The sequence below is a fragment of the Falco peregrinus genome, chromosome 4 (assembly GCF_023634155.1).
Source record: "Falco peregrinus isolate bFalPer1 chromosome 4, bFalPer1.pri, whole genome shotgun sequence".
Classification (NCBI taxonomy): Eukaryota; Metazoa; Chordata; class Aves; order Falconiformes; family Falconidae; genus Falco; species Falco peregrinus.
In genome coordinates, this window is record NC_073724.1 from 47,774,515 (window position 1) to 48,062,872 (window position 288,358).

The 288,358-nt window shown below is 41.3% G+C and overlaps 2 protein-coding genes across 4 annotated transcripts; both read left to right on the forward strand.

The window, feature by feature from the left end:
- Positions 1-25,361: 25,361 nt before the first annotated feature.
- Positions 25,362-85,049, forward strand: ZBED1 (zinc finger BED-type containing 1). 3 transcript variants are annotated; one of them, XM_055801432.1, is made up of 2 exons: positions 25,362-25,381; positions 80,089-85,049. In XM_055801432.1, exon 2 carries the CDS (start codon positions 80,140-80,142, stop codon positions 82,225-82,227), a length of 2,088 nt encoding a protein of 695 aa, XP_055657407.1. In that variant the 5' UTR covers positions 25,362-25,381; positions 80,089-80,139; the 3' UTR covers positions 82,228-85,049. The 3 variants fall into 3 exon arrangements, with proteins under 3 accessions (XP_055657407.1, XP_013151922.1, XP_055657406.1); XM_013296468.3 differs by lacking the exon at positions 25,362-25,381 and adding an exon at positions 72,785-73,664; XM_055801431.1 differs by lacking the exon at positions 25,362-25,381 and adding an exon at positions 72,785-73,443.
- On the forward strand, positions 72,413-240,866 carry DHRSX (dehydrogenase/reductase X-linked). The gene is made up of 7 exons (XM_055801434.1): positions 72,413-72,738; positions 110,302-110,409; positions 124,619-124,687; positions 178,459-178,560; positions 193,224-193,431; positions 210,046-210,253; positions 240,405-240,866. Exons 1-7 carry the CDS (start codon positions 72,420-72,422, stop codon positions 240,600-240,602), a joined length of 1,212 nt encoding a protein of 403 aa, XP_055657409.1. The 5' UTR covers positions 72,413-72,419; the 3' UTR covers positions 240,603-240,866.
- The last annotated feature ends 47,492 nt before the right edge of the window (positions 240,867-288,358 follow it).

The window sequence follows — 288,358 nt, forward strand, 5'->3', positions numbered from 1 at the left end:
AAAGTAACAGCAAGAAAAGCCCACTTCTGCCATAATTCAGCCTCTGCTTTCCAAACTGTAACTGGCTTCGTGCCAAAGACTCACAGTTCTTTCTTCCAAAAGTAGTTTTTTCAGTCTTCCAAACACACCTGCTTCTGACTGGAATAATGGTGAATTTAAAAAAATGGTTCTAGTTCCAGTGGAAAAAGATGTGTCTAGGCCACTGCAAACAGTATAACTTACTACTCTGTTATTGTAGCTAATTTTTTGCTAACTGCTATTAGCAGTGTTTTCTTTCTCCCTTCTTTGTATTTAGCCAAGAAAACAGAGATACCTCTTCCCAGCTGGCCTCACACTTTATATTCTATGTGTAAAATACCTTCCTTTTTCAAAGTATTCCTTTGGGCTACCAATGAGTTGGACAGACGGGGAAGTTTCTTAATAATGCTTTGAAATAAAATTGCCAGAAATACCAACTCTCCCATCTTCCTGTAAATTGCCAACTCTCCCATTTTCCTGTATCCTCATTCTTTTCCTCTTATTTCATAGCTACTGATAGCTTGAGACAGCATTTGACATGGTTAAACTGAGGCATAAAAGTATTGCAGATGTTAGATGAAACAGGGAGAGATCCAAGAACTGAAGCAGAAGGGCAGTCTTGGCCTTTCAGCATATGCCAGGAAAGCAAAGGAAGTGTGGGCCAACAAAAGAAAAAGTAAAAACACTTTCTACCAGAAATGGAGCATTTGTCATACTGGCTTTTTAATATAATGGAAACCTTAGAAGAAAAAGCACTGGTGATTGATCACTTCTCTGACTTTCCTTATGAGGCAGTCTGAAGATGACCATTTAAAGGAAGCTGAACCAACATTTCTAACCTGCATTGTAAAACTCTCATTGGTATACAGGAGGCTGTTCTTTCATACTGACACTCTCATTGCCATCTTGTGGTTTTTTTACTTTATATGAAATTATGAAAATGCCCTGTCTTCAGAAAAGAAAGCCTATGTATGTCCTACAGATGCAGTGTGCAGGCTTCTGCATCACTCTAGCTCTAATTCTCAATCTTATCCAGTGAAGTTTTAAATAAGCTTTAGCAGGAGTTTGGGAGAATGTTACATGAGCATATCTCACTGGCCAGGATGCACTCCTGGGATATGAGTGTTGTGACAAGGACTTTTGGGCCTGAGCTCTCTGTAGATCAAGTAGGTAACTCCAGGAAGAAACGGTGTTACCTTACACTCACTCTTCTCCTTTTAAAGGCACCAAAAGCCTTTCTAGTTAAAGAAAAAAGGAAAAAAAAATAAATCCACATAGAGTTAGGAACTTGCCTGAATCTCCCTGTAGACAAAGTCTATTCTATGTTTGTGCTTTGAACGTTGGGATCTGTGGTACCACAAAGTTCCTTATTCCCTCTGAAGAAGTTGGGAGAGCACAGGCAGCACTAAGCATTACATTAAGTTCTCTGTGAATGTTTCCCTTCCTACTGTTCAATACAGGCATTTGTAAGAATATCTAATAAGGATACTCCTTTGCATGCCATTAATCAGCAAAAGCAATAAAAGAAACGGCATGTTTTGTGTGCTTTTAGTACTAAGTCCCTTGTCATGATGAAAATGAGATGGAGGTGGCTGGGTCAGGATCTCTACTGTCACCAATAATGGGACAGAGCTAAACATAATGGATGTCTCCTGTTGTAGTGCCACTCACAGTTGCTGTTCTCCTCCTCTTCTTTGTAAAACAATTTCCTTTGGTCCTTGATGCAAGACAGAAAAGGGACCCTTACTCACTCACTATGGGAAAGCATATAGATAAAAGCTGGGAACTGGCTAAATTTTCAATGTATTTTACCACATTTTCCTTTGGAAGTATCCAAAGTCTTCAAACACTTATATTAATACTGACAGAGCAGCACAAGACAGTGCACAGCTTTTTTCAGTGCAAAGCTGTGAGCATCTTTCTAACAGGTGAAAATGCCCATTTTTGGACTTGCAGGATAAACACAGCTGAAAAGTTAGTTTGTTTTAATGAGGTGAATCATCTTTGTAGTATAAGAAGGCTTCAGTTTTTCTTTTGTCTTGTCTGTGTAAGTAAAACGTTTTCAGTAACATTAACCAAATTGTGAATGGTACTTTGGTAAGGTTACAAAATCACTGTCTCAAAAGTAAAGATATAGTGGAGGTGCACATTTTTGCAGCTATTAAATGCTGTCTTGTGCCTTTTGTGAATCTGCAGTGTGATGTATGTCTCAAAAAGATTTTTTTCCCCACTGGTCCTGCTGTATCACTTTGTGCCCGGGGGGGATGGAGTTACTTCCCAAGCAACTATTTCCTTCCTTGTCATTGTGCTGTTCTGTGCGAGGCCTCTTGCCTTGTTTACTGGTCATCTTGCCCAGCTCGCATGATGTACCTGTTCTCTGTGACTCCTTCCTTCTGTGTTACTTGATATAGGTGCCTGAGGAGACTGAATGAATGCACCATCACATCATTCCTGTGGGAGAGGGAGATGGTACCCTTTCCATTTGACTAAGAAGAAATTGAGAGGCAGAGGAACTCATGGAAAATCCTTCCACTGTTTTGGAAAGTCCAGCCTGAAACCTCTGCAACCTGATTTTCTGAAAGCAACTTACATTAGCAGTTCATAGAATAGCTCTTGGTTTTCAGCTCCAGTTTGCAAGAAGCAGGGTTTTAATATTCACTTAGAAATTTTGATGATAAAATAATTACAGGCATACACAATTTCAGATTCTGTAGAAACACTTTTTAAAAACAGCACTGTAACAGTGCATTGATACTTCAGTGACTCAGTTGGCTCCACTAGAGCGTAAAACAGGTATTATATGAAGAACAAATTACACTCTTTCTACCACATATTTATAGAAATTTGTTCTTATGCTAGCACAGATAGAGTAAGTCTCCAAACTAATAATCAGACTGCAATTATGAAGCTCCCTGACTTATGTGCCATGCTGTCTCAGGTTCTATCACACTGATGACAGCTATTTATCTTAGATCTCAGCTCTCCTAGAAACAGTCTAAATTATTTGCCTCTCAAGAGACAGGAGTCAGGCTTGCTGCAAGTGATAAAGAGGAAAAATATGCTGATCAAGTGCAATACACAAGCTGGAACATCCATTATTTAAGCGTATTTCAATTATTTTAAACATATCACTGCACTAGTCTTTTTCAGTGGCCTGATCTTCAGAGCCTGTTTACTGACTTAAACAGCTGAGGGCCAATCTTTAAATCTGGGAGTGTTGTTCATGTTGGTTTTTTGGGTTTTTTTTCCATTTGGTTGATGTACCTTTAACCCTATTGTCTTTTCTTGTCCTCCTCCTTCCCTGTTTTGACAAAAGCTGCTGATGATTCCTAGTGGTTCCCAGTGTCAGGAGCTGCTAGCGGAAAAGTGTTTATAAGATACTTAGCAATTCTTGAGAAATTAGAAACAGTTGTCTTTGTTGCATGTGAAAAACTATGCAAAATCCATCCCAGAATAGCCCACAATAGCCTGCTGTCCTCTGGGCCATGTGGACTTCTGGTCAGAGGGCCAGGAGTGAAGCACCTTGCCATCATGAACCCAATGGCAGATGTGTGGGTCAACTCTCTGGAGTGCTAGAGATCCTGCCCAGGCTTTGAGACACCATTTTTTTTCCTGGTTTTGGTGAAACTCCCATGCTGTGTTGACAGTAAACTGAACTCAAAAAAATCCATTTTACATCCACCTTTCACTCTTTCATAATGGGATTCTCCTTCTGACACTTTTTTGCTAGATTATGACAAACAATTGTCACAGTTGCTGCTTTCTGTTCTGCTGTGTTCCTTTCTAGCCGCCAGAATACCACTGGGTGAACTTATTTGCAAATAAGGATTCTTTTAGATTTTTGCTAGGAATGGTAGGCTTTGTTTCCTTCCTTTTCTTCTCAATTGCTGTGCCCTATATTGCATAAAAGATAGAGCAGCCATTGGGCATAACCATTCAGGTTTGTTTTTACAGAACCTGCTAATGAAAATAAGCCTAGGAACTCTAGATTTCTGGAGACCTTGCTGTTTATTTGCCATGTCTGCCTATGAACCTTTTACTCACGAGCGAGCTGCATTTTATGAGCTGTGAAGGCATCTTGCAGACTACACTTTTCTGAGTGAGGGTTTTGGGGGCAGCGGTGAGTGCACTGTGCCAGCAGTGCACCCCTGCAGCCTGCCTGTCCCCCAACAGCCCATGTACTCGGGGTATTACCTTGGGTACCAGGAGGTGCAGCCAAGAGTGCATGAGGATGCACTTGCAGTCCAACACATAGTCCTCAAGGTTAAGCTCAAAATTCAGGCTGAACATTAAAAAACACATCCTCTTTTAATCCTTTAGGCTGGAAGTATGCTGGTCTGGCATGCTGCTTGACAGCTAGGCATTCAGAGGATGATCAAAAAATGAAGGAGAGGGGATTCATAGAAATGTAACACCTTCACCACTGGGAAAAAAATCTCCTGGGGCTGGTAAAGTGTCAGAAACAAGAAATCAATCATCCCTTTCTATTAATATTATCTCTCCAAAGAAAAGATGACACAATAGTGGCAGGACACTTTTGTTAGTGAGTTGCTTTCCTTCCATCTTATGGGATTGCAGTAACAAAAACATAGCTCAACAATACATATTGCAGTTATGCCAGCGGCAAGATACTATTCAGAAGGAATCATCTGTAAATAAAGATTAAAAAAAGAAAGGAGTGATCAGTGATCATGTGATGATGAGCAAAGATTATTCCCAACTGACCTGGGAAGCAGAAATTTCCAACCCCATTTGGTGTGCAAAGCACTGGGAACACGATTTTTCCCCCTTGTCTTTATCTCTTATTGCTGCCAAGGAAAGAAATTGTAATTTTGTCCTCATTTTACAACAAGTTTGGAGTAATTGGTTATAGTTATATCCTTACAGGGTGCCATCTAGGGGCAACCCATTAAAGCCTTGTCAAAGGTTGAAAGCTTCATCTCTTGGTAAAAATCGAACCTGAAAATACTTCACGATGCTCCAGGGTCTTGCTACAGATACTGAGAACACTGCTTGGAGTACATAGGGTGGCATTAAAACTACAGGAAAAGAGACCGGGAAGAGAATACTACAGGATACAAAGGAAGAAGGTTCAGAAAATCATCATCCCCTCAGCTCCACAAACTACTTGGTGTTTACAGCCAAATCCTCCCATGCCATCCAGTTATTCAACTTACTGTCCAGCTTGTGAGAAAAACTATAAGCTTTAAAATCATATCTCATAAATGTGGTGATGAAATTAAGAGTATTAGTTTTTTTAATTTGTCTTTCTGATAGGACAAAAGGGAAATCTATAATTCTTACAAACATGTGAGGACATTAGCAACCATATTTACCTATATATTTGTTTTATTTTGTTGGCCTGGTTTGATCTCCAGTTCTAACTGTACATATTTTTATCAGTGTATATTTGGACTAATATCATCAGGTTCATAATTACACTTCTGCCTAACATTTCCTTTACTTAGTGTGGCCTAAACAAGCCAGGTTTTTCTCCTATCTTTCTGGAAGTTATGACAGGCAAGCAAGTAAATTCTGGAGGTCTTGGGGCAGCTAATTATGCTGAGATACTTTGATGACACTTGAATTTCTACCATTATTAAATTTCCTAAAAGAAACTTGCTAAAAAAAATTTCTTTTACTTTTATTCTTGTAGAAAAGACTCCTAAAATTCTTTCCAGAAACACTCAGAAGGACCTGTGCATTTAGGACCAGCTCTCCAGTCTTCAGGCAAGGTCCCCTTCTCCTGCAGGAAGCAGCATTTGTTCCTTCCACCATCTGTCTTGCCTGGTCCTTTGTCATCTCTTTTTGGCCTTACATAGTTGAAAAACTGTATCTCTCACTTGCTTGTCTTTCCATAAAAGGTCTATTTTTATGGCATTCCATAAAAAGGTCTATTTGCGTCTAATAGCTGTGCTGTATCCCTTCTAGCATATACATTTCCTAATTTCTTCGGTTTAGGAACAGTCTTCAAACTCTCTGCAGCTCCTAATCTAGTCACAGTTTGGTCCGTGGCCTGGGCTCCTAGATGCTGTTAAAGATACCTATCTAGGAAAATTCATTCGCTTGTGCCTCTGATACCAACTTTACATCATTATACCCAGTTCTTCTCCTGGGAAGAGCTGCAATAGGTCGGTGCTATGTTAAATCAGCCTATGATAGAAGAAGCTATTCTCATTTTTCCTTGAGCTGCACAATGGTTTTTCTTCACAATATTGATTTAATAATTTATAAATATTTAATATTTACCAGTGTTGATGAAAATAAAAACTGTGTTGGCAAATGTATCAATGTAATTCTGCCATTCGGTCGTTCCCCTCTTGAATTCCTAGCACCCTTTTTACAAGCAATCTTCATTCTCTAAACCACATAATTTCAACAAGAGGATAATAGTAAGTTCCTTGGTTTTGTAAGCATGATTTATAAAAAGGGGGGATGGAAACAAATTATAATTATAGGTAACATGTTAAAAAAACCCGATGGAGACTGTCATACCTGAAAGAAAATGAGTTGGTAGAAATTGTGTAAATGGTTACCAAGTATTTAGCATGTTCCTGTTCTGTCTAACATTTTTCACATTACCGAACTGGAAAAGAGTTAATGACGACGGCAGTGAAATTCCTCCCACTTTCACCTCCCTCCAAGTCAGGGTCAATAGGCGTTGATATTTATAGGTCTCATTCTCAGGCAGTGGCACTTTACACATACTTCAGTTTTGTGCAAAACTAAGTATATACTTAAGTAAGTATACATACTACTGGTCTAGAAATAGTAAAGGATTTTAGTTTTATTTCAAACTAAATAATAGTGGGTGAAGTTGTGATGTGATTTATTGTTTCCTCAGTAGCTAGTCCCCTAATGCAAGCTTTCCTTCCTCCCATTTCCTGCTTTTAGTAGAGGGAGGTGGTGTGATTTAGCTAGTGCCTTTGTCTGCTCTACTCTGTGCTAAACTGACAAATGTAGAAGAATAGTAAAAATAGCCAAAATGTGCAATGGTAAGAGCCATTTCCTACCTTTTTAAAGAGCTGTACAAATAGGAATAAATCATTCATAATAGCATATGATTATCTTTTACAGTATCTACATTATAAGAGAAATCAAAGCAAAAAGAGCTTTAGAAAGGTAACAATTTTTGCAGCACTTTTTATTTTGTTGTTTAATGTATATTATACTATATAGAACAGAACTAACATCTACTAAAGGTATATAAAAAAATAAGGGAAGCTTAATTCTCCATACTAGGTACAGCTGGAATCATTATTTAATATTGTTGTTAATATTTTTCAATTGTTGCCTGGCCAACAACCTTTTTGCTTTGTGTTTCTTTTCTCTGGGAAGCATTCAAGCTCTGATGTGCCTATGTACAATTGCAGCACATTTCTCATTCACCTGGCACCGAATTGTAATAAAGCAGTGTTTTAACCTGAACAATCTCATGGAAGAGTACTGCATGTTGGTAAGCCCACCTCTCCCTCAAGTATTTTAATGCCAAGATGGGAAATTGCATTACCCAAACACCTTTCCACCCACCAGTAGTTGCTCTGAGTGGAAATCAAGCGATGCGAAGAACCCGAACTGGGGCAAATTCCATCCTGAGAGACTGGCACAGAGGCATCCTGTCCCTTTCTAATTAGCTCTAGCAGTCACTGTGCCTGTGCTTCAATTAGCACTTTGTAATTGTAATTTCATTCTAACCCTATTTTTGATCTTATATAATGCCTCAAGCCAGCTAAACTTCTTTTCCTCCTGTCAGAAGGGAGTTACTAGCAGGGAACTGGAATGGCCCCACCAGACCTCCCCTGGCAGCCGCTGTGCCTGCTATGTGAACATGTACATTCCACTCTCCAGCTAGATCTAATTTAGAAACCTTTGAGCTCTTAATGATTTCCTATAGTTTGGCCTAATTGAATCTAAGTGCTTTTGCATTAAAACTAGAATGCCCACCTCAGCTGAAGCTGAAAACCTATGACCCTGAAATACAGTCCCACAAACGTGAGCCTTCCTCGTGTTGACAGATGCCACCTACTGCATCAAAGCCACAGCCATCTTCTGTTTTGACCTAATGCCTAGTTTAGTTAAGACCAAAGCCTTTTGCAGAACTGAATTACCACCAACACATGCAGCAGCTGCTGCATGCACTGAAGCTGCTGCAGCCTGAGAAACGCTTCTCTCCAAGGAGGCAGGCACTGCTGCAGGAGCTGCTCCTCCTGCATCGTGTCCCCCTGCGATGGAAAGGGGCTCTGCTGCTGCTGGGGCATGTGCCACCCGGGGCAGGGCCCAAAGCGGGGAGCTGTGACTTGAGACGCTGTGTATGACTGAACAGCAGGTCAAAACACCTACCTACAGCAGCAGCTTCAAGGCATGGAGCAGGAAAGAAACCACTGCTGAGAGCTGTGTGTAATGGGTTTGGGGAATGTGGCTCAGGAGTCAACCAGGGGGATGCCCGGCTGAGGGGGGAGCATGATGCTGGGCTCAGCCAAAGCTGGCAGGGCTCCCCTGTCTGTATCTTCCAGCGGTTGCTGTTGGCTTTTCTCTTAATCTGTTAAAGCCACTGGTGAAATCCTGTTAGTTTCCCTGAGAAATTCTCACCTTGCAGGCTTCCATAGTAGAGGAATGTATACCATCCAGGGCCTATCCATTTCTCAGTCTTTCCCCTGCCCCAGATTCTGCTGTTCTCTTTCATGTTGAGGCAGGAACGAGAAATATTTGCATCATGTCTCTATTCAGAAGGCTTTTCTAAGAACACCATACAACTACTGCACAGTGCAGTATCTGTTACCGATCTATTAATAATGACAACACTAACATCAGCAAGTAACTATCAAACACAGCTATGGAATATGAACCCATGATCTTATCCCAAAGCTAAGAATGATACGACTGCCAGTATGAATAATATCTAATGATCACCTAGCTACTAAAATTATATCCCTACAAAACTAGACAAGACTTATTTCTTTTATTTTAAAGACTAAATGTAATTAAGAGCACTCCTGGTGCATCTAGGAGGTTCAAAGAGCTTAGGCGACTGCTGGCATACATTCAAAGCAAATCAGACCATCAGGCTCTAATAGTTACATTTCACAATTTCTGGCTTACTAAATTATACTCCCAAAGTAAATATCATTGCAGTATCGGAAATTATTTACAAAAGAAGAGCTAAGGAGGGCTATTCCATCAAGGTGATAAACACACTCTTGCAGTCATCTTTTTGGACTCAGTCCTTGCTCCATTAGCAGGAAAATTTTCCATTGAAGTCAGCACATGCCTTGCTTTCATAAGAGAATCTTGTGTTCTGCAGCAACATCTCAACTTGCTATCAGTAGAGTCAGTGGAGAGACATGCTTCGGAAGGTAATGGTAGTAAAATGAGATCTTTGGTCGTGTTTCATGATGTGCTACAGTGGCAGGAAAAGAACTATTGATTTCAGGAATCATGGAGGTTCACATCAAAGAACAGATTTGCTTCTGGTAAAGAAATACATGGGAATGGGCCTGAAATTTAAGAAACTTCAAAGTAACCTGCACTGCAACATGGGAAGAATGTTAGACCGTATGCATTTTAATAACCCCCATGAGGACAAATCACTCGATTCATTCAATGACTTCAGTGTTCTGGTTAATGTCAATATGCATACAATATAGCACCTTAAATTGCTGATTTTGAATTTTACTTATGTTTTTAATAAAACTCCCTTTGTCTTCCCCAGAAATGTCCCAGAAACCAATGAAATCTTTTGTTCTAAATGAAATGTGTCATTTGCCCACAGAGCAATATTCTTTTCAACACTTAATTTGGCAGGAAGCAGGAGAATCCTCAGTTTTATCTAAAATTGTTTCATTTTTGACTGTGATTTGAACACTTTCATACATGCTAAGCAAACCTCATAGGTGACCATCTGAAATATGTCAGATTTGGCAGTTAGAGACAGTGTATAGCTTCATAAAAACCTCTTCAGTCCTCATGGGACAGTATGTAAGACCATCTTCCCCCTGCTATCACGTACAAAAGCTCCTGGAGCTCTCCCTAGAGATGATCACAGTGTGCAGTTCAAGAGGGGTGGTGCACAGAGCTCACTAACTCTTCTGCATGTTTCAACCTTGCAATATTGTCTCCTGACTTAAGCCAGGGAAATAATTCAACTTCTCACAGCAGACAATTTTTGTCTTCGGCATATTTGATATTCTCCAAATAGTTAAAACAATCAGCCTACAAAGCTATTGACTTAGAAGAAATAAGAAATTAACAGAAGTGTATTGCAGTAATGTTGCTTTTAATCAGTTTAATCACAATTTTTTTCCAATTCTAAGTTTATGAAATACATATAACGTTTATCTGAGCAGATGCATAATTCCAAACATCTGCCTTTTCCATAAATAATTGGCAGAACAATGTATGAGTTGCTCATTGTTTGTTGCAGATATTCCAAGAGACTTATAAATTTAACTATAAGATTGGGTGATTTTGTAAAATTGATCAATATAAAATAAATGTTCACAATTTATTCTTCAGTTTAAAGTGTCACTTGTTTATAAAGGTTCAACTTTCATAAATTTTGAATTCATGATAATTCACGAACTGAATGCCAAGATGAGGAATGTCACAATAACAATTGCTTTCAGGATTCAGCATAGTTTCTACACAGCTTTATCTTCCCCATGATTGCTTACTGCCAGACACCCCTTTACTGCCTGACCCTGCAGTAGGGCCCTCGGGTGACAGTCACACTGGGCTGGACACTGAGGCCACATCTAGGCTGTTTGCATTAAAGACACCTTGGGAATGTTACAAGACGTTGCTTAGGTTGTTAAATTTTTTCAGTGTTCCAGGGCACAGTTTTAGCTTCACCAGGTGTGCAAAGAATTTGCAGGCATGGTTCAGGGGTCAGCACTGGCCATGGATCCATCCAAATGCACCCGGTGCATGGAACCGCCCTGCTGTCAGAGTCTGCAAGCTCAATGGGTGCAGGCATTCAGTGCCAGCTGGCCTCTGCCAGGGAATAATCCTCTGCACATTTAACTAGTATAGAAGAAGCTTTAGGGGTAGCAGTACAGCTACACTAACTTTCATGTCAGTCAACAGCAGATGAGCAATTTATGTGAAGACGAAAGAACAAGTCAAATCTTTACAATTCATTTGACTTCACACTCATATTAATTTCCTCTTCTTAAGTAAAGATTACAGCATTTACTGATTTTAGATGCTTGGTAGAACAAAAGCAGGTAAAAAAATCTGCGCACATTGATATAATCTTTTCTTTGAGATCCATAAAAAACTGTACCTGCGAATTGCTGCTAATTCCCATTTTTCAGTGGCTGTCCTCTTGCAGCACAACCCTGAAAGACTCTGCTGCCCTGTAAAACGATGCACAGACCAGGCAGCTATACAGTACAGTGGAGAAAAACATTGAGAAAAGGAGGAGCTGGGGCAGGAAAATGCATGGAAAACAAGATGTATAACACAGCACAAATCAGCTACACTGAAGTAGATATATGACAGGAATCACGTGAAACAAGTTCTGCATCATCTATCACTTCTAATGCATGCCCTATGGGACTCCAGCTGGAACACTGAACTGGGATCTTAACCACAGAAATTTCACTCACCATCCCTTCTCTCCAGATTCTTATGGCTTTTTCCCTCCCAAGCAGAGACTGCTTTATTCCTTGGCTTCTCAATTATACCCAACTGGAAGTCAGCCACCTGAAATAGCCATGCTGTTCTTCCAATTATATGTGGCAGTCTAGTGCAGGTATCAGGAGCGTGATTCATCAGACCAAGGGTGGACATACACATCCAAACTAGCTGTCTAGACTCCATTTATCATTTACTGAAACAGATACTTCTACCCAGTGACTCACCTTATGCTAAAGCTGCTCTCTGAAATGAATGGAATACTGCGAAGTGCCTATTTCCCTCCGTTAATTACAAAGGGAGTGCAGATGTGCTTCAGACATGGTCACAATATTACAGACACCTGAAGCTAATGAGGTGAAGCCCAGTCATTGTTACTCTATATATGGATATATATAGATATATGGAATAAAGTAATCCAGAAATGAGAATATCACCGTCCAGGATGTGTTGCAGCTGAATTAATACAAACATATTTTTTTTTTTAAGTTTTAAAAAGCATTGTATTTCCCATAGTGTTTCAGTTTTCATTTCACCTACTAAATAATGTTGAATGAAATACTAGCATTTGTAGTATCTCTCTTAAATGTCCACTTGACAAATCAGGATGTGCCACAACTATATCATGAGATGTAACATAGACTTCATGTAATTACTTCCCAGTTTAACCATCAATTTCCTCAGGAAACACCGTCAATCTGTTCAGGCCTATAACCATTCCTTTCAGATGCAATGTGCTGTATTTAAGTTATGGGATTAAAGATTTATCTTTAGCCAAAAATGATTACTTGGTTAAACTTTTAAAATACAGATCTCATTTAAACTCTATAATCAGCTTTACATTTATGTTTGTGATATGTATCACTCAGGCCACTATCTTACTCAGTAACACTTACAGGCTGCAAAGCAAGGCACCTGGGTGATGGAAGTTACAGACCTGAAACCCAGAGCAGCATTTGTGGGATCAGTCTCCAAGACTGCTACTGGAAAAACTGAAAGCAAAACACCTTCTAGCTTGTTTGGTTCTGCTGCACAGGAGGTGCAGGATTGTTCAAAATTTGTCTGTTGCTAGAAGTAGGTGTCAGTTTACTAATTTCTAGGGATCAGCTACACCTCCTTGCCAAACAGAAAGCTCACAGTCCTCATAGCCTTTTGCTTCCTCACAGCTTTTCAGTCTGGGAAGGCTAGGCCAAGCAGCTGCTCCCAGCCCCAGCCTGAGGGAAGAAGCGATCACAAGCATTGGTGTTCTGGGGGACACTCTCACCCTCAGGTTTCTTCTTCACCATATTAAAAGTGCAAGCATGGCCATATGTGTCATTTTTGAGTTTTCTAGAACAGGCAAATGTACAGAGACACATAAGGAACACCTTCACATCAAAGTCTTACTTATCCACTTCTCCGTGGCTACAAACCACAAGATTTAACAGGTGTAAGAAACACCCTACTGCATCACCCCAATGGTCCCTCCAACCAGTATTCTGACCCCAGCAGTGGCAGCAGGGTATACTATTCAGGGTAAGTATGCGAGCCTACCATTTTCTGCAGTACATTTCCTCTCATACATCCCCATAATTAAGTCATTTCATTCAGAAGTTGGAATTTTCAATAGTGTGGCCTTCTTACCTTTTCTACCAAGCCATGCAGCGATTCCGTTGGAGCGCTTGTTTTCTTGTTGTATTGAGGCAGTTTATCAGGGCTTCTAATGCAATCAATCTCTGTAAAAATATCAATACAATACAGCTACTGTATGACTCATGGAATACCTATATGATATTTAAAACAACAGAAATGTCTAGATGTATTTCCCTTTACCTGACCTCCAGCCATTCATTACAACCTAGAATACAGAGCATCTGACTCAGCTACTCTCTCTCTACACCAGGAGAAACTGTCTGCCTGCTCATAGCACTTTTTCTCTATTTCCTTAGATAACTGTCACTGCCCTCTTTCTAGCCTAGCATCCTCCTTTGGCTTATATTTAGACTTTGAAAAGTAAATTGTTCTTAAGTCTGCCAGGTATCAGAAAGGGTATATTCCCCAACGAACAGCATCCTCATTGCATTTTCAAGGATTCATGTTGCATTGCTTTTCTTGCTGACCCTGTTACATCTTCCATTTGATTTAATTTCTCTGTGCTGAGGCAAAATAATATCTCATCAGTAATGTATGATATTAAATACAGACAATTGCCTTGTTTTTTATAGGTTGCAAGTTTAACGGTGTAGTACATCACGTTCCTCAGGTCTTGGATACTAAAAGATCTTGGTTACTGCTGTTAAAGTAACCAAGATCTAAGGGATATCAGCTTTCACTGCAAAAAAGGGGCACTTCTACCCCTTCTTGTTGCAAAGATGAGCTTGAAAACATTATTTTGGAAAAGAAAAAAAAAAAAAAAGAAAAGGGGAAATCTGGAATCAATTTAATATAAAAGGCAGGCTCATTATTTTTATAATTATACATCACTTTGGCAGGGGCAGGGGGACACATTCATTATTTCTGAATGTTTGCAGGTGGCAATAATACCTATGGAAATTTCATCTTTGGGAATGCTTTGTCACCGATGTCCTCAGAACTGTAGTAATACCATTCTCCCATTAGTTTGCATGAATAAGAGTAGTCCTACAGTCTAATTTATTCTCTCTGCAGATTTGGACCCTGATCTTGCAAGCTGTATTTTGTACCCATGAAGAGTGCTGCAGTGATATGCAGTAGTGGTATGCACAGGTAAGAAGCCCTGTCTGTGGAAGATAATAGATCTTGCAGCTAAGCAAATCGAGTGCAAAAACTGGGAGACGTTTAATCTGTATTAAATTTGCCTTTAAAGAAATCACAGTATGTTGAAATTCTGCATTATTAAAATAGAAGACAACGTAATGCTGAATTCCTGTTCACTAACTGTCCTTTACTGCAAAAGTCAAACATGCACCTTTCCCCACACCCTCCCTCCTGAAGACACACAAACACCAGCACAGAAATAAAAAGAGGGATTTTAATGGAAAATCTGAAAGGTTGATGCCTTCCTTTCGATTCCATTAGGTGGAGCTCTCAGACAAGAAGAAACGCATGAAAAACCAACACAGCAGGCACCCTTAGGAATTATTAGTACTGTACTATGCAGGTATTTTTCCCTGCCGAGAGCTCTCTCCTCTTGATAGAATTCATTTGTAACCAACTAGAAAGCTTATTACATGCTTTCAAAACCACTATTACTCAGCAACCTGCCTGTAGAACTAGGTTTTCATTAGCTTAACACATTACCGAGATCAAGCTGCAAACTCTGGAGGTAGCTGAACGCTCTATCAGTGGGGTCAAAATAAATAACCAGACCAACAGAGAAATAATTATGGAAATAGAGAAGCAGAGCAGATAAAGAATTTAAGAGCAATACATAAAAATCAGAAAATTCCAGCAAGTGCTTGATCTCCCTTCCATTAATGATAGAAGTTCACTGACATCAATGGCATGGGATTCAGCTGAAAAATTGGCCATGCAGACACAAAGGTACAACACAGATGGAAATGGCAAAACATTTGTAACCTGATTTTCTGCCACTTTCTGGTCTAGTTTCTACTCTTGCTTTGATTTTGTACTTTAGACACACATGCTTACAAAGTTCTGGGGTAGCTCTCCCAATTCCTACACAAGGGGAAGGACGAAGATGACCTTGTCTAAAGCACTGTAAAGGCAAAGGACAGAATGATGGGTACTTATTTTCAAGGCTATTGGCTCTTACACCCATTGTTCATTGTGTGCAGTAACTCAGCAACATCAGTATTTTTGCCAAATACATGGCTGTGGTTGGCAAAACGGGAAAGAGGAAAACAATGTTACATAGACAATTACCAGAATTAGCGGAAGTTAGAAGAGACTGTCCAGACGTACATGGAAGGAAAAAGCCTGAACTCATTCCTGTAAGACTCTACAACTTATTTAAGAAAAAAGAGTACCTGAATTTAATCAATTCAACTGTAATTAAACCTTGCTAGTTTTTTCTTTTATGAAGGCACACATGACACTTTGTAATCGACCATTTCACTAAAGCTTAGCCTATCTCCTTGATTTATCCTTGATACAAAAAGATGGTTATTCCATGACTGTTGAGGTATGATGCTGGAAGGTGTTTTTTATTTTGTGCTTGAATATCATCTGTCTAGTTCCAGGGTTTGCAACAAAACCTTTTGCAGACACTTGAACCACTCTGAAAGTCTGTACCATTTTCAGGCTTTTAAAAACCTGTACTCCTTTGCTCCCAAAGCAAACACCATTTAGCACCTTGTGCTAAAATAAATAATATGCAGTGCCTGTGAGACATGAGAACTAGCAACTTCGTTTCTATGTTGAAATCAGTTGGCCTCATTATTTGATAGTCTTAAGTTTTACACACTACTCTAGATTTGCTTCACCAATGTAGAAGGCAAACTCCTACTAGTATTTTCTGCTGCAGTGTAAGAAGAGTGTCTCTCCCCAGCACTGAAGATTTCTCCCTCACTTCCACATTCTTCTGCTCTGCACATTTCCCCAGAGGAATGTATTGTGATCAGTATGATCTTTTAAGCTTTTAATTTTCCCCACAGGAACCACCCCAAACCGGCCACTGACATAAGAAAGGTGCTATAGGTCAGAAAGTTACAGCAGTCTTACCCTGTTTGTCTGGATACTGGAGAGAAGCAAGCAGGAGAAGGGTTAAGATGGTGGAGAGCTCAAGCACTTGGTGCCATACAGTAAGCCTCTGATAAAGCCCTGTGGGCAGAGAACACAGCTGGTCAGATTCACCTGGCTAGCCATGACAGAACCATCATGCCTATTTTCCTGTGTAAAACAAGGTATCTCTCTAAATCTCAAATTTCTCCATCAAGAGCTTGTTTTCAGGACACGAGTGTTTCTCACTGGAAATTTTTCCAGAAAAAAACTCTCAACTATCTGCTGTATGCCCCCCTCATTCCTTTCCAGCTTCCCAGTGTCCATGCCCCCAATAGGTGAGAATGTTCTCTTATCCATGATTCAGTATTTCACTGAAGTACAGTGTGATCAAAAGACAGAAAGTCAATCTTAACTACAGAAATTTCAATACAGTTAAATTAAAAGTGTCAAGCTATTGTGACTAGCTTTGTCAAAATCTGGGTGACAAGCTCTGCTGTGCAGCAAAATGTGCTTGTTTCACAAAACGCTGGTGAGGAATAGCAGGATGCTGCTTCTCAGGAGGCTGCAGGCACACGAACCTTCTCGCTGTATCTCCTCAGCTTGCATCGGACCCAAGAGCCCAGAGCTGAGCTGCCCTTTGGAAAGGGAGAGCCTGAGAAGACAGCCAGGGCAGGTGCTCAGAGCTCAGAAGAAAAACAGTGTGATCTTGATTATAAAAATCATAGGAAACACCCAACCAAAATCCTGATCTGTTACTGATCATGCTGCACCACTCTTTCTTTCATTTCCCTGATTCGAACATGGCGCTTTGAAGAGAATGTAAATGCATGTCTCCTGACTTTTTTGTCTATCCTTCTGGAAAAGTGCTCAGTGCTTGTACTATGTATCCCAATATGGTTTCTTTTTTAATATCTATTTCAGAAAACACACCCCTACTGCAGCACAGTGCAGCCTATAGCAATGAAGAGGAATAATAACAAAACCCTTAAAGATAGATCAGGCATTCTGAGTGCTATACCTGAGTCAAACTTGAATCTGAAAGGCTTCTATATATCATTAAAAAATATTTTCTCCCAGTCTCACGATAGGTTATAGGATGTTAGAAATTTCTGCTAGTAATTATGTGGGAATAAAATCAATTAGCTGAATTCATTATACTTCTTAACACCAAACTTTTGTTTGCTCTGAATAAATTCACTCTCCTATTTAGTAATAGTCTCCTATTAAGCTTCATTAAGACCTCGTCCTGACAATGGCTGTGCATCCCCTAGGTGCTTTGGGAGGACCCTGAGATGCTGTGATAAACAAAGCTTCCCAGCCGAGTTAGAGGCTTCGCTCAGGACTGATCTGTTCACAACCTGGTAATCCTGCACATTTGTTTAAACAAGTGGTTCTGTCATGACCAGCCCTGACCTACTTTCCCCAATGCCTTATTTGTTGCACACATGTTCCAGCTCTCCTCCAACTATACTTCAAACACAGTCTGCATTCTGCTATCTGTTTGCAAAATGCTCAAAACAACGAGGGCCCTGAGGAGGGAACACCAACACTGCTCGGCTACACAGAGCAGACAGTACAATGCACCACCAGCACCCAGCAAAACCGGGGTATTTTACTGCTCCTCCAGCGCGCTTGGGATTCATTTCTCTTAGCTGGCCAGTTTGACATTTTACAGCACAGAAACAGAGAGGCAAGTCAAACATAAACATGAGACTCTTCCAAAATGAAGAAATCTATAGAAGAAAATACAAATGCAATTAAATGGTAACAGCATTTCACAGTGACCATGTCTACCCTCTCTTTACTATTAGCAAGAGAGAGATGGAAGACAAAACTAGTTCACTCCCTGCAAAATACTCTTTTAAACCCACAGAAGAGCCTTCTGTTGGTCATATTTATCTCTTTCACATTGCACATGAGCTATCATTTTTTTTCAGGACATCTTTCTCCTCTTTAAATGACAGCTTGATTGTTGGAGCCTATCTCCATCACAGCAAAACTGTTTATCTAGTGTTACAGGCGAGTGGAGCTATTAGTCCTGAAGTCCTGTTGTGTGGCCACTGCCCAGAGAAAATGATTTTAAGTTGAATGGCTTCAGATTTCATGCTGAATATCCAAATCTTTACCTTGAAAATGGTTCTCTGAAGGTGCATGCAAGAGCAGAAGGCTTCACCCCTAGCTCTTCCACTGAACTCCTTGGTACAACGTCGGCAAGTCCTAGATGTTTTGTGAATAGCTTCCCTCTGGTTTTGGTTCTCAGCAGAGATTTTTCATTCCAAATGTGTGGTATAAAAGGACAGTTTATACTTTAGTGCAAATAACAGCGGTAGAACGTTCATGTAGGAATATGTAGAATGAGTCAAGTTGGGAAGGGAAGGGTTGACTTAGTTTAGTTCTCCCTTCCTGCACTTAAGGACAAAAGACTGGTTAGCATATCTGAAAAAAGTCAAACAGAAAAATATTTATTTATAGACTTTTCCACCATTATACCAGCTAGGAAGGAGAAGGCATGAAAAGAATTCTCTTTTGAAATATGATGGAAACAGCTGAGCCATATTAACTACCTCTTTGGATGGACATGTGCCTAATATAAGCTATCCTCTGTCCTCCGATCCAAAAGACACATATCAAAAGTGTTGATGGACGATTAGGTCAGAGATGCCTCCTTTGCCCCTGCTTTTCCTTTACTTGCTTGCTGAGTTTATACCATGTTTTCAAATTCCTGTAGATAAAACTGAAGAACAAAAGTGCAGCTGCGGTTTGTGCAAGTGGCAATTTGAAGAGTACCTTCATCCTTTAAACAGCATGTCTTTTCTCATCAGGGAATCCTATCTGTCAAACCACACGTTCCTCCTCCCTGAGCTCCAATAACAGGTGACTGCAAAGGGCTGATATTCAAGAACATGCAGTATTTAGCAAAGTCACATGCACAACAATACAGCAATGCAATTGTATCCACTTTCTACTCCTCCTGAACAGAAGACTTAAATAAATCACTCAAACTTGGATGGCGAATTGGTGCTACAGGCAGGAGTGGGACTGAACTTTCCCAAGTCTCAACCCCACTGCATAACCACAGGGCCATATAACTTGCTCTCGTGGTCTGTTAGTAATGCCACGAGCCATTCTGGCAGACAACGACATCAAGAATAAATCCAGCTGGCATCAGCCACAGCCTTAGCTACAGCTACAGGATGAAATTCAGCCTGGGGAAAAGAGTGAACACAGTCCCTACGGCCGGGCCACGCTAGTTCCTTCACCACCACATGAACCATCTTCCCCCTTTTTCTGGGATGGGGTGTCAGGTTTGGATCAGGAGCAGCACAAGGGTAGCCCCAAATGTAGTTGCCTGCGCCAGATGCCAGATGATGCCCTGCAAGATGCCCGGGGAGCCTCTGAGTAAATCCAAAGGCAAACAGAATTGGCCATCCTCTTCTGTCATCTCCCATGGCAAGGCAGGAGGGCTTGGGTCTGCAGCTTCAAGAGAGTCTGTAAAAGCAGAACTACCTGATTTTCTGTACTGATTTGATAACGATCCACTCTTACAGCATTGAGTCATTTTAGTTGCATTTTCTTGCCTTTCTTTTCTCAAACACTCTAACCTGGAAAGTGGAACTCCAGTACCCCAGGGAGGGTATTACTGACATGATGCAGCATGACAATATGTAACTCCTGTCTCCTTCCTGCATTTCTACTCAAGAGCAGTCGATAAAGAAAATCTTTTTTTCAAAGCTGTGTTGTGCCGAGGACTCATTTAATCTGTTCTTTACTGTACCCAATAATTCTTTTTTTCTCCCCACAGATGACCATTACTCAGTACCTCTTCTTGCTGTGAAACCTCCCAAAATGTAAAGTTTTATACCCCCTTATGTTAAGCTGCGTCTTCTGAATAATGCAGATGGATTATGAACTCTTATATTTTGAGTTTTCTCATGACTTTGGCTCATCCAAATAGCTGACCAGAGGGAGGTCCATTAATTCACATCAGTGATAATTCAGAGCTTGTTTTCTGGCTCCCTTTTGAGAGGGAGATTTGTTTTATTTGTTTGATTGCTCTTCATGCCGTGTGTTCACGTCTGCCCAGGCTTTTATGCTGTGCCCATCATCATGCAATGTGAGATGACTGATAACTCTCTTCTAATTCACAGAACAGATACTGTCTCGGCAGCCGCACATTTTGGCCTAAAAAGCAGTATTTGAGGCTTGACATCTAATCTATGGATTTGTCCAATCTAATTAGTGCCACTTGCATCAGTGTTTTTATGATATAGACATACACCCACTCAGAAAATCACTAAAGCTACAGTGTCAGCTGCCAGGCAGTCGTTCCATCATGCTCGTGGTCACTTCTGGCTTGGAAATGGTTTGAAAGATGCTATAGAGATGGAAAGCTCTGAAACACATCATCAGTCCCTTAACGTGTTTTCCTATGACACTGTTCATAGTCAAGTACTCTTTAATTAGATTAGGCTTCGATTTTCACTAATTTCATTGTACTTTCTTGGAATTTGGTAAAATTCTGGGTTTTGAAGTTGGTGATAAAACTCCTACAGCAAAAAATATCTACTGTATCTATTTTTAAGACAATACACTGAGAGTTGGGCTAAATTAATATGCACTGAGCACCATGCAGCAATGCCAGACTAATTGCCATACTCAAGCTCGCTTGTTGACAGTTGCCTTTAGTATTTCTAACATGTGTGGCCCTCTTTAGTGCAGACGCATTCCAGGAGTAGTGGGCCACGTGCATTCACTGGGCATCTTGCACGTGGTTCTGACTCTCGTTCTCCAAGGAATTGTTCTGCAAGTCTTAAAATCATTCTAACAAACCAGAATTATATCCTTACATGTTTTTGCAACTAAAATTCCTGTGAAACCACTGAAAACTGGACCTGCAATGGAAGATCACATTTAGAAATGTTCAGTCTGTGTTTGACTCCCTGGAATCCCCTCCAGCTAACACCAGTGTAAATCACAAGCCTTTCACTGACACCCCTGAACCTATATGCAAAAGCAACTGCCCTAAAAAAGCAAGGGGCTTGGCTGGCTAGATATTTTCATCAGTAAAGGAATTAAAAAACATTATTTCAACCTGAACTTCATCAGTCTTCTGCCCAGTTTTCCCCTAGTCTTCACTGCAAGAGGGAAATATGTTGGGCTTGCATTCCTGCTGGTCTCAGGTTTACCGTGAGAGAGGATTAAGCAGTTACGACTCATTCCGAGCAGCCAACCCTGTTAGCACCAGCACAGACCACTGGTTGTTCCCTTCTCAAACACCACAGCCCACTTCTGGGGATTTGATGCCTTTGGATCCCTTCCCAGACCAGGGATGGGCTGTGAGTTGGCAGGATTTCTTCTGTATAGGGGAATCTGTGGTGACATAAACTCCAAGCCTGGGAATATAAACCTGACCCTCCCTTTCCAATGGATTCTAGCTGGTCTGAATAAACACCCTGGCAGGAGGGCTGGAGAGCTGACGGGGAGCGGTGATAACTTCATATTGGCTAAGGTCGCCTGTGAGCTTAACAAGAAAGAGCCAGATCTCCTTGTGCCCTCTATGTCACATAACCATTCGGTACATTAGCATGTGATTTAATTTGGGCATTTAAAGCTGCCTGCATTAGCTCGTGATTGTGGGTCTTTTCACCCATCTTTTGTGCGTGTTCTTCCTTGCAAATGCGTATTTGCTGCAGCACATTTTCAAAGCGAATTGAGAAAGAGAAAACTAAAAGCTACATGTATTAGTATTCCTGATTAATTTAATATCAGCTTACAAGGTGGAAATTAAAATGATTTTTCTGTCACTGTTATCTCTCTTCACTTGACAAAGATCGATTTCCTTCTTCCCCACTGCTTACTAATAAGACATCTGAAAACTAAGATGGTTTTTATGTTTACTTCCTTGTTTAAATCAGCTTTCTCAAGTAAGGACAGCTTTGGCAATACATTTGCTTTTTAACTTGTGATTTTTGTGTTGGCTTAGACTCCACCAGTGACAGAACATCAAACAGAGAGGCTATATATTTTTAATTACTCAGGGATGCCCTTGTGCATAACTACATGCAAATTAAACAAGCAGAATTCAAAATGTCTTCAGAACAGATTGCACATGTTACACAATCAGTCACATTTTGGGCTCAGAAATGGTGGTGCACTATTTTGCTTCTCATGCTGACAAGTACGGCGGTACCAGTCATCACTCGGTACAGCGTGGTGCCATTGCTACTGCTGTGTCTGACACTGCTAGGTTGGGTACCACTTTCTCCAGAGCTGACAAGCCAATGAAGTCTGATGGCAACACACGAATGCTCCAGTGTGAGAATCAGGGGAACAACCAGTCTAGGTGGAATGACATCTTCCTACAAAGAAAACACTAATGTCCAGTAAAAGGATTAGAAAAAATATGTCGGTTTTGGTGTCTGAAAGAATCTGATGTAAGCACCTAACCACCTGCCTCCATAATCCAGCACTCCTTTGAAGTGGGGAGGATAAACTAAGGAGCAAAGTTGCTGTTTGGAGTCCAAGCTGTGTTTTAGGAAATTGATACTTGTACCCCAGTTAGCACTACAGCTCCAGCCAAGCTGGAACTATTTCAAAAGACGAAAAACGTTTAGTGAAAAGCTCACAGTGTAAGGTGGTCACACCAAAAGGAAAAGGAAGGAAATACGGCCATCTGCATATTGCAGATGAGGAATGAAAATGCTAGAGACAGAGGCAGCATGGTGGGCATCCCTAAAGAACTCACCATTTCTCCCAGAGGAAAAAGCTGAGCTTTTTCAAAAAGTTGGGTAATGTGTTCTGCAACACATTCTCTTGGGACATTACATACCCTTTAGACTTCTTTTCGCTGTGTCAGAAGTCTCCTTATTTAGAAGTCTAACATTTCTTTCATATTTTCTCTCCATTGCCCTTTCGTAAATCCCCATGCTCAGCATTAGTAAGAATTTTTCCTCTAAGGTGTTTATGCCTGGAATACCTATACAGAATTATCTTACCTTCTTCCTCTCAAAGTTGATTATCCTTTGTTTATCCAGTCTATATGTATTTAAGTGCTAATCTTTCCTTCTCCCTCTGGATAAAGTTGCTCTTGTTCTTCTTGGGATGGGGGGGTGTGATACCTCCTCAAGGTTTCTTTCACCCTCGTCTTACACGGTTCCGCAACTTTCTTCTGTGCATCTGTATTTTTTGTATGGTTGCACCCAGAACTGAAATCCAGCTAGCGCCCTCTGTGAAAACACACCTGGCTCTGTCCCCATGAGAGATCCAAGGTGACAACTCCTTGCATTGCACCAGAAGCGGCATACGAGCAGCCTGCACCCCACCAAGGGCGCCCTTGCTGGCCACCTGCATGGGTGACCTGAGGCAAGGGTGCGTGCATCTCTGCTTGCCTCCCAGTGCAGGTCTTGGGGCACCACGTGCCTGGCGGGGCGGTTGGTCCTGGCCCGCTGTGCCGGGCCAGCAGGCAGGTGTCTGGGCACACGTCAGGCGGTGGGTGCCGAGGCTGACAGCCTGTGATGTGATGCTGTACGGGCACCTCTGGTGCTGCAGAACTCTGAGGCGAGTTGAAAGCTGCACCGGAGCTGCTGTCAGGGGGCGAGCTGGCAGGTGATGGTCTTTCGCCTGACACCATCGTCCTGTCCTAGTTTTGCGCTACCTGTCCCGTGGTGCCTTTGGTGCGTACACCAAGGGCCGCAGAGCCGCGGGGGGGTTCTTGGCGGGCTGTGGCCCACGCCGACCTGCCGGAATAAAAAAAAGCCTTTTAACGATGTCGGAGCCGGGGATGGGTGCCCTCTCGGCTTCAGGAACGGGGACTAGCCTCAGCCGCCCTCCCCGCCGCCGGCCCCGCGCCCGGCCGGTCCCCAGCGGGCAGCGAGGATGGCGGAGATGCCAAGTGCGGGCGGCGCGGTAGGGCGGGGATCGGCCACCCCACCGCACCGCACCGCACCGCACCGCACCGCACCGCACCGCCGCCACAGCCACAGCCACAGCCACAGCCACAGCCACAGCCACAGCCACAGCGCACACCCGGGCGGCGGGGCTCCCCCGCGGCGCGGCGGCGGCGGGGGGCGGGCGGGAGCGCGGGAGGCGGCGGCGGAGGAGGAGGGAGCAGGGGGCGAGCGGCGGCGAAGGGAGGGAAAACCTGGGCTGGGCGGGACGCGCCGGCCGGCGCGGTCCCAGTCTGCCGCGGCCGGGCTGCCCGCGCTGCCGGCGGCTGCCCCTGCCCCCGCACCCTCCCCCCGCGGCCGGGGGCGGCGGCGCCCGCCGCGTCCCACCCGCAACTTTCCCTCCCCCGTGGATGGCTCTCGTCGGAGACCTGCAGGGCAGCCGGGCGCTTGACACCTGTCCCCCATGGGCCGCCCCCGCGCCTAAGTTGGCCGGCGCCCGGCCGCCCTCCTCCGCAGGGCGGGCTTGAAGCCGCGGCGGGGGCCGCGGAGCCCATGGCCGGGCGCCCCGCGGCACCGAGGTGTCCGTGCGCGCCGCCCCGTCCCGCCCGCCCGGGAGCCGCCGCGCCCGCCGGAGCGCCGCAGCGGGAGCGCTGAGGGAGGCAGCCCCCGGCGCACCGCCACCGGCTCGGCGCCAGCCGCCGTTGCCCGCCGGGTCGCTGGCGGCGGCGGCGGCGGCGGGGGCGGCGGGGGGGCCGCGGGATCCGTCCGCGCTCGCTGCCCCCGTGTAGTTCCCGAGTCGCCTGTGTCCTCGGCGGCGGCCCGCGGGTGACATGCAGTCCCTCATCTCTCCGGTGACCAAGGCTATCCTGGTGGCTTTGTTCATCTTCGCCATCCTGCTGATCCTCTACGTGATTCTGTGGTACATCTGCCGCGATGTGGATTGCGACCATGGGATCTGAGCGGTGCCGCGGGGCCAGGGCTTAGGAGCCGGGATTCACCCCGCGGGGCCGGGAGCGGCAGCGGCAGCGGGAGCCCCGCCGGGCGGCAGCCGCCGCCACCGCGGCCGGAGCAGGGGAAGGGGAAGGAAAAAAAAGAGAAAAAAAAAAAAAAAAAAAAAGGAAGAGCCGAGCCGAAAGCGCCCGGAGGACAACTGCAATCAAGGAACCAACCTGAGCTTGACCTTCAGAGACCAGGGTGACCCGGTGAGTCCCCGCTCTCCGCGGCGCGGGAGATGTGCGGATGCGGCGGGGCTCCCTCCCTGCCTGCCGCCCTGCCTGCCGCTCGCCCCACGCCGCGCACACACACACACACACGCACTGACACACGCACGCACACGGATGTGGCACGGGCGCCCCTCGCACGCGCGCGCACACACACACGCGCACACACACACACACACACACACACTGACACACGCACGCACACGGATGTGGCACGGGCGCCCCACGCCGCGCACACACGCGGGCACACACCGGTAGATGTGCGCGCCCGGGTGCCTGCTGCGCGCATGCATGCGTGTCCCCAGGGGACAAGCAGGACCCGTCCCGCTGCCCGCGGTACGTTGTGCCTGCCCCCGTCCCCCTGTGTCCCCCGCTTTAAATCCACCGAGGTGACAAGGCGCAAAAGGCAGCGCGCCCGCGGGAGCGGCCGGGGCCGGGCGCGGGTGCGGTGCGGGTGCGGTGCGGGAGGAGCGGCGGGCGGCCGCCGCGCTGCCTTTGCGGCCCCACATTGGTATGCAGGCGGTGGCTGCGCCGCCAGGCAGACCGAAAAGGTGAGCCCGAGGGGTGGGGGAAGCCAGCGCTTTGTCAGCCCGGGGGCAACCCGGGGAAGTAACGGAAAATGCAGGGGAAGATGTCGGGTACCCGGCGGGCAGCAGCTGGCAGACTTCGGGGAGGGGATGCGGAGCGGGGTGCGTTTCTCCTTCCCAGGGGCAGGTTGGTGGAAGGAGGCGGGGAGGTGGCAGAGAAATGTGCATGGGAAGTTCTGGATGGCAGCGGTCCTTGCCTGGTCTCACCCACACTGCTTTTCCTACCTCTCCGCAAAAGGGTTAACACTCAAGGGTTAAACACATGTCCAAGCCCGGCAATGACTGAAAATGTTGATAAAAATTTGCAATTGATGAACATGTACGTGTCGGGCACTAAAGGAGATGTACCCTGCCCAGCCGTTTTCCCACCTGAGAGAATTTGTTGTTGGCTATTTCTGCTCTTACTGTTTGGTTGTGTTGAATATTGTGTGTTGAAGTGGGGAGACAGCAACACATCGTGTTTAAAGTGAAAAAGACCTACTGAAAGAAAAAACGGTCCTGAACACTCTGGCTGTGAATGCTTCTGTCTTGACAGACAAGCTGTCAGGAATCGGAGCAAACTCCAGCTGCGTGCGTTATCCATGGCAGGGATGTATTTGGACGCCGCAGGGTGCGGGTGTATATACGCAGCAGGGAATAAGAGAAAAATCAAATTCGGGTTTAAAGGGGGGGAATGGGGACCCAGCGAGTGTGAGCTGCAATTGTGTGATCCAGGATGATTTGACGTTGAGTGTTGGTGGCCAAAGAAAGCTCACCTTTGCAACAGGGGTCTGAATTTGTAAGAAACCCATTTGGAAGTCAGTTCTCTTGCCATTTTGGTTTGTGCTTCTGTTCAGATTGTATTTCGAAGGGCTTTTGACCTGACTAGTTGATCAAACATGACATTACCGTTAACGCACCCTACTAATGTGATTATAGCAGCAGTGACATTGATGTTTCCTTGCCCTGCAACTACAGTAGCAATGCATTTGTTTACTTCCCCCATGCACACTCTGACATGTCTGTTACCCAACAGCTCTGAACAGCAAGGGAAGAAAAGAGGAGGAGGAGGGGAAAGCTATTAAAGGCATTTAAAAATGGTCATAGCTCTGTTTTCCTTACATGTTTCATTATGTAGAAATAAAAAAACCTCCAAGTCCTCTCCTCCACCCCCCCCCCCCCCACCTCCCCCCCAGTTTCACCAGTCAGTAAACATGTTTTACCTAAGTGGCAAAAACCTCTTCACACTTTGGTGTGTCGGGTTGTGTCACATGTTCCCTTCCGAATTAACAGCGGTGAGCACCTTCTACCCCTCTTCCAGCTGGCAGGAGCTAGTAGGCGATGCGATTATAGGGGCTCTGCTGTTTAGTGTTAATTATTTCACAGTAAATCAGTATTTCAAACTGTTAGTTACAGAACTGAACAGAACATGGCAAATTAAAATGGTTTTCACGAAACTTGAAATACTGACAGATATGTGTGCATGTGATATGACCAAATGTATTTTATAGTACCCATCATAACTAACGTTAATTAGCTTAATATTTGAAGAAACTGTGAAATAGTTCATTCAGTCATTGTCCAAGCATTAGTGTTTCCAACTGGCTCATTATTATTTTAAGCATATCGTTTCTAGGAGACAAGGCATACAAAATATTTTTTTCTATCAGCTTTTATTCTAAATAAGGTAAATATATATGTGTTTATAAAGAAATATGTATATATGTATTTGTAGAAACACTAGTGGGTATTTTCTAGCCTAGCACAACTGAAAAATAAGCGGAGCAGTGGCTGGCAATATCACATTTGATTTATCATTGAAATCAGAGATTTGTTGGCTTTGGATCGATACTATGTATGTTCATTGTTGTGTGTTAAATGCAAAGCCCTAAATATATGAAACCCACCTTTCCTATTGCTGTGACGCCTGATATAAGAAGATGAAATCCTGGCCTTGCTGAAATCAGTGTGGAATTTTAGTTTGTTTTGATGGAGTCAGAAAAATATTGACAGATTTGATGTGAATTTGAAACAGCAGGTCGTTACTGAAGTTGTGAGAACTATTGAAAGAGTAAACAAGGGCAAACTGGTTTACAGTGAAGTGCCTACAAACCTTATTTTTACATTTATTTACTTGCTTGCTTAGAAGTTTGGTGACAATTTTATTTGTATTTAGTGTTATTAGGTGCTCCTACCCCAGCTCAGCAGTTTTCACCAGCTTGCTCTCTCTTAATGTATGGTAGTGTTTCAAAGGTGATAGCTGAAATATAATCTGCGACTGAGATCCAAAGTACGACAGCATCAGTTATGTGCAGATTACCTGTAAGTATTTTTTGCCATAAGATGGGTTGTAACATCATGAGTAGTACCTTTGTTCAAGGCAAAGACAATTTGTTATCATGTTCCTACTTGAGCTGAGCAAAATCTTTGCGATACTGCAAAAGTTGGTGGTGTCATAGGCTGAAAGTGTATTCTTAGTCCAAAAGCAATTTAATAGGCTATTCAAGCATTGTGTAAAAGGATCTTTCAAAGCTTTTCCTTTTTGTGTGAAAAGGACTGTGAAGAAGTTACCAGTGCTTCATCAGCAGAAGTGTAATGAATTCTATGGATTAATTCTTCCAGCAAGGCAGCATGCTATAGCTGGGTCCCAGGAACCCTGTCACGTCTGACTTAAACATACAGTATGTTTCTGGATAAAATCATTCTCTACTCAGTCCCTATTCAGGCAAATTCCCTGAAGGTCTATTAAATATTTTCTGGAAGTGGCACCTAAGTGTAACTGGACAATGCGTATCACAGGTTTGCTTATTTTCTAGTTCCTTCCTCATGAAGTGGATTAACAGGAGTCAGTGTCTTTACGGTATGCCCTCTGTGCATCTTACACCATTTCCCTAAAACAGGCTTAAAATGAGCACTGAAGATCATTCCAGCGTAGGAGGGTCTCTGCAGAGATGAAAGGTTAGCTAAGGTTCAGGGGTGGCCAAGGCTGCATCCTCGTTGTCCTTCCACTCCAGGTGAGTGTAGAGTAACCTTCAGGCTGCTGTCGAGCAGGACACTTCGATCTGCCCTACGCAGCTCCAGCCCTGTCTAGTAGAGGGCTTGATGCAGGAGTGATTTTCTACCATCTTTCATGAAAGAGGTCAGACACGACGATTTTGTAGTTGTTCCTCATGGCTATAAAATCCGTGATCTTTGATTATTGGTAATGTGACAAGCACTCGCTATGATTTTTATGTTTATAAACACCTTGGAGGTGGGATTGTGAGGATTAATTGTATGGTTTATGCCATGATTGTAACAGTTGAAACTGGCAAGGCCCTTTAAATGACAAAATTTTGGGGCAGTGTTAGGGAATACAGTGCCACTGTAACAAGTGTATCAAACCTGCAGCGTGAGCTGGCCATATCTTCTTTCTTTGCTAGAATAACAGTCTTGCATGGTAATGTTAATGCAAACTCTGGTGGTGGTGTAATAGAGTTCTAAAGAACAGGAGTGTTTGCTCTTCACCTAAAGAGCAGGCTCTGCGCCTACATCAGGTACGTATGGACCATTATACGTTAGCCTGACGCGCTCCCTCCCTCCTGCACGGCACTGCTTCAGGGCTGCAATTGGACATTAAAATATATGGAAAAATTCCACTGACGTTTTTCAACAGATGACTTTTCCCCCAGTTATTCTGTGGTGTTTGAGTGTTTTCTCCTTTTCCTCTTAAGCGTCAATCCTCTGAACTGTGACTATTTAGTCCATAACACAATTTGTAGGCAAACTGCACAAACTGATTTTCCTGAAGTGGGCTGACAAAATGATGAGTGCATTAGAAAGCAACACACACTTGCTTATTTGTCGGTATACGTTAAACTAGGTTTTTCAAGTAAATGTCTTTTAAAATAGCCTTTTTTAAAAAATTTTAGTGTGCTGCATTTAATATGCATAGCTAATATGGTTCATATAGTTGCGCACCAGCATCTGTTCTTGTTAGAGGCATTCTGATAGCTTTCAGAATTTTACCCAAATGAGAAAATTTGAGCTTCAGATTGGAGTGACTTACAATGCTGGCTGCTGTTCAGAATTACATCCTTATTTTGAATGTTTTGATGCACTACTTTGGAATACTAAAGATTCTTGCTGGCGTTTTCACAAGTCACCATTAAATTAAATCATATGTAAAGGATACCAATAAGGTGACATTCAGAGTTTCTTTGTAGAATATATTATGAATGTGGATTATGGTTGAGAAAAAAGGTGTGGAAAAAATTGATTGTTATTGATTAACAACAAGAAAAGAATGGGAAAAGAAAGAACGAAGAATGTTATATCAATGTGAAAGATTCAAATTTTAAAACCCACAGCTAATGTGGAGTAAAATGCTAGGCTCATAGAATAAAAATTGCCATTTTCCTATACAGAAAGTATATATACATATATACACACACATATACGTACGTGTGTGTATATGTGCACATTCCTATGTACAATCTGCGTGATCAAATTAGAAATCTGCATCTCTAGAACAAGCTGAGAACCTTTACATGCATGATTTTATTCCTTTATCCTTGAAACCTGGCTCTATTATCGCCCAATATGCATTAACTTTAAAACCAGATAGTGTTGCAGATGCTTTCTTGAGGATTTTGTGGTCAAACACGAGTGATTCTGTACACTGAAATTATAAATGGATCATTCCTACAAAGAAAATGCTAGCACTCTGTTCACTTTGGGGAAAAAAATGAGTTCAGGTTTTATGGGCTAGAAGAAATACATTAATAACATAGATTTTGTGTCTTGTTTTTTCCACTGACCTCAAAGTCCTCATGTATTAGGGAAAAAGCATAAGTAATTAACCTATTACGACCGAGAAATATATCTGAGGAAAGAGAATCTGAGAGAGAAGACAGTAGAACTGTAATATCTTGGCTAAAAACAGTAATAGCCAACACCTCCTTACAAAAGTCCAAATGTTTCAGGTAATACATCTTTAGTACTTAAGTCTTTAAGTACAAAGCAGGAAAGAAACCCCCTGAAGTTATGAGTGCTAAAACTTACGCACAGTGAAACCGGCTACATGATTATGATGCTTTTTTGGAATTACGGTGTTTTATATAAAGCCTGCCTGAGAGAATATTTAGGTTTGTGTGCAACAGGGAAATGTATGTACCAAGGGCTTGGGGGGGGGGGGGGGGGGGGAACAACAAAAAAGCAGCAGCCTTTTGTATGAGTAGCCTCTTCCATATTTATTGCATATTGGGGTAAACCTGGACATGTGAAGAAAATTTCGTTTGCTATTCAATATCCGTTTCAGTAGTAGGTTGCATGCGCTGTAAACACTATTAAATGAATACCCAACAAACTGATCATGATACTTGCAGCAAAAATTAAAAAAGATCTTCATTAAGTTGTGGTCTTTATGCAATATGTATATGACATAGTTAGATAACTTGCATGACATGTTTCATATATATCTCTTTCAATTTAATGTATTTCTGAACATACCATCATCACCGCCCTTGAGAGACATGTATGTATAAATGGGCTTAAAACTAAATTTACAATCAATGTCCATTCTAATAACTTTGTTTTATTTTGTACTGTAATACCATTCTGACACACTTAATAGGGACTATAACTGTATGGGAGTTTAATGAAGTTTTGGTATTGGTGAAGATAAAAGGAAGACATTGTGAGCATACAGAAAAAAACATAATCAGGATATGTTTCTAATGAATGATATAGAGTAATTGTACTTGGCTGCAGTGTCCATGGAATGGTGGATTTTGAGATCTGTAGGGCAGTAAGGAGGGCACACGGCAAGCTCACCACCCTGGCCTTCAGAGATATGCTTGGTAGAGTACCCTGGGATAGAGCCCTGGGGGGAAGAAGAGCCCAGGAAAGCTGTTTAATGTTCAAGGATCACCTCCTCCAAGGGGAGAAGCGATGCATCCCAACAAAGAGGGAGTGGGGCAAAAGCAGCAGGAGGCCTGCGCGGATGAACAAGGAGCTCCTGGGCAAACTCAAAGACAGAAAGGAAGCCTGCAGAGGGTGGGAGCAAGGACAGGTAGCCGGGGAGGATAGAGAGCAATTGTCTGAGCAGCCAGGCACCAGGTTAGGAAAGCTGAAGCCCTGATAGAATTCAGTCTGGCCAGGGATGTCAAGGGCAACGAGCAAAGCTTCTATAGGTATGTCAGTGATAAAAGGAAGATTAGGGAGAATGTGGGCCCCCTCCAGAAGGAAACTGGAGACGCGGCTACCTGGGATATGCAGAAGGCTGAGGTACTCAGTGACTCTTTTGCCTTGGTCTTCACCAGCAAGTGCTCCAGAACTGCCCACTGTAGGAGAGGATCCGGTTTGAGACAGTCTAAAGAACCTGAAGGTGCACAAGTCCATGGAGGTGATGAGATGTATCCGCAGGTCCTGAGGGAACTGGTGGACGAAGTGTCTAAGCCACTGTCCATCCTATTTGAGAACTTGTGTCAGTCCAGTGAAGTTCCCACTGCCTGGAAAAGGGGAAACATAACCCCTGCTTTTAAAAAGAGGAAAAAAAGAAGACCTGGGGCCCTCAGGGAGTTTGCCAATGCCACCAAGCTGTGTGATGTCGTCAACATGCTGGAGGGAAGGGATGCCATCCAGAGGGACCTTGACAGGCTTGAGAGGTGGGCCCCTACAAACCTCATGAAGATCAAGAAGGCCAAGTGCAAGGTGCTGCAGGTGGGTCTTAGCAATCTTAAGCACAAATACAGGCTGGCTGGAGAATGGATTGAGAGCAGCCCTGAGGAGGAAGACATGGGGGTGTTGGTGGACAAGAAGCTCAACGTGACCCAGCAGTGTGCATTTGCAGCCCAGAAAGCCAGCCGTATGCTGGGCCACATCAAAAAAAGCATGACCAGCAGGTCAACGATTCTCCCCCTCTTCCCCACTCTTGTGAGGCCCTGCATGGAGTGCTGCATCCAGCTCTGGGGGCCCCAGTATAGGAAGGACATGGAGCTGTTGGAGCAATCTGGAGGAGGGCCGCGAAGGTGATCAGAGGGATGGAGCACCTCTTCTGTGAAGACAGGCTGGGAGAGTTGGGGTTGTGGAGCCTGGAGAAGAGAGGGCTCTGGGGGACCTTACAGCAGCCTTCTGGTACCTAAAGGGGGCCTGCAAGAAAGCTGGAGAGGGGCTTGTAATGAGGGCACGTAGTGGTAGGACCCGGGGGGGGGGACGGCTTTACAGTGGAAGAGGGCAGGTTTAGATTAGATATAAGGACGTAATTCTTCACTGTGAGGGTGGTGAGGCACTGGAACGGATTGCCCAGAGAAGCTGTGATGCCCCATCCCTGGGAGTGTTCAAGGCCAGGCTGGATGGGGCTCTGAGCAACTTGGTCTAGTGCAAGGTGTCCCTGCCCATGGCATGGGGTTGGAACTCTATGATCTGTAAGGTCCCTTCCAACCCAAACCATTCTACAATTGTATGATGCTATGAACTGTAATGTGAGTTAAGAGATAAGGAATATGCATTTATTCATTGATGCAATGAAGCAGGGAGTTGGCCCATCACTGCATCTGTCAACTTCTGCCCTCAGTCCACTGCAGCCTGAGCATTCACCTCAGTTTGAGGACTGTGGCACAAAAGTAACACATCTTTACAATGACATACTAGATTATTCCTTGTGGATTCCTGTGAGTCCTGTTAACCCCTGCTAGGGCACAAACATATGACCTCAGGCAGAAAGTAATAATAATCACAGTAATAATACCAAGATATGAATAGATGTTTTCTTTCAAGGCTCTTAGGGTACTGCCCAGGGGTTTCTCGATCTGTCATCTGCATTTTAGGTACAAAGAAAGAAAGTTATGGGGGGATCCAGTGACTTTTTAAGCCACCTAGCAGTTCAGTGACAACATACGGGATAATCTTCAAACACTTGCTTTTCTCCTGTTAAAGATGACAGAGTGCATTCTTCTCATGTTTGCAGGTGATGCCAAATTAGGGGCACCAGCCAACAGACTCAGGGGCAGAGCTGCCTTTCAGGGAGACCTAGGCAGGGCCTGCAGGAACCTTATGAAACTCAACAGTGAAATTTCAGGTCCTGCACCATGGCAGGAAGAGCCTCTGCAACACCACGAGCTGGTGATGGATAGGCTGGGAAGCAGTTCTGTGGAAGAAGCCTTGCGGTGGTGGTGGGCAGTGAGCTGAACGTGAGCCAGCTGTGGGCATTGGAGGCAAAGGCAACCAACAGCCTCTGGGGCTGTATGAACAGAAACAGAGACCATAGATTGAGGGAAGGGACCACACAGGACTTTTTAGATCACATCTAGATACTGTGTTTGGATTTGGTCCTCCCAGCGCAGAACAGGCACGGACAAACTGGTGGTGGCTCAGCAGAGGGGGCAGTGGGGGCTGGAGCATTTGCCCTATGAGGAGCAGCTGGAGAAGCTGGGCTGGGTCAGTGTGGAGAAGGGTTGGCTTTGGGGGCACCTAATAGTACCACTGCCTGCAGTCCGTAGAAGAAGTCACCAAAGAGATGGACCTGGGCTTTTAACAGTGGTGTATTGGGAGAGGATAAGAGACAATGGTCATAAATTGAAGGAAGGGAGGTTTGTACTGGATATAAGGAAAATCTTTTTCCCTATGAGCACAGTCAGGCAGGTTGCCCAGAGAAGTTGTGTAGTCTCCATCCTTGGATGCTTTCAAGACCCCTTGAGCAAGGTCGTCTGACCTCAAGGCTGGCCCTGCTTTGAGCAGAAGAGTGGACTACAGACCTCCTGAGGTCCCTTCCAACTTGAATTGTCCTAAGACTGTAGGATCCTATGAACCATGTACTCCTGAGAATCTCCTACTGAAATGAGCTTGCTTCTACTGGCTTGCTTGTTGTAATGCACTCTCTCTCTTAATATGTGCTAGCTAGGTAAGCCAAAAAGATGGAGGCACAGAACTGGGGCTGGGTCAGAGTGGGGATCTGTTCTTAGTAACCCTGGTCATCCTTACATTTTACACCTATAGCTGCTACACAACACTTTTGGGTATGGCATGGTCTGGAGCTGAAGTGGTACATGGCAGCGCATCACTAGAGCAGAATGACCACTGTGCTGACATGTGCATGGAGAATAAAGCCAACACAGATAATAGTCGCCTGAAGGTTGAAGACAAAAACCACAATGCACTTATAGCCTGTTTAATTCTTACACCTCTGTGGGGACTCTAGCACATTTCTAGGAACTGGAAATAAATTCAGTTACATCACTCTGACTAGAATATAATCATGCTGGGCATACTTTTGTACAGTATAATATTTTCCATAATCTTGTCCAATTTTTATTTCACTTTGTGTTTGTCTTCAGCTGTACAAAGCTTGTTACATTAACTATGATGTCCATACAGGTAGCTGATCCAGTAGGATTTTCAGGTATTGCCTGGCTTGAATGTGAACGGCTTTGAAGAGAAAAGCAGTCCCATGGGAACTGTGTGGTTTAGCATCAAACCTGTCATCTCATACCTAGGCTACTCATGGTTTATATTTAGGTGGAGAACTGAATACTAACTGGAGGAAAAAGTACTTAATGCTGTTGTACCTTTTTTTCCCAGGTAGAAAAAGCCTTCTCCTCGGCACTTGAAGTGGTGCCATGACACCTACCTGATGTTTTGGGTGGTGGGCAGGTGCTGGTGAGAGCAAGGAAGTTTCATAAGGTGATAGTGGACCTGCTTTATTCTGATGTTTCAGTGGACACCCAAGTTTATCCCGAAATTACAAGACTAAGCTATCAAAAGTAATTATTTTCAGTGCAAATCCAAAATAACTGAGAGCTGCAGTGCATCTAGTGTCAGGGGTTCAAACTTTGATTCTGTCATGTTAGTACACAGGTTCACTGCCACCTCCTTACTAAACTCATGGAAAGCCACATTTGTGTATCTCGTTTGATTTTTTTTTACTTGAAGATATTTCAAATCATAATGAAAAGCATTCTGAGCCTAGAAAAATACCCAGAATGTCACATATTTGAATGCATAAACTACTGTTTTTGAAATTCCTGAAGTGACTTCAATTTTTTTCTTATGTGGGCTTACAAGCCTGGAGAGACTTTAAATTAAAGGTGGAAGAGAAGAGAAAACTTGCTTTTTAGATGAGTTTATGAAAGCTCTCTTAGTTCTAAAACTTAATTATGTATGAAGCAGCAAGATCCTGTACTGAGTATTAAATTCACATAACTACTCCCTTTTTAAGATCTTACAGAGTACTCAGGTGAATTAACTACATATAGTATATCTAATGTATTTATTCCAGAACTTCTATGAACCTACTGCCTTTAGGAATTAAATATTTGACTATTCCTGTCCCAGGAACAAGACATTGACACCAAATTCATTTAACTTTAGTCTGTGTGTTAGGGGTGCTGTGGATTGCAAGGGTAAATGTGTGACAGTATTATGAAATAGTATTACCTTTACTATCAGCCAAAGGTTTCTTCTCTTACTTCTGGCTTCACTAATAAGGTCAGTTGGAAGGTGGAGCACAACAGAGGAGGCTGGGACAGGCCTGGAAGACACCGCAGCTGCTATCGTGAGTCATTCTCTTTTAATCACGTAGGCAAAATCCTATATGCATGTGGGATGATACATAAAGGCAAAATTTTGCTTGCTGTGGAGGAGCTGTTCATTTGTTACAAACATCAGCTGACTTTAGTGGAGCGGTGCCAATTTCTGTTAGCAAAGGCTTTGGTTCTGAGGATACATGGATGCATTAATGAAGGGTTGAAGTCCTTCTTCAGGCTGCAGACAGTAGCAGCCAAGTAAGTGATGTAGCTAGGATGACATCCAGCCACCTTTGTCACTCTTCAGCTCATGTAGCCAAATACCCCTTTTTTAAAAAAAACTGATTTGCAATGACTGATGTGACACACAGATCTTAAAGATAGTAATGTTTACTAATGATGTGTAATGTGTGTTCTGTATAAAAAGCTGCTAAATTATAAAGGCAAACTGTTACCTCACGAGATAAAACTGTTCATGGTATACGGTTGAAAAATATAGGTATGTAATGCATGCCTTTGATTCAGCAGATTTCATGAAAGAAAGTAAAAGAATCAGCACTCCAAAAAGAGCCTCTGTACCTACCAAAAAGGAGTCATTCCTGGTTAAGCTTGTAGCTATGCTGCTGCTGTTTTATGAATGCCAGCTAGGCAAACTAAACTCACTATACATGGTTTGGTCCTCTAGATGATTGGCAAGTTGAATGGTTCTTGCAATAACTGTAAAAATAACTAAAAATCTGTTGAGTTTCAGCAAGGAGAGGGCTAACTGGAAGACAGTGTTGTGGTTTATCCCCAGCCGGCAACTAAGCTTCACCCAGCTGCTCGCTCACTGCCCCTGGTGGGATGGGGGAGAGAACTGGAAGAGCAAAAGTGAGAAAACTCGTGGGCTGAGATAAAGACAGTGTAATAGGTAAAGCAAAACCCATGCATGCAAGCAAAGCAAAACAAGGAATTAATTCCTGCTTCCCATGACAGGCAGGTGTTGAGCCATCTCCAGGAAAGCCGGGCTCCATCATGTGTAGTGGATGTTCGGGAAGACACATGCCATGATGCTGAATGATCCGCCCTTCTCCCAGCTTTACGTGCTGAGCATGATGCCATATGGTATGGAATATCCCTTTGGTCAGTTGGGGTCAGCTGTCCCAGCTGTGCCCCCTCCCAACTCTTTGTGGCCCTCCAGCCTTCTCAGTGGCAGGACCTAAGAAACTGAGAAGTCCTTGGCTTGGTATAAACATTACTTGGCAACAACCAAAGACATTATTCTCACACCAAATCCAAAACACAGCACTGCATCAGCTACTGAGAAGAAAATTAACTCTATCCCAGCCAATACCAGGACAGGCAGCATCTGGGATGGGGTGTACTGGTGGTAGCTGTGCTTCAGGGGTTGAGGAAAGTTTTGCAGGACACCTCACTAATAGCTGGAGTGAGAGTTTGGCATATAGTATGGCGTGGATGGACTGATGGCAGGCAAATTGTTTGGGAACTTGCAAACCCCAGGTAAGTCTGGGAATGCCAGGCCTTGCGATGCATTTCTCACATGGAGACACTTTGAAGACAGAGATGAGTCTACCCTTACAGGCGCTGTCTAGCATCTGGTGAGGAGAGGAAGTGTAGAGCTAGACCGTGACTTCAGGACATGCCGTATTGTGGCAGTCAGCCTTTGGTGCAGGCTGGAAAAGAAGCTCAAATGCACAATACGAAATACGTAGTGATGTGCCTTAACAACCTGATGTTGTGACCCAGTGTGGGCATGTATTGATGTGGATAATGAGTATTGTATTAAATAACATTTTAATCTGTGTAGTGAGATGTATTTCTTAATTTTCCATTTTTGTGATAGCTGTTGGTTGAATTAAGCTTGTGAATAACCTTTCTTTTACATTCCTGTGATGCCTGCACTGGTACTTTAACTTCATTTATCTTTGAGCTACAGTTTTATGAGCAGAACAGGTGCTTGAACTGTGAAATCCATTTATTTTTCTCTTAATATTTTAGTTATATAAATTGTAAGAGTGTAGATGTTGCGCCCTTAATCAGGTGAATGGTGTCTACCTCTTGATTTAGGTTCTGACACAGTATCTTCACGCTTCTTTATCCTAACATACAGCCCTACAGCCACCTGCCAGCCTCAGCCCACCAAAGCTGTTCTGCTGGAAATCTTGTGCTGGATTTCCCTTTCAACATGTAGCGATGGGTTTTGTGTCCTGATAGGGGACAGGCTAGAAAATGCAAAATTACCATCACCTTTATGCACCATGATATAGGAGAAATAAAGTGCTTTCTGTGCAGAAAGTGACTACGTTTTTCTCTCTTGCTGTAATAGTAGCAGATGGCACTTGTGGCCCAGAATACTTTGTCCTTTGAATAATGGTCCTTGCTGAGGAAAGCTTGGTTTTGTTTTTTGCATGTGTAAGAAGCAGATTTTTTAAATAATAAAAGCACAAGCAAATCTTATTCTTTTCCTGCATTTTGCTGGATTTTTTAACCAATTGTAATGGTTCTGTTTGTTGAAACGTTCTCTTTGATCTGTATTACATTAATGTTTGCACCAAAATGATTTGTTATTATGAATTTAAAGAGATGTTACACATATGCACTTATGTACACACATTTATTATTGATGATGCTTGGAATAGAAGTGGTCATTTCTCATTTGCCCATTTCCACTGAACAGACCTTGATTTCCTTGTTTTGCTTAGTTTTAGGGCACGGTTTATTACGTTGGCTGGGTCAGTGCCCCAGAAATGAAGGGTGAGACCACTTGGCTTGCAAAAGCAGCTCCTGGAATTCCTGACAGTCTGAAGTTTCTATGGATTTCCATTACATTTATGTCAACTTTTAGTGAAGACAGGACTGAGAACGAAAGTAGACTCTCACAGATTAAAAGCACTTCTGAATGGACTTAATCTCTGGTCAAGATGGTGACCTGTCCATGCCTGCCTCCTTTCCTCCTTGGCACCTTAGGTTAGAGGATTCTCTTTTTCAAGAGCATCCTCAGCTTCGGCACATGGCAGTGGAATGCCCTTCTATCAGTGCTGAAGTGCCATGGGGATCCCGTGGTCTTGTAACTGCCAACACTCAGATTTGGAAAGTCTCTTGGTTCTCACCTGACCTGGACATGCTCAGCTCTTACTTTTTTGGATAGTGATATGTATATGTATATGTATCTTTATATACATTTATATACATTTTACAATTTAATATAAATATAAAATATAAATGATAAAATCCTTTTATATAGCTTTATGTATAAAATAAATCTAAATACACAGCTATACAGAAACATAAATCAGAAAATGAGGAATTAATTAAGGAAAGGAGAAAGGAAGAATTAATTTTAGTTTGCTACATTGATTTATTATTAAGTTAAGGACAAAAAGAGTAAATAAAAGTAAAGAATAAATAATACTTCTTCCGTTAAGAAACCTGCTGTTCTCTGTCTCAGTTAGCTAAAACATGAGTATTTCTATAATCATCTCACAACCCCCCCCCAACAAACTACAGTAGCATCTGTGGGTTTAGCACTGTGGCAAGGTTTTTCTTTTTGTATTTGAGGATGGTTTGTACCTTTTTACACTGAGCAAGACCTACTGGAAAAGGCCTAGTCAATTTGTAGAGAAAATTGCTGATTTTCCCATAAATTTAAGTGCACTGGTGTGGAAAGGATGCTCTTACACTTCAAAAACATTTTTCAAATGTAAACAGTGGTCGGCTTTGACCAGCCTGCATTTGTGTTTGCTCAGGACCCAACACCCTGGAGGCAGAATACTGTAGTAGTAGGAAAAATATCACCGTAAAAATGGAACAAGAACTTTGGTAACAGGAATAATATCTGGCCTCTGTATTGTAAATACAAAAACTACTAGCACTGCGATGTTGAGACACTTTATGGAAGAGATGGATGTTAGCCCCCCTGCTTTAAAGGAGAGGAAACCAAAGCCAAGGATGCTGTGGGGACTTTCCTGAATTCACCACCTGGACCGTGGAAGAACAAGGCTTATAAGTGGACTCCGCACTCCTCAGTCCAGTAAGCTACCCTTGAAACTGCTCTGGAACGAGATAATGATGTTGATGATTACTGTGTTTTGATCTGAGAATGTAGTGGTAATGGGTTACATATCACTACACTATCATTTTATGTAATTTTCCAAACATTTATAAATAATTCAAACTCCAGGTTGGATGCAGCACATCAAAGATATCTTGTCACATCCCCTTGTCTTTTTACATCAAAGGAGTGTTGGAGACAGTTATAGCCATTAAATAAACTGCAGGATTTTGAACTGAATGACATTTGTGTGCCAGACTGACTTATAATGGGAAAGTGAGAGCTTTGCTAGTAAATCTGGTTAAGAGTGCTGCCATCCCTAGGACAGTCAAAGGAGTATATTGACACTGGAAACCTTTGTAATTTTAAAGAAAGACTAAAATCTGTTGACAAGATGAAAGAAGGCTGTTGGGTAGAGAGGCCAGGTTCTTCACTGTGACCGTTCCTCTTAAATAACGTCATTATTATTAATGACATGTTATCCTTGTCAGCTTATGCAGAAGTGGGAACTGCTGCTTTCAGCGAAAAGAAACAGGATCCCAGGCTCCAATTAAAAACAAAAGCAAACCTAAACTTCAGATTTGATTTTATTAAAATGTAAAACTAGAGATGTTTGAAGATACCTGACCTTCAAGCTCTTTTCTTAAATATGGGAACAAGAGTTGGTGTGGCTGAATGTTTAAAGTTGCATGAATGAACACATTTAGAGATGGATGTGGTGCAGGCGAAGTCTAAAAACACTTGGGAAGGATTCAGAAGGCAGAACTGCCCAATAAATTAAGAAAGCACCCAACATAAGCAATGACTGACCATGGCACATTGGCAAAAACAACATAGTTTGTTATTAGTAACATAGGAAAGGAAATAAAACTCGTTCTGTATGAGGACACCTGGACTACTGTTGGCTTTTTTAAACTTGCAGAATTGTGTTATAGGCAGGAACGCCAGTTTCCCTGGAGTGCTTGTGAAGGAGGTGATGCAAATGAAACCAAGATGGGAAATCCCATTAGTGAGTGAAAATGCAATACCCCCAGTGACAGGAGATTTGGAAAGTAACGTATGACGTTTAAGGAGGTTTCAATCAATTGATTACAAGGCTTGCTAGGACAGAAATGCCATTTTCAATGAAAGCTTAAGAGATGTTCTGTTCAAACTGTCTGGATATTTTTAATACAACATGATTGCTTTTTTAGGTATTGTAATAATTTTTGCAGCAAAGAAATGTAGATAAAAGATCTGTAGGGATCATTAGTTTAATCTATTGAAATGCACAGTGCTCCACTGCCCTCTCTTGCCATGTACCTGGAAGAGCAGCAGCAGTCGCTGTAACAGGTGCCATCACAGCAATGGGCACCTTTCTCTTCCAAGGCAGGTACCTTTTGAAGCGGCTTGCAGACTAGTGACAGCACATGAGTGATCCTTTGGGAATCTTCTCTTTCTTTCTACAATGGAAAAATACTGCATGTAAGACCTCTTCTTTTACATGCCTAAGAACCAAATAGTCATCCTTCAGCCCTGCAGATTTTCCAGTGGATTCTTCAGTGATAATTAGAATTTGATCCCAAGTGGTTCAGAAGGTATTGCCATACAAAACATCTAATAGGCATCATGCAGAAATGGAATTAAAAGCTCCATCAGAACTTGCCCTCCACATGCATTCTGCTGGGAACCAATTCAGCCTGGTTAATATTGCCCCTGTAAGCTATTTTGCAAAGGAGAAAATCACCTTAATTGCTTATTATCTGTCTGTCTTGCTTATCAGGAAAAAACATGTTTAGAAAATTCTGTGCTAGCCCTTCAAAACCTTCCTGTTAGTTAACAGGGCACACTTGATTAATTATGTTTATAGTTTCTTTCTGTTTTTCAGAGTTGGCAGTACCCTCTAGCAGCTTGAAAATTATTTTCGTTTTCCTACCATTTTGACACTGAAATTTATGTAGAAAAAGAATACCCTTGGGCTTATGTTGGTGTATTATTGTCTTGCCAAGGTATTTTTTTGCTTTTGCACAAGCATCACTGACAGTGAAAACACAGCTCTTGGAACAGTTTTTATCTGTTAGGGTTCCTGCAAAATTAGTAATAATAATGCATCGTGAACAAATTAATCCATCCTAAAGAAGAGTTACCTCCTGAGTTAACTTGGCAGCCTGCATTTTTACAGCTAGCATTTTTAGGTTTTGGTTTTGTATTTTATGGGGAAATTAGCCTTTTATGCATTAATTATTCGTACAAAAATATAGGTGGAAACATACAGAAACATATGACAGAAAATGTTTATGCTTATATATTACATGTATCCTATTACACCATTTTGCTGGAAATTATGAGACTGCCAATTGCAAGATCTAGTTTGTAACATGTAGCCAAGGTTCTTTCTTAATGTGAAGAGGTTGATCTGAGGATGTTTAGCTTTTGCTTCTGTTCTTCTCAGTGACAACTCATTTGTTGCCATTGAAAATACCCACTGAAAAATTGTGAATAGACATTTCCACAAGCTAGCAAATAACAGCCATTGAGAAGCTGACACGGTAGTGTACTCATTGCTGTACTGAAGTCTGGGAGCAGGGTAGCTGGATGGGAGAAATTGACAAGACTGTTGGGGAGGCAAAAGAGCATTGCACAGCTTGAGAGAGCTGTTTCAAGGAGGCAGCAAAGCCAGGGAAATTCAGGGTGGACTATAAGAGCATGCATGAGGGCTAGGACATAAGGAAACTAATATTACTCAGCCCTTTGCTCTCCCTGCTCAGATCTACATTTCGCCCAGCTCCACTGAATTTTCAGCATCTGTCTGTCTATCGATATACCTCTCAGTGTACCTACCTTCCTCCAGCAGACTCTAAGGAGACTGAAGAAGGAACTTGGGCTGCAGCCCCGCTGGAGCTGTGGCACTGGACATGAACAGGCAGCAGCTGTAACACAACTGCCTGACAGATGTGTGAAAGCTATGTCACACTTGGCAGCTTTATGATACCAAACACGCTGAGGTAGGTAACAAACAGCACAGAATTCACAGCAAATAATCTATGATTTCCCTTCCCTTCCCCAGCTGTACTTATCTACAGACAGCAAATCCTAATTGGCACACTCCTCCTCAAGTTCTGTGAAATGCTTGAGTTTAGTTGCAAAGGTTCTTTTTTCTTTTTCTTGTTTATTTAAAAAAAACCCCACATTTCAAGATGAAAGCCCAGAAAGCTAAATTGCACTTTCAGGTTATTCAACAATCTGTTTCCCACTTTCAAGCAGTATTTTTTTTTTTTTAGTGTCTTAAATTTTATTTTATCTGCTGAAGATAAAAGGTAGGAAGAACTGGAGCACCAGTGTCGAAAACCTGTAGTAGCAGGACTTAAATACCACCCCATGGGAATAATTGAAAGCATCTACTTTAGTGTTTTGGTTTGAATCAAGAGCGTGCTTTTGACATGGGGCTGCTGGTTGTCACCGCTTCCCAGATTTTGTTTCCTCCCACAGAGCTCCCCCGGCTAGTGTGAGAGAAATTCTCTTTGGGCAGCACAGGATGCAGTCCAGGAGCTCTCCTGATGTGCTCCAGCCGTCATTTACTGGTGCTACTGGTCACACACAGCTGCCAGAAAAATACGGCTGTCTTGTGGAAGTCACAGAATTTTCCAAAAGCTTCAACTGGAAGTGCTTCAAGCTCTAACTAGCTCTGACCTGACTCCAAAATGATGCTTAGGATTGAATCCATAGAAGTGATTTTCCCCATGTTGTGTAGAATTTTTGGCTGTCTCAAGCAATCATTGATGGTCTCCAGAAACTTCACCTGTAAGCTCTTTCTCATTGTGATATTTGCGCAGCCTGTGTACCTGCAACTGAAACTCACTCTCATGGCTGTTTTATGAGGCATCTGATGACTGTTCCTTATCTAGCAACATTGTGTACTTGATAATATTTTTAGCTCTGAAAGTGTATAGCAGTAGCTGTAAAAAAACCTAATTTAATTAAGGTTAGTATCAGGAAAATACTAAAATGCGGGGGTTTTTTGTGTTCTTATAATTTTGGGGTTTGAGTCATTATAGATATAGATAATTCTGCAATTCTTTATGAGCTCATAGCTCTAATCTATAAAGCAGCTGGATACTTGCCATCAACTCAGATTAGTCCGAGATTTCACTTTGAATTTTTCCATTACATTATACAACATTTTTCTATTTCAGTGATCAAATACAATCATTCAGTGTTCAAAATATTCACTGAATGTAGCCAAGTATTAGAGAGAAGTATCCTCTGTACTGCTGTTATTCCACCAAATGATTATTGTTATATTACAAATGCACAATATTTTGTGGGTGCAGCTGTGAAAAGATGCAAAAGGGAGGAGCTGTGCATGTCTCATTGAACTTCAAAGAAAACTGATGCCTGGGACACTTTGGGCAGTAACACCAAATTCTTGAGAGTTCAAATGGAGTGTTTCAAGGGTCTGTCAATAAGAGTAAAGAAGTGGGGTAATCTTGTACCAACAGAACTGCAAAAAAATTGTGTCAGATTATCTAATTATTAAAAAATTAACTACAAAAGAGCTGCATGTAATCTTTAGGCCCAAATAGTTTATAGGTCAGAAGAATGATCTGATCCCCTACAACAGATTTTGAAAAGTTGTAACCAGTTGGGAAATGGCTGAAGACAAATATTTGTATAGCTAGCTAAAGAGATGATAGATCTGTGAATAGACAAGAGAGGTGTAGGGGAGCAAGGATGCAGTTCTTTAAAAAATTGAAGCAAGGAATCTCACCATTACCATTCAGCAAGTTGTGTGTTTGGCTGTTTTTAATTACTGATACGAATGGTAGAAAGGATGTCTCTAAATATCTGAAGTAAGAGAGAATGATGACCAACACACACCTGAATTTCCAAAGATATAATCATGTCAGATAATGTCATATTCTTCTAGAGAAAATACGTTTTTTATTTCTTAAAATAAGAATTACTAGAGATTGTAGTATGTTTAGAGCGTAATAAAACATTTGATACTGTGTCTCAAAAAGCACTGTGTTGAAAAATAGAACATCGGTTTCAGTACAGTGAACACTTGTACCAACATTGACAAACAGCTTACTGGGTGCTCATATGAAAGGTGGCAGGTGTTAGGAATTAGACAGAAACATTTTCAGTAAGTATCTGGAAAGAAATTACAGAGCATACTTTATTTAACATCTTACGAGTGGTCTGAGGAAACGGAAATTTGCAAAATACATCCTTGTCTTGTGTTACTGTGTTCTGTAGTAGACTTCCCTTGGTTACAGGGTGGTAATAATAATTGATTACAAAGTCAAGGATGTTTTTTGCAGATTTTAGTTTCCTCATTTGCAAGACAAATTTTTCTGTGCAGAGTTTTGTTTAGGATCATCTCTAATAATGTTCAGGGGACTCTGCCACTGGATCTATTAGGTGGGATTTATAAAGGCTGATTTTTATGATGACCACTCTTCCTGGGACAGAGGAGCCAATGAGGAGAGGTGCTATGCTGGACCCGTTCTCATCAACAGAAGGGCTGGTGGGGAATGTGTAGCTCAAGGGCAGCCTTGGCTGGTGAAATGGTGGAGTTTGAGATCTGTAGGACAGCAAGGAGGGCGCACGGCAAGCTCGCTACCCTGGCCTTCTGGAGAGCTGATTTTGGCCTCTGCCCCCTGAAGTTATGAGTGCTAAAACTTACGCACAGTGAAACTGGCTACATGATTATGATGCTTTTTTGGAATTATGGTGTTTTATATAAAGCCTGCCTGAGAGAATATTTAGGTTTGTGTGCAACAGGGAAATGTATGTACCAAGGGCTTGGGGCGGGGGGGGGGGGGGAACAACAAAAAAGCAGCAGCCTTTTGTATGAGTAGCCTCTTTCATATTTATTGCATATTGGGGTAAACCTGGACATGTGAAGAAAATTTTGTTTGCTATTCAATATCCGTTTCAGTAGTAGGTTGCATGCGCTGTAAACACTATTAAATGAATACCCAACAAACTGATCATGATACTTGCAGCAAAAATTAAAAAAGATCTTCATTAAGTTGTGGTCTTTATGCAATATGTATATGACATAGTTAGATAACTTGCATGACATGTTTCATATATATCTCTTTCAATTTAATGTATTTCTGAACATACCATCATCACCGCCCTTGAGAGACATGTATGTATAAATGGGCTTAAAACTAAATTTACAATCAATGTCCATTCTAATAACTTTGTTTTATTTTGTACTGTAATACCATTCTGACACACTTAATAGGGACTATAACTGTATGGGAGTTTAATGAAGTTTTGGTATTGGTGAAGATAAAAGGAAGACATTGTGAGCATACAGAAAAAAACATCATCAGGATATGTTTCTAATGAATGATATAGAGTAATTGTACTTGGCTGCAGTGTCCATGGAATGGTGGATTTTGAGATCTGTAGGGCAGTAAGGAGGGCACACGGCAAGCTCACCACCCTGGCCTTCAGAGATATGCTTGGTAGAGTACCCTGGGATAGAGCCCTGGGGGGAAGAAGAGCCCAGGAAAGCTGTTTAATGTTCAAGGATCACCTCCTCCAAGGGGAGAAGCGATGCATCCCAACAAAGAGGGAGTGGGGCAAAAGCAGCAGGAGGCCTGCGCGGATGAACAAGGAGCTCCTGGGCAAACTCAAAGACAGAAAGGAAGCCTGCAGAGGGTGGGAGCAAGGACAGGTAGCCGGGGAGGATAGAGAGCAATTGTCTGAGCAGCCAGGCACCAGGTTAGGAAAGCTGAAGCCCTGATAGAATTCAATCTGGCCAGGGATGTCAAGGGCAACGAGCAAAGCTTCTATAGGTATGTCAGTGATAAAAGGAAGATTAGGGAGAATGTGGGCCCCCTCCAGAAGGAAACTGGAGACGTGGCTACCTGGGATATGCAGAAGGCTGAGGTACTCAGTGACTCTTTTGCCTTGGTCTTCACCAGCAAGTGCTCCAGAACTGCCCACTGTAGGAGAGGATCCGGTTTGAGACAGTCTAAAGAACCTGAAGGTGCACAAGTCCATGGAGGTGATGAGATGTATCCGCAGGTCCTGAGGGAACTGGTGGACGAAGTGTCTAAGCCACTGTCCATCCTATTTGAGAACTTGTGTCAGTCCAGTGAAGTTCCCACTGCCTGGAAAAGGGGAAACATAACCCCTGCTTTTAAAAAGAGGAAAAAAAGAAGACCTGGGGCCCTCAGGGAGTTTGCCAATGCCACCAAGCTGTGTGATGTCGTCAACATGCTGGAGGGAAGGGATGCCATCCAGAGGGACCTTGACAGGCTTGAGAGGTGGGCCCCTGCAAACCTCATGAAGGTCAAGAAGGCCAAGTGCAAGGTGCTGCAAGTGGGTCTTAGCAATCTTAAGCACAAATACAGGCTGGCTGGAGAATGGATTGAGAGCAGCCCTGAGGAGGAAGACATGGGGGTGTTGGTGGACAAGAAGCTCAACGTGACCCAGCAGTGTGCATTTGCAGCCCAGAAAGCCAGCCGTATGCTGGGCCACATCAAAAAAAGCATGACCAGCAGGTCAACGATTCTCCCCCTCTTCCCCACTCTTGTGAGGCCCTGCATGGAGTGCTGCATCCAGCTCTGGGGGCCCCGTTATAGGAAGGACATGGAGCTGTTGGAGCAATCTGGAGGAGGGCCACGAAGGTGATCAGAGGGATGGAGCACCTCTTCTGTGAAGACAGGCTGGGAGAGTTGGGGTTGTGGAGCCTGGAGAAGAGAGGGCTCTGGGGGACCTTACAGCAGCCTTCTGGTACCTAAAGGGGGCCTGCAAGAAAGCTGGAGAGGGGCTTGTAATGAGGGCACGTAGTGGTAGGACCCGGGGGGGGGGACGGCTTTACAGTGGAAGAGGGCAGGTTTAGATTAGATATAAGGACGTAATTCTTCACTGTGAGGGTGGTGAGGCACTGGAACGGATCGCCCAGAGAAGCTGTGATGCCCCATCCCTGGGAGTGTTCAAGGCCAGGCTGGATGGGGCTTTGAGCAACTTGGTCTAGTGCAAGGTGTCCCTGCCCATGGCATGGGGTTGGAACTCTATGATCTGTAAGGTCCCTTCCAACCCAAATCATTCCATGATTAGCAGTACTGTCAGCAAAATTTAAGCTTCCTTAAAATGTAAATTTTATCAACTCCTTAAATTCAAGCAGAGTGGAAAGAAATTTTTCCAGGGTATTGGTATCTCAAGCTAGTGTAGTAGATTGGACTCCAGCAGAAGTGAAACTCTCCTCTGGAAGTACTCAGTACAGCAGCCAGAGAGGGAGGCTGTTCCCACCGTCTAGTTCAGTTGCCATTCTTTGGAATCCTTTGGAACAATCCAAGGATGCAGTGCCTGAGCTGTGTCTGTATTGCATGGTAGTGGTGCACTGCCAGCAGTTCCTTAATGACTAAATGAATGCCAAATGCCTGCTGAACCAAGTGGCCAGTACCTTCCACCTGGAATGTTTCAACAGCAGCATCTCCCTATGGATTGTGAGTGAGAAGAGCACAAAACTGACTTGGGGCAGAAAATGGTAATGACTTAACATTATTGTGTGACTTGGCAAATGAACAAGATACCCAAACAGCTCTCTAGTTCCAAAGGCTTTAATATCAACTCTGCAAAAGTCCAAACTGAAAACTCTTAATTGGTGATAATTGTCTGGCACAGAAAAAAAATAATTGCCAATGCCTCCATGGCCTGGACATCCTACCTCAGGGTCTGGAGTCTGCAAAAGGCTGCTTCTTGAAGACCCTGACAGTACCACCTGCCCACCTGAGGAACTGGCTGTCATCAGGGTTTCTAAGCCGAGTATATTCCATCAGAGTTGTATGTGGAGTAATACAAAAGCTATAGAAGTCTCAGCGTCATAAATTTATATATTAAATGCGTAGTCAAGCTAATTGGCAAGAAACTGAAAATACACTGAACAAATCATCTGCCTCAAACAGTATGAAGAACAGTGAAGGCAGTGACAGTTTTTGGACTCTTTCCTCTTCAAAGGACTGTGTTTAACAACTGAGAAACCATGGCGAGTATCCGTGAAGGGCAGTGGAACAAGCGTTGAGTTATGCAGTATGAAGTCTGAGCTGAGCAAGTAGATAGAAGGCTGTTGGGAGCTGGCTAGTCTACGACAGGACAGATTCTTCCTTCATGCCTCTTTGTTTCAGAAATAAAAATACAGAGGAAGGATAATTATGGTTTAACATGGATAGACTAAGCGAGTCAACAGCTGAATTGTTTCTGCTCTTCATATGATTCTTTAACATACAGGGTAGCTGATTTTTCTGACCTTTTCTTCCATTGAAATAAAGATTTACTTGTTACTGTTTTTATGTGTCTGGTAGGACTTGTGATTTCTGATTCTAGCAACTAAAGGTTCAGTAATGCTAGAAGCACTATTTTATTTAATAATCTTTAGGAAAACGAATTTTCAAATCGGTATTTTTCTGAAAAGGGAAAAATAAAAAAAAATATTTTCTGAATTAAATTAAAGTGAAACTTCTTTAAAAGCTTGTAATATGAACATAATGGAGGATAAACCAGAACAAAATAAATGTACCCCCTGGTACAAGATTTTAAGTGTTAAGAGATGTATGAATTCAAGGAATCATACAGATAGCAACAATTTGCGGTAATCATATGGCGTTATTTATTTATTTCACAAATTGTCATATCAGTTTTCTTTTACAACATTAATTAAAATTTTTTTTTTTTTCCTTACTCTCCTTCCTAGAGGAACACCCATGAATGCCATGTTGTCTTCTGGGATGCATAAAGGTCCCATTGACTTTAGTGAGAGCTTAATATCTACCCTTTGATGAGAGAATTTGGTCCTAAGATGTGTCCAATTAAAGGAGTGTCCAAATAAAAGATTCACTTCATAAAGGAGTGTTCACGAGAGTTACCAGTGAACTGCAGTGATTTTTTTCAGCCAGTCAGTACTTTGTTTGAAGTACTTTTTTGAAGCCCAGTGTTTTTGCTGAGGTGTAACATTTATTAGAAAGCAACGTGCTAATCAGAGTACTTTTCTTTTACATTAGGTTTTCCTTTTTTATTACAGTGCTAACTGATGTTTTACCTGACATTTTAGAAGCCAGCTAGAAATTTTTCACTTTCGAGCTTTTGTCATGCTGAATGCCTGTGAGTGCTCCATGGTTTTCTTAAAAAAAAAAAAAAAAAAAATGAAGTGGCTTGTTGCTGCCCGTGTGACAAGGAAGACCCTGGGGCTCTGTTGAGCATTAGTGAAGTCACTGGATCTCTGTGAAAACTCTGGCTCCATCTTTTCAGTTTTCTTAGGATTGTCTGCAAGTTTCTGAAAGCTGTGATAACTCAATTGTAGCTTCAGAGCACTGTGAGAAACCTTGGTGTGTGTGGATCCCATCAAAGACCTAGTAAAAAGAAGAAACCCATACAAAAATGAGACAGTGATATAGAAATTAAAATGGCTTGAATGACTAGCCTCTGTGTTGGTGAAAACACATGGATAATTTAAAAGGAAAGTTGCTGTAAGTACTGTGACAGTGATGACAACTGTCATGATTATGTTTGATTAGATTCTGTTGTTCTTAAAATCCTCAACTTTGACTTTCTAATTACATCTGATTACATTAGCCTCCCCATACTTTCAGGAGGAGCGTTTTTCTAACCATTGGGATTGTAGAAAAAGAAGTGGCATCTTACTGTACTGAAAAGTTCACAGTCTAGGTAACAGATTTAAAAACAAAATCCCTAAAATACTGATTTTGAAGAATGCTCTTTTTTTTTTTTTTAGGTTAAACATACTATTTTCAGCCAGGTGCCTGCTAAAATGCAGTAAAAGATGTTGGGCTCACCCAAGCCTGAGGTCTAGATGGTGGTTTGGGGTGGGCTCTCCTTCCCAGCCAGGGCCAGTGGTGAGAGGCAGGAGCTGGGGAGAGCCTCCAGAGGGAGATGCTGCCCAGTGAACTCACCACCTTGGTGCTCCATGATTCTGTGCTGGGCTTCACCAGGCTCCTGGGGTTTGGGTGCAAGCCAAGTGCCGCCTTAACTCACCGCCCTGAGCAGTTGGCTGCGGCAGTCCTGGTTTACCGGCATTACGTCGCTGGTGAATTTTATCCCCCGTGCTTGCATTCTTGCTCCTCCGAGCACCGTTTGCAAGGAGGTTGGCAATTTAATGAAGTACTTGGCATTAAAAAGGTTTCTGTGCTGTATTGAAGTGCTTACTTTTATGAAAAACCGTGTTTAGTTGTAATTTCCTGGAAGGAGCTGAGTGTCCGGATGAGACTCCAAGGGTAGTGCCTGCAGGAAGGGGACCCCTGCAGCGCCTGAGCAGAACAAGGGCAGGAGGTGTCCCAGCACCAGTGGTGACCTGCTGAGGAGCACCTTGTATTTTTGGGGATTGTGTGGTTGGAAACTTTTGCAATAAGCCGTGCATCTGTTATTCTTCAGCACTTGCTCAGGCACAGGCTGCGTGCTCAAGTTTGGCTGGAAATCAGGAATATCACTGTCCTACTCGGCAGTTTGGCAACACACTGAAAATCCAACCATCAGCAACTGGCTTTTCAGTGTGAGTGTGTCCCTGCTAACTATATTGGCTCAGATAAGCTTGTTAAGTGATGGAGACTGACATTTGCTCCTGGAGAGAGCTGTCTTTATTTGGGAAAGTTAACAGATATTAGAATGATTCATCTGCTACTTCAGGCTAGTTATTCGGTATTCCTTCAAGTCAAATCGAACAGTTGCTGTTGGGATGAAAAACGGGGAAGGCAGGCAGAGTAAGAGAAAGGACACCTTATAATTAAAATCAGGCTTGATCTTATGCCTTACTTCATTATACCACTGAAGAAAATGGCAGGTTTTACTTCTTAATATTTAGATGCTCCAATATTCAGCCATAGCGATGCAGCTTTAGACTAAGCAAGAGCTAGTATCACAGTACGAAGCTGAGTATTTTAAAATGCTCTTAATTTTAAATGGCAACATAATCTTTGAAAAAAATTCAGTGTGGGCCTCAAAAAAATTGGTACCGGCATGGTCATGAAGTGGCAGCAAGTGTGGAGTTGACTAGAAATCCCTCACCATCAGGCAAATTGGGAAAGTGGGTTAGAGTGATTTACACCAGGGAAGACATAAATGCTAATTTTCTTAGAAGATTCTGGGTTCTGTGGTTATTAGGAAGGATATTAGCTCATAATCCCCTCTTCGCTTTCTTTTTTAACAAGTTGAAAAGCATTTTGAAACAGATCATCGGTTTAAAGAAAATTCTGCAAGAATGCAAGTGCATTTGCTTCCAGAACACTGATCTAACAAACGGTTGATAAAACTGATAAGTTTGGAGGGAAAGAATAATAAATAACACAAAGGGAATGTTATTTTAATGCTTCTATAAGCATTCTATAAGTTTTCATAGGCACTTTGATTTCTGGATCGGTTGCCAGAGCCCTGACCCTGCCACAGAGTCCCTGCAGGTGGGATGCTGAACCTGACTGGAGTCCAGCTGCTCCCAGAGGCTGTGCCAGCCCACCGGAGCCCACCGGAGCCCACCGCAGGACCGAGGGCTGAATTAACTAGTGGTCTGGGTTGAGATGGATGAGGCAGAAAAAGCTCACACGCTCCCTGGCTCAGATCACTGGGGAGCTCTTGTACCAACACATTGCAGTGGAAAGGGAATATTTTGAATCTGGAGACTCGGAGGTAGACGTTGAGAGTTTGAAGGAGATAAAAAGCTCTTTCTCCTTTCTAAAATGTAGAATTGACTTTTCATGCCTCCGTAGCAGCAGATAAGGAAGGAGGAGGCATTTCACTTCACCCTGGTTGCCTAGTCCAGACAGATCTCTTACTGAATGTGAGCAATAAAGTGAAAGCTTTGTCTGTCAGACTTCCTGGTTATACTATAGAAGACGTGGGGTGCAAAGATGCCTTCTGGTGTACTGTGTGGCTGACAGGACATCTTTTCGCTTGCTTTTGCTAGAGATTTTTCCTGTCCCTTGCAAATCACAGGAAGGGTAGCTGTGGTTCCATCTCCTCCCTGTCCCTTAAGAACACTGGTAGCCAGGTGGTTATTACACTTCCAGAGTGTAGGGACTATAGGTGTGCCAAGCCTCTTTGTGTAAAACGCATGAATTCCCTGTACTTCCTCCTACTTAGGTCTGCACAAAGCCTAAAACCAGATCGAGCTGTCACTTCTGAAGTGACATTATGGAATGAATATTGCACTCTCATAAGTTGAGCTTGTAGCACCCCAGAAATTCATCCACCCAACTGAGAGGCACGTGCAGCATGTTTGCTGTGTGACACATGAGCTGCTCTATACAAAGATCTCGAGAACTGCAGCATAGTAGAGTTTAGAGGTTTAGAGTAGGTGGAATATTCGGAACTGTAATATGTATATTGTGTGATGGATTCTTGTGGAAAGTATTACCACATACAGTGGCTGCCCTTAGAAAATAAACACAAAGGCTTTTCATTTGATGGTTATTTTAGCATATGGTCAAAGAGTGAAAAGAATTTAATACCTCTGCTACTTAAACTGGAACTCTGACATTTCTATAGCTGATGACAAATTATTTCCCAGGCATATTTCTCAGTTTGTTTAAGCTGAGAGGTAGCTGTTATCATTCTGAAATGTCAGAAAGCTTGTCTGTGGAATACTGATACTCCTCTCCTTTAAGTGGCATTAAGTATGTGAGAGCAGGATGCACAGGGTCAAATACAGACCCCTTTGTGCAATAAACAACTCCCAAGTCATAAATCATCTCTTTATATAAGTATCCAAAAAGTTTTCAGCACCTTTTTGTCTTGACCTTTTACCACGGGCAACAGTACTTCTGCTTGCTAGGCAACTGATTTTTGTTCGTCTCTTGAGAGGTTAAAATGAAATAGAAATGATTTTTTTTTTACCGCTGCTTCAGAGGACTGCAGAAAGAAAAGATATTTAAACAGAATGCATAGCTTCAGGAAATTACCAACTGCTATTACGAAAAAACCTGAAAATATTTTAGAATCCCGCACCGTTACAAATGGTACTGCTTGCCAGTATACCATTTTAATGATAATTTCAAGAGGAATCAAAGCCTGACAACATGTATCATGGCAGGGAAATCGCAGCTGCATCCAGAGAGAGCAATTTCAGGCAGGAAGCAGTAGGAGAGTTTCACAGTTCCTTTCAGATAAGAAACTTAAGCAACATACAAATGTGGAAAATAAATTAAAATGCAACGTAAAAACTTCTCTCCTAAGTAAGGCAGTGAAGAAAATCCCCCCCAAAATGTACCTAAAACTTGCTGTGGACGTGTATTTTCCCACTGTCATCACTGCAGCTTCCTGTGACTTTGACAATAAAACCCAGAAGCAAACACTGTTGATGATTTAGTAACACTGAGTGATGCATGTTTTATAAATATTTGCGTTTTGTCTTTTATTAAGATTTTGCTAAGCTGCCAAATTACTGATTTCAGTAGGGAGGGCAAGCTTCTGTTTGACCTCCAAGTAACAGGGAGAAAATGAACTTCCTTATAAATAATAATAAAACACTTTAATCCGTAGTTCATACAAAGTCTAATCATATTTCCATCTTCACACAGATTTTGCTTTTGCAGGGTACTGTGCAAGCTTCACTTTCTCAGATGAACTGTGCAAAACAGCATCCATATATCTGCCTAACAAATGAAGAACCGTAAAGATCCTGAACGTGTTTGCAGAGGCGTGCCATTAGCTGGCACGCATCACTATGCCCTCAGTGCCCAATTCACGGCCACAACCTGCTTCCTCATGCTCTCAACTCGAGCACCCGGCAGGTTGATCGAGGCTCCAGAAGCAGGCATCTGGCTGTGGGGGTCTGCGCCACAACCTTCCCTCATGGAGACAGCAGCCATCACGCACGGTCATCAGCTACTTGCCCTTCCCCAGCCTGGAAGAGGCACCTATGGAGGAAGACGTGCCTCTCAACTGAAGTGAGAAGACGGACAACAAAGAGCAGAGTGCTTCCTGCATTTGCCGAAAGCGTTTTACTTACTGAATGATGCAGCCTTTGTGGGCTGAGAGACCTTTAGCAGAGAGGAACTGTGGAACAGGAAATCTGGGCTCGTTTTGCTGTGCATGTCAGGCTGCGGCCAAAACCAGAGTAGCTGTGCTAACATGTGAAAAGTCATCTGATAAAAGGCTGCTGCCAAAGAGGCACAACTCAGAGGAGGAATAGCCTGAATGCGTTCTTTTTCTTGGTTTTGGTTCCAGAAGATGCCTCTGTCTCATGACTGTAATAATACTCAATCATCATGCTATAATTAAGGGCTTTTCATGTAATCATCTGTAGAACTGATTACTTTGGGCTATACCCTGCTCATGCTGAGCTTCCTGGCAAAATTCCCACTGACATCAGTAAGAAAAGGATTGGACCTTTCCTCAGCAGTTTACCGCTATTGTTTAACAATACCATGCTTTTCAGACAGTTTGCAGTGGAGATTAAATATTTAGACTCTTAATTCTTGGAATATTAAAATACCACTGTACAAATAACACGCTCTTTCTCAGAAGCCTGAGTTTGTTCTGGTCATTATTGCTTCCAAGGAGTACAACACCAAAGCAAAGCATGAACAGGTCTGAAGAAGATTTTATCCAAGAGGCTGAAAATGGTAGACTCTCAAGGCATGAAAAATAGGAAGAAAGAGGAATGATTTTATATTGCGGATGATATGACAACATTTCCTTGCCTTTTTTTTTTTTTCAGTAAAAAAATAACCAATTAAGCAATCAAACCCACTAAAACTTCAAAAGATAACACACCCACAGATTTATTAATTATTTTTTTAAATGTACTTCGATCTTTTTAGCCAAGTTTTGCCATTAACTCTGATGGGACCAGGATGCACAGGAGATTAGTAGGATCTTGAAAAGCGTTGGATATTTATAGGGATATCCAGAACACACATTTGTTAGTAAAGGCTAAGAGCTTGCTTTTCGGAGTATTGCATGTATGTAGTTAATTTTGACTTGAGCTGGAGTTCAGGATGTGCAGCAGTGTTGGAGAAAAGACCTTAATCTCCTGTCACAAGGGCCAAGTGTCTCTATATTCAGATATTCTTGCTTTTCATAATTTGCACTGCAGTGGCAGTTAAGGGATACCATTATACACAACAATCCCATTGTAGTAGAAATAACAGTTCATTACTCCAGAGGCCTTTGACTCTAAAGCCAAGGCCTGTACTGGAGGCAGTTTACTGAAAAGAAAAGCAAAGAGCAAATTCCTGCAGTACCCATCTTTCAGCGCCAAGCGCAGGTGCCTGGATGTGGAGGCTGCTCTGTGGAAGTCCTCTGCTGGGCCACCACGCAGGCAGGCTTCTGGCGGCAGTGGCAGAGGTGCCCGAGTGCTGTGCGAGGAGACACCGCAGCTTTCCCTCTGGGGACCACGTTGGTTGGGGCCGGCAATCCCAGCCTGCTCATGGGGGGTGCAGGGCGAGCACCGGGCTGTGGAACTGCAGCTCTGGCTGTTGGGTGGGAGACATGTCATTGCCAAATGTTATTTCTCCCTTTCCAGCCAAGCTTTTGATGCCGTTCCCTGTCAGAAGAGTAGCAGGATATTCTGTGCTGCAGCTGGACTTTTCAATGAACTAGGCATTGGTGTGTTCAGGAGAGCTGGCTACCTCCTTGTTCAGCTGAGGCATCTCCCATGAGGGCATCACAGAAGACATCCTCCCCCAGTACCTGGTTTCCAGACATGGAGAAGCAGCTCAAGGGCTTACAGAGATGGGTCAGGGAGTGTAGGAGCACTTCTCAGTGCAAGCATTGCCTTTATGGGTAGATAACATGGGTGCACCTACCCTACACTCTGTGCTGCACCATAGGGCTTGTATGTTTCCATAGCGTTTTAACTGCATTTCTTAAGGATTATGCTTCACAAATACTTTCAAAAAGGTCCGATCTTAACTAACAGTTGCAGGAAGATTCCAAATATAGTGGATGGCACGTGGATTTTTTTGGCTTCGTCTGCACTAGCTCAGCAGAAGCAGACTGGAGGAAAAAGGAGCTGGTACTCCAGGGTTTTTTACTTGGGACCAGGTCCAGTTTGACAGCATGGCCTGAATACCTCACACCCTAGGAGCGTCTCCTGGAGGGCCTCTTCTGCCACAGCTCAGATGGTTCTGGGGTGCAAGCCAGACAGGCTGCTAGGACAGGCAGGAGCTCTGCCTCGAGAGGAATGCTCCTTGATCTGTCTGAACTTTATAAAAGACTTGTGAAGGTGCACCACCCGCTGCCTGCACTGCCACGTGCATGAATTGTGTTATCAGAAATACACTGGAAATCTGGTTTTACGCATGGCGCTTCAGCTGGCTGATCTCTTCTGTGAGCTGACGCACTGAGCCATTTCTCAAGAGGCATGATAGTCTGAAGCACAGTGTAAGACCCAGGGCTATGCTGCCTTTAATCCTAGCTCTCCCCTTAAATGCACACCTCTTTTTGTCCATCATTTTATCTGCTTACTCACCTTGCTTGGATCTTACAAGGATTCAATTTTGCACATTAGTCCAGAGATGTGAAGGTTTCCATTTAACTAAGTACTGTAAAAAAAATATCCAAATACAGTAATAAAGCTGCTTTGTCATCATGCTAATGTAAAGGAAGAAAGAAAGGAAGGAAGCAAGAAGGAAAGACAAACTGCATGATCAGAATATTGTTAAAAGAGAAGTGAGGTGTCAAAACTTAGCTAGTAAAACAATAGTGGATGAAAAAGTTTACTGTCAGCAAATAATTTTTTTTTCTCCAAAATGCAAACATTTCCACAGTGCTGAAAATCTCACCCCAACATCCTTGTTCAACATCAAAATATTCTGCTTTGTGAATTGGAAGTGTTTAATTTTCCTATTCCTTTCATGTTGACTTTGTAATCATACTGGAATACCAAATCAAATATTACAATATGTTCCTACTAGAAGCTGCAGTTAGTGATATATGTAGGACAGTGTTTTGAGAGTATCTATATTTAATACAAAGAAACATAATTTTTGAGAATTTTTCTCTGAGAGGAATTTGAATTTTTTAATTTTGATTCAGCATGAAAACAAATGTTGAAGTGTTAGCATTTCCCTGAGCACGGAGATTCTTAACAGCTGTAAATTATAATTATTCTAGATAATTTTGTTTCTGAAGCCAAACAGAGCAATGGCAGCTAGAATATGCAAGCCTACATATTGTAGTCTATTGATATTCACAGCTTATGCTTTTCATTTCAGCAATTTTCCTTAATTTTTATTTTCTTCTTGTGTATGTGACTTATGCAAGACACATTTATTCAGTCAGTTAAATCTTTTGCTCCATTGTTTCTAACATCAGACATGTCAGCACTGGGATCTTAGCAAAGCATAAAAACTCTCTAATTTTACAAGCTAACATATGTTTGACCTATTCCTTTCTTGGTTCGGTTATGAAAGTAGAGAAAAAAAGACTATTGATATTCAAAGAAAAATAGATACAGAAAGTTTAAGATTTTTCCAGTAAACGGCTCAAGTATGAGGTCAGATATTTTTTTGTATACAGGACTTTTTTCTTCAGCATTGCCTCTCTGTGTATGACTCCGTCTAGAGATATTCATATCCCCAGGTGAGAGTTGAGAGGATTTAAGGGGAAGAACACGCCATCTGGAACCTTTTTTTCCACTTTGTACATTTACAATGTGATTTAGCTGTACCCGCCAGCTCTGCAGCTTGGCTTGGGCTATGCAAGTTGACCAGCATTTTTCTAGCTGCTATCCTGTGGGATTTACGGTTCCGCAGGCCAAATCCTCCTTCCAGTTACACCTCTGCAACCCCACTGACAGTTACAGCATTGTGCGAGGGTAACTGAGGATGTCATTTGGCCTGCAGTTATGTGGAATCACACCGTGCTTGTATTTCGGTTTTTATTCCTAGGGTCAGGTTCTGAAGCAAACCCACAGTTTAATTACAGGGGCACTGTGGTCAGTAAATAAATCTGAGACTCAAAGGCAGCGTTGCAGAAATTAGTGATAAAGCAGAACAACCCCAGTTGGGAGGAGAGATCCTCTACAGCAATTACATTTTAGCTGTCGAGGGAAACCTGCCCCAAAAGCAGGCTGGGCACTCTGAGGGCTGAAGAAGCTTCCAAGGATTTAGAAAATAGAGGATCAGCTCCCAGGCTGCTCAAAGAGACAGCTGGAGAGAAACGAGGCCTTTTCATTATGATCTTTAAAGGTCTTTTCCAACCTAAATGATTCTGCGATCGATGGAAAGTAACGTTTTTGTGTCGGAAGGTGATTTCAGCTGCTGTTTTGTTTTCTGTTTGTCATCTATTGTTACAGACTTGAAAGGGTGCTGGGTATTTTCAGGCACCCCTCCCTCCCCAGCCTTCCTTCCTCGGTATTCTCGAATATTCTGCCCAGCTTTGCCCTTGCTTTTCATTTTGCAGTTGGGTGTTATGTCCAAAGAGAACCAAAGCCTACCAAGATGTGTTTCATGGACTTGCTGGGCTTCAAGTCGTGCCCTTCATGTGTTACCAGAGGAAATTCTCAGCCTGAGTATTTTCTGTACTTCTTGTAAAGATATTAACAGCTGCAAATTAGCTTTTGACAGAAGGACAGAAGGTTTGCAGCCTAGCCATAGCACCAGGTCTTTGATGGAAATAGTTTTCAGTATGGGCCATGAGACCGTGCAGCCCCTCTCTCCTTCCTTGAGCTGGAATGTATCCGCTGCTGGGGTGTTGCCCCTCTGTGACATAGAAAATGACAAGTGAAGTTGAAACATCATTTTAAGCTTTTAACTTCTCTTGTCACTTGACTATACCCACTAAGGAAAGTGATTTATGATACTGGCTTCACCCTCCTTGCTCTGCTAGGAGACGAAGCAATGCCTGACAGGGAGTATCCATCTTCATTGCTGCTGTTTTGATTGGAATTGGTGAGTGCTAAAGATGCAGGAGACAGTAATGGTGCCTTTCAGAATATTAGGGGGTGAAGAAATAAGCTTAAGGAACTGGCAGATTATCAGAGGGGAAAAAAAAATCAGAAAAAAAAATCTGTTAGGAAAGCAATGTTTGTTTGTTGACTCTACTAATGAGTCCATAGGGGTTTTGTAACGTAATTATCACTGATCTTAATAGATATATTTCTTTCTAGATGCATACTAGGGCTTATTTCTTAGATTTGAATACTTTCAGTGAGTTTATTTTATAAGAAAATAAAAAAGGGCACTGAAAAATAGGGAAAGCCTAAAATTTTGCAGAATCACTAAGTACTACAAAATTGTTACGGGAGGATTTCTTCTGCTTTCCAGACTGCCAGTGGTACTGCCAGTCAGCTGGCATTCAGGAGTGCTTGGTAGTGACCATCCTCCCTCCCCAGCCAGCTCCTCAGAAGAATCCCTGCACAGAGAAGTGGGAGCACAGGTTCAGGTTCTCTGCAGAGATGTCAGAGGCAGCAGCCTTACGCTTAAAGTGTAGGTACAAGACAAAGAAGAAAGATAAACAAAAGCTTTCAGAGAGTAGATCGAAGCAAGGAAATTAATAAATGAAATGTAATAAATAAATGACTAGGTAGGCGAGGTGCCATGCTTTTTTCTCATTTCCAAGCTCTGCCTAGGAAGGCTGGTAAATAGAACTGGTCAATCAGTGGAGCAGTGCCTAGACAAGAAAATGAGTTAATGCACCGCAGAGAGTGGAGGTGATGGGAGGAGGCTGTGTGCGTTATCACTACCTGCTCGCTCATTTTCCCCTGAGACAATTTCCTATCATCATTAATGATAATTTCTGGAGACGCTGGGCAGAGATGATTAAATCACTCCACATTTCAGATGCATGGGGTTTTTAGTCACTAATAATCTGGATTAGTTTTTGATTAGTGACTATAAGTTATCAAGAAATGTATCTTCAGGGCAACGAAACCTGTTCTCTCTCTTGTAAATGTGGAATAAGCTTGAAGTCAGTAGTGTGCCACTGATGCGTAGCAAGCTTAATTCAAGGTAAAATGATTTCTATTTGAAGGCACAATGCTAATACTGAAAGAAGAGCAAAGTTCCCCTTTGTGCAGGAGGCCTAAATGCACCAAAAAATCACCTCCCGAGCACTGAAAATGATGTACTTCTTGGCCCTCTCTAAAGGGGTGAATGCATTTCATTCAAAGAACAGAAATCAACCATTTATAAAAACATCCAGTTGGCTGGCTTTTCCACTGGAATCATTGTAGAATGTATAAATGGGAACTGGTTAGTCTGGGAGGAAAAAAGTCCAAACTAAAGTATATGTACTTAGTAGAGCCATCATCCAGTGCAATGATCAGAAAAACGGCTTGAGGTTATTAAGGGGAAATCATTGAAACTAGCAGCCTAGTGCACAGCAAAAAAAGCAAACAAGATAATAGATTGCAATAGATTGCTTTATGTAAGCAAGAAAGTAAGAGAGAACATGCTTGATTCTTGGTATATGGAAAAATGTATTCTGGGAAGAAAATGAAGCGTCTTTACACTCAACAGGTGTGTTCATTTTCCTATATGACATAGTTTGCAGCTTGTGTATCAAAGTATACATCAAGTGTTTGCTTTTAGAAAATTGTATTGATAGATTTTTATCTTTTTAGAAAAATCATTGCAATACATATTATGAGCATAGACAATGACACAGCAGAAACAAGAGAGAAGTAATCAGAATATTTCCCGCCCCCCCGAAGGATTAAATTGTTGTAACTGTAAACCAAACAACTTACTACAGGCCCAAACAGCCCTGAAAATTCCAAGTAGCAGCAGCAAATAATTAAAAAGGAAAAGCTGAGATCAAGTCTTATATTTAAAATGTTTCAAGAACTCATTGCAAATACCTCTATTTTCTTTCTTTTTTTCCTCTCTCCCTCCCTCTTTCAGTGGCAAACAATAGTAATTGGGAAAAGAAAGTGCAGAAAAAAATGTTACTTACAAATTGTTCTTAGCAGCATAGTGGCCTGACTGGTGAAGGGGCGATGCAGTCCCAGAATATGGCTGCAGAATGGCACAGATGGGGAACTCTTGTGTGCTGATGTGAGAGCAGATGCTGTCAAAGGCATTTTGTGGCATTAGATAAGGCTCTGGCTCCTCTCCATCGGCAGCACCAATCTCGTTACTCTCAGCATGTGAAGAGATCTCACTCTCTAAAGCCAGGGCTGGATGGCTGTAATGAGGCGCACCAGTGCTGGAGACAGCCAAAAGCCTGCAAGCTGAATTTTAGGAAAACATCATGTGCCATTGTCATCTATATTTTCATATCTCACAGTTAAAAATAGGGAAGAGCACGGCACGGTATGACTAGCCAGTTCAGTGCAGGCCTTAACAAGAACATCTCTTGTCTGTGGTTCACTTACTTAATACTTATACTTTAATCTTTGCCTAGTTTACACTTGCAGTTGAGCACTGTAAATACATTAATTACTTTTTATACTGACACCTCTTTCCATATGTCAGTCTCAGTTACATTAATAGACACTCCGTAGACACTTTGAACAGGAGGTGTCTACGTAAAAGTTAACAGATTGTGTTGTATCGTGAACTCCCTCTGAAGAGACATAAAAGATCTTTTACAGTAAACAGGAAATGAGTAAGACAAAGCAGCAGTATATAAAATAATAAGTGGTTTAAAGATAGACTGGGAATTTTGCTTTCCTGCCTCATAGTACAGAAATAAAGGGCTATGCAATGAAATTTGAAGGTGGTAAATTATAAAAAAATTAAAATATTTTGTGACATTTGTTTGTAATCATATACATGAAGTGCAGCACAACTAGAAGAGTAAAATTCAAAAATAGTTTGGAGAATCATCTACATATCAAATATATCTAAAGAGACAATTAATGGCAGCAAGACAAAAAAATGGATGTGAAATCTTAAAGAGTTTTAGTTTAACAACCATTACTAAGTATCAGTATAATAGGTGGAGATGAGAAGTAAAGTGGAGATTACCGTGTAGGAGGTTTTCTGCTGACAAGATTTTAAACTTCCCTCTGAGATATCTGGTCCTCGTCATTTTAACAGATATATACAAATCTGTTCTGATCTTCATCTCATCCAATGTGGCTGTTCAGTGCTTGATCTCATCCCTGAACTACAGATCGTGCATTCATCCATATGTATTTCTGAAGCTGAGTAAAATTTTCTTTCATAACATCATGACTTAAATTATTAACATTTTGATTAGAGCAGGTACAGTTAATAATTAAATAGAGGGAAAACTAAACCTGCAGGTTAAAAAAGCCATTTATTTGGGCCTGACTACAGAAAATTTATTCCCTTTTCTGTAAATAAACTGTATTTTGATTAAGCAGTCAAGTTCCCTTTCGGTTCATACTCTCCCTATTTAATCAACAACAGCAGAAGAGATAGAATCAGATCCTTGATTGCTATTGATGGCTTATTGTAAACAGTTCGTTGCAAGACAAAGACAAATGCAAAACAAAGGCAGGACTGATATTGTGGCAAACAAAAAACAGGAAAAGCCAGATGCAAAATGCAGATTTTACCTTGATTCCTCGATGAAAAAAAATATTTAAATACAGCAAATTGGCTGTTAATAATCTCATTATTACAAAGCAAAACCCCAATGAAAGACAGGCTGGCCACAAGCAAGATGGGTGCAAGACACCACATGCAAGTTGCAGGAAACCCCCTTGTTTTGCAATTAGAAACCCAGCCAGTGAAATCATGAGCATAAAGCTGCTCATCCTGTACATAATGTATGGTTTTCATTGCTTGCTTTTCTTTACTTTGGAACAGTAGTAAAGGCTCCTGGGTTTACACTCCTGATAGATAAAAACCTGTTTGCTAAGGCTTGCAACTTAAACATGTGGTTAACAGGAGAATCTGCTGTCCACCTATAATTTTTGTGTAACAAGTGCAAGTTATAGCCAGTATAACTTTTTTATTCAAAGTAGTAATGATGCTGTAATGTAATTTATATAGTAAAAGATCCCTACTCTTTTGAGGAAAGAAGTAACGGCTTAAACCAACCACTTTAAACACTTCCCTATTAATTCCTGGGCGCAGGAAATTTCATTCCCCTTCCACATGATTAATGAAATTTCACAATGTTATTTTATCTGTCTGTATACATAAATGTGCATATACCTTTATAAACTATATGTTTACAATGTAAATGTATGTTTTGTTTTTTTATTATGTCTAAACTCAGTTTAGTAATCTCAACCTTAGATAAATCTGCTTTGAAGTGAAGTGAGGGATAGAAAAGTATCTCCTAGCTGGGACTGTGGAATAAAATGTTCTGCAATGCTAAAGCAGCTTATCCTAGACTTATCAATTAACAGTCATAGTGACATGTAGTAGATCACCGGGTGATGTTTTTTTGTGAGTTTCTAGAAAAAAAACACCCCAACAGCCTAGTTTTAAGAAGTAGCTTTAAGGACCGCAAATCTTCACTTGAATTATTAGTTGGTTTGGATTAAGGCCTTTTACTAGATGAAAAATACTTGCTATAAAACAGTCTTACATCTTAGTTTTAAAAGCTTCTTATGCTTGTGAGCTACCTATGTCAATTTATTATGTCATGCTGGTACTTAAAAGCATACTTTCACAAAAAAAACCAAGCCAAACCCAGAAACTAAAAATTTACCTAAAATATATACAAGCAGTGATAGCTAAATCCTTTATGTAAGGCTTATCATCACTAAATGCTGAATGTAAATAGTTGATATTACTTGAAACAGCAGCAGCAGATTAGGATGAATCCAGAATCTGAAATGCACCGTTTCTAACCACTGCACCTTGTGGGAATCCAAGTTATGATCAGGCTTGAGCAATCACGGCTCTCAGGGCAGCTGAAGGACTGAGAAATACCTACTTTGTAACGCAATTGAGAGTGTCTAGTGAAAGATTTAAAAAAATGGCAGATCTGTCACTCTGCACTGTCTCAGCAGACTGGGATGTGATGATGATGATGATGATGATGATGATGATGATGATGATGATGATGATGATGATGATGAAGGCCAGGCTGGATGTGGCTTTGAGCAACCTGGTCCAGTGGAAGGTGTCCTGCCCATGGCAGGGGGTTGGAATCATATGATCTGTAAGGTCCTTTCTAATCCAAACTGTTCTATAACTCTGTGATTCTATGATGTTGAATTAAACTGCTGTCTTAATAGACTCAGAAATTAAACTGTCACAAGTAGTGTATTATGTATAATCAGAATAGTTTATTACCTCTGAAAACTATGAGGGCCATGATATTATGTATGATCATAGTCAGACATAGAATTATAGAATATCTTAAGTTGGAAGGGACCCCTAAGGATCATTGAGTGCAACTCTCTGCTCTTCGCAGGACTAAAGCTAAACCATAGGACTAAAAGTGTTGTCCAGATGCTCCTTGAACTCAGACTGGCTTGGTGCTGTGACCACTTCCCCAGGGAGCCTGTTCCAGCGACCAACCAAATCTGAAAGTGCATTCTTAACAACTGTCAGGATAAGCCTTTGGCTTTCTCCAGCCTTTAGATTATTTTTATCAGCAAAATGAATTGTCTTTGATAATTTCTAGTGCATATATTCTAGGGGGTCAAACTACAATCCTGGAATATTCCATGCTTCCTCACTGGCAAGTGTTTGAGGAGAAAGTCTGAGCCTGGCTGAATCTTCTCTGCAGTTGTTCTGAAGGCAATTTGGCACTGATCACAGTATGATTTGCTTTTATACAGACAAAAATGAGATGAAGAAGGAAAAATAAAGCTCAGTATTTACAGAGACTTGGATCACCCCAAGGACAAGGAATGAGAAATGTTTTTTCACACGTTTCCTGTTGCCTTATCTACGTCATACATGAATTTGTCCTCAAGAATAGCAGGAGCTCTTTATTCATTTGTTTAAATTTTCCCTTTAAATTTAAAATGTTGAGTCTGTTCATTTCTTGGCCTTGCTAATTTTTTTACAGAGTTGCTTTGTGCTTAGTAAATTAATGAATTGCCATAGAATAGCCGAAGTCCAAACCATTACTGCACAAGCCAAACATAAACAAGTTATATAATGCTGCAATCATTCATTTATTAAAGTAAGTGGAAAATTCAAAGTGTATGTAATCTTTTTGGATGACTGACAGGCAGGTGTGATCAAGAGAATGGGAATCCAGTGATTGTAGGCAGATAGAGAGACAGGTTTGTCTGGGTGATAAGAAAGTAAAGTGAGATGGAATTGGGAAAAATGGGAGAGAGCATCATCTGTTCCAGGACAGAGAGAAGTAACAGTGCGAAGGCTGCTGGGGGGTTTTAGAGGGAAGCACTAACAAGTGCCTAGGGAGACTCAGGAGCCAGGACCCGTTGACAAAGAGGAGCGTAAAGCAGCTGTGCCAGGAAAGCGATAAAAAGAGTTGCAGAGCAGGCTTACAGAATTGCTGGACCACCTCTGACTCTTGATAATCCCCCAGTATATTCGATCTAGAATGGAGAAAGGTAACGCCAGGCTTCAGGAACCTCCCAGCTCAGGTCACGGTACAGGATCCACCTCTGCTCCTGGTCCACCTCCCCATATAAGCACACCTCCTCCTGGGGTCAGCATGGGGCAGCAAGCCTCAGCCCTGTCTTTTTTACTGCACTGGGCTTTTCAGCTCCACTTGCTTTCAGACATTCTGACCCTACAGACCAGAAAATTGTCCATGTTCATCCTTCCCGCTGCATGCTGTGATCCGGGTTAGCAGTGAGGTGAACCATTTTTCAGCAAAGCTAAACCAAAGCCAATGCACCTCTAGGGCGATTCTGCTTTTTTATTTCCTTCACATTAGACTGGTGCTAACCAATTTTCTGATGAAAGATGTGTTTATCTTACAGTGTGGCTAAGGAGGAAATCACAGATACATGGAGGACCTGGTGTTATGGAAAACTCTTGCTTTGGACCATAATCATCACCTTGGTTGTTTGCTGAACCCTAACAAAATCCTCTTAGCTGTGGGTTTGGCAGTTTTGCACAGGGTATGCCACAGGTGCTTGCAGACATAACTGCACAAACACTGAAATAATCACATGGCAATTATTGACACTAGATATTTTTTAACACAAATTAACTAACTGTCAACAAAACCATTGCTATAGTGGGCATAATTAATCTTTTTTTTCAGTAGCATTATATTATCAGTGTTGGAATATTGCCATTCCACCTTGCTTGTTTAAACCTGTCTGAAATTCCACCCCTCCTCTCCCACCTTGACTGATAGAAATAACACCACCATTTTGGTGCGACAGCTTTTCCCTTACCTCATCCAAGATATTTACAACGTATTATCGGGGTTGGATATGGTATGGAAGCTTGACACCCTGCTCTTATTTTACTCTGATTTCCTGATGAGTATCAGTAACTTTTGTTTCACTCTCATTTTAGCATGGGGTTTTGTTTATTTTCTTCTGTTTTGTGAATATGCTGGGTCTTATCCCCTGATTGTTTAGCATCCCTTGTGTGCAGGGTCTTGTCAAAGGGCTTTTGAAATTTCATGTATGTTAATAAGTTTATCTACTTACAGACGTTTTCAAATAAAGCCCCAGAACTATGTGAGAGCTGATTTCCCACTGCTCAAATAATGCTGGTTAGTTCTTGCTACATCTAGAATTTCCAGATGTTTTGTTATTCTTTCAGCCAATTCACCAAATCAAGTTGCCGAGTACAGTTTGCAGGCTGCTGATACTCTTACTGAACTCTAAACAGATTTACTATTTTTAAGTGTTTTATGACAGAAGTTGTTTTTTAACAAAAGCTTGTATATTTTTGTTAGCAGCTCACCTGCTTTATATTCCTGCAGAATTTTTGTATGTAAACACGTTTGGAGATTTTATTTTATTTTTATTTTTGTTATTGCTTTTATCTACATGCCTTCTTCTGACTTTTTGGTCTCTGAGTCTTGACTGAACTGCAGGAGGGATGCCCAGATCTTACCTGATATGAAGTATGAGTATATTGGGGGGGATGCAGCCCCAGCCCCAGCTACTCATGTTTCAGGCTTTCCAGACCAGATACATCCTGAAAGTGTGACACAGGCTGAATACCCAGATGTACAAATACAATAGTTGCTGCAGAGACAGTGGCTTTAAAAAAACAAAACGCTCAGCACCAGTAATAGGCACACTATGTTTCTTTCATTATAGCTGAATGGTTTGAGCATTTGGTTGAAGAGGGAAAGTCATCCCTATTCCAGGACTCCATTTGCACTTATTAGTCCGTATTTTGTCCTATTCTTCTCTAGTCTAAAAAGGATAGGCTCTTCAGTGAATATGGACTGGAACTTTGTCCCCTTGATCCCTTGAACCTAAATGCTAGGCTAAAACCCCTCAGATTTCTTTACTGTGTTCCTGGGCTTCACATCCTTATGACTACAGCCACACCAGCAAGGGTCAGTTTTCCCCAATGACACGATTTTCTTGAAAAGTGAAATATCTGAAAAAGACTGGGAGGGATCAAAAGCCATCCTCCTTCATGGGCAAATGCTATAGTACCAGTTCTGTTACGCAGAAGGTTGGTGGTCTTACACTCATCTACTATGTCCCACTAAAGAAAAATAAATGTGTCCCATCAGATGGTTGCCCTCAGCAGAGGAGCCTGCTCTCGCTCCCTGGGACTTCCTACTGCATAGCTTGCAGACACCTCTCCGCTTGGCAAAGTTTCTTTCCCTTTCCAGTTAACCGACCCTCCCCAGGCCACTACTGAGGATGCCTAAGAGCTTACTGCTCCATATGGTCCTGCTATGCCCAAGTGCCCAGCATTAGGCAAGATGCTGCCTATTCTAAGGGGTACCTAAAATGACTCTTTTTTGCAGAGGGGGAAAAAAAAACCCATATGCAGCCTGTCAAAATTGTCTGCAGGTGCTCAAAACTCCACATGAATTCCAGATGCAACCCCAACAGACTGTTTCCCAGCACTGCTTAATCTTGTGAGCACCTCCCTGCTGAACCTGAAAGCTCCTCGGGCGTTTAACTTTATTCACCCACACATGTTAAGGAGATCCTGTTTTGGGAAGATAGGCACTTATCTCTTGCCTCAAGTCCCACTGCAATCCAGCTTAGGAAGACAGGCATTTAAATCCCTTTTAGAAGCCTGAAAAATTAGCAGCAGTCAGAATTATGTCTGGCTTCTTCCGGCATGGGCCATCAGCTTCGACATACGTGCAAAACGCAGAGAGCACGTCTCAAGCTAAGCACAGGAGTGGACGTGTACATTTTACTGTTTGAGAGGGATTGATGTGACAGTGTCGACATCTTAGGAGACTGCCCCAACTACTATGTCATGCTTGGGCAAAAAGCATCGACCTTTCCTACTGAACTGGAACCACCGCATGGTGGATACGAGGAGTTGTTGGCTCCAAGTTCTCTTGGGGAGCAAAACCAAGGGGAGCAAACTCATATACTTGGAAAACATGTGTTATACAGAAGATTGTCATGGAACAAACAAGGAAAATAGGGCATAACCTCATAACCCTCCTCCCCGTGCCAGAGAGCCTCTGAACTGCTAGGCTAACCTTGGGTTCCCTTTTGTCTGCTCTGATGTGGCCCCATGTCTTGTGCATTCCCAGCTGCACAGGCTCTCAGCTGCAACACCTACCATCCACGCTACCTGATGGTTGCTGATTATGCCATTCCGCTGGGAAGTTTGAGCTCAGGGCTTAATTAGAGTCTAGAAACATCACCCACTTCCTTTCTTATAGCTTTATGCATCTTTATGCAAAGTGTGGGTGGAAGCACTGTGATCACATACTGCTTCATTAGCGCCAGTCCTGCAGGAGGGACAGATAGGCTGGAGCAAGTATGGATGGGGTTACTGGCTTCCAACGACTTTGCAAGAGGGTATCTGTGCTCTAACCGCAGGCTGGCTTTGCCTGCTGGCACTGTGAGTTCACTTGCAGTCGGTGGAAAGAAGGAAGCACTGTAAGCACCTCAAAGGAAGCAGTCATCATCTTCTGCAGGTCTTCAGAAGCGCCTCTCTGTCCGCTGCCTGTACAGCAAAGCTGAGGGAATTAGATTGCTCCTTTCATCCCTTGCAGGGCTCAGACAGTTAAGATTTCATTGAGGTAATAATGCCTCAGCGAAGTATTTAAAGTAGATGGACAAGATTCCAGCCCAAATACTCGAGGTTTCTGTTAACGATTGCAAGAAAAAAACCCAAAGTATCAATAAGATGGTGATTATTGAAAAATCAAGTTAAAGGGTGTATCAATTTAAATTAGGATGTATTCTAACACACTATTTGAAAAGAATCAAAAGACCTACAGTCTTCTGTTAATATTTTCATTTCTCCTCTGTGCCCCATCAGGCTTTAGAAAAAATAATTAACATTAACAGAGCGTTGAAACAAATTTTCCTCATCCTTTCTGTGAGGCTGTACTCATGAACCACAGAGGGTTGAAAATTTTAACACCTTGTGAAAAAGTAGTGGGACCAATAAGACCATAATGTTAACCCATTGGTTGTTCCCCAGTTAGTCAACTCTTTGGATAGTGTCATCTGAGAAAAGGTAGAGGAGTATTTATCGCCTTATCAATTGATTTTATTCTAGAAAACGTGTGAAAGCAATTACATTATTTATATACAGATTGTGTAAATATACTGTAGGAAGTTTCAGTTTAATGTTGCAAAGGGTTTTCATTAATGCTGTAGTTCTGAGAAAAGGATGTAAACAACATAAAGGAGTAGAGATTTGATTTTTACTGAGATAAGCTGAAAGAATTCAACTTTACTAAATGATAGTGTTTCTTCTTTCATGTCATTTTATGTGATGCTCTTTCTACCTACTCCGCGCACGGTTGTGAAGAATATGCATTAATAATGAATCCTTTATTGATGTGACTTCATGATGTTAATTATTTACATTTGCATAATTCCATGCGTTAGTAATAAAAAAAAACATTCACCAGAGATACATAAAATTAAATGATTGGGTTTGTCCTGGAGCTACTACACACCGCTTTTACTGTATGCATATTTCTGACAGAAGACAGAAAGTCAGTTCTGCTGAGCGATCTAATCTGACATTGAAGAAGTATATCGTTAATTGTATTTTTTCTAGGAAGTACGTTTGCTTTTTTATAAAGGGGAGGAGGAGACTGCGTTTCAAACGCACTTCCAGAACTTTGCATGGCTCCCCAAGCCAAAACCTTACCGAAGGATTTGAAACCGACTATGTAGGTCAGCGTCTCCTCCCGCGGAAGGCCTGCTCCCATTTTTTGCCTTGCCCCGGTACTGGGGCTCATCCGCGTTTATGCAAAGCCGCCGGCTCTGTGAATGAAGCCCGCGCCGCCGGGGCCCGGGCTCGCTGCCCGCAGCCGGAACCGGCCACCTACCGGAGGGACCGCTAGGGAGGACGCGGTCTTCTGTCGCCGGCGTTCGGCGTCTTAAAGAGTCAGGCTGAGGATTTTAAACTGGCAGCAATAAACCTTCGGAATAAACCGCGTGGTACGCCAAGCGTGACTGCAAGGGCGCGCAGTCAGGCCGGTAGGAAGGCTCCGTACGTACACGGCGCTTGGCGACGGCCGGACCTGCCCCTGCCAGAGCCGCGGCCAGGCGGGGGGACGCGCGGCGGGTGCCCCAGGTGCCAGCGGTCGCACCCAGGCCCGGCGGTGCCTGCGGGTTCCGCAACAGCTGCAGCCGCCCCGGCCCCTCGTCTGTGCCAGCGAGGGCAAACCCTGCAACCGCCCAGCGGGCGCCTTCAGCCGCGGCATTTCGAGCGGGAGCCGCCCGCCCCGTCCCCGCCCCGGCGCTTCTAGCCCCGCTCGTCGCTGTAACAGACCCGGCGCTGGCCGCCTCCCCGGGCGGCCTGTCACACCGCCTGCCAGTCACGCCGCCCCCCCCGCTCGCTGCTGAGTCACGCCGCCGCGCCGCTCCGCTCGCCCCCTCCCCAGCTCCCCGGGCGCCCCGGCGGGGGCCGAGCCACCGCCCCGCCGCGGCCGGCCGCCGGTCCGCCCGCCGCCGCCCCTTCCCTCCCCGCGCCGGCCGCGGCGCGGCCCTTCCCCCGCCGCACATGCCCAGAAGGGCGGGAGCCGCGGCGCGCCCCGGCGCTGCTGTGACAGCGGCGGCGCTTTCCCTTCCGCTGGGTGGGGGCCGCGCCGCGCCCCCCCGGCCCGGCCCGGCGGCGGTGGCGAGCCACCGTGCCACGCACAGGCCGGCCGCTCGGCCAGCTCCTTCCCCGCCTCGCCCCGAGCCAGCTGCCGCGGGACGGGAGGCGGCCATGTCGCTATTGTCTGCGCTGGTGCCCTTGCTCCGGGTGTACTGCATCGGCCTCCTCGTCATCCTGCACCAGCTGCGCCGCCGCCTCCGCCCGCGCAGCCCCCCGGCCCCAGGTGAGCATCGCAGCCGGCGCCGCGGGGCGGGGCGGCTGCGGGACGGGGGGTGGCTCCGGGCCCGGGGCGGCAGCCCCCGCCGCAAAGAGGGGAAAGTTTGCCGCACCTTCCCCCACCCGCCCCGGGGAGGGCGGCGGTTGCCCGGGAGCGCGGGGCCGGGACCTCCGGGGAGCGGCGGGGCCTGCCCGGGCCGCACAGCACAGCACTGCCACGACCTTGGCCCGCTGCGGAGGGGGGCCCGGGCCGCGCCGCTCCCCCCGCACCGGGGCAGCGGCTAAGGCACCGCGGCGGCCCATGCCCGGGCGTCGCCGCCGGGCTCCTCCTCCGCCCCCCTCCACGGGCCGGGCCGGGCCCGCCGCGCCGCCCGAGGGCAACGGCCCGGGGGGGCTGCGGCTGGCGGGGCGCCCTTCCCGCCCCCGCCGCGCCGGGCCCCGCCCTCGCCGCCGCCGGCGGCCGTCAGGCCCCGGCCCCTACCGCCCCGTCCGGCCCCCGGCCCGCGGCCGCCCCGGACGCGGGGCGGGGCGGGGGGCCGGGCCCGGGACGGGCGGCTGGCTGCACGCCGGCCTGACTGCGGCCTCGGGAGGCGGCGTGGGGGCTCCGCGGGCCGGGGGTCCCCACTTCTCCTCTTCCTCTTTTCTGCCTTCTGACGGTTTCGCCTCAGACCTCGGCTCAGAGCCGCGCGGCCGCAGCTTCCCTCGGCCCCAGGTAGGTGCTTGGCAGGCGGGGAGCGGCGGGCAGCCTCCCGCTGGCCGGGCCGCTGGCCGGGCGCTCCTGCCGCCGCCGCCGGCCGGTCCTCCGCCCCGCCGCCTCGGGACCGCCGGCCCTGACCTCCCTGCCCCGGCCGCCCGGGAGGGGCGCGCACCCGCGCTCTGGAAGCTTAAACTTCGATACCGGCTGTCACTCGCTCGCAGCCTTCAAGCTGACGGGTGAGTGACACTTGTAGTTTTCTCCAAGGGTCCTCAGATCCGTCATTTGATGGAGAAGTTACGGTTTTGCCCTTTTCCGATCTGGGTCAACAGCATGTTTAATGCTTGCTAGGGGAAGGTTTAGTTTGCCAGAAAACAAGAGATCTGAGTTTCCTCTTTCCTCATGTTACACTTGAAAACTTTAAAATGTTTCCGAGTTTGTAAACTTACAGCGAACTACGTGTCCGGACGGATGCGCAATGTATCATCAGAGCTGAGCGTACAACTGCATACAAGTCAGTGCCTTTAACTTTCTCTGCTCGGCAGCAAGTGAGCCTTTGTGGCTCTGTCAGTAGTTTTAACCAGTGGAACAGGGGGGGAAAAAAAAGTCTTGGGAGAGCATGGTGTTTCGGTAAGCAGGCGAGGATATTGTTTTAAAGAATATCTGAAGTACTGGAGAGGAGGTGGGACAGGTACACTACACAGCAAGAGCATATTTGTGCATTTCATCACTCATGGCATCCTTGGGTAGCATTTTGTCTGCTTTTTATTAATTCCTGATCCTTCTGTGATAGGCCGGGATTCTTTTTTTTCATTCTCAAAAGACAGTGATAAAACCCCTAAACAAATGAGAGAACCCTAGTGACAGAAAGGGCATATCTGCCTACAGTTTGAAGTCATCTGAGCATTTTTCTAGCGTTAGTTTTTCTTGGCAGAGCAAAGCTGGGTATTGTGCCTAGGGTGTGTAACACTTTCCAAATCTTTTTTTCGAACTACAGAGAAACAGCATGACAAAAATGTGACCCGAGTATTTTTTGCAGTCTGTTCTTAGCTATTAAAAAAAAAAAAAAAAAAAGTATTGAATTTGGAAGTGCTGGAGGAAGGCAGTGAAGATCCAACCTGGGAAATGTCAGCTGCCTGAGTAGGACCAGGGCAGATCTGACAGCTGTGAAAATTTTTCTTTCAGCCCTAACTTGGTTTCTTCCAGGGACAAGTAGTTTCCTCGTAGGATACTTGTTTGCTTGGAGTTGCCCCTTGGCAGTTACCTGCTGCCTTGCTTTGACTTGCTGTGTCCGGCCGTTGCTTAAAAAAGTGAATCAGCTTGTCAACGGGAACTTTTTTATGCAGACTAACCTTGTTTCCATAATAACTTCAAAATAGCAACTGCAGTGCAACAAAAAGCAAAAGTGTTGGTTAGAGCATGCTTAATTAAAGCTTGGATCAGTAAACTACACTAGCACTAAGAAAACATCAAGTACATTTTCCAGATAGTAATCTAGAAAAGTGCGTATGTTTAAAATTTTCTGTATCTTTTTGAAAGGGAGTCTGTAACTCTCACAAGTACAGGTGTTTTATCGTCGGGGTGCCTTCCCTGGGAGAGCCTAGAGGGAAGAAATGGGGCTGGGAAGAGCAGGGCAGCAGTCATCCAGGCCTCCAATCCCATCTCCTTGGCCCCAGTTCCCCTGTCAGGTTTCCCGGTCTTCGTGCGCCCGTGGTGCAGCTCTCCCATGGAAGGTTTAAAACAAAGGGATGCCTGGTGGCTCGTCCTTGAACTCTGCGGGTGAGCAAAGGGGTCTGGTGTTGATGCAGCCCTTTGGCCTCCAAATTTTCCAAGAAAAGCTTGCTTTCTTGCACTTGCCAGGAAGAAGCGTTGTGGATTTCAATCCAACTAAACCAAATTTGTTTTGTTTTTCTTTTCTTTTTCTTTACCCGAGCTTAGAGTTGCACGCTCTCAGCACATGGGCTTTCACATGGCTTTTAAAAGTGACCATCTGTTTTGCCACATCCTACCGGGGGTTCATCTAATTTTTATATGTGGGATTCAAGACAGTTTTTTTTGGGAAAGAGGGTGGTTTGAGCTCTGAAATCTAGATTCACTGCAAAAACTTAGTGTTTGTTTCAAGTTGCAAACTGAAAAATTAGTAATAGTTGCTATCGAAGTGAGCCTTCCCCCAATAAAGAGTATTGGAAGTTGGTCTGATATTCTGATCTTGAAGCTCAGGGAACGGAAATACAGAGCTGGGAGGGTAAACGGAGTGCAGTCAGTGATTGCTTCGCTAACTAAAATCAGCAGAAGTAAAGGGGAACTTATGTTTAACTTACGTTAAAACATTTTTCCAAGTACCAATTGCACAGACAGTGTAACTGCTGATACATAGTGTAAACTGTGTTAGTTTTCAGTGGTCTAAATAATTACTAGTTTCATTAGAAATTACTGCCTGTATTGTTTTAGTTTTTTTACAGTGTTTAATCTTAATTATTTTGAGGGGGGAAAAAAAAGCCCTGCATGACTAAAGATCCTGATATAAACAGCTTTTTAAAAAGAAAAATCTAATCAGTGGATTAGTAAAAGTCAAATTAGTATTACTTGTGACACCAGGATATTAACACTTGAAATGTGGTCACTGAAAGTCATCCTACTGATAACAAAAATGGTCATACAGTCTCTTTTGGTATTTTAAGAGCTTATCAAGGAATTTATTTGGCATCTTCCTCCTGCATTTTTCTCTTCTGCTGGTCATGTTTCATTGAAATTTGAGGTAGAGGAAGAATAAATGCTGAATGTTTTGTAGTTTAGAAGTCTTTGTAGTTAAATCTGGTACCTGTGATGTGTGGAGAACTGGCTCTGAAGAAGGTGGTAATGTGGCTGAAGTTTAGAAGGCCTTAAAGACTACTCCCGTCCTTAAGTGATTGAAATTTCATACATATTTTTCATTTGCCCCAATTTCTAGTTGTTCAGTATCATAATTTGTACCAAGTTTCTTTACAATTAATTGTGAAGAAATAATTTGGGAACATGCATCTTTTAATTTGATTCACGTATCGAGGGCTTTTTTTAATGATTAAAGTATAATGATAGACTGAGCACTTCCTGGTCAAAGCTGTATGAGCGCTAGGTTGTAAAATATCCAGAGGTGGGTAGAGAATCAACCAGGTAGGAAGGACTGACGGCAGGCAAAAATGAAGTTGCATCTAACAATTAATCCCTCTCCCCCATGCACGCACCTAAGAGTTAGATAGTCTCAGAAGTGAGGAAACAGTCATTTTATGGTTGCCCCTGTGCTGAATGAGGCAAGGGTTGTGCGACGACGATACCTACCGTGTAATTAGGGAGGGTGCCATCGCTGTGTGTGCACAAGGGGGCAGAGCTAAGGTTGCACGGTGGCTACACGCCCCACGTTTCCTCACGTTCCCATGCTTGGTTTCACAATCCGAGTGACTCTCGTGTGGGTTTTGAACCTATTTTCTTTGCCACTGGGGAAACCGAGCCCTGCCTGGTGCAAGGGGTAGCACTGTTGCCCTTTGCAACGTATCTAGTTGCTGGTGTTTCAATGTTACGGCCCTGCCCTGGCGAGGGGAGTCACAGGTTTGTGTTAGGAGAGTGAAGAGGGGTCTGAGAGGTGTGAGGAGGCAGCACAACCTGCCCCAGGGAAAGCAGAGATGAGGTGCTAGGGCAAGGAAACTTGGGCCTTTCTTCCTCCTCCTCCTCCTGTGGCAGCTAAGCCCGCTGCGAGGCCAGCAGAGGATCCTGTCTGCAGGCTCTTAAAAGCCTCAGCCCTGGTACCAGCTGGTGGTGTTGGCCAGCTGCGTGGAAAGGCATGCACGGCGAGGAAAACAGCAGCTTCTCCAAACCTGCACTGTGTTTCAATGTGGGTGGGAATTCAAGGGAAAAAGGAAGAGGCACGTTTGTTAGCCTGGAGGCTTTTGTGTGCAGAAGGGTTTTTCGCCAAACCAAAGTAGTGCTGGTTTTTTTATCATGGAAAGTTCAGCAAGCTGAAAGAGAGCATTTCCTTCAGCTGCCCTTGTAACAAGCTGTGGGATTTCCCAAAGGCGGTGAGGTGCTTCATTCACAAGGGATTTCATTCTGCAAGGTGCTGGTGTCCAGTTTGGGTCTGAGTTGAAGCTACTCCAGATGTTCCCAAGCCTAGGCTATGAGCACTGTTCACCAAAAGAGGAAAAATTTACCTTTTCAGATAGAAAAATGGGAGGTATGTTTTTTTGGTTTGGTTTTTGCCATTTTTTTTTTCCCCTTCATAGTACCAGTTATGCTGTGTAACACTGGAGGAGAGACAGGGATGATTAGCAGTTTATATTTGAGCTATTACAACAGCTGAAGTGTGGTTTGCAGCATTATAATAAAGGCTGTGTTATGTTGGCATGTCCTTAACTGTGGCAATGCTACTCTGTGCCACTATTGCCAAGTGCCAGATCCAGCTCAACGATGGCAAAGCTGTAACATACATAAGAATGAAAGGTGGGGTGAGTTTGTAACACTCCCTTGCTCTAAAATAACTTGTATTTTATCAGTGTGTGATGAACTTTTTATGATCCAAGGTGTGTCATACTGATTTTAAATATTAAAGATGCATCAGCTCTTTTATTACAGTGGCTTCCTCCTTGCTTTTAGGAACTGCCACGTAACTGCAAAGGAAACTGTAGGATTTAGTGAAATTCTGGGAGCCTCTATACTCCTCAAGATACCAGGTCATGGATTGAAATGGAGTGATCTAAAAACAGTAACGCTACATACCGATACAATATATCTTGTTAATGCACAGTCTGATGCTGTGGCAGGTTTACATCATTGTACATTACGCCACGTTGTCTTTCAAAATCATCAGTTTTTGTGGAATTGCATACCTTGGTGTTGTTGATAGGCACATCTTTGGAATGAGGGAGCATTACCACGTTGAATCAATAGTTTATTCTGGCAGCTTAAAAGGCACTGAACGAATCACTGTAGAGGGCATTGCTGGCAGTCAGAACATTGCGCCCCTCAGGGGAAAAAACCCCAGGTCTACACCCAGAAGTAAATCTACAGAACAAATTAGGTAAAATGTTTGCCCTGCATCTCTTGTTCTGTTTCTAAACCAACAGCTATGTTTGAATGAATATGCTTAGTCTTGGTAAACCTGTCTTTGGTTTTTCATTCAAGACATTCAGAAAGTGCTGCAAAATACCAACTATAGTTCAGAGAGAAAATAGCTTTTCTTGGGAATATTCATCAACAGCAGAAAGCACACCAGCGAAGCTTGCACACGTATTTTTTGGAGATATTCCCTTGCAGCAATACGAACAAGTCAGATTGTTTCTTCCTCCTCCAACCAGCCAGTCTTACCACCCAGGGACTTCTGGGCTTGGGTGCAGGAGCAGCTCCTGATGGGCAGAGAAGGAGCAATGCCATTGCTTTCAGGCTGGCTGCAGGGATGCTCCCGATGTTTCCCTTCTGCTCTCTTTCCCTGGATTTTTGTGAAGGGGGCTGCATCTGTGTTTAACTGATTTACTTCCTTCTTCCCAGTCCTGGCCAGGCCCCTGGTGAAGGGCTTGTTGTCACAGGCGCTCTGGTGGTGGCGTGGAAGAAATGGAGAAGCGTCAGCATGCAGTCATGCTTTGCTGTGGCTTGGCTTTTTGGTGTAGCAAAATCAGCTCCAGTGGGTGCCAGCTGCCAGCACTGTGCACAGAGGCGCTGTAGGGCTCAAGTAGTGCTTGCACATGACTGCACAAGAAATGTTTTCCTGTGCAGATATTGAGGTACAGATTGCCAAGTCTTGGCTTATCGCCATGCTCATCTAGAGTGTTACCCCCTCCTGACTTCTGCAGCCTTTTGAAGAAAATACAGCAAAATTATTTTCCAGCTGATGTGGATAATATTTATTAGTGCTTCCATGTCTGCTTTTCCTGTAATTATAATGCACTGTTATTCCAGGAACCATGATTGTGAACTAGTAGTTCAGGAGATGGCTTTGATTTCAGAAAGAGGACAGGAAAGGTGTCAGATGCGTATTGTTGATCTGCATGTAGGTTCAAACTCCTTTTACTTCAGTAAGAAAACATTTTTACATTTCAGAAGAGCAGATAATGCTATAACTTGCATCACAGTTGGGGTTTTTTTTCTGGTTTTTTGTTTTTGTTGTTTTTTTTTTTTTAAGCAAATGGTGGAACAGTTTGATCCAACTAACAAAACTTCTTTCAAAATAAACAAACAATAAAACCTTTGCTCCTTCAGTATCAGGTTTCAATTGAAATAAATGTTAACAGTGAAGTTTAGTAACTCTTAGGCAAGAGGATGTTGGTCTAGCCCTAACTATAACTTAAGAGGCAGGAAAATGTTATAGCAGATCACCAGTTTGTGTGACAGTAGTGCGTCAGCTTTGTGGTGGTACCCCTTCTCTACCCAGAGTTATGTAATTTGAGAAGCAAGATTTACTCGGGTCTTCTAGCTCAATTTCACAGCAGAATGTGATATATTAAAAATCTTTTAAATTCTTGACATTCTGATGGGCTTCTTGTAGATCACACTTCCTGCAAATCTCATCTTTAAATTTGCAAATGTTATTAGTAAGGTAGGTTTCTTGATACGTTTGCAGAAACGTTAATTTCACATAGTTAAGTGTGGTCAAACTTTTGCTTTCTCATTGTATCTTTATCTTACTGCCTTTATCAGGTACTCATTAATGAGTGAAGGATCAAAAGGTGGGACGGTGGCCAAGAAGCAATGGAGAATAAAAGTTTAGAAGGTTCCCCATCAGACCTAAAGTTAGTGGCTCACCCGAGAGCAAAGAGTAAAGTGTGGAAGTACTTTGGGTTTGATACCAATGCAGAAGGATGCATATTACAGTGGAAGAAGATCTACTGCCGTATTTGCATGGCACAGATCGCCTATTCAGGAAACACGTCCAACCTTTCCTACCACCTTGAGAAAAATCACCCCGATGAATTCTGCGAATTTGTGAAAAGTAACACTGAGCAAATGAGGGAAGCCTTTGCCACCGCATTTTCAAAAATCAAGCCGGAATCATCACAGCAGGTTGTGCAAGATAGCCTCATCATGAAGACCTACCAGAACTATGAAAACAAAAAGCATCAGGAACTGACATCTGCAGTCATCAGCTTAATTTGTGAGGGCATGTATCCTGCCTCTATCGTGGATGAACCCACCTTCAAGGCCCTCTTGAGAACAGCAGACCCCAGGTATGAACTTCCGAGCCGGAAGTACTTCTGTACAAAAGCTATTCCCGAAAAGTACAATGCCATTAGAGAAATTGTGCTGAAAGAGCTCACTGAGGTTCTATGGTGTGGCATATCCACAGACATGTGGAGGAGTGAAAACCAGAACAGGTCATATGTAACTGTCGCGGTTCACTTTCTCAGCAGCAGTCCTGCCAACTGCCTGGCTGTGAACTCGCGGTGTTTAAAAACATTTGAAGTACCTGAGGATAATACTGCAGAGACTATTACGAGAGTCCTTTATGAAACATTCATTGAGTGGGGGATCAATACAAAAGTCTTTGGTGCTACAACAGATTATAGTAAAGACATTGTGAAAGCTTGCTCCCTTCTAGATATTCCCGTACAGATGCCTTGTTTGGGGCACACTTTTAACGCAGGAATACAACAAGCTTTTCAGCTCCCCAAACTCTGCAGCCTTCTTGCCAGGTGCCGAAAACTGGTGGAGTATTTTCAGCAGTCTACAGTTGCGATGTACATGCTGAGTGAGAAGCAGAAGCAGCAGAATATCCTCCACTGCATGCTGGTAAGCGACCGGGTTTCCTGGTGGGGAAGCACACTCGCTATGCTGCAGCGCCTCAAGGAGCAGCAGTTTGTCATTGCGGCTGTTCTCGTGGAGGACAGCAACAACCACCACCTCATGCTGGAATCCAGTGAGTGGAATACAATTGAAGGGCTGGTGGAGCTGCTGCAGCCTTTCAAGCAGGTCGCGGAGATGATGTCTGCTTCAAAGTACCCAACGATAAGTATGGTGAAGCCACTTCTCCACATGCTTCTGAATACTACCCTGAACATCAAAGAGAATGATTTGAAGGAAATCAGCATGGCAAAGGAGGTGATTGCTAAAGAACTGTCAACCACCTACCAGCACACCCCTGAGATAGACATGTTCCTCAATGTTGCAACTTTCTTGGATCCTCGCTACAAAAAACTGCCTTTTCTTTCAGCCTTTGAGCGGCAGCAGGTTGAAAACAGAGTGGTGGAAGAAGCAAAAAGCCTGCTGGAGAAAGTAAAAGAAAATACCTTTAGGACTGAAGAGAAATTCTTCACAGTTTCAGAAGAGCCCCCTGTAAAAAAAATCATCATCTCCTCTACTCCTCCTCCTACCAGTGTCATCAACAACATGCTTGCAGAGATCTTTTGCCAGACAGGAGGTGTGGAAGACCAGGAGGAATGGCATGCTCAAATCGTTGAGGAGCTGAGCAACTTCAAGTCACAAAAGGTCCTCGGTTTAAATGAAGACCCACTGAAGTGGTGGTCTGACAGACTAGCGCTATTTCCAGTTTTACCAAAGGTTCTTCAAAAATACTGGTGTATTCTGGCCACAAGGGTCTTCCCTGAACGCCTCTTTGGTTCATCTGCTAATGTTGTAAGTGCAAAGAGAAACCGGTTAGCGCCGGCTCATGTGGATGAGCAGATCTTTTTGTACGAAAACAGTCGGAATGGGTCTGAGGCTGAACCGGAGGACGAAGACGAAGGAGAGTGGGGTTTGGAACAGGAACAGATTTTTAATTTAAATGACTCGGTAAATGTAAACAACAATTTCTTTAATATCAGAGACAGTGGGTTTGTTTAACAGGACTGCTGCGGTACAGTTAATAACAAAGAAAAAAGTATTTGTCTTAAGTTACCAAAAATACTTCTGTTTTATGCTTTGAATGCTGTAAATATTGAACAGTTGTAACAAACTTGATTTAGCTTCCATTGTCTATGTTTTCCCCACTGTCTTAAAACATGAATGACTTGTGATTAAACAGCACTGAAATGAATGAGGAAATAAATTCTACAAAGACCGTGATTTCTGACTGTGGCCCAGATTTCAGAAAGCACTTACCCATGTGTTTCCTTTCCACTTCCTTCAGTGGGAGACAAACACATGCTTATGTGCTTTCTATCACAAAAATATTTTCTTGAATTAGGACCCCGAGCAAGGGAGTTTTTAAGATTTATGCCTCTGTTTGTGAATCCTGTGTGACTCAGGATGTTAGCTTTAAATTTTGGATTTTAAAACATTTTTAAAATCCATAAATCTGAGCAGTGGATATTTTTAGAGTGTATCAATGCTATGAAATGAAAAAAAAATATCTTGAGCCTGATTTTCTGTTTTCACTACCTCATGTCTTAGGCCTGGTCTATGCCAGAAAAGTTCAGCTGGTATATTTCTGTCAATTAGGGGACTGATGTATTTTTATTTTAACTGATACTGTGCTGGCATAGGCTGTAGTGTGGATGCACTTATACTGGGATAAGTTATTCTCCTTTCCAGTGCGGTGTAAATGGTATAAACACTTCTAAACTGGTATTGTTGTGTCCACGTTAGTCTGGTTTTACCATTTAACTGCAGCAGCTAAATGGCAAAACTTTTTTTTGTGTGTGTGTGTGTATGTGTCTAGGCAAGCCCTGATTGTAGTCTCTTGCGCTTTGACAAAGTGGTGACGAAGTGTGCAGGGTTGAGGTGGCGTTGTGTTACCTTGGCTTTGTTACGTTCTGGCTGATGCCATGCGGTGCGAAGCGGGCAAGGTATCGGCCCCTCAGCGGCAGTGGCGGAGAGAGGGAGGGAAGGAGGGTTTGGGGAGACGTGTACGGGCTGCGGGTCTAACATTCTGTCTAAGTTACAAAATCCTTAACCTCTTAATTTAAATGGGGACTTCGCCCAGGGTAGCTAGAAAATTTTGTTGGCAAGAAAAGCAAAATAAAAAGCTTTACTATTATGTAAATATATTTAAAAGAAGGGGACCCTTCCATTTCCCCACATGTATTTAGTGAGTCTTTAGGATTGTTTCTTATTGCGTTAGCACTTAAACCATCTTTTTTTTTTCTCCTCTTTTTGGTTCAGTTTGTAGAGTGGACTTTAGTCCCGTCCAGTCTAATGTTTGAGTACTGTTTCTGATTAGTTGTTGTGTATTGTAATTGCTCCTTCATGTCTCTACGCTTAAGTGTTTTAAGCCTTTTTGAGAACTCGGCAAACAAGAAAAAGAAAGAAAACCATCCCCAGCCCCCCCATCTCTTTATGAAATACACATCATAAACAAGAGTAGAGTTCACGCTTGGCACAGAGTGGGATAGCAGCCAGCATTTTTCCCTGAGGTGCAGAGGAGGACATCTTGGCATTTTCCAGTTAACAGTCAAAAGGTTTTTGGGGTTTTGTTTTTGTTACTGGTGTCTCGCCCCCCACCTTGGCTATAGTCTATGACTGTCAAGCACAATCTTTCCAGAGAGGTCTGTTGAAGACTGGCCAGTACTCTTCTAGAGGAAGAAGTTGGTTTTTTTCATCATGATGGTGACCATAGACAATTGGTTGTAGAAAGGGCCCAGCCAGGAGGAGCACAGAAAAATGAGAATTGTGATAGAATTGAATCTATTGCCAGACTTTATATTATGGTTTAATAGTTTTTGCAAGTTTGAGGCCTTGTGTTCTTTGTAGGTAGTAGGAAGGGGTGGGTGGGTGGGGAGGAAGGACAGAGGTTAGAGTAAAGGAGCACTGAAGTAAATAGCAGTGAACTACCTGGCATGTTTAATCCTGAGAAAAATGCATTTAACAGGTGCTGTGGCCGGTGTTTGGCTGTCAGTAGGCCTGGGTTTTCACTCTCTAGCCCCCTGAAAATTAATTTGCACTTGCACAAAGTACACACAGAGTGCATCCCGTTGGATCTTGCTACTCTCCACACCCACTGAGGAGGTGTATGTGATTGCCCAAGGTACAAAACACAGGCTTGGCCTAAACTCTCGCAGATATATAGGCTGTCTGTGAGGGTAGAATAATCAAGTTATGGAAGGGAGTGAGATACAGGGGGTCCCTTTTTGATGTTACCTGAGCTCCTGTGACACCCCTGCAGTCTGCCAGGAAGACCTCTTGGTTTTTACATCCGTTGAGTACCAGCTGGTGTCAGTTGTGTCCCCTCACACCACCTCCGCCTGCTACCACTGCTGCTAGCCCTCAAGAAGCTGCGCAAATGTTAGTGTGAGGTGTGTGGATCCTGTCTCACGTGAGCATAATTCAAAGCCGTGCCCTCACAACCAAGGCAGAGCCCAGAGCACCGCTCCCCTGGTCTGTGTTCAGCCTGCCCCTCTTAACAGCATCCATCTCCTGTTTGCATCTTTGTCCTTCTAGGGCTAAACATACGCAGTGATGCTTACAAGCAGATTTACTGAGATCGGTGCAATGCACTACTCTTTTCTTTCCAGCTTCTTTTTATTTTTTGGTATCCAAAATAAAACTGTAGTCGGTTCAATTGATGTGTGTCAGCGTTCTTTTAAAAAAAAAAGGAGAAGAAAAAGGAAAAAAAAAACCAACAACAAAGCCATTGTTAGTCCTACCCATTGTCTGTGAGATTTTTATTTAATGTTCTAAGCCTGGAATATTGTTAAATAAACCAGAAAAATAAGTTAGTTACTAGATTATTTGTCTGATGTGTGTTCATATCTGCAGCACTTTATGACTTTGAACTCTTCCGCAACAAGGGGAGGTTATATTCTAAGGTTTTGAAGCTATGCATTTATTTTCCTTTTGATCCTGTAAGTTATTTAAAAAAAAATGCTGTACAAATCTTTTGGATTAAAAAAAAATGAAGATGAAAAATGTCAGAAGTTTAGATGGTTTCTCTCGCTTAAATACGTGTGGTGTTTTTCATTTAACAACATAATTTTCTGTTGTTTAGTTGGGTGGAGAACCAAAGTTGCAGAGCTGTTTTAAATATTGCTACAACGTGAGTTAAACCCTGGTGTTATTGCCAAGGGTGGGCCCAGAACACATTTCCAAATTATGCTATTAAGTCAGATTTATGTTTTGTGTTTCTTGACAGCTAATTTGAATGCACAGCCGAATGTTTCCTTTTCTCTTCGGTACAGCTGAGACATCTTTTTGGAGGGACGATACAGGAACTTCAGCTTTTGTGTGTTTTCATGCTGGAAAAGTGATTTTTTAAACAGGCTCTCAAACTACGTACTTTATACCAATAGAATTGCCTTTGGCCACCAGCTAAGTATTTCCAATTCAGGATTAATATTCAGTGGGGTAGGCAAGGTTTCTGAGGGTTAACAACGTATCTAAAGGGAGTTTTGTGGGACTGACCAACCTCTGTGCAGGTATTTTGCCTCTTTGCTGTCAGAGATTACCATGAAGACAAAACCAAAACCTCAAACCAAACTGAAGTCGAAAAGGTGAATTTTTCCAGAAAACCATGTCTAAGATGCCTTGGTTTAAATGGATGGAATAAAGTTCTGGATTATTTGTGGAAAGGGTGCATTATTTTAAATTTCTATCACAGCAGTGTGTTAGATTAATTTAGAGGGTTTTCTTAATTAATGTCATGGTGGTCCAATTAGCTTTAAAGGAGCATTGTGTGCAGGCAGGAATATTAAAAGCAAAAGAAACGCTAATTGGTTACTTGTAATATTTTGTAGTACTTCTGAAAAGTGGCATGTAGCTCATGATCTTGTCCTTTTTGTGTGATAGCTTAAAAAGAAGGGTCTGCCTGAAGATGTCATTTCTGAAGGAGGGGAAGCATACGGATTTGAACACAGAAGTGGTATATTTTACATATTCCATAACAACTGACTATAGGAAACTTTGCGCTGGAGCATTTTAGTCTCCGCACACCATACTCCTTTCAGTGGTCTCCATTTCTGAGTGTCCTTTTTAGGGGATGATGTCTTTTTGAAGGTCTGGAAATCTGGGTTCTGGTGGTGCAGTGCTATGTAGTCTAGGCGGTCTTTTTGGCTATGCTGAGAAGCCTCTTTTGCTTTGGCTTCTGATTTGTTATGTTTTGTAGCTTCATTTTTTTGCTTTTAAAATTTTTTTTCCATTTTTCTTTATTTCTTTTTTTCTGTGGGTTTTTTTGTTATTTTTCTTTGTTTTTACCTAAGCCAAGATTATATTGTCTGTCTCACCATATTTCCTACAAATTGCTAGTCTTCTGCTAAATTCAGGATGTGTTTGTTTTTAGGGGATGTAGGGAAATTAACGAAGTTGGTTTTGCTTTTTAAATAACATTATTTGGTGCTGTAGGAAGAACTTGAAGATACAGTATAATTTTATGTCTGCCTTAAAAGCAAATCAGTAAAGTAAAATGTCTAATGGCTTTATGCTATTTAAACTTGAATTTCAAAACATCCCTACAGTTGCTGTATAATGCTGTCATTTTTACATACAAAAGCATTTTCTTTAGGTTGAACAATAAAAATCAATTAAATAGATTTTTACTGCTTCTACAGTCATTTTCAGTGCCCCTGCAGCTGGGTTAAAATGCCACAAGGGAACTGAGTTTACTATAAAAAAAAAACCCAAAGCAAAACACCGTCTTCCAGCTTGCCTTGTGTTTTAAAAACATTTTTAGTGATAAAATTTGATTTATAACTTTTTAAAAATGCAAAGGCTGTTGCAGAAAATTTTCAGATGAGTCCCTCAACCTCAGAGATGTCAATATTACGAGATAAAATTCAATTTATAACTTATAAAAAATGCAAAGGCTGTTGCAGAAGATTTTTAAATGAGAGTCCTCAATCTCAGAGATGTCAATATTACGATTTTTGAGCATTACACTGACATTTATGCACAAGGTGCTGTTGACTTACCTTTCTGCCAGAAGAAAAGGTTAGTGTTCATAAAAGTGATGCTGCCATCTGCAATGCTTTGAAGTGGGGATCAGGTGTATTTTTTTTCAGAGATGTTGAAAAGACTGGTACTTGCTGCACATGTGTGCTGGTTTCCATGCTTTACAATTAGGACTTTTTTCCAGTGACTTGAATTTGCAAAATCCTGTTCCTCTGTCCTGTCTCTCTCCCTGGCCCTGTCTGGGCAGAGTGCTGGGTGGGAGAAGCCCTGCTCCCCAGTGTGGGGTTCTCTTGCAGAGAGACCGTTCCTGGAGAGCAGGTAAACCTTGGTTTAAAATGGGTTTAAACTAGTTCCTTATTCCTGTCCACTGGGGCTACAGCACCTGTGCCATGCTGTGAAAAGGCAGAGCCATCAATTCTTCCCCCCGGGGTGGTGTACAGTTGAGCACATCGCTCAGTTGTACCAAAAGTTGCCTACGTGGCAGGGGAAGATGCTGCGGAATTGGGCTCAACACAGCTAGGAAAATAAGCTTGGAGTCAAAGACATAGTAAACAGTAGTGGTCCTTACTGCATGTCGGGATAGAAACAGGATCTGTGCGGCTCTGGTTGTTTGGGTTTTTAAGGTAAATACCTTAACATGATACTAGTTCGTGCTTTAGGCTGAAGCTGTGCCTGGGAACTTTTGTGAACTATTCAAATAGTTACGTGTTTAATACTCACATAGAAAAGAGTGTTCTGTGGCATTCAAGTAAAGGTTTTCTACAGAGAGTAAAGCTGCAGTTCCTATTTGATAGATATTTTGGAGATGAGGGATAGCATTTACAGTGGTTTTACAGGTATAAATACCGTGGCCAGAGGTACACACACATTCAGCTGTCAGAAGCGGTACGATAGTCCTGTTTTTGAGTACAGCAGAGGCAGGAGGGGATACTTCCATTTCTAATAAATAAGAAATGTTGTTATTTTAATGCTTTTAGGTAGAAGACTAATTAAAATGCATCTGTAAATCTTCATGATAGTATAATGCTTTATTTGGATATATCTGTAGAGAATTAATCCCTTTGGTTTACTTTGTACACTGAAGGTGTGACTCTATTTGTCCATAGCTGCATGCGCGTGATATCCTGTTCAACAGTGATTCCCCAAACAATGCACAGTAAAGTTATTTTTAAAGTGGCGATTTCTTTGATTACATACAATTTTCAGCATACATCTTTGTCCCCAAATACTTGCAGTCAGGAATGAGAAATTAATCTTTTATTTCTGCAATGGGCCCTGCTTTGCTTTTGAATTTGAGACATTTTATGTCTCTGTGTATCACTCTGTGTTTACAGACACCACCACTAAAAGTGTTCCATTCTCCCTTGTTTTTTTTTTTAATGTGCTTTTTTTCTCATGAGTCATTGGTGAGGTTTACAGTGATAGGAATTTACAGTCATAACAAGGAAGATGTCAAGTCAGCATCAGGAGAGCTCATGCCAGAAACATCCTGTCCTGTGTCAGGAATGCTTTGCTCCAAGGGAAACCTTCACGTTCTCAAACATGGCTTTCTGGTGTGTGTGTGAGCGAGAAATAAAGTGCTTTTGCAAACAACGCACAGTTCTGTTTTATGGTGGTAGTTCAGTCTGCTGTGAGTTTGTACTCTGGGAAGCACTCTGGTTTAGCACCGAATTCAAGTTTCTTGAGCACACAGCAGAACTCTATGAACAGAAGGAATTTAGCGACAATTAAATCTGCAAAATGCAATCGCTTAATTGATGAGAACAAAGAAGAAGTGGGTCCATCTAGGAAAACTACTGAAATTGTAACGGGAACCTGCAATTCCTGTCTGAATTCCTGACAGCATTTAAAAATACTAAATGATTAACCTTCCAGTAATCTGACATTTCAGATGCTGTGAAACAAGTAATTTACACACTTGTTGATGTTTCTGTGCTGCTGGTGGGTAAGCTCTGTTAGCTGCAGACCCCTGGGCTCCCAAATGGCCAAGGAAGAGTTTTCAGTAACAAGGCAGGGAGGAAGAACAAGCTGTTACTGTAATGTCCCTGGAGCATGTGGGAGCCTGGGCTGAAATGGCTGTTTCTGAATGACACTTTGATGCAGCCTCGCCGGTCTACCACAGATACACATTCACATGCAATCCAAGGATTTGCCACTGATCGTAAATCTGGCAGGTCCCAAAGGAGCTAGTGCTGTGGTGAGAAAGAGCGAGTCTTGCAGATGAGTGGAGCCTTCTGTGTGTGGTATGTATCTTTTAGCACCCCTGATTTTAGCCCCGTTCTCTTTCCTGTGCCAGCCGCGTGAACAGTAGTGCTGATCTTCGCTGTGTTATTTGCTGTGGGGCTCTTCTATTTGAAGTGTAAGACTAGGAGAACATCACCTGCGTGCTTTCAAGAGGCAGTGAAAGTAGGCAGAAGTTCACCTGTGCTGTATGTGGTTTGCTGACTGCTCTGCATGAGCAGTAGGTTGAGGGTGATATTTCGTTTACCCTGTAGTGTTGCAGATGTGCGACTGGCATTGCTGCTGGGAGATTTCTGCGTGCCTGGTCAGAGAAATGAGATAGGTAAAGAGCAACCGTGTGCATGTTGTATCTGAAGGTATGATGCAATCCCCAGGTGAACTTAAAGTGCTCGCATGAACTGGTTCTTTTGTTGTCCTGCAAACAGACTAACTGCCTTGTTCATGTCCTGCCCACTCCACCCCACCTCCTCTTCATTCCTTTGGCTGATGTTTGCAAAGATTTCACAGTTCTTATTGAAGATGGAAATTCACAGATAATGCTGGAAAATATTTGTCAGTTGTTGGGACCGTTGCATATACTTTTTGTGCCTTTTTTGGCAATGCATATTAGAGCTGATGGAACATAAAATTCTTTTTTTACCCAGGGATGGGATCCATGCACGTCTGAAGTTGGTTGTCGTACGCAGAGACTGGTAAACTCTTCCTACAGTGAGGGGTTCAGCTCAGCCTGCAGTGTTGGTCTGTCAGCTGCACTTCTGCCCTTTCTCTAGGCTGTTCAGGAACGTTGCTGTACTCTGCAGAGGGAAAACCGATTCCTCTGGATTGTTTTCCTGGTGTTTTTGTATTGCTGGGGCTGTTTTCTGGTCTGCGAGTGCCTGAAGGAAGGGAATGGGCCAGGGCTTTTCCCCTGATCCTGCTCCTTCCCTGGGCTGGTTGACCACCCTGAGAAGAGGATCGTCCAGAAGGTAACACTGCTGGATGATGTTTGCAAACACCAAGACTACAAAATGATTCATTCATTTTACATTTATTTTTAGGCTAAGATGAAAATGATATAAAATGTGGCCTAAAAAGGAGCCTTCAGACCCTCTGCACTAACTCCTTGAGTTAGGCGTCCAAATATAGATTTAGGGATTTAATCTCTAAAAGTGATCCATTTTGCATGCTCTGTCTTCAGAACCACTAGAAATGCAGGCATCGCAAGTGTGTCTCTTTAAATATCCTTTAAAGAATGGTATTTTGCAGTGGGATGTATATGCAGAACTTTTTAAAATCCAAACCATAAGTTTTCATTTTCTACACGTCCATTTTGTCTTTGGTTGTGCTTCAAAGGTTAGTATCCATAGGATCGTTATGTCTAAAGTGATCTATTCAAACATTTTAGGTCACGAAAGTAGATGGGCTTCAGAAATAAGAGAAATATTTTCACCCACAATTTATAAGCTGAAAGTCTTAATTATCCTGTGTTGAGGGAGCCAGTTGCAACTCTGTTCTAGAAAAGCGTGGAAGAACATGAAATGTAAATAATTTCACTTTTTTTAGGTAAAATTCCGAGAGTAAAAGGCTTAAGTGTAAGCACCCTATTTTCTGCTCTTGTATTGTAGCATTGTAGCATTCTGCATTGTAGCAATATGGAACGAGACCCACGGTATTTCAGTGAGCGTACAAGTGAAAGAACAACCTTCTTTTATTTAGTAATTTTTCTACTTGTGAGGATGTTTTCGTTTAGATGATTTAGTCTTAACAAGCATAACTTCAACAGTTTTAGCAGATGGGCATAAGCATTTCTGTTGCTTGGTCCTTCCTTCCTTGATAAATTGGAACTTTTTCTCCTTGTTCATGTAGAACAAAGGAAAGAAGGCAAATGGGGGTGCAGTGTTAGAGGTGGCAGGCTGGGTGTTTGCTTCGTGCTCACGCAGCTGAAGCACTGATGGATTTCAGAGGCGGGCGATGGGCTGTGTTTGTGCCAGTGGGGCATTTGGGTCTAAAGATGGGCAGATGGTACCTTGCAAAGGATATGTGGCCTTTGCTTTCAGGTCAGTACTATGCCAATCAATGTGATACTTGACTCGGAGCATTAGCTGGTTGTGCAGTTGGGAACTTCTGCAGTCAGTCTGTGTCTCTGCTTTTTTGGGGCTGTTTGGAGTAGCATCTGCTCGTTAGGTGATAGAGCAAACTGTTAGCCTTAGAGATGCTGCAGCTCAAGAAAGTGAGCTATAAAATGTAATTGTTCCTTTGCATCAGAAAAAGAGTTGTGTAACCAAATTCCACTCAGTCACGCTTTGGTTGAAGGCACCAAAGGTTGTAGAAATTCAGCTGAGGAACATAGAGTTTTACTGCCAGGGTAGTTGGATGGGTGGAGGTCTTGAGTCATGCAGTACCTTGTGTGGACTCCACCATGAGGCTGCCTGCGTGGGACAAGTTGCACAACCAGAAATCTTATTTGTCTTCAATGTGAGTGCTGAAGCAGTCTCAAAAAGTTTCACAAGGCCGGAAGGCAGGGGGAAGTAAGCATAGACCCAGTGATGTTATTTTTAGAGATATTTTTGTAGTAGAGTCATATTACGTTAGTTTGCTTAGACCATGCAGATACTGTCCCACCACAAACACTTTACCTGGGGCTCCCACACTCAGTGCTGGAGTAGCACTCGAGATACACGGGCACTGACATGTAATTCTTGATTCAGCTCAGTTATGGTAAAGGTTTTAGTGCATTGAATACACAGAGTCTTATGAAATATTTTGGTATTTGTGTCACTAAGATTGTGTGTCTTGCCTTGCAGACAGGGAAAGAGTCAAGATTTGGGCAGTAACAGAGTAGAAATGTCATAATTATACATACATACATGCAGTCCCCTCTTGGTGTTCCCAGAAACTTGTCTGCCAGTTTCAAGGTTCCCATCTTTGCAGTTTCTGAATGACAGATGCCATTACAGACAGTGATTTCATGTTTGTGGCTTTATCGTAGTGTACGAAATACTGCATTAAAGCTGCAGATGTGGTGGAACATAGCAAGGTTTAAATGGGGTTATCGCCATCCAGGGAAGAAAATATTTGACAGTTACTGTTGCTAAAGGAAATAACCAAAAAAGTGATGATATTTTGCTTTACATCAGGATTGCTTTTAAGAAAAAAAGGTGCCATAGTTTTGTAATAAACCTTTGACGTTTGCTTTCCTATCACTGTATTTGTGCTCTGCTAAGAGAGGTTTGATGTTTCACAGAAAATGCGTTAGGCAAGAAAACTACATCCCCCATCCTACCCAAAACACCATCTGAGTTGTGTAAGGCTGAGTAAGAGCGTTTGGCTCTGTTATGCTTCTGCTTTGACTGTTTTCTGACAGAGTATGCTTTCTGAGACTGGCATTTCGCTGTCTGAGGGAACGTCTAACCATGATTACTAACATTACTTGATATTTTAAGTTAGACTGGGTTAAAAAAAAAAAAGGAAAGCTGGACCTAAAAACTGCACTGAACTTGTTTCTGAAGGAGGACCTTGAGGGAACAGTTAAAACCTTTTGTTTTTCTTTTTTCTTGTTGGCACATTGGTAACATGGTGATGTAACTAAACACCCTGCAACTCCACGAGGAAATGCGCATCTCCTAGGTCACTGAGTTACCCTCTGTGACGTGAGCTTCACCAGCGTGAGAAAACTAAGTTACGCCAGATGAAAGCAAAGCTCAGTCACCTCCTGACCTCGCATCTTATGCCAGTGTTTCTCACACACAAACCAGGGGTTGAAGTTAATGAGCCTTATGAGCGTTCAATGAATTTGGGATTAAGTTTTTAATCTGCTGTGCTGCGGGCAAGGGTTTGATTGCCACCTCTGGCTGCCCAGGCATGGTGTGCTGCAGCAGGGGACGGGTGATGCTCCCTGTTAGCGATTTGTACTAAAACACCTGATAATTAGGGCCCGTACGCCAAGTGCTTTACAAAGCCAACCCAGAAGATGCTGTCTGCCTTAGGCAGGTTATTTTTAAAGCAGAAACCGATAGTTCTGTACGGCAGTATTGTAACGAGCACGTTAACCTGTCCTGGCTAAGGAAATCACAGATGAGTTGGCATCAGACCTCGTTCTATAAAATAAGTTCAGTGGTACCATTCCAAATGGCTTATAAAGGATGCAACAGTCTATGAATTACACAGAATCAAGGTGACTTTCAAAATAAACTGTTACTGGCACTACACTTTCTGCAAACCAGGACCAATGCAGTGAAGAGATGAGCTTGTAATTTCTTTACTGAATGTATCCCAGTGAACAGGCTGCCTGCAGAGCAAGCAGTAAATGCTGGCTTTTTGGCAATTGAATATAACCTGGATAACTGAAAAATAAACGTTTGTGCTATGAAATGCTTCTTACAGCAGATATACAAGGGCTTCTTGGACATATTTTTTCAAAATAACATCTTGTTAACGAATAGAGCCATCCAGTGTGAATATAGATATCATCTAATCTGCCTGTTGGAGTGCTTTTGGGCTAATTAACGTCACCACCTATATGCCAGTCCTACTTGCGCATTCATAACTGGAGTCGCTGCACTGCACAGTATACGATTTTAACATTAAATAGTCTGCTGAAAATTAGTAGGGAAAAGGTCAAGAAATGCAAAATCCATGTTCTCTCAATGATGCTATACTTCCTAATTATATGATAGAGATATTTAAAGAGCAACTAACTGGAATCAGAAGTAAGTTTCAAGAGCTACAGATGCTGCCATTGGTAGTGCCTGGTAGGTACTAGCAGAGTTCTTTGCGTGTGGTTGTAGGCGTGTAACTTTATTCTGCCTGTAGTTTCTCATGGGTTTATTTTTGCAGTTGATCTTTTGAAGTCATTATGTGAAAGCATCCAGCACTGCAGGGAGGAAAGGGATATTTGAAGATACAGGGAAGAGCGTGTAAAACAACAAAATATGTGGGCAATGAGGTAGCCTGGATTTCAGCTTGAGCATGGCCGTTAGGGTTTTACTACAGTGTCATATGGTCTTAGTTGTTTATACACTGATTTAATGACCTTTATTGGGATTTTTGCTATTAAGTGTAGCATATTTTCTATCCATCTCTTCCATCTCCATTTTTAAAATAATTTAATTTTTTTCTCAATGTTCGCTCATTAAAACCAGTCATAAAATATTCTAGTGACAGGTGAAAACCATGATTTACTTCCCAGTCTTCTAATCCAATTTTCAAAGCATTCTTTTTCTTCCTTAAAAGAAAAGCGTGTACATATCCACATACATATACAGAAAATGATTGTAATTCAGCAATGAGGTCCAATTTATTCAGTTCAAATTCTTCCAAGCTGCTACCCTCTGCTGTAAAGGAGAAGGCATCTTTACAAGCGCGATCTGGCTGTCAGCCGGCATATGGTTTTGCTGAGGGCTGCGACGATGGGGACCGAGGCCGAGAGCCGCGGGAACCACCGCAGTGGCTCAGTGGGCAGAGCGTGGCTGGCATGGCCGTACTGCCAACAGCATCTCTGTGGGCATGATCCGTTGCTTGCAAATGCGTCGGGGTCTGTGTCAAAATGGGTTTACAGCATGCTCCTCTAGTTTGGCCAGTGGTGGTTTGGAGGGTGAGATGCTGAGACCTTTTCTTCCTGCTGGTCCCTGGCATGTGCAGCAGCAGCAGGACTAGGGAAAGGCAGGGCTGGCAAAACGCCTGCTCCCCCTGGAGAAACGTCACTGCTGCCACTGAGGTGTAGGTGGTGTGACCCTGGTGAGTTGTTCTGGGTGTCCCTCTTCATATTGACATCACTCCTCTCTGCCTTGGGTTTGACTGTTAGCTACTGCTTTTTTTACCTGAACACTGGTCTTCTCCAGGTTGAACATACACGGGGCTGGCTTGGCTGCTGAGCTGTCGTGCTGGACAAAGCACTCCCTTGCAAAGGTGCCACATGCATGAGCAGGGAAACACTTGCAGAAGAACAGCTTATTCAGTAAAACAAAGTTTTTCTGTTTCCCCAGGCAAAATCTGGAATGCCAGTAACTGTGTCTGGAGCAGAGTGTGGGCTTTTGCTGGTACAGCTGCACTGGTCACAGGTTGCATCAGGGCACAGAGACATTAGCCAGATGTCCCCGCGTGCCTTGGGAGGGAGGTGGTACTGTGGCCAAAATGAAGGTGTTGTAACCTTCAGCACTGCTGGGTTTTCTGTACAGAAAGTTGCAAAGCTTCAAATGCAATAAAATACAATGAATGCTGATGTAAGTAGCTGCTGGTACAGCTTGCAGAGATGGGAAGGACTACCTTTCCTCTCCCTGCAAGGAGCTGCGCACCTTTTACCTTCTATATCACCATGATTTTTTCTGACAGAGGTTCTAACTGGTGGCAAAGCCCCACTGGAGGAGCCAGTGTGAGCAGGCTGGCTGTTCAGACTGCTTGTTACAGGGGGCTGATGGAGATACGAGGCTGAAGTCTGGAATAATAACTGCATTTGAGGGTTACATCTTTCAAATCACCAAGAAGTCAGCACACAGTGTGAAAGCGTGTGCTTGAAAGCCTTGCATGTTGATGGAAAAAGCCCTAAACAGAGAAATATTGGAAATGGTAGAGAGTGGCTGCATAAGCCAGTGCAAGCTCTTAAGCTTTTATTCCTCAAGCTTTTTTTCCTCCCCTTGATATGTTTAAATGCTAAATTCCTTTATGCGTCTCAAAAAAAAAAAAAAAAAAAAGTCATGCAAATTATTGTAATTATTTAGCATCAAACAGAAATTAAATGTAATTTAACTTTTTGTTGTTTAATGTGAGGTTAGTATGAGTACTGTAGATAGGTAACTGCTGTCCATCAGCTTGGCAAGGTCCGTCCTTTGAGAGGTGGCTCTAGGTATATCAACTGCACTGAAAGTTGATTATAAGCTTGGCATAATGAATATGGGACTGTAAGACCTGTCATAATAAAGTGTCTTTTTCTCAGATAAGAAGAGGGAATTGTGCCTTGAAAGAGCATTTCACACCAAATGGGCTGTTGCATGGCCACATGGTTTGAGCTCGATCCTGTGGTCAGATGCAACAGAAAGCACGTGTGAGGCTTGCTTGCGCTAGCGCTGATGCCCCAAAAGTGCTGGCATTTCTGTCTGACATCCTTAGGAGCACTGACGGGGCGCACTGTGATGGACTGACCTGTTTGAATGGCTGGTAACATCAGGTAGTGGTGAGTGAGGTCATAGCCTGGCTGTGCAGAAGGGCCGGCGTTGGTGCCTGCAGCCTTCACCCCTTGCAAGCAGGGTGGTTGGGAGGTGTCAGTCAACGCGTGTTTCTGTGTGAAATGAGCTTTTCCCTTAAAAATTTCAAAAGCTGTTTATAGGAGGTAATTAAATGTAGGAACAAAAATAGGACGTCTGTGTCATACTCCTGGAGCATTATCAATACTGGGACTTGTTTTGCGAGCAGTTGCGCTTCTTCAGAGGAGTGTGATACTCTCTAATTGAAATATTAATAGCAGATAATGACACTGTGGAATGGTGGCCTCTTATATGGAGAAATACTTTGAGAGCTTTTAATCTGTGTGGTAACTGCATATTAAAAATCTTTTGACAATTTTGATGAAGAGCAATTGTAGAGCATGCACAGTAGCTGCTCTTTTAAGTTAACTAGTTCCCTGAATTCTGTGAGTCTGCATTAGATTAATGGCCTGTAAAATTTCATTCAAAAGCAAGTTTTTCACTGAGGAATAAAAATGTCTACTTTTTTAAAAAAAAATCTTTCAAAACAATTAGCTGTCTGTTGCAAAGCAGGTAACTTGTGAAAACTGAATAAAATGAGAAAAATGAATAAAATGCCGTCTTTGGAAAGTAAGAGTTGTAGCTGTCTTAAAGACAAAACATGTATGTGCCCTTCATACTTTCTTGTTCCAAGTTAGAATTGATTTTTAAGCAGTTTTGCATATAGAAGAGGCTCCTTCCAGGGCCTTGGGGGGTTCAGTGAAACTCCCATCTTAAAAACAAATATTAAAAAATACCCCCCCACCCCCACCCCCCAAGCTATATTCCGTCATGAGTCTGTGCTTCTGGAAGCTGCGAGGTGGCCCTGGGAGGTGGCATGTGGCAGTGGAGGGTTGGGCAGCTCAAAGCCCTGGGCATCCAGGGCACCAAGCTCAGGCATCACCCCCGCGGGGCAGCTCCCCCGGGGGCTGGGCAGCCCCACAAGTGCCTGCCCTGTCTCCATCCTCTTGTCCCACACAAGCAAGGTGAGCCTGACTTTCCTTGGAGCCACTGCTTTGGGTGCATCCACTGAGGGGCAGATGGGCACACATGAGTGATGGTCTGCAGACAGCTTTTGCCACTGTCCAGATTCTTCACCAGGTGCTGGCTAGCCGAAGAAATAAATGTTTTATCCAGGGACTGGTTTGAAGGATACGGAGGTAGGGCAGAGAGGGAGAGGAAGGGACGCTGAGGCTATTTTCCATCTTTTTTATTCAGCCAGTAGCACCTGAGGGTTTTCTCACATGAATGATGATGCTGTCATGGCTTCTGATTGTTGGTCGCTTCTGACAATTTTATTAATTTGGAAATGTGCTTTTTAATGTTTTGTATTTTAATTAATTGCAGGTATGTCGTGATAGCTTTAAGTATCGATTGGTTTATGTGCTATGCGTCCTATTAAGTAGGTTTTTCCCAATAATCTCTAATCGCTTTGTACCTCTTTTCCTGATTCTAATTACTGGAGCTTTGTATATGATAACAAGCACTTCAGTTCACAAGTGATTGCAGAGTTTTCTGAAGTGAACTACTCCAGAAACTTTCAATTACCTTTTAAGTTCCGTATACCAACTTGTGACTTCTGCTTACTTATTTATGTTAGATGTAAATACTGTCATGCAGAAGCCACGGGAAGCAAAGGGGACTGTTTAAGTGGCAGCAGAGCATTTTGTTGGCTTCAAGAGGCAGATCTGAATGTGACCTTCAGCTGGGTGCTCTTAAGCTTGATTGGGATATGGAAATTACATTCTCTGCCTCTGGGAAGAGAGGAGATGCAGTTTAAACTACTCTTAATGATCTTGCCAACTCCCCCCTCCCCCCTCCCCCCCAGTCTAATATAATAAGGGAATATTTAAAGAATCAACTTTTATGATCTATTGGTTGCCCAGCTGTATCTTTCCATCTGCGCTCTGAGCAAGAAGTGATGGAATGATTAATTCAATCCTTTAATAGCATGTGGTCATAACAAAAGGTGTTGGAATTCACAAGCGGTACAAATAGAAGCTGTAAAGACGATATTGGGGGTTGTGATACAATATCCTGTACTGTCTAGGAATACAATAATACTGTCAATACTATCTTGAAAATTGAAAATAAAATATTTGGTCTTTTGAAAAGTATAGATCATAGTGCAAAGTATAAATTTTTTTCTGTTGGCTTTTTAATTCCTGTGGTGAGATGCTAAAAAGTAGGTAACTATTTCGCTTTTGGTTTGGATTTCCAGTTTGACTGTAAGTAGATCAGTCTTTCCAGTTTGACCGTAAGTAAGATCACTCTCTGCTTCAGTTTCTGCGTATGAAAGTGCTGATGAATATCTGGAGTTTCAGCATTTTCTGAGCTTTGATTACTGTAAATATTCTCCAGACTCGAAGGTTTGTGACAGAGCCTTTCTTCTGTGGAAGGTGTGGGGGCTTGCCTGCTTGGGTTGATTTCTGCTTTATTTGGGATTAAATCAAGAGTAGCAGCAGGGTTTTTGTTGTGCTGTTTGTTTTTTCCCCTTGCTGAGGTCTCTTTGTTGTGAAACAACCAGCCCAGCACTTACAATCATCTAAAATGAAGTTTCTGCATTGCAGCCAGTTGTGACATTTATTCAGGTCATAATGGAGTAACAGGCATGTCACTCTTTGCCGATTCTTTTTTTTTTAGCATTTCAAACTCACTGTCATTTCAAACCATTGACATGTTTTTTAGGTCAAAACTGTAACCTAAATGCTAATTTTTCACAGGTAGATATGAAATTTTAAATCCTTAGGAATTCTGTGCCACAGTGCCTGCATATTAACTGTCAAGTTGTTTGAGATCGCTGGGACGTGGTCTTTCTGAGAGAAGACATTTTCTGGCATTACGTACATTTCACTTTCTTTTCTATTTATGGCTTCTTACAAATTGTCACTGGATTTCTGAGCATGGCCTGGAGGAAGGAAATGTGTCTTTAAATGGCAAATGTTTGGTGGCACTGAAACTTTCTGCTGTTAGATTGGGTGTTATGCTGGGAAGGCTTTTGTATGCTTGGGGTATGACTGAGGGCAAGGGCTTGAAATGTTTTTTTACATCTTGAGGAATGTAAACCATTCTGACACGGAGCTGCATCTACTTCTTAGGTGTTTGTAAAAGCTTGAAGCCTGGATAATCTTTGGTTCCTGATACAGAATGAAAAAAAAAATAATTCTAATGTCTCTTAACTTTTGCAGGATGGGAAAGTTCATTCTGCAGGTATTAGACTATGCAGAGCTATTTCCATTACCCCTATTTAAATCTCCTGGGATGAGCTCCTCTTTTTCATCTCTTATTTCACAACAGGAAAAAAATATAATTACAAGGTGACATGACTTGAAGAGCATTGGGAAGTTTTACATAAAATGACATTGCCTGAGGTATTGTACAGTTACATTTGCCCAGAGGGAGGGAGTATGGGAGTAAGTATTAGTAAATCTGTTCAAAAGATAACCAGATGCTTTTTCTTGATTTGAAGATACACCTGTATGTAACTTCCCTATCTTTCGTGTGACTGGAGTGAAAGAGAAGAAAGCCAAAGAGTAAGATTTAATAGGTAAATATATAAAAGGAATGAAAGATAAGCAGGGCAGAGAATACATGACAAATGGAAATATGTCCTTCTCTATTCTTGTGATAGTATTTTCCCATGTAAGAAATGAGATGGGTAAATGGTTCCTTTAAATATATGCATATGTAAGGATGGTTATTTTCCTCTTGGAGCTTGTGTCGAGTTTCTTCTCCTGGTATTTTTGACAGGACCAGCAATCTGTCACATGCAGGCTGTGGCTGTCCACTATACTGTAAGGAATTACCAGAATTTCTTCATAGGACTGCAACAACCCTCTTGTCCTTATTTCAGAAAGCCCTGCATTAGATTTTGTGAAGTGCCTTTTACGAGCAAAGCCAGGAGCGCTCATGCATCGATCGCCCTGGCTGAGCCCCGCTGGTGCTGTGCCCTTCAGCCGCCGCTCCCATCGGAGCGCGACGGTGTCCCGCACACCTCTCGTACCTGGCTGCACGGCAGCAAAGCCCTCCCTTCCAAGTGAAGGCGGCGTTTCATGGCCTCATTCGAGGCCCTAGTTGGCATCTTTCCCCAAGACAGAATGATTGCATATTGGAGTAAAAAATGCCATGTGTGGTGTAACGCCAGTGGGTAGTCTGGTGTCAAATATTCTTGCACAAGTTTGTCTATATGTGGTATCAGCCTTTATCTGAAATATCCTTGTCTCGAGACTTGTATTTCTCTGGCAAAAGCTGTCTCAAGCCAAGAATAGCAAGGATGTTTAAGATAAGGATCAGCGTGTGATAGCAGAAGTTGCTCGATGCCCGTTTGGAACTTGCAGAGTCATAATTTCATTAATACAATTTGTATTTGTAGATCTAAAGCAACTTTTCCATCTCTTTTTTCTTTCTTTCTCTCTAACCCCTGCCTCTCCAGCTCCTCCCAGGGATCAAGTGCTCTGCTATTCCTATACATTTGGTTGGGAACTTTACTCCCAGAGCGCATTGTGGGCAAACCTGGATTCCTGATGAATTTTTAGTAGATTTTAATAGTGCACTGTGGTATTTCCCAACTGTCTGATTTGTATAATGGTGTGTTCAATCTATCTGTTTGGCACTCATCAAAATTAGATTCAAATCTCTTATCTTTAGATGAGTTTTGGCTAAGGGAACAAAGTACCCGAGAATGGCAAACATGGCCAGAAGTGAGATTTAGGACTCGGGAACTGCACCCTCCCTTCTACTTTTGCTTTCTTTCACCTTAGGGCAGCTCCATATTCGTTGGGATCAAATTTCCTAATATCTCTCTGTCAAAATCAGCCTGAACTTGTATGGTAAAAAGCTCAGATATATACTTAATCAAACCACTTTTCAATGCAGCCTTGTTTCCCATTGTCTTAGAGAAAGCCAATTCAGAAATGGCAAGAAATCTTCCCATATTAACCATCCTCTTTAGTTTTCTCCATCTCAGCCTCTGCTTTCTTGGGCGGGGGGCAACATTCAGCTTTTTTTGGTGTGGTCAATGGGCATGATACAGAAGGTCTGTGTCGGGTTTATTGGAGGAAGAGATTCTTCGCAGTCAGAGCAAAGACAGCATAAACCAGTTCAGAAAATTGCCACCTATATTGTTTTCGAAAACTGCAGTTACCTTTTTGTCTGTGCAGCCCTTCTGCCAAGTCTAGCAGCATCACAAAGCCCAGGATCAATATTACTGAGGATTCTATTTGACAAATAAACCAAAAGAACTCAGGGTCCAGCCGAAAGATGTGTGAAAATGCAGCTTCCCTTGGCTCTCATAACCAGGCAGGACTTCTTCACTTGCAAAGTCCAGTCACACACTCTAGAGAACAGGGCACTGAAAATACATGAGCAAGCGCAGAGGAAGTATTTTTCGGATGACTTTGGCAGTAGCCATAGCTTACCTTTCTACCAGTCTGTGGTTACAGTGCCTTGGCTTACACCATCTTCCCTGCACCAAACCACAGTTGATTTGCACCCATAAGTAGCAGGAGGCCAAGCTGTCTGTGCAGGTCACCTCATTGGACTTTTTTTTGCCTTGAGGACAATAACACCATGCAAAGATTTATGATTCAGGTGTCTTAAGTTGCTTAGTGATGTGTCTCTTTCAGCTAAATAGTTGGAAGTCGGGGGGTAAGCGAAGAGAGGGTGAGGGGGGCTGAAGCATTCAAAAATAACCTCTTTGACAATAAAAATATTTTCCTGTGTCTTTGAGAGTCTTAACACTCTCTTCTGCTTCCCCTTCCACACCCTGTGTTCCCCCCCCACTTCTCCCTTTATCGGTATTTATCCTGTCTTTCCAGGAATCACCACAAGAAATGCAGATAGATGTGTCTTGCAAATGAGATTTTTAATGCAGCTTTCCACCCCGCTTCCCATTTTTGCAAGAAAGATCTCTTATCACAGGACCTGGCTTTTTGAGTGCCAAAAACTGTTGCTCTGAAAAGCTGCCTTATTTAGAGTGTCATTATTTTTCTTTAGCAAAAAAATATTTCTTCCAGTACTGTAATGCTGCCATCACATCTTTCTTGTTAATATTGCACCAGGTTGTCTTGCATCTTTTCTAATATGTGAATTTCTTCTACTATAGTTAGGTCTTGCTGTGGATACTGGAACTTCGGTCTGGGGATAGTGAACTCTAATAATACTTGTTGCTATCTAATACCTCCCAAGGCTCCCCAGTGTGTTCATGAGTTGAAAAATAAGAGGAGGAGGAGCTATTCTGCTTATTAATCCTATAGTATGACTTTCTCCTGTGTTGAATGAGATATCTGGGGATGAGTCCTGGAATTGATTTTGGGATCTTGTATCTGGCTTCTGTGAAGGGCTTGACATCTTGCCTGCAAATGTTATCACTTTGTCCCTACAAGCAAGCTGGCATGCTTTTCAAAAAGCTAAACAAATGCTATAAACTTACAGCAGAATTAAATGTTTGGCGTTTTTTAAATTGTTTTCATTGGCAATTAAAAAAAAAATAATCATTAGTCTGGCTCAGCAGATGTTTAGTGCTAACTCTGGAGAGATATCACTTGTTCCTATGTTGATGAGGCCAGGAAGGGATGAGGATACACATTAGCTCCTTGGCTGGGTGAGTATGCTGCTTTTCTGTTGGCGTAGCTGTCAGCTCCTCTGCTTTTGTGTCATTTGCTGCCTTCGTACACTTTAGCCATTTGTCCAGGCTTGCTAGATATGTGGTGCCTTGGCTTGAGTCACGGCACTGCTTGGGTTTCCAGGTGTCCAGGGAGCCCAGACAAATTGCTGCTGCTGGTCCAGTGACTGTCCATGCTGCGTGTGTGTGAGAGCTCTGCTGTATTGTGGAAATGCCTGCTTCACAGGCACGGGCTGCATGTGTGTTCCCGTGTCGGATATCCCTGCCTGAAATACAGGGGATGGAGCTTCTATGAATTTCCAGTGTGGGTAAGTGTGAGCTACTGTTTGTTGGCACGCAGTGTTTTAGGACTTGTGTGCACCTTATGCAATGGTTAAACAGAAAACTTGGTCTTACGGATGCCAGGGGTTTTGCTGTGGTTTTGCGAGTGGTTGTTAACAATCTGTCTTCTCTATTGATGGGTGTGTGGGAGGCTTCTTAAATTAGGTCTTCCCCTGGCTGCTGAAATTCTTACAGCCATCTGGCTGCTGCTGTTCCATTAATAACACCTTGAGATACTATGCGTTTGTAGGGTAAGGGACACATTTCCATGGTTTGGTTTCTCCTGCTGTTCTGGTTCTTCAACACCTTTCCCTTCCCATGAGTGATTCCAGGACCATCCTGTCTCTGGTACCTCCATTTGCTCGTAATTCCCGACTCCACTTCTACAGAAGTAAAGTAAGACAAAAGCTAGGAGGCTCATCACCTAGCTGGTGCAGAATTAGAACAAATGCTCTCCCCGGGCAAATAAATCACCCTTACACAATGTGCCCAAGGATTTGAGGTACATGGACCTGTTGGTCATATGCCAGTGGATCTGCATGTGCACATGACAGTTGTTCATCAGTGAAGGTGTGATGGCCTCAGTTGCTGAAACCAGCAGGATACCTCTTCACAGAAGGACAAGTCAGGCTGGTTGTGACCTACCTGGTTTCCAGCCTCAAAGGCCTTCCATCTTGATTGCATTTTGATGTTCCTTAGGAAAGTGATAGGAAGCAGCAGAGGCAGAAAATATTTTGGTGTGCAAATTTGGAAAGACCATTTGCAATTGAAAGATCATCTGCACAGGCTTACGACATGCTTAGGACATGCAGCTTTTCCACTGGTGAAAGCTGGTGCTGTATGAGAAAAAACATTGTGTGGTTTATTCCTCAGGACTTGAGTACCAGAAATTTTCTTCTGTTAGGATAGTGCTGGGGTGACTTTTTGAGTCTGGGCTCTGTTTACCCAGTTTCTGCCAAAACAGAAGTTTACAGAGATGTGACTGTAACATCTAACACACTGAAGGCTGTTGCTGAAAGCTGCGTGGATTCCCCAGCAGTCTACTGGTTGCCTCTCGGAGTAGCAAATGAATCATTTTTCTACATTTGCTTTGAAAGGGATGTTAATGGCTATAATCTCAGCATCACCACCATGTAAATCAAGGAAAAAGAGATTTTTGTGGAGAATAATTCTGTGGTAGACTGAGCTATATGAATTCTTCAGCCAACTATAAAAACTCGATGGTGCCTTGTCCTGTGGCATTAGATGAGGACTGACAATTAGTTTGCTTTCTTTTTCTCACTTGGTGTTGCTGTATGGGAACAGCTCCAAACTTGGCTCTTGTTGTTCGGTCACCAAACTAAATATTCATTGGGGCTTCTTTTCTTTTTTTCATTATATCTTTTCCCCCCACCTGTGGTTCTCCCCGTTACCTTCAGGCATAATATTTGCATGTAAATTATTCAGGTATAGGAGGAAGGAAAAATTTAACTGGTAGGATTTGTCTGCAGGGGTCTCTTCAGTGCAAATGGCACCAAAGTCCCTACACTGTGTGCCCAGTTCGGGAGGTGCAGGCAGGTCCCAGTGTGGTGCCTCTTGGGTGGCTCCTCTGACCAGCTCTTTGGATGCCTTCAGCAGCACTTGTCTTTCTTGCCTGATGAGGACTGGAGACTGATTCAGACAATCTAAATTCTGCCTTTGGCCTCCAATGTCTTAGAAAGAGGATTTGATGAAGAGAATAATATAAAGATATTACATTTTAATGTGCATGTGACTCAGAATGTTCCACAATGCAGATGCTAGATTAATAGGGTAGGAGATGGAACTTTGTAAAAATTTGATGTCATTTACTTTTAATAAAGCTTTAATAATACCTTTTTCTTCCTTTTTTGGGCCTTAACCGGGCTGTGTTGTAAAGATCACAGAATGCCAAAGCAAGCAGCTCTTAAGGGGAGCTCTTCTGAGCTTTTGCATTGTCTGTGTTCACATGGTATGTTTCTGCGAAGAACAACGTTTAATGCCTGTGTTGATTTGGCTACTTCAATTAACCCCATCCCTACCCCAGAGCTGAGGTTTTGCCAGCAGGAACTGGTCATCGATATGGAGGTGGTCATTGATACGAGCCTACGGTCTGTTTTATTTCTGGTGGTCTTGGCAGTTGCAGGAACATCTTGACAGCCCCTTAAAAATTGCTATTGTAAAAATTTACAGAATTGCCTTAAATTCTTCATAGTTTCAGCTTTGTGCTAGGATGTGCATGGAAGTTATTTTGGATTAAGGAGAAGTATATTTAAAAGGACAACAATTATTTTAAAACAGCTTTACATCTGGACATATTTATTACAGACTAAATCTGCCTTATTTTTCTGCTTTAGCTTAATCCGCTTGCAAAGTAGACAGGCTTATTTCTTCCAAATATGTTGGGATACAGGCAGAACCTGCACCCCGGGAGAAGCCTCTCTCAGACTTCAGCGTGATAAAGTAGCACTTAGGGACTGCAGGCTGGCTTCGCCGAACACAAAGGGAAATGAACAGCTTGGTCATGGGATTTCATTAGCAGCAGGACTGTACGGTTCTCTTGTCCCACGGTGAGAGCACTGGCATTACGCCTGTGTAATTGAGATCAGTATCTGCCTACTTACCAGGAGTAGAGGCAGAGACAGAGCTGGGATGTTTTAAATGAGGTGCAAGAAGCACCAGAGGGAAAATCCCCAGTGTGGCAAAGCCAGTGAGTCTTCGCTGCCTCCTGCCTGGAGGGCTCTCAGCCTCCGGCCACGCTCGCTCCTCAACCTCTCACCCAAAATAAACAGTATCTGCTGGAGCACCAGGCAGAGCCCAGGTCTGCTTTGAAAGTTCGATGTTAAGTTTCATCATGGAAGAGGTGTTTTCACCCTGAAAAGGTGAGTGTTTTGCAAACTCTACCCAACAGCAGAGTTCTAGTGGGAACAGGGCACCAAGAGCCTGCCTTTCACTGTAGTTGCCGCTGGCTTACACATGCAGCCTGGATTTGATCTTGACCACTTTTATCGGTGTAAGAACCAACAGTGTCTCATTTTCATGGAGATTCATTTTACATTAAGGTATTTGTCTTGGTGGAAACAGTACACCTTTTATGCAGATTAAAATTAAGGTTAATAAAAATAAAAGTTAAGAATTAATTGATGGGGTTATTTTGTTGGGGTTTTTTTTGTTTGTTTTGTTTTGTTTTTTCCTCCCCCCTGCCCCCAGCTCTGAAAGATGTGTTTCAGTTTTTCCTCTTTGTCTTTCCTGTTTGGCTGCAGTGAGCTGATACACTGAGATGTGACATGCAGTGTTGTGTCTATTCAAAACCATGCTATGTAGAAGCTGTATACTGTACCTGCTGTAAATAAAATGGATACTGGCCATTCATCTATGTGTCTGCAGCCCTCATTTCTCCCTCCCTGGGTGCTTCCTTAGCCCGTTGGAGCTAGCTGCCACAAACAGGCCTGTTTTAAAGCTCTCTGTAATATAGGATCTTGCTGAATGCATCTCTGCAGTGGAGTCTGTGCATCTGTCCTGCTCTTCATTGCAGGTTTGTAATGTACCTGATTTGAGTGGCTGCTGGGACCAAAAATTGTCCTGTTCTTTGCAGTCCTCATGGACAGGGTAGGACCAGGCATTTTCTTTCATTGTCCTGTGCTAAGCGCCATTTCACCGCTGTGGTACCTGTTACCGCTTTGCTCTTCTGACTTCCCATTTTTCCTTCGTGTTATTGCGCCTTCCCCAGTCCTGACTTCTTTTTCTCCTTTTCTTTCATCCATTTCTTCTAAGTGAATTAATTTTGCACTGAAATGTCACTTCTTATTCAATAGGTAGCTATAGTGGTGCAGTAATGGAAATGAGTGGCAGCACCAGTATGCAACATGCAAAATCCAAATGTCAGGTTGGCAGTGTGGTGAGAGGCCTAAAGGAAAGCAATTTCTCTTGAACAAATTCCTTTTGTTGGCGTTGGAGTATGTTTTTTCAGCTATAGTGAAATAAACAAAAATGGAAATGACTTCATTTTCCTTGTTTCTCCAGATTCTATACCGAAATGCACAGGTGAAAGGGGATGAAGGATAAATGGGGAGAAAGAGTTCTGGGGAGGAAGCAAGCCTCTCCTTTGTGCAACTCGCGTTATTGTATCAGCAGAATATTCAATGTAGTTTATGATTGGATTAACTAAACTTTAAAAAAAAAAATGCTTAGTGGACTTCAGATCACATTTTCGCCTTCTAGCTGACGTTTTCTTTACAAGTACATATGCAGTTGTCACATGCAAAATTCACACAAGTATCTGTCATGGCCAGAAATGGCCTTTCCCGCTTTAACACCAAGGCAATGCCAGTGCTCCCTGTATAGATTTAAAGCTGTTCGACCCCTCGGGAGAGGCCTTAGAATGGCTCTTGCAGCATGGGCTCGACTGAGTGAAGAGGGAATTGCTTTGCAAGAATTCATTTTTCACTAGAAAAATGTTAACTTGAACTTTTTGACCTAACAAAAGCTCAAAAAATAGTTTGTTTCAGATTTGTCTGCCGTCTTGCAGAGTATTGCTGTGTTCCCAGTTATGAGACAGTCGTGTCTCCTCTCAATTCACCTTTGGTACAAGGCAATGTGCTCTTGTTTTCATGTGTTCTAAAATGTTGAACAGTGGGCATGTACTGGTCCCCCTTTTTATGAACGCAAATCATTCAGGCAATGATTTTTCACTCCATGGCTGAAAGGACTTGACATTGTATGTCCTTGACAAATTTCAAGTGTATTTGGTCATGCTGAGGCACAAAGACTGTTCACATAGAGGTGACAACTTGTTTCACACTAAGAACATTCATTTTTCTTCCTCTTTAAAGTCTTTATTTCCAGTCTGCATTTTCAAAAACTCCAAAAATGTATTTTTTTCCTTTTGTTTTCTGCTTCACTGACAGAGAACAGACCAGGAAAACATAATCTAAAAGGGCCGAGTCTGGTAAAGTAATAAGCAATTAAAAAATACTACCCCGAGTGGACGACTGACCCAAGTGTTTAGTGTCAGGTCTAGCTTTAGTTTCGAGGCTTAACTATTGAAAAGAAAGTGGGCATTTTATTTAGAGTTTGTTATGAAAAGTATTTTTGGTGGAAATTGCGGACTGCTTGTAACTAAACTGAAGCCCTTTGGGAAAGCTCTTGCGAAAGTTTTATTTAGCTCAACTTATATGTATGAGGAAACCTACATGCATGGCTATCACTGTAACAGGAATTAACTTTCAGATAGTTGCAACCAATTCTCACTCTGCATGAATGGGAAGAATCACGTCATTACCTGAAGAGAACAGAAATTCATGTTGAATTGTGCTGGAAAGAACTATGTGTTTCAGAAAAGGTGAAATCTGGGTCCTTTTTGAAGTTACTGTGAAGGAAGCGGCTTGTGCCAGCACCAGTTCTGTCTTTCATAACCATGTAAAATATGAGTTCATGTTGTATGACAAAGCAATCCCCTAAAAACCTAGAAATCAAAATTGAAAGTCCTTTGATAGATGAAAGTCTTTTTAACATTTTTTTATCTGTAATTTTGCCTATGGACACTGCACCATGGCAAGATAAAATATTCAGCGCCGTTTTCTCCGTACAGATACCTAGCAGCTTCTTCTAAAAAGCAAACAGAAATTCACCTTGGTCACCTGAAGACCACATGGTACTTCACATGAAAGATTCGCCACCTCATAAAAAAATCATATTTGATATTTGACCTAATTTGTGTGTTCCACAAGCAGTTAGATTAAAATGCCTTTGCTCTCCTTTGGTGGGAGGGCTCCCTCCATCCTGGAGAGATGCAGTGGGCAACCCACAGCTGACATGAGAGCTCACAGTCAGGATGGTGGCCGCCCTGCTGGGGCCATCCCAGCCACTTTTTGGCTCATTTGGTGGTCAAAGGGCTGCCTGGGGACACAGGCCGTAGGTCTAAGCATCCCCTAGCAGAGGGCCTTTGAGGAATGAGCCCTGCCTGCTGGGCTGCACGTTGCCCTGGGTTAAGGAGCTTTTGTTGGGGTGCAGGTGGTTTGGGGCCGACTGCGGGCATCAGGGCTGCTGGCTTCTGCAGGAGAGGGATGGGATGGGTGGGAAAAGTTGTTGGGGGTTTTCATGCAGAGAGTTGCTCCCTCCTTATCTGGGGGCAGGACCCTGTGATTTTCAATGGGGAGAGTGCTCGGTTATGCAGGTAAATTAGGTCAGCTGGCTCCTGCCCTTTAGAGATGTCATCTGTGGCTGAGCTGTTTGCTATTTCCCTGATGCTACTGGCCTGTCCTTCATCATTTAAGAAGTCTTCAGGATATCGTGCTGCTGATAATTAATTTTTTTTCCCTGTATGCATGGAGTAAACCATCCCTGAGCTGACTTGTAACAGCTGTCACCTTGCTCTGTAACAAAGTTAAGGTGAAAATTTTAAAGGCCAGATTGCTGCAGGATGATGACATGCATGCAAATAGAAATGGGAAACTTCCTAAACTGGGTGCTTGTCTTTTGTGTCATCAACCTCAGTCTTTTGTGATCTGTTAATACTGGAAAATTATAGCGCAGTAAATAATGGCAGATGCTCAATAGTTTTTATTTCCATACAGAGTCTGCTTCTGAGATTGTTTGCTGGCCTGGCTTGAGTGGTCTGCTAAGTATATACGTCTTTAAAATACTTCTTAACTTCTTAATTGCGTTACTATTGTGAACTAATCTTTTTTTTTGTTTGTTATTTTTTTTTTCTTCATATAGTTTTCCCTACACAAAATGGAAAGGTTGCTATAGTGACTGGAGGGGCTAAAGGAATTGGTTACCAAACTGTGAAGCATTTGGCAAGACTTGGCATGCACGTTATAATAGGTAAAGTCATTATTTTGTTAATATTAATATACTTTTTGTTTTGGAAAGTAATTTTTTTTTCTTTTAAGGATTATTTTCTTTCCAGCATAAGTAAAGATATGGCAGGGGAAGGTAAGAGATACTTTTGCTGGCATTTAGCACAAATAAAGGTTTGATTTATGTTTTGCTTTGCAAGATCTTGAAGAACAGTGGATAGGATTTTTTTTTTCTGCAGAACTTGGAAGAGTTGAACTACCTTATATAAGAAGTAAACAGTAAGGTCATGAAAAAAACTTAAAAATATGGATATTACAAAAATAGTTTGTTATCTTATTACTGGGGGTGGACTATGCTTCAACATTAGGGTACACATGTTCACTGAGAGGAAAACTAATGAAAGCCTTGAAGGAGTATTCCAATGTGTTGTGGGGGGTGATCTGTGTTATAAGGGCAGAGGAAGCCCTTATAACTTTATCCATGTAAACATTGCACATTTACTTCTCAGTTTGTCACTGTAGGTGACCTTTATAGGCAAGGCAAGAAAATAAATACCCAGAGAGGTTCATGTCTAAGATGGGCTGGACAACTCACCTTCTGGAGGTGCCTGCTTTCCTCCATTCCTAATATAGAGTGTATAGAGTCATAGAATCATTTAGGTTAGAAAAGACCTTTAAGATGATCTCAAAGTCCAACCATTAACTGCCAAGTCCACCACTAAACCATGTCCCTAAGCACTGCATGTATGCATTTTTAAACACTTCCAGGGGTGCTGATTCCACCACCTCCTTGGGCAGCCTATTCCAATGCTTGACCACCCTTTCAGTGATGAAATTTTTCCTAATATTCAATCTAAACCTACCCTGATGCAACTTGAGGCTGTTTCCTCTTGTGCTGTCACTTGTTATCTGGAAGAAGAGTCCTACCCACACCTGCCTGCAACCTCCTTTCAGGTAGTTGTAGAGAGCAACAAGGTCCCCCCCGAGCCTCCTTGTCTCCAGAATAAACAATCCCAGTTCCCTCAGCTGCTCCTCATAAGCCTTGTGCTCCAGACCCTCCACCAGCCCCGTTGCCCTTCTCTGGGTATTAGACTAAGACATCTAACGTTAGGATAGGTGAATTTCTGTAGGAACTTCAAAAATGTCCTGATTTCACAATTTCTTCTCTCTACTACAGACAATATTATTGAGACTTTTTTCCTATTTTTTAAAGCTTTCTGTACTATATATATGCACTAATGTGTCTACTAAATCTGTCTGTAACTTCTTGAATACTCATATGTTTAAATGCTACATTTTCTTCCCTTCGTCTTTCTTTAACGAGATTTTTTTACCTAAACCACTGGAACTTTTATACCATAAGGTCACTGAAGGTTAGTATTTCATAGTAGACTAGCAAGGTGGTGATGCCGTTTTATTTAGCTTTTATACAGAGTGTGCGCTCTCTAAGATTTTGTATACACATCTAAAAAAAAGTACAACCCACAACAAACAAGAAACAAGAGCATGATAGCCATAGCATCTTTAGTCTGGTGCAGTCAGTAATACTAATGGAGTTGCCCTGGAATCATACAGGTGTAATGCAGAATACCACTTACTCATGCATATTTTAATAGATGTGTCAAAACCAAGCATCTGCAAAATGCAAGCAGATGCTGCTGTATGTAGCTAGATGCTAGATGTAGCTAATGTAGCTAGACATAGCTAATGATGTCAGCATTAATATTTCACTAAAGAAGTTGCTTTTCATATTTAAGATGGACTGCAAAAATGTACTTGGGAAAACAAAAAGGCAATTGCATAGGTCATGGAAGCATAGAACATTGCTTTTTTGAAGACTTATTTTATACCACTTAATTTTTAGGGTATTTCATGCAGCAAAATTCAATGTGAGATCTTTGGGAAAGGGAAGGTGATATTTAATTACAAAATCTCCAAATAAGCTGATTTTTTTCAGCTCACAGTCACCCCCTCATACATCCCATTCACTCACACACCCATGCTCTCACAACCACGAAGATGTGTGCACTCACGTGCTCTGCTGAGCATCACTGGTGTGCAGCGTGGGAAAAGGTATGACAGCTACTGAGTTCTTAGCCTGTGTCTGTGGTTCCTCTTGGTTGGAGATGACAGGCTAGTTTATGGACAGATCTTTTATGCCCTTTAGGAGTCATCAGCTCTCAGTATGTTTTTACTTGTCTGGAGTATATAGGCTATGCCTATATCCTATTTTCTGGGTGGGTTAACGGGAAAAGTAATGGTATGGGTGATATGCTGCAATCTGGATGTTATCCTCCTGGTGGCACAGTGCATAGTCATCTGCTGGCAAGTCCTCTGTGCCTTGACATAAACAACACAGGAACAGTGTCCTGGAAAAATGTCCTTTATTTTCAATAAGGGGGATTCTTGTAGCTCTTTGGTCTGCTTTTTCTTCTGGTGCTTACAGACACAAACACTTCCATTCACTCTTCGATCGTACCAACCTTAATCTTTGCATTATGAATGTCTACAAATGTAAATTAATGGAATTAATTATAGGAAGCATTTGATAAATAAGATTTTCAACTGATTCAATTATTTCAGGTAAACTCTGACCTAAACACTGAGCCTGGTGAGCCACAGCCATCTTCTTTGCCTGTGAAATTCTTCAGAGCAGAGTCCCTGTCAGAAGAACGGAACATCTCAGGCTTTGTTCCAACTGCAAGATTAAAACAGTCTCAAAAGCACATTAAATGCAATGACCTTCCATCCTTGTTGCTAACTGTTGCTCCTGAGTGTCCAGAGTAAGCTTAAAATACTTGCTGGCACACAGGGATGTGTTGGCACATTCCGCTTCAGGCCACGCGAGCAAAGATTTAAGCCTCAAAAATCTGATGGCAAGTGTGCTCTGTTCTAGAAATGTTTTCACCCTATGTTTGTATATAGGCATAAACTCTGAAATAAGTGTGGATGTTAGGTGAATCTGGACTTGCAAGGGAGACTTATGCGTAGCTCACAGTCAGTCCTGTCCATTCACTGATGGGCTTTCCCATTACAGGGACTTTGGCGATAAAGAATGCTATCCCTGCTGCGGGCAAATGAGTCAGACCTGAACGTCTGATGTGAAGATGATTCACAATTTGTGATGGATGTGATTTTGACACTGTTTGACATTTTAGAGGAGTAGATGTTTGAAGTAACTTACTTTTAGATGAAATCTACCAATGGAATGAGGAAAACAAATAAGCAGAAAGCCTGTTACCTGGTGGAACATGGATAGGCACTGTATGAGAGGTCAGTGTGCTCGCTCAGGGCATTTTCAGGAAGCCGTTGCATAGTGCTTTCGCAGCTCCTTCCTTTCCAGTCCCAGCACTGGTGCATGAGACCCCTTTCTCCCACTGGCACTCTCCCTCGGTGCATGCTGCTCCCCCTGCCCTCAGCCTCTCGCTGGGAAAAAGGCTGGTGTGTAGGCTGGAACGCTGGAAGTAATTTTCTGTGGGTTTCTTTGATAGATTTCATTGAGACTTTCTGCCAGGCTGCAATAGCATTACTTACAGGCAAGAGGGCTTTTACTTTAGGAAAATCTCATGACAGACTGCAGACTCTTGGTAGGGAAAGCTACTGCCAGTGGTGAGTCTTCAGAGTCAAGCCAGCAGGCAGCTCCTGCTCCCTCCTATGCAGTATTCTCCTTGATAAATAAACTTGCTATTTCATTTTCAGAGAAAGAAGGTAAATGACACACTCTTTTGATGCAGTCACTGACCAGTGACTGATATTGAAGATGGTGTTTTGTGCACACTTACAAATAAATATGCTTTTACGAGTAAGGATGTTGAAAATCAAGGCGTCCTGGTCATTTTTATGACCCCACAGTCATAAAACCCAGTAGGCTCAGCTCTGGTTCACAGAGCTGGCCAATGTTTTGTGTCTGAATTTAGACTGATTAGAAATGTAAACTCTTCATATTCCTTCCGTCTTTCACCACTGCATTTTAATTTTAAGAGAATTCTGTGAGTGCATGTTAAAATTGTCTTTAAAAAAGAGACCTTCAGTTTGATTTTTCCTTTTTTTCTCAGTACATTAATAAAAGAAGGCTGGAAAATATGCATGATAGTGACAAATATAATAACTAATCTATATCTTTGATAATCCTGCCTGGTAATGGTGAATGAGAAAGATTTCCAGCTTGATAATGTTATGCATATCTGCTTGGTATAAAACACCAGGTTCAGGAGAGTGTAATCAATCTTTAGTGTCTTAGTATATCAGTGTCACAGTTTTCTAAGACAGGCACACATTCTGAAGGAAACAGCCTCACTATATTTATATATATGCGTATATATTCAAGGGACTTATTTGAGCCATGCAATTTTTGAATAAATAAATGTAGTTCCATCACCAGACTCAGCACTTCTGTGTGACCTCTGTAAGCCCTGCAGGACACCAAGCAAGAGATATTTCTGTCACTTCTTTCATTCACATTCGGTTCCAATTTTCAAACTGGACTCTCTGTGCTATAAATCATACAATTCTTATGTTGAATAACACTGCAGAGTGGCTTTAGAAGGATAATTAAACCCTCTCAAGATGGTGCAATTCTTCATTTTCAAAGACGGTTTGATTTAATTTCTATTACTGAAAATTTATATGAGATAGTTTAATAGTCTTTTCTCACTATACATAGATGTATGAGGTGCTTGAGTTATATTTTTTTCTAGAAAAATATTTATCTTCCTAATTGTTTGGCCTAAATGAGTTATAGAGTTAGTCAGGAAGTGCCAGAAAGTTACCAGCCTTTTAAAAGTGGGTAATTGTTTCCTTTTTCTGGTATGGACATCAAGTAAATGTGTGCAGATCGCCTTATAATTGTCATTTACTTAAGTTTTTAGAGTTACCAGTACACTGTAATCAGGGTTATGAAGAACTGTACATACAGTGCTGTCTGTTATTCGTACACGATGCACGTGCACACAGCCATGCACAGCCACACACAGCCTTCCAAATGTATAAGAATTTTGTTGAACACTTTAGTTCCTAATTTTATTTGAAAACTGTCACTCTCCTTGCTTTAAAGACTTTTTCCTTTTTAAAAAATGTATTTGTTTATGTTTATTAATTTTGAACATTCCACCTATAAATTTTATAGGTTTCTTTTATAATTGGCAGTGGTTTAAGACTTCTTATTAACAAATTCCTTGCAACATTCCTTGGGACATGTAATACTATTATTAAAATAGTGACAAACATCTGAAAAGTTACTTAGAGAACAAGAATTCTCTTTTGGGCAGTAAATCTCAAGTAGAAATATAAGTCAATCAACTGTGCAGGTGAATTGCATAGTAAAATGATTTGATTAACTGAACTCAACTGTCATGTGGATGAGAGAGATTTGGGTTTATATGGTTTGTTTGGATTTCTAGAAAGCTTAAAGCAAAATTCTTAAGGCTGTTAAGGACACTGCTGAGCCCAAAGGATAAGTACAAATGCCATTATGTTCATACAAAATTGCATGTTATGACAGAAAATAGACATAAATGTTTGTTTTCTTAGTAGAGGCTGTTACCACAGGAGTTCAACAGGGATATGTGTGTTCAACATGTAATTTTAGAGGAGGAGCAAATAGTGAAGAGACAAGTCTTTCAAATTGTATTAAATTATTCAGGGTAATAAAGACCAGGGATGTGTGTGAAGAATTGCAGGAAGACCATAAGAAGCTGAGTGTAGAAAGGCATGTGCAAGTCCATGTAGATTAATACAGAGTGATGGACATGAGGAAAAATCCAGAAAAAACTCCAGAAAAAGAAAGGATGAGTTCTGTGTTGACCATCATCACTTTGGAGGAAGATCTTGGGGTTGAAGTAGATCATTCTATGAAAACTCAATATGCTCAAGAGCTTCCAAAACCCAAACCAAATATTAGAAATCATTAGAAGAGGAAGAAACAAAACAGACAACATACGTTGATTCAACTATGAATCCTTGGTGTGCCAGCACCTTAAATGCTGTTTTTAGTTCTGGTTTGCCTATTTCAAAATGGATAGCATAAAATTTTAAAGGGTTTAGAGGAAAATGAGCTTAACAAGAGTGTGGAGAAGCATCCTTATAAGGAGCAACCAAATGGGCTTGGAGTCTTCAATCTGAAAATCTGTTCTGTAGAGGCACCACCATTCACTGTCTCTTCTAAAGGAAGTATGTAAAATGAGCAGCAAAAAGATACAGTGCTTATGAGATATGGAGATTATTCCAAACTCAGTATAAATACAGTACCACCCATCAGAAAATAAATTAAAACAGTCTGAACCAAGCCACTATGATTAAAACCAAAATTCCTCAATAGCATAGCATTTCTGGACTAGCATCTTCTGCATAGGACCTTAAATCCCCCTTAGTATAGGAAAAGTGTAAGGTGGACAAATAGGAGTTTTGGGCAGGTTTAGAAAGCATGCTGTGCATAGTCCAGTGAGTGTGAACTTTATTTTGAAAAAAAATGTCAGGCATTATAAAAAAAATAGGGCTAAATATGTGATGATAAATTTTGGAAGAGTCGGTGCGGTTTTTCTAGACGTTTGATTTGTTAATTGAGCATTTATTAAATGCTTTGAAGAATTCAGCAACTGTGTGAATTAATTTAGCCTTGATTTTCAAAAGCTTTTGGCAAGGTTCATGCCAAAAGATTTTAAAGTGGCTAGGTTGTCTTGAGATAAAAGAAAGTTCTCTTGTAGATTAGCAACTGATTAAGAGACAGAAAACGATATTTAGGAATTGTCAGCTTTGGGACGGAGTAAATGGACCCCTGATCCCATAGGTGTATGTTCAGTACATATATAAAAGATAGATACAGAAAAAAGGGTGAACAGTGAGATGATGCATTTTTTGCAAATATGTTTAGGATGGTCAAATTAATTCGACTTTTGATAATTAAGGGATTTGACCTTCTGACACACAAGGAGAAGCTGAAAGAGCTAGGACTGTTCAGCCTGGAGAGGAGAAGGCTCAGGGGGACCTTGTCCATGTGTGTAAATACCCGATGGAGACATTAAAGAAGATGGAGCCAGGGTTGGCTCAGTGGTGCCCATGACTGGACAAGAGGCAATGGGCGCAAACCAAAACACAAGAAAATTCATTTTGTGTAAGGAACCACTTTATTATATTGAGGGTGGTCAAATACTGGCACAGGCTGCCCAGAGAGGTTGTGGAGTCTCCATCCTTGGAGATACTCAAAACCTGACTGGACATGGTCCTGGGCAACCAGCTGTAGCAGGGTGTGGGACTGGATGGTCTCCAGAGGTGCCTTGTGAAATCTTAACTGCTGTGAAGAGTGGGGAATGATCTCACAGAGTTGAATGTTTCAGTTTTGAAAGGATGGATAAATATAGTATCAGTAAGTGCAAATACTGCATACGAGGAAAACCAACCACACCTATATATTTCACAAGAACAGGATCTAAATTCACTACTGCCATTCAAAAAAAAGAAAATAATAAAAATTAAAAATTGTGATTTACTGTTGAAAGCTGCCTGCACAACATCTTTGATAATTAATGCCACTCATAAAGGCAAATAAAATCTTAGTACTTAGCAGAAAAGAAGTTGAAAACAGGACAGGAATTGTCCCTCTTCCTTTGTAGAAATCATTGGTCCATCCTGTTGGGAATACTCAAAAGGAGTCTGGTAGGACTGGAAAAAACAAGAAAGGGATGGTGAGGAGGACGGATGGCTCTGTGCAAGGTGGGGCTAATAAACAAAGGTTCTTCCACTTGCAAACAGATGACTCAGGTGTGATATCGTACGATTATGAATGGTATAGAGGAAGTGAATGAGAAGTGGTTATTCCCTGTGTTATTGTACACAAAGTAGAGAACATCCGTCAAAATAAAAAACAAACAAACCACTGAAGTGCAACTTTTTTCATGTAATTCAGTGTCATTAAATGACAGAGCCTGTTATCCCAGAACCCTTTGGTGGCCAAGTGCTTGAATGAATTGAAAGTGCAGTTAGATGAAGTAGTGGAGAACAGGTTCATTGAGAGGCTCCGTGTGACCTGGTGAGCTTTGATTCAGGAGATCTTTGAAACTTCTTGCTACTGGGAGGGTGTTTTGCTGACTGGCTGAATACTGAGCAAAAGTGAATTCCAAATCAAATATAAGAACAAATGCAGTTTATTATATTACACTATAAAGGAAAAAAATAGCATGCAATATGATAAAAGGAAACTACTAGTTATTATGCACTATATGATGAAAAAGCAACAGGAATGAAGCATCAGATCGTTACTGCAAAGTGTTACAGAGACTAAGAAAAGGATACATCACCATTTACCACCTTAACACCATCCAGGCCCACACTTCAGCTGGGAAGCCCCGTTGCAGTCGGCGCCAGTAGTCTCTTGGTAATGGGGAAAATTCCTGCATGGTGCATCCGTCCATAGGTGAGGCTTCTGGCCCGGCCCTGGAGCTTGCCTGCCTTTATACTAAGTGAAAAACAAAAATAGTTTACACACCTAGTGTATGCAAACTTTTAAGTTTAGGTTAAGTGCAGGTGTGCACCATCTCATGATCTGTAAGGTTCACATACGCCAGGGACGTTGGCCAGATGCCTGAGCGCGGTGGGGTTACTGTCATGACACAGCTGCACACAGTATTTATTGTCTGGATGTTCCTGCTCGTATCCTGCTTTCTGTGGGGGCTCAAGACAAACACCACCTGCTCATTGAAGTTGTCCTTGAGCTCCCTGAACTCACTGTTCAAGTCAAGTGATCCCTAGTTAGAGACAAAGGCTTTTTCGTAAGCAGTAATCTATTTAATAAATTTCCACCACCGAGGGTGTACTGGAAAATGCCATTCCTAGACTTACTGCTGTCACTTACACCTTTTCCTTAATCACCTGCTACAGGTTAGTGTTGGAAACAGGGCACTTGTCTAGGTGTATCTTTGGTTTGGTTCTTAACTTGTTGGAAAAGGTGGGCTGCTGAAACCTAGGGCAAGAATGGTAATGTCTTTTCTCTTTGCAAGCCGACATCTTCCTGCTTACCCAGTTTTGGTTCTTTTCTCAAAGGAACACTTACAACAGTATTTTTTCCTTTCATGTCAAAAAAGCATGTGTTTAATTGTGACTGCTGTATGATGAACAGAATGGCAAAAGATGTGTGGTATCTTTAGGCATAAGGGAGCTTTGCATCACTTTCTCAAAGTTTTTTTACACCAGGCCACATCCTTATATCCAGCTTTACTGAATAAGAAATTCATGACTTGCAAGTTTTATGGGTGAGACCCAAGATCTATATTCCTTTTTCCTAAACAAGATTTTTATTTATTTTGTTCATTTATTTATTTATTTATTTTAATTGAAGACATTATAGATTCCTTTAAAAAACACTCATATTGTAGTACTGAGTTCAAATTTCTTATCCTCAGAGCTTTTCAGGGGCATTCATTCCTCTCTCCTAGCCATATATTATTTGTTGTACAGTGCCGTCCACCCTCACAAAATCATAATCCTTATAACACCAGCTGATTAGACTTTGGTTTTCTCTTGAGGCTTTGGGTGCCCTTGCAAGCCCTGTCTTCAGGCTGACATTCCAGTGAAATCAGTTCCACTTCAGTCACAATGAGGATTATGCTACTCTGATTAGGCACCTTAATTAAAATTTCCAGTTGGAATCTTTCTTATGTTCTGTTGCACAAAGACACCAAACCATCACCCTCTGCAACTTCTTAATCGGATGGTATATATTTATACAGAATTTATTACCATACCACCAAGGTTCTCCTGGAAATGCACATGTGCATTAGAGTTTATGGGCATGACTTCTAAACTCTGATTACTTGAAGTGATCCGGAGGGAGCTGGGAGGGCCATGGAGCAGCCTGTGAACCCTGGAAAGCTGTTCATCGTTTTAGGGATTAACTGATATGTCATTATCACTAAATAAGTCAAGGGAGGAGTGTTTGTCTCGGGCAGACAGGTTCCCCAGGCACTGGTGGCGAGGGGGTCATGCTTGCAGCAGCTGGGGTGTGTGTGGGGAGGGGATGAGCTGGCAGTGGGCAGCTCACCCTGCCTCCGCTCCTGGGGTTTATCTCAGGCTGAGGGGTATCTTGGTGCACAGGGTGGCTCCTGGGCTTCAGGCTGGAGGAGTTGGGTCTTCCTCTGGACCACCAACCACATCCTGGGTGGTTTGCATCTTCTTCGTGTTCATCTCAAAAAGTTTTTATTTGTGTTTCAGTTTTGTGTTGTCTTGCTGAAAGTCAGGAAATTCTGCCCCTGCTAACTTTGGTAAGCAAGGGCTTTTTGGTTTTTGTGGGTTTATTCTCTCCAGGCAACCTTAAGCTTTACAGGCTTGTTTATAGTTGTTTATAGACTATTTTAAAATTCTTTATAATGCCCCACAGTATGTTCCCTTGAAATATCAAGATTGTGGATTCCTGTATTTGCAAAACACCCATTGGAACAGATCTTGCTTTTTTATTGAGATCAATTTTGTACATAAATTATGAGTGTGAGTAGCAGTTACTCTTTTGGAGAGGGTTTCACATTCAAAGAAATCAAAAATACTGTATGAAGAATACATGTAGATCTATCAGGAACCCTTAACTAGTTTTAGTGTAAATGGTTCCTGTGCTGCGTTTCTGTGGGCTGTGGTTTTGCCATCCTTATTCAGGCTGAGCAATCCTCTGTGATATTCCTACTGAAATCCCTGAAATAACTTTCAGAGTTAGCATCTGCTTAAGTGATTAAGATGAAAGAGCCAGACCTTTGGGGTAAGATCCAAAGCCTATTGCTGCTGATAAGATTTTTTCTATGTACTTCTGTGGCAGCTTTAGATCAACATGCTTTGACTTGTGGCATTTATGTAGATGAATGTTGAAGAGGAGAATCAATTTTTTTGACTAAAGGTTGTATTTAAATCTATTTTCCATCTTTTTTTTTTTCCAACATAAATTTCAGTATTTTACTAAGAATTATAATTTTTCATGCCATTAAAATGATATCTTATTTTATATAGGTGCATCCATTCAGACTTGAATTTATTTTTATGTTATTAGTTTTATTTTCAGAATTGATTGTAGTCAGCATTGTTATTCAATCAGTCTCATCTGAATTTTTCACTATTCTGCTGGGGCCAAGTAGAAGAAAAACATCAGATAGGGCACTGAACAGCTTGCATAAACAGTTCTTGAGACAGCTATATCTATTTTGAGTTCCCAATAGACACTTTAAATTAGCATGAAAAGCAAGATTATTACAGTTTTGGGTACTTTGATGATCTAAGCTCTCAAGACATTGAATCCCCTTTTTCTCAAAGCTTTTGTTCAGACTCCCTCACTGCATAAAAAACAGGGTCTGCCTTCCTTTTCTTATCCTTCCCTCCAAACCACTTGACTCCAGAGTGGGCAAATCTTACACTGCTAATAGTGCTTAAAATGGATAAACTCTGGCATGGATAAATTCTGGCATGTTGAATGTACGAAAAATTATGGTGAATCACTGGCAAAAAGTCCAGCCAGAGGATTCTCCTGTGTATCACAAAGGTTTTTAAAGAGTCGCTGCAAATATGCTACTGAGGATCTAAACCAGCCGGTGATCAGAATTTGACCCTTGTGTAGTCAGCTGTCCCCCTCCGTAGTTTAGAATGCTGTACTCCAGTACACTTGAAGGTTGTGCCCCTTAGCGACCCATCCTCATCAAGACTGTTATTACAAATTATTTTTGATTTTTTCCCCCGCCTAAAGCTGATTGTGTTAGCTCGGTGACTTAACAAGTGTTTTTTGAATTTTGAATAATTAATGTAGCACGTAAGAGTAGGCTGTTCTTTTTGATGCTTACCGCTCACTTTGCTTAGAGGATCCCAGAAGGATGCAGTGGAAGAGAAGCAGTACAACAGTGCAATGTCCCTTTCCTCTTCCACCCATCCTCAGCAAGGGGATGCTGTTCTCCTTAAGCTAACTCAGAAGCACAGATTACTCTCTCAGGCCTATGGTATCTTTCTGATATATGTGTCTTTGAACTTTTTGCAAGGATTTTGGTAATTTGTTCAGTGTCTTTATTCTTTCTTACAGGATTTTCTTTGAAAGAAGTATTTCAAAAGCCTCTATTACAGTAGTAGCTTTCCAGTTTTGTGATACTCCAGCCTCCAGAATCTGGTTTTCAAACTCTCTGTTGAATCAGGCTGGAAGCAGACATCTGAAGTGACTGTTTAGCAAAATAATTATTTTTTCCCAGTGGTCTAGAGTGAAAAATATGCAAATATGAATAAAATTAGCTCATTTGGAAGGCACTGAGCTTTAATGAATAACCATTTATATAACAGCAAAATAAAGCAAATTAAAATTTGTTGTGAACACAAGCTCTTTTAAAAGGACAAATTAAGTGAACATACTGAGAGTTAAATCAAGACACTGGAGGCTTTAGTAAGCCTGTTCTCTGCGTGAGGAGTGCTGAATGAAGGAGGAATCAAACAAGACCTGCACAGAATTGGCACCAAAGTATTTTTGTTTCTAGCCTAACTCTATATAATAACACACTGAGTTTGAAATCTTACTCAAGTACATCACTTGAGGTGAAACAATGAGGAGAATTGATCTCTTGCCCATAACCCTTGTACACAGATTTCCTCATAAACATCAGTTTCACTGGAGGGTTTGTTTGTTGATGCTGCATCTATATCTGGAAATTAGCATCAAGCTGGGTGTTTCTGATCTGTGCAAGGCTGGATGGTTTTAAAGGGGAAAAAAAAGAACAACAGCAAGAAGGAAATACTGCAAATGTCTGCTTTGGGTTTGGTTTTTTTTTTTCCCTTCTTGGTCAGTCTAAGCAATGTAATTCCATAGTTAATGGAATTTATACAGAACAGTACAAGACCGGTATAACTCTAGGTTTTATGTGAGAATTATTTTCTCTGCAGTATCTAAATGTCTTTATTTTGGCTGTATTTATGTAAATATTGACTCTTCTTGCATATTATGAAAACAAAGATGAGTTGCAAGTCATTTTTTACTGCAGAAGCACAGCAAAAACTCCATCCTCAACAGAATGCATTAGCCTACCTCCACAAAGTGGTCAGGTTGTACCAAAAATCTCCACTCAGTGCTGTGAGCCTTCAGCTAGTGCAACCGATGAATGACACATGATCTGTCTCAAAGAGCTTACTCCCACTCTTTGCACATATTCTCTGTGAGATCAAATGAGTCCAGTTTAATGGCACTATAAAGCATGTTCTAACATCTTAAGGTAAATACGAGCATGTACCAGCTAACGTGAGCAGGAGGTTGAACCAGATGACCTCCTGAGGTCCTTTCCATCTCCAACTTATTCTGTGACGCTGTGATTCTTTCCTTGTCTTTGATAGAGATGATTCACTGTTACTAAAAACAAGTGAGAAAAAAAAGTGGAGAGCCTGAAATTTCTGCTGCACAAGTGAATGAAAGGATGGGACACTTGTAGAGTGGCACAAGATAAAGCCTGTATAGAAACCAAGGCAGAGGTTTATATCATCCAGAAAAGAAGGCAGCAACTTCATGAAGTTCATAAGAGATATCAGTATTTGTATCCAACTTAGATAATAAACAATAGGTATTTTGATGTGTCATGATATGGGAAGCATTTGTGGATGGATAAATGGAATGTTAAGCTTGATTTTTAAAATGTAACTTGTACTACCAAGCAGAATATTTTGTTTCTGCTTGTATTTTTTCCTTATAAAAAAATTGCTTGTGTTTTTTGCAGTTATAAAAAAAATTGCCAAACATAAGTCAGACAACTATTAACTGTGCACCTAAGCTGTATGGAACAAAAGGCATTTATTTGATGCTTACTCATATTTTATGCTAGTGCTAGTAAAACCTTTCCTGAGCATTTGAGCCAGGGTAGTGGGGCCTTTCCTCCAGCTGTAAAAGTCTTCATTTCAGAAAAAGAGTGAGGGGAGGTCTGCTCTAACCTATAGTGAAGCTTTTGTAGAATCTGGATGTGATAACGGTTCACTTGGCTCACAGATTCCTGTCTCAATTCTGCTGGGCCAGCCAGCAGGTGGTCCTATCTTGTGTGAATAAGTGAGACAAACCTGCAGAACCTGTGTGAACAGCAGTGCGTTTGTACAGCCCTCTTCAAAAACCTCTGCTGTCTGATGGTCACAAATCGTGCCTTTTCACTAAAACTTCATACTGGTTTTATACTGTGGCTAACACTTCATGGTGACATGCTTATGTTCACTGTCCTTAAGTTGATTGCATTGCTAATCTTCCATTTTCTGTATTGTAACAGCTGGAAACAGTGAGAGTGAGGGCCAAGCAGCGGTGAGGAAAATACAAGAAGAAACTTTGACTGGAAAAGGTACCATACTATATCCTTTTCTTTAAGTAACTCTATTCCTCTCTTTTGCTGGCATCTCCTTTTATATGAGGTCCCCTTGTTCATTGTTAAACTTTTTTTTTTTTTTTTTTAGTTTGGGAAAACTACTTCTTAAAGTAAAACTGACAACAGGGATAAAATGAGTAGGATATTTTAAATTTTGTTTGATTTCTTTACTGTGTGTCATTGCAAAAGGGCTGCCTGCAACTTACAGTCTGCCTGCGTGTGTGTATGGGCACAATGATTTAATAGCTGGGCAGAAAATCAGAATACTAGTCATTTCTGCTAAGGGGAGCATGATAGCAGGTAAGAGTGGGTGTACTCTTTGTCATTGCTGGTCTTGCCTCCCATCATGTTTATAATCCCATAAAAGAGTGGGTGCTTTTTGGGGTAAAAGGTTTCTAAAAGAACTTGGATGCCCAACTGGGTTATTTGACCCATGTCGAGAGCTTATAGTCCTTCACAAAATAAAACTGTTTCCTTAAAAATAGATGGACTTTTCATATCAAGCCAAAATTCCCATGTTTTTGTGGTTCTGCTGTTTGGGGTTTTTTAATCTGATGAGTGATCATGTCAGAGGAGGCAAGGAGAGCATAGGTTGATGACTATGAGAAAAGGGATATTGTGCATTATCTGCTGTGTGATTATAATTTGCAATTTATGATGGAGGTTAGTGCATCTAATATTTCCATCTTTTGGATTCACTTGGGTCTAGTTCCTAGCAGCATATGATGATTCACTGCTGCCACTTTGATGTATCATTTCTTGGCACAATAACAGGGCAGTGCTGCTACTCCACCCTATTTAGGATCTTCATGGCTTCTTCTGAGATGTAATTCTGTTTTTGTGCCTCTAATAATTACTGTTATGATCATCAAAATGCATTAATTATTGTGTTAAAAAACGCTTTCATTAAGATTTATCTTTTGACTTAAATAAATGTGCGCCCATAGCCTCAGGACACATGTATGCTAGTTAAAAGCATCATAAATTAAGGCATAGTGAGAAGGATCATGAAAGGAAAAAGGTAATTATTACATCGTTTAAATATTTTGCTAGAAGTTTCTGTACAGAGACCAAAACTATTTGGAATTGTTTACATCATGTGACCTTGGTGAAGCTGAATAAACCAGTGTCTTTCTTATTTTCTCATGTCTGTGTGATCACAAGCTTTTCTAGCACCCCAGTCTTTCTTGATTTTTCTGCTTGAAGTAAGCTGTAACCTTCAGTTATAAACTTTGTCAGGATACAACTGGCAGTTTGAGGAAGCTGAAAGTGTATCTAAAGTTGACTGAAGCTGTTCCTCATTGTAATTATAATGACGGAAGCTTTAGTAATCTCAGGTCCTGGCAGGGCTGACCTAAAAACAAACTGGAAAAGTACTGCCTTTACAGAATTTCTCACTGGCTGAGGGATATTTGTTTGCAAGTGCATTAACCTGTACAAAGGGCTTGTGGGAGTCTGAACAGCAGTCCTGTGTTACTGCTTATCAACGAATTTGCACTGTCCTTTGTAATGGGATGTGTGTGTAGATACTGTGACCAAGACTAGGCTGTGCAAATGTATCACCTTTTCAAAAGCTGCAGTTCAGTATCTGTTTATCACTACATAAAAATATTATCAGTAATGTTGACCCTCCTGCCCCCCTCCCCCCCCCTATTTCTGAGCATTTTTCATGGCCCATATGAAAAAACTGCCTGCAGAAACTGTTCCCATGTGGAATAAGGGACTCTTGTGGAAGAACTACTCACAACGATGTTGCTGGGCACAGCGTGATCAAGGATTGGGACAATATAGTTATCCTTCTTTTACTATGGGCAATATATATGAGTGGGTGCCATCAGTTTGCTATTCAGATCTCAGATCTCTAATAAAAAGGAAATCTCCTTGCTTGTTAGTAGGTTAGACAGCAAAAGGGAGCAAGGGACCTTGTCCTCTCCTTGTTGCCTGGCTGAGCCATACATAGCACAAACATCCCCAGAGACAGCTCTGGGAAAGGCCAGGCTCGTTGAATGCATGTGATTAGTGTTTTTAAGGCAGTATCATCCTTCTTTGTTTTGTCCCACTGTCTGTCTGGGGCTCTGTCTGCCATCTAAAGGTAGGTAGTTTTACTTGACATAATCTACTCTTACTTCAGGGACAAGTGAGAGTCAGAGCATGTACAAAAGCGATTCCTGTGAAACAGCTGATGAGCTATAACATGTTAGCAGTTTCAGAGGAAGATAAAGGATAATAATAAAAAGGTTGTGCACACAGTTGATGCTTTATTGCAGCAGCATGGCAAGACATGAAGAAAGGACTGACAAAATTTCTGAATAAGGGAGGCAGGAAGCCTGGTTTCCCATGCTGGAGGCATTCAAATGAAAGCCAGTGCCAAAAGATGGCAGAGTATTGGAGAGGAAAGCAGTTGCAGCCATTCCTCTACAAGGCAGCAATGCTAAAGGACACAGATAATCTGAGCAATGTATCACATCACCTCTTCCTACCACCCATCCTCTCCCACGGTCCTTGGTTCCTCTCCATGCTGGTTCCAGACTGTTTAGGTGTCCTCAGTTTTGGGTCTCTGTGCTGAGTTACCTATTGCTAAGTTAAAAAGTGAGGAAGGACGTGGGCAGCTGAGTGAAAGAGAATAAGGTACAGGTCCTTGGGGCATGATAGACACAATTCGCTTGACCATCAGAACCTCCTCCATGATAAAGCAATCAAAGCCCTCAGATATCCAGAACAGACCAGAAGAAGTGCTGCATTGTCATTAAAATTATCACATAGTCACTATTTCCAAAAGACCAAGGGCAACAGATTGCTACGCTCTGAATCATAAAGCTGGGAGAAGCCAGAATGATGTGGGCATTTATCTTGCTTCCATTTGTTCAATTGGGAACTTGTGCTGTTAATAGTAGCAATTATATGGCTGGGAAAATTGTAGATGGCGAGGGATTGCCACAGAGATATTCTAATTGTGTAAGTCTCTAATTTACGCGTAGGGTGTGTCTGTGTCAGTGTGTTTGTTGGTTAGATGAGGAGAACGCTTTCCAGGCAATGCTCAGCTGTTGCCCGCTTGCTGAGCGCGGGTTTGCATCGGGAAGGGCACCGCACATCCTGACCTGGATGCAATTTGGACAGCACTAGGCTGGGAGGTGAGCTGCAGCAGTAACAGACTGTTAGTGCACAGGAGCAAACCTGCAGCTTATCTGAACGAGGAGTCCCCGTGACCTGTCCCTATGTCAGGTCCCCCTAGAGATTAACTTAGACTGATTCAAACCGCTTGTTAATGTAGCCATAATCATAGTTACCAGTCTACAAACTACATCGAATTATAGATTTGGGAAGTTTCTGTGATAAAATCAACTCTCAAAGATACTAGAAAAAAATCTTTCCATGTACATAACAGAGTATATCTCCTGATTAAGTTACCCTCAGTTTACATCTTTGCAAATGAGAGCTGGTTTTAGCCTGGTGATTACAAACATACAAATGTTGGAAACTAATATATAAACATGAATGAAAGCTTCATTCATTCCAGCATACGTTCATGAATGCCAATGGAATCAGCAATTAGCAAAAGTTTATGCATAAATATCACTTAGCACAGTATCCAGGAAAGGCTCTCACAATTACAGTGTAGGAGCTGGAGTTGCAACTAGACTCAAAGGAGAAAAAAATTCAAAGTCAGTGAGAAAACAGGGTGTAAAAGTCATATTAAGCACAGACCCCTTCAAAAGGAGAAGCCTGTGTTTAATCACACCCAACATTTTTGTGGCAATTCAAATAAAACCACAATTATAAAACTACACACTAAATCCGCAGCATTCATGAGACTTCCATTTGAAGCCAGGTGAGAAAGGAAGAAGAGACTTTCTCCCTCAGAGTCAGAGGAATGCAGAGGTTAGCACGGTGGTAACCAAATTTGTCATTTACAGTCTGACCCACATCAAGACTGTGGGCCAAGCAGTAGGAGGAATGATATTGCCTTAAAAACACTGCAATTCGCATGCATTCAACAAGCCTGGCTTTTCCCCAGAGCTTTCTCTTGGGATGTTTGTGCTACATATGGCTCAGCCAAGGAATAAGGAGATGACAAGGTCTCTTGCTGCCTTTTACAGTACAACCTGCTACTGAGCAAGGATATTTTCCTTATTATTAGAGATCGAAGAGTTAACCCAAAAGAAGAAGGGGTAATCTAGCTGAGAGGCACCAAGCATAACTGTAGAATAACTCATGGGTGGCTCCCCTGCTGATGCTTGCTGTATGTCAGGCACCAATTTTAACAAGACGGTCCATGTTTTTCTGCTCTGTTTGGTTTTGGCTTTCCCTGCAGGCTAGAAGAAGTCAGCTGCTGAGAGTTCCCAAATTTGCAAACTTTTAGATTGGTTTATGCCCCAGAGTCAGTTGTGTTATTCGCAGCACGTGGGCCAGAGTTGCATAAGGCAGTTCAGCAAAGACTGATGCCTTGACAAAATGTGCAAAAGTGTCACCCAGGACTTTTCCTTGACATGGTATGTCAAAGATGGCTGTATGGAAGTGATCATCCAAGTGGTCAAAAATAGTAGAAAATATTTGTGGTCGAAATGTATTTCTATAAGTGCACTTCATGCATGTGTGACTTTATGCTTGCTTGTGTCAGAATTGCTTTGTATGGTGTAGTTTTGAGGTGTAAAAGCATAACATCCTGAGCTTCTGGCAAGACCTAATGGGGCTACTTTGTCCCTTCTACCACATCCTGCCATTGGCATATCCTTTCTCTACTACTGCCAATGCTGGAAGATCTGTAGGATTGGTTTAAAAAGTTTCCTAGCAATAACAGTGCCATTTCCATCTGCATGGTTTCTTTTTTTATGCTGGTGCATTACCTCCAGTATTTAGCTTTGGCAGGCCAAGGACTGCCCTCAGTTACAGTTGTACAACTGAGCGCCAGGCCTATGAAGATAGGGTGGTGATATGAGCGAGGGGTAAAGAAGTCTCGATCTATGTAGGGCCCTGTGTGGAACTGTGGAGCTCTTCTGCATTGTCATTTGATGATGGGTATAAGAACCTTGCCTAAACATTAACTTCCTTTTCTTTCTGTAGCCTCATCTACGGTTATATCAAGTATATTCCAGCCATATGAAAACATTTGAACCTTGAAAAGTGCTGGATATGTTAAACCTCACCTAAGTCTGTAAGGACTGGATCCTCCAGGTGCTTAAGGGATGGAAGACCCCTTTCTAGAGTCTAAGAAAGTCATGCAGGGGCTAATACAGTTTCTCTGCACTCATAGCACTTCTGTCCCTTACCCAGTAAAGTTGGTGACTTTTTGCTCCATATTAAGTAGGGAAGATTTTATTCCACAGTAAGCTATCTCCAGAGCCCTCTCAATAATTCAGGGGAAAAGGTTACAAGTCAGTTGTCCTGCTTTTCTGTTGTTTTACATAATACTTTCATACAAAAACATGGTTAAATTCATAAATCCTGCTTGCTTGTGGTTTTTTTTGTGTTGGACTTTTGACTTTCAGTGTAACATGTTACGAGATTTTTCCTTCAGTGCTTGCAGACAGTGAAAACAATAGTTTCCCCTATTTTTTGTGTTTCTGAAGACACCTTAGAAATTGAGCTGTCATGTTAACAGGGTGGCAATTCAGACATTAAGAACAATATGAATGTGGTTCACAGAACTAAAGAAGAGCTGCAGATCTGGATAGGAGATGGAGATATGGAGATGAAGTCTTTCAAATATAAAATGTATTCATAATGCAGGCACAAGCTCTGCCTGTTTCCTAAATTCCCATTTCCATTGGAAATGTGAAACGTATTTCATTAACAGGCTCTTCCACTAGGAAACATGATTTTCTCATATTCAAATTATTTCTAATTGAAACTTAGAGACAAAGAAGTGCACAGGTGTAGCTGTAGGCAGAATAGCAAAGTCCTTTCAGATGTCTTGAAACGATTTTCTGACGGTAAATCACCAAAACTTTGTGAGACTAGTGGGACCAGAGCTCCGAGGATAGGATTTCGCTGATAGTGCTGCCCTACTGAAGGCAATGTGGAGAAAGGGAATTTCAAAATGAAATAGCCTCTGCAAGGCCTGAAAAAGCTCCCATTTCACCCTTTTCCAGGATTTTGATCCTTTTATGTACCTGTAGAGCCATGATGTCAAGCAGTGGCCCGATAAAGGTGCTTCTGGTTTGACACCTCCCATAGTATGCCATTATTTTGTCCAGCCTGAGCAATAGTTGCAGGCAGGTTGTATGAGCTATTTTCTAGACATTGTTTGTTCTCAAGAAAATTGCCTTACTGAAAGATAAAGCTAAGAAAAAGGCAATTTGTTTTCTCTCTAAAATGCTTTCATATCTGTCTTCCAAGATCTACTTTATATAGTCCTAGCTTCTGTGGGTTACATGTAGGGCTTTATAAGTTAATTTCCTTGTAAGAAGTAGAATATGTTTTGTGGAGATGGCAACACAAGCCTTCTATGCTAGGGATCCAGCTGCTAGGAGCATGGAGAACTTGCGGCCTGAAGTAAACATGGGAAAAGCAGAGCCTATATTTGAAGCACTTACAGTCTGTGGACGTAACCTTCCAGGGGTGAGCTGACGTGAAAGGACAGGCTGTGGTCTACCTGAGCATGCAGGCAGTGCTTGGTCTTCCCTCATCAGCTCCATCCTTGCAGCAATACAGCGAGGCTCCAGAGACAGCACAGCCAGAGTGAAGCCTCTGCACCTCTGAAGGGCCAACACTAGTGTGTCCGTGCTTGCCTTGTGTTTCAAGGGACATTTTTCAGTGGCAAAGAATCAAAGCTCTGAACAGATGTCCCAGTTCTGAAATGAGTTGTGAGCCAGGCCGTTTGCAGTGGTGCCCAGTGACAGAGCAGAGGCAGTGGGCACAAACTGAAATGCAAGGAATCCCATTTCAAAATAGGAAAACTTTTTTTAGCGTAAAGGCTATTGGATATTGGCACAGGCTGGCCAGAGAGCTTGTAGAGTCTCCATCCTGGGAGAGGCTCAAAATCCATCTGGACACAGTACTGGACACAGTCCTGGGCAGCTGGCTCCAGGTTCCTGCCTGAGCAGGGACTGGGACTGGACAATCTGCAGACCTGCCTTCCAGCCTCAACCACCATGTAACTGCGAGTCTTTGAAATTTTAGCAGTGAAAACCACACAAAATCCTATCTGCTTCATTTCTCCAGCCCTGAATACAAATACTGTAAATATGCAGATTTCTGGACTGTAGGATCTTCAAGGAATTTTATCAGTGTTCATACAGTGCCCATAATAAGTCTCTTGGACACAGACAGAGTTAAAAGCAACAGTAATTTGACCATAATGCAGTCTTAGGAAATGGGTATTTGAGAAACCCATCTGTGCAGGTAAAAACCCCCATTCTGTGGAAAAAGAGGGAAGGAGTGTAGGAACACTGATGCTGAGAGCAATAATCTGTGTGAGAAGGCCAGGAAATATTGCCCATGACTCTGGAGCAGCTTGCCCTTCTTGTTATTTTTTTCTATGCAAGGTGTATACTAATATATTTTATTTTGAGACCTAAATTTTAAAATCTAAGTTTCAAATAAAATGTGTTCAAGATGACATGACTCTTGACATCACTGTCACATTTTTCACAATCTGAGTGGAAATTAGCATGGTCACGTGCACTTTGAAACCCTTCTCTGCCTGTGTAAAGGCTTACAGGAAATGCGTAATGCCAGCATTTTTTATAGTCTTTTCTGGTACTTGGTGCTAGAAGATCTTGCTTGTAAGAAGAAAAACAAACACCCCTAAGGAGACTGGTAAACAGCTAACATGAGAATCATTAGATGTCTAATAATCATGTCTGGATTTGCATTTTTCCTCTTAAATTGTGGCGGTGTTTCTGGACAAGATGATGTGAACTGTTACCAGCACCTGATTAATTTCCCCAAGGTAACGGTCAGCTGTGTTTTAGTCCTTTTTTAGTCTTAACATGTCTACCACTGTCTTCTCTTACCAAGATAACTGTTGACTTCAGGTTGCTTGAAAGGAGTAGTTCTTCACAACAGGTGTGACTTGAGGAGACAAAATAAATCAAATCATCTTTCCAACGTTTAGCTTGACCTAGTTGAAAAATAATTCTTGCCAGTGTTTTGCTTCCCAAGCACGGAAAATATATGGGCCTGTGGTGGGAGAGAGATCTCCATGGCTATGGGCAAGATCTGCTGTTCTGTGTTTCATTCTACTCCGGTCTCACTTATGCTTACACATTTGTGCTTTTTTGAATAATTTACAGCTACTAAACTTTCTGGAAGATGGACCTCATTTAAATGGTACAGTGTCTGCACTTCTTTCTCTTTAGGAATTTGATGGCATACCGTGAGGAAAAAAAGAGATGTATGTCTTGGAGGGGAGGAAAGGAAAAAATAATACATGGAAAAAAAGCAATTTCTCCTGTTCAAAACTTTGCTGTGGCAGTTGGGGCCTTCTGAACTGGGGGTTTGTGGAAAGTTCATTTTCCAAACTACTATTTTGCAGGCTTTCTCCTAGCTTATATTGTACAAGTGGAAGTCAGTCCATGCAAAAATCCCATGGCCCTAATTGGAACAATTTTTCATGAAGGCAAGAATCTTTCCTAAAGAAGTGTCTGTTTTGGTGGGAGTGTTTATTGGTGAAAGAGAAACATTTTTGCACTCTTATCTGCAGAATGAAGCAGGGACCGCTGCTGCTGCCTGTAGAACGGATTAACTTGAAATGTGGTAGTTTGTGTTCAGGTCAATCCAGATCAAAAGCTTTTCATCCCAATGTGTTCTGGGTTTCTTATGTCCCAGACTACTGTACTAACAAAGGCAATCTTTCTTTTAGATTCTAGACCTTTAAATCTTCTTGAATTAATAAGCTGCTGCTTATCAGTGCTTTGTGTTGATTTTCAAGTACATGCTATAAAGGAATTTCTTTTTTTAAAGAGAATTTTGCAAAGATTTTGCTTAAAACAAGATTTTGTTTAAAAACTGCCACAAAATGGAAATGTCCGAAGGAAAACTTTTCTTCCATGTGAGTCTGAGCCTACTTTCCATCAATCTGGGTGTTGGTTTTTTTCGCTTTGAGATGATGCAAAATTAATTGTTTGGTCCAGGCTAAGTAAAATCTTCAAACGGGTTTTCCTTCAAGACTTTGTTTCTGAAAGCAGAAGGCAAAGCACATCTCCAGTGTGATGAAAACCTTAAGCCTTGAAACCATAGGCCACAGATAATAGAGAAAAGTGTAAAAAATGTGCTTACTTTGTGTAGAACCAGTGTGTGTCTTACAATGTTGATGTAGTGAGCAGTTCTCCTGAGAATCTTAGTCAGGCTCTTCCTCCAGTTAAGATGCTCTCAAATGGCTGGCTGAAGACCACTATCTTAGAAGATATATGAAAAGATTTTTTAGTCTGGTATCATAATCCTGTAGTTACCTTGACAACTACTGGTCGTATGTATATCTACATCGTGTTTGCCTCTCCAGATGCCCTTTTAGCTGGTCCTACAGACAGAACATGGATTATTTTTTTTTAAATATTTTTTTTATTTGCTTGAATTGTATCTCTGGAATCACGCTATTCAGAAAGCAGCATCCTTTTCTGTGTGTCCCCTCAGCAGGATAAAATAGTATATTTGCCTTTGCTTGCAAAAGAGGACAATGTGTGGCAGTGTTCACATATTATCCAACTGCCAAACAGTGACTTTTTGTGTAAATCTGAAATTAAAATCGGTGCATTTGCGTTAACCAGGCTGGGTATATATAGAGACATTAAGTCTGAAAAAATCTTGAGTTTTGAGTAATGAAAATGACATCACCAAGGGTATAATTCTGCCTGCTCCCTCCTCAAGTGGTGTGGGTGAGCGGAGCATATGGTATCTACTGCATGGTACCCAAGGAAAGGACATCACAGAATAGCAACTTACATTTGCTGTGTGGGGCAGAGCAGGGCTATGCAGACTTTTTCTCCATCTCAGTGAAGTCAAAAGTAGAGATTTTAGGCCCATGTTTGCATTTATTGGTGGGAACTTGAGCCCCAAGGTGCGTTAGGGACCCAGTGACTCTGCTGGCTCCCACTGGCTGTTCCAGCAGTGCATGTGTATGGAGACAGGCAGGACGATGTAGCCAGAGCAGCTCTGGGGAGACAGCTGGAGCTGAGCTGAGAGGGCCTTCATCCCCTGTGACCTCTCAGGTCTGCCTCCTGCCTCCTGGTGGGCAGGTTATCCAGGCAGCAGCCTGGGGCAGAGTCCAGTGTCTCAGCCTGGTGCCATGGGTACACAGCCTTTAGTGGGGGTCTGTGGTAGAGATCTTACTTCGCAGTTTTTCTGTTTAGATGAATCAGATGATGTAAATAGCTGGTGCCAAAGTTAACTTCACATGGGTAGTCCAGAAATAATGTTCTTAGGCTGCGTGAAAATCTAGCAGCTATATCCTTAGCCTCTTAAATGTAATTTTACTGTCTTTTTTGGAGATAATTTTTTGAAATAAAGCCATGCTTTTGTGCTTCCAAAGTGTTTACATGGGGGTTGTTTTCAGAAGCTGGATTCAAAAGGGCTAATTCCTCACTTGAGCTAGAAGGATGTTACCCACCAGACCCAAGTTTTGGGATTTGCAAGGCAGCAGAATGAGGCCAGGATGGGGAATTCAATTAAGTCCCTTCAGCTGACGGTAAGAAGCATGTGCTGTGCACATGCAGCACGGTGGTACGCAGGGGACAGCTGTGTGAGGAGTGGGTTGGGGGTTGTGGGTCTGTCCCTGCCTGCTGCCTGTCCAGTGCAGCTCAGCAGGGGATGGACCCGAGCGGAGCTTGATCTGCTGTCTCACTTCACGGGCTCTTTCCACAAGCTGCCATCGCAACTACCCAGAGAGACCTTTTAAAGCACACCATCTTCTGGTAGTCACAGAGGATAAAAATTAGTGCTGTTTTCCCTTCAATTTCTTTTTAGCATCAGATAAGGTTATATGTAACCGATGATATAAGGAGAATTCAGTCTCAGAGGGATTGTATAAATTTACACTACCAGAAGTAAATTATTCCTTGACTTGAATATTTTTTTATTTTTTATTGATCCTTTTTATTTTTAAACCAATATGAAAATTCCCTTGGTTTACAGATTAATTTCAGATTTTGAAGATTAATTTCAGATAAATATTTAAATATGTAGTTTACTCTCTGTGTTAAATAAAAATCAGCATCCTACTGCAGTGGATGCTATACAAAGGAATATATACACATGTATTCAAAAAGAAGCTGAATTGGACAGATAAAATGGGAGAAAATGGGGGAAGAAAGGGAAACAGAGCGGAGGATAGAATGATGGGAGAAATAGTCACAACCTAAATAACCACATTCCATACTCCATTTTGCTTTTGAATGGCCATAATTTTTTAATTTGTTTATAAATTTAATCTAGAATAGACAGTTAAGATACTAACATACAAGTTACTAAGGTCAACAAAGCTGAGAGATACTAAAGAGTGAAAGTGAGACTAAGGAGAAGAACTACGCAAGGAGTAGAAAAGGATGAAGAAGCTGTAATTCCATCTCCTTTTGAAAGCAGTGGTAAGCTTTCCATTGACTTGAACGCAATCAGGGATTCTACCTCATAATTTTGAACAGTACAATATATTTCACCTGGACAATTACTCAGAGGTAGCCCAGGAAAGCCAGAATTTTGAACCTAGTTGGTCATCGATTTGTGCTGGGAGGCATCGAGTCTCATGGCCCTTCAAATCTGAATCACGGTAGGTGTGCATGCAGGTGCTGTTGCCATGCATGTATGCACTCCCTACTAAACCCCCCACAAACGATATTTCTTTATTTCTTGGGTCAGTAAGAACTGTAATTCAGCTACACATTTTAAAAAGCATACCTTATAATATTTTTGTTTTCAATGAATTTACAGTTAATTGCAAGGATTTTCGAAGGCTTCTAAAGCCTTATTTAGCCTGTATAGCGTTGAATAGTGGTGTGATTTCTGTCTATGCTAGAGTTCATATATGCTAATCAGGTAGCACTGGGCTCCAATTTGCAGCTAGAGTAGCCTGTAAAGGTTGGCCATTAGCTGAATTCAGTCACCTTTTGTCTACGGGTTGCCTGACAAAGAGCTGGAATCTCTGTATCTTGCACTCCCAGTGCAATGAGTGTGAACCAGGCTTTTCTGTATTAAGGATGAATTCAAACCAAAAATAGTCTCTATAACTGCTATTATCTTTTATGCATGGTACTTACAGACAAGTCAAGGATCTTAGTTGTTTTATATTATACCCTCTGCCATACCCAGTTGCAAGCATTTTGCAGTCCTTCATTTAATAAGCTTCTTAGTTTGAAGAGGTCACACTCATCCAGAACGTTGTTTATTTTTCTCAGCTCTCCTGCAACACCTTGCACTTGTCTGCAGTCCTTCCTCAGTTGGACGTTGCATAATTGTGTACTTTTGCTTGGTCTTTCAGGAAATTCCTAATGATCGTCCCAAGCCTGTGTAAAGCTAAATGTTTCTGTGCTGTCAGCAAGATTCACCACCTGTCTGTTCAGCCTGTTTCACAGAAAAATTCGTTAACACCTGGCACCTACCACTTGTCTGGGTACGAAGCAAATGAACCACTACATTTCTCTTGTGAGTGCTCAGAACTGGCAGCAGGCAGAGGCAAAAGACTCTGCTCCTGATGAACAGGGCCATTTAGGCTGAGGTGCATAGGGAAGGGTTCTCCTTGGGGCCCAAAGAAACCTGGCACTGAAATCCTGGCCTGTTTTGGGTTTTTGTTGTTTTTTCCAGTGGTATGTGTGCAGAACAGAAAATGCTCTGATAAAACAAACAAGCATGATTTGGAAATACCTGGTACCTTTGCCTCAAATCAACCCCTTCTTGTAATAACAGTTGTACTGAACTTTGTGGAAGTGGGGAATGAAGCTTGTAGGTTGTAAGAGCAAGGTGCTGAAGACACCAAAGCAGCAGCACACTAGGATGCAAGCTGCTGCTGTGTAGCATCATTGGACAGAGGGTGTTTTGTTCAGGAGCCCTCCTGTGTAGTAGCTACCTCAGAGTGTGGGTGTCAAGTCCACTGGGAAGTTGGAAGAGCAAGTGGTTAAATACAGAGCAATGGGAATGCTGTGTTGATTGATCAGAAACCCTGTCTGGAAATTGCAGCTAAATTAAAATTAAGTGAATGCAGTAAAGAAATATGTAGAAAAAAGATGGATAAATTAGGAAACATTTTTTTCCTTTTTGTTGTAGTAAGAGAAGGAGTCAGGGAAACATGAGTTGTCAGTAAGAACACCTGAAAGGCTTTTTAAGGGCATTTGTGAATACTGTGCCGTGTGTCTTTAGCCTAGATATGTTGCACTGAAAGAGATGCAGATACTAGCATGAACACAGAATGCTAGATAAATGCATGATTTTTGAGTTGCTCTTCCACAGGACATGCGATTTTTATCTCATGAGGGACAGGTCTGAGAAAAAAATCCAAGCCCTGAGAAGCAGTAATAGTGGAAAACCTAGTAATAGCTGAAGGATGACTGGGATTCCAACTGCAGCTGGAGTATCGATGGCTATATTGGACACATTAACTGTATAAACATGGATTCTTCACCTGTTTTAGTTTTCAATATAAACATTAGTTTGTATTGAATCTCCATATTCAAAATGAAGAGTGATTTAAATTGTTGACTGAAAGGTCACTTCAGTGCATTTTGTGAATGTCGCAGAAAGCAGAGAAGAAGGGTAGGTGAAATGCAGGAACGGTTTCTAAAGATGACCAAAGGTTGGACTTTGTAATTACAATCAGTTCAGACTCTGAATTCATGAGTATGCTTTGTGCTTTGGACTTTTTTTTCTTTAAAATGTACTATTTATTGTTACAGTGAAAGTCTAAAAGCTTAATTTCACTAAGTGACTCAGGGAGAACTATAAATTAAGATTTATTTTGGCTAGAAATTAATCTTTTCTTAAGCCAAAAGTAAAGATTCACAAAGTGAATAATATTTTGTTTCTTCATTAACACGTCGATAACAGCTTGTCTTCAGGAATTTCAGCCTTTCCAAATTCAATTTCAGCAGTCTTATGTATTTACTTACCTGTTTTAATTAAGAATTGGCAGGAATGAAAAAAAAAATTACTTTTTTCTGAGCTGATATGATCTTAATTGAGAATGCCTGGCTCTCGCATTGTCATTGATAACTTATTTTTATGAATTATATCAAGGCATGCATATGGAATATGTAATACTCCCCCATGGCAATATCTAGCAGAAGGAGCTGAGAGAGCCCAGGTGTTTTAACACGGTGGTTTGAAAAAGCTCCAAAAACAGTATGCGGTTTTGGAATCCTTGGAGGAGGCAAGGGACAGCTTTCCAAACACCTGGACTCCTTGATCCACCTGTAGGATAAGCTCTCCTGCCTAAGATGTTGCAGCATATTAATCATCTTTGCCATGCTTGAACAATGCCCACTTCTTCATGGTGTGGCTTCAGAACAAAGGTGCGATGTTTCTACGCACACCTTGTGCCCCAGAAAATGTATTCTTTCCTGCCTTATTTCCTTCAGATTTGCAGAAAGACTTTGAAGGGCAGGGGTCTGGAGGAAATGGCAAGTAAGAGCCTTTAACATGCTTTAGAGCTTCTATGTCCTTATGTATCCCCCTTCCAATGCCACACACAGAGGGAAAATACAGATACTTACCTAAGTGATGGTTTGCTTTTTAACTCAAATGTAGTTTCTAAGTAGAGCCTTTCAAACTGCAGTAGTAATACAGCAGATGTAAGCTGTGAGATGCTAAAATGTCTAATGAAAGGAGTGGGCATCTAGCTATGTTCTTGCTGCTTTCCCACTCATCAATACCTAACAAGTAGGGATAAATTGTGACAGGATACTGAGCAATGTGGAGACAAGTGGCATAACAGACCAATGAGTATAGCTGTGTAGGAGGGAAAAAGGGGCACCAGCAAAGTGCAGGAAAACAATGCAGTTGTGACAGTGAAATAGTTTCATAATAAACAAGTGATCTGAGCTGTTTCTTTCAACTTTCATGTACACTATAAGCAAAGTAATAAATTTTAAGAGTATTTAAGCAATAAATAAATAAATAATAATCATCCAATGTACTGAAAATTTGAACCCAATGAGATATAAGATAAGGTGGTCAACAGACCTTCAGTAGATCTTTATGGGAAGAGAAAAAGAAGCCCCAAAACTACATCTGATGCAACTCAGGAAAAATCTATCAATCATGTGCATTAGTAAGTGGTTATTTATTACCTCTATTAAAAATTTTCCTGCTGTTGCCAGGCCTAACTACAGCTTTTTGAAGTATCTTCCTTCCATTTTTGAATCATGTTGTTCTTTTATCTCCCAGATCAAAGAGCCTTGGTCTTACGTAGAAATATTCAGACTGTGTTAAGCTCAGTTATGGTGCCTGTTATGTAGTACCTGCCCATGTCACGACTTTGAGTGATATATCCACATGGTTTTCTTTGGGATGAGAAATATAATCTGTCCCAATTGGTTTTGGAGAGCTATGTGTAAAGTACTTGACCTAGGAGGTGCTTCTGACTGGTGGCATCCTCACCCTGTACTAAAGCGAGACAGAGGCACATATCAATGCTGACCATCACCTTTGTTTTTGCAGGGAGGAAATCTGAATGCTCTGGAAGTTCTGGGTGAATAGGAAATCTACAGCATGGTCCCACCAAATTGCTTTATTTGGAAGGGGTTATGGAGTCCAACCCATTAGGAACATGGGTGGGTTTTTTAATTATTCTGCAGGGTAGGATAAAATATGGTTAATATATGTTTCATGAAGTATTATTGAGATCCTTGGTTTTCTGAAAATTTCAGTTGGTGCTCAAGCAGGAAAAAACATCCTATTTCAGCGTTCAGAGAGTCAGAGATTTCTAGAGCTAGCAACACGGTTCTAGAGGGAGATATATATTGTAGAGGTTTTTACAGGGCATCTCATCCACGCTTCTGTATCAAAACGTCAGTCTCATCTGGTGTAAAGACTATAAATGAGATCTTCCAGATTCCATTTTTGGGTGTTTTTGTTCCCAAGGCATCAGGAGACAGATAGCATGGATCTCCTCCCTGGACTCTACCCTATTCGCTTAGCAACAGATCCTTTTGCGAAGAAGGAACTCCAGCATACTTCATGCAATTTTTATTCCTTGTAAAAAGCAAGCCCTGTCATTACTCAGCGTGCTATCTGCTTTATGAGAAACAGTCCTTTGGGATAACTAATGCTGGGCATGCTTGGTTCAGTCCATCTCACCTCATCTACACTCTTGCTTGAAGTCAGTGACTGAGAAAGCCTTTGTGGATGGTGGTGAGTAACTTGTGGTCTTCTCACTTGCTGAAATGTCTCTGAGGCATAGCTTGAGCAGTTAGCACCTCTAAGCCAGTGGTGGCTGAGAGGTGATGGGAAATGCTGTGGGAAGCAGCAATAACTGATGGGCCGGAGAAGCCCTCCTCCTGCTTGGTCTGGGCAGCAACCTGCTATGCTGAAAGCAGCTCCTCTGTGTCACTGGCTCTCACACGCATTTACTGCAGCTGACTGGTAGACGAGACTCATCAGACCCGATCCTGGGGAACTGGAGTGCCCTTTGTCAGGCCATGAGGAAATAAGGAAAGTGGCAACTGGTGCTGCTGTCAAGGACAAGGTTAGGGGCTTGAACTTGGGCTCTTCTACTCCTGTCCGGTGCTCCCTGGCAGCGCGTGACTCACATAGCCAACCTCAGCCATTTGAGAGTTGGTTGGGTCCTTCAAGCTCTTCACCCAAACACCTTCACTCGTGACAGGAGAGAGACTGGCACATCTAAAAGGCAATTTTCCCCACCTCAGGCACCTGTTTTAAGGGGGACAGCATAAATGACTAGCTGGAGCTAGGCAGCTAACATCTAGGCAGCTGTAGTTAACTGAGATCACCTCCCTTCTTTCTGTTCCTTTGCTGCTATGCATAATTCATTCCTTTACAGGGAAGAAAAGTGTTTGTTGGAGTTAGTGAAACAACAGTTTAAAGGCTCCCAGGAAGATATGTATTGAAGCATTTCAACCTGCTGCAAAGCAGTTTGTGTCTGTTTGTAGTAAAAGAACATTTTAATATTTATTTATTTATTTATTTATTTTACATGAGATAAGGAAGAAAGTAATTTAACAAATAATATACCTACCACTTCTAGACAAACTCTAGAGATATACATGTTATGGTAGCTGGCCTCAGCCCAGCAAAGCCATTAGCCATGGGTAACTAACAAAAAGCAATCTGCTTAGTTCCCCCTCCTTATGCTTTTTAAGGCATTGATCCTGTGTGTTGGTTCATTTAGCCCATTGGGCTGGAATTTTTGAGGACCCACAAGGGAAAGGCTACAGTGTGGTTCAAGGTTATGTTTACCAGCCCTCCTGCCCCAGCCCAGAACCAGTCAGGAAAACTTTTTCCCATCCCCAAACCCAAAGAGTTTTCCTGTTCTACAGTTTCTGTGTGTTACATGTCAGCCCTCATCCAGTCCTTTATGCTCCAGGCCTGGGTGAAATTTGTAGGGACTCAGACATGTCAGCCAAGATTCGAGCCCAAACTAAACACAGCCATCATTCATAAGGAGAGAGAGTAGGTTTCTCTGCTTATGTTCTCCAGAGCGTGAGCGTTATTCATCACAGGTACAGAAAGGCAAGCTTAATGTTTATAATGTTAAGATTTTTTCTTTTTTTAGTTTCTTGGTTTATTGGGGGGGAAGGGCGGGGGGGAACTTGGATCGTTGAAAGAAACAGTAAAGGACATGAAATCAGTTATGCTGTTTATGGATTAAATGGCTTAGATAAGGACCCATCAGAATTTTTCTATAACTTTGCCAGCTTTAAATCTCTGTAACGGAAACACATCAGTGAGTTCTGTGATTTTTTTTCCCTTGAATGTACTGGAATTACACAGTGTGTTTTATACTTCCCTGTGTTTCTGATGAATATTTTTAGCTCCCCATAGGGCTTCTGAAATAAGCCAGTGGAGAACCTTTTCTTTTCTCTGTGATGTTGGTTGGCATGAAGTGCCAGGGTACATGATCTGGGAGTTAACATCTGCACTGAAGATCCAAAATTTTGTGTTTGACAGTTGTGTCTCAAGGCCCAGCATAAACAACTGATAATTTTCCCCTTTTCAGTTCCTCTGCCTGTGTACTGTTTAAGTTAAAGACACAGTTAAGTCTTTGGGATCCTAAACTGCCTTCCAGCTGTGCCAAATAGTAGCTATTAATCAGTTAGGTGCTTTTCTATTTAGGACTTTGAAGAAGTGCTTATAGGTAAACTGAAGAGGAAAGGCAATAATTCCAAGAGTTACTTTTGTGGTTGATCTGTTCATCTACCTGTTATCTGTGAACATGCCTAGTCATACCTTATGTATCGATATATTGTGTTTGCTTCATGCAGTGGGATTTTCCTTACTGCCTCAGGAAGAAGCCTTGACCTCGGTGAAAGACTGTTGGGGTGGATGGCCATGGCTCCAGCATCAAAGCCGCGTTCAGAAACACTCCTAGTACGTGCACTCAGTATCAACATCTATGTAGCTGTCAGTTCTATAACTTCCAGAAATGTAATTTCCAGGCTAGCGCAACACTGTAAGTTGTCTGATGCCAAGAGCAAAGGCCAAGTCTTCATTGCCCAAAATGTAAGTTTTGTCTGTTCTACAGGGATTTGCACAGTGCTGTGTGTGTCTGTACTTGCTGGTGGGGTGCCTATGAGCAGCATCACTGTAACGCAGATGTGCCTCACTTTCCTCACTCCCAATTTCATGCAGATGTTCTGAGATCACAGCAGTGCCATCTGCCCTTCCCATGAGTGGAAAACCCTTTGCTGAAATGTTCCTTCCTATGTAAAGGTCACAGTCTGCCACCACCATGAACACTTTCTTCATCTATGAATAGTTCAGCTGAAGCCATCTTTAAGCCAGACAGAAAAATAAATTGCTCCCAGTGGAAAGAGCTCCTCAGCATGATCCAGATTGCCTCAGTGTAGCCCCTTGGGACTATTCGTGCAGTGAGATACTCTTCACTGTGAATAGAAGTGACAAAATCTGGCCCAGAGTTAGTTCCCTGAAAATGTAAATATAGAAACTGCCACAGAAACACATGCAGGGACATAGGAGTCTTTTTTCCACCCATGATCTTTCCCAGCGAGGTCTCTGACTCAGAGAGTGACTGCGGCAGTTCAGAGCTTCACTAGCATTGCGGATTGAGAAGGGGAAACATTGCTGATCCAGTTCAGAGAAGCAGGCAATTTGCTTCTGTGAAATTACACTTGGTAAAGCTTTTGGGAGTTTGTGTCAGGCATATCTGAATCACTCGTATCTCAAATACTTTCAATCATGAGAGGAAGAGGGGGTCACATGAGGATGAGAAGGTATCTAGACGTATAGAGTAACCTTTGATTAAGTGTACAAGCCGTAGAAAGGGAGCCTATCAGCAAATCCGTGCAGTAATCTGGATGTACTGACTGCCAGATTTATTGTGTTTCATGGAGATTTGCAAAGCACTGAAATCCAGAAAACACGAGTTTGCGTTACTACACAGACACCAAACACCTGGTCCCTGGTGTGGTAGGAGGATCCAGGCTTTTGTGCAAGGGGCATTTCCTTGGCAGGCTGGTTTCATCTTCCCTAGCTCTGCCAATAGCACACTGCGTATTGTCAGGCAAGTCAATTCCCTGCCTGCACTTTTCTCCATGCCCAGTAAACACGGGTGAGCAGGCAGGGGAAATCAGGCTGAGGTTTTCTGCGAGTGGAGAATTGGATTCCCTTGGCATAATGCTTGAGACCACTGACAGCGTTAAAACCCAGGCGCTCTCGTCCCCACGTCATGAATTAGCAATGGTAATCTTCGCAATGCAGTGCTGCTTTTAGCAATATTAGTGTGTTTCTCTAATAGTTTCATTGTGTTACACTCACATGCCAGGGCTTATTTCACCTTTCATTTGTGCAATGTGTCTGTGCGGTACACAGAGGCTCCATGTTCATTTTTGCCTGTAACAGAATTTCTTTCTTTAGAAATACCACTAGTGTTGTGGGAGAGAGAGAGATTATTTTTGTTGTTATTGTTATTAACGTCACATTACTCTTCAATTCTTCCCCCCCTCTTTTTTTCTCTCTACTTTTTTCTTTTTCTTTTTCTTTTTTTTTCTTTTTCTTTTTCTTTTTCTTTTTCTTTTTCTTTTTCTTTTTCTTTTTCTTTTTCTTTTTCTTTTTCTTTTTCTTTTTCTTTTTCTTTTTCTTTTTCTTTTTCTTTTTCTTTTTCTTTTTCTTTTTCTTTTTCTTTTTCTTTTTCTTTTTCTTTTTCTTTTTCTTTTTCATGCCAGTTACAGATCCCAGATGTCAAATAGCAGCAGCAGCTGGCTGCATGGCAGATCCCTTAGGCTGCAGCTGGGTGAACACTCCTGGACTTATTCTAGCTGTGTCATATAGATGGTCTGCAGATTATTTCTCTGAGCTGTCATGCTCTTCAAATGCCTCTAGCGTCTTTTTTTACTGCTCTTATTCTGGTAATACATGGAGCCTGAAAATTCAGTCTTGGAAAACCTCTTATGATTTGTGTAGAAGGTCTGTGGATCAAAAGTATGGCCGATGTATGCATTATTTCTTTTACATAAGTAAATGATTCAATTAATAAATAATACCAAATATTCTCAATACAGTATTAGATAGGGATGACTGTCCTTGAATACCCTGTATCTATGACAATAGCACTCTTGTATATGGATGAATGGAGAAACGTTAATTCAGGACGTCTGATCTCTTTCTTTAAAATTATATACTCAGTGTCCAAATTGCTTGAATGGTACTTTTCTCTTCATAAAGTCAATGTGAGTAGACTGATTGAATGGGAATGACATAATAGAGCTTCAGGTTGCAACCAAAGAGACAAGCTGAAATAAGAGTGAATTTTCAGTAGAAAAGTGCATGCACAATACACTGTATTATCGACAAAGGAGAGTTAAAAGCAAATTAAAATTTCTTATTTGCCTCGCTGGATATATTTTTAGGAGCACCTGTGCTGGTGAATTTTCTTTACTAGTTGTGCTGTACATTACATTTAACCAAATCCTTTTAGTATAGTTTTGTAGTGGTGCCAAAATTACCACTAACATTACTTTAATCATAACAAAGCTATGTTTTTACTTTTAACTACAATGTATGTTTTGTAAAAGCAGTATAATTTGAAAGTAAAGTATAATTTAGGTATTTCAATTAAACTTCAGTATCTTTACTCATGATCAATGACATCTTGATAGCTGAATGATTTAATCTCAGATTATTGGGGCATATGCTTAAAGTTTCAAGGTAATATTTCAAAATATCATATACTAATTATTTACCTCTCCAGTACTGTCCAGGATGTTAACCAACTCGAGGCAGTTTATTCTAGAAACAAAATTGCTCATTGACTCAGCCGCTTTCTTTCCTTTTGGCCAGCAACAAGAAAATAGATTTCACCAAGTGAGGCAAATCCGCTTTCTCTAAGTGATCTAATCACTCCACTACTCCACTTTATCTCACTTTTGTTTTCTTGAAATATTACCTGCAGGTAAAAAGGAGGTGGTTGTTGTAGGTATTTGGGTCCCATTCCTAGTGCACCTTTCAAGAATTACTGACTGTGCTTGCAGACACAGTGCAGGATCCAGCTCAGAGCTCTGGGAGAATGCAGAAATGCCATGCATAAATGACTGTAAGCCCACAGAATTTTCAGTGCCAGTAAAGGCAACTCCACTGTCATTTATTTTAAATCTAAAGCAGGGTACGTTTTTCTGCTTTATAGTCACTGAATTATTTCCTGTGTGTTACCTTTGAGTGGGGCAGCCATATAGCCTTCACTTGTGTGTCTTCCTCTAGCTGCTTCTGTGCAACTCTTTAGTTCATCTTGCTACTTTCTACTCCCAGCTTTCAGCTTTCTGGAGACACTTCATCTTTTCAGGTCTCCAAAGGACATTGCAAGGCAAATGTCAATATAATGCCATTCTCACGGCAGTTACTAATGCTTCTCTGCCTAGCACAAAGATACTTTTATCCTTCCTTCCTAAAGGAAATGCTATGTATTGAACAATGTTGATCCTTCCTCTTGAAACCATGCACAGTAGACCTGTCGTGCTACTTCCTAATAGCAGTCTAGTCTGAGTGCATTCTTGATTTCTCTGTCCTTGCTAGTCCAGAACAGAAACCTTCTGTTTTTTCTTTTGTTTCCCCAGCAGCTCTTCTTCCCCTGTTACAATTCTGAAGGAGGCACTCAATGCAATTGTTCAGCTCCTTTCATCTCATTTTTTGTTGTTGTCAGTAAAGTTCCTGCTTTGTTGTGCTTCCAGTTGGTCGAATTCCATTTTCAGTCTCACATGACTGACTGACGAGATAGAGTGGCAAAATATCTCCACTGCTCTGATACAGACTATTGGAAACCTGCAGAAACATTGTCTGCTAAGTATTTTTCCACACTCTGTTTCATGTCTTTCAGCAGGAGGCTTTGTTCCAAAAGCTCTTCCAAATTATCTTTTTTCCTATCTTATTTTTCTTTCTTTTTATTTATTTATTTTTTTAATCAGTTTCTTTCTTTCTGATTTGGCTACATTCAGGAGGTGTAGTTATAGCTAAAAAATGTACAGATATTCTAGAAACTTCATTCAACACTTTGTGATACCTAAAAGAGTCAGAAGTACTCTGCTTAGAAATGGAGTGATATAGGAAACTTCTCTTGGTTTTTTTCCTTGTTTTTTTCACCTGCTTCAGATATCAGTCATTTCATTTCCAAGTCTTGTGCTTTATCTTGCTTTGAGCTTGTCTAAATTGCTGATCGTCACCGTCATCTTTTTTTCCCAAGTTTCTGATCATATTTGCCTCTACTTTTAAGCTTTTGTGTCATAAATTTTTCTGTTAATTCCCTTCAAAGATCTCTCCTGTCTGCCTGCTTGATCTTTTCTCTTATCCAACTCGCTCTCTTCTTAAGCCCTAGTTTCTTACATCCTGTTACATTACCTAGCCTTAGTCTAGGTCAATAGGCACAAGTCCTCTGTGATTTTGACGATCATTATCCCGCCTTTTTTCATTTTGTTTTTCTAAAGCCTCCCACTGAAGTAAGTGTACTTTTTAATCATTGACTTCAGCACAAAGAATATCAAGCTCCACATGTGTGACTGCAGGACTGTTGCATATGTGGTACTGAACTAGTTTGTTCTTTACTTTGTAAATACTTCTGATCATGCTGCTTCTCTCCTGGGCTTACTCATGGAAACTCAGAACCAAGAGGATAGACCACCTGATGTCAATGAAAATTTATAAAAGAGTGAAAATATATAAAAGAATGAAAATTTATAACATGGAGCTTTTAATTTAGCTTTTTTTCCCCACCATAAAGTGTCATCATAACACCATGAAGTGTTACTGAAAGCTTGAATTTTGTGTTATGAAAGAAATTCCAGTATGCCAGAGATGCAGGATTTGCGATTCAGATATGATACATTAACGGTAGCATATTGAAATAATTCTTCTGAAAGAATGCCCTACCACTACAGATAAAAATGTGGAGGGAGATCTGACCTGGGAACGTGTAAGACAAACTGTAATCCAGCTTTCATGTTTTCATGGGAGGGAAGATGATATTTTACATGTAATATCTGGAGACAAATAAGTGAGTTGTTCTGCTTGTGAACCTGTGTTTCTTTAATGGTGCTAATATTGCACAAAAGCATAAAGGAATTTACAGAGAAATTCCTGTCTGAAGAGGAAATGTAAGTCACAATAAGGAAAAAATCTAGCTAAGAAGAAACATGTCAGTAAGAAATGACATTTAGCTTACTGATGTACATACACTCAGTGAGGGAAAAAGCTGCTTTTCCCTTCAAATCTTCTTGAAGGTGGAGGCCTAAAGGAAAACATATATCAAGTAAAAATGTGGTGCTTCTATTCCAGTGATAACAACTATGTTTAGACACCGTATTAAAATGCTTGACTGGAAGATACTTTGATACCACAGTGTGACATGTCCCTGTTAAAATAAAATAGTTCGAAGCTGGGTCTGTGCATTAGATAATACATAGCACTTCTGCAGCTTTTTCATTCAACCCATGTGTACCTGAAAAGTTCTCTTTTCATGGCCTATGGATGCATTATATGTAGTAGATTATGATGAAATACTGCTCAAACCACAAAACCACAAGTATCTGCAGCTCAAGAGTATCTCTTGACTGATGAGGGGAAAAGAAAATAAAGTATGAAGATATTTCTGTGCGTGACAGAACCAGTCATTCATGTGGCAGATACCATATTATTTATTCAATATATATTTTGATTGCCTGGTGGGGTTCAGGATTCCTGTAAGTGATATTACCTGGGCAACAACTGACTTCTCTGCCATAATTCTCCATTACAATAAAGCCACAAAGTAAGGAAAAGCCTGGAATTCATCTGAATAAAGGAGAGAGAAAGGCATGTACTATGAGATGCATTCCATAAGAGTCTTAATATTGTGGAAAAATGCTAATTTAATCTGTTCAGTAATGTTGGTGAGCTTTCTAATGTCATTCAATACCACTTTATATAGCATTTTATCCATTTGAATTCTCTTCATACATAATCATATATTTTCAGGTCGTTTGGTCAGAGAGGTGACACAAGCAGAGATGGAATACGAATGCAAGATGTACTGTGCACAGTAAATGATGATGTCAAATAGCCATTTTTAAAAATTAATATAAACAGGAAAACCTCTAGGCAAACTGGACTTTCTATTTGAAATTCTGAGTTGATTCTGCATGAAGCCACAGGTTGGATAGTAATTGTTTTCCTTTTCCTATACTTTTTAATTTTTCAGTAAATGATGACTCTAGTTACCGATTCCATATTTAATCATCAAAATCCCTTGGAATATGAAGCACTCCTTAACATGTATTTTGCAATTAGCTGTAAAAATGTACATAATGAATTCAGTAGCTCATTTATGAGTGTGATGTGTGTCTTCTGTATATGAACCATGGACCCATGCCCAGTGCCCTTGATATGAAATTCTCAGCTTATCAGTTCCTGTTCTGAAGCCTCTGAGCCTTCCAGTTAGCTTTGGTCAATCGTCTGGACAAATTTACTGTGATTAAGAGGTCGCTAAGTGCTACAAATCAAAATGATGCTTCTATTGCATGTGCTGTCCATACTCTATACAACTACTGGTACAAAAATGCAAGGAAAAGCAGAGCAACTCTGTCTTGTCAAAGACATAATGCAGAATACCCTGACGGCATTCATACCCAAGTATGGTGTAATGTAAGGAGGCTAGTATTTCTCAGTTTGGAACTGTTACCTCCAAATTTGTGTGTCTGAGTACATTTTTAAAAAAAACTTTTATAGTATTAAGCAGCATTCACCACTCACAGGCCATAGCATGGCAATGGTTGCCTCACGGACAAGTTAAGAGCCATTACAGTTTTTCCCTGAAACTGAAAACAGGAAAAAGCCTATAGCATCTGAGATGGCACAGTCCAAGGATGACACAATTGTTGGCCAACTTCACTTCTCCAAGTTGTACCGGGGTGAGAAGAAAATACATGAAGGGAAGGGTTTTCATTATAGGAAATGATCGTGATAGTTTCCACTGACTAATGATATTACTCTAAATCTTCCTTTAGAGCCAGTATTTGTTTACATTTTAGGAGCTTCTGAAGCACTTGGTGTTTTTCTAGAAGGGGAAGTGAAAGAAGCCGTCCTGTCATTTGAAAAGCCCAGCTGAACGTGAAGTCACTGTAGCCGTGACTCCTGCTGTCCTGCAAAGGGTGATGTGCCCACTGGGGAGTCATCAGATAACCGCAACAGCTCTACTAGGTAGCAAAGCAGGACTAAAAGTATTGGGCAGAGGAGTGCAAAGTCCACAGTGAACTCTTTTTGTAGTGGATTTGCTTCTCCAAGCACTGAGACAGCCTGAAACTGGGGCTCTGCCCTGCCCTGCCAAAATAGCACAACCAAGGCCTTATTTCTCTCATTTAGAAGATGGGTATTCTTCATTGAGGCATGTTTGCTCATCTTAATAAGCTGTGTGAATCTATTAAGTAAGGAGGCTTGACTTGAATTGATTGCTTTGTTTAAACATGCTCTAGCTTTTGCTCATGTATATAGCTCATAAAAAAGAAACCTGTTTGAGTTTAGCCCAGTATCCCATGGTGATTACTTAGATGTGCTGTCATAGCCAAGAGCTTTGAGTCTAGGATTTTGTTGGCAGCAGTGCAGCTGCAGTAATTACAATGATATGGAAAACTGAACCACAATTTGAAAACCAAAAGGACTATTGCAACTGTTACAGTTCAGGGATTGCTGAGTAATGTCCATTCAATATATGTAGGTAAAATTCATGATGCTTTATTATTTTAAGTAATTAATGTGAATCAAATCTATTTCAGAAGCCGTTCTCTAGTTTAAGCATGCAGGTAGGAGGTTTATTTGGCTGTTTTGTTTAACCAACCACTTAAGAGTCAAGGAGAAGTTTTAGTGAAATTAATTTTGGCTAGTTAATACTTACAAAAGCCTTTGAAGATATTTATTGCCATATATTTGTTAGATTTTATTTGTACGGGTTAAGGAATGACATCCTTTTGTCTCATAAGCAACTTCTCCTGTGAAAAGAATTTCAACAACTTTTGGGACCTGTCAGCAGTACTTTTTTCCTGATCAGGGCCTGCAAAGGCAGATTTATGGCTTGAATTTTCAATAGCTCCTGCCAGAGCGAGAAACTGAATCCTCCTGAATGCCATGTGCCATGAGTTCTGATCCTTCACATTGACTAAAGCTGTCACATGCAATAATAGTGAAGAGCAAAGTGAATTTGGCATGTACAAGTGTGGCCTTGATTCAGCCAGTGGGGATAAGACACATGTTTTGACCCTGGTCTGGCTAGAATGCGGTGTTGTATTCAGCACCTTTTGTGAGGCTGAATCCAGATTTCTTAGTTGGGATTTCTTTCAATGGAAAACGAGCTAATTTGCTTAATGCAGATATTTTTATTTGTAAGATATTATTTGTCCACTTTTTAAATAGTTCTTATTCCTCTGGTGACAACTAGAGATTGAAAATACCAGCCTTTCACTGAAAAGTCTGCCTGTGAGGGTACCAAACTTGGTTCCATTTCTGCAATTTATACTCTGCTCTTACTATAAATACTTGTTTAATACATGATTTGATAAATGTTGACTTTAAGAGAATGATGACAGTGCAGGAGAAATGGATATAATTTGAAAGCTGGGTCCCTTTGTGGTGGATTGTAATGTATGAACAAAAGAAAATTTACGTGCTGTGGTGCAGTGATCTGTAATCTTATGGAAGAAGCAGTTGAAAAGCAAAATGAAGTCTGAGAATGTATATTTTCTGACCCACCCCCCCCGATGGATTATATGACTGGTATGTTTTTCCTCAACACACAACTGTATATCTGATGTAATCAAAGAATCAAGAAAAATGACATTGCTGAATAATTTCTGGTAATTATTTTAAACAGAGACAGATTTACGGAGGTGCATGCTATTTTGAGCAACCAGTAATTGTATTAGTTACACCTCACGGATGAACTTTGTGTTCTGTTCAACAGCAAGTTCACCATCCTGTCTAACCAGGTTGTTCAGTAACCTTGAAGAGATGACTTTCTGCTTTTGAGAGAATGTTTGAAAGCTGTGGATATGATTTTTGTGTATTTGGGCGATCAATCAATTTTATTGCTTGGCTGCCTTCCCAGGTCCTGGTTGCTTTTAATACTTAATTTTGCATCGAACAAGCAAATAAATGTTCTAATCGTATATAAAGAGAACTGTTTTGATTGTCATGTTTTGAACTCTACAACAGCTTAAAGTATTACAGCTGTATCCTATCAGCATATCGTGACAAGACGTGTGAATTAATTTCAGTAATGAGGAAAATGCCACTAAAACCCTGCAGTACATCTCTGACATATTTTTCATAGCTACTTCATCGTAGTTTTCATCTAACAAGGATTCATTTTCCTAGAAAATTAGGTTCTTGCTCTGTTTCGGAACAACACAGTGTTTCTAAAAAGCGCTGGTTTGAGTGCAGGCACTACAGCCTGCATTGGTCTTCCCCTGTCTGGGTGTCTTAAGGGCAAAGGAGGCTGTTGACATGTTTGATACCTGCTGACACAAGGAGCAAAGGGTCCTTCACAGCAGAAGCAGGGTGCTTGGCCCACGCAGCTGGGCAGCACCCAGCGAGCCATTGGGCGGCACAGGGTGCAGCTGCACAGGGCAGCGCAGTGGGCACACGCGCCCAACCGGGCAGCAGGCATCTTCAATATGGGTGCAGAAACCCATTTTTCAGAAAATATTCAATAAATAATATCTGTAACCTTGCTAGACCAGGTGTGGAAGGAGGTATCATCCAGGCACTCCAAACTGAAATATGCTGCAGCTCTCTGAGACACCTCTCCACAGGAACTAATGCTGACTTGTTTGCTGTTTGAATCCCCGTCACCTCGTCTCCTTTTCAGTTGCTTCGTGTCTTCTTTGTGCTTGATCTCATGTAAGGTCCATTACTTGGAAAACCTTGAAAAAATAAAAATCTGCTTAGCTGCTTCTGAGCTGCATGAATGGTGTTGATGCAAAGCGCTGCCTAGAAAATGATCTCTCCTGATGCTTCATTGGAAGTGTTTGGCTTCTGGGGGGAGAGGGAGGTGGCACCAGTTTGGCCTCAAAAAGAAAGAAAAAAAAAAATCTCACCCCCCTCAAATTACATACCTGTTAAATTGCTTGCTTTGCATTAGAATAATTTCACTGTTAGCCTTAGTAAATTAGGATAGCCCATAGGCCACACAAAAGTAAGTAGGCAAGTCAAGGACTTGTCTTGGCTCTTTTTCTATGTACTTCTGTTAATTGTACACATCAATCCCCTTTTTCCTATAAACCCCCTCCAACCCCTTAAAAAAAAAAAAAGAAGACCCTAGATCAAGGAAATCAAGAACGCATACATTGTGCAATGCTGTGCAAAATCAAAAGAATGAGTAGCACATTAAAACCCTTAACTGTGAAGGTATCTTACCTTTTTAATGCCACTCCAAAAATCAGACATGATGCAACAAAATATATATGTGTGTGTATACATATCTGCATACACACACATATGGTATTGGAAAAACTGGGGAAAGTGTAAGGGTGGATCAAGGAAATGACTGAACAACTGGAGAAAGTGCCTTAGAGGGAAACTTAGGTGTTACCCAAGTATTTGCCAAGTGTATTTGCTTATGCACAGCTCTACATCAAATTCCAGACCAGAGCCAGCTTGCATCCTGCCAGTTTACACCCGAGGCAAAAAATCTGTGTTCAGTTTCTGTCTGACCCTGTAGATTTTTCCTGGAACAGCACAGTCTGTTGTCATAAATTTTAAGAGAAAAAATGCAAAAGGTACTAAAACTAAAGGGCTGTTAGCAGCAGTGGAGGAAAAAAAGGCATAACAAAAGCAATTAAGAACATGTTAGTGAGACCTGAAAACTAGTCCTAATACGACAGTTTTAATGGTTATAAAAGTGATTGTATGATGTGTGGTCTCCTGTGAAGACTGGAATTAGATTTGAAAACTTGGGGCAGGGAGGGTGTTATCTGACCTATGTCCCTCAGTTAAAGGCACACAAAGTCAAATGAGAAATGAGCTTTAATAACAAGGGTGATAAAACATAAAATAAAATAAATATAATATAAATTTTCAGAAAAGATGGATTTTTCATCTGTCTAGGCTTAGGTTAAAGTAACCTACCTTTTTGAAAGAAGAGTTTCTAGTTCTGAAATATGAATTAATGAGCTCATTGAGTCTCTGAGAAAACTGTTATGATGTGGATAAGAAAGTAGTTAGATGGGTCAGTGGGTTCTTAGGAAAAGGACAAAAGCTGGGATATATGAGCAGGTAAATCAGTTTCATTATTCAGCATCATAGTAGAAGTAGAATGACAGGCGCAAAGACTGCAGTCTCACATGGATGATTTTCATTATATCTGGACACCCACTTTTACAGGAGACATAACATTGCTAGCTACTACTCTTCAAGATACCTCTGGCAAATGCAAAGCTGGTAACTCATTGGCTTTCTTCATACTCATAAATTCTTTGTAAGTGCTAGTAGTTATGATTGAAAAAAGTGGGAATAGAAATGGTTTTGTTTTCCTGTCATACTTATTTATTGTAATGATCTAGGCAAATATTCAGATTCCCGTATTTCTGATACAGTCAGTAAAGGAAGGTTGCCTTCCAGGGCTTCCTTTGAAAGAGCCCACCAAAGTGCCTCTGTGAAGCACTGAAGTTGGATGTGTAGGTTTGGGGCTATGGACTTCTCTTTAGAGAACAAAGTGTTCTGTTTTTTCCCCCAGATTTCCTTGTAATTTTTCTTATCATGTCCATATCTGTTCATTCTATCCTGTAAAACATCTGTTTACTTCTGTGGGAACAGAGTTATGCCAGCAGTGTGTGTATTGGGAAAGTACTCCAAATGAATTAAAGTGGGAGGCAGAAAGAATACCCAAATGTTATTACCCCACTGACTTTCTACCTATTAATCTACCTACATGCTTTTGTACAACCGTAAGAAGGACCAAAAGCATTTTGTTTCATTTTTATCATTAAACTTCTGATGATAAATGTGTTAGGTATTGTGTTCATACCATTGCATACAAAACTTGCAGTTAATGTATAATTAACTCTAATTTTCAAGCAACTTCGGCTTGTTTCCTGTATGCATTTCATTAAAATGCTTTCCAACATAATGGAATTTTATTGAGGGAAAAACAGAAAACAAAACCCACACACAACCTACTTGCTGTTCATCTATTTAAACATGCCATGCATTTTCAAATCCATGATCATTGTGCCACAGTAAGGATATATTCACAAGTGACAGCACTGGCATACAGTGAATCCTGTAAAACGTTAGGATTGGATTCGTAAACGTTGTTGGGGGAGGGTTAGAGCAAGCTTGTCTATCCTGGCCACTGGTCACAGGTCTGATAGTATGAAGATGACCTCTTTAATGTTCCACTGATTGCTGTAAGATGCCCCAGGGCTGGCATATGCTGGAGAAGGAATGTATAGCAAGATGTATGTTTAAATAATAGGACAGAGACTAGGGCCAAAAGAGGGTCATCTGTCCCTACAGATAGCTGGAGGAAGTAGGACACAAGCTACCGAGTTGCTGGTGGAGATGTAGCCATCAGTCATGGGCAGATGGATTTCAATTACCCACCGCAGGTAAAGTTGAGCAAGCTTGCAGAGCACCAGTGCACGAATTATCTGAACAGTGGAAAAAAATCTTTCAGTGGCAGGGCAAAATACGAAGGAATAATGCAGAGGAACTGAATTGCCGATTCACTCTCCCAGTGTAACTTAGAGTGTGGTAGAGAAGGGTGTGATGGGACACTAGAAAAAGAAGTCACGAGTCAAAAGAGATATGATGTGTCAATGGAAATTGTGATAGAACATACATGTTGGTAGAACAATGTACAGTAATGACAAAGAACAAAATATAAAAAATATGTGGGAATTTTAAATAGGCTTGTATTAATATGGTTTATCAAACAGGAGTGCAGGAATAATATCAAATAATAAGGAAGTTTGCAGTCGGGAAAGTAAGGTTTATTCTTATGGCTACGTAGTTCCAGAGGTGGGATTTGCTGCCAGGAACGTGGCCAGGCCAGAGCAGCTACAGGTCTGCAACATGCTGGTTGTGGCTGGGACAGTGCATCTGGAACACTTTGATTCCTCTGATTAGAATGCAAGTCAAAAATAGAGATGCAGCCCTCTGAGAGCTAGGTGCTATTTACATATTATAGCATGACAAAACTCGAAGGAAGTTTTAAAATAATTTTTACCATTTAGAAAAAGTACCTCCCCCCAAAAAAAAAAACCAAAAACCAAACTACCACAAAACAACTACAAAGAAAGAAATCTCTATTGCAGACAAAAAAGAATAACCCCAGACCCCAACCCTCTTCATGCTTATCTCTTCTAATAGTTCCTCGTGGCCACTGAAGCATTTTTGAGAAAAAGTTGTTCAAAACTTTGCTATCTGATTTACTTTCTTCCAACTAATTCAAGTCCAAGTAACTGTTGTATTACTCACTTACTGTAGCTTATCATATATTATGAAAACGGTCTTAATTTTCTTTTGCATTCTTGACATGTTTTATCTGTTTTTTTTCCATTTGGTGAGATCAGCAACCTTTACTTCAAAATCTTTCCCTTTCTTCTGCCCTCCCATTTTGCTTCCTATATTCCCCCAAAAATCTAGCAAAGAAGAAGGTGTAGTGTGTTAAAAAGTCACTGTATTATTTGGTGCTGATTTTTTCTATATGCCCTGTATGGAGGACAAAGAGCATTATTTAAATATGAACTTTTCTAAGCCTGCCATGGATGATTTTTCCCTGGATTCGTATGATGAGACTTAAAAGAATTTTAATGGCAGATTTTCCAGCACGGCTTAGTTGAGTGTCTTGATACCAACTTTTAATCATCTCAAATGAAGCTCTGTGTGGCATAATGAAATTCAGCAGAAGTATGCTGTGCTAATAAGCTACAAACTGTTAATACTGAGATGCTTCTTTGACTGTCTGTCTGGTATGAAAAGGCTTCCCTGAGCCATAACATAAAATAAGTTTTCAGCTATAAACTCAAAGCTCATCTGTTAAAAATAACTGAGGAAAAAGAGGGCATCAGTGGATTCAGTGTTATTAAGATGACTAAAGGTGACAAGGATAAGCTGCTGCTGTAGTGGCTTAGGCTTTCATATATATGCAAAAAAGATAAATGATCCTAAGATATATTTGGTGGCGTATACCCAAAGGAAGCTGGGAAATACCAGTACCACTTTATGTTGAATTCCATCTAATATACAGGCTACTGTCCTGCTCTGCATGTTCAATAAAATGAACACAAACTGAAATAGAGAAGGCTTTCTGAGGTAAAAGGTCTGCTTTAACAACAACAAAAAAGACTAAATTGATTTGGCTGGTTTTGTCCAGAACAAATTAAATGTGAGAGAGGTTAATCTTGCTGCTTTTGGATATGTCAATAGGCAAATATTAAAACCAGTACAATTTACAGTAAATTTAGAGTAAAAGACGATTTACAAAAACAATGAGGTTTAAACTAGCCATGAATAGGTTTAGGTTAGAAGTTTGTTTCCCAGCAGCTGGAGAAATGAGGTTATGGAACAGGCTTAGCATAATTACCAGAGGAAAGATGTTTTTCACGTAGAAGCTGACAAGTTTATGAAGGGATGTGACATAGCATGGATATACCAATGATTTGTGAAGGTCTGCTCACTCCATGCTTCCTAACTTTAATTGCAGATGGGTTGTTTGTATGTAACCTTATACAGTAAAATAAAAATCATAGTCTTCCAGCTCTTCTGCCCTCTCTTCCATAAACCCAGACAAAACCATAAGAATTAGATAACATCTTTTATTGTTTATTATTGCACTGATTTCTATAGCTCAACCAAGATTTGGGCTCCCTTGTGTAAATAGAAGGTGATTAAAGAACTTGCAATAAATAATTTACCACTAATTAAAACAACTCAACCATTAAATTAATTTAGAAAACTGCCATTGTATTCGCAGTCTTAAGAGTTCTTAATAATTATTTGTCACGGACCAATTTTTGCATTTCAATAGAGAAAGAATTAATTACAAATGTATATTTTACTGTATTTTGCCCTTCTTGATAAACTTTGGCAATTTTGGTTACAAAACTGTTTGAAACCTTGGGTTCAAGCAGCTCTCAACCACTCAAACAGCAGAGAACGCTTTCCCCAGCTAATGCTACATTTTAATAGATTGAGGACAGAGATTGAGGGAATAAATGTGTTAAGTGGCCAGGAAATAGCTCATAGGTTACAGAGATGTCTTTTGAATGGTCTGATGATTTTTTAATGCTTTTTCAAAATTCATAATGGTTTTTCCCACTGCATTCTTTTCAGGTAGATTGGGTAATGTGATATGAACTCTGAATTACAAATTTTTCAGTTTCACGCTTTGTTGTTAATCTGTTAGACTTACCATTTGTTATCATCACGGACCAAGTATTCCTATCTGTCAGGCCATCCCTGTACACATTGGTATGCGGTCCCCATTGCCTTGCAGAAATGCAGAGCTGTGAACAGATAACTGGAAGTCATCTCAATTGCCACACTAATGTGTCATTATTTTCCTACTTCAATGTTCTGACATGGTAGCTCATCCTTTTGCTTCAAAGGGATCCCACTAAGCTAACTGCAATAAGGGCCTGTGGGAATCTTGCTATTTGTGTAAAAAATTATGCCTTTTTCTATAGGTCTTCTAATCTTGTAATGTTTTAATATGTACGTTATGTTGCATGATAATCACTCCTGATTCACCTGCATACTTAGGTCAGGGTTTTTCATGACTAGTGGCTTTTCTAGAATTGTGCCTTATAAGGCTCTGCAGTCTGTGTTTTTCTTTCTGAGTGTTTGGAAGGAGCGAGACATGCTCAAAATGTGAAAATGGTAAGTTTTTGTCACTTAGACAATATTAGAGCTTTTCCTGCTGTTTCTAGAAGTAGTTGAGTGATCTTGAGAAAAGTATGGTTTTTAAAACTTTCTCTTATTGATTTGTATCCTAAGGAAAATAAGTTGGAATGTCTTTGTGTGACCCAGTGTACTTTTAAATTTCCACTAAACAAGGCATAGTGTTTGACCTGCATTTGATTTTGGAGCTACGTTGGTAGAACTTTGTATTAAGCCATTGGATTTTTATTCTGAATTAAAGTTTCCTTCTTCCAACTTGCTTGTGCTTTTGCAGAGCACTTTAGCTTTCAAGATTTTTTTACTCAAGGTACATTACAGAATTAATACCACTTGTATTTATGTATTTTTTAAAGTATCATTACATACAAAACATTATTGTATTCCAAGTCTGACTGTTATTAATAGGTGGCTTTATCACAAGCTGACCATATTATAACAGGAGTTACTCAGATAACCTCTGAGAGAGCAGGGGTATGTTCTTTAAACTGTAGAAGTACCAGCTGGAAGTTTCTCTCTTGTCAGTCATCGGTTTTGTCATTTTCCCACTAATATCTTAGTCTTATTTCCCCTCTTGTAATTAAAACAAAATCTTATAAAGTGACAGATTAGTTGTTTCTGCCAAAAATTATTGCATGACACACATTTCTCTTGAGGTGTGTATTTCCAGCCACTAGAAGGATTGCTCCCACTGTTTTGTAAGTACCAGATGCATCCTCTTCCCCCTCCTTTCACTGAAAAACTCCAGAAGGCAGAGTTCAGTTGTAAGGAAGGATGTGTAATTTACACCCTCCTTTACCATAAGCAAAACTAGATTTTGAAGAGGGACTGAAAGAATGCAAGAATGCAACTGCAGTAGAGGGAAACAGAAAAGTGACACAGAGGAGGAAAGATGTTGCCCTGGATTTCTGCTTCACGCTAAGATGTCCTGCCAGGTATTATGCAAAATGGACCATGACCCTACTCTTAGGAAAAAAAAGGAGCTGCATAAACTGGCCCCTCCTAAGAGTGGATTCACTTCAGCTGCAAAGCATAGTAGTCAGGAAACGAAGGGCAAAGGGGAATAAGAAACTGCTCGTGTTGTGGGCAAACTAACCCTGTCAATCTAGAGGAGTGTGGAAGGACTCTAGCATGCTACAAGCATGGAGTACAAATGCCTTTTACTCAGCTTCACGGTGAAACATAACGTGTAACTTTTGAAATGTCATCAGTGGTTGCTTACATACTTTGATTGCACACTCTTTGCCTTTTAATGGCTGCTGCTCACTCCGACTGAGGTAAGAAAAAAGTATTCACTGGATATTGTAGCCATAGTTGCCAGTGATAAAATAGGTGTCGGCACTGATAATTCTGGAAGAAAAAAAAGAAAAAAGAAAAAAAATTCAAACCAACCCAAACAAAAATCTAATTCTTTGAAGATCTTTGCTGATGTACTAGTTGCATACACAGTTTCTCTGAGTGAATTTTGAAAACAGTCCTACATTAAAGTAGCATAAAATCATAACTGTGAGTCACAGTTTATGCAGAGACAATGTAATTTCTGTTAATGTTAAGAAAATATATCTTAAAAGAGCAATGATCAAAACTGAGTTGATTAGAGCTAAAGAATGTAGTAATTTGGAACAATGCAAGTCAAGCATCTTAAAGGGTTTGTTTTCTGTTAGGAATTTAAATCTCCTAAAAAGCATTTCCAAGCTGTAACAAGTCCTTTATTCCATAAAAACAAAATTATGTGGAAAGTGCATATTGCCCTCCAGGAAAATTACATTCCAGGTTGCCCAAATGTCTTAAATTGTTCTCTCTTCTCTTTGGCTCGGACTTCCCTTTCTTCCTTATTGACTTAGCTGAGGCAACAGTGAAGAGATGTCTTCAGAGAACAAGAACGCAGCTGTTCCCAAAATAGGGACAGGAAATATTCATGATCAATTTACCTTTTTCTTCATGACTTTCAGAACCGTTTAATAGACAATAGATCTTAGTAAGCATCTTTCTGCATCACGTCATTCTCTTTGGGAAGGTAATTTTAAATGATAAATGAAGGCTGAATACTGTGGGAAGTCATCCACGCAGACTGTTTGGATATGTACTATAGATAGCCAAGCCTATCAATACCGAGAAAAGTACAACTTGCTCACTGTCAAGTCCAGAAACTTTGAAGATATGTTACTAGACAGATACTGAGCCATTTGAGTAGGCGCAAATGAAACTCTGTCTGGATAACATCAGGTCAATCTCTGCTTAGGAAATATCAGTAAACTTGGAGTTTATAAACCTAAATATTTATCCAAGGAGACATAGAAGGGAACAAAGAAATCCTCCAGTGGTATCGTGAACAACTCTCTACCCCAGTAGTTATCATGCAAGATAATCACAGTTGTCCTCCTTTCTCTTCAGTGGAAATGAAGATGCAACCATGGCCACACAGGTTTTCCACATCTCAAGATAACTAGCCCTGTGGATAAGAATTAGCAACCTTGTTTCTTGGTAGCTTCCCTCAGCTAGTAGCTCATCCAGCTGTGCTGTAGCTCATCAAGAAATTATAGGTTCAACTCAGGAGTGAGTAACTGTAGGGTCAGGCCTTGTGTCACAGGAGATCAGAAAGATGGGCTATGCTGGTGCTGATCTGTGCGACACTCAGCATGGGGTGACGCTCCCTCTTCTTGCCAGGAGCCCTATGCTACAAATACGGGCATACTTCAGCCATTCCCATGTTTTCTTTCCACCTGGCTGTCTGTAGGCTATGTCCTTATTGAACTTTTTGAAATGATTTTCGGGTAATTTCTGCCTATAATATAGTCATCCCTCTTTAATTCAGGTCAAGACTTGTATTGTTTCCAGGCTCGCTAGAGAGGGGATGATGCCTCCCAGCTCTTATATGCAGCAGTGTCTTGTGCCACTGTGCTGTGCCTGCAGCCTGTGGAGAGCTGCTGCTGAGAGCTGCGAACAGGATGTATTTCTCAGGAGAGCAGAAGTTGATGGTTTGCTATAAATGCAAACCTCCTGAAAGAAGATTTCTTCTGGAGAGCATGGAGAAGAAATGGGGAGGAGAGGATAAGGGAAGATGAGGGAAGTGAAGCGACTGCATGTGAAGGATGAGTGGATGAAGATCAGTTCCTCTGTGATGATTTTGGAGGCTGGGCAAAGGAAAATACTTAGTTTTCTACATACATGAAAGTTGTTGAGACAAGCAATATGCCGAAATTGAGTACAGGGTAGAGGAGGTCCCTTGGGAGAGTACCCTAATAACCTAATATGAAAGGCTCGTATCTGGATTCAGAGGGTATTTCTAATCCAAGCATAATTTGTATATTAAAGCTGTTTCAAAGCCCAAGTGGCATCTGGACATTTGCCTATTTGCATCCACTAGCTACCACCACCGTTACAGCGCAGATGGCGGTATGTCTGCCTCAGGGTATGACTTGTAATAGGGAGTGAAGGTCTGCAGTTGCCAGAAATTGAATTACCAACAGCCAAGGGTCTGAAAAAGTGGAAAAATTGAATAGAGATAAATCACAGAGCATTGATGGCTGCTATCCAAGTAGTCTGAAAGAACCAAACAACAAAGCAACCAAGCTGCTAACCCAAATATGTAATTTACCCTTAAATTAGCACTCTACCTGCCCTTTAAAAATATATGGTTCCACAGCTTTATACATAGCTAACCAAATTTACTTTGGCCTCAGAAATAGTGGCTGAGGTGACTTGTGTCACTTCTCTGAAGCAACCAGAGGAAGCACATGGCCCCTGTGCTGGCACAAGACGCTGGGACTGGGTCATCGCTCTGAGTCTCGCTGCAGCCCTGCTTCCCCCTTTCCCTGAGGCAGAGCTGACATGTTTTCCCAGGTGGGCACTAGCTCATCTGTGCTGCCCTTTCCTGGATGAGGGAGGGGAGGCGGGAGGGGACCCACCACCCTACCCAGTGCCAGGGCGTGTTGTACTGTGCACGCCATGGCATTGGAGGCCAGATTCAGCCCTCTAGAGGTGCGAGCTGAGCTCAGCCCTAAACACAGACTTAAGGAGGCACTATGGTGGGTGAGATTCTGCTAAAAACAGGCAGTGTGGTTTTTATATGTTGCGGCATGCTGCACCAAAATTTTGCATTACAGCCTTTTGATCTTGCAGCATTGCTAATCTGGGGCTCTGCAGCAATTCAAAATGTATTCAAAAGGCAGCATTCAGATCCAGACCTGTGTTAAAGGTAGTCTGCTAGAATAGCATGCTCGATTGCATTAAAGTTATCTGATTTCTTTCCCAATATGTGGGGGGTTATCTTCCCCAAAAATGTTAGTTTACCAATAAGCAGAAATCAAAAACCTTCATTAAGTCCTCAGATCCAGTATCCTGCCAGTTGCAGTTCTCTGCTCCCATTCTTCATAGTGTCAGGATCACAGCTATCGCCATGTTAGAAACAGTAATCTATAGTGAGGAGAATTTCTAGCTTCTTCATTAGCCAAACATCAGTAATACATCAGAAAGTGTGGGAAGAATAATTTCATACATTATTGATTCCCTGCAGAGGATGCAAAATTTAAAAGGTTTGTCTTTCCGAGTTTATTTTTCTTAGATAAAAGAATGGAAAAAAATCCAGTTTACCTATATTTGAGTTATATTTGGGTATAAACAGACTAACGAGATTCTATTTTCTCTCTGCCCCCTCTTAAAGGCTTGTCCCTGAAGGGTGCGTGCCAAAGGAAAAAGCAGTGCTGTGACTATTGCTTCAAAAATGACAGACCCTTCTTTCTACTGCTGGTTTCCTCCCCACTAACTAGAGAGCAGATGCATACAGAAATAGTTTCATACACTTAATATGCATTTAAAAATGCCATACATCTCTTTTCACCAATGCAGCAAGCTTGGCTGCCATCACTGCAGTATCACTGAGGCATTGCTGCATACCTTACGCCCCTTCTGCATGTGAGAAGTTCAGACCTGGAGGAATATCTCATCAACACTTTTCTAAAATTAGTTTAGCTGATGAAGTTTCTCCAGAAAGTCCAAAGACTGACTAGGAATGCAAAGACTTATCTGTACAGGTAGTTCTTTCTCTAGAGCTGGCGTGAAGGGCAGTGCCAAACACTGTCATGCACAAGCCGGGTATTTGAACAGAAGAAAGGCTTAAGTATCCATTTTTTGTTCACCTGGTACCTTACTCAAGCTGTACCTTTATAAAAAAATATTTTGGTTTGTTTTTCTTGAAAAAAGGGGGTTTATGCTGTTAGAAGTATCTGTTTTTTCCTAAATACTTCCCAAATGAGAGTATACCCTTTCCAGCCAGACATAGCCTTCCCAGGGATATTTTTGCTAATGAAAGGAAGATTTTCCACAAACTGTCTAATGAAAATGCTTGTCAGAATTAGTTGATACTGGACAATACACAGAATGCATATTCCTAAGAGTAAGAATTACACAGATGTCCAAAAGTCAGTTTGATTTCAAGAAGAATGAAAATACCTGAAGCACTGAATATTGTGACAGAGATGAGCTCTGTGGGTCCTTGCTCAATGGCTCTGGATTACATTGCCTGAAATTCCAGGTCAGTGTTAGCAGGGAATCGCTATGAAAGATAGTTGCTTTAAAGCACCGTCACTGAATAGGGACACTGCATCAGAGTGATTATGTTAAAAGTTCTGGAGGACCAGCAAGGGAGGTGAGAGAAGAATAGCAAAGTAACAAAAATGATTTTGTGCGTATGTATGAGAGATCTAAAGTTTCCTAAAGATTAATCCATCTGAAAGAAAAAACCCAAAACCTTTCTTAAATGAATACTTTCCTAAAAATAAGAAGAAATACCTATTTGTACAGAAGTAAAAAGAGAAAGGAGGTGGAATCTAGCATACAGGGCAGCCTGTGAAGCAGCAGTCAAGAGACTCTGGTTCTATTCTTGGCATTTTATTCTTCTGCACTTCTTTTTCTTATCACTTTGCTAGCTAGTAAGATCTCTGCAGCAGATTAGTAGCTACAAGAACTATGTGATTTCTAGAGCAGCAGCAAAACTGTCAGTTCTTACCTGGGATGCATTTTTATACTGTCGTTATTTTAGAAATGATAATGTCTTGTAGTTTGCTTAAGCTCAGTCTCTGCTGTGTGCATGTACATACATTGTGACCCCAAACCCAACCACTACAATTACCTTTACCTTCTATGACTCTCAGGATGTATTCGTCAATTAGTGTGCAATGATATCTCAGTTTTTCTGTTGAGAAGTCACAGTTATTTTAGAGGCATTCACAGTACGGAAAGAATTTAAACACTCCCTGCAAGAGTCCTTATCTTTTTCCAGCATGAATTTTCTTTGTATTACCCACCCATCTGTGAGCCTTTAGCCAGATCCTCCTGGAAGTTCTCACTCTTTTTTTCCTAATCTTGAGTATGATGAATAACACTGGGTCATCTGCACGCATGCCCAGTTCTCTGATTTTTCTGTCATTCTTTTTGTTCATTGTTAGTTGAAACTGAACACTGCCATTCAAATCACCTAGTTTTTGAGGTTTATAATGCAGAGGTTTAAATCTGAGTCAGTGTCCCCAAGCTCCCTTTGCAGTCTGTGGAGAGGAATGAACAGTTGTAGGACATGATTCATCTCATCTTAAACTAGATTTGTGAAACAGGTCAGATGAATCATATCTTAGAAGCCCTCTACAGACCTAAGCTTGCTTAAGCATGAAAGAGAAACAGCCTAGTGTCAGATCTGGAGAAAAGGGAAAAGTAATCCTATGCATCCTGATTCCTGGAGGAGTGGGAAAGGATGACGGCATTGCTACCCAAGGTTATTTATGTTCCCTTACCATAACCCAGGTAACATCCTAGGTACAAGTTGGATGAGCCAGGAGAAGCACTTGCACCAGCAAACCTGTGTGAATGAAGCAAAGAGGGGCAGGGGTGTGAGGGGAGAGCAGCCACCCCACCGTGTGATCAGAAAACAGGTTAGCTGTGACTAACCTGGCCCTAAGGCGGCACTGCTGGTGGAAGGAGCAGCTCTTGCCTCTCTCTCCTCCACCCGGGCTGCCTGCTCCTGCTGCCCTCACCTCAGACGGCCCTGCTGCCTCTGCTGCCACAGGGGAGGAGTGACTTGCTGATCGGTGCAAAGACTGTCTCCAGAAAAAGAGGAAAAGGAGGGAAAAAATTTGATTTTTTCAAGCTTGCCTCATGGGTGCTAGAACTGACATGGGGGGGAAAAAGGAAACTTCTGGTGACAAGGAAGGTAGTCTTTGCAGAAGTATGTGTTTTGGGTAGTTCTTATGTCTGGAGCAAAAGATGTTGTATTCCGGACAACTCAAAGTTATTCTTGCCGGGAGCTTGGAAATGTTATTCCCTTCTTCTTTGTTTTATTTCCTTTGACTTTGCAAGGGTTTTGTCCTTGAAGTACTACAAAGCAGAGACATTATCAGCCTCTCTGTGTTACCTCAGAGGGTGTGGAGCAGAATTATTTGCTGAGGTGTTTTCACAGTAATACCAAAGCTTATTACAAACATACTTCTTCACACTGGAGTTTTTTATTTTAGTGGTTTTGAAATGGTAAGCAGCTATACTCAGAAAATGCATGCTCTTTTCAGGAAATGTAGCCAATGGGAGAGTTGTTTTGCCATCACATAATGATTCTCTGGTATTAAAGTCTAGCCATTAATTGAAAGCTGATTTCATGTATGAAATATCTAGACAGTGTACTAACAAACAGTCCTACTGGAAGGGATTTTTTTCATATCTCCAAGTATATACTTGATACTGGCTTATGGAAAGAAGCTCCTGCGTAGTAGACTAGGACATGCTGGTTGCATTCTGAGTTTTGACTGAAGACTTTGATACTTGCCATAAAATAGCACAGAAGATCTTGATGATCTATTTTAAAAAATCAGTAATAGCGGGTAAAATTTAGAAGATTGAAGGTTACAAGCCAGTTCACATCTCTAGACAATTACATCCATAAGAGGACAGGAGAAGCCAGACCTGCACCAATGATGACCAAGTGGCCCAGCTCAGTTCTGGGCCACTGTGAGAACTGGGGTACCATCAGCACTGAGCTATTTCAGTCCAAAAGCAGGCTAATTGGATTTGAAGGTTCATTATTGGAGCAACTAAAACAAAAGTCTGTTATGCAGATATTATGGATCTAGGAGTGCCTGTAATTAAGGTAACCCTGTTTTAGTGAATGCCTGCCTTTCTGAACAGCCTCTTCTTTACTGAAACTCATGTTGATTCTCTCTCCAAGATGAATACATTGGGAATGCGAAGGCTTCTGGTTTTCTTATTTTATAAGGTGATGAAAGTAGACTTCCACAATTAAAAGTAAATAAATTAGGGAGGCTGGGGAAAGCAAGATTTAGGAGTGTAAAGATATAAGCAAGGTTGCTTATTTGAAACTAAATTGAATTTGATAGGGTTTAGCTAGCTTGAAGAATTTTTTTTTGAGTAAATAAATGACATCTACTTGTGAACAGTAAGCTGCTCATATAGGAAAGAAATTCTGCAAGTCAAGAGGGGAACAGCTCAAGAGGTGTGCTGGTGCATGTTTTATTCAGGATACATGTCTGATAAAATATTCTGAAGAAGAAGGCTTCCAGCAAAAGATTTCTGGGCCTTTTTGTGTCCTCACTGGTACTCTTTCATGTGCATGTATGTGTCCTTGATCATCAAATTATACAAGTGAGTAGGTATCTTATCTTTTAAGCTAGCAACCCAAAATGCATTGGGAATGTACAAGTCCAGAGTTGAAAAACTGGAAACAAATGATGACTCCATATACTTTGCAGAACTATAACAGTTTAAATCACTTGAGGACTCGGTGTCATTTCTCGGAAGACTCCTGCTCCTAGCTTGCTCTGAAGTACATTTTCCTTTTGTCGTCTTGTAAAAGCCTTGCTGACTTCTATGTTATTTAATAGCTTGACTCTGTATGACTTCCAAAAAGCTCTTCACTTGAGTTTCATTCCTGATGGAAAGTGTTAATAGGAGGACACTGTAATGTCTGTGTCACATATGTGCCATATATTTTGAGGTTTTAAATGAGATCTAAGTCACGGTATTGAGCTAAGCCACTATAAGGAGTAAATGTCACCCAAGAAGAAAAAGAAACATATCTGCAATTCACAAAATATAGCAATGAAATTTAATATAAAAATCTGTTCACCAGGGAGCAGGAGGAAAATATAGAAGAATATAGAATCGTAGAATTGTTTGGGTTGGAAGGGACGTAGCGAGGGTAATAATAGTAGTAATGAGGGTATTCTAAACCATTCTGTCCACAAATGATGCACGTTCACTTGCTCACTGTGAGCTCTTCTGTCCCTGTGAGGCAAAGGGAATTTACCTGGGATTGTCCTATTGTCCTCTTGTTTCTGGTCCCTGTGGAAGGAAGAAAACATACTTATTTGTGAGTGGGATGAAGGCTGCCTTCCTCCATCCTCAAAAAGAATTATGAGAGGCATTTCCACTGCAATGCTTTTTTTTTTTTTTTTCCCAGATATCATCCCCAGAGTGAAACCAGTGGTGTGGCCATGTCAGTCTCCCACCATTTTTCCACAGGGCTCTAAATGGTCCTATGAAGAGCCAAAATCATATTTCCTTTCAGCCTATGTAAAGGCACACCCATAGATACTAGAAATGATGACAGAGAGGGTTCCCAAAACAGTTGTTCAGTGGGGTAAAAACAGTCTTCCCATAGCAACAAAGGAGGATATCAGAGGACTTTGTCTCTCTGTAGTCAGAAACCTGGGTGATGAGCACCTGAACTCATGAGGAGGAGGAGGGAGATGACATCTAATTTCCAGCAAGTGTATGATGAAATTTTGTATGTATCTATTATTGTATTTGCCATTCTAAAATAATAAAGCCTCCCCAGTCAATAATCTAGAGGAAATTTTATCCACGGGAAACTGAGATAACCTTTCTCACCCTGAGAGCTGGCATTGGATCCCACTGCTCTTGTCCTGCTGCCACCACCTCCTAAGGTTACTCTTCTGACAAGTTGATAGCAGATTATTTCTTTTCAGGCCCTGTCCCTGCTGAACAGAAAATGTCAAATATTATACAGCAAAGTACTACTTGCATGTTTGGAAAACCCAGAGCACGCTATGTCTGTAGGAACTGTGCGAAAATGGTAGCATCTTTAAATAACATCCTGCCTGGTGGTGCAATTAGCAGAGTCGTGCATGGGCATTTCTGTTGCTTTAAATGTGCTACCTCCTTATTCTACTGCTGTTACATCCCACTGCTTTGGCAAAACGATCTGTGAAGCTGTTCAGGGGGCTTTCCTGTGATGAGCTGATATTTTGGCACTAAGGGGAGCTGCTGGTTGTGATGGAACTGAAACACTGTTCTTACCCCGGAGTTTTGCTTATTTTGATTAACCAATACACAAGAGCTACTGGGTGTTTGTCGAATTCAGCAAATTAAAGGATCACTGGACTAGACCACACACTTCTCTTGTGGAAGCTGAAAGAAGTTAAGCAAGATTGCTCAGAACCTGAGAACAAATTCCTTTTTTATTTTACTCTCCAACCTCTGAGAGAGAAAGCATCTCTCAGAAAGCTGAAGACATTTTTCCCCATTTGTCTTAGTACAGTATGTTAAAGCTACATGGTTAAGAAATAGCACCATGAAATGCCTTTTTTTTTTTTTTTTTACAATAGCTCTTTGAGCAACAATGTTCAAACCATGCTGAGGAAGAAAACAAAGCATGAATTGCTACTATTGGCCCAATGTGGATTTCTGTTTATGTCGTGAACACCCATGCAGAGCTCTTTTTTGACTGAATAGGCTGGAGGATGACACACAGAGGCTGTTCACAAAGCCTATCATTAGGCACAGGAAGCTAATCTCTTTAAACTGCCTTTAAAGTTAGTGGCACTCGAATGGATGACTCAGAGAAGAAGCAGCTGAATTTCAGTGCTCTTTCTTGCCTGCTGGAAGGCTGTAGACAAACTAGGCTAACTAAAGTTGTGAGTGTATCTTTTAATGATCATACCCAAACCGTATGTCTTTAAATATGCTCACTATTTTGATCTGTGGCACTGCGCTCACGCACTTTGCCAGATGGATGTGTTCCATCTGTCTTTTTCTTCAATGGCATATCGCAAGCATCAGCTTGAACAGTAAATCTGTGCTGGAGTTAGCCATAGTTTATTATTTCTATTAATAGTCTATGAATGATCAGTGATCTGAAAAAGCGCCACAACATTATTCAGACTAATAAAGGACAGAGGATAGTACAGGATAGAACCTGTAAGATGCTCAACACGTAACAGTCAGCATTTTAGTTCACAGTCACGTACTTAAAAGTTTGAAGGATTAGGAGCCAATGTTCTGCAAATTGTCACTATAACCACGGCTGAAATTAAGGGTCAACCAGTGTCGTAAGTACAATTGCAAATAGGATTTTCTGTGCATTAATCAATTTAATATTTGATTCCTGTGAATATCAGCTGCTGATGCAGAATGGGGAAGATTCTGGAGTGTTTGTGGTATAGAAGTCAGAGAGGTCATCAAGTGCACAAGGGCAGGAGCATGGCATAAACAGGAGATACTGTGCTTGCTGCATTTGTGATGACTGTCTCATTATGCTCAACTTGTGCTTGGCTGGTACACACCTTATTTACCTGTAGGATTTTGTTTGTTTTTGTTTTCCTAGAAGCATCCTGAATAGCATGCAGTGTTCTGTAATCATGCACGTCTGCACAGAACTTGCACCACAGCCCTTGTGTTAGTCTTGGACAATGTAGGAAGAAATTTCTGTTAACAGAAGTTACGTTCTGTAGATGGGGGCTTGTGTGCTTCCACACACACCCAGTAGGCAGAGTGGTAAACAACAGGTTTGTTTTAGCAGCCTAGAACCACTTTTGCATTTTCCACTCAGTGTTGTCATTATAGCGGCCACAGTTTTGAGCTCAGCTGGCTGGAATTTCCAGCTGGCCAGAAGTTTGTTCCCCTCCCTTGGCAGCCGTGTTTTAATTGAGAACGGCTTTTATTTTGGCTGGAAGATGTGTAAGCAGATGAGCAAACCTTGCTGAAAAAAATGAGTTGATTCTGGGGCACCGTACTTTGGGGAGAGAGAAGTTTCACCACAGGAGAAAGGAGATACCAAGCTTGTCTCTGAAGACTGGACCAGCCAAAGCCACTGTTTCTTTGTGTCAGCAAGGACAGTGCAGTGACAAAAGGGAAGGAGGCTCCTGTCAGACTGTTTTATGCCTTCTCCTCCTCCCAGTTCATGCTTTTTATCTCCTGGAATTTGCTCCACTTCATTTCCACCTGCCACCTTGCTAACAGAGCTTCTCTAGCTCTGCAATGCAGCATCTATCAGATGGTAAGTATTTGCCTCATTAAGAGTGCTTTCTGGTAAACAGCAGCTCCGTTGCACTCTCCAGGTGCTCAGAAGCATACTCGGTTCTTTCATGAGCAGGACAATGTTTCTCTGTGCTGCTGTGCAGATGCCAAAGTACAACTCTGTGAGGCAGAGTAACAGATGAAAGGCCAAATTCCTCAGTGCCCCCTGTGGAGATACGGCAGTCAGAGAACAATGCACCTTGTGTGGAGCTTTGGCACATGTTTTTGGGCACGAGTATGTGACTACTGAGCACCACTTCATATTATCTTGTCTAGGAACCATTCCTTGTGCCTTGCTGGAGGAGTAACTCTTCCTGCTGGTGTCTTCAGACACTGGACAGATGGGTGGCAAGCAGGAACAGTCAAAGCGATCCTTTCTGTAGTCCTCTTTCCACCATGAGGAGCTATGAGCTCTCAGCTCCCTGCCATGCTGGGCAGAGTTGCACCTTTCCCTAGAATGGAATGGACCCCCTGCTTGTGTTTTTAACACAAAGACAGTGAAAGCATGATGGAAACCTGCTTTGGCACTAAATAATAGAAGAAAGCTGACTGACTTAAGATTTCTGCTGAAGTGGACCTGTAGCTGTCCGTAATAATTGCTAGATGACAATTTAGAGTTGAATGCAGAAAGAGTGGTAGTTGGTAGGTGGCCTCCATCTCATCTTAATCTGATCTAAATCAAACCTAAGTGACATAGCCTTTGCAGGAGCCCAAACATTGCATTTTCTTGTGTTCAGCTGATCACTGAATATCTCAAAAGTTACATTCCCCGCTCATTCACTGCAATATCTGACCATTCCTTTTGCTTCTGAATTTTCCTTCCATAGTAGAACAAAATTCCTATTTCATGCTTTTTATGCCCTGTGATACAGATATAGAAGAAATGTGCAACCAGGGGCAACTGTGCTGGCATGGAAAGCAAAGGAGAGGAACTCTAGGTGTTAAAAAGAAAGGTGTGCTAATAATATGAAGAAGCAGATGGACAGAAATGGGAAAGTTGACCCCAAGTGGGAAACTCAGGGGAACGTGAACACTCAGGGGCTCTGTCAGGCTCTCCTGACACTGGGCCTTCTCCTGGCTCCCATGGGGCTCATGGTGTCAGAAAGCTCTCCAGGAGCCACCAAATGCCTGTCCTTCAGGTCCTCTGACTTTGGTTACCATGACCAAGTGAGCAGAGGGTGCACAGTGCAGGAACAGGCACTGAACAGTGCAGGTGCTTGGTGGTGTCCTGTGCAGTCAGCCAGCATAGCTTTCTGTGATTCATGTGGCCTTCTTGAGGAGCAGCCAGAAAACATTGTACCAACTTCTCTGTTGCTGAGAAGGCGCAGCACCGGGTAGATAGTCGCATGAAAGAAAGCAATTAGGCAAAGCAGCAATTGTAGCACCATCATATACATATCTATTCATATGTGGATAATGGCATAAGTAACTCTCTCTCTCTTTTGGGAAATTATGCTCCTTTTATATTTTATTAGCTAATAACTTTCTGACAACAGAGTCATCAAGTTACAATAATAGTAAATAGTAAGATATTTTTAAGAGTGACAATTTTAGCCAGTGTCTGACAGTAATGTATTCACTTGCTTTCTTTGGAAAGGTTATTTAGAAAAGAACAAGGGACACATATAGTAGAAGAAAGAAATGTGAGCATGTCTGTCATTATAGAAGTACCTGAAAGCAAGAAGTAGTGTAGAAGAAGAAGAGATAAAATGGGATAGAGTCAGAAATTAGAATATTTCAGTAGCATTAGCTGCAGATATTCTGTATGTAGATTCTATTCCCCATTTTTGTTCTCAATAGCATACAGAAAACCAAAGGCACCAGTTATTTTTGAAAGCCTATTATATTATTAAACTCAAAAGTAGAATGACCACTATTGTCAATTATTAGGTACTTGAATAATTTAAAGTATACTGGCGGACAAACCAAAAAGACAGGAAGTAACATATCTAAATATTAGTTTTGGCATGTTTCGGTTTGCTTGCTGTTATTGCAGATCTTCTTTTGTCAACATTATTTCTGAAAAGTGGTTCAAGTCACATTGTTATTTCAGGTTCAGGTTTGGCCATTTGCTCACATTATTAAACACTGGTCTATATTAATTAAGACATTTTAAAAGTTGACGTGCTTAGTATATTTGTGTGTATTTCAAAATATTTTAGAAACTAACAATTGTCCTTAGCAACTGTGTAATTCTTTGGTACACTGATTTAAAAAAAAATTAAGTGCTTGGACCATGGGACAATGAAGAAACTCAGTTTCTGTTCAGAGCACTGCCACCGAGTCAGCACATGAGTGGGAGCCGTGTTTTGGCACTCTTTCTTGAGTGGAGCAGTACCTTGGTTGGTGCAGCACTCACACCAGTTAAACTGCCTCCCTGGCAAAGAGCTGCCATGCACGAATAAGCATGAACAAGGACTCTGGCCATTAATGTTTCTGCCTTGTGAGCAAAAAGAAAACTTTGGGTGTTGATTTGTTTGTTTGTTTTTCTTTCCAAAGCATGTTCTGATCTTCGGATGGCAAATGCTGTACAAATACTAATATGATGACACGCTTTCCAAGTAAGCAAGTAAATAAGCATGGTAATGATAGCCTTAGTCTACTATGCCATTAGTCTGGGCATGGTACAGTCATAATGAAGGACGGAATTAGCTCTGAAAAACTAAAAAATTAAGGGAGGGGAAATCAGATGCATGTAACAAAAAGTTAATTCCAAGGACAAATAATAGTGCACTGGCTGGGCTGAAAAGCATTCGCCTTGGCATACTGGTTCTCTAACCACCTTTGCTGTTGGCAATGCAGAAAAGGACAATTTCAAGGTCAGATGAGGGGAGAGATTAAAATTCAGTTTAGTGAACGTTCTCAGGGGCCTGCTTTTCTTGTAATGCAGTGGTGTTAGCAAAATCCAGGGGAGTCAGTAAAGCTGCCGCAGTTCGTACTGGTGGTGAAGAAGTGGTTGGACCCTGCACTGTGCCACAAAATACTGCAGCTAATGAAAGTCCAATGCCCTTTGTGCCAAGATGAATATTTTGTATTAAAAGGGAAGCTTCCATTGCCACTGTGCGTGGCTGCCTTCTATGAAGCTGATGATGCTTTCCCTAATCTCTGTCCTTGATGAGCTGCCTGGAGAAGTAGAGCAACAGCAGAGTCAGCATAAAGCTTCACCTAAGTCTTTACTTCATTCGTTGTTGTGCTAGTTACTAATAAGTTAGTATTACCAGATTTTGCATATCTGAGTAATTACAGTGCCATTCATGTGGTTTTATATAGCTGCAGGGCCACAAGAGGAATGACCTGAACAGCTCTCTTCTTTTACAGGAGTTAATAACTGTTCATTTCCTTACCACCTCTGGATGCAGGACATCAGCAAAATTAAACAAAATTGCAGACCTCCTAAAGGTCTGTAAGGAGCTCAAGAAATTGTCCAGTGTTATTCATGGGTCAGTGTTGTTGAAATGGTATGACTTTACAGCCATTCCGAAAAAAATACATTTGCACCCTCTTAAAACTGGATTCTAAGCATTCTTTTGTGTTTTTTTTTAAAAAACTGAATAGGCCACTAAGTCAATTTCAGAGGGCTAATACTGTCTAGGTGCAAAAATATATAAGGATTATTAAAGCCCCATACTGTAAAACTGAAGGGAACTAAAGGAACTATTCTCCTGTAAAGGATTTTAATAACAGATGTGATGGTCTCTTGCTACTTATCTTGCTGTTGTGCCTGCAGGCCTTCTGAAATTCTTATTGTACAGACATACTATAAAGAGGCATTATGGCTCACGGCCTCAGCTGTGACAGGATGAAGTAGTTTGGTGAACATCACTGATGGACCAGGGAAAAAAGTAAGAGGAAAGGTCTCACTGCAGTCTGTGTAGGAGCCTGTTCACCCAACAGTTTAATGTTCTTGTCAGAAAGGATTTCTTTAGCCTGTGTGAAGAACTGTGTGTCTAATTTCTCCTTCTTTTAAAGGCTGTTTCTTTCATAAGAAGAGGTAGGGGAAACCATGTGCGAGGAAGGGGTGGCTGTGCCTTCCTGAGGAGCACAGGGGAGCAGCCCTCAGGCTGCAGAGTGGGAGGGTGGAGGGAAGAGAGGGAAACACAGTGAAGATCTGGAGCTCCAGTCCTCACTGTGATGGCTAAAGCCATCCTGGGGACCAGGCATCTGTGCAGAGGTTGCTACAGCTTGGGAAATCAAGCCAGAGAGTAAGGACTCACCCAGCAAGGACACTGAACAAGGGGACCATGCTTTGCATAGCCTTCACCTTTCTTGCTGCTGGACTTAGTCACTGGAGGTTGCTCAGTACTGTCTGGCTTTCCCACATTGAAAAACCTTTTGGTCTTTCTTGGAAAACTCACTTTATGGAAGAGGTTCGGGCAAATCCACCTCAAAGCTATAGTGTACTGGGTCTAGCTGGGGTGGAGCTGACAACATCTAGCTAACTTGGAGCCCCACCATGATATGTAGCAAGCTAGACGAGAGAATAACATCTGCGCTAGAGATTCACATTTTCTTGCTTAAATAGCTGATGCTTAAACAGACCAAAAGCCTGGCATGAAATATGTATACTTTCTAAAAGGCTAAAACAGGTGGATGAGGTCACAATTTTCTTTCTTTTCGCCCTTATATTGGGTTTGTGTGGCAAGGCTTTGGTAGCGGGGTGGGGGTACAGGGGTGGCTTCTGTGAGAAGCTGCTAGAAGCTTCCCCCATGTCGGCTCTGAGATGGACCCGCCGCTGGCCAAGGCCAAGCCCATCAGTGATGGTGGTAGCACCTCTGGGATGGTGTATTTAACAAGGGGACAAAAATCTGCCCAACAAAATTGCAGCCAAAGAAGGGAGTGAGATGATGTGAGAGGAACAGCCCTGCAGCCCCCCAGGCCAGTGCAGGAGGGGCAGGGGGGGCTCCAGGCACCACAGCAGAGATTCCCCTGTAGCCCATGGTGAAGCCCCCGGTGGGGCAGGCTGTGCCCCCAGCCCATGGGGGTGAACGGGGGAGCAGATGTCCACCTGCAGCCTGTGGGGGACCCCAAGCTGGAGGATGGAGATGTGCCTAAAGGACACTGTGACCCCATGGGCAGCCTGTGCTGGAGCAGCTCCTGGAAGGGCCTGCAGCCCCATGGAGAGAGGAGCCAGGACTGGGGCAGGTTTGCTGGCCGGGCCTGTGACCCCATGGGGGACCCATGATGGAGCGGTCTGTGAAGAACCGCAGCCTGTGGGAAGGACTCATGCTAGAGAAGTTAATGGGGAACTGTCTCCTGTGGGAGGGACCCCAGGCTGGAGCAGGGCAGAGGGTGAGGAGCTCCTGCCCTCAGGAGGAAGGAGCTGGCAGAGACGGCATCTGATGGACTAACCGTAGCCCCATTCCCCGTCCCCATGAACTACTGGGGGGAAGGAGGTAGAGAAATCGGGAGCAAAGTTGAGCCTGGGAAGTAAGGAGGGCTGGGGGGAAGGTGTTTTAAGATTTGGTTTTATTTTGTACTATCCTACTCTGATTTGAATGGCAATGAATTAAACTAATTTCCCCAAGTCAAGTGTGTTTTGCCCCTGACGGTAATTGCTGGGCCATCTATCTCCCTGTCCTTACCTCGACCCACCAGACGTGTGTTCCATTTTCTCCCCCCTGCCCAGCTGAGGAGGGGAGCGATGCAGCAGCTTTGGTGGGCACCTGGCGTCCAGCCAGGGTCAACCCACCACACCCCTCCACACCCCTTTGCAAAGTTCCTAAAGAATGTGGATAGTTTTTGTGGGGATAGCTGCTGCTTTGTGGAGGGACACTGCTTGGTTTGCTTCATAACCCTGGTTGTGGCTGTCATGCAGAGCAAGGCAACTGATGAAGCAGAGCTGTGAGTCAGAGCGTGAAAGCTGAACAACTGCAACAGGAGGAGAATTTTCAGACCTGATGGATTTAAAGTTATTGGGGCATTTAAGTAATATTTTTTAATTTTAATTAGTTACTTTTGTAGTGCTCTAGTAAAGGGCAATGGCTGACTAATACTTTGGACAAAGGGTGCTTTTGTTGAAGACGTGTTTTCTTGGAAATAAAAACATACTGGTGTTAGATATATTTTTGAGACATTGACACTGTGCTGCTTGACCAATGTTGCTGGCATAGGCAGACTGCTGACCCCCTGCCCCCTGTCACGCTGCCCCTTGACCAAGAGCGGCACTGTGGGCAGGATGTCTTCCCCAGTATCCATGCGAGGTATGATCCTCTCAAATCACACTGCCATTGCTGGAGACAAGGGATGGTACGACTCTTAGTCACATTCAAAAGGCATTTATGTGACTGGGTGTTGCTGCCAGGTGACCCAGACACCAAGTGTCCCTGGATGTCCACCAGAGCTATGGTATTGCTTGTGATGCTGTGTTTGCTATCAGTGATCGAATGAGTCACCGTATGGGCATGCCATTGACCATCTTTCCTACTGCCTCAGTAAAGCTTTGTTTTATGATACGTTGTCAGACTCCATCACTGTTCAGATGACAGACACCTGGCAGATAATCTGAAAAAAAACATAGGGCAGTGTATTGGCATCAGAAACACAGGGAGACGTTGTGATGCCCGATGTGGCTTCTCCACTCCCCATCTGATTTCCAGTTGCCATGTCTTGATCATCTCAGTGCTGAAGAGCTGTAGCCCCTCTTCCTCCATGGTAGCAGTAAAAATAACAGTAGGACTGGGACATATTTGCTCCATTTGATACCCTTCTTCACCTCCTGGCAGCAGCATTCCTAATATTTGTTCTCTGAAGAATCAATAGTTTAAAAATAGAAATTTAGGAAGGAAGGAGAAAAAAGGAACCTTCTGAGACCAGCTTTACTATAATTTTCAAAACCTGGTTTATTTTTAAAGTCTTTACTTTCCTGATGATATTATCACATTCTCCTTGTTGATTTCTTTAAGTGTATTTTAATATGATTGTAACTGACTTAACTCTGTTTTTGTTCATCTTCATCTCTTTCCTAGTGGAGTTTTTATACTGTGATTTGGCTTCCATGAAGTCTATACGGCAATTTGTGCAGCGGTTTAGAGCAAAGAGTTGTCCACTCCATGTCCTGGTGAATAATGGTGAGTTCTGTTTTTTTCTTCACATATCTGCCAGGGAAGATGTAACAAATGGGGCTCTCATCTATCATTTCGCATTTCAAATTGATTATCTGAACCATATGGCAGGTTACAATATGACTGCATTAACAGGGATGTCTTTCTAGGAGTTAAATTGCATTTTTTCAGAGTGAGTCAGCTGAGCAGACTGAACCATTCAGTGCCACCTTGACTTGTGATGCTATTGCAAGTCTTGTTCCTTTGCTGTGCTTTTTAGCACTAAAAATCATGTGACTGCACAAGAATCTAAGCATCCATAATTTAAAAAAAAAAAAAAAAAAAAGGAAAGGAACCTGGTTTTTATGTCTGTAGAAATCCTGTCCTTTCACCTTTATTTACTTTCTTTTCCCTTATATTTTCCCTGTATGAGCACATTTGTTTACTGTGGCTGCCTGGTGAGCTGGGTTGGGGGATTAATCCATCTGAAATATAATCTAGCAAATTATCCAGCAACCTCAGAGCAGTCACTGCTTAGATCAAGGTGCTACTGGAAAGTTGTCCATGAAGCTGCATCCTCAGTGGTCAGAGAACAAATTAAAAGGACAATATTTGTCTTGCATTCATACAATTATCAAATGAATCTCATTACTTTTAGGGATTTTAACTTTTGTTATTCACATACTTGCCATCTAATTATGTTTTATAGCCACAGTATTTTTGGAAACCAGCCCATACAATAACTTTCCTCCAAAAACCTTGCATGCTATGCATGCACTTTCCTAAAGGGGAATTTTCACCTGTCTATTTAACTAGGGGAAAAACCCGCCAGCAACAATTTAGGTTTCTTTTAGAAGTTTTCTGCTGTTATATGCTGCTGTTCTTGTTTTCCCAATTATTTGCATGTATTTTTATTAAGACATCCCAAAGAACATTTTCTTTTCCTGTGCACCCTTCAGTTCCAGCAAGGGCAAATGTACTGTAAATACATGAGTTTGTTACATTTGTTGATGACTTAAAGAGCTCTCAGTAACACAAGCAAATATTGCAATAAAAATTCAAGAGTTTTTTATTTCCTGATTGATATGAAACATTCATGAAATGTTTAATTAAATGTTCATTTTTATTTGATTAGTCAAAAAAGCCTGCAATTATTATTTTAATTGTACAATAATTAAAGTTAGTGGATATTTAATCGTGGTTACAAAATCTTTCCAGTTTTACATGTTTATTTTTAAAGATGCAGAGTACAAACTGTTACACAGATGTGAACAACATTATTTGAAAAAACAGCATTTTGTGGAAAAAAAGGTTTTGAGATATATACACCTGTCCTCTGCCCTCCATTGGTTTTCTGCACGAGCAAAGCCAGGACTGTGCAGCAGGAGCTTGGGGGCAGCTTGGGGGAAAAATGATGGGGCTGAAGCAACAGCATAGCTGAGAAGCCCTCCTGAATAAAGGATATCGTTCTACCCTAGCTGCTGCTGAAGCAGGATGGATGAAAACTGCAGCTAAGGATGTCTTTTCAGAAACAAAGTTATATGAAAATAGATTTCCTAGCGTGCCTATTATGATACGAGACCAAAAAGTGTAAGCTCAAAACTTCTTTTAAGAAGCTTGAGACTAATATTTGCCTGAATCAGTCTATATTTTCACAACCTCCGAGAAAGACATTTAGTTTCATTTACACTTGGTTACCAAATGCAATTGGCAAGAGAAATCTGTTGTTTGAGAATCCTGTTAGTAACTACAATTAAATGAGTGGTTCAGCTCCGCTTTTTGCTGAATCTTTAACAGAATCACAGAAGCAAACATGTCCAAGGCTGCTATAAAGACTCCTGTATAATTAGGTTAGTCTCTGACCATTACCTGGCAAGTCACCAGCCTCCACTTCTGAAAGCTCTTTCCCATGGTTTTTTTTTGGTTTTGTCCCCCCCCCCCGCCCCCCCCCGCCCCCCAACCCCCCCCCGCCCCGATCTTTTTTGTTTGCTCTTGAAAATAATCTGTAGCATATAGTTTTGTTACTAGTTTCATAGTGAAAGCCCAAGTGATTTCTTGGTACACAAGAGGAAAATGAATAAAACCAAATGGAGGAGAAATGGCCTGATGCAAAAACTTTTCAACAACTTCTCTTGGATTTCCATCAGTGTTGAACATATCCAAGACAAATGCTGATTTTCGGGCTAACTGGTAGGACTTTTCCCTTTCCCTTCCCCTTCATCTTTTTTTTTTTTTTTTTTGGTCACTGCTTTCACTGTAATGCAATGCACTAAAGAGGAAGGTTAAGTCCATCGTGGACTGCAGGGTTAGAGGCATTACTCACTAAAAAGCCTCATCACTGTGGCCAGCTCCACTGCCTTTGTGATGTGATACCCTGGACACAATCTTGTGTGCCTGGAAGAGGGCAATGCTTGCAATATTTAAATGTCTGATGGGAATGAGTTGTTGGGCATGTTGTCAGTGAGTGTGTATGCTTTCTGTCAGAAAAGTCCTTTGTCAATAGGAAGGCATTTTGCATGACCATTAGATGTGTTGCAGGACATCTCAAAATGACATGGCTGATTTTCTTATGTCTCAGTGTATGCATCTAGAATAGTAGGTTTCTTAGTATCACCTAGTACTTTCTTATTTCTTATAGATCTTGAAGCTGTGGTATTCTTGATATGATGAGATATTTTTATTTTCTAGCATATAGGGAAGAGCCTGTGGGCCAGGAATCTGAACAATGCATTTGTGAGCAGTCATATGCTTTTGAGTCTGACCCAAAGTCTGTTTGGGCTAATGGAAAGTCTCCATTAGGTTTTGGAAATCAGACTTCGCGTGGGTCCCATGACTTCTGCTGCATCAGACCATCAGCAACCTAATAAGAATTTTCTGCTCTATCTTCATAGAACCAAGTGTTTTATTGTCAAGGACTGTACCCTTTTATTACATTTACTGTAAAAATGCCAAGAACTGTTACATGGCATTTTTGCACACTATGTTAGTATTATTTAATTACTTTAAATCAAAATCTTTTAAATTGATTTATATAATCATGTCTATGCATTAGTGATCATTCCACATCTTATCTCAATGAATATGTATCCTGTATGTATGTGAAATCATATGATATTTGTTTTGGGCTTGTGTGAACTTATCAAAAAGTCAAACACTTCAGGATGAGTTGAGGAAAGTTCTAACGTTATACAATAGTACAAACTATGAAATTAACATTGAAATATTATTAAAGACAGATGATTTGGCATGAATTACTGTACTAGGTAAATAATCAATGTCTGACCCAAGATTGTTATGAAATCCAGCAGTTTTCTGGGTCACTGGTGATTTTTTTAAAAAATGTATCTCCATCACTTTCTCTCCATCACTTGCCTAGCTCAAGGATGCAGCTGGAAATTAAATTAAACTAAAATCCTCAGTTTCACAGTATTCTTCTAGAGTTAGGTGCCTAGGTCCCACAAAAATTCGGTAAGGTTTACGTATCCAATGAATTCAGACACTTTAAGAAGTCTTACGTGAACATATAGGGCATTCAAAATGGAGATTAGGGGACTACAGTCACCTCCTCTTTTTTTGTTATAGCTGATTTTAGCATATACATTTAAATTTCTAATTTCTAATTTAAAAGGAAAAATTTGGTTGAATGCACGCATTATTTCAGCTGACAAATAAAGGCCTGTTGTTCCATTGCTATGCTTTCTGCATCGGTAATGTGCATGCTCAGCTCTTGGCTTTTGAAATAAACAAAACATATTAAAGATGCAAATAGAGTATTACATAAACATTTTTTTTAAATATAATGCTAGTGCTAAAAAGAAAAATGCTATGACACAGAAAAAAATTTTCTCTGTGTGTGGGGGGGTGGGTGGGTAGTATGCTACATAGATGAACTGTGAGCCACAGAAAGATGGATGCAGTACAGGCAGTTTAGAAAACTTAATCTGACAGAAGGTCAGAAGAATATGTCTTCTAGTCCACTAACTAGCAATTGGCTGCCAAGTTTTTTGTTTTATTTTTGAAAAGAACTGTGTCTTTGTACAGCTGAAAAGCATTTAGCAAATTACAGCATGTACACTAGTGTAATTATTTTATACTTTCATTAAAATGGTATTGCTGTAAAGGCACATTAGAAAATCTACTATCTTCCTGTGGTTGCAAAAGGGACAGGTAGTAAAACACTTCATAAAATTCCACAAGCAGTAGTCACTGTTCCATGCCAGAGAGTCACTGACTCAGTCATTTTCTCTGTGCTTGAGTAATGCTTATCAGCACCTTGTAATGTTTTTACTTATACATTGTTTACAGTACTTAATGATGTTAAAACCAAAAGAGCTAACACCAAAATCACATCTTTGATGATAACAGAATACCTATGGATACCAAACAAGCACAAGTTCGCAATGGAACACCAACTTCCTTCTCTGTTGCAGTACATTGAGTGGTTTATGGTTTGGGCTACAGGTTAGGAAAGGAGGGGCAAAAAATGACAAGGACATTTAGTATATCCTTTGGCATGCACACACACACACACAGGAAAAGAAATTTCAGGATATTATTAGCCTATTGTAGACAGATTACAGTTAATATATTTCAGGTTGAAGCCTATGTAAGCCAATTTAAAATCAATATTTCTGAACTGCTGGCTTATTCAGATGTTCATATTTTGTATGTCATGGATCATCTGAGAAACCTTATTCTTTTGAGAGAATGAAGTCTCTGTAAGCTTTCCTCTTTAGTTCTTAGGGCACAATAAAAGCTGTGTCAGTAGGTAGGTATATGAAATACATGCATTTCTTTGTGTTACCTACACACAGTCCAGCCATGTGCAGTCCAACCATAACCCTTCGCAGGGAGCCATTTGCGTAGTCCCATGGATGCAGTCATGGTTGATCACATATTAGATTATTCTTGTGTTTGATTATTTGCAGGCTGAGATCTTCAGAAGTGAGAGATTTGAGGGGTGGGAACGAGTGGATATATCAAATACAAACAATTTCATAGGCAGTTGCCTATTCACAGGCATGATTGATTACTTAGGTTTAACAATAGTTACAATATCATAGTGGGATCTACGAAAAGATCCTGTCTCACTGGATTAGGTAAGAGCCAGCTCCCCTCCCTGCAGCAGCTGCAGGCTACACAGACTCTTAAGATGAAAAGGAGAGAAACCCCAGATAAGTGGAAATTCACTGGAGAAGGCCTTGAGGGAAAGTTAGTGAGGAGGATTGCTGTTGGCTCCAGTGGAATTTGGATTTCATCAAAAATAATGCTTCTCCTCCAGCCACGCATGAAGGCTGTGGTGAACTCAGGATCTGATATCTCATATGAATCTTGTTCCAGTGTCTTGCTTGCAGCATCATGTTTCATCCTTATCCTTCCTTGAAAACAAAGTAGATCAGTATGTAAGCAAAGCTGAAATTTAAATGGTATAGAAGAACAGGGAGAAAAAGAGGGAGGACAAGCAGAAGAGCAAGTGACCCTTTACCCATATGCATGGGTAATAAATGGATGATAAATACTAGATATCATGGGAGAGCTGAGCCTTTTGGAGATGTTTTGTGCTGGAAAAGGTAATTTGAGGTGGTGCAGGAGATTGTCTTAAAATGAATATTCCTTGGAGGACAGAAAACTAGAAGATTCAGAAGGACACTAACACGTAGCATTAATGTGTTCTAAAATGAGAAGATACTCTCAGAGCCATATTTTTTGAAGACTAGTGCTGCATACTCAGATTTTTCAGAAGAGGGCATCTTTATAAGAGATGGAAAGTATGGGGATGATGGCTGATCACACACTGCTCTTCACAGGTGTTATGTGCCTTGGGTGCTGGAAGTAACTTGTCTGGGCACATGAGTCGGAGCACCATGATACTGCTGATGGTATCCAACCTAGCTTGTTCAGAGGAACCGAGGTTGTGCAATGCCAGCATCTAGCTAGCACCCAGACTTTTGTCAGCGCTCATCAGCTAGAGCTTTTATTGTACTTCAATAGCATTGTTGTCTGCCAGAATATGTATCCTATATAAAGATATAAAATTTCTTGTGATAGGTTTATTTTTTGTTAGAAGAACTAATAAGTTAAAAGAGTGACTTTAGGCTACATCTGACTTTCAAACTGTAAGAATTTCATTCATGAAAATCCTGACTTTTCTTTGATACTATCTTTGTCTTTCTGATTATTTCCAAAGCTTTTTCTCTGTCTGTGATATCAAATGCTTTGTGAAAAGGGAAATATCTCAAACTCCACATGCTGCAGGTTCTTGACCCATTTGCTTTTATGTCCTGAATGTGAATGTTTTATCAGTGGAAGACAGATAGAAAATTCAGCTGATGGATTAGGAAACCCAACCAGTTCTACTTAAGTGTGTGGAACATTTGCCAGTGGCTTTTTTGAGAGGCTGGAGTGAGCCATGTTTTATTCTTACCTAATCCTTTCATACCTTTTAGGTAAAAATACTTTCTATACAAATTGCAAAACAAGGTATTTTACTTCTAAGAGAGCTTCCTATTGAGTTTGAAAGCTGTGACTGACTTTCCTATTTTCTGATTGTGAGTGGGATAACTCACCATTGTGCCAACTCAAACAAACAGCTACTGAGCATGGTTTTGGGAAACGAAGCTTTTTTTTTTTTCCAGCCAGACCCAATTATGAATGCTCTGACTTATTTTAGTGTAAAAACAAAACCTCAGTTATGGATTGTATATTCTTTTTTTAACCAACACATTTTCCAAGGAACTAGCTTGTGCTTTCTGTGTTTGCTATGTAGCAGTGTGACACTGAATCAGAAAATTAGTCTGTTCTTAAGGCGATATTGCAGCCTGTTCAGTCTTCTGTTCAATCTGTGAAGATTTGGTTGTTCTCACAGTCCTTGAATGTGGATTGTCTGTATTTTTTTCATTTTTTTTCTTCTTTTTTTCTTCATCTACTGATGAACTAAGAGCTTGTCTTTGCTGGAAATATGCATCGCTTTATCTTCTTTTGCATAGCTAATACAGTCCACTTCTCCCTTGTGGGCATTATAGGTGGGTCTGGGAGCACTAGCAGTAGACATTACTCAATTTTCAGTTCCTCACTAGTTAGCCAAACTTTTAATGTTCGGGCTAAGAGTTTCTTTGCCAAGTATTTGCCTTAGGCTAATTTATTTGTATTTGGTTTTTTGTAATTCCAGATGAAAGAGTTTATCTGTTTCCAACAATGATAAGAAAAACATCTTAGGGTTTCTTTAATTGAAAAAATGATGGCAAGTTTCTATAAGAAAATCTCTGGTGTTATCATGGTTTGGAATGGGGACTGGAATGCCGGCAAGATACTGGCTTTTTGTCAGAGGCGGTTGCATCTTTTGCCACCCATGGAATATTCCCATGATGGGTCAAGTCAGAAGCCTGTAAGCATTGCAGTTTCAAAGGCAACTTTTACTTTTTTATTGCTAAAGATTTTGCCTGTACCAAGCATGTCCTGAGTCAAGACTGAGCAGGTCTTTCTGCTGGAATCAGTGCTGAGCTGTGGTGTGAAGTACTATGTGCTGGCATATGCACTGTCACTGAGGCTCACACCAGCATCCTGTCTGCTCCCTGTGGCTGCCTCTGAGCTGTGGCTCACATCAGGCTCCTTCTGGTCTTTCCACTGTCCAGACTAGGGGCCTGGGTCCTCCGTGATCTGTGTGACAAGTTTCTGTGCCATGAAAAGCAGACTATGGGGTTGGGAGAGGTGGATGGCAGGTGATGGGTGCCTAGCTTCTACCTTGACATAGAGTTGGAAAATGACTGTGGAGCTGGGACATGTTTTCAGCACACTTACAACCTAAATGTCTCGCCAGACATGGGTGGTGAGCTGATGTAGCTGGTGACCTCAGTTGGCCAGTGACCACATCTCTCTGGAAGTGCTCGCACTTGTGTTTTTAGGCACAATGACAAAACCTGTAGTGTGGAATGGGAAGAAGTCTGGTATGAATGGAGATGGGACAAGACCGTAACCCCCAAGAGAGGTATATCTATACAAGAAACCTGGCTGTGGAGAACTGAAATAGAAGAGAGGCAGTTAAGGCTGGGCTTTTATAAGGGAGAGAAAGCAGAAGATGGAGCTGATGGTGGAGAACAGGACTGTCTGGTGGGAATCATTAGGATGGTGGAAAACTTGATGGCTATACATTTGAGTTTGCTGGCTGAAAGACTTTTAAATGGGATCAAACTATGAATGTAGCGTATGTTCTTGTTCAATATCAGGGAATTCAGAAGAGGGCAAGTATGGGAGGAGGGAGCTGGGGTGGGTAGTGAGGATGAAGAGGGTCATTAGATATGTCTGAACTGCAGGAGAGGTCTGAGTCAGAGTTTACAAGTGCTTAGACACCTTATTTTTCATGAGGATTGCATCCTTTTCTCAAGGACTACAGTCTCTTCTGTGCACAAACTGATTGAGCCCTTCCTTGCAGTGAGGGAGTTCTTGACTGATCTCTTTTTTGTGAGTTTACTGATGTTTAACAGTGATGCAAATTATCCCTCCTGGTGGGGACGTGATTGGAACCTCTCTCTTCTGTTTGGCTGCCAAGTTTGAAATAACTTGTAAAAATTAATTCTCAGCTATCCCTGTGTCACAACTGGTTGACACTGAAGAGGGAATGGGCAAGCTGGTGGGAGCCTTAGAGACATGGATCATGGCCCCATAAGGAAACCAGCTTCAGGAGCGAGCGAAGGGTGAGCCAGACGTGTGACTGGCAGATGCCTGCAGGATGCAGGGTGAGATCTGTGAGATACAGACACAAAGGAACTAGAGTGGCTGGGTAAGAAAATAAGGCAGAACAAACTGTTCGAAGGGAAGGAGAGAGGCAGATGAAGCTGATATGCCTGTCTGGGGCTGAGCCTCTCCCCTCTTTCCCGTGCACATGCTGTTCCTTGATAAGATCAGCGCTGGGTCACCGGCTGCTGGGTGTAAGGCAGGGAGGGGAGCGCAGCCCAGCGCTTTGGCTGTGGAGCAGCATGGTGCCCTCAGCTTCAGCAGGGCTCTGCGTTTTGGCCTGCACAGGGAGCTGGGGGAGTTGTCAGAAAGCCAGCATGTGAAAAGAGCAATGGGTGGTGCAGAGCCCCTTGCAAGGGAACGGGGAGGCAGGAGCTAGTGGGAACTTGCTCAGTGCTGGAGCAGAAGCTCAGGCAGACTCCTGTGGAGGAGTTGTTCTGCAAAGAGGCAAGAGAGACCAAACCCTCTGGAGATGGGTCTCTTCTACAGCCTAAGGCTGAGTCCTGGTGCTGCCCTGCTCTTTATCAAACCTGTTTCTGTGGTGGCCAGTCGCCTCCAGGGAAGGTCCATTCAGAGGACACTGACCTGCCACTGATACCAGACAGGCTGACAGCAGATGTCATTGCATCTCCCCAAGGGTCAAATGCATTGGTGTGGACTTTACGTGTCATCGAGGTGTCATCATTACGCCATGGGGTAAAATTCCTTCAGTTTCCTCTCAGACTGCATTAGAAACCTGCATATACATATATACAGAGCTGCAGAAGGTACTAGGCAGTGCAAGAGCCTGAACTCCCTCTGGGGAGACAGAAAATAAGACCGTAGCATTGGAGAGCCATACTAAGCTTCATTTGTGGTTTTGTGCTTTTCTTCTTAACTGTTTGGATTTTTGCCTTTTCAGCTTTTATATACTGTTAATCTAGCTTCTGTGTGTCATCCTGTCTTGAGTCAGAACACTTTACTGGGATACCAGTAGGTGCAGCATACCAGTAGCACTGGGCTCTGGGATGCGTATGTAGCTCAGCAAGCAGTGTTTTGCAGCAGTGCTGTAAATTCACCTCTCCGCAGCCCAGACAAGGCATATCTGTAAAAAGCAGTTATGTGGGCACAGTTGTGTCTTCAGTAGGCACTTCTGGGGACAATTCTAATAAGGCATTGCACCTTCTCATTGCTCACTAGCCAGGGGAGATGCACAGGACAGGCATATTCTGGGGCAGCATAGCCCAACTGAATGAAGTGGAACAAGCAATCTATTATAGGCAGCCTAGCCAGGGGATGCTGCTATACAGTTATAGAGATGTTCACTCCGCTGTAGCTGTCTCTATTCAGAAGAGAAGTGGGCTCTACTATTTTATACATAGATGGATCCACCCATAGATCTTTTGGTGTATAGGTGTGCAGAGCAGAGTGATTTTGACACTCTGTTAAGTAACTCATGCGATGGAAAACACTGCTAAATGAACCAGCTATGCCAACCAGTACAAAGCCTATATGGAGAAAAGAATTACTGTCTCTGTTAATTTTTCCCGGAACTTTTTTGGTACACTATGTGTCTCTTCCTTGTGAATAGCAAGAATTGGGTGAATGTGATTATATAGGTTCATCTACTGCTGTGAAGGTGTTACATGTAAGTGTACGTGGCTGACATTTTGTGTCTGCCCAGTCTTTGGGTTGCTGGGGATAAAAGGACCTGCATGTGGGGGCACTGCCTCCGAACCCTCTTCCGTGAGCCTGGCTGGGAAGGATGACATTTTGTTCTGCATGTGAAAAAGAGATTTAAAATCTTTCTTTTGTAGTGAGTTTGAGAGAACTACCTTTAAAACCCTCCAAGTAGCTCATGGTATATAAAGTCAGATGAGTGAAATACTTGTGTTTTTCAAACTCTTAAAACATATTTTGTAATGGAGCTGAAAGATGTCTTTGCAGGGGGAGGTACAGGAATTACAGCAATGTTTACCATGATCTGCAGTACAAGCAGGCATGGTACAAATTCTCCTATGTTATACAATAAAAATATGGTATGCCTGGCCTGTAATATTTACAACTGTCATAAACTTTTTGGTAATGCTGTGTGCAGTATCAGATCCATTATGTTCTTAAAATTACATAAGACTAATTCATTAATGGATCCCAAACCAAGAGTTTCTTTACAAACTTTTCTAGAAAATCATAATAAATGACTGTTTACAAAGACAGTTCTCTTGAGGTATATTCATTCTTTGAGGGAAAAATATGACTACTGACTAGTCATAAAAGTAAAAAAGGATATATTTTTTTATTCTTAATAGCTGATGTGTATAATTTGAAGGTATTAACAATAAATGCGTAACTGCAGCACACTGGAACATATTCATCTATCTGTAAAAAGAACAGTTGTTCAGCATAGTTATGCAGCAAAATATTTTCCTTATTCTATTTCTGCTCTTGAAAATCACACATTGATGTTCCGTTTAGACAGTTTTCTGCATGCATACTGTCAGTCTTTTGCCTGAATATTCCAATAACAGCTAATGCAACTTACTTATTAATTTGTTTCCTAATGCCATGCTGGTATCAGTGACATTTTTTAAAAATAAACCTTCTGGAAACAATCTAGCTAAATCAGAGGGAAAAAAGTGTAAGAAAGTTGTATCAGAACTGAGGTGTTTGACATTAATGCTCTGTGTCCTGCCACTCCAAATTTCACATGCACTCCAAAAAAACTGAGGAAGCTTACTACTGATAATTAAAATCATAAAGATGCGGAGTTGTATAGATTCCAACATCATTCTTAGTTTACAATGAAGAGGTAAGGTAAAAAAAAAAAAACCTAAACAAACAAACCCCAAAAGGCATTTTTAAATGTTTCAGTAGTATTGGGTTAATGGAAAGAATTAAAAATAGAAGCAGTTTTTGTTCTTTGAGTTACTTTGGGGCCCTTGAGTAAAGCTGGTGATGTTTCTGGACAAAAGAAAATCAATAGCATGCCACTTTTAGTATCTACTGAATGTTAGGTAGTTAATAATTTAAAAAAGAGAGCTTGCTGCTACGCTTACAAGGTTTTCCCTTTTGTTAGAGAAGCAGCCAGGTTCAGTTGCCTGTCGGGTATTCCTTTGCATGCTCGCTCTCAGTGAGTTAAAATGCTTCTCCTCAAATAAGAGAAACTGCCCTCAGATTACAGGGCAAATTTTTTTGATAGCCTTGTTATGAACTGCCTCAAAGATGAGAGCCTTAAAAAAAAAAGTCTTTCAAAGGTGTTTTGGATTAATATTATTTGACCAGTTCTTGAAGACAAAAAGGAAATTGTAGTAGCAACAAATGCAAGCAGAAGCAATTGTGTCTGCTCAAAGGCTTTACCACAGTTACTCAGAGGAAGCTCCTGAAGAATGAGCAAAATAATTTTCAGGAACGTCTGTCTTAACAATTGTGCAGTGTATGAGTGAAAATTTTTCCCATCTCCTGACCTGAGCCCGGATCTGTTTTTTGCTTCCAGGACATGCAGCACAGATGGTGGAGACTAATTGGGGTGGAGGGCAACACCTCTATGTGCTCCTTAAATCCCGTGCCTCTCCAGAGGTCAAGGGGGCAGTTGTAGCACAGGCATCCTTGGGGCTGATGTGAGCAGTGACAGCCTCCCTGGGCTTACCTGCTGGTCATGATGCAAAGTTGAATGGCTTTAGCAGCCATCTACCGCACTTCTCTCCAGAGAAATTCCTCCATCCCGCCATCTGACTTAGCTAACAGAAGTGTGTGTGTGAATGGAGGGGTCCTATAGTGAGATCTGCAGCAGCCCTGGCAGATGCAGAAGCAGCAGTTGGGGTTCACATCAGCTTTGCTGTGCCAGGGCTGCTGGTTTATGTGGTTGCCTTCTCTTGGGCTTGCATTTTACCAGTGTTGCTGCAAATAGACCTCTTCAAAACTGCTTCCTCCTGCCTTTTTCACATGTCAGAGCTGTGGAGGGCAGGACATGGCCTCAGAAAGATGCAGATCATTTCCTTGTATCAGCCCTGGTGCTCAGAGGTGCAGCAATCTGCATCCCATCTGCCCTCCAACACCTCGTGCTAATCTCTCACTGCTAAAACTTGCACTGTAGCAAGCTGAGAGTTGGTCTGGGAGACTGGGGTTTTTTGTCCTTCCTGCCCTTTCCTTCTTCCCAGGAAAACAAGAAAAGGTTTCAGCAGGGCTTGTCTCATGTTTATGTCTGTCCATGACCTTCATACCAGCACTGAGACCCAGGCACTGCTCTGAATGTCATTTATATGCCAATGTGCAAACTACAGAGGAAGTGGAAATCTGTTTCCAGCTGCGAGCAGTTGCATCGCACATCAGAGTAAGTGCTGCTGAGGAAGGAGAATACAATGGGACACCAGACCATACACCCTCTAATTTGTGTCTTCCCATTGTTAAAGCTGAGATTTGACGTGCAGAGAAACCACACCCAGCAGCTGGGTTTTCCTGTCATTCTGAGGCATCTGGGATAGTGGCTGTAGGGACAGAAACACCAATCAGAGCTTTTGTAGAGCCCCATCTGGTAATTTATGTTGTGTTTCTTTCATCATACCATCAGAAAGCATCTCTCCTGTTCAGTCTTAACTTTTTGGTAGGCAGGTATGCTGTGCTACACCCAAACCTTTTGTTTGCTCTGTCATCTTCTCGTCTCTTTCCCCCATGCTGCTTCTCCAGTTGCTCCATTAAGTAGTAGGCAGCCATAAGTGAACCACTATGGGTGCTGGCCATGCTAAAAAGATCCTGAAAATGCCTCGTCTTCAGTCCAAGCAGCAGTAACAAAGCAGAACTGTCAGGTGGCGGGACCCCCCAGAGAAGGAGTGGTGTATATGTGTGGCATGTGCAATTTAAAATGGTCATTTAATATGCCATCATTGGGCTGACATCAAGAAATGAGATGTTAAAGACTTTAATGGACATGTGAAGTAGCACAAGGAACAAGCTGACATTCTCTCATGTCTGTGAGCAGAGGTGGCCTTTCTACTGTATCATATTCATGGGTTGTAGAGGGAAGATGAATGGCCTGCAACATTATTCTCCGTGAACCACGTCCATCTACATTTAAATTACAAAGGTGAGGTCCACTTGTACAATAAATACATTTTAATAAAATAAGAATAATTTACAACAGGCAATTCCACGTTATAATTGAGAGGGATAGCTATCCCCCACACAGCCTCAGTACACAATATAATTTATGCATGAGCTCAGGATTCTCTGCAAGATGCTGAAATCAATGCTAACATTGCATGTTAGGGATGTGGATACTTATTTTAGGCAATGAGTTTGAAAATTGTGGTTTGTAGAAATGTATGCAAAAATATTGCCAAAATAAGCATTCAAAAACTCATTTCAAGATGCAGCTGCTTGTAAGCACGGTAATTAAGATATATTGGGTAAATTTACTACATCTTTTCTCAACCACACCAGTGAGATAGAAGTTGCAGATTTCAGAGGAAGACTCAACAGATCTTTAAACTCCAGCCAGGACTCAGCAGAAAGCCGTCTGGGAGAGCAGGTCTGCTGCTCAGCCTGGTCTTGTCTTCGTTGCTCTGAGCTCTTTGATGGAGGGAATGTTGTTGGGATCACCCAGCTCCCACCTATTGTAGATGGATTAACTATTATTGTGGATCTGCAGCATTGCATTCTGGCATGCCAGCAATGGGTTAACTCAACTTTTAATGTCTTCAAAACACTTTTCACAAATGAAGTCATTTATCCCCACAGTCCTGCAGGGAAGGAGGGAGGGAGGGAGTCAGTCTACCTGTTTTCTGGATAAAGGAACTGAAGTGGGGGTTTTGACATTTTTCTCTGCAGGAATCAATCAGTGTCTGCTTTACACTTCAGATGCCATCACCAATCACTCATTGCTCTACATGCCATGTTTACACTCTGCAGCAGGAGATCCATGCTCATTCTAGCTTGCTGCTTCTCTGAAATAAATCAACAGGCTTTACCTCTACTTTCTCCTCTAGCTGGGGTGATGCTGGTCCCTGAAAGGAAGACGGAGGATGGGTTTGAGGAGCACTTCGGCTTGAACTACTTGGGACACTTCCTGTTGACTAACCTCCTCTTGGACACGCTGAAGCAATCAGGAACGCACAGTCACAATGCTAGGATCATCACTGTCTCATCAGCCACCCATTACGTAGCCAAATTGCACCTGAGCGACTTACAAAGCAGGTACTGATCTGTTTTTTGGTATTGACTGATCTGTAGTAAGGGTGTGCAGATTAAACTCCAAGAGAATTGTTACTGAATACTGAATGTGTGGGTTTTTTTGTTGCCTTTTTTTTTAAATGCTGATTCTCAAGCCATTGCTTAATATCTTTCAGGCTTGAACAAAGCTTGCAGCCTTCAGTCAAAGATACAAATAATTTATAAGCTTGTGCACCAAGTCTTTTATTCTGAACCGTGAAAGCCTCGCTTTCCTTTCTGATGCTTTTACTGCAGTGATGGTTGTGGTGGAGAGCCTGGATTCAGTAACTGGGATGTTTTAAAGTGGCTTGGGTGAACGCTAATAGGCCTTTTCCTCAAGTGAATGCATGTGTAGAGGCCCTCGCCCAGCCCTCAGATGGGTGCAAAGGGATGCCTATGGCTGCAAGCTCCCTGCCCGCTGGGCATGGGGCTGCTGACTTTGCTCTGGGAGGACAACTAGCCCCACCTGCCCAGCTGCCTCACAGCTTTGCCCAGCCCACACGCTGCCTGCCGCTCCTTCCTCCCTGGCAGCTCTGCCCACTGGCCTGCAGCTCCTGGCACAATGTCCTCCCTTCCCTCCATCTCTGGCCTCTCCCTTGTCCTGCGCTACTCCTGTCGTCCCAGTCCCCCACCTTCTCCAGCTTCCCTCACCTGCCTCCCAGCGCTGGGCAGCATCATGCCCCCTGTCCCTGTGGTGCTTGCCCTCTCACAAGTCAGCCCGGCAATTCACTGCAAACACTGGAGCTCCCGCTTTCATCTGTGTCACCCCTTGCGCTTCCCCAAGAGCTTACCGAGATCCACAGCCATCCTGTGTTTTTAACAGTGAAATGGGTTAAAATGTGTATCTGTATTCTGTGTGACTATTTTCGTTTAGAGAAACTGTGGGTGAATGTCTGAGGAATATTTCTAACGTTAGGAAGACATTGGATGAGGCGGATAAATATCTCTGGTGTCACACAGGAACCATGCAGAGTTGTTTAGTTAATTGAAGAATGGGCAGGATAACTGAGATAGATACATTTCAGAATTTCCCCATGCAGTCGCGTACGGCAACTGTGCACTTACTAACAGGCTCAAACAGAACCTGTCTTCTGATGGGCTCCAGAGAGTTTCTGCCTGTACAGAGCCAGTCTGAGTTTTGTGTCATTTCCATGGTGAAATTCTGTTCCTGTCCTTTGACAGGGACTTCAGCACCTGTTCAGAGCCACTTGGCCCGAGGTTGTATTTTGGAACAAAGACTGAAATTAGAGGGCTGGGCTCTTTCCACTGAAGACAATTTAAGTATGAATGTTGCATTAAGCATGTCAAGCTTTCTGTTTGACTTCTGATTGCATACTACGGCATCAGTTTTATTACAAGTGCTTTGTTTAAATTTTGCAAGGTAGTCGAAGTTTAATCTCTTGCTTGTAAAACAACCACAGGAAATTACCCTTACTCTTCACTTGATGTATGTGTTCATTGTTTCTGAGGGACATGTGCTGGATGGCACCACGCAAGGGGACTAAGAGGAGTGTAATTAGTATTTCTTCAGGCTAAAGTGCAGAATGCAAAGTTAAATGTGGCTGTTCTGTGTCTCTAGGTAACAGTGATTACAGAACTGTTTATAGAAGCATTGATTATAGAAAAGCCTTGTGCTGTGCCTCTTCAATTTAGGATCATCCTTACCTGTGATTCATCATTATTAACTCGTGTTTTAAAGGAACCAGAAATTATTATTAAGTCATATTTTACAGGAATCAGAAATGATTCAGTTAGGAAACTTATGATTGAGCACAAACATGACCAATCTGATGTAAAAAATAATAATATACCAGTGAGATTTACCTGCAGCTTTTGCACCAAACCCTGCTCTTTATATTTCAACTTTATTAGTGTAAGAAGAATTATAAAGGATGACAGGCTGTGTCTGATTTTGCCTGCTCTTTCCCACCTGGATGCTTGAATCGCTCAGGGACAGCAGTGGCGCCTGCTTTCTGAGCACACAGGCACACGGGTGGGACCCAGAGGGGACTGTGGATTCAGCTCCAAATCTTTTCTTGGTTCAGGTCGAAGGAGATACTCCTTGGTTGTTGGTTTTTTTTTTAGCTTAACTGCCGATAAGATGCCACTTGTGCAAATAGTTATCGCATAAACGGTGCTGCTAAAAACAGTGAGATTACTTCTGTAGGCACTTCGAGAGTATGCCTACGGCGTGAGTGGGTGGTTTGGCAGCCCTGTGGAGGACTGTTGTGGGGTACCGTGCGCAGGCATTGCCTACACCATAGGGCCTCAGAGACACCTTGTGATTCAGAGCAGCGTTTTAGAGTTTTAATGGAGGCAGTAAAGACACCCATGGTAAGCACTGTGATATGATAGTGTTCCATGAATTGCCACAGTTTCCCAGTGATGCCATCCCTCATTTTTGCTGCTTGTGTGAATGAGAAACCTTTCTAAAAATTTAATATTGGCTTTTCCCTTATTTTAGTTGCAGTAGCTGGCCTTAATTAATTTCACAACTTGGGTCTATGTTCTGTGATTGGCTGGTAGTCCTAACCTTGCAGGAAGGCACCAAACCAATTTGGAGTCATTTCTTCACAGTGGAGAAAGGGGGCTTTACTCTGTGCTGGAAAAATCAACTGGTGGCAGCAGACTGTATTGTTTACTGTATTCTTGTCCCAATATTCCTGGGTTTTGATTGGCCTAGTGTCCAAACTGGAGGTCACTGATCATGCAGAGGAGGCATTCATCGACCAAACATGACAGAGAAGTAAAGGCAGAAGCCTGTCTTGACACAAAGGTGACGGTAAACTGAGGTTCTCTTCTCTGCTTAACCACAGATTTTTCTATGGGATCATTCTCCCACTTGGGAGACTCTGGGTTGGCAGTCACTGTTGTGGCCATCGCTCCCCACTGCTTGTGCTTGCTGCTCAGAGATCTGCTCTGAAGCCAGATGTCATCCATATCACAGTGACCCCAGGGCAACAGCATAACAAGTAATTGTTGGATGGTCTGTCCCATGAACAGTATTAAATGTTACTGTCTTCCACATTTCCTCTTTGGTTTGTTTTCTGCCATCTTGCCAATCTGATTTATCTTTTTAGCTCCTTGTTGGCAGCATTCTTAATTTATTTTTTTCTTTATTTTCCTTGCATTTTACATTATTTTTCTTCTTTTGTTATCTCTCTCTTCATGCTTGCTTACTTGATTTCTCTGTTCACAGTTTCGTCGTCATCTGTGTCTTTTGAGCTTTTTTCCCTCCATTGCCTTTTCCCTCCCTCCCTCCTATTTCTCCCTCCTTTTTTTTGGTGGTGTCTTAATTCTGCCCACCAGTTAATTTCCTCCTCCCCATTTATCTTTCTCTTATCTTCTCCCCCTAGCCCCAGTCCTATTTCTCCTCTATGAATGTCATTTCTGCCCTTTACTGCGCAATCTCTTCACACACACCAGTAAAAGAGACACAGCATGGGTACATCAAGGCAGGACAGAGCTTGTTCCAAACTGGCAGGGCATAGCTTGTTTCATGTGTGTTATTGAAAATGCAAACGCACAAGAGCAATGACTGTTCTCCCAGTTCTTTTGCTGAAGGATATATGAAGAACATCAAACACCTTTGTGGTCTTTTAGATCCAGACCATTTTCAACAGCAATCACATGAGTCGACAAGGGGATCCCTAAGGCAAATCATTCTCCTTCATCCCTACTTTGAATACGACTGTTTTCAAGGAGGTGAAAGTTTAACAGAAACGCTATCTATCTGTACGCGTTTCAACAGTGGTTATTGCAGCGATTACGTGCTGAGGGTAGTACACTGTGCACTCTAACAGCATAGCTAGAATGTCCTTTTTCCTCTCTTGCCTGCCTTAAATAATACTTTCTAAAGTGACAAGAGGAAAAAACATATGGTCACGAGAGGATATGGCTGACTGGTTTTAGCAAAAGCTTGAAGAACATTGTGCCGTCCTCTTGGCTTGAGATAGGCTTAAACAGTGCACTGGAGTTCATGGTGCTTTTACAAGACTGAGATGTGGGGCACCCCTTCAAGTACTCTACCTACTGAAGTAAGAAGGGATTTTAGGAAAATAAAGAAAAGAAGACATCATTCCCTTTCCCAGGCTGTGGGTCACACCTGCATATGCTCCCTTTCCCAGGGGTTAGCATCTTTGTGTGTTCTGTCTAGCTTTTTCTCCATGACTAACTATTCCTTTCATCATCCTCTCTTTTTGCATGCCAAATGGGCCCTGTAATGCTGTGAATCACAAATCTATGAACTCCCCAGCCACACACAACTCCTTTTCTGGTTCATGTCTCCTGTATATTCAAGAACAGTTAGTCACACTTTCCCTGTTTTCCTTCCTCTGCTCTCCAGCTACAGAAGCGGATGGGTTTTGTAACCGTCCAAGCTGGTACAGTCCCCAGATAATTTCTGTATTTTTTCCCTTTAGCCCTAGAGCATGAATCATCTCAGAGACAAAATAGATTGAATGAAAGGAATTGCAAAAATCCCGGGTGCCACATATGCATCCTGGCTGGTGTAAAATAGCTTAAACAGCTCTGCCCAGGACCTGGGAAGATGCTGGGGAGACCAGGCAGCTCCAGTTAATCTCGTTAGGCAGTTCATAAGGGCTGTAACAGGAGGTGTCGTGTACTGCTGGGAAAATCTGCCAAGCAAAGTCTCTGGAGACCTCCTGTTCTTGGATGGGTGGTGTCCTGCATCTTCACTTCTTGCGTGTGTGCGATGTTTGTTGGTAAATGAAGTTGTATTAAGTTTGGGCAGAAAGCTTAGTATTTTGTCCCATCAGCATTGCTGAGACTTTGAAAATAATGTCCATGAATAGCAATGAAGTGTTAAAATGTCACATTACTTTTGGAAAATATAAATATTTTTTTCAGACCAAAACCTTTGATTTCATTGATTTTAGAATATTTTCTTTCTGATTTATTTGTAATTATCCTTATGAGTACACTGTCATTCATATTTTGAAGTGTAATATTGATAAAACTGAAACACCGAACCTTCAATTTCAAAGTCATCCTGTTGAAGTAAGGTATATCCATCAGTTTAAAATTACTTTTTTTTTAAGCTGGACATTTATTTAAAACATATTTTTATACTAGGAATGGTTTGGTGAGTCAACATTTTTTACAATTAAAAGCTTTTCTTTTTTGAAATTTTCCAATTGGTTCCTCCAGTGCCTTTTTGTGACTGATCTGTCACTTAATTCTCTGGCTTAGAGAGAAGAAGAATGGAAGAATCTCTGACTTAGAAGAATCATTGGCAGAACTTACGGGATGTACAATATCTTAAATTCAAGCAAAACCAAACATGAAGCTGATACAGCATACTGCTATTGTTTTATTTCCAAATTTTAAAATAATAAAGGAAAATTTGTAAAAGGAAGGAGGATGGATTTTATATATTACCCTTCTATTTGTTTAATCCATTTTAGTCAGTACGGAAGTCTATCACAGTTGCATATTAAAATGTGTCACTGGACTGTTGCTTGATATAATGCTGTGAAACTACAGAAATTGAACCATAAAAGATTATTCGAGACAGATACATGTTATTATAGATTTTATTTTATTCGAGGAATAGATGGTTTTGTTTAAGCAGCTTCCCCACAATGACTTTTATTGCATATTCTGGTTCTATTTGCAAGATAAGTCATATTCCCTTGACAGGACCAAATACCAACTGCACACACTGCTGTGTTCAGTATATACCTTCCTGCAGCACGTTACAAAGTTTTCCTGTCTATAGTTAGATGATACGTATTTAAATGCTTAATGCACATACATAGGGGTATTGCTCTCTTTCTTTGCAAAATGCTTTCTGTATAAATGCAGAAGGATTTTCTGTTTTGTAAAATGATCCCTTGCATTGGCAGCAATTACCGTTAATTGCAAAAATTGACTTGCTGGCCTGGAAAGTGAATGTAGTGGTGAAGGCACAGATCTCAAATTCTAGGAATTCATTACAAAAAATAAATGGGCTGTTATACCAGCAGACCAATTCATCGTCCAAAAGACAGAATTTTAGTTCATATACAGCCAGTGTTTTATCCATGTTGCAGGCCACAGGTTATCTCTATTCATTCCTATAATGGGGAAATATTTAAGTTAGGATGCCAACTTTGGAAAGTTTTAGTTTTAAATTTATTGGTGTATTTTTGTTCTGTCTAATGAAAATACTTTTAGGATTCATTGGTTTCTGAAGAATAATAACACAGTGTAACACTACTAGCACAAAGGTAATGCCAGATTTAATGTGTTCAGGGAAATTAAATGTAGCTACTTTGTATGTCACAATGTTAAATTCCTTCTTGTCTAAAAGGGATTAATGGTCTTAACAAAGGATTCGTAATAATGGTTAATGATTTAATAGGACACAGTCCTTCTGAACCAGTTCAAAATTGCAACTTGTTGGGAGGTACGTGATATATGGGTGTTCCTGCTGCTCAGCCTCTCCCTGCGCAGTGGGTTGGGTGGGAGAAGTGAACCTTCTGTGGCACGCAGAACAGTGGGTATCATAAACGTGTTGTTTCCTAAATGGGAAGATGGCTCAATGGTAATTTGAAAGCTGATGTACTGTGCTCATGTGACAGAGAAGGTAAAAGACTCTTGTGGAGAATGCGGAGTGGAGAGAGCTTGGCACCCTTGAGAGGAGAAGGTTAGTTTAAAATCTCCCTGTCAGCAAAAAGACTTATTAGGGATGAGTGAACTTTAAAAGCTTTGGAGTTCAGGTCCTGGGTGATTTTTCAAATGGTTTTAGCATTCCTTTCAACTGCTTTGACTACAGCCATCCTTACAGTACCTTTTCAGTGGAGTCGTCCTTCGAGCTGCCTAGCATAGCTGGGGAAGGCTGGCACATATGTCTGTAAATCCCTGGAATAACATCTTAAGAGAAATGGTCAAAATGATCAGCTCACCTTCCACAAATCCCCTCTGGGTTCAGCGCTGTTGCTGCTTCTGGTTCTTCATAGTCATACATTCCTGATCTTGCCAGTGCATTAAGGGTTACAAGGTGTAGTGGAGGGAGGCAAAGGCAGATTTCTGCCCCTGCGATTACAAATAACTCTTAACCTTTTCTCTACTCCCTGTCCTAAGCCTATTTTTTTCAGTGAAGGAGAACTTCATCTGTTCAAAAGCCAACCAAGCATTTGAATACTTAAACCTGTGAAGAAAATTTGGTCTTTTGATTAAATTGAGTTCTCTATCAAAAATGTGAGTTTTATGAAAAATATACTTTCTAAGTAAAATAAATCACTGTAAAAATAAAATATTTTAGCCCCTGGGAGTTGTGATACTGCCAGACTTATATAGTTGTAGTGCTATTGCTCCATTTCTTCTGTTCTCGTTATGTGTCAGGTGCTGTGGTTGCCCTGCTCTTCTTGTCGTGGGAGGTGGACAGTCACTGTACACAGCAGCATCCCAGGCTCCCAAAAGGAACAGGGACCGAAGAGCACTGTGTCTCACAGTAGCTTTCTGAGAAGCTCAAGGGCTTTTAACAGTGATACTAGCTCTAACATGGCACTGCAAAAATGTTCAAATTAAAACATTATGAGTTTTGTGTGAAATCTTTTGTTCTCGGCTCAAAGTTGGGGGGTGTTCAGTATCTGAATTGCCACCAAAAATCAATCAGTCTGCCAAAGAAACAGTATCTTTTAATTGTTTTTTCAGTGAGAGCTGGGGCAGGGCAGCTCTGTGACTCTGTTGTTTTTTCAGGGTTTGGGCATGAAACTTCTTGTCATTTCCTGGAAAGCCAAACCTGCCTGACTTCGCTTGCTTCTGATACGTTTGCAAGTAGAAGAGATCTCATGCGCTCTGGCCCCAGGGCATGCCATGCCACTTCTTAGGAAATGCTTGGTTTTCCATTACAGATCTCTGTTTACAGTGTTCCAAAGTGACACAGTACTGGGAAATTTATCAAACAAAACCAAAACCAACTCTAAGGCTAAACAGAAGAGAAAGTGATTGCTGCCACTGTCCCTTATGGTACTTTGCAATAACCACTTTGCAATGCTGGCTATGGACCACTTTGAGCCCCTGTGTTACTTGTTTCTTGAAGGTTTTTTTGTTTGCTGAAGTTGGCTTGTATGTTCCGTAAGTAAGACCCTGCCTCTTCACAGACCCGTTTTATGCTTATTTAAATCCTGCATCTTTTCTGACAGTGGCAGAGGGCCACTGTTGATGTATGGTGTCACATGAACAAAAGCTTTTCCTGCTGTGTCTGGACTATAAGTCATTTCATGGGTGCAGAAAACTTCCACATTTTAATCTCTCCAGTATCTGTTGGCATTTCAGCTGTATTTCTTCTTTATCCTAGAAAGGTCTCCCAACAGAGGGGAAGACTTCTCGTGACTGTTGTTGACAGATGGTTGTCTTTCTTTATGAGCTTGTTCCTTGTCTTAATTCGTGTACTGGGAGTTACTTCACTTTTACCTCTCAGTTTGAAACCATGATATTCATATTCTTGCTACCTAAGAAAACTTTGAAAAAGCAGAAGTTGTTAGATTGTTTCAACAAACAAAAAATTGATTTTCAGAATTGTTTTCTTCTGCCAGACTTGATAATTTTGCATTGCTTTTGTGGACAGAGTGATGGCACAGGATTTTCTGCAAAGTATTTATAGACATCTTGAAGGAGAAAGGTGTTTTCAGTCTGTGTGCACATTCAAAAAATGTTTCCCTTGGTAAGACAGACCAGTCCTTCAGTGTGGTGAACATTTGCACTTGCAGAACACATTCAGCACCTCCTTAACTCTAAGGCAGTGCAGTGGGTTCAGCCCACCACAAAATGAAAACTTACATTATCTTCATGTATACACCAACACATTTCATGTAGTCTACTGGAAATCTGCTAACCACATTTGGTGCACTGCGCTGGGTTTGAAATGGCAGCACTTTACTGTGCATAACCAGACCCTACATTCCCTTTCAGTCCCAGATTGTTCAAGTTATTACTGGGCCATTTTATGGCCCTTTGTGTGTTCTGGTGGAAGGGAAGGAATCATAAGACTCATTGCTTCCTTCAAATTAAAAACCATGTTACAGGAGAGTTAAGAAGCTTTCCACAAGTGGGTGGAGAGAGCCTTAGAGTTCTTCTTATTATCATCCAAGAGATAATCTTAAAAGATGTGTGACAATCTTTAGTAACCTGAGACCCAGACTATCCAAGAGATAATACAAAAAGATATGTGGCCATGGTGTTTCCCCACCACTCAAAAGGGTCACCACAAGGACATAGAATGTAGGTCTTGGATCCTTGATCTGTTTCTTAGCTGCAGCAATGCAGAACCATGCTTTCTTCTATTTATTTACTCATTGATTTGTTTTATGGAGATTTTTAATTGAATGAAGGGGCACCATTATGCTCAAACACCGCTTCAAATATTAGCAAGTACTTAACAGTGTATCATATGAACTGACTGTTAGAAAAATGATGCTTCAGAAGAGGCAATTTATATCATTCTTTATAAAAAGAAATACTTCCTGGGAGAATGGAATTACAGTAATTACAATTTGAACTTGCCATCAGTATTTAAAATCATCAAAAACATTTGAAATTAACACTAATTGTACACAAACAGAAAAAATAGACTTTTTTAAAAGATACTGATTCTAGTGAGACTTTGAGAAGACCAGCCTTTGAGTCTGTGTTTCATACATTTGAGAACTGTGCTGAGCACACAGCAATGGAGTTGCGCACAGCAGGGTAATCAGTACAGCAGGAGGGCTCTTGACATCTCACCTCCTGCCATCAGGAGGAGGGATCAGCCAAATGAAAAACGATGCATTCATTCCATGTGGATGACAGTAATGCCCAGGTTGACAAGGCCCTACTTATTTCGCCTTTCATAAATATTTTTATAACAAAGACATTCCAAATTCCTTCACTGAATGTAGTCCTCCTAGTCCTCCAAAGACAGTCAGTTAATTTTGGTTCCCTCTGCATTTCCTACAAGCTATAACAAGGGGCTAGTTACTGAACGCTATGGATTTATACAGTAAACTGCTGAAAGTTGGAAAGCACAGCTTTAAAAAAACAACCCAAAACCAGCTTGTGGTTCTTACTGAATTTTGGATTAAACACAAGGCAGGAATCACTGACACAGCCACTGAGACCATTACCAATGCTTTGCCTCGGAGAGAGAGCAAGCACCTTCCAGCCCTGAGCTTCTTCCCCTAATTTTAGGAAGAAAAATGCTATTTTACCACTGTTGAAAGATATCAGACAAAGCCCAGTTTTGGCCAGAGCTGTACATGAGCAGCACATGGCACTGAGGAGCTCGCTGCAGGGAAAGGGGGAACCTTTGGGACCTGGTCAGTCTTAGTGAGTCAGAAGGAAAGGGCAAGGTGGGCTGCTCTGAAAGTGCCACCTGCCTCTGGCTGCATAAGTAACCCCTGTGCAACCAATTAGGACACGAAGGATTTGCTTTTCAGCTTGTGTAGAACCCCTGATTTTATTTATCAGTCTTGTAGCCTTCCTTTCCAGCATGTCCAACACAGGGTCATGAGGGCGCTTCAGGAGTACCTAATGCTTGCATCCTTATGCACTCAAATTGCAGCTGTCGGTGTATTCCAGTTCAAATATGTGGGGGTACGCTAAGGCCACCTTGACTGTTATTTGTATATATTTATAACTATTTTATTTTTTTTTAAAAAAGGCTACATATGAAGTATATGAAAGGAATGTACATGAAGAAGTATAGTTGTTCAGTGAACACCCAGAACACCCAGGCTTGTATATGAAACAGGTGACTATACAGTGGCCTATAGTAGTAGTTGGTAACAGGACAGCTACTGTACAAAACAACTGTAACAGCATCTGAATAATTAGATACGTTAAGACTTTAGATTTAAGTTTTGTTTTACTATTGCATATGCTTATTTCTTTCAATTGGAAAAACACTAATTTTCAGTGGCAATATATATATTCTAATTTCTCCAACAGTATTTCCTTTTTTGTGTGTTGTGGGAAAATCACAACTGATGAGACTTAGCAAATGTGTTCAAGGGATAAATACAGATAGTACTGTCAGGAAGTATGCTTAAATCTAATAAGCAGTATTTAGGACTGAGGCTTTGGTTTATCGTAGGAAAAGAGAAAGAAGCTGCTTATGATAACCACAGAAAACATACCTACCGCTATTCTGTAATATATTTCTGTAGCTGCTTCAAAATAAACTGCAAAAATCTATCAAAGATGTTGAAAAATCTTGTGCTGCATTCCCTGGAGAAAGAAAATTTAAGACTGTGAAAGCTTCATGAGCGTTTAATAATAGTCTTTTATATTCTTGAATAAGCAATGGTGATGATGTATTGCAAGATTAATACATAAATCATTAGGAAACTTTAGTCATTTTAATACAGCAAGTCTGTGTTTTGCTTAATTCACTGATTCATCCTAAGGCATACATTGAAATTTTGTGTGGCCTTTCATTAAAAACCCCAGCATGTCACCCACGTTTTGCATCACTTGTCTTTTAATGGAGTACATAGCAATCGTGTTGTTCCGCAGTTTGATCGTGGTGCACTCTGCCCTCCAGGCAAATTAACACACTGGAAATTGGGGAGCGTGGTGATGGGTGCAGGGAGGATGACATGCGCAAGACAAGTGCAGTGTGAAAGAGGTTCATGTCAGGAAAACTTCACCGCTAGCACTGGCCAGGTTAAATGTAGCTGTGTGTTGGTCAGGATGGCCACAGGTCCTCTGAGCCTTTTGTTGAAGCAAGATGTGGCAGGGACGGGAAAGGGTGCTGTCACTGCGTGCTTCTTTCAGTCTGTCTGTATCCGCTTCCACCACATGTGTGCATAATGCAAAAGCAACCGTTAATGAAAGAGAAGAGGCCAGAGAACGATGCAAGAGCCTGTGCATAGGAGGTGTGGAGGAATTGGTCTCTGCAGAGCAGCAATTTTGTTTCACCTATTACCCAGTGGGTACCCTGAGCAGACTTTATGTTCTTCCCGAAGCATGGTATCACTGGATGTAAATGGGAGACCTCTACAGAACATAGACCAACTAAAGCCAGCCAGAAAAGAAACCAGAGTAAGGCTGGCTGCCAAGGGAAGTGCTAAACATGGATCCAGTTTTCAAACTTGGATAGCAGCTGAGTCCATATTTAAACACCTAATTAGCTGCTGCAGGCTCCAGTTTGAAATTTGGCTTCTCATTACTTTTTACAAGCATTGCCCCAGCATGCTAGGGAGAGTGCTGCTGGAGACAGCACCATGGAGATGAGTGGTAAAATCAGCTTCTGGTGGAAAATAATTTTAAAAAAATAATTAAAAAAAATTAAAAAATATCAGCAAACCACAAAGCACTCACTAACCCCAGAATTGAATACTTACTTGTTTTGTTTTGGCAAAAATACAAAACAATTCCTTTCTCTTCTCCTTCCTAATTTTTGTAATGACAATTCAAACTTGTCAGTCTATGTCAGAAAAAATCTAAAGCCAAAAATAAGAATTTATGCTAAAAATTATTCAAACAGAAAATGCAGAGCCTGCCTTATCATGAATCTTTATTCTTTGATATATAATCAATAAAACAGTATTTTAAAAGGAAGGAGAAGAATTTGTATATTGCTGCTCTTCTTGGCTGGATTTCAAAGAAGCTAATTAAATTCTGTCTGCCTTAACTCCTCCTGTAGTTTCCATTTAGTGAGTTGTGCATTGCCCTATTTTATCGGCACTGACTCAGCAAAATGCTATGGAGGGACATCCCCCAGGGGAGACTTTTTCCATGATAGGAAGAATAGTCCACAGACAGCCCCATTCAAAAAAGGGGGTGAGCATGAACTTCTGCAAGCTACCAATGCAAGGAACACCACTTCTTCCCACTGGACTTCTTCCCACCATGTCCTTGCTTCGTTGTTCTTAGCTGCTGACCATGCACAGGCCTGCCATGCCACAGCACCTGCTGTCTGGCATGGCTCAAGCCTGGTGGGCAGTATTCATTGGGATGGATCCCTGGGCAGTCCCAACACCAGTACCTCCTAGCTCTGTAGCTGACTGGCCAGTGCGTATACACCACTGGGAGCTGGGAGCTACCAGTCTTTTGCCTGGCTGGCCACTTAGGAGGCAGGGTTTCTCTACTTGAGAGTCTGCCTGCCTTGCTGTGAAGCATTGATACCCTGTGTCCTCAGGGGTCCAAGTGTCACAGGCACCTCACGTGCACTGGTGTGCCATCACAGTTTGTGCACTTCCATTTCAGAAAGGTTTTAGAGTCTCCAGAAAATAAAAGCAATGTGGAAATGCATAATGCCAATATTATTTCATTTAACACATAATTATACTTTCATTCAGTGTAGAAAATGTACATACAGAGCGTAGAGCACCAAGAGAGGCTAGATTTAGATGCATAGGCTTTAAAGCCACTTAATTTCATGCATAGGATGAATACATTTTATGGTTTTAAACTGAAGGAGGGTAGACTTAGGATGGACATAAGGAAGAAATTTTTACGATGACAGTGGTGGGACAATGGCACAGGTTGCCCAGAGAAGCTGTGGATGCCCCATCCCTGGTGTCCAAGGCCAGGATGGATGGGGCTTGGAGCAACCTGGTCTGGTGGCAGGTGTCCCCTGCCCATGGCTGGGGGGTTGGACTACATGATCTTTAAAGGTCCCTTCCAACCCAAACCATTCTGTGATTCTACATGTATGTGCATGGGAGATGCAGTTGTGGTACAAGTACAGGAGCTTACGTGCTCCAATTTTTCTGACTCGTAAAGTCAAGACTGGATGTAACAAAATCAAGTAAGCAGTGCTGATTTTTTTCCCCAGTATGTCATTTAAACAAAATGATTCTAATAAGATGGGGTCTCACAAACAAAACAGTTGTTCAGTGAAAGTCCTTGTCAGTTCTGCATCACAGGTTATTCCTCTGTCTTATGTAGTCCATTGATGTCAGATTCCTGGAAAGCAAAAAGCACACGCAGAGAAAATGGGAATAGAGCAGGTAATCATTGCAGGGATTCTGCCAAAAGTGTATCTCTGTATATCCCGTTTTATATCCTTCATATCTGTAGTGTGTTACTGAAGTCTGATTACCCACTGCCTTGCAAATCATTTGCATCTCCGCACTGTGATATAAAAGGCTTCCTCACTGATTGGATAGTTTTTTATATCTTCTCAGTGCTCATGTTTCTCTGACATAGATATCTATGCAAAGTACAAGGCTTTTGAGGATCCGGCCCTTGTAGTTCATGCTTCATTGCCACAAGGTAAGTCAAAACAGCACTTGCACAAAATGTGGGAATGGGAAGTCATGGGGAGCATTCACCATCCTCCTATCTGGCATCTGAAGGTTACTGAAAGCCAACTAGACCCAAGCAGAACAAGTCATGGTCTTTCCCAGCACCACTTCCCTGTGAGCTGCTTGTCAGACAAGATCACTCTAATTCAACCCAGGAAGCTTGTCCTGTGCCCCAGCTTGTGTTCTCTACTGGTGGGGGAATGGTGGCACTGATGGACAGGTGCCAGGGTTAGCTGCCAGCTGGCTGCAGGGGCGGTTTCATGTGAGTGCATCTTCCCATGGGTAGCATGAGCTCTGCCCCGCATGGCTGCACAATGGGAAGCTCATATCAGCTGAGGATCTGGTCCTTCAAGTTAAAAGGGTTGAAATATGCATGAAGCATAAGGTGACATTTTGAGTGTCTCAGATCAGAGCACGGACGTTACTGAATTTAAAATGTAATGATGCCAAGTCACTTTTATATTCATGCAGTGATTGTTCTTTATTCTTAAAATAGTCCATTTTACCCCAAGGCGCAGGTGATATCTTTATGGTGATGGAGCTAATATCCAGCATGGTACAGCTCAGGCCATTGGTTGGTGGAAGGGCTGTTTATGATCAGCTGTCCTTTTTTATTCTCTCTCAATTTATACACTGCTTTTGTAGCCTGTTTGTTTGTGGTTTGCTTGAACAATAGAGCAGGGAAAAAGAAGAAGAAAAAGAAAAAGATACACTGGAGATTCAGTGTTGTTGTCTTTTATTTCCTGTAGCTGAGCTGTATGATTTACCATTGTGTCTCCAAGTCTCTGAGTCCTTTCAGATAACATAAACAGTTACATTGCTTTAGTAGCTTTATACCTCTGCAGAGAGTCAGTCTGTTTGCAAGCAGCCAGGGCTTTCTGTGGTGAAGTGTACAGGATATTATAAATAAGGTATTCATTGAGAATGAGATAACAAAAAGAACTCTGAGATATATTTGCTATTCATTAAAAATAAAAGCCTTGCACATAGTGGCAGTCGCAGAAAACCAAAAGCGAGCTTTCAGCAGAGTGGGAGCATCCGCAGCATGGGCGTTTGCTGCACTAAGGGTGAAGGTGTAGAGGATGGAGTTGTAGCTGCAGCTGTCAAAGAGGCAGGACAACAGCTAGAGGGAAGGAGAGAGACGGGAAAGAGAGATCTGCTCCTGGGTAGGTGCCCTTCTAGCTCCCTCCAGCAGCAGTAGCTGCTGCCCCAGGGACCCTAACCCCTGATCCCCATAGGCAGCAGCAGCAGCAATCAGTGCTGCTTCCCCAGGTTCTGGCAGAGGCAAATGGGATGGGGACCAGAGCAGTTTTGCTGCCCCCAGGAGCCCGTTGCTTTAGGCTCCTGCCTGCTTTGCCTATGAGCTGTCTGTAATGACAGGAATTACCTTTGGTTCTGCTAAGCACAAAAAAGGTTAGATGAGAGGCTGTAGTAATTACAAGAGTGAACTGTCATGGCACAGGAATTTGTGGAAGTGATACCAAGGCCCCAGTCAGGAGGAGTATTTTAAACGACATACCTGCTAATTTGCCCTGGAACTAGCCTGCTTATTAAAAAAAAAATAAAAAATAAATGCTTCTGCTTACATGCAGTGAAACCCAACTTATCAGTAGTTCCTAGAAAGCTTGACTTGAAAGGCAGGCAGGTGCACAGGGCTCTCAACAGATAGTATTTTGCCGTAACTCCCAGCATTTGTGTGCCTTCGTCGCACCTCCTGTTTGGTGCAGACCCAGCCAGCCGTCTTTGCTCTAATGGCTGTGTGTGCCATAACTGTGGTTACACTTGCAGCTGCTCTCCTTGCCCCATCTTTTTATCCATCTCTTTTATCTGTGTGTAATCTGGTGTGTCACTGGGGCAGGTGCAATGATTACCTTGCTCATTTATACTGTGCTTAACACAGGAGCCTGCACCAGAAACTAGTAGGTCCTGCTGCAATACAAATAATAATAACCAAGAGTAGTATGATCAGGCTTGGATTTACTGGGTGGGAACAGGGTATGTATGTGTGGGAAGAGGGCAGTGAGGAAGGGTAGAGTAGTTTGAGGTGACGATATCCTGGAGGGTGGTGCCTCAGCCTTTCCAGTTTAAATAGGTTGACATAGAGGTTCTGGCAGGTAGTGTGTAATGTTATTTTAATTTTTTTCCCCGCCATAAATCAGACTTGGTGTCTGATGGAATAATCACCAGAACTCCAGCAAATAACACGCCTGCCAGTGATAAGCTGTTTCTTCTGATGACTCAACACACAGCTGTTTGTTTGCTGGATATTGCAAAATGCAGGACGTTTGATGTTTGTGCAGTTCTGTTTTCCTTCTGATTATTTTCATGTGCATCTCCCTTTCTCTTTCTCTCCTGTATACAGATGTTCGTATTCACCCCATGGAGCCTATGCCCAAAGCAAACTTGCCCTTGTGTTATTTACCTATCAACTACAGCATCTTCTGACTGCAGATGGAAGCCATGTGACTGCTAATGTAGTAGACCCTGGAGTAGTGAATACTGAGCTCTACAAGCATGTGTTTTGGGTTGTAAAAGTCGTTAAATGGATGACAGCCTGGCTATTTTTCAAGGTACGCATTTTTTTAAAATCATTTGGTTGCCATGCACCTGCATTGTGAGAGCTGTAGCCAGCACGGAACTGAAGTTTTTTTGGAGTTTATCATAATGTGTAGTATTTATTGCATTTCTCCATGTTATGATAAAGATGAAGACTTTAATAAAGATAAAGATAAAACTGATAAAGACAGGCCTTTCCCAGAACAAACACTTATTTTAAATGGAGGGAGTGAGGTCTCACGGTAAGGAAAGGGAATGCCTTTCACTGTCTGTGCCCATGCACTGATTACCCCTGTCCTGACCTATCCATGTGCCTGTGTGCGTGCGTGGGGGCAGAACACCATCCTAACTCGGAGCCAGGATATGCAAAATGTTCCTTGGAAGTGTCTTGTATGTTCTCTTAATGAGAAGCAAACATGATCTGTCTACACAGTCTACATGTATGCAGCATGTTATAGAGAAGAGGGCAAAGGGAAGAAGGAAGCTGTATAAAAATGGTGGTGGGAAGTGGCCATACTCCAGACTGTGTGGCTCCAGAGACTCATGCTCGGGGAGGTGGGACAGTTTTCCTTTAATTTTTTCATCCTAACACATACTTGTAGTGGTACCTGATTTTCTATTATCTATTTCTGGTCACAGCAGGAAACTTAAAGCTGTTTGATAAAACCGATCCAGAAGTGGGGCAGACCCAGTTACAGTTAACTTCATTAACTTTTTATAGTGGTATAAGTGGATCAATCTGAAATCAGTTTCGCTGCATAAGTGCAATCTCCTCATGCAGACAAGCCTTGGGAGGCCTTGTGCTGAGAAAGTGTACTGCTTAGAACTCTTTCAGAAAGGAGTTTTGGACTAAGTGAATGGAACCTGATTCCATTAGAGAAAATTAAATGTCCTAATTAAAATAAAGTATTTTAGATCAAGGGGCATGTCCCACAAAGCAAATTAATTTTAAACTTTGATATGGAAATATCACTAGCTTTAATTTTAGAAATGAAACTGGAGGCTGGAAGAGTGGCTGTAAAATAAGATGCAAACAAATAAACCCATATTTAAAAAAAAAATAATAGTATCTTCTGAGTACACCTTGAATATTGCAATAAAATTGTAATAGGAATGCTCATAATATGTAATGCATTCTTAAAGAAGAAGAATGCAGCTTTGCCAGACCGTATATATTAAACTTGTTTTGCCTCTTGTGATTGCCATTTTAAATATCAGCCTTGGGTGGTGGTGTTTTTTCATTGGACTTACTTCACCTTACTAACATAACAGTTTCATGTAGATATTTAGCTTGTGCTCAGCGTTTACTCTAGAGCCACAGAATTCTGACAGAATGTCTCTGTTTGAGTGTGAGAATTGAGTCTCTTGTTCCCAGCACTGAATCTCACCCAGTTTTATTGGTGCCCAGGGAGACATTTTTGTATTATACTGACCATGTTTAGACACTGAATGAGATGTCACTGAACACACATCAAATAACTTTGGATCTAGCACAAGAAGGAGTCTCATACTTACAGCTCTAATACTAATGCTGCTGACGTTTCCTGATCACTTCCTATTCTTTGGATGAGATACCACTCTAAAGGAATTCTACCTTGCAACAGGTGAGGGACAGACATCCTGACTTGCATGGAAGCGCCATGTGTGTACTGCTGAAAAGCAAATGCATCAATTGCTTTTTGAGTCAAAGTAACTTCAGGTTTGGATAACTGAATGCCTCAGTTATCAGGTTGAGATGTTCACATTTTTATGTAATGTTCGGTGTGTTTTTCCTATAAGCCAAAGGAGAAGGAAACTCTTCCCATCACTCTTCCCACTCTCCCTGACTTCTGAGTTACAGCTTCCACTTTTACTCTTTGCATATTGCTTAGGATATGTTTATGTATTTGGGACTGACTTTGCCTTGTTTTCTCACATTCAGGAGCACTTCATCACATAGGTATGCCCTGTTCGACTCCGGCAGAACTGCAAGCTGGCACTAAAAGCCTGCCTGGCAGTTTTAAGAGCAGTGTACCAAGGGCTGTAGTACCCAATGTTCAAGCTTAGGTGGGTCTTGTGTTGGTCTCATGCACTAGGGTAAATTTCCCCTGAGAAAAGTAAGAAAGCAAGTACAAGAAAATGCAGTTGTCTGATAATATTAGCGGATAGTTGGTATTATGGATTTCTTCTCCCCTGGAATTTCGTTTCTGAGTGCACGTATATGAATCTTCCTCCTAGTATTACAGTAGTAATGCAGTGAAAATGAGGTGATAGCTCTATAATCATATTGGCTCAACTAACTTTTATTACATTGAAGTATTCCAGAGTGGTTTCTAAACGCGTGCAGGAAATTGCTTCATCCATTGCAACCTGGTGCTCATGAGAGCCAACACAGCCCAGATAGCTCCGATGAGGAAATGCATCATGGATTTATCATATCAAATTCCCTCAGGAGAGAGCCAGAGTTGTTTGATTTAATTCCAGAATATTGTGGCAGAGCCTCCACTACCTTTAAATGCATTTCTGCCAGCACTGGTCCCAGTTGCATTCAAGTCGACTGCAAGCCTGGCCCCCACTCTCTCTGGGCTGCTTGTGTTTGAGGCAGCTCAGTGTGGCAGGCAAGGTTGTCAGCTCAACATCCACCTCAGAGCTGCCTCAAGATATTTAGGTACTTAAACAAATAAACTACAGTCTTGTAAATAGGCCATGATACGTACATATAATTTGCTCAAAGTATTAACAGCTTGAGTTTCTTGGAACTGTGAAACATTGTCTTTCGCTTTTCATATGTAGCTCAGAAAAATCTCTGCCAAACCAGTTTGGGGTTTCTTTTCCCACAACAAGCTGCAGTGAGAGGCACCCCTGCAGAAATAAAACAGGCCAAGCCAAGGGATTGGTGACAGTCATAAAACTGTGAAAAAAATGCCCACCCTTTAAAAGGGATGGTTTAATTCCCTCTCAGCTCAATTCTTTCTCAGGAAATTTATTGTCTGCTTCAGTATGCAGTCTTTACATTTCCATTTTGTAAATGTTTTCTCTACATTTTTAATAAACAAGAATGGCACCTGTTGCATGCATGACAGAAATTATGTTTATTCCTAAAAAAAAAAAAAAAAAGAAAGATTTCTACCCTGTGACTTCTCAGTAAATAAAAGCTGGTGAGCTGTCATAGTGCTCTGCAGAGTGCAGTGAAATATGTTATCCCCTAGGAATTTTTAACATAAAGTGATCTTCTTTTTGAACAGATGAGGTCCAACTGGTAAACAATAACTAACTAGTAAGATGATAGTAGCCTAAAAAGACATTCATTGGGCATCAAATTGCAATTTAGCCAACTGTGCAACACACCAGTTTTAGTGATGCATACTGTACAAGCTGGGAGCCAGGAAGGTACCATTTCCCTCACAAGTTTTTCTCTTTTGCTACAGATAATGAATATTCATTCTTAAGCCAGATGGCCTCTGCTTGTGACACAATTAAAATGCCTTAGAGAAAAAAAAACAAAAAAGTTGAGTCCAAGGGCAGGGATTATTCTGCTTTGCGTGACTTCATTATGCCATTATACTAGAAACATTTCCCACTTAGCAGTGTTGTAAACTTCCCCAAAAACCTTCATGACAGGCTTGGTGAATGTGTCATTATCAGATATAGAGTATTCAGTCCTTTCAGCCACCTCAGATTGCTATTTAAGAAGGAATTGTGGACGGAAGACTACGCATCACATGTTGTCTCAACTGTCATTTCCAAAGACATAGTGCCACGTAAGTGATTATTGACTGACAAACTGAAAATGAGTAGGATTAGTGACCCTGCCAGCCTGTAAAAAAGAAGAGAAAGGCTTCAGGAACACAGGCTAGAAATCAGCCGGTATAAACTAGTTCATTTCTTTCATCTGTCAAAATAGGCTTAACTCTAGTGTAATTTTCCTATAACATTTTTAAAGAAATGCTTTCAGTCTGTAAGTGCTGCTGGAAAACAAAATCTAAAGAACCTGGATTCATCATTCATGCCAGAGGACATAGTCATGCAGGTCTCATTGCAGCACTTCTTATTCAAACTGTCCCTTTGGCACTAGGAACGTAGAAACTTCATTTCAACCTCCCCCCCGAGGTGTCAGAAGACAAACACATCACTGCACAATAATGCCAGCTGTAGAGAATGAGAATAATTAAATTCTACAGCTGAAAGCAGCAATTCATCAGCATCAACATCTTCTGTCCATGTGAGTGTGTGGTCCTCATGTAAAGCTAGTCTGGAGTATTCTCACAAAATGAAAAGTCCTTGCAGAAACATGTTATTGACAGTTAAATTTTACAAGAAGGTTTTCAGATCAAAAGTAGCATTCTGGTCAGAATTAGAGAGAAGGGAATGGTCTACTTTATTCCAGTAACTCAGGTCTTTAGACAGGTCCCATTTTTGTACACATTTGTAAAGGGATTTAAGCTTCAGAGCCATAGGGGTCCTTTTTTTTTATTCCATCTAATAAATATTTGATTATTCGTACACCCATAGAATGATTCTAGGGGGGGAAATGGAGGGACTTACCTGAGAAGGGTAATGAGCAATCCACTCGTGAGCTCCCAAACCCTGGTGATCCGAGTGTGTTTCTTGCGTGAGTCCCTGGACTTGGGTAGGCATCCAGGTCCTGCCTGTTATGGGGTATGTGGATGCAGTGTGGCTGCTTTATTTATTTTAACTGCTGAATAAGAAAGCTTTGGAGCAGTCTTTTGTGTCTGTCCTGTTAGGATCAGACCCCTCTACAGTAGGCTCATTCTCAGTGCACACGTAAATAGCATTGGAACCTGGTCTCCACTGAATCTGTTGTTCCCCTGTGTCCCAAAATATCGTTACCTTTATCCGTGTTTTCTCAGGTCTAAGTTTATTTAATGTTTACTTTAAGAGACACATTGAGAATTGCTAGAGAATGTTTTCATGGCAGGAAAGTGAAGGATTTGTTTTTCATGCCTTGGTATACGGCATGCAAAGGGGTAAGGATACTACTAGTACGGGACAGCACAAAATGGGTAGGATTGATTTGGAGTGCATCAGAGGGAATCAAGGCTGCTGAAGTTCTTGTTTGCAACTCCTATTCGGAGCAGCTGCTGGTGTGATCTATACTCAAACCACACCCAGGCTTCCTCTTGGAGGGTGCTAGTTGGAACAGGCTGAAACACAGCCATGGAGCAAGCAAAAACTAAAGCAGTGTGTGCAGTCAGAGATCCATCTCATGCCTTGTCCTGCAGTTTTATTTGTTTGGTTAAAAAAAGGAAAGCACCCCTTTGTTTTTCCTGACAGTGTGAAATGGGAAGACTATCTCACATCTTTCAAAAGAGTTCACAAGACAAGAAAACTGTCTCCATGTCTAACGCTGCCTGCAGGATTGACCCTTTTTAACCTGGAAAATAGTCTAAAGAAATGCAGGTTAAACCTGCACTATGCGCTATGTAAAAACCTATGCTTTCTCTATGTGAAATTGTTTTGGAGCAAAACTTTTGGATAAGTGACTGAAATGTTGTCGTTATCATTTTGCTGGCAGGCCGGGAACATGCAGAAAACACGTATTTGTACTGTGTAAGAAAGGGTTTAGCCCTAACTCCTGTATGGTAGGATTGTTGATTTAACTTGACAGCTCGGACAGATTACTTCATTCTATCTGAAAGGAATTCAATTCATATCCAAAAGAGTGAAAAAAATATTCTCTGTATTGCTGTAGGAGAGAGTAAGTAAACAGTTAAGAAATTGTGAAAATATATGAGCCTAACCAGTGTTAGCACATCAGCACCTATCATCCTGTAATCTGCAACTATTTTCATATTCAGAACCCACAGAGTTAGTTAGGAAAGACATTTTCCATCAGCCAATTTATTCCTTGCCAACATTTCCTAGCAGTACTTTCCTATATATTTGGTTAATACCTTTGTATGCTAATCTATTCCCAGTCAGACTTGTTGAAAATGGAGGAAACACAAAAGGAGAAGATAATTTGCCGTAGACCAAACACATGCCAGGGACCTGGTACCGATTACTGTCAGTTTAAAAGAAGGTAACCACAATGCTGCTAATAAAAAGGTCTCAAAAAAGAGGTTGAAAAGTTGGGGAATTAGAGAAAATCTTGACATTTCAACTAGACCATTAGTGTTTTACTTTCAATCCATCGTCTTTATAGTTAGAGGTTATAGCATTGCACTACTGTAATTCTCCCTCGCATGCCTGGGAAGTTCTACCTCCATCACTACATAATTATAATTCCATTTTCTTTCAGTCAGGTAGTACAACACTGTTGGAAACTTGAACCCACTGGCAGCAGAACACAGGGCAGCCACTAATCTTTCTCACTGTTGTATATTTCAGACAGCTCTTTGAGAGAGAAAAAGAGCAAGAGAGAAGACCACCCCAGCCCCACTGAAATGACCCATTCAGCAAGGGTGCAAACAGGAGTTACAGGCACTTTCTCTCTCCCATGTGAAAGACCTGTACACTGAGTTAAGGAGAAAGACCACCAACTAAAATAAGGAGATGCAGAGTAGGAGGTTGTGGAAGTGCATATTAATACATACATACATACATACATACATACATACATACATACATATATATATACACACACACGGACAGTTTGCCACCAGGTACGATGTGCATTATAGATCAATCAATATTTCTCTGAGGATGACCTAACTAAATTCCTTATTCGTTTGCTACTTGTTAGTAATGCAACAAAACAATGCTTATAACATTTATATTGCAGAGCCTCATCACCTAAAGCCCCTACTCACTACAGAAAAATTAACTTTAGGAGGCTTTGGAGATTTACAGGCACTCCTTTTCCCCTCTGTGAATGTGACAGTCCTTAATTTACCAGCAATCCAAGAAGACTGAAAAACCTTTCAATGTGAAGTAAGGAAGCTCTTCCACGAACAACATAGACACAATTTTTAATGGTTATCCTGAGCTTTGAAAGGTTGACAGAAAATTCCAAATTCTGCCAAGAAGCTGAAGCAACACCCCTTTTCCAGTGGTCTGAGGCATCTGTGCCTGGAAGCCACCTCTGACATATCTCCTAGTTCATAAATATCTGCAATATGAATGCCTGCATCAGAGCTGTTCATCCAGTGATCTCCTCGTGGTCCCTGCTAGTACTGGATCAGTTTTATCCCAAGATAAATATCTACAGTTGGCCAGGTGATTCAAGTCCTTCAAGTGCCAGTTTGTCCCTGTGTACGATGAAGGGATCCTCTGGTGACTAGCTCAGCTATAGATGTCTGTGCTGTATAAAGGTATGAAGTTGGTTGAAATGAATCCCATCCCAAGGTACAGGACATTAAATTAGTTTTATTTTAAACAACAGCACAGGAGAGAGTAGGAACTGGAAAGGTGTGTTCACATGTCTGGGGCACAGGTAATCTCTACTCAAGCTGGTTTTTCAAATGGCAGCTCTAAGTTCAGAGAACCAGACCATTTCCCGTACAAGTGGGAAGTGTGTTCATGGGCAGCCACAGGTGAGGCAATCCCAGTTACTTATGAATTTTATTTTTCATATAAGTTTACAATCCATTGTGTGCTTCCACTACTTATCACATATATATTATCATGCATTTACATGGGTAGTTATGTGTGCTCCCTATATGTATTTATAATCGTGTAATGTATATAAAAAGAGAGAAGCTGAAAAGCAAGCATTACTCACTATTTGAGGAACAACTGTAAACAGCAAATACAATTTTTAAAATAACAGGATCATCCAGCACCAAATTTGTGATTTTTGAAAAGTTTCAATTCAGAAATCACTTGAATAACTCTGGCTTTACTAATGACCATAACAATTACAATTGCCAGCCCCAAACATTCATATCTGCATTTTTGGGAAGGGTACTGAGATACTACAAGTTGTAGTTCACATGTCTTGTTTTGTTCTTGTTATGTTCTCAGCTAAATACATGGGTTTTGGTGGATTTTAATAGGTAAACATGAGCAGGAAATTTGGTGCAGTGGCTCTAGCTCCCATTTTTTCTAGAAGGTACTTGATCCTAGATGTAAACACAAGTCATTAATACAATCTGTCCAGAGTTAGTGGAGTCTATATGTTATTACATATTTAAACATTCTCTTTAAGTTGGGTCTGTGAGTCTCTTCAGGGCAAATTACTACATTTTTTTGTTGCCATCTCAGCACTGGAAAGGGGAAGAAACCACAGGAGTGATGTTACCACAGACCAGGCGCTCTGTGGGGAATACAGAACATATGCAAAAGAGGATTTGAATGAAACCTGAGCAATGTGCAATAAAACAAGAATGAACTTGGACAGCTTATCATGGATGGGATTTATAGTGGTATTTGTGTGGCCCCATCATGCTGACCTACTTTTCTGTCACTGGAATAGGAAGGAGGTGCTGCTGCTGGTCCTAGGCTCAGGCATGGTCTGAAAAACTGAGTTGCTCCCAATGTCTCTTAATTACTTGTCAAAGTCTTGGAGCAAGCCATCAACAACCTACAAGCTTAACTTACCATCTTATTAATAGTTTATCCAATTTAGTACACACGCTATTTCTTGAATGAACAGCAGGGACCAGAATTGGTGCCCTGTGCCTGGCGGCCCTGTGTTCCCATGGCATTGCTGTGAGCAGCGTTGTGCAATGTCTCCCCAGCTGCCTCACGTCCCTGCAGCAGGCAGCAGCATGCTGAGGCTGAATGTGTGTCAGGAAGAACCGTATTGATTGACTTATTCGATATCTTTGCCTGCCAAGCCAGGCTCTTGAGATGCAAAATGTAGTCTTCCACAGCATCTGCCACTTGTCGCATACTACCCTAAGATGATTGAAAATGTAGAAAGGGAAAAGATGTCCCATTGTTTTTGGAGCTCAGAGTGTTGAAAAGAAAATTACATGCTATGAGTATATTTTGACAGGTGTGTCTGTTCTAAAAATGAAAAGGCACTATGGGGCAGGATGCTTGTTTTTTCTGTAAGAGTTGCACATTGTCCAGGTACAAAAGCTATTTTTATGGCTGCCCAGCCTGGGAATGTAGTTTGGTCATTTCTCAGAGAGGAGTTCAATTATCACCAATGTCATACATCATGACCAGTAATGACAACTTAGGTCCCCGTTTTCCTCTGCATATAAGATGATGACTTCCATTGTCATGAAGTTTTTGGTACTTCATCAGTGGCTTTGCACAAGTGTAGCTGATCAGAACCTGCTAAACAAATAAGTAAGACCCAGATGCTAAAAGCATCCAGATCCCAATCTTATTGTGTATTCTTGTAACAAGGATTATCTGATTTGACTTCGCATTCCTTATGTGAAACACTGTCCTTATGTAAAGCATTTTATGTCTGATCCTGCTCCTCAGAGGTTCTCTTTGATCTGGGGCTGGCCTTTTATTTTTCTTGCCTGGTTTAGGTTTGTGGCACGTGTCCTATTTTATATGCCTACTATCTGGGGAAGTGTATTGAGGCCGGCACAGATACACCAAACCCTAATTGCTTTAGAAGGCTTGCAGATCTCCAGAGGTAGTAAGTATTTCAAATGTTCATAATACTGGATTCAGCTGGTATTGCTTGAAATCCATTGCGGGTCTGGAAGGCAGGAAGCAGGGACTTTCACACAGTATTTTTTTTCCTAAATATAGTTGCCCTGTTAATATTATTTTAAACACACTCAGTGCTCATTTTCGGTTTTCATGGTGTGATGGTTTATTTTCCCCTCATATTGGGGCAAGTCTGTTTCATACGAACCACTGTTTTAACTGCAAAGTATATCCATCACCCAATGCCTTGGCTGTATAACTTCTTCTGTGAGGGTTTCAATCCACTCATCACAGCACTGGGTCAAAGGCAGATTGCTATTGAGTCATCTATTTCCAGCTTTTTGAAAAAGTGATAAAATACAAAATGTGTTTGTGCTCAGGTACCTGAATTTGTCATCTCCAGGTCACTACACAATGGTTTACTCAGAGGAGCCAAGGGGATTGATTATAAAGCACCTCCTGTTCTCAGAAGCAGCACTCATACATGTGATGTGCAATCTGTCCCATGCTCCCCCGGATGGAAAGAAAGCATTTGCAGCATTAGGGTCATTAGACTTCATAGATGTAAGCAGGTACCATCCCACCCAAGGATGGTATCAGTGCTGTTGCTGTTACCATAAAGACAATGCATCTTTTGTGAGTCGATTTCAGTTCGACTCTGTAGAAGCTCTAGGCAACAACTTTTTTTTTCTTCTTTTTATTGTCAGGTTATGTCATAATACCTAGCAATACCTTTAATCAAAATAAACAGGAGTAAGGTGGCTTTTAAGGAAACAATTTTATCAAGATAAGAACGAATTTAAGCAAGCTGACTGGAAATTTATTTACTTTGAGAAAGTGAGAAAGAAATAAGTAGAAAGAAGTCAGACACTTCTTTCTCCTAATTGGAATCAGACTCTGGAAAAGGCTTCCACAGAGTGGAAGTGAAAAGTATATAAGAAAAGTGTTGTTTTAAAGATGGAGTTTAAATAGGTGTATGGAGAATATCAGCTGATAGGATATCTGCAAAATTGGGAGATCAGAGATGTTCCAAGGAGTCCCTACAACCTCCCCATTTCTTCTGAATTCCTTTTGTATTTAGAATCCAATTTTTTGTCCTCAGGTTTATCTGGTTTGTTCCCATGATGAAAAGAAAAAAGGAACTCGGTCTAAGAGTCCAAAAGTTAAGATTTCCCAACAAATACTAATTCTGATTTTGAACTTTTAGAGTACTTAGCAAATCCTTCTTTAGGAAAACCTCTGGTGAAGATGTGCCACTTCTTGCACTCACCATCCTTGCCTTTCTAGAAAACATTTTTTCCAGTTGTTTGCTGACGAGCTGTGTTGAACTGTGCTTCCAACAGTTCTGGCTTTTGGTTACAGGAGAAAAGTGAACATGGGGCTGTGGTTCAGACTGAAAAGCCTTCAGTGAAGATGAGATCTTTTATTTTCCTGGTCAAGAAATCTGTGCATGCCATTAAAAACCAAATTAGCTGAGTTACACTGAAAATGGAGATGTAGAGATAGTTGGCATAGCTGTCCAGTTAATCTCTAATCTGGGTTACAGCAAAATTCTAGAAGCTGGTCAGTGCTGAAGAGACCCTTCCAGCAGAGAGGCCAGGCAGCCAGGGCCAGCAGCATGACCGATGTATGAGAGACCATGGCTTCTCCTGTGTTTCCACAAGTAGCCCAAGCCATTGCCTTGGGCCTTCCTGACTGACTGGTTTGCATCTAAAGTACCTTCGAGATGACTAACTGCAGGGAGGCTTGTAGCCATGCTGGGAGGCAGCCAAGGAGTTCCAACTGACAGTGTCCAGAGTAGACTAACAAGAGTTTGCACAATGAGGATTTCCATTCCTAAAATGTCCAGAACAGAGAGTTTGGTTTAGGATTTTGCCTGAAGGGAAGACAGGTATTCTTACCTTCCTGTTTTGTGATGGCAGATCAGCCTCACCTGAATTGGTGCTTTTGCTGCTATTTGCTGTATTTTTCTTATGGAGAAATTATACAGTACATTTTAAAATTTGAATTTCGTTTTTGTAGACTTATTTATTTAAACCATTATGTGGTATTTAGGAGGGGGCAAAGCTGGGTTCTTCACCTCTCTTGGATGGGTCTTTCAAATCAGAGCAATAGACCTGCTGCAAGCTACTGATCATGGGTCTGTTATGATAGCTAAGATGTGTCGATGCTTCAAATTACCGAGTTAAAGCTTTGCCCTCTATTATGAATGGGTGTCTAGGTTTAAAAATAAATCCTTTGGGTTATACCAAAAATTTGAACTGTCAAGAAAGAAATGGTGTGATGAACCGAAACATAGGTCTCTTAAGCTGCCCTCAATTTAGCTGTATTTCAGTAATCTCTCATTCACCTCTCATTGCTGTCAGCAGCCCATAGGGGTATTTTTATAAATATGATGGAAATAGCTGTCTATGAATCATGTCACTAAGATGAACGTGGTTTTGCCGCTTCAGGGAATAAGTAAAGAGTGTGTAGTTTCTCTGGTGAAGAACACTGCATTGCTGGGTCATTTGTACCAATTGGTATTTCTTCATGTAAACAGATTTCTTGCATAAAAAGAATCTTTATTGTTATGTGTGGTAGGTGGAAGTATTTTTGTTAAGTAAATGCATGTAACTTCATTTCTTGTTTTTCTATGTTGTCACTGTCAACATGTATTTCTGTAAAACTTTAGTCAACAGCAGATATTTATTAACAGACCTTTGCAAGTATGCTGTTATCACAGTTGTATAGTGCCTTTATCATAGAGAAACAGATGTCTCTGCTAAAATCTGTGGAGACTAGACAATTTTCATGGTAAAATATCACTTACCTTCAATTATTTTTTTTATATACAAAATTATTTTAATAAAAATAATTACCTTTTAAATAATTTACTAAACAAAAATGTAGCCTACTCTAGCTTTGCAAGTTGAATGTATATTATTAAGTATTTTTCAACGATATTCTTTCACTCTTGATTTCAGCCACCTGCAATACCTAAGAATTTTTAGGAAAGATAAATAAATAGCTCTAACAAAATGCAAAACTGGTTATTTTGAAAGACTGCAAGATCCTTTCCATTTGACCTGCTGTTTGTTATTGTTACTGTAGATTATGGATGGGAACACCTGTGATTATCCTCTGGTTAATACACTCTTGAATTGGAAGAAAGGGCAGAGCTGTGGTGCAGCTGGCAAATAGCCAGCTAACCTCCTTTTCAAGCATTTAAAACACCTCTTCCAGGGGGCTTCTTAATGAAAAATACATGGGGATGGCTCTTCTGACAACCCATGGAATATGATAGATGATAGTAACCTTTTTTCTAAATGAAACTGGAAAACTGGGAGCTGGCAGGCCAGTGTGCTCAGGCACACAAGCTTTGGGATAACAGCTTCCTTTCCTGCTCCTTACCTCATAAATACATTTTTAATGTTTATTTTAAAATTATGTCCATATGTACTGGGCTATATTCTCATCTCTGTTTTTTTGAGCCTTCTTCACTCTTTATAGTTTCAAAATAGTTATATTTGTACTTATTTAATATAGAAGCAGTTAGTGCAGGCCAGAGGACCGTCTAGATTTTGTGTCCTTTTCTATAAAAAAGCAAACTACGAGTGTGAGCAACTCTGTACTACTTGCAAATGAGATGAATGCTAAGAAAATCTTCAGTCTTGTTGTGTAATTTCTCATACTTGCCTAAATAAGAGGAAAAAATCCTGAGTGAGCTTTTTTGAAATGAGTTTACATGTTCAGAGAAGGAGTTAAAGAGCATACTTGGCTCAGGCATCTACTTTTGCTTAGGGAAATATTCTCTGTAAGAACGTGTACCTTGGTGCTATTTTGTCTTCAAAATTCTCTTTGTGGTTATGGTGTTTTTTTTCTGCTGTGGTCTTCTACAGCTATTTGTAAATTCTTCATAATATTAATTTAGATTAGAAGAGGAATATGCCTGATTTTTCAAGAACCAAATTGCTTTTCTCCATCTTATTATATTAGCGATTAAAAATTACTGCTGCTTTCTTCTGCAGAACTGTAGTAAGACAGGCAAATCTGGTTATTTCTAGTCACAGCCGGGTATTTTTTCTTTAAAAATCTCTCCCTCTTATCAAGTGCTGCTGGTAACTGTTGTCAGGTATTTGAGTAGCTGCGCTCTGGTGGCAGGTGTGAAGTTGTCTGTTCGTTTTCTAAGCAAAGACCAGATGTTTGTTCTGGGCTAAGCAGACTGATTTGCAGTTAAACCTAAAGTAAAGGAACATAATTTCAGGCTATAAACCAGCCATGCCTCAAGCCATATGTAACTCAAAAAGAAAAACATGAGAGCCAGAGGTAATCAGCTTCTTTGCTTCCCTGTACATCTGCAGTATTTGCTTATGCAAGTGAAGAATGGATGGTTGTTCTCTCCTCTGTATTAACAGAGGAGAATTCAGATTTGTACCTTGGACTAGTTCATAGTTTTCCCTTGCTCTAAACAGAGGTGGTGATAAAAACAAGGCAAAAGGCTATATTTAGAGAACTGGGCTGATGGGAACTCATCAGTTTGCTTTAGGAGCCCGTGATAAATCTGTCTCCCTGGGAGACTTCAGTGAGCACTGAGGCACATCACCTCCAGCTCTGGCCACCTCATGTACTTCCACTTACTCTGAGCTGTAAACCATTGCATGCTGAAAAAGAAACTGGGAAAACTTTAAGAATTTCATGTCCTGCAGTGTTATACTGGGCCCAGGAGAGGTGAGGTCTTGATTGTTTTGTGGCTGACAATGTCTTGTACAAGAAGGAGCTTTGCACAGAGTCCCATGGCTACAGCACTCCAGAAATAGTCGTGCCACTGCTGCCTGTTAGATGTATCCATCAGAAGTCTAGCTTTTGCATTTTAAGCTAGTGTCTTTAATGTATTCACACTAACCTTTAATACATTCACAGTATTACAGGCAGGAAAAGTTACACTGGGACAAAGGATCAAAGGCAAATATTGATGAAGAAATTTTAAATAATGTGCAGATCTCTTGTGGGCATTGATTCATGTGCTTCATGGTGTCAATAATTGTTTGTGAATTGCAGCCATTTTTTCCTCTGAACAGAGCATTACTCTTGAAATATAGTCATTGATTAGTCTTTGATTAGCTCTGTAGTAATTTTCATGCATCAGTAGTTCTGATAAAAAAAAAAAAAAGTAGCACTTATTTTACACCAATGTGTAAGACCCATACATTGTTCATTAATAACTGAAAGGAGTCTTTAAACTATTTTCTTTATTGCAGAGACCACACTGACATTTTTAATAGCCATACATTTCAGGATAAATGGAAAATGTTTGAAGGGCTTTTTATTTTCTTCAGGTTGGTTTTTGGTTTGGTTTGGTTTTTGTTTTTTGTTTGGTTTTTTTTATGGGGCAGTTGTAAATGTTCTGCTGTCTCAGGACAGGGCTGCAATAAGAAGGACATGTTTGTCACTTTGGTGCTAATGTGATTTCCTGTTTTTCCTACTGTATGACTCTCCATTTTATCCCAATTGTCAGTAATGTGCTATTTTTTTATGATTAAATGATGAGACCTAAGATTCAGCAAGGAGAAAATAATTAAAACTATTTGTTTCAGAGACTGTCAGCAGCTATTAGGGATTAGACAAATATAAATTAAGGGTGTTTTTCCCCAAGCCATGTTACAGACTTTGCAAAGTTCACAAACAATTGTAATCCTCTTTTATTGAACACAGATTTAAAAGTAAAGGTCAGTTATGTTTAGGTCAGTTATGTTCTGGTCAGTAAGGATTTATGTAATTGGTAAAACCCAAACATTTAGATTATTTTTATATAAAAACTGTGCTGCTTTGGAAACCCTTGCTTCTCAATTGTGGCTCCCCTACAGAGCTCAGGGACTAAAAACTAGACACATCAACTCAGCAGACATTTGTAGAGCAAAGAGGGTTTTTCAGCTTGTCTCTCCAGATGCAGGAGCTGCTCCTGCCCTGGGAAGGGTCAGGCAGTGGCTGGCATTGTGGCTGATGCTGGTGGCCTCTGCACCCTGAGACCACCCCCACTCACACTCCTCCCCTTGCAGCCCTACACACCCAGCAATACAACATGCTGCCACACCACCGTTTCGATGCCCCTTGTGATTTTGCTGCAAGAAGAGCCTTGGTTTCTGCCCAGCTCTAAGGGCTTAGTACCGCTTGTAGACCCACTGTTTCTCCTGTCTTCCCAGATATGGCTGGGTCAATCCATTGGTGAGATTTTACCTAATATTTCCCTCTTCTTTCTCTACTGTCAAAAGGCTTGTGCTTGCTCCTTTGTTCCAGAGTTGGTAAGAGCCATCAGCATGCCCCAAGAGCTCATGTTTGAAAGCTGCTCTCTACCCCTTTTTGGTTTCTGAAGGGGTTCAATGACATGGATGGGTGAGCCAAGGAGGGTGAGTGTCGGTGATACACTGGGAACCCTCCTGCCCTGAGCTCCTGAGGAGACCCTCCTCAACATGGCATATGTGCTGCAAAAAGGATCTCATCCAATGGGGCAAGCAACCAGCACACTCAGTGAGGTTGCAGGGAGGGCCTGGCAAGTGGCATTTAGGAATTCAGGAGGAAAAGGGAATGAAGAAGAGCTGGGACTATCTGCGAGTGTCGTGGGGCATGGTGGAAGGGCAGGCAGAGAAAATGAGTGAAAGTTTAGACTGTAGATGTGCTTCGCATGCCACCTAGAGAAACAGGGTCCTGATCTTGATTGGAACAATTCAATTCCACTGTGAAGTACATATTAAAAAACAATAGGTGGCTGGAGAGCTGTGCAGACTTGCAGGTAAAGAGCAGAATTTTAAGCAAGCTGCTGGGCGGGCGGGGGAGGCGGTGGGGAGGGCTGGGACAGGCAGCCTGCACTGGCACTCAAGCCTCTGCTCAGACCTCAGCCTGCACTTTTGCGAGTTAAAAACAGTTGCTAAACCACAGCACAGTTCTGCATTAATTCAACAGGAATTTTTCCTGGGAAGCAGAAGTTTAATCATCTGGGGCACAGCTCTTTGCAGTGTATCTCTGCGAGCGCACCGGCGGGCAGGGCTCATTGATTGGGCTCTCAAGGCAAACAGGCAGGTGTAGTGAAATGGCATTGCCAAAGAGCGAAGTTCAATACCAGCTCCCTAAACAAAAGTGAATTATTTCAGCACCAGATGAGTCTGTAACATATATTGATCGAACCACAAAACCTCCCGGTATTTGTTTCTCATTCTAAACAACTGCTCTAACCTTTCAGTCAAAAAGCCCTGTGAATACAAGTGCAACAGAAACTCTCCTGGGGCACTTAATAAAAATAAAAGGTTAATTCTCACTGTGTTATTTTGGCTATTGATAGTTCTGCAAGTGTAGGTCTCTGGCTCATACCTACCTACCTATGCCCTTAGTCAGTCCAGTATCAAAACCCCAGTCAGAAGCTCTCTGCAGAGACAGGAGCTATCTGAGAATGAAATAAAAGGAATATGTTCAGGAAGGTTGTTGGGATTTTTTACATTCTTGCCCCACAAGTTCTTTTTCTTTTCCTTTTCCTTTTCCTGTTTCTTTTTCTTTTTCTTTTCCTTTTTCTTTTTTCTTTTTTCTTTTTCTTTTCCTTTTTCTTTTTCTTTTCCTTTTCCTTTTCCTTTTTGTTTTCCTTTTTCTTTTTCTTTTTCTTTTTCTTTTTCTTTTTCTTTTTCTTTTTCTTTTTCTTTTTCTTTTTCTTTTTCTTTTTCTTTTTCTTTTTCTTTTTCTTTTTCTTTTTCTTTTTCTTTTTCTTTTTCTTTTTCTTTTCCTTTTCCTTTTCCTTTTTGTTTTCCTTTTTCTTTTTCTTTTTCTTTTTCTTTTTCTTTTTCTTTTCCTTTTTCTTTTCCTTTTCCTTTTCCTTTTTGTTTTCCTTTTTCTTTTTCTTTTTCTTTTTCTTCTTTTTTCTTTTTCTTTTCCTTTTTCTTTTTCTTTTTCTTTTTCTTTTCCTTTTTGTTTTCCTTTTTGTTTTTGTTTTTGTTTTTGTTTTTGTTTTTGTTTTTGTTTTTGTTTTTGTTTTTGTTTTTGTTTTTCTTTTTCTTTTTCTTTTTCTTTTTCTTTTTCTTTTTCTTTTTCTTTTTCTTTTTCTTTTTCTTTTTCTTTTTCTTTTTCTTTTTTTCTTTTTCTTTTTCTTCTTCAATAGCAGACTGGGGAAAGACTTTGGCTATAGAAGTGATTAAATGTTTTTCTTCTCTCCAGTTTTTCATTGTCCTCCTTCAGGTAATAAGATTTGACTAATCACTATGGACCTAATTTTTGGAACTTGAACCAATTCTTCCTGCGACACAAACCAGGGCAGTCGGTTTAGACATTCACACAGGACTGTACCTGTACAGCAACGTGACACTTTTGCTGTGACTTCTGTTATCCAGCAAAGGAAACAGGAACATGGGAAGGATGATACCTGCCACCAAATCCACTCCTGGCCTTTGCAGGGGAGATGTTATTCACAAATTAATGGCTCCATCTGCTACCTTAATGAAGGTTTACAAAACACCTTAGAAATCAGCCTGTATATTAAAATTGACAGGTTCAGTGTATAGTAAATCTGGGTCTTGCTATGTACTAGGACTTAACAATCTTCAGTACCTCCCACTTCACTGCTTTCCTTTATCTGTTCCCCTGGCAGGAACTGCCACCTTTTTTTTTTTTTTTTTCTCTCTCTGCCCCCTTGCAAATTGATAATATCACCTCTCCCCAGGCTAATATCCCCCTCTGCACTACAAGTACCAACCTGCCCTTCTTTCAGACCATTTAGCAGATTAAATGTGATGATATTGAACTCAGGAGTAATTGTTTTCAAGATGGAAGGTTTTTGCTTCTGTTTAAGACCTTGGGAAGCATTTGTGTGGCTAAGAGTTTGCGTGTTTGCTTTATAATAAGCTTTGCAGTGCAAGATATGATGACTTGGATCTTGTCTGACATAATTTTAGAAACATGACTAATCTTATTGAAATCAATGGTACTATTTGCCTGTCTAAAGTGATATATATATATATATTCTTTGCTGCTTTTCTGAATTTAAGCCATCAGTAGGTTCCTTGATGGACAGTAAAGACCCCCAGGGCTGATTGATTTAAATAAAGGGATTTAAGTTACAGAGCTTAAACTCACTTTCAGTCTACACAACAAAAAGCTTGATTTGAATAATCAGATTCAATCCTCCTTTGCATTTGCATTTTTAGTTATTTTGTTAAAAACAGATTGATTCTGGTGGTTTAGTAAGCACTGAGAGATGTTGATTTGCACCTGAATGTAGCCTTTGCCTTTAAATTTAGTACTTCTGTTAGGTAACTGAGAGGATAAGCTACTTAGAGAGCTTCATAATCAGAATCTATCTGTGATTTCATGACTTTAGTGTTCTGTTGTGATAGAAAATGGGAAACAGCTGTTTACAAAATGACTAATTTCTTTCTTCACTCTTTTTACAAGCTGCTTCGAGATGAAATACGAGTTTAATTAAAAAGAAGGGAAATGTCATTTTTACAAGATTTTATTACTTAAACAGAAATACCTTGAACTTATTTAGCACATTTCTCTCATCAAAACCAAGGATGTATAATCTGTAATTACTGACTTGAATTAACTAATTCTGATTACTGTATCTATCAGAAAAGATAGGATTAGAAAATCTGAGCTGCCTTCACCTATTTCTGTTCTTCACTAAAACAACTATAGAAAATCAGACTACTCTTCTTGTTTTCCATCTTTGGAGTATGCCGCTAGGGACAGACCTGAATTAATTTATTAATTCAGACCTTGTTTATATCTTTTTGTTTATCATTCAAGATTAAATGCTGAAATTGCCAGCAACTAGAATAAAAGGAAGCATAAATTTGCTGAATAAGATTCCGTCCCTCCCCACCACTTTTGCCTGTCTTCCAGTTTGGGCTTTCTCCTGTCAGCTTGGGGAATATTGCAAAACTATAATTTAAAGACAACAGCTATCTAGAAAACAGAAAACCAGACCTGTGGACAGTGCTAAATGCTATTTGGTGATCTGCTTGAAACGTCTTCCAGCCAGCCAGCACAGCCTCTTCAGGACTATCACATTTCAGTCCTGCAGAAAGGCTTGGAGTCAGCAATAAGGAAAAGGAGATGGAGGCTGAGACCCAGCGCAAGGATAAGCACTGTGAGGCGGTGTCTCGTTTTCCATGCAGGAGCTTTTTGTGGAGTAGACCCACAGGACCTGTTGCAGCCCAGCTAGCATGCCGCTACAATGTAGCCATGAGATATTTGGAAGAAAGTGTATTTTTGTTTTCACCTTTCCCATCTTCTCAGGTGTATTTTCATCTTGCATGCTATTAATGCAGAGATGTAGCACCCTGTAGTCATTTTGCGCTTTAGTGTTTCTGGTCCCCATCTTTGCTAGTGCAGTCACATGGCCTACTTGAGTCCCGGAGAAGAAGTGTCCTCTGCTGACCTTACCTGGTGATCCAGGAAGGGATCTGCACCTTCTTACCTGAGCCATCTGGTTTCAGCAAGTGCCTCCAGCGGGCAGGTGAGAAGCCTGGGCGGGCAGCCAGCCTCTCCAGGACCCACCACCCTCCTCAGACCACATGTGGAAACAACCCCGCTGCTCTTTGGGGTGCAAAACGCGGGTTGTAGCAATTTAAAACAGAAGAGGCTGTGAAACAGCCGCTGGCCTATGCAATTTGGGGTTATTTCATTTTGTCTATGTTCTGTACAGTCTTTATGCTTTTTGATCTCACTGGAGTTCATAAAGGTTTTCTATATTGTGGTTATCTTTTAAGTATTTAGGTGTTCCATGCCTGTTCTGAGTGCTTATAAGCATTAAAAAACAGTAACAGTCCTTATAAGAAAGTTGTGAAGTTGGAGTTGTGATAGTTTCCATTTTCTGAGAAGGGAAAACAAGATTACATGACTTGTGAAATGTTAAAGAGTAAGTAAAAGAGTAGAGATGATGGTAGAGGGCTACAAGTCAGAAGTCACCATATATCTTATGCCTGAAGTCATGTGTTTTCAGCAAAAGCCAGCAAAGACATTTTACTTTGTGTGAATGGGCAGGTAAATAAAATAAACTGTTCACAAGTACCTGCACTCAAGAGCATCCTCTTCAGCACTTAGAGCCTTGCTGTTTCTCCTGCTCTGGAGCTGGTAAAAATGCAGCTACCATTTCAAATGCAAACACTTCTGTGTGATTTTCTGTGTTGTTTTATTTCGATTGCCAAAATCTGGCATCATCTGAAAGAATTCAGCAAACTAAAGCTTACCCATGTACTGGTATAAGATAATGCATAGAGAATGAAAGCTCTAAAGCTTTCATGGATGTTTGTTGTTTTAAGTCCTCTTTAATTTTGATCCATTCACCTTTTGATTCATATTTAAATTGTGTTTTGAAGTAAAAAAATTGGTCATATATTTTTAAATGATGCAGATATTCCAGCCACTACCTATCAAAGAGGTTGCCTCTCGAAGAGCTTTGTTGGAGGGAGGAGTAGTCTTACACTCTTACTGGTATTTCTCAGATAGTCATAGTTCAAAACTACTAATTCAGTAGAATTAAAGCCTTACATAGTTAATAAAAAGGTCAGGATGGTTTCTTAGCATATATCTAGCATGGATACTCAGCTGTAATTGAGTATTCTTACATAACGATAGATCAGTCTGTATCTGGGAATGAGGAAGATTATATTGAATTGTTCACATGTTACTGTAATTATGGCCATAAAGCTGGTAGTAAACAAATAAATTGTGTATTTTCCTTTTACAAACACAGAAAAGGAGTAACAGCCTAGTGCACAAGGCATCAGGATTAAGATTTAGGAGGCTCATTCTTTCCTCATCTCTTCTCCTGACCTGTGCATTTGTTTCAGTAAACCACTTGCCTGTCTGTAAATAGAGGTGTTGCAGAAAATCCCAGATTATTTGAAGATATGCAGAACAATTCTGAGTGGTTTAAGTCTGGCATCCTCAGCAATCGGTAGCTGCGGGACATCACCTGGTTTCCAGAGGGCTGGTTGACCAGAGAGTCACACTCCCAGAAGAGGCTTCAGTATTTTGAGAAGTACGTGTACTCTCTCAGCTCTCTCCTCCTGTTATTGCCTGCCTTATTTCCTAGAGACTGGATGTTCTTCCAGCAAATGACTGTCTCTGGCTGGATGTTTATGCAATGTCTGGGGCAGCAGCCTCCTGTCTATCAAATTTTGCATACTGCTGCTGAGCTGAGTGAGGTAACGAGTGTAATGTAATTGGAGTGGCTGTAGCGATATCTCAGCTCTGACTTTGAAGGTATCACTGTCTGCTGCAAAGCAGGCATGAGGATCAGCCTTCAGGCAAAGTAATCTTTCTCAATGCACTTGACAAAATGAACAAAGGACTTGGTTATGATTAATTACTTTGACCCAAAGTTTCAAGTCCCTGCTTAAATCCAGTTACGTAAAGTTGGGTTCTTGTTTCCATTTTAAGAATTGCTTAAACCTAAACATCATTCTTCTAGTCCTCCATTTCAACAGTTAGAAAATGCAAAGTATGGATCCACAAACATTCTGCTCAAATCACTGAGGTTATATTTGACTTCTAAGTGGGATGGTTTGAAGTTAAGACATGCTAATTTGTTTTTGTAGTATCTACAAGTGAGTTCGCTGCTGAAGCTGCTGTCTGAAGTCAATTGAGATCTCTTCAGTGTGGCCCAGAAAGCCAGCCAGCCAACAGGGGCCTCATTCAGCTGCCTGATAACACAGGCATCTGATGCTATTTGAGATGACCCATGATGTCCTGCTTAGTCTGAAGCAGCTGCTTTGGAAGAGGAAGGTTCAGAGCTATGGCTGCTGTCTTCCAGAGTAAACCTTTGATCATGTTTTGAGTCTGAAAGAAGAGCCGTACCAGGGTTTCAGAGTAGAGCTGCTTGGTGATTTTCCAGCAAAACAGGTTTCTCAGATGGCATTGCTCTGACACAACGCAAAGCGAAACCTGCCACGGTTGGCTCCATTAAACGACTCATGGGAACTCAGGCATTCAGACAATGGTCCTTGGGCTCCCTGAGCAACCTGCTGACCCTGGCCATCTTTTGGGGACAGTTTTATTCTTCCATGGTCTACTTTATCTATAGGCTTCCCAGCCACCTGTGTGGAGGCTGATGTGAAGATGAGGTGGGGCTTCCCAGGTTCTCTGTGTAGCTGGATTGTTTTGAAAGGTCATTAAAAAAAATTTGGTTTCCATAGAAAGAGAAGAAGAGATCCAGGTTTTGATGCTCCTTGTGTCTGTTTACCAGCTATCTCTGCTTCTGTTCTTTACAGCATCTTGTACAAGGATACTCAGGGAAAAGCTTCTCTTTTTCCCAGAATAGGCATGAATTATTCATTTTATAAAAGTTCCTTCCCTTCAGCATTTTAGTATTTTTTTTAGTTTGAAAATTGCCTTCTGTTCTCAATTTATCAGTGTTTTGTCTTTTATTATATATTCGTATCTTTGATTCAGAAATTATTGCTCTGTAGCCACAACATTGTCAAGAGAAAGGCTTCACATTTTAACTCAGCCATTTGTTTGTAGCTGCTGTCTCTTTTAAAGAAGAAACCTAAAGATTTTATTATGAAGTGAATTTATTAAAGAATTCTCTTTCCTATGAGTTGGGGATTGAAGAGAAATTAATTTGGTGGTGCTGACTGAGTCTCTAGGGAGAACTGTATATTCAATAAAACATCTCTATCTCTTTCTGGTGTATAATCAAGGCAGAAATTGGATAGAAAGAGAGTAATAGTGAGCTACATGGGAAAGAATAGGAGAAGAGAGAGAACCCAGGTGGAAACTGGGGATTTTGAGTTTTGAGAAGGCAGAGATCTTTGACAAGCTGTGCTGCCAGACATCTCTGGCAGCTTTGGCTTCCTAGGGATCTGACAGTTGGTCCTGGCCATGGGTCTTACCAGGACTTACAGTCGGCTGTTACAGCCTCATTGATGAAAGCTTGCCGAACACATCCTTATACCTGCGTCACAGTTTCCTTGCTAGCCTTTGTTTTCATACTCAGTGTTTCAACTAATCATTTTTCGGCCGAATTTTTCGAAGCAACGATCACATCAGGAGGTCTAGACACTGCAGAAGTTACACAAGAAGTGTTGAGCACATGTAGCCCGTATCTTCAGCAGCAGGCAGTGACACTACAGCAGCTGTTGTTATTTCACCTCAAGAGTCTTGCACCAGAAAGTAACCTGGTTTTGAAATGAGTCGGTTGTTCACAGATCATAGTAATCAGCGCTCCCTGTAACACAGGTAATTTATTTCTCACAAGTTGTTTGCATCAATATTCATGGGAACACAATCCCAGCTACTCTGTTTCTGACAGTTTTCAAACTATTCCGTGTTGCAGTGGCTTTGTGTTTGCCTTTGCTCTTGAGAGTCAAGCAGTGCACCAAGGGTGGCTGGGTGTCCCCCCTCCATTAGCTGCCAGCAATTAGATGACAGACTTTGCTGTACCCAGTAACAGTAATTTCATGTTCTCATTCTTGTTGCTAAGCCCCACTGTGTATATGCATAGTACTGTTCAGGGATCCCAGATGATCATTGTCTTCCCTGAAGAAAGACAGAAAAGGCACTAAACTGTATATGCAGAGATTTTAGTCCAGTCAGTAGAATACTAACATTTTCAAAGCATTACCAGAATAATTAACATGGAAAAAAGTAAAGGAATGCTGGCAAAAGTGCCTGAGTACCCAGGCCCAGCAGATGGCCTGTTCAGTGCTTACTGTGTCTTCCTAGTTGGAACCTGGAAAATATGTTGGTAGCCAGAGACATGTCTTGTCCTTACCCAAGTCAGGAATGGCCTGAGGGAAACTCATCCATTTAAAAAAGTGAGGCTAAAGAGCAAACACACTGAACCCTCATGCCAAAAAAACCAACCCCTGAAAGCTCCTTGAAGTCATCAGCCCATGAGCAGATTTCCCATATGAACTGACAAGTTCATGACATAATGGATGTGAGTACATGAGGTAGGACCTTCCCATCATAAAACCAGTGTCGGTGAGTGTTCCTACAGCAGTCTACTTAATGTTGCTGATGAGGGGCATTCCACCAACACTTAATGTGTTCTCCATCACAAATTGTATGGATAAAGGTGTTTTAACATGTTCTTCCTCACTATTAAGCCATTTGCCAGCATACTAGCCAGTCCTGATGCACAGCTGCCTGTTTGACCCCTCAGTCGTATCCCTCAAAACGCAACTGCAATTTCAGTCTTTGGGTTTGCCAGCTGCTTCCTGCTCTGTCCTCTTTGCCCAACCTTCTCTCCTACCATCTCTCAAGATGGCAGCATCCTGAAGTTATAAAATACAAACCAAGTATAATCAGCTGATTGACTGGGGTGAGGGGAAGCTATTCCAGAGTAAGAACTCCTCTGATACCATAGGTTGTATCACTACTGCTTTTTCAATCATATGGCAAACTGTGTCAACCGATGCAATTGGAATTATATGCATGCTGCCCATGTGAACTGTTCATCACAGTGTTTAAGACACAGCAAGGTTCTCACTGTTTGCTGGTAGTTAACTGAAGATGGTACCGGGAAAAAGAATGGATTGCAGAAGAGGAATTATAGGAGCTTGTTAGTTTTGTTTCTGTTCCAGTTTTCTGTAGTTTCTGATGTACATACCATACTGTCCACCCAGGACGCCGAGCTATGAATTCAGGTGAAGGTGGAACTGGATGAGTACCTGGATTAATAAGAAAAGTGCCACAAAGCCATAATGCACAACTGATGCAGGCGCATCGTTTCCAAAGAGTTAAGCTGTTGCGCGTCTTGTAGACAAATGAAAAGCATGTGACATTTCATAGAGACATGGCTATAGGGCCTGACTCGTCGGCTAACACATTTTGTGAGCATTAGCACCTAGTATTGACAAGACTATATGGCACTTAAAAATGCATTAATCGAAATGCATTAACTGGCAAGTCTTAAAAACACAAAACTAAACCACAAACCCCCTTAGTATGTGTCCTAGCTTTCATAGAATAGAATATTTCATTTCATGCTGAAGGAAAAGTATTCTACATTAATGATTTACTATTGGTGAATATTTTAAAAAAAAGAATTAGTAGAGCTTCTGTAAAAAAAAAACAACCAACATATCTTTCTTTGGGAATAGGTAGTACTGAAATAATGTCATTTTGTGTACATAGACTGCATTTTGCTTAAATCAGCTGGTCACATGCTATCTTTTCTCTCCTTCCACAGCCTACACATGTAATAAGCAATATTTCAATCTGACCTTTATTTACTGTTGAAGGGATATTGCAATCAAATAGTTAATTGCAAAGGAAAGTGAAATACATGATCAATACTGTAACAAGCAAAAGGAATTGCACATGCAGAATTTCATTAGGAAGAAGTTAAGCAGAAATCAGTTTTACTTGGCTATGACAAAGGTATCAATTACAGTTGCTTGGATACTAATAATACAATAATATGTAAACAAAAATCCAATTTAAAAAAAGTTCAGCACAAATAAGTTGGTAACTGAAGAGAGAAGAAGCATTGTGCAGTTTATGGGAATCCCTCTTGTCTTAGGACAAGTCCAGCCAAATCATGAACATGATGTTACGGATTCTATATGTGTGTGTGTGTGTGTATATATATGTATGTATATGTATATATATGTATATGTATATATATTATTCTGTTATTGTTTGGGTTTGGGTTTTTTTGGGGTTGTTTTGTTTTTTAATTCTGGCAGTGTGTAGAGTATCCTCCTCTGTGATTTGAATGATACTTATCACTGCCTGTCTACCTGCAACTTTTGGTATAATACTTCAGAATCTCAAAGGTGGGAACTTGCTCCCATTTGTATAGAGCATCATGACAAACATCCTGGGGTTTATAGATCAAGGTATTCAAGTGCTGGCTGGTGATTTCGCTGGCTTCTTATCAGGTGCTGTCCTTCCTAGAAGGCCATTGGCATCACAGAATGGGTCAGATGTGTTGCTTTGGACAGTAGTCTCCTGCTTGTGGTAATTTTCCAAGAGCTTTGTGGTTTCTCCTCATTTTTTGATGGGCTATCATGTGGTAAAAGGAGAGCTATGGGGTTCCCAGGAAAGCTGGCAACTAGGATGAGGCTGCCACTGCTGGAACAAGTCAACCTGCTCCCTGTCCACTCATGAATTGCTCCAGTGGTTGCAACCTGTTGCCAGCTTCTTTCTTCCCAAGAGGTCCTCAGGTGCTGGTACACAGGCAGGACATGTATGGATGTGTCTGTGTGTCTCTGTGGGCTGCAGTTTAACTATGGGTGTGTAGTAGATCCAAGACTTTGGGAAAGAGCCTTGATGGTGTATGGGCAGGTGGACATACAGTGCTTTCATAGTAGGTATGAGCATGATCCAGAGATGGAATCACAGCAAGTACTTTTCTTCCAGCCTCTCAAAACAGGTAGGTCATCCACCCAGCTGGAAGGCCAGGGTACTCCTGGTGTAGAGTTTCCCTTTTACTTTCATTAAAACAGAAAACACGCCAGAACAATGAAGAGAGAGATCCTCAAGTAATGGAACATTAAAGCTTTCAGCATTAATTAGGCACTAAGAAGATGGGATAAGACAATTAATTAATCATACATATGCAACTCTGCTCCCTGTTGCACTGGAAAAATTGTTTTCCTTTAACTGAAATTATTATGCACTAATTGCTTAATGTATTATAGTGGGTTTTTTTCCCGTATGTGTTTAGATAATTGCTTTTAGCAACAGGTGATAGAAACTAAATAGGAATTTTTCACAGAACCTTCCACTCAGTGTATTAGATATGGTGGACAGGATTAAAAACAAATTAAATCTTGGGGCAAGTTACATAAGCTGACCTTAATGGATGGTGACAATGTCACTGTGCTTATAGACTGGTCACAATGTGGCCATGTAAGTGCATTTATTCATGTCTGAGCCTGTTCAATATTTTCTTTGTATTGAAGAATAGAAAACATTTGCTACATAAAATGGTTTGGTAAAGGTCTTCTAGGGCTGCATGAATAAAAACAATAGCTGACTTTCAACTTGTACACTGCTTTTATTTAAAATATTTAATATTATTTGAAATGGAATGGAATGGAATGGAATGGAATGGAATAGAATAGAATAGAATAGAATAGAATAGAATAGAATAGAATAGAATAGAATAGAATAGAATAGAATAGAATAGAATAGAAAGACTAGAGTATTTCAGTTGGAAGGGACCTACAATGATTATCTAGTCCAATTGCTCACAAATTTGGGACTGACCAAAAATTAAAGCATGTTGTTAAGGGCATTGTCTAAATGCCTCTTAAACACTGACAGACTTGGGGTATTGACCTCCTCTCTAGGAAGCCTGTTCCAGTGTTTGGCCACCCTCTTGGTATAGATCCCCTTTGGTGGGGAGCTAACCTGACATATCATCAAAAAATAAAGAACCTGATAAATACTGCATATGATAGAAGAGACTTCCCATTGAATCAGCAAAAGCACGTAGCATTTCTGATGCTGTAGGAAGATCCATACAGACCAATGTCTGAGGCTGCAGAGAGCCCTGCTCATAAGAACATAATCACATGAATTCCACCCACAGAAATTTTTTTTAAAGCATTTCCGTTTTGAGCTGTTGTTAAGATTTGGTAGTCATCGACACTGACATTTATGCTTGTTTGTGCTGGGGAGCTGGAGAACTCAGGAACATAACGTCCAGTGAACCATCACATGAGCTAATGGTTTGTCTGTGTCACTAAATTTTTAAGTACAGCAGTATGTTAAAAAAACTTTTGGTTTCTTTCTGTCATCCAGAGTGAGTGGTATAAAATATGAATGCTTGTATTCATCATTTTTCTGCTGCTTTACAGTATTAAGGTATTTTATATTGCAGCATAGCTGATTGTGATAGTAGCCACTATATGAGCATGTGGAATCCAACTTTTTGGAGTCATCCTGATCATGTGAAGAATTATGCACGCACATATCTTTATGTTGTTTACATAATGTACTGGATGGGAATAGAACTATTTTTCATAATATAAAGAAGGGTGAAAAAGCAGTAGTAGAGTATAAAACTAAAGTAAATAGGCACATTGTGTTTCTAGATGGTATCTAACTGTCCAGTCATCTTCTTAAAAATAAAAAATATTCCAGCAGTTACCTGAACTGACTTTTTTTTATGTACTGACTGATGCTTTGCTGAGAGAACAGCCTGTTGGATGGCTGAGTTATCATCTTATTTCATTCAGTGTTATTTGGAACATGACATGCTGCCTTTGTGTGGTAACTGGCAGCAAAAGCTGGCTATTCCGTGGCCGCTGAAGGAAAGCACAGTGGTACTACCACTCCTTGCAGCCTGTTGGCATCAGTTTTCCTTCAGCTTAAACACTTTTGATCAAGGGCTTGGCATGGAGTGGAGCATTCGTATTGTAGGGTATATTGCTTCAGCAGTTCACTTTTGGGGGAACGTGCCTGTGGTCACACAGGGGATGGATTTCCTTCACAGATGCTGAGGGTGCTCTGCCTGGGCACCAGCTGGAGAGGTCGCAGTTTGGGTAACCTTGACTTACTGTGTGATTGTGTGACATGGCTCTAGTTTATTTGTAAATGAAACCAAATGCCAGATGCATCATATAAATAAATTATTTTTAGTAAGTTGTATTTATGCACAGTGAGAAAACAGTGTTGTTTCTTTTTAAAATATCATAACCTTGTCACAAAAAGCTTCAAATTACTTAGATTTGTATTTTCATTAAGGCACTGAGTAACCTGTTCAATACTGTCTCTTTCACCAAGTGAGTTCTTTAGGAAAAGGCATCCTGTCAGGTGCAGCGGACAAAGCTATGAGCAGCACTGGCACTGTTAATGACTCAGAATGACTGCAAGGACTGTACAATGATACATTATTATCTAGTAGGCGTTGATTAATTATATCACTGATAAAAATGAAACATATCAAACATTGTGTTTTAAATATGTCCTTCAATGAAAGAAAAAAAAAAACACATTTAAATAATTTCAGTGATAGCTGTGTGATCCTTCTGAAGGCAAAATGGAAATGTTTTGCATATCCTCAGGATGAAAGGAGTTATCACTCTAAGCTATTAAATTTCATTTAATACTCATGGTCTGTCAGACATTGCAGATCTTTCACCATTTTGCTTTACAACACTGCAGAATTCTGAAAACTATTGGAAAATGTAATTCCCTGGTTTACCTGCCTGCTGGGATTGAACTACGGAATCTTAATTTGCTGTTGTACTTTCCATGATCCTTTGCTCGTGTCATATTGTTGTAACAATGAACACATTGCACGTACAGCATAGCCTTCATCTTCTTAAGGCAGAGTATAGACCCTTTCATCCCTGCAAAATGAATAATTAAACTAGGATTATAATATTTGTGTTTGCTTTTGGGTTTATTAGCTCTAACTGTGAAAACTAAATCAATTATTTTGTATGCTCCTCCTGACTGGCTCCTGAAAAAATGGACCAGAGTTTTCCATATATCTGTTCTGTGGCTTTAATCTATCTCAAAATAGCACTGTTGTGGAATCAAAGTCTACTTTGCTGGTTGAATAAGTGGCATTTTTATCATTGCCACCATGAGGTTTGCATAAGAACTACAAGTTTGATGCAAAACTAGGGAAGCTGATTGTCATTGGTAAGGTCCCATGGTGTAATGTAATTATTTTATTATACCTGTCTCATCTGAATTTGTTATGTTTTTTTTGTTTGCTTGTTTCTGCAGACTCCAGAGGAAGGAGCCTCTACAACCATCTATGCAGCAGCATCGCCTGAGATGGAAGGAGTGGGCGGCTGCTACCTTTACAATGAGGAAAGGACAAAATCTGCTGACGTAGCATATGATGAGGAGCTGCAGAGAAGGCTCTGGACAGAAAGCTGCAAAATGGTTGGGATTTCTGATGAATCCAGCAGAATTCCCTAGAAGAAGCCACTTCCAGCTGGGTAAATGAAATACATTGACAAGCATTTTAGGTGAATTCTTGCAGCATCTGTCATCATCCTGGAAATCACTGTTCAGTCCCAAAGGCAAACATGAACAGCTCTGTTCATCACTTGAACCCCTAGTCTGCTAGGGTGTGGGGGGAATATTCCCACAGAAAGATGTAGTGGTTGGTTTTAAATCTAACCATCAGTTTTGTAAATCATGATGTTTCAGTCTGTGATTAAAATACAATCTTTAACCTTGTGCACAGTTGAGTTTTCATTTTTTGTTCAACAAAAGAAAAGACATTCCCTGGTGAGCATGTTGTGTCTGTGGCGTGTTGAACTTAAGGCACCTTTGTTACATACAACTAACTCATTTCTAATCAGTTTTAAAAGTTTCAGCTTTTTTCCTTAAGCTTCATTAATCTTTAAGACTCTTTATAATGAATGTCAGCTTGTTCTAATGCAGACATTTGGCATTCATGATGATTATGTTGTTTCTATCACAACATCAGTTTTATGTGTCAAGTTTTATCCAGAGGTATTAACTGAAAGTCAGAACCAAAAAAAAAAAATGTAAATAAGGTCTTCAGACAAGATATTGAATTCATTTGTTTTCAGTTCGAGTGCAGCTCTCCATTGAAGGTGAGCCATAAGTGTAAGGAAGGGATCAAACATCATAACGGTGACACTGGTTTCAGCAGAGGATGAAGTCGGCCTGTTGTCTTGGCTGTGGGCTAAGATTACTTGTCCCCTTTTTTCCTGGACCCATGTAAAGTTGCATCCACAACTTCATGCATTTTCTTTGGCAAGGAGATTCACTCATCTACTGCTCGTTGCATGAAGAATCACCTCCTTTCATTGGTTTTGAAACTAGTTTGTATGAATCCAAAAACTAGAGTTCATGGTTTGGAAGAGGCAGCAGACAGTTAATGCCAGTCCACTTTTGTCACATTGCTAATGGTTTGGGAGACTTCCAGCATGTCCCCATTAAACTATCTCTTTGCCGTATTGAAGAGTAGCTCCTGCCTACTCATCCAACTTACACAGCAGCAACAGGATATTTTCCCTTTTGTTGTATTTCTTTCCTAAAACTTCCTAACAGATTCCTAACAGCTGTTTTATTTTTAAATTTATTTTACTTTCTCCGAGTGTGGAGCTGATATTTTTTCTGAAACTATTTTTGGTAAACCTAAGATTTCTCTTCTGAGTGGCATAGTGGTCAGTTCAGACACCATCAGTTTCAAACATGCTTCAGTGTGTACAGTTCAGGGAACTCTACCTATGTCTGCCGAAGTGAAGCTTCAAGGATGATGTCCACATCCATGGAGTAAAGAACAAGACAGACATGTGGCAATATAAAGATAATCTGAGTTTCTACAAGCTCAAATAAGTAAAAGAAAAAAAGAAAAAATGAAATATAAATAATATATAATATAATAAATTAAAAAAGAAAGAAAAAAAGCGCATTGAAGATGATAGACACAACATTCTAACAGCGAAGGTGATAAACCACAAGAATAATTTACCAAGAAACTTCCCCTGGAAGTTTCAGTCAAGGTTAGAAGTCTCCCCAAAACATCTAGAAGGCTCCTTGGAGACCTTATAGCAGACTTCCAGTGTGGAGGGGCTCTTTATCAGGGAGTGTAGCAATAGGATGACAGGGTAATGTTTTTAAACTAAAAGAGGTAATATTTAGATTAGACATTAGGAAGAAATTCTTCACTGTGAGGGTGGTGAAGCACTGGAACAGGTTGCCCAGAGAAGCTGCGGGTGCCCCATCCCTGGAAGTGTGCAAGGCCAGGCTGGATGGGGCTTCGAGCAACCTGGTCTAGTGGGAGGTGTCCCTGACCATGGCAGGGAGCTGGAACTAGATGATCTTTAAAGGTCCCTTCCAACCCAAACCATTCTGTGATTCTATGATCTTTCCCTCAGTGAGAGAAACTTTCCAGGCATGGATTCTGTGACTAGGGAGCATAAAGTCTTGCTGTTAATAGAGTAATCTCTACCCTGCTCCCATCTCATTTATTTTAGGTGTCATCTGAAAAAAAACAGCATAATCTTATAAATGGCCTTGCATTTCCTTTTTGAAGATAGACACAGCCACAGCAAAATAGACCGATAGGTGGACATAAAGCTTGTATTCACTTTGGGGCACTGGAAATCACTGCATGGCAGAATTAAGTGCAAACACAATGTTGTGCTCTTATTTGCAGCAGACTAGAAACAATACAAACATGTTCCTGTGCACTGAACCCTGACTAATATCCCTTTTGGGCTTTTTAGCTCAAACCTGGTAGTTCACTGTCCGTTTCTCCAGCCTTTGGTTCAGAGAGAGATCACATCTAACTGAAAGGAAGCATGCTAATATGTCCAGAAACTAGCAAGGAGATGCAAAGACAAAAAAAACATAGTATGAACAAAGAAAAGCAGATGAGAGCAAAAATAATAAAAAATCTGAAGGAGAGCATATCTCCTCTCAAAATTAAGTCATGCATGATTTATTCCTAGCTCCTCAGAGTTAGTATATACAAGGGCTAGCAGCAGGAAATTGATTTATCACTCAATCACTATAGCACTTTCTCTGTACGACTGGCTGAGGTTGTTGGGTTTTTTTAGTTGGGTTTTTTTTGGTAAGTGAACGTAGTGCTTGTGAAATGTGCCAGACTGACACTCTGGGAACTGAATTCCTCTGTTTATTCACGGATTGTGCACAGGATGCAGTAAGCCTGCTAGACAGCCAACATTTTGATGTTGCCATAGCATTCCCACAGAACATCACTGCTGCTACAAGTATGTCCAGGATTACTCAAACTAGATGGGACCAAATTACCTTCAATTTTGACTCTCTCAAAGCTCCAAAATATTCACACAACCAGTTTCAAGTGGCATAGGGATTGGTAAAATAGCAAACACTAAAGAGAGCTACTCACACTTTCAGTGTAATCTGAACCACTTTGTTAGCAGTCTCAGTCCAATGAAATCTGTTTTAAACAACACTGAAAACATGGTTTGTGACAACCAAGAACACAGATTGTGTCTGCATGAAGCAGGGGGAAAAGTGTCCTAAAGCCAGGGATTTTTAGAGCGGTGCAATGCTATGAAGATAAACTTGAACTGGTTGCAAAAAGAGTTCTCTCAGGAACTAAAGGCAGAGCTGTGCCGGCTCTGCAATGTCACATAAGCACATGAGATTGTCTCGAGCAAACTCCAGTGTTGTCACAAAGTGCTGCATGTCACTGGGAGCGCTTGCTTGTGGTACTGCTGCAAAAATCAAAAATAATCCTTAGCATATCTATTTAGGGGGGAAATATATATATATGAAGCATGTAGAAAGAGGACAATTATTTTGCTTCACACAGAAACGGTAAGAGCTGATTTCACATTTTAAGGACACAGAATGTCTGGATATCTGAGAAACCCTATGTTTCACTTCACTAATGACGTGTTTGAGAGAGAGCCTGAGCCCTTGTAGCAGTTCTATACATATAAAAAAAATAAATACCTGAGAGCTTTTTAACCTTGCAAAGAAAGGCAAAACAAGCTCCAATAATTGTAAATTGAAGTTAGAGAAATTAACCTTCCAACATGAAAGCAGATCCTCTCTCTGTGGGAGTAACCACATATCGGAACACATACACCTGATATCTGAAGATAAAGAAAAGATGCCCCTGAAAAGATACCTGGCAAGGAGGCCATGTAGGCTGCTAAGCAAGGTAGGTCAGTCACAGTGAAGTCATACTTAGATTCTGCCTCATGTCCTGAGTGACAGCACTTATTTTGATTTGTATGAGAGTGACCCATTGCTCATAACTTCTAAAATGGGTATTTCCATGCTAGTACTCCACCCAGGCTAATGTTTAATTAAAAAATCTGGGTGACTTTACCTAGTCTCAAAAAGGCACACAAGATCTGCAGTCCAGTTCAAGTCTGAGATCAACAGAAGCATCCACTAAAGGCCACCATGGGCTGATACTAGTCCTTTTGGTGAAGGAGTAAAACCATTTCAAACTAATATCTTATTCTTTTTTTAAAAAGGGTTGGGGTTTTTTTTCAGCTCCTGTGGGGAAAAAAAATCTTAAAAAAGGACAAAAAGATTAATACTGTTTTGAAGTATAGCACACAAAAAATGGTATAGCTCTTACTGCAATGAATGTAGTCATCTAGGAATTTGATAAGACAACGTTTTTTAAACAGTGAACTTGCACAGGAAATAAATAATGTGCTGACAAAGAGCCGTAAGTTTCTTAGAAAAAATGTTAACTTCTTCATTAACCAACTAGTTTATTTGTAAAAAGACTTGGTTTGTGGGGACATTAATTAGGTACTGAAAGAGTAAGTGCTGTGATTCATGTGTGAATACACTGTTATTTGCACGTAATAGTTACATCCTTGCTTCCAGTTCAAAATTGATGTTAAGCCTAAATGTGGAACCTCTAGCCACACTTTCACAATCATATTTTATAAATATCTGAACTTTATAGTTCAATTTTTGCACAGCTATCAATTACTTTAGTACACAGTGAGAAGTGATATACCATAGAAACAAAATACTTCATTATTTAACATCAGGCTTCTTACTGCCTCTTCTAAATGCATGATAGTGCTAGTCGTAAATATAACACATGGCAGTCTTAAATCTGCATCCTTAATAAGCTATCTACATGCAAGCTTTGGCTCTTGTACAGTTCGGATGTTAGGCTGTCCTTAGTCATTGTATGATGTGGTTTGTGCTCCAGCTCCCTCCATGGAAAGACAAAATCGGATTCCAGTGAAGTTAACATGAAATCTGTCACAGATAAGATAAGACACATGATTTTAAGAGAGCAAAGGCTGACTACACTGACCAATCTGCAGCAGTTGCAGAATTCAGTGCAAAAGGTGAAGTGTATTGTACGACGTCAGGCCAGGCAAGATAAGCCATTATTATGAACAATTTTTGGAAGGTAGTTTTATTCCTTTTTAAAGCAAACCCACTGTGTTTTAGCAATCCACTGTGGTAATATCGAGAATGCTGTGACCATTGTCAGGAGGAAAACGGACAGGTGGCCAAGAGTGCTGTTTCCAGATGCAGGTAGTTAGTGGTTCCCATACCGTACCCATCAACTCTTGTTAGCATCTCTCCCTTTGGAAATGGACCTGAGGCAAGAGTTCCCTTCACACAGGAAATCAGGAAGAGGCAAAAAGTAGCAGTGATCATCAGTTATTTAGACAAACACTGTCTAGTTTGAAACCAATTGCCTTAAAGTGAAAGATTTCCCAATCCCAGAAAAGGAAAAGGAGAAGAAAAAAGAAAAAGGAAAAAAAGAAAGAAAAAGTGAAAAGGGCCCAGAAACAGGCTATGGCACTTTTGGAGTAATATTAAACCTGGTCACCTCTCCACAGACAGAATGCAAGCCGTGTTAAGATGGTAAACAGGCTTATGTCCTTTGCAGAGACCAAAGACCACCAAACATGGCCTTCCCCTCAACCTTTAAAATGCTTGAACCCTTAAAATGAGCTCAAGTAACATCCCTGTTAGTTTGCAAACAAAGGGATCGGTTTAATCTATTATTTACCTTCCCTTTTCTGATACTAGTAACAAGATTTTTTCCAGCTTGCCCATATTTATGGAATCTGTAATTTAGTCCATATTGATCTGCATATATTCAAGATCTCTGATGTATCTAAGACTTTTTTAACAATACTAAAGGAAAAAAACAAATTTCTTGTAAAAATTACAGGATAGCTGAAGGCCAAATCCTGCATTCTTTTCTCAGGGAAAACTTCCATTGAAGACAATGTTGGTTCTTTACAAGAAAGCTAATGCTGTGCTCACAAAAGTTAATGTAAAATATTTGCACAGAACTTTTCTCTTAACTACATTGTACAGATGTGCTGAAGTTAATGAGACATCCCAGCATCGCTGTAGAAAGACATGTGAAGAAGCTATAAAGACCTGTTATCATTTAAATTTGATAATGCCTGAGAAAATTATCTCTGGAGCAAAAGAGCCTTCATGCTTCTATTGATATATTAAAGCCCTCTCTTTGTCTCAAAGAGATTAATCTAAAAAAATGTGCAATCTAAAGATTCCACTGATAGGGTATATTGAGAAAAGAGAATAGCAGTCATCTCACTTAAAATAAATCACCTAAAAGCAGGACAGATAGTTTAAGCCAGTCAGTTAGGCTCCGTCTGTGGTCAGTAAGTGTAATACTTCTGTGGGACAATTCCTCTGACCTATTGAGTGTGAAATGAGTCATGACGGCATCTCTCTGGCCAGAGAAGGAAAATTGACAAGTAGTCTCAGGTAAATGTCCAGTGCCTGTATGTTGTCAACTCTTGTTGGCTCAGCCAGCTCTACATGCAATCAAACTGCGTAAGAAAAAAGGTTTCCTTTTCTGCTTGGTGTCCTCCTCTCTGCCCCGCCCCCCCCGTTCATGTTTTCTTAGCTCAAAAGGCACCATAGCAATCTTATGGTTTGATCTTCTGGACAAAAAGATCAGCTTGTTCTGATTTGAACTGGATTGCCTCTTCTAGATAGTCATCAGTCCTTGTTTAAAATTTTCCAGTGAAACATAGAGTACCTTGGATATATTCTTTCCAGTCATAAACTACCCTGAGCTTACAAGCCAGAGCTTTATTTCACATCTGAATAGGAGTAGCCTTTTAGCTCCCAGCTATTTGATCTAGTTACACTTTCATCTGCTGAGCTGAAGAACCTGTGTTCTGATCCCAGTGAAGATGGCCAGTCAGGGAAGAAGTCATCTCTTGGTGTATTTTTAATAACCTAGCTTGATTAAGTTCTTCAAATCTTTCATTAGAAGTTGTGTTTTACATCTTGTAATAATTTTCCAGTCTCTTTGTGAATCTCATCCAGTTTTTCAACTTCCCTCCGGCTTTCAAGATCTCAACAGCTGAATATACACAAGTGATCTAGCCTCAATAGTCAGCTTATTTTTCCTCTGTTCCTACACCCCAAGGCAATGTGGACCTTCTTCCCTGAAACATCATAGAGGAGCTTAGATTTGGAGACTCTATAAGCCTCTTTCAGACCCATAAATACAGCCCACTTCATTTGTTTCATGATGTATGATCTAATAGAAATCTGAATGCTTCTTTTATTGTGATTTATTTCCACTCTTAAAGCCCTAAATTTGCACTAAAGAGTGCTTGGGTGGATTTTGGAGCTTTTGAGTCAGGAAGTGCAACAGGCATCAAGAGTCAAGGCACTGACATCATGAAAACATGCCATAGTTCAGCAATTAAAACCATAGATAAAGTATTAAGTAGTGACCTGCCTTATCTAGAACATAACTAATTTCACCAGATCAGTAATTTCCTTTGTTTTAGAAAATTTTCTGTTATTTATCACTCTGACAGAATCTCCCAGAAGACGTTTCTTTCTCATCTCAGCCAGGATTAGCTGTACAAATGCATATTGCTCTGCACCTGTGAGGTGAAGAGATCCCCGGCAATTACACAACACTTCAGCACAGTGCTGAAGCTTCAGCAATTTAGCAGTGATTTAGAAAAGCAGATTAGGGTCTCAGAGATATATATATTTTTTTTAATCTACTCCTAATTCTTCATCTTCATTTTTAACTTCTCTATACCTTTCATATGCAACTTCTCTATGCAACCCACTGTGTAGGTAGGTGACTCTCCCAAAGCTGATGGAAGCTGGTTTTGTTCTGTGCATCTGCTTGGCGCAACAGTTGTAATCACAATATGGTAACTCCCTCTTGCGCTGCTGGGTCTTATTTTCCTGGACACTGAATTCAAGCTGCAAATTCACAGCATCTCCGCTTGTTAGGAGAAGAATCATTACAAACTGTTTTATGGGACTCTAAACCACATTTCATACCGCATTTACTTAATACACAATTGCTGTTACTGCATTTATCAACAGTTTTCTTGTAGAGCAGAGAGCATTTTACCACCAGCTCATTCTCTGGGAAATGCTGAAAAGTACAGCTGTCATCCTGCATCTGAACAAAACCCCAAGATGCTGGTATTTCCTGGTTCTGAAGTATTTATTCTGGAAAACCAAAAAGGTCTAATCAAACAGTTAAACTCAGATAACATTAAAAAGGAAATAGAAATATTAATATCAAAATTTTAAAATACTCTGTTTTTCAGAACATGAAAAATAGCAGCAGACTCATTTTTTTTTAAATACCTTGTAAACAGAAAAAATATATTCAAGATTGAAGTGTTCTGGATCGATATGGCTGTGTTTCTCATACCATTTCACTTTAGACAGCGCAGCATTTTGCAGTGAGATAGGTTTTTTTAAACAAGCTCAAGGAAGAGGATGTTAGTGAAAGGCATGTCTTTCATTCTGTTCTAAAAATAAAATTCTACATCTTAAGCAATTGTGCTTTGAAGAGATTGTTCTTTTGACGGAGGTGACTTGGTGACTTGAACTGTAAGAGAGGATTTGTTGCACAGAAATCTGCCTTCCACATCACACTGCTGTGGCCAAGGAAGACCCACAAAGGAAGGTACAGCACATTTGCTCAAATTTTTGTCTCCTCTCCCTCCACTTGTTTCAGATATGGAGGCTGCATGAAAAGAAAACAGAAGGAAATCAGCAGCAATGTACTTCCATTGCAAAAGTGCAAAAATGGAAGAGCAGTTATCCAAATCTTCAGCAGACCAAGCACTTCATATCCATGATGTGTTCAATGGGATTTTTTTAGATCGGATATTAGGAAATATTTATTCACTGAAAGGGTTGTCAAGCACTGGAACAGGCTGCCCAGGGAACCGGTTTTGTCACTGTCCCTGGAGGTATTCAAAAGACATGTAGATGTGGCATTTAAGGACATGGTCTAGTGGTGGGCTTGGCAGGTGTTAGGTTCATGTTTGGAGTAGATGATCTTGAAGATCTTCTCCAACCTAGATGATTCTATGATTCTCCATATCAGTTTTGAACAGGGCCTTGAAGAGTAGCTCTCAGGGTCACAGGACTTGGGAAATTTGGTCTCATCTGTTAGGAGCTGTGACTTACCTCCTCCTGAAATGAAAGAACCTTAGTTCCCGTGCTTGTTCAACCATAGTTTCACAATCGGTGGTGACACAAAGTAGCTGCTGTTTTCGGTTCAGCTGAAAAGGTTGAATTCTGGGAGTTGCTCTTTTTAGAAATATCCTCTTAATTCATTGACAAATTTTTACAAAACCATTTTTATTTTATTTCAAAGGCTCTGAGGTCAGGAGGGACTACCACAGTCATCTGAACAACAACCTTCAAACCTGAATATCTGCAAAACAGTTTTATGAATGTTTTGATGCTGCAAATACCTTCCTATCCTGTGTTGTTCTAAAGCAAATGAAAAGGTCTGGGTAATAGGTTAGACTGACTTTTTTCCTTTCCCTAAAGTTAATAAAATCTACATGACCTAATTCTCTTGAGAGCAGATGTTTTGGGACACTGCAGTTAGACTATTCATCACATCAGTTCAGCAAAACACATTAGTATAATAGTGTGTGCTTGAGCATATTCTTGTAAGTAAATTGCTTTTAAGCACGTGCTCACATTTCAGCACGTGCTTTACCGACTCAGGGCTACAGTGTGATGTGTTGCACATGTGGGACAGGTGACAAAAGGGTTTTAAAATCACACCCTGGTAGGTATAATACACAGCACAAACTGGAGGGCTAATATTTATATGTAATAAAGACCAGGTCCAATGGTCTCCACATTTCAGTTTGTCATAAACACCAAAACTAACCCTAAGATATGTTTCAACTTTAAGTCTTTTAGTTTAATGCATTTTATCGGAAAAATCGTTGTGTCTGCATAATCTCCAGAGGAAAATAATAGAGACATTAAAATATATTTTTAAAATAGAAAAACAAAACCAACCCTATATTGTGGGACAAATAGTCGTATACCACAAGTTCAAACCATACATCAAAGCTCACTGAGGATAACAGTTTTGGGAGAAGACATGGGAGAATGATATCCTTGTCAGAGTATTATAAATACGATGACTCTTATGTGCCAGTACTTGATTATGTACAGTGCTACAAGACAACTCAAAGCTCTGCACTTCTTTACAGGAACACGAACTGGAGTGGTAACTGTGTGTCAATGTAAAATTGTTTGTTTTCATGAATGGAAAATAAAGAAATTCAGAACCACTTAGATTTCAGCTGTTCAAAAAGCAGTTGATTTGCTGAATACAGCTGAACACTTGTATTTCTTCCTATTTTTCTTGCATTCTTTTTCATTTTTAATAAGTCTTTTGTTAGTCAGATATGATAAAAAGCTTTAGATCAAACCTCTTGAGGTAAAATCCAAAACTCTGGGGAAAAATAAGAAAGATTAATTTGTTTAGCTTCTAAAAACATAACCACTTTGCCAAGAGCCTCCAGCTGGCAGGATAGAAAAATTGTCTCTCCCAATTGCAAATTGCCAATTCTAAAATGGCACAGCAGCAGCTTTCCACCCTGATTACCTACAGCTGGCTTGCCTTTCACATCCCCTCTGCTAGGCAAAACAATAGCTTCCTCTTGCCACCTCTTCCATCTACCTTCTCCAAAATGCACACAAAGTTATGAAACATGGTTGACAATTACTTGTGTATTTGAGATGAGCCTGCACTGTAGCTGTCAGGAGCTCACAAACAGGAGTCGTCCACGTCAGTCTCCAGACCAGCAGGCACAGCTGTTGGAAGAACAGCCAGGCTTTTGGCTCACAAGCCCTTCCGTGGGTCTCAGAAAAATACAAGTACTGATCTTAAGACTAATTGCTCTTGGTTTAAATTCATTCTGTTTATCAAGTAGGTAGCTCAAGAGAAAGGTTGATGAGCAGCTATGGGCCTGAGGGAGTCTTCTTGGCTGAAGAAAGCAAGAACTTTCAAACCAGAGGGTGGAGATAGTTGGGCGGAGGAAACTAAGGGGTGGGATATGTTTTCATGGGATTTAGGCAGCCTGGGTGTTGCTTCAGATGAAATAAAAATTTTAAAAGCTGCTCTGTAGGTGTTCTAAAAACACAGTGATGCTGGTGGGGCAAGATGTGGGCAATGTGGCATGCAAGTGCTCTTAGTAGCAATGAAAGTAAGCACGTGCTTAGATTAAACATGGGCCGAGGTGGTGCTTGGGACTGGGGGAGGCAGCAGGGCTGGCAGCTCCCTGCTGCAGGTGAGTGTGTGTACAGGAGGCTGCAGAGGCTCAGGCTTGCTGCTTTGCTTTTCTCCTGGATCTGTGTCTCTCTGCAGCCTGGTAGATCTTCAGTGCTGGCTGTGAAAGAGGAGACCGCCCACCCAGCTAATCCCTCGCTGTTTGTGCTACACTCCTGGAAAGATGGAGATTAGTTGTGGGAGGGAGGATGGGGGGGACGACCTGACTCACTCCCCTAGCACTGAAGAGGCAGTATGGTTGGTATTTTATGAACAAAACAGTCCCAGTGCCTGTTATGGGGGTCCCAGCCCTGCAAGAGGGTCTTACAAGAACTCAGAGTACAAAACACAATTCAGATTGTCAGAAGATTTAAGCATGGATCTCCCTAGTTCCTAGGTAAGAGAGTTCATGTAGGAGCAAAGCATCAACTGACAAGATGGAGAAGGTCCCAGTCATGCACAGCAGCAGAGTTCTGTGCACCTGAGGGAACCACAGGTGAGACAGGAAGGGTTCCAGTGAGTTAAAGCCCTCCTAAAGTTAGATGAGTCCTGAGCAGGAGTATTTTTGGTGGGATATTTTGGTATTACAGTGTTCATCTCTGTCTTATTTTAGAGGTTTTGTGTGTTTGTTTTGTTTTCAGATCCGAACCTTGCTAATTCACATTGGCTAGGGGAGAACCCGGGGAATGCCCTGCTGGCACACAGGGCTGGAGCAGCCAGATCTGAGATACTTTGCTCACCCATGGGAAAGCAGAACAGGTCAGTGGCTGATAGAAGGCTGAAGGGCACCTGCCTGCCTTAGGCATCAGATATCCTCCTTAGAACATGGAAAGGAATACCAGGAGACACCAGGAGCAATTCAAAGTGACAGAAACATCGCTGGCACAAACATGAAGCTAACACAAAAGCCAAACTGTTGCAAGGGATGCCCATTGTACTCTTGTGTGCGCCTGTTCCCCTCCCCTCTTTCCTCCAGCAGAGCATCAGACAGCTGTAATTACAAACAGCACCTGTGTCAGGTGAGACCCAAATGTTAGGTGTCTAAATACATCCCAAGCACAGTGGGTACCGGAGTCTCTCTTTAAAATAGCCCAGCATCTCTTTCTCTCTAGAGACACTCTAGCTCTTACCTACAAACACCATGGGAAAAGGGACTGTTTAAACCCAAAGAAAGTGGTGGCAGGACAAAGACAAACAATTCAGTGATAAATGAATTAGGCTGAACAGCAACAGAAGTTTTCTTACAATCTGGGGTTACATCCCAGGAATAGTTTTAACAGGATTAAGGGGATTAAAGAAATTGATTTTTTTAAAAAAAACTGGAGTCCCATTAAAACAGGGACAGGTATATACACAGCAGTGGACCTGAGCAGCTTCATTCAAACTTAAATTCCTTGACACATTTAACATCACGCATTTCTAGACAGTGCAGTTTGCCTTCTGGTGAATGCTGGTTATCTGTGAAGACTGTTGAAGAGCTTTTAGGAATGACAGCCCTAGGCAAGCCTGCCACCAGCAAAGACTTCTTGCACTGACTACAATTGCAACAGAAAGGAGAAATTAATGAAGGCTTCTATAATAAGTGTAATTCAGGAAGCAATTAAGACACTCTTGCTTTAAACCACAGCAGAAAGGCTTGTGCTGGAGCTCAGCATCCAAGTATAACGAAGGAACCGAGGAATCCCCTACTGCTGCTTTGGAGTTCTCTCTCTCTTCAAGTGAACTTGATCTCTGGCATGCTAAAGGGCTGCTCTTGAACAGATTGCTGGGTGTTTCCCTGTTTCTGGTGATTTTTCATTCCTTATACATGTAAGCAGTCTGTAAACTTTTAAGTGGCAAGTGTCTGGATTAACCTTCCTTGCAGTGTTCCCAGCAGCATGGACAGCTCTTCTCAGTCGAAAAATAAAATAAAATAAAATAAAATAAAATAAAATAAAATAAAATAAAATAAAATAAAATAAAATAGAATAGAAAAGAAAAGAAAAGAAAAGAAAAGAAAAGAAAAGAAAAGAAAAGAAAAGAAAAGAAAAGAAAAGAAAAGAAAAGAAAAGAAAAGAAAAGAAAAGAAAAGAAAAGAAAAGAAAAGAAAAGAAAAGAAAAGAAAAGAAAAGAAAAGAAAGGAAAAGGAGGTGGGGGGCAGGCAGGGGGAGCAGAGTCTGGTAAGAACAATTGAGTTCAGCAGCTCTTTTGAGTTCAGATTCTGGTTTTGAGTGTTTAAAATCCACGTCTACACAACACAGGTTTTGACACATTTGTCCTGACCACATCACAGGTCTTTCGTGGCTAGAAGCTCCCTAGCACCCCTACATAATGCTGTGTGGGCCTGTGCTCTCTCTTCCAAGAACTGGGGAAAATTCCCATGGTTAAACTCTTCAGCTTTCCTACTGACTTCAGTTAAGCGGTTCTGAGGATTTTTATTTGGCTGATTTCATATAAAAATACCTCTTCCTCTCCCACACTTTACGATACATGGTTGCTTATTTTCTTGATATTGTGTACTCAGAAATGACTGATGGGGTGCAGACAGCAGTGAGCCAGTTGTGCTGCCAGCAGGGACTCTGGGAAGCTCAGACTGGCAGGGAGCTCCTGGTGTCCCTGCACACTTTCAGTAGATTTCTTGCAAGGGTGAGGGTGGTGAGTTATGAGCTGCTACTTGTCAGCACAGGTCATATGAGCTCAGAAGAAAGGATATTTTTTGTAGACAGCCTTTGCCATTTTAACTTTTGCTGTGGATGCAGGACAAGAAAGCATGTCTGCAGGCATAAAGTTAGAGACTAGCAGTTCAAAAATGGCCTCAGGAGTGGACATGGGAGTTTGGGTCATTCCTGATACTGAACAAAATAGGTGACATTTGGGAGAGAGAAAAATGATGGAGTAGCTTGTTTTACATAAAGGCTTCACTTCTGTATCTGACTTTTACATGAACCCAGGAAGGCTGGAGATGCTCTTACTGCATCCAGGTTACCTTTTCTAATGCAGGAAGCACAGGGTACAGAGACTGCTCTCCTGCAGTGTCCCAGTATCACTGCAGGGCCAGAGCTGAAGCCTTGAAACAGAAATGCTTCAAATAAAGGTGTTCTGTTAGGATGTGAGGTGTCCAAACCGATCCACTTTTGAGAGGGGCTTTACTGTCTGTGCAGGCACAGCCTTGAAAGGGATGGAGGCTTTGTTAAGGAAAAAGATCTGGAGAAAGCCAGAGGATACAATTGAAAAAGAGTAGAATGAAGGGATTAAACTTCAAAAAATCTGTGAGAGAAGAAATTTTAGTTCCACTCACCCAGCTTGCTTCTGAATTTTAGGATCCCAGTGGAACTGTCCTCTGAACTTCAGTAACTCCATTGCTCACTGAAGAGTCAGTGGAGAGCAGGACGAGTCTTTTCAGTTTCCCAGAGGGATATCGTGTCTGGCCGTGGTTAGGTGCAGTAGTTAGGTAGACAGGAGCTTACCAAGGGCAAATTACACTAGGAAAGTTGGAAAAGGCAGAGCAGAAAAGAAATAAACCAGCTAAGGAACATAACAAGAGCCAGGACAGAGCAATTTCTAACACAGTGGGATAATGAAATATGAATGATGCAAGCTATGGAGGAGAAAGAAAATCTTCAGGGAGAAGACTGACCGTGAAGAAGGCAGCTGCAGAAGAAAACAGAATATAATCCTGGCTAAGCAGCTTGAAGAAAATGGAGTAAAAAAGCAGAAACCTTCGGTTTGTTTTGAAAGAATACTTTAGACATTGCTGCCTGGAGAGCAACACCTTTTGCTTATCACTATTTTAATGCAAGAAGAGAGTGAGACATTCTCATTATTCCCGACCTGTTTGTCTTGGAAGTAAATTCATCACATGTTCTGTTTGCTTGGTGCATTTGTAAATGACTATCCTGATCTTCTAAGCATAATCTTTGAAAGAGAGGACTGAAGAAAATTCTCTTTGGATCTGTGCCTTTGAGAATGAGAGAAAAAATGAAGCCTCAGTGACTAACGGGCATCTAGTTAAACATGGTGAAGCAAACAAACTACAGCCCAATGCTGGGTCAGTTTGGTCTCTTTTTTAAATTTCAGTTTTAGTTCAAAACACTGATCCTGAGATCCTCTCCTCCAATTTTCTGCCACATTACTCCACCAAAATAGCTTAGAAGTTCCTCAGCCACCTTGAATTATGTGTCTGCCCACGTTCTGCTCTCAAGCAAGCCAAAGTTCTTGGTTTCTTCCTCTCAGCCTGAGTTGAAACCACTGAACCTGGGAAAGGAGTTTTCCTCTAAGACTTAAATAGCAGCTCTGCTGGCTGCTACCTCTATAAACAGGGGAGAGAAGTGGCACACAAGTCACTTTTAAGAGCACATATTTCTTTGTCACAAACTGAAGACTTCTGAGGTCAAGATCAGACACTCAGCTTTTAGGCAGGATGGATCTCACTCTAGGTGTTCCTTCCAAGGAAGCAGGCAGGTAATCTCAGAGCAAACCTAGTGTATCTTGACAAGACCGAGAAGTATGTGATTTTCTGAGAGGGACTAGGCTGCCTGGAGAGGCTTGGAGCTACTTTAACCTGGGCTGGACAAAGCCTGAGCAACCATATCTTGTTCAGAAGCTCATCCTGCTTTGAGCAGACAGTTGGACCAAGTGAGCTGCAGAGGTCCCTTCCACCCTGAAGGGCCTGCTCAGACTATGAAGTCTGCATGTCTCTGCAGAGTACCCTGATGGCAAACTGTGTCCTTCAGCAGAGAAGAGAGGAGAGGAGAGGAGAGGAGAGGAGAGGAGAGGAGAGGAGAGGAGAGGAGAGGAGAGGAGAGGAGCGGAGAGGAGAGGAGAGGAGAGGAGAGGAGAGGAGAGGAGAGGAGAGGAGAGGAGAGGAGAGGAGAGGAGAGGAGAGGAGAGGAGAGGAGAGGAGAGGAGAGGAGAGGAGAGGAGAGGAGAGGAGAGGAGAGGAGGGGAGGGGAGGGGAGGGGAGGGGAGGGGAGGTTGCAGCTGAAGACAGAACTGAAATCAAACTTCCGTGCACCAGGGAAAGCATAGCTTGGGGTGGACTCATTCAAGAAGAGAAATCCTAGTTTCTAGTTTGCCACAGCTCTCTTTTTGTATCTTATCTTCAATCAGTTCATTAAGTCTGAAGCAAGGAAGGGAAAAGTACACTAAGAACAGCTAAAACCTAGCCCATGGTTCTTGAACTTTGTGTTAATAATAGAACAGGACATCTGTCCTAACCTTTAGTCTTTAGTCTGGTTGAGACATTTCTAGAGTCAAGGCTCTAAGGACTTCAGCATTATAAAAAAAAGGTTAGCCTTGCACTGCATCCACAACATAAAAGAAATCTGGCAGTATGACTTTCTCATCCTTTTGAAGCAAAGGGTAAGAGCATTTAACCTTCAGGACGGTCTTCTGGGCTGCATATCTGCAACAGAGACATCTCAATGCAAAGCTGAATAAAGTACCTGGGACATGAGGCTCAACAGTTCATTTATGCAAACTTTTAGATAGCTCCTGGCTCAAACAAGCTGTCTTTTTTGGTTCCCTTCATAAGGCACCAACTTTTCCTTATGACAGAGGCTTACTCAGAGCTCTGGATTCAACTCTGGAGGACCAAGGACCTCAAAATTGACCATGAGGCACCAGGGTCTTTGATCACACCTGCACCTTGGGGCCTGACTTCATGTTCTCCATCCAAAACCAGGGATCTACCTCAGAGGTTTCTGTTAACCCTTTCCCTGTGGAAGGTGCTTCAGTGCCAATTGCACCAGTCCTGCTCCTTTTTCTCCTGTATGACCTTCCCATGCTATTGCAACAAAATCCATACTGTGTCTCATCATAAGTAAGTTCATATTTGAATCTTATGCTGCAGTATAGAAAAACTGTAAGAAAAAGGAAAATAAATTAATAACACACAGTCTTATAAATTTTATGAGCAGAATCAGATCCTTCCTCTTTTGCAACAAGGACAAAATCCAGTTTCTTCGGAAAAAATCTTTGATGATTAAAGAGTTGTTGGCAACAAAGCCACAGAGGCTAATTATGAATTCACTGTTGCACTTCTAGTCGCTGTCATGGATAGTTGGCAGGCATCAAGGAAAGACTGTAATATCCTAGATTGGGAAACAAGGAAGGAAAAGATAAGGCTAGAGTCTGACCTGTCTTATCAATTTATAAATGGTTAAGTCCTTCCATGGAAGTGGATGAAGCTACACCAGTGCATAGTCTGTAACTGCAATACTATTTTCTGTTTATATGGTATGTATAAGCAAGGGAACGTAAATCCTGAACGACACAAAACATGAAACAGTTCTTTAGATGAGTGCAACACAGAGGCTTCTGTATATCGTGAGCTCATTCTTTTCTTCCTTCTTGAAGTCATGAAAAATGTTTATATATGGAAATGACATAAAACTGCAATTATCTTCCCTATAGACATACCTATTTTGCAGGAACATATCTGTTCCTGGCTATTCCAGGCTATGTGCACCATTCTATGTCTAAAAGACGATGGACCCTTGTTCCCCCACAGCAGGTTTGATACTCAAAAAAGGTTTTTTGTTCTGTTACAGCCATGTGTGACAGTAGGGCTTTCTATTATGAAGCTCTTTAAAAAGACATATTGCTATATTGCTTCTCATTTTAAGGGATGAGACTGGATAAAATACATGCCCACAATGGGAGCCTTCTGGCATAGCAACAATAGGCTTGTGAAAGAGCTGAGCTGCCTTAAAGGTCCAATCTCATGAGAACAGCAGCCTTCAGCCTTTGAGGAACAGTGGTCTATTCAGTGTTTCTTTTCTAAACCTGTTTCTCCTTTTATGCATGTTCACAACATACTGTTTTTCCCTCAGAAATAAAATGCATGGAGAGGAAGGGGTGTTCTTTCACTGTTGGAAGAAAGGCTGAACACCTACCTCTGGGTGGATACTGAACAAGGACAGCCATGTCTGTATTCCAGTCATGTTTCCTTATTGTCTGTGCCGTCCTCCCCATCTCCAGAGCACGGGAAACTGCTTAGGGGGATGTAATTCTGTTTAAAAGTCTGTCACTGTGAATTACTGAGGAGAAAAGGCAAATCACAGGGTAGCATAACAGTACTTTGGTGCCAAAACAATACTAGACCTTTGCGGTGTCAGGAAATAATTTGCAGTGAATATCCAAGTTCCCCTCTATCATTTTCTTGAGGCTAGAAACATGTTAATGTCTTCTACACAGAGAAACACAGGCTGCATGTTAAAGGCACATTTGGAAAGAGAAGCCGGCACTTCCAGTATATACCACTGCCAAATTTTAGTTCTTAGACCCTGAGTATAAACAACTGCCTCGCATTTGACATGATCAGGTCTACCTGTTCTGTGTAAGGTTTCCACCGGTGATACAGCAACTGCATTTGGAGTTTGTTTGCCTCAAAGTTGTTGTTTTTTTTTCATCCCTGTTCAAAAATTGCATAACTATGTTGCCTTCATGAAACAGGATGTTTATAATACAAAAGCAGATGAGCCTGGGGTGCTTTGGGAGACTGTAGGTCACATTTAAAATAACTTGCATGTAAAATTATTCAGCAAAAAGCAGTAGCCTGAAGTGAGTCAGTGGTTCAGATACTCTCTGGTGTAGTTAAGCAGCCTAGGAGATTTTGTTACTGGTCTTTTTAGAATCATCATTGATCCTTGAAAGGAGACCATGCCTGCTTGTATTTTCAAAAGTTCTATTCAGGAAGGTTGTCCCTAAGAAGTTCAGTAATATTGCATGCTAATCCTTGGAGGAGGGCAGGAGCAGATTGGAAGTCAAGAACACAAAGTAAGGAATATACCTTATGCTGGCTCTCTGCACAGCAGCAGATTTCATTTCTACAGAAGCCTTAGAAGGGAAAACAGATCCAAACAAAAACCCACCTCCCTTGTCAACTGAATAACGATTAGAACTAAAAGTCAGTTCAAGCCAGTAGAGAGACTGCCCAGAAAATGACAATGTCAGCAGTCTATTCAGATGGACAGACTTGGCCAAGACTCACAGATTCCTTATGGCCATTGGATTCCCTAAAACTTTTGAAAATTAGGCTGCAAACTCATTAAAGAGAAACCATTTCTTTTAGATAAGGTTAGCAGTGGTGGCAGAACCATCACCCATTTGCCAGTGCCACAATATCACTTAAATTTACCATTTCAAGTAAACTGGTACTACACCATGTGAATGAATTTTTTTTTAAAAAATAGGATGGATGCAATAATTTACTTGTTGTTTTTAAGTGTAAATGTTTAATTTGAAGGAAGTTCTTTGTCTCCACATAATAAAAGTGACTGCTCCCTCCTAATGTTCAACAGAATCTAAATTGGATTCATGTTAAATGATTAAATTTGCCAGTGAAATTGTTGCCTTTGAATTGCCTGCTGGGAGTCTCTCTAAAGACTTGTGTTTTGCCCTTCTCATGTCCTTTCTGTCCAATCAAAAAAAAATCCCACCTTTTTTTACTGTCAAATTTACAAATTAAGCAACTTTGCCACAATGCATGCAATGCCTGGCTGAATAGGGCTCTGATTAGCTGGCGGTGTCAGGGCTCACCATTACAGTACAAAGAAAAGAAGACAGTTTAAAAAATCTACTTCTTGCACCATTTGAATAGGGATAAAAAAGTCAGTAAAAAATGGTCTTCCCAAAAATTGTAAAAGCTTCTGTGAAGTGAACATTTTTTACTGCACTGACTTTTTATTATTATTATTTTTTTTATCTGCATGCTCTTAGTTCAGGCATTGGGAAAGAATGCCTTTTTAAATAGTTTTTAAAATTACCCCTTTTAAGCTTTTTCATGCTTTTTCATGCTTCTGTCTTTGAATTTTTCTTTCTTGAGGGGAGTAAAGAGTGAATGCAGAAGAAGGGAAAATTGAAGACAAATATATTTTAAAATTTGAGGTTTTAAAAATGGAAACAAAAAGAAATGACATTAGAAAAGCAGCTCTTTTTAAAATAAACCCACCTTTGCAAATGCACTGACAAGAGTGAACCATCCTTTGGCAAGCCCTCTGCATTAACATTTGCTATACTTGAAAAAATCTGGATTTTGCTCTTCAGGTGTTTACCAAAATCACTTAATTCCATAACTATGACTTTTCTTTGTCATTCCAGTTTTCCATTTTAGTTACCCTTGCTGATTTTATATAAATCATCAGCTTCATGGTTTTCAATTAAATCAATACTATCCACAACAGCTAAGCATCTACTGCAGTTCTTTGATGGGCACTTCTAACAGCGTTTTATGTTTTAACATGTTTTGAGCAATATCCAAAATGCTTTTGCAGGGCTGGTTGAAGCTAAGTAGCTTTATAAATAACTTTATAGGAATGTTGCATGGAATAGAAGAACATTAAGCACAAGAAAGCCTGAAAGAGAAAATTATTTTAATTTGTGTCTCAAAAAATAATTTCAGGCCTCCAGAAGCAGAAATTATTCTACAGCTCAGAAACAGGCTGCAGCATTTGGAGAAAAGCACAAGATTGCAGTCTAATTATAAAAGGCTGTGCTTGTACCATTTTCCCCATTTGTTACCATCAAAATCATTAAACTAAATTAATTTAGCATTGTGCCATTCCATCTTGTTAAAATCTATGTCAAGAGAAAAAGCAAGAGAATGAAGTAATTTGTTCCCATACCTTATAAAGATGTTGCTACATTATTTCAAGTGGCGCAGAAGTCTCTGGCTTACTGGTGAGAGACTGCGGTGTTCTGGGTGGCTGCAAACTGCAGAGAGCCCATTAGCTTCTGGGGTCTAGTCTGTGAGACACAGGTGTGTTTATGCTCTGTGAAGTCCTTCACTGTTGCATCACAGGGCCAGGAGAGTGACGTGCCCCCCACCCGGGTGCGCAAGGCAGAGGGTTCATGGTTTTATTGCTGGACATCCCACCTTGGGCTGGCGCGGTGCTCTCAGCAAAGCTGGGGGGACACAGCCCAGCAGCTGCTCTCTGGAAGGGAAGGTGTCACCGTGCCCTCCCCGTGAACCATGCAAGCAAGCTGAAATGTCTGACAGAAACGTCGGGGGGAAAGTGGGCAGCAAAGGGGATGATGAAAGTTGAAAGCAATGCGATATTTTACTTCTGCAGCTTTCTCCTGTCTCTTTAGGCTGTACAGAGACATGGCTACCCAAAGGTGTAGGAAGGGAGCTGCCCTGGGGTCCAGGGCATCCTCTGCCCCAGGTGGTGGGAAGCCAGGGACCAGCATGTCCTGGCCAAAGGCTGTCAGTGCTAGACTACCGAGTGAGAGGCAACTGTTCCTGTTCACATCCCACCTCTCACAGAATCAGCCAGGTGTCAACAGTTCCCCTTTCTGCTCTCCCAACCCCTGTCCCAGAATCCCAACATTCAAAGAGACCTATTAAGAGGAGGGGTCACAAACTTGCAGATTCTCAGAGGCGCCCACCTCAGACTGGCTGGGAAGAATTGACATCCTGAAGAGATGCCCATCTGCTCCCTCTGCCCCCAGTGACTGGTTACAAATCCCCTTCTTAAACCCCTGTTGGAGGCTGTGGCTTGATCATAGTGGGGCAGGGGCTTCCAGGTCTTGTTGACCCAGCATGAGTAGCATTTGTTGCTTATTTCCATGCTGGGCATCGGAAGACTAGAACACCTTTTTGACATTGAGGTGCTGGAGCATGCTCAAAGGAGGATGACGAAGCTGGTGAAGGGTCTAGAGACCAAGTCTTGTGAGGAGCAGCTGAGGGAGCTGTTGGTGTTTAGCCTGGAGAAAAGGAGTCTGAGGGGAGACCTTATTGCTCTCTACAGCTGCCTGTAGTGAGGAGGGTGTTGGTTTCTTCTCCCAAGTAACAAGTGATAGGATGAAAGGAAACTGGATATTAGGAAAAAAATATTCACCAAGAAGGTTAGACAACATTGGAACAGGCTGCTGGGGGAAGTTGTTGAGATACCATCCCTGCAGGTATTTAAAAGATCTGTAGGCGTGGTGCGTAGGGACATGTTTTTGTGGTGGACCTGGCAGTGTTATGTTCATGGTTGAACTCAATGATCTTAAGGGTCTTTCCTAACCTATAACATTCTATGGTTCTGTGGTTCTATTTGCACCATCCCTCTGGTCACATCAGGCTGATACTCTATATCTATATCTATATATCTTATACTGTACGAACCTGGGTTGCCTGTAAAACCAGCCACCTGTTCTCTCTCTTACAACGATGAAGAAGCGTGGTAGCTCTGGAATTTTTACAAGGTTGAATATTCCCACTGAGACAGCCTCTTAAATTACAGGCAGTTTCTATTTAATCATTATGTTTAAATATCTTTAAGCCATCGATGAACACAGATTTTTTCATTACATTGTCAATGGGCTAATAACCATTCTGAGTCTGTTCCCTACTTGTGCACATTTTGCCAAATAAAATGTCAACTGTCGCTATTTGGCCATTTTCAAATGCAAAGGCAAATGTCTGCTCTTGTAGGCAACATGGTCAGGAAGGTGTCTTTTTTTTTTTTTTTTTTTTTCTTTGGAGGGGGAGGAGGGAGAAGGTGTGGATAGCCATCCTTATTCACTGATACAGGAGTGTTTTTCTGAAATGAAATTTGGCTTTCCAGCTCTTATGAACTCTCTTTCATAAGACAGCTAAAAGATTCCTCATAAAAGACAACAAGCCTGTGGAAGAAAGGTGATGGGATTTCATTTTTCCTTTTTCCTTTGGTTTTCCAGCAGGAATATTTTTGTCCATTCTCCTATCACCAAAGAAGCTTGTGCTGAGTGCTCTGTATGTGACTTGACTATTATTCTATTATTTAATTGGTGTTTGTTAATAGCCGTAGCACACATTTATTCTTTCTGTCTGAAAGAACCTTTAACAATTGCCCCAAGAGATCCTTTTCTGTAAAGCACCTCAGCACATCTGAGCTCAGCATCCCCAGTTTGTTGCTTCACTGTGCTGGCAGCATTTGATAACTCTGGGCTCTGGGGGAGTGTGAGGAATACAAGTCCCTTCCCCATAACAGCAGGAACGGGGATCATCATCTGGGAAATCACACATCTGCTAATGCAGCTGGTAGGTCTTCCCCCAGCCACATGGGATGGCAGGAATGGAGCTCTCCTGTCCTGTGAAATCAGCTCCTGGCATGTGGTCCTGTTCTTACCCACTCCTCCTCATCATCAACCTTTCTATCGGCTTTTCACTGCCCCGGTTTCGCAGCTTCTCCCCTCGTATGGTGACACCTTTGCTTTGCCCACAAACAAGGCTAACAGAGGTAGCATCTACACACAGCTTTAGCCAGACCATAACTAAGATTTCTTATTACATATATTTAATACAACATACACAGGGATGTATGTTTATTTGTCATATTACCCTGACATATGCAAAATAAACCAAAGGGCCCACGGGAACCTTTTTCTATAGCAATTATTCTATTTTCCTTATCCTTCTGCCATCCATCAAATGATAAACTCTTTGGGACAAAGAGAGCTTAATTTTATTTGCCTATTGGCAACAGCAATCTTCTACATGAGGAATGAATAAATAATCTCTTTTTTTTCTTCAAGAATGAGCAATGGAGTTTCTTTTTTTCCTTTTCTTCAGAATAGAAACAACAAGGTAAAAAAACCCCTCCTTTGCTTCCAGTAATGCCTCTGGAGAGCTCCTTCAGGATTAATTTCAGTTTGTGGGAACCTCTAATAGAGGGTGTTTTTCTTTACCACTTCAAGAAAAAAAGATTATTGTCATAAAGGGATCTTTCCTCTGCAATTAGAAAAACATATTTTAAAGAATAAACATATATTTTAAAACTTCTTGTTGTGAGTAGAGTTGAAGATAAGTTAATCATCTTGAATTCTCTGTCTTTCCTGCCTTGTTCTAAGAACTTCATCTCCCTCTAGATTAATAACAAGACAAGAGTTAGACATAAGATAATTTACCACATCATTTATTTACACATTTTAATGAAGCAAAGATTATAGAAGCATAACAGAGCTGAAGTTTGTTGTCAGTTGGGTTGGGAAATGTATATAAATTCCAGGAACAACTTAGTCAGTACCGACACTATTTTAATTGTAAATGGAAATTATGCAGCTAACAAGTCGTATCCTGTCTTTTCATTGCTCTTGATCTGCAAAGCAAGAATCCTAGAGGGCATAATGGGAGATCTCATAAAAAATACTTCTGAGAAATAAAACCTGATGTGTGATTCTCCTGCTTTAGTTTTTACTGCACTGCTGCACTAGCGTAAAAAAAATAAAATTTGAAGCCATTTTAATATACCTTGATGATTTCATTTTCTTATTTTGCAATCAAGTAGCATGGACCATAATCTTGAGTGTTATCGAGTCATCGCCAATTCAGTGGAAACATCATCATTCAAGTACTTGATTACACACTTGACAGCAACAGGATCAGTTTGGAGTAAAGTTGTGCTGACCCATAGCTGCCTTTGCAATGTTTATCTATAAGGATGGGGTCTCTTTTAAACGCTTAGAGGAATTTATTCTACAGAACCAAACAGAGAGAAAGATGCAGAAGCCACTCATGAATGAGCAGATGAGACATGCAAATCTTAGAAATGTTTTGCACAGTCCAGCCATAGAAGGGTAGAACAAGGAAATTCAGATATCCTGCCACCTGCTTCCAGCACTGCTTCTCTGTTTCACTATAAACAGTCACCAAAAAAAGAAAAAAAAAACATCTTTTGGAGCATTTGGAGTAGAGAGGGAGTGAGTGCCCAAACCATGAGGCTGGGAGCCATCATTTCCTTGTGTGGTTGAATGAACCTTGGATCCTTTTCTCCAGGCTGATGTCCAGAAGAGCACACAGCCTTCTGATATGGATGCTCTTCTGGGAGGAGGTCAGTATGGGCTGGAAATCACTCAGGATGGAGTGGGAACTGTGCCAAGGCATTTTGTAAGGTGGCTGTGTTACAACACAGAACAGGTGGGGCATGAGTCATCCTCTTTCCCTTTGCATCAAACAGCATACCTGCAGCTGCACTGGATACAGATCCACTGTGGGGACATGTTTTGGGAACTCTTATGGGACCAATCCTTCCAGGATTACGGGACAGGGGAATGCCTGCTTTCTGTATTGCAGTTTAGTTTAGGCATGAATATAGTGTTGAGATGCCCAGTCCCATCAAAAACAGGGCATTTCTGGACATGTAACAAGGCATAACTGAAACACACAAGGTGCCTCCAGGGTTGCCTGGTGTTTTTCAAGATCACAAATTTGGATGGTACTGTGCATCTTGCCTCCACATTCCTGTGTTCAGGGGAGTGTGGTGGAGCCAGCCAAGATGTCTGTACCTAAGTGTAGACATGCCCTTGTATACCTAGGGAATGAACAACCTACAGACAGTCAGCATCTGAGAAATCTTCAGAGGTTTTGTAGCTGAATGGTTTGGTGCCTACGCTCTCCTGCGCATAACATTAAAAGCCCTGTGTTTACTGAGGGTCATTTTTCTTTGGAGTCCCCGGCACAAAGTAGCTCCTCTTTAAGCTTTTGCCCTCTCCTTTTGATTTCCCCAGGGACCTTCTTCTGTGACAAGTCACTGCTCCTGGTGAGATAAGTTATAAACGAAACCTATGTACTATTCTAGACTTGTAAATCCAATAACAGACAATTCTTTCTATTCCCTGTTTCCTCTACAAGGAGGCAAAGATTAATTAACCTTCTTGGCCGTTTCCTTAGTTAGCATTTCTATTTTCTTATTAGCAATCAAATAAAAATGTCAGCTTTTTTTTTTCTTTTTTTTTTCTTTTTTTTATGTTTTGTTTTGTTATTCAGGTAGGAAAGGGAGATAGGAAGATATGAAAAACACATATTATGCTTTAGTTATTCCAGTCTATATCATCAACTTATATGAAGTCAGCAGAAATCCTGAGGCTTGCTCTTTCATTTCCTCAGTGGGAAAGTTCAAGTTTAAAAGGAGTAAGTGTAGGTCTTCCATGATACTTGTGATTTATCGGTTTGTATTTCCCCTGAAGTTATCCATCTGAATCTTCACAGCCTTTCCAAAAAATCATTTGGATGACCCTGGGTTTACTTACCACATTCTTTCCCACATTCATCACCTTCACTCCATGTCATCAATTCTTTGTTAAACCTTCTGAAAAATGCCATCATTCCCTTGTCCCATTTATCACATCATAATTAGATTTGGGAGCCCAAATCATATGGGGTTTTAATCTTTGTTATCCATTGTATCAAACATTTTTCTGAAATTGAGATCACACTATCAAAACTGCATGTTGGGAAATGTGTCACACGCTTTTTCTTCCATGCTGCTCCCTATGCATGGCAGAAAACTTTATCTGCAAAGTGAATTCATTGTCCATATGCAAATTTCCCCTCAAAACTTGTCTCAATTGCAGTGCCAAAAGTCTGACAGTCAGGCAGCTGGCATGTTGTAACTGCTGTTCTTCATTACCTACCAGACTGCCTCTTATGTGTTTTCTCCATCTGTTGCTTGTAACTACCTTTGGTCCTCTTGTTACCGATCATGGGACAGACACTGTCTATTTGCACATAAAATTCACAGTAGAGGTCTGGTTCCTATGTCAGTGCCTAGCAATGTCTTACCCTGGCAGAAATATGCAAACAGACTTCAAAGCAAACTGCAACTGGATAACAGAAATGCATTCAGCTCTTAAAACATGTACATTGCCTCTTATAAAAGTGTATGCGAAGTGATGTGCTCATGAACCCCTTTTATGAATATCTGATAAGCTGATTGCTGTGGTGCTTAGAAGCCCTCCGTTGAATTAGCTGGCATTCAACCCTCTATCAAGGCATTCTTTCTCTAAGGTACTGGTATTAATGAATCAAATATCATCTGAAAGAAAGAAGATGCTATATACTACTAAACCCTGCATATTCCAATGCTGTCGTTATTTCAGATACTGTATTTTCTTTTCAGTCTCATTTCTTGTGCTCCATAGGTAAGCATCGCATGTTTCAGCAGTGGAGTACCATTTGACAAAGCTGTTCCTCATTGGTGTTTAAGTCAAAGCAAGCAGATCATGATTAATGCAGAAGGAAAAAGCTGCAATTCTATGGCTACAGACATAGGTAATGCACAGGTTTTAGGGGGTTTAGTAGATTATTAAGATGTGACAGTTTTAAAGTCTGAGAGTTGAATGAAGCAGATGGAATTACAACCTGAAAGCACAGCTATAGCCAGGGGCCTTTCGTAAGGGTAGCTATTACAAATATACATGGGTATGAAAAGCAGCTGCAGTTAATGGTCAGAAATGTGGCCAAAGAATCGATAAGTATTTATTGTTTCCATTATTGTAAGTCTAATATTACAGGACAAATCTAATGAACAAAAGAAATCATGTTCATCTGCTTTCCAAAGAAAGTAAGCAATTTTGGGTAAAGAAATAATGGTAGAAGGAGGTGATGAGCAAAGTAATCCCACTGTTTGGAGTCAGTGTTCTGAGAAACAGCAGAAATTCCTTATTGGCAAATAGAATTTCCTGTGCATCTTGAATTCTCTAACCTTCTAGCTGTTATTCCCCTCAGCCTTCTCTAAGGCTGGCACCCCCTGAGATGTCTTCCAGCTGTGTCCTCACAGCAGCTCCTATCAGGCAGCTCTCCATGAGTTGTCAGCTAAAACTCTGCCATTGTAGCCATTTGGCAGAGAATGTTTTGCTACCTTTCTGGTTTAGTTCGACTTTTCTAAAGAACCACCAAATGTGGGTGAAAGACCCCCGGGCAAAAGAAGCCAGTCAGCCCCCTCTTCCCTGCCTTTGTACGTGCCCCCCCTGCCTCCTCCCAAGCCCTGACCACATCACACCCTGCTGTTGAGGTTGCTTTGAGTAGGAAGGATTTACAGCAGGCTTGGCCAGAATATCAGTGCCTGCAGCCGGTGCTGAGGCAGAGGTTTAGCTGGGGATGAGCAGTACACTTCCTCAGTTGTCTCTACAAATACTTCTGATAGATTTGGCAATTAGAGATGGGTGATAAAGTTTTGTTGACAAGCAAAGGAAATGCTGACTTGTTCAAGCTTCTAATGGGAACATATGGTTGCAATTAAATGTTTTCAAAAGGACTCCTTAGGGCAGGATGGACTTCTGGTAACAGACTGTGACAAATGGTTAGGACACTTCCTTGAGGCAAGGGAACTGGGGGTCCAAGGCCCTGCAGTGCCTTACATATGGAGCAGAACCTGAAAATTCTGCCCATCAGGCAGGTACGTGGTCTGATCTGATGGTTGCATAGTCCCTAAAGCTTTCTGCTGGTGTATAAACTGATGGAAAGTCATAGTCTATCCACCTTCAAAACTTGAAAAAGTCTCAAAGTGAATCTGTACCAGCTGATGGCATTTTATGTAGGACACAGAATTGCTCTCTGTCCAAGTCTGAGCACTTCAAAGGGTACGGTAATTTGTCAGTGATTTCTCTCAATGTTGTTCCAAGGCATGAAAGGTCCTTTAGACCTGTATCTTTCTGTGGCAATTTGTCCATGTTTTTGATACTATTAGGAGTTATTTTATCTTTGGTATTTCCTCATTTCTCAGAAGAGACTGTTTTAATGACAGTTTCCACCTTTCTCTCTAATATATTGTGCAAAGTAGCTTTTATTTCAGCAGCTCAGAAATGTTCTTCACTGAGTGGTCACTTCATAATCATTCCTATGGTTCCCAATATCTTCTTTATTACTTATGCCCAATGATCCTCACCAAACCAAGAGGCAGAAGAGTATATGGAATAGCTAGCCCCTAAGCAGCTTCTTCCCCACTGGAAGGCCAGCCACTGCATGCAGATTTAAACATTATGCTGCAGATATTCACAGAAAAGGGAAAGGAAGCATTAACAGGCTGTGCACAGTGAGGGCTAGGAAATGCTGGCTGTCATTAAACAGAAAAAATATTCAACTAGGAAATCAGTGTCATTTTACCATGCTAACATCAATAAATAGAAATTAATGAGTGACATGCCTGTGGCCCCTTGCCCATTTCACTTGTGACCTTGATCCCTGATTTATGTGCAAAATTGATTGGGCTGAGCTCACCCACCACCAAAAGGAAAGAGAGCACAACAGGTAGCAGAATGACAGCCTCAAGAAGTTGTTTGTAGGTACCTTTTTCTGCACTGTTATATCAATATGTGTGTTCAAAAGGTGTTGCCTTTCTTCCAAGATGTCCACTACTGGCATAGCCAGAACACATGATTTTATCAGAAACAGTAATGGGGACTCAATTCTGCATGCTCTAGAAAGCATTTGAAGAGGTTACAAAATGTATTGATCCTGATGGATGTCCCAGAATTTCATTTAAAAACATCACTTCACTGCACACTCCTCTTGCCTGTGGAACAAGGACTTTTGAGGTCACAGAGAAACACAGTCCTCCTTTATAACTATATTTTACTTGGCCCAGTATAAGTTCTACTCTACCACAGCCCTTTGATGTGTAATGTCACATTGAAGAACATATTCTATAGCTATGCCTTGAGCTATTGTGTCTAATAGGCTTTCTGGTGGCTTTTCAAAAACATTAAACATATGTATGGTTTAAGAAGATTCACAGGCAAGAAATCCAGTATTCACATCCATCCCCTACTAGGCTCAGCATGAGAGCATGAGACAACTTCAAAGCTTCCAAATGCAAAATTCAAAAGTCTCAAGAAAGTTTTTCCAGAAAACAAACTTCTGATCAAGCACTTTCCCTGGATCTTCTGAAGTAGGGCGATACCCAAAAGAGAGCAAAATCAGCACAACAACCCTTGATCACATTTCTCTGGAATTTGTTGGTTTTTTTTTCCTCTGACTTCATGTACATTAGTGCTCCTTTGCACTTGAAAGCTAAATCACATTCAAACAAATTATGAATTCAAAACACAGTTACTGTTTCTGAATCATACCATAGGTGGATGCTGCTGTTCCAGAGTGACTGAATTGCTCCTGCTCAGCTGCAAGCTGAACCAAACCCAGGCAGAGTAAGGCACTCCAGAAGATATGAATGTGTTTATGGGAGCCACAGCTCCTATTTTTGGGATAGGAAGAGTTTTGATTGTGTACCATCAGGTAAAGGAAATTTGTATTCTCAGTGTCAACTTTTTCTTCCTCTTTTAGCTGAGCTATGAAAAACCAGGGAGGGAATTCTGCCCCCATAGTTTAAGTCCCTATCTGAGATCCCTTACCAGCCACAGTCACAGAATTAATGAGGTGAGGAAGACAACTTTGTGTTCTCCAGAGACAGCTCCAGTCTGTGTCACTTAGTGCTTCATGACTGCATTGAGAACTCGGCCACCTCCAAGGGGGTGATCTAGTCTATTGAACTCCAGTGACGTCCACAGAGAGTTTACAAGAACCAGTAGGCAGTGCCGACTGCATCCATATACCCAGCATTTGTTCTGCCCAGCCTTGTTCTGAGATGGAAGGGAAAAAGTATTGCAAAACAGGAATGGAAGTAGCGGGGGTTTTTGGTTTGTTTGTTTCTTTGCTTCTTTTGTTTTATTTTGGTTTTGTTTTGTTTTGTTTTGTTTTTTTTAACAGCCCATGGGTGTCACCTCACATGCCCTGAGATGATCCTGAACTGTATTGCTAGGACATAGGCATATCTGGTGCTTTGGTCCTCCCTCCAAGAACTGCTAGTTGTCAGTCCCTGATGGTCAAATATATGCACTCTCAAAAGGGCTGGGTCTGGAAGAACAGCATATGCCCAACCTTAACCACTCAGTCAGGGTCTCTGATTTAGTTGGTTGGTTGGTTGGTTCCACTGGGACTCTTAAATCCCCGTGCGTATGGTGGATTGGCTTCTGCTGAAGGTTTGAAGGGTGCCCCATGGCCTGCTGTCTGGGGGTCTGGAGAAGTGACCTCAGTACTCTTTGAGCAGAGTAAAACCTAGAACTTGCAATCAGTCAAGGTCAGCTGAGTTGCTGCTGGCTACCAAAATTATTTACAGTACTGACATCATCTAACATTTTGGCCTTTTGTCATGCATTATATGTGAAGTCCAGGTACTTGTTGATCTAAATGTAGATTACAAGAAAACTTTTGCCATGAAACTAGCGGACACACCACCAAGAGTACACATCAAAGTTTCGTGATGAAAATCCATATCCAAGAAGCTTCTGGCACAAAAAGGGAAGTATTAATTGATTACTCTTTTCTAGCATTAGGCACTCCTGGAAAGATTGTATGGCTTTGTTGAAACTCACACAAAGACACAAGTATGTAAGCTCTGCAAAAGTGTATGGAGCTTGACAGGATCCTACTGGAGTTACTGCAATATACCTTCAGAAATCAGCTGTCAAAAAACAAGAAGTGCAAGGAACCCACTACATCAAAAATATAATTTCTTGATTTATTTCTAGTTTCTTCTGTCATGACAGATGATACTTGATCAAAACAGATCTTTTGTGATTTTCCAGTTTTAGTCTTCATAACTAGATCTTACAATAAATTGCAGAGGATATAAACTGGGGAAAAAAGACCACTTCATAGATAGCAGGAAATGGAGTTTTGGATGGAAGTAACACAAAAATTAGTTTTGAATTATTTCATCCTTTTAGTATTTTTATGCTAGTTGATTCTGTATTCTTTTTGTTTTGCTAACTAAAGCCAAAAATCAGGGACATGCAAAGTCCAGCTAAACAGTGTTTGTGAATTTATAGGTATGAAAATAATCTGCAGTCAAGAACACATTTGTTACTGGTGGCTGAGCATTTCAATTTACACCTCTGTGCTTTCCTCAAACTATTTCCACTGAGTAACCAAGACCATCACAGTGATATTGATCTCTAACTTCAAAAAAAACCCAGCCAACCCTTATTTATTTCTTCTATTTTCTTTCTTTTTTTTTTTTTAATTTTTTTATTTTCTCTTCCTGTTCCATTTCTCATCTACCATTCTGCATTCTTCTAATGCCAGTGAGGTTAAACACTTAAGTACCTGAGCCTTTTGACAAGACACTTTCTCAGAGAAAACCAAGTGTTTGTGAAAGTGGCTGATGTGTCAAAACAAATGTACTTGTAGGAACGTGTTGGCTGTGGTGAGTTTTGAGTGGAGTAGAGGTATAAGTTTCATGTGCAGGCTTTGTTTCTTGATGCTCTGTTTTGGAGAGGCCAGGTTTTCTCAATGACACTGGGGAAGCCTTCCCTACATATCACAGCAAGTTGTCTGCAGCTGGAGCTTGCATGCTTTCCATATCTTCCTTCTGCTGAAAAGCCCAAAATTTTAACTTTTCTTTCAAAATTAGAATATTTTTTCAAAATTTTTCATTTTTTCCAAAATAAAAATCCAACACTTAAATTATCTCCATTCCAGATACTACAATCTCCTTTTCCTCTACCATTCATTTCTGTATGTTCCCATGGTAGAGCTGATACCCATTTCACTGATCAAGTTGGATTTAAAAAAATAAAAAAAGAGTTGAGGAAATGCTGATTGATGCTGTGTTTTTCTGTGACTAATAATTATACACCAAGGCAATAAATAACTTTTAAGTATTTGTATGAAGAAGCATAAGGAAAAAAGAAAACCTAGAACTTTATTCTAATGCCTCCTAAAACTATGAAACTAAATGACAACAGATCTTATTAAGATTTCAAAAATCTGTTGGGCATTTACTTCAGAATTAAAAGAGAAAACAGTTATCTTAAACAGAAAATCTACTCCTATTCTACCATGCACTGGAACAAGATAAAACGAACAAACCAACCAACCAGTGGGAATATTTCAAGCAATGTCTTTTTGTTGTTGTTGGGGTTTTTAATTCTTCTTTTCCATAAGGTAATACTAACACCCACAACTTTACTCCATGGTACCGCTTACTCCTAGGAAATACCTGTTTAATATCTGTTTATCTCAATATGATGATCCTGTTCAGTTCCCCGCCTCCCCCCCCTCCCCCCAATGTCTCTTGAATGAATTGCAACTGTCAAAGTAATGAAATAAATGGGTAAATATTATCCAAAATAAATGATTTATCAAATTTTAACTTGATTAATTGGCTGGATATTTTATGTATTAATAGATAATGAGTTGGTTCTGGGTTTAGTCCCAGAATTTCTGTTTGTACACCTTGAAAGAACATATAATATTTATTTTTTCCAGACTGTTTGTTTTAGAGAAAAAAAATAAACAAACAAGTATTTTTTAGCCTCTAAAGCCCTGAGTAATATTGCTTTCACTAGGAAGAAAATACTGGCATGATACAAAAATTTTTCCATAATCATCTGCTCTGAAAAGCAAAACCACCACATGCATCCTCTGATTTCAGGTGTCTGAAGGAAGCAGGGTTGCACATTGCTGTCCCATCAGGCTGGGTCTCACTGGCTGACCTTCCACATCTTTTATACCTATCTCCACCAGACACAGCTATGTCAGCACTCTGGTGCAAGCCATCCACAGTTTGAAGAGTACATACAGACCCCTCCAGTGCCTGCGAGTCCGTTCCCAATCCTTTCTAACCTGCTGGAACTCTCCCTGCTCCACTAATGAAAGCATTTTGCAAAGCTGTGTGATAAGGGAGACAGGCAGCTGCATGAGTTGTATCCAGACTTTGCCCCAGACAGGACAAAGCATTCACTCCAGTCCCTTCCTGCCTTCAAACATAACGTGTTGATGGTGAAAGCAGAGATGCCCTGCCGCCTTGCTCTTTCCTCCACAGGCAGAGCCAGGGAGAGAAGTGCCATCAGCCAGTAAAAAAATGAAAGCTGCGCACAGACACAACCAAGCGTCAGGTTCGCTCAGCATCATCTGATAACTCCATGGAACAGGTGATCAATATTCATCAGCATCACAGTTCTCCTGCTAGTGATAGTTAATAGGCTGATAATGCCATCCTCCTTGTAGCCAAACCCCATCAGGGACCAGACAGCTGGAGCTAAAGAAGAAAACTTATCAGATCTGGCAGGAGACAGTTTAGGAGGCTAAAATTAACCTTGGACCGTTCACAGAAAGAACTAATTGTTTGTGACTGCTAGATTCCTGCCAGTGGCAAAAGTTTATTGCTGCACAGATCTTAACCTGACACTAGTTTTTCTGCAGCAGGAAAAAAGAAAGAAAATAAAGCGGTGAAAAAAATAATTCCAGGGTTCTTTTTAACCCCTCCCCCACAAAGAAATATAAATTAGAGTACATTTAATGAAAATTTAAGCTAAAGATTAATGCATTTGTGCTATAAAGATTCAAGTTGCTTCAGGACTCCAGAACATATCGTGAATTCATGAGCTTGACAGAGCCTTTATCAAGAAAAATAGAAGGGTCTGTCAAAACCCCCAAGTCTGCTGAATTACTCTTAGTTTATTAAAACCTCCAGTGGTATAATTTCCTCCTCTTCCACTAACAGCAGTACATAAGCTGGAAGCTGTTCTTGACTGAAGAGTCATCAGCTGGAGCTCATGAAAAAGGAGGCAAATAAAGAAGTGGCATAACCAAAGGTGATGGTAGACTTTACTTCAATATCTGAGGATATGCAAGAGAGGGAAGATGTAACATTTGGCAATATGCTTGAGTCACAGATCTCTTGACTTTCAGGCATAGTGATGTTCAGCAAATGTACTGTGTAACAGAGCTACAGAGCAAACTCCAGTACAAGAAAGTGAACCTGGAAACACATGTCTGTGCAACCTGGTTCGCTTCAGAGAAGAAGAAAAAGAATTGGTGAGAGCACAAGATAAGTCAGCAAGTGAAGATGACAGCACATTTAGTCCAACAAAAAGAGAGGAATGGACAGCCAAGGAGCCCTTGGTAGCTGGTTTAGAGAAAATGGAACTTATGCCAAGAAAAGGCCCTTGTTACAAAAAAAGAAAATTAAAATCCCACCACAGGAGCTGATGTAAAGAACACAAGAACTGAGAAACAGGATGGGAGCTAAAAGGATCTTGAAAATAGCAGGGAGGACCCTAGTGAGTGTTCCTGGTGTCAGAAAAAGAACTTACACTGAAGTGGATCAAGGTTGTTTACACTAGGCTAGAATGATCAAAGAGGATGTTTAAGTTATCTCTCTGGAAGTCATCCCATTCCCAAGAGAGGACTGTAAATGTATAGCAAGAAGAATTAAAACCAAACAGGGATTGGTTATGATAAGGAAGATTTGACTTCCAACCATAGATAGGCAATCAGGTAAAAACTGTTTTTCTTGAAAGATGCACCATGAAGGTATCTGGGATACTGAGGCGTGGCTTATAAGTGAGAAATGGAAGAGTGGAAAGTGATCTGGAGACAGTTCTGAGTCACCACAGTGTTAAAACCTAGCTGAAGAGGGCTGAGGTGTATGAGGATTCAATAGAAGATTAGATGTTGGAGGGTCTGTAGGAAAGGAAGTTAAAAGAATATGTCCTGAGACAATTTGATGAACCAGTGATAAACCCTGAGGGTTGTGTGGATTTCTGTAATGTGACTGTAGAGATGAATAAATATGGAACATTATGCTCTTAATGAGACATTTTAATTCCTAGCTGTATATCACCTGAGACTGAGAAATGTGAGAACTGCCAAAAGTTGAGCTGAATACACATCATGAAAGATATTTATGCAAGTAGAATAAGTTCTTCATCCATAAGAAGCAAGGAAGATGGAGGAAATTAGTGTAATTTGTTTCAAACTAGAAGAGTGAATAGGAATACTTTAAAGAAAGCAAGTAAACCATTAAGTGTGTTTCCTTGTCTTGTCCAAGGAGCATATTCGGTACCTGATTTCTCTCATGATTCTCCCCGAAGATCTTTGTTAGCTGGAAAAGCTAATTTAGCAATACAACTTTCAGTGTTAAGCTAAACCACTTCCAAGAGTGGTGTTATCTCCCCATCAGAAGAAGCATGGGCAGAGGTGCAACAAGCCGAGTTTGCAAACAAGGGTCTAGGTCTGTATGTGAATGGCAGAAGCTGTGTAAGGCTGGTTGAATTCTGTTTCTTCTGCCTCTCTCACATGTAAAGCATACTGAAAAGAAGAAAAGAAAAATTCCAGGATACTTGTTCTTGGGGTAAATAGACATTTGAGACTGTTACTCTGCCAGCGCAAACATCCCAAGTGAAAGAAATTTGACTAGAATAATTTCTTTTATGACCCAGTCAGCACAAGCAAGGTTACCTGGCAGAGAAAGGTAACTGTGCATTTATTTGCGTTGGCATACCTCCAAAACCCTTTCCCATTTTGGCCCTTTCCAGCACTATTATTACTTCTTTCCACTACAAGCCACAGCACAAAGATCATACTAGAAGGTGCTGCAGTAATAACAATAATTCCCTTCCCAGAAAGAAATATTAATATTATATAATTATGTTAGTACATGTATTAGGTAATAATTAAGGAAACTTAAAGAGTTCTATAATGGAAACACTTCAATCTAGCTCTTTAACACTAGTGTGCAAAACAAAGAGATAACAAAAGTAAGACATGGAGTTAATTAATGTATTGATAAGTCAGAAGCAGAGATAACATAAATACCAGCCTACATTCAGGACATGAGTAAGAAACATTCCATTTATGTATAATAACAGACACTAGGATTTTTATCTAAACAGAAGACCATACAGACAAACCCAGCCATACAGAAATTTTTCTTTGAAAGAATGAAAATGGTCCAAAAGACCAAAGACAAACACTGAGAAGGCAGACAGAAAACACAGCAGGAAGGCATGGACTTCAATCAAACTTGAATGAGAAACATCAATAGATACAAAAAGTAAATTTAACGCCCTCTACCATCCCTCCAAGCTAATAGAACCAATATTTCCACCTGAAGAAATTACAGTCAAGTAACTACTCCTCCCCAAAAGTACATCACTTAATAAAAGCAAAGTTCACTGGAAATATTTTTGTCTAAAATTGTCTAAATAAAATTACTTCAAATTCATGTGATTCTGATGACTAAAAGTCCTTTAATCAGTCTGAAATGTTATGAGGAAAAAAATCAAAACAGCATAACAAAGCTCAATATTAAAAAAACCCAAACAACTCCACCCTCTCCACCCCCTCCACATCCCCCAGCCCTAAACTAAAAAGCAGTGTAATAAAGGAGTGAAACCATAATAGTGCTGCCCATGAAAGCAACTGTCCCTTGGCTATAGTTTCTATGCTTATGGACTTGTAGCAAACCAAAGAAATCAACTTTTCATGAGTTCTGGTAAGCAGCAAGATATTTAGATGTCAGGCACTTGGATGTAAAACCCCCTTTTCTTTTGAAAGTTAGATCTGCCTCTTTATTGGTGGGAGTATCAAGAATTCTATCCTTGTGAAGAATATTTTATACTTACAGCTATGAATATGACTATGTTTGCCTTTCGATTGGTACTCCAATTAATTTGGTTTTTTTTCCCCCCAAATCAACTTCAATTATTTTTCCAACAAAGTTATCAAATCAAAACAATGTAGATGAGCAAAATATTTAACTAAGAACACTTTTAATAAAAACAAAGAACTAGTTTTATAGTAGGTACACCACTGAACACTCTTATTACTGGACTATATGAGATTATATACTATTCTCATCCTCTTCTGCTGGAGCTTTTTCATTATTCATTAAACATTCAATAGCAAAGGGAGTATGAACCAAAATACAACCCTCCCTCTTTCCAGGCAAGCATTCTAACATTTTAGAAGACATTTTATTTCTTTCTTTGGCCAAGAAGTTTGGCCAAGAAAACAGTTTACTGTTTCTTCCTGTTTCTTCCTCCATTTTGCCTCCAGGTTTATCTAACTAATGCTGTACATTTTTTGGAGATATGTTTAGAAAAAAAAAATCAGGATGGTTTCTTTCACAATTTTTGATATGTCATTTTATTTGTTCAAAACTATTTGGAAAACTTGACTAGATTTTTAAAATAACCTTGAATCAACCTAGATAGTACTTTCATGGCAAATCTTAAAATCACATAGTTCTGTTCATGACAACTCATTTTTGTTACTTATGTTATTTTCAATACTGCATCCAAAAATTTCACAGCTGCTCCTGAAGGGGAACAGAACAAAAATAACCTTAACAAGTTAATTTTGAAGTGCTCCTCCCACAAGTCTATATACTTAAATACTCAAAACTGAATACTTAGCTACATAACAGTGTCAGGAAAAAAAATATTACCGCAAAGCAATGGAGAACAGACGGTTTTCAAAGTATGTATTACATTGTGCATTGAAACAACTTTTGTCATTTTTAATGCCTGCTGATTCCTGCTGGCTGCTCTATACCTGTGCTAAATGACAAAACTAATGGCGAGCAACTTGAGACTTTCAAAGGCCAAAGTGCCAAGAACAGGTTGCCTTCATTTTCTTTATCATTCATTATTTAAGTGGCTGCTTGTAATACTTAAATGGGTCAGCCAAGTCATAGTGTTCACCGCAGAAACTCATTAGTGCTCATTATCTTATGACTGCTACCCTACCAGGCAGGGCAAGCGGGATGTGCAGCGTACCAAGGAGGATGTGTTCAGTGGCAGAGACAGCAAAAAAAGAGGAAGGAAGCTCTTTACCGCTCGAGAGTTGCTCCTTTCATCCTGTCAACAGTTTCACAGTTGCCCATAGGTCCTTTGCTACTAGAATAATCTACTGCTCCTTCCAGGAAATAAATACTCAGATAATTTGGGGATTTTCCCTGTTTTTGGAATCTTGAGCTGTAAAAAAGCAGGGATTGGTCAGCAGCAGCGGCAGTTTCTGGTTGCATGCTCGTATTGATACCACAGAACTCTAGGCTGTTCATTTTGTGATACTAGTTCACATTTCCCGTCCTGTTCCTCCTAAGTTCTAGAAGACAAATAGAAAGCAGCCTGGCAACACCCGAACAGAATGCCTCAAGTGGCATTTGTTTTCTTTTTACTGGGTATGTCATTTGTCCTGTGAGTGAATATAAGGTTACTGAAGAATATCGGCAATTCAGACCAACACTGCACCAGCTAAATATTTTTTAAGGTTTTAAGCACTCAGCAACTTTTTCTTTTCTGCCCTGAGCTCCCTCAGCCATTTGAGTAAGCACAGACTGGCAGGGCCAGGGCTGTCTCAGGCATGCAGCCGATAGCTACAGCTGGGTACGGAACCAGTCCCAGCTACTGCGCAGCACCTGGCTCCTGGCCTTCAGCCTCTAATTACAGTTTGGCACTTAAACTTGCAAATATTGATTGGTGAAGCATTTTATGATAATCATGTGGAAACATTTAGCTTCTCGCATCTTAATGATGTGACTGGAAACATTTTGTAGCTCATTTGGCCATCCTTTCATCTTGGCACTTGGAGGCTTCATCTTCATACAAAGAAGACCATGCTCCATAGAGGCCTTCACACCTAGGCTGACTGCCGCCGACCATTTACACAGATGCCTGATGTTCTGCAAAGAGTTCATTTTGTTCTGGCAAGCAGAATGACTTAAGAGCGTAGAAAGATAACTATATGCTTAAACACATAGATACACATGACTGGGCTCATGCACACTGGGTATAAAAAATGGAATGAGGGTTATGAATGCAAAGAGGAAAGAGTGATAGCAAAATATAAAAATAAGAACTAAACACATTACAATTTTATAGTACTTTGGCTTAGAATCACACATGCTTTTCTTTTTTTTTTTTATCACCTAGGATAATTGTATACAAAAGCTTTCATCATGCTGGAGACGTAACCATACTTCAGTGCAAAGACCGTGTTACCTCTAGAGTAGTCTCATTCATGTTGGTTTGAAATCCTTCTGGGATATTTTGAATCCCACAACAACATACTGCAGAACTAACAGCACTTACTTGATATTTATACTCTGATAGCAGCAAAGGAGCACAAAAATAATAAAGGATTTATTTGTGCTGGGAACCCTAGCAACACCGTCCCCATCTCAGAAAGGTTAATCCCCTGTTTCATCACATCCTGATGCCTTGCTGATAGTCCCCACTGCAAGTGTTCCTGTGCATCTTCTGCAATTTCCTAAAGACAGAATGTGTCTGGTTTTGAGGCAAGGGGAACATTTTCTTAATTCAAGTGACAAAAATTGAAATATAAATCAATATAATTCTACAGGGCAAACACCCCTTTTTTGCGTGTGTTAAATGGATTTCAGTAGAACAATGCAAAGAGCGATACAGCAAGCTGCTGAAGATAGCTGGGATTAAAGAAAGGTTTGAAGCTGTTCACATGAAATGATCTAAGCAAAGACTAGTGACTAGTAGATTTTAATGATATATTAAAGAAGTAGATGAGCTTTGAGACAGATGGCTTATTCGAGAACTTTTATAACATGTCTTCATTTTCTCTGCTCTATTTTATACTACCAATAAAAAGAGTGGGTTTTTTTTAATTGCACATTAAGCTAATGAGTGTCAGGAAACATGTCTTGTGCTGCATGTTACTCAAATGTGAAATATGAGTTTTCTTTGTAGTTTTGCTTTAGTGCTAAGCACTTATGGAAAATTTCTTGAATGTTGAGATGCAGGATCACAGCTGGGAAATGGCTGCAAAAAACTGAATGTATCTTCACCAAATGGCCATGAAAGCCACATAGATATTTCCTCTCGATTTTTTGTAGCTAAAAGGGGTACTTAGATCCCTATTTTAGGAATCTAAGCCACCCTCCCTTCATAGCTACAGAGAGCGGTTGTATGGCCATCCAGCTACAATGGCGAGGGAAAGTTTTGAAGAAGCTTCTATCTCGCTGACTACAGAGCCTAACACTGGATATTCACAGTACAATGTGTAAGTTATCGACAGCGTATGCTTCATTAAATCAAACCAGGTTTTAGTGATTCTACATGCAAAGTCTCAAGGACAGGGGCACATTTTCATATTGTTGATTTTCCATCCTACCAAGACTACTGGGGATTTCAGCAGAGGAGCCAGTGGTCCACATCCACTTTGCTAGTGTACAAGCTGCAAAACCTCGTCCTCAGAGACCTCCTCCTGCTGCTGCTTCAAGTGGGAGTTTTGCCAAGGCAGCCTGGCAACCTAAGCTTTTTGTGTCTTTACCTTAGCCGGTTTGCTGCAGAATGACAAAACAGGCAGTTCAAAGGATTCACCCTGCCAGCCAAAGGCACACACACAGGTTTCCTTGCCGCAGTGGAAAGCAGAGGATTTTTTCCATCAGCTCTGTCTGCACAATCAGTAAACAAGAGGCTCTGGCAGCTGGCATCCCTGAGCTGACTGGGATGGCCCTGGAGACAAGCAGAGGAAAGGCAGAGAGTGCCAGGGCAGACTGCAGGTTCATACCTGTTCTAATTTACTCCCCTGAGTTTCACAACAATTTCAGCAACAGTGACTAGGAAAGCTGCACAAACATCTCACTAAGGTATGTTTTGATTGGCCTTTAAGTTTTACAAAACTTAAACAGCCCTCATTAAGCGATCCATACACAGCAAACAGTTAGCTTTGTGTATATACAGATTGCTTCTTGCGTGTCCAGGGAAACGGTGTGTCGACATTTAGATGAATGTTCAGATTCTTTTCTGTGGAGCATGAAGGAAAACTAAATAACCCAGTCATAATGGAGATAGGGGGATTTTTCCATTATTTGTGCAAACATTTTCATCTGAATACGCAGTGAATTCGAGCTGATCTTTCTCTCAAGCAAATCTGTTGCCTTAAGAAAAATAAAGTGCTGTGGAACATGCAGTATATAGAACTATTTGTGTCATACTTTAGAAACCAAAATATTGTTTTCAAATTTGGACGTGAGGTATGTCATAATTACATTGCTGTTAGTACTAAAGGGAGTTGACAAGTAATAAAACAGATTTTAAAGATACCTTCATTAGAACATTTCTGGTAACCAGAATTGGAAAAAAGTCTCCTCAAGCAGCCAAATTAAAAAAGAACACAGGAGAGCAAGAGAATTTTTAATTATTTTTTTTAAAATTATTTTTATTTTACTTTTAACAGAGAAAACTCAGTGTTTTGTTTCAGGTATCCAAAGCCAGTTCTCCCTCAGAAACATCTAAGATTCTTATACTATCTGGCCCTGCTAGCCAAAACTCAGGTCAGTGAAATGGAAATTTTTTTCTGTCACTAAGGTACTGTGCTGGGTCTGGGAAGAACAGTGTCTTTGACATGACTTGTTATGTTGTAGACTAATGTTGATGTGAATGTGACACAGTGAAGACATCCAGCCTATTGTATCTAGTCTAAACTAACACCTGAACTCGTCATTTAGTCTATTAGATGTATCTGGAGGTGTGCACCAGCTCTGGGGATGCCTACCATGTCAGCTGGTAACAGAAGGAGCCTGATTGACTCTTCTAGAGGATATGTTCAACTTTTTCAGCAACATAAGCTGTTGGAAATTAAAACGGCCCTAAGACAATTGACATGGAAGTATGAAGTAGGTGAAATGAGGTGAACAGCAAGAGAAAAGCTCACGAGTTTTGGTGTGTTGCTGATGTCAAGCTGATAAACTACAGCTCAATTTCTTTTTATAAGACATGGCTCTTAGTGCATAGGAGAGATAAATATGCACTCATTTGCGTGAATACCTTTTATTAACTGCAGAATGATACATGGAGGTCATCTAGATGTGGATCTGTACAGGTGTTATGGCACTCACTCCCTAGTGGTTTTGGAGGGCAGGACAAATCCAAACATCAGTATGCAGCAAGCAGCTCCAGACATGTTACACTCATGTTCTCCATATAACGAGATAATGCAGTGCCCATTCTGTTTGTGGCAATTCTCAGAAATAATTAATTAAAGGACTGGAAAGTTAATTGGGTTCTCTGACCTTTGATATTGGATTTCACAACAGGCTTTATTGTGAGCATGTTCTTTTATCTGTTAAACCACACCTTTACATATCCTACCATTCCTGTTCTGCTTAGTTTCAAGGCTTTGGAGAGATCCATTGAGAACAACATCTAAAAAATATCTTCTTTTTTGAATATCAAAATATCAAATATAATATCAAAATATTTTTTTAAATCTCTTGAATATCGAAAATATAAAAAATCCTCTACGCTCATTGATTTTTGCTAGATATAACTCCCAACACCTTGATTATCTATATACTTCAGATAAGAATTATGTTTTCCCAGTTACACAGAATTTATTTCTTTGTTATATCTGCCCTCCAGTACAGTCTCCCCGGCAGAACAGCTATGACAGAACATCAGCTATACAAACCTTTTTCTTTTATACTATACAAAGGAATTACTACACTGAAACTTTTTGATTTGTAGAGATACCTGATCTAATTTGATACAGCCAATTTATATTGATATAAATAAATATCTACTTTGGCATCTTGTTGGGTGTTGTAGCACATCCTTAACCTCTCCTTATCTTTGCTTCACTGTTGTCAAGACCCAAGCGGTCAAGTTTAAAACTCTCTGTGAGCTGCAATTTATCTTCTAAGTTCTGGCACAGACATAACCTTCAAAATAAGAGGGTTGTCTGTGCCTACTCAATCCTTACCCTTTTACAGAAGAGGCTCAGTTTCTAGCTGCAGCAGTTGTGACTTTTGTGATGTGCCTGACAATGGGAATAGAAGAGAGAACATGAAAAGTGCCATTATTAGACAAATACGTATAACACCACACGACCATACAGTGGGCAGGAAAGTAAAGTTTTTGTAAATAGCAAAAGGCATAGGAGCTTAACTAGTCAATACAAGTGAAGGCGATCAAACTCTCTAAAGCCATTTTTACTCTACACTGCAGTTTGACTATATTTGGTTTGCATGCTCTGCATTGCATGTGACAGGGCAGCAGCGGCTGAAAACCTAAAGAAAGAAGAATGTTACTCAGGTATTAATTTATAGAAATGTGCTGGGTCTGGCTGGGATGGAGTTAACTTTCTTCTTGGCAGCCCATATAGTGCTGTTTTGGATTTAGGACCCAAACAGTGTTGATAGCACAGCGATGTTTTAGCTGTTGCTGATCAGTGCTTGTGCACCATCAAGGCTTTCTCTGTTTCTCACTCTGCCCCCACAGTGAGCAGGCTAGGGGTGGGCAAAAGGCTGGGAGGGAACACAGCCAGGACAGCTGACTGCAGCTGACCAAAGGGATGTCCCATGCCATATTAACACCATGCCCATCAGTAAAAACTGGGGAAGGGGCTAGATTTTCCAGGGTAGCTGTTCAGAGACTGGCTGAGCTTATCTGCTAGTGGGAGGTAGCGAGTGATGGTCTTTGCATCACTTGTTTGTGGTTTTTTTTCCCTCTCTTTGCTTCACTTAACTGTCTTTTGCTCTTCTGATTATCAACTTGATCCCTCTGTGGGAAAGTGAGGAAGCGACTGGTGGGTGCTTAGTTGCTGGCCAGGGTTAACATCAACCCTCTACAGCGTGGCTGTTCCTTGTTTTAGAGAAGTAAAAAATAGAAGACAACAGCCTAATTACAAGTCTAAGCTTTGTAACTGTTGAAGGCATCATGCTTGTTGTGGAATCATGTCACCTTAATTGCTGAGTATAAATGTCAAATACATTTAAAAATAAAGGGGTTTCACTCTTTTCCTAAATCCAAATGGTGCAACTGTATGTCCTGGTTTTGGCTGGGATAGAGTTAATTTTCTTCTTCGTAGCTGGTGCGGTGGTTTAGATTTGGTGTGAGAACAATGTCCATAGCACATGGATGGTTTTGGTTGTTGCTGGGTGATGTTTATACCAAGTCAAGGACTTCTCAGTTTCTCAGGCCCTGCCAGCCAGAGGGCTGGAGGGGCACGGGAAACTGGGAGGGGACACAGCCAGGGCAAGTGACCAAAATTAGCCAAAGGGATATTCCATACCATAAAATGTCGTGCTGAGTATTTAAACTGGGGGTAGTTGGCCAGAATCAGTTAAATGCTGCTCTGGGACTGGCTGAGCATTGGTCAACAGGTGGTGATCCATTGTATTGTGCATCGCTTGTTTTTTTTCTGCCTTCCCTTTAGATTTCATTCCTTTCCCTTTCTCCCTCCTTTTCATTATATTTTCCTCCTATTTTATTTTATTTTATTTTAATTATTAAATTGTTCTTACCCCAGCCCTTGAGTTTTACTTTCCTCCCTGATTCTCCTCCCCATATTTTGCAGGCGTGGGAGCAGGAGTGAGCAAGCGGCTATGCGGTACTTAGTTGCCAGGGTTTAAACCATGACACTGTATAACTACAGTGACAACCGGTATTACCTTATATTAAAAAGGGCATTTTATGAAAGGATAGAGGATGTGAAGACCATGTGTATGCATCAACTTTATCCACAGCTTCAATTTATATTCCATATAGTATATTATTGAAATAATAAACCCTGTGCACTCAATTTAGCAACTCTGACACCTTTTACTCCCCTGGCATTTTTCAAGCTGGAAATCTTTTTATAGAGCTCCCATCCCTTAAAGTTGACAATCGCAAGTCAATGAACCCAAGACGTTCAGCCAGAGGCAGAGAGCAAGGGCAGTAGCAAACCCTATTCCAGAGTACATCTCTTCCCATTATTCCAGGGATTGGCAAAATTTTCAAAGGAGTTAAAAACAACCACCAAATATACGAACCTTGCAAATGTACTCCAAAATCCTTGCAGTTTTTCAGATTTCCCTCTCTTAACAACTTCTCCTCCCACAGCTTTCACAATGAAAAGGGCAAACCTCAGAATAATCTTATAAGTACTTACATATTTGTGGATTCAGTTTCATCTGAGTGAGGACTCTCCACAGCATGAAGGTCTAAAAATATACCTCCTACAGAATTACACAATGTGAAGAAAATTCACAGAACTAAAAAAGCAATATAAATCAAAGACTTTTTAGACTTTAAAAAAATCTGAATTAGTTGATTTGAAATATGACATTTTTGTGCATATTTATTTTTATTTTACCCAAACCAGTTGAGCATCCCTAATTTATACCACAGAAGCAGCTGGCTTGATTAGTTTGCTTCATGCACAATGCAGTTTTCTTCCCCTTCCAATGTGTGAAACAACTCAGTGATTTTATGTTCTCCCTCCCTTACTCTAAAAGTACCAATGAAAATATCTTCACCCTGACTGAGCAGATAGATAGTTAATTTTAAATTAAACAGCTGTGTCCAGGCACAATGCGCATATATTTCTGTTGCATAGCAAGTGACTTGTAACTGGAATTACCAGTGTTTGGGGTTTTGACCTCCAAACAGTTAATTAACATTTATCTTAAGTGAGTAGTATGAGACTTATACTGCTAGTGATAATGCCAAAAGGTTTGGTAGTTTGAGTCCAGTTCTCAGTATGTGAGGATGGCAATACTGACCACTGTGTAAAGGAGCTGAGAACTTTATTGAAGGTTACAGCAGAAGGGAGATCTTGGGAGGTGTAGAGTAGCTGAGCACCTGCTTTACTTTCACTCTGGATAAAAAGCTTTTTGGGGCCCAGGAGTCTTTGCTTTCCCTAATCCGTAATTGCAGACAAACTTTAAAAATGCAAGTTAAAAAGCTATTTAGTAAGTCATGCAGGACAGAACTTTGAATATGGGATCCACTCCATGTGATAAACCAACACTAAAAATGGTGGGGTCCATGATGTGCTGCTCAGGCAACCAACAGGGACAGAAGTCTCCGGCTCAGGGGGAAACAGCTTTCTGAAGTGCCTCACTTCCGCTGCTGCAAAGGAGAAAAAAGGACCGCTGAAGGCCTCACCTCCTCGGCTGAGGCACCCAAGTAAGTCAGCCCAGCTACTGCCCTGGAGACCTTCAGCCACCTCTTCACATGCAGGTAAGAAAGGACTGGAAGATACTGCATCGTGAAACTGCAAAAGGGTAGGTGAAAGTTAGATACCTCAGGTGGACAGGATGGTTTCTGGCCCATTTTTCCTTCCTGCTAGGCTGGTTTATTCATTCCTAAAATTAATTTCTGTAAATTGCTCAAGAAGCCAGTGGATCAAGTATGTCACCCACTTTTCTTCTTGCCATGCACAAATGAAGTTTACCTTTAATTCACCTGTATGTAGTGTAAAGTAGTTTCACAATGTCTGGCCGCTAACCAGTACTTAATTCAGCCATGTAGAACTGCAAATCATAAGAACAATGCATCATCATTTATGTAAACCAGAAAATCCAGCTCTGTACTAAGAATTCAACCTGTCTATAAAAAGAATTGTCCACAAATAGCTTCCCTCCTCTAAATGCTTCTACTCGGTTGGAGTTCTTCAAGGACTGGTTCTTTCCTTTCATCTTTTGAAAGTTCAATGATGAGAGCAAGGTCAGAAGTGCTATCAGTAGTCCAAATGATGAGAAAAGCTTTGTTGTGTCTTCCCTCGCCTTCATTTGTATATACGTTCTTTTTTGCAAACAATTCTCCAAAACAATGTATTTCTCTGAAAGGAGTTACAGGAACATGCTTATGTACCTGGTTACTCTCTGATTTCATTTTTATGTTTTAAAGGTCTCACTTTCAGGTTAATTTAAACCAATTTCAAGCAGCAGTGCATTCTTCTGTGAAAGAATGAGTGGCATGTGCTTTTACGTTCAAAAGCTAATTTCTCATTTATTGGCAGATTAGTTAGCAAAGGGATGGCTTAAAGCATGTAAGGTGTGTAAGGTTTTTGAAGTAAAGTTTTACAGCCGCTGCTGGATTTTGCGAATACCTTAAGTCAAGCAATTTGTGTTTGGCAAATGTTGTATTTGCCTCCAAAGACCAACAGGCTGACCTTCCTTCCTTCCTTCCTTCCTTCCTTCCTTCCTTCCTTCCTTCCTTCCTTCCTTCCTTCCTCCCTTCCTTCCTTCCTTCCTTCCTTCCTTCCTTCCTCCCTTCCTTCCTTCCTTCCTTCCTCCCTTCCTTCCTCCCTTCCTTCCTCCCTTCCTTCCTTCCTTCCTCCCTTCCTTCCTTCCTTCCTTCCTTCCTCCCTCCCTCCCTCCCTCCCTTC

Bases quoted from the DNA above. Each gene is read 5' to 3' on its own strand.
- DHRSX (XM_055801434.1), top strand. From the start codon at position 72,420: ATGCCCAGAAGGGCGGGAGCCGCGGCGCGCCCCGGCGCTGCTGTGACA. The intron at 178,561-193,223 runs GTGAGTTCTGTT...TTTCTCCTCTAG, and splicing joins CCATGTCCTGGTGAATAATG to CTGGGGTGATGCTGGTCCCT. The intron at 193,432-210,045 runs GTACTGATCTGT...TCCTGTATACAG, and splicing joins CTGAGCGACTTACAAAGCAG to ATGTTCGTATTCACCCCATG.
- ZBED1 (XM_055801432.1), top strand. From the start codon at position 80,140: ATGGAGAATAAAAGTTTAGAAGGTTCCCCATCAGACCTAAAGTTAGTG.